Here is a 288,358-nt window from a genome sequence, read left to right as displayed (position 1 = left end):
CGGAAACAGCACCGGGCACAATTCCGGCATGATGAGCAACCGAAGCAGCTGGAACGCCCCAGTGAGCAGCGGCTGGCCAGGCTCCGCTGGTCCAGTGGGCAGCAACTGGCCACGCACCGGTACCGGACCAAGCACCATCCCAATGAGCGGCTGGCCACGATGGAACATTAGCCTGGACTACGGTTCCCCATGGTCCCCAGCTGGCTTCCGCGGCAACGGCGGCGAAGGCGATGACAAAGGCGGCAATGATGCACTGAAAACAACATAACTCATTTTTAATTATCATATTTGGATTGCGAATCTTTGATAATAGCGATTCACCTTCATTTTGAGTATTATCTGGGAGACTTAGGCTCTGGACACTGGAACACGTAAACTGTTTATGCTGTAATCAAGGATCCGACTGTAGCTTTTATATCAGAACAGAATTCTTCACAGGTGAGTTGTGAATGGAACTCAAAAAAAAACTTGGACTCGTTGATTCTGATCACATTACTGATATTGAGGGAAAAGTAAAAGTATATGTGCCGAAACCGAGTCGTATATCATGCGTAACGTTTTATACATATTTTTAGTGGTATCAGTAAACAATTCTCATTACCCAAATTCACGATATTGATAGTACTAATAACGTATACATTTAAAAAAATTGAACGGACGGCGATGAAAAAAACCTACAAAAACCTACCTACAAACCTATATTTTGTAGTTTTTTCATCGGCATCCGAAATTTGTCCATTTTTTTAAATGCATACGTTATGTGAAGAGAGGGAGAGATGGAGCAAACATAATGGTCAATTGCCATTCATTTGATTTGATTTTTATAATCAGTGAAGTGTTGAACTGAGCTAAGAGAAGCATTCACAACTTATCAATTTGAATGTTCGATTTATAATTTAATATTTCTCGTTTGAAATGTTCTTGTCATGTTTCTAAATAGAGAATATTTAGAAGAGCATTTAAAATGGGATAATAAATACATAAAAATGAAATAAATTGAACCTTAATAACAATTTTTCAAAGAAAAACATGAGAAAGTTGTTGTTCGAAAAACTTTTGCAATGTAAATGTGCCCATCGTCCGATGTATGGAAAACTTGTTGGAAATTTTAAGTGCTTTTTATATCTATTTTTTTAAAGAATTTTCAAAGCATATGTTTTCAAGAAAAATGACATTTAATTTTCAAAATTTTTTTTATTCGATTAAATTTTTTTCTGAAAAATTCTTCGATGATTTTCAACGAAAAGCAAAATAATTTCCTACACTAAAATTTTGTAGGTCTGATATATTTTTTTTAATTTTTTTTTTATGTTGTGAGTTTTTTCAACTTTTTTTTCGAAAAATCTTAAATTAAAAACTATAAGATCTACAAAAAGTTGGTCAGAGAATAAAATGTAGGAAATTACTTAGGTTTTCATTAAAAATTATGAAAGCATTTTTTGAAAAAAAATTTCATTGAAAAAAAAATATTTTGAAAATTCAAATTCATTTTTCTCGAAAACATATGCTTTTAAAATTCGGAAAAAAAGATATAAATAGCCCTCAAAATTTCCGACAAGTTTTCCATCGATCGGACGATAAGCACATTTACATGGGAAATGTTTTTAGAACAACAATTTTTTTCTTCGAAAAAACACTTCCTAACTTAAGAAATGGATTGGTGTAATTTCACCGGAGTGTGAACTAGGATTGGGCGTTCTTTAGAAAAAGATCGATCTTGACGGATCGATTCTATAAACGGTGTTGGGATCGATTCACTGATTATATCGTTACCAGAGAATCGATCTTTTAAAAATCGAATGCCTTTTTTCCAATTCCTTTACTTATTCTATATGAGTGTTGTTTTTCCAATAAACAATGAACAAACATTTCACTTTTCTATTCAAACATGACACGCATATATTTTGATTTTCAGCATGACAAAAACTAAACTTGAAAACCCAGAATTTTGTATTTTCCCGGGCATTTATCTTGTACCGTCATGGAATTATTTAAGTTAATAAATTAATTGAAAATTATTATTAGATATTCATCCAGAATTCCGCTGACAATAATCCCATAAAATACCATGCCATACGTATGGCATTTAGTCAAAATCTTGGTAGTAGTGAGATTAAAAACAATGTTCACTGAAAAAAACAAGTTTACAAAAGTTTTAGTTCAATCAAAAAGATCGGAAAGAAAAGATCGATTTTCGCGATTTTTTTGGAATACAAACAATCGATCCAAAAAATCGGAAACCGGAGAGGAAAAGATCGCTCTTCCAAATATCGATCCAGGATCGCCCAATCCTAGTGTGAACCCCCTTTTTCTGTAGTGTTCAACGTGTCGAGTTTTGTGCGACAAAACACAATAGTATTCGCGAAAAATTTTGCTGCAGTCATAACTCTTGTTAAAAGGTCCGGCAACATACCAATATGGGGTTGGACGCTTCAAAAACTGATTGTGATGATTTGCGGATTTGAACGAGATGATAACTTCAAATGATTAAAAATATTTATGGCTAACGATGAACAATCCTTTAAGTGACATGTTTACCAAATATATTTTATTCATCATTAATTTTCATGGAAAATCAGCGAAACTTGTTTAAGGTTTCAATAGCACCATTTATTCCCTTCTAATTCATTTGTTTTTTTGTGATCTGTCTTATTCTATTTACGGGAAAATTGCGTCATCTTTTCTACGACCCCTTTCTATCGCACCAGGTGGCTAAGTATACATTACGGACATTCGCATCGTAATGTGTAATGTGCAATAAGTGCGAAAGCGATTTAAACAGTATTAAAAACCTTTATTTGTCAATTTAAATATTCAGCTTATTTGATAATGTGGACGATAGGTTAGAACCTCAATCATCGTTTCCTATAGCAATATCAAATTGGAACGTTTTTGTGCGCTAAGTTATTCACGAAAGAAAAAGTTGATGAAGAGAAATCGATCGAGTCACCTACACCCCTTTCATTCTAAGCCCCTCAATTAACAAAGTTCGAAGGACAATGAAATCGCGTCAAACATACCAAACTGAAGTCAAGAATTTTCAAAAATTAATTAAATTTAAAACTTTGCAAAATCATCTTTATTTTTGACTAGTAATATTAAAAATACCTACATGCGATTCTAATAATAACTCTTAATAATTCGACTGCAGGGAGGTCTCCGTAGCCCTCCGTGGTTGCGCGTTCGCTTAGTAAGCGGTCGATCGTGAGTTCAAAACTCAGGTCCCTCATTGACCATCTTTGTGTTGTTACAGAATAACTACGTCCACTCAACAATCATCATCATGGAGATCGATCCACGGTCGAAATAAGATAGATTCATCCAGTGTTGGAAAAAAACATGTTCGCTAAGATCAAATGCTATATATTCCAAACGAAAATTAAAATGACAGATCCAGGCAACCATTGAATATGAGCAAATGAACTTTTGTCCTTCAATATGTTTTGATGTTTATTTTTTCCACCCAGTGTCATTTTCATATTGATTATCGGAAACGTCAGAACTGAATTTCATTTCAGCCAAATGAATATCAGCTGTTGTTAACTTCTAACCTGAGGCTGCTGTGTGCGGTTGGGTTTTGCAGTTGCCGGATGCCGTAATCGGAAATACGTTATGAAATTCCCGATGTCGCAAATGACTTGACGGTAGCTAAAACCACTCGTTGTATCCATTCTGCATATACCGTTGCTACCGTCTCGCCAAGTAAAATTTATTTTGAACTCAAATTCTCTGCCAGAACGAATATCGTTTCGGATGTGATGAATGTCAATTTTTTGCTTTTGATATCCAAAGTATAAATAACAGCGAAGTTATGAACCCCACTCAATGTCGCATTCATTCATTATAGCAAATTTGCTCATGCAACAGCGATATGAACATAATGAACTCGTTTGTTATTGTCATCAATATAATGAGAGAAGTGTGTTTCAAGCTGAAAAAAAGTCAATTACACTGGAACAAAATCATATATTTCTCGTGAATATTTGTTGATATTCTAAGACACTTGATTCATCCATACAACTGCTCTGCTCTGCAAGAAACATCGGGCTGCTGTTCTATTGATAACCCAACAATGATCATATCAACTGTCTCCGCTGTCCGGTGGTCTTACTGGATAATGGATGAACAGAAGGAATACTCTTACGCCGAAAAATGGCAACTATGTAATGCTCTATTTATAGATATGATAAACATGTGACATGTACAGGATTAAAATTCGGCTTTGTTACCGCTAAATGATAATGAGCCTAAAATAAACAAATGGGGTAAAAAAAAATCACTTACACCCGTTTCCTTTTAAGCCCCTAAATTCGCTGCGCATTGACAATTGCTAAGGAGCTGTTAGACTAGCTTTTGTTGCAGGCAGTTGTTGAATAAAATCTTGATCGATTTGAAGAGCTTAAGGCCCGGTGAGACGACCGAAATTTCGACGTTTTTCATAAATATTTTTTAACGAGAAAATAAAATGCAATCGTTTTTAAATTTTTACATGTTTTTATTAGTGTTTTAAAATATAGGAAACAAATTTTGGTTTATTTTACATAAATTTGTTTTTAATATTTGATGTCAGAGAGCCCCACAATTTAAAACTGAGTGGAGTCCTCGAAAAGAAGATGAGTTGATTCGGGGAAGCACACAGCCTTCCGAAGTCATCTGAAATGAAAAATTCAAAAAGATTATTATTCTGCAGACTTTATTTTAATGAACTAACCAATAATGGGGGTCTCCGTAGCCACATTGGTTGCGCGTTCGCTTAGTAAGCGATCGATCGTGAGTTCAAAACTCAGGGCCCTCATTGACCATCTTTGTGTTGTTACAGAATAGCTACGTCCACGCAACAATCATCAGCGATGGAGATCGATCCACGGTCGAAATAAGATCGATTCATCCATACAACTGCTCTGCTCTGCAAGACACATCGGGCTGCTGTTCTATAAATAACTCAACAATGATCAATCAACTGTCTCCGCTGTCCGGTGGTCCAATTGGATAATGGAAGAACAGAAAGAATATTCTTACGCCTAAATGGCTACTGTGTGAATGTACCATATGTAATGGTATAGAAGGAATACTGGCGAATGACAACTGTGTAATGTGCTAATTATAGATATGATAACCATGTGACATTTACACGATTAAAATTCGGCTCTGTTACATCTAAAATGCTAATGAGCCTTGAATAAATGAATGGGATATAACCAATAATATACACATAAAAAATTAAAACAAAATGAAAAAAGTAAAAAAGTTCTCAAAATCTATTTTTTTGTTGATAAATTCTTTAAATAAAATAGTTTATTATTTAAAAAAAAATGTTTTAAAGGTTACGTATTAAGATATGTGTGTCTAGAATAACGGGTAAGATTTCTAGCCAAATCGGTTGAATAGTTCTGGGACAGTGCTTCCCCGAAATTTCGAAAACAAGGTTTTGAGAAAAACGCGTTTAAAGTTTTGTCACACGCTTTCATACACACTACGGCGCCCTCTCTTATATTAGCTATAGCTTTAAAATTTCAGTCTGAAATTTTTTGAGTATAGTTTTAAGATGTTTTTCTTCCGAAAACTTTAAAAAAAAAAATCGATTTTTTGAACCCGTCCGCCGGGTTCCACTACCTTAAGGGGCTATTCTAGTGTAAAAACACGAATTTATTTTTCAAGCTCCGTAAAAATAAAACAAAGAATATTTTTACTATCCATTATATCATTATTTGTTCATCTATCTTTTATCAATAAAACAAAAATTGAACAGTGAAAAAAAAATTCATAATTAGAATAGTTACACGCTGATGAAGTGATGGGGTTCAAAAAAAAGTTGTACCATGGCGTACAAGATTCCTGTCCTTCTGGTTGTCTGAAAAACGAAAAATCGAACAGATTCTGAATCAGTAAAGATGCCGCTATCGCTTGAACATCGGAAAAGTCAAAAACATCTTTTTCGACAAAATGGCGGCCGTTTGAAAAACAAAATGCGGTTTAAAACAATTTTTCTTATGTTTCCCGATTTTTTTAAAAATAGTAAAATTTTAAAATTATCATTTTCAGAAGGTTCATTCGATAGAGAGATGCATGTAGATTGTATTCATATATATTCGACATGAATCGGTTCAGTAAAATTTGAGATATCGTGCACGCCAGTTTGAAAAAAACTAGTTTCGAGAGAAACGCGTTTGAAGTTCATTGTTATGGCCGTAACATGTTAGATACCATGTCACTAAAATAGCTCTAACTCCCTAAACTTTGTTCTACCTTTGTTCAATTTTACAAACTTTATAATCAGACAAGAATGGTATTGTTGATCGTGTTGAGTAACTTATGTTTTGAGAGCTACGTGCAACGATTCGCCGATGCTTTCCTTGATGTGAAAACATTTTGAAAACATTCTGAACAAGCCTGAGGATGTTTACGTCGGTATCGATGCAGAAGAGCTGAAAAAGGATTGGATGCAGCTAGGAAGCTGAGCTTCAAATCGATTTGTCGTGACTTCCATTTTGAGCTCATGAAACAGATTTCAAAGCGATTTGATTTGAGTGATCCGGTTATCAAAACAGCTGATTTGATGGGAAAATTGAGGATACTCAAGACGAATCTTATGGGGTAAAAATTGAGTGACTCGAATAAAACTTGGTCCCAACTGTTGGATGTCAAAAGTCGAGTTGAGAATTTTTTCCGTGCATTGCTAAGGTAGTTTGTAAGACACTTTATGATAACATTCATCAGCGTGTGTTGAGCAAATATTTTCGCTTTATAATGCCAACAAAACGATGTACGGAAATCAGTTGGTACCCACAATTCTAGACTATAGTTTGAAGATAACTATGTATCGGTTCAAAGAGGAGCTTCAAGGATGTAATTGACGAAAAATTTGAAGGCAAAGTTCAACAAAACCATGTATAAACATCATACAATTCAGAGGATTTTGAGAAAACCTTTTCTTGACTTTTTTTTTTATATTTAAATCGTTTATTTTTACAGGCTCAGTTACATAGGTTTAAAGGAGCCGAACTTCTTACTGTATTGTTACTAGTATATATACATTTTTCCTTAATTCTAATGTTAATAATATGGGAAACCGATTACTCGCGGTCGACTCGAGTTTAGAAGGGTGACATATTTTTTCAGGAAAAGGAGGGGATAAGAGGACTTTTCTTGACTTTAATAAGTCAAGAAAAAATGAATTCGATATGAAAATAAACAATTTTTTCTCTTACTTTTTCGATACAGATTTTTTCTGCTCTAAAACAGAAATACAGATTTTTTCAGTTTTACAGAATAACAACCCTGGTCGGGAATGCGACTTTTTTGTGTGTAATTTTTACTCCCCCGCCTTCATAGAAAGCAACAAATTTTATTCATTTTATCGATCCCAAGAAAAATATCACTTACATTATCGGTGTACGTGATGTTGGAATATCCGCAATCGAGCAAAATTTAACCGAATAAGCTACTGGTCTAAAAGGATTAAAATAAAACCGCTCATTTGGTAAATTGGAAAATAAGTCACAATACAATTTTCACCCATTACACAGTTTCGTGATTTTACGATTATTATATCAAAATATATATTTTTTTTAATATGTTAAAATATTTCTCCCATATAAAGTTCACATTGAGTGCAATTGATGACGAAACATTTTTTTTATCAATCCAAATACAAGAGTACTGTATTTCTGTTTCGAACGAGTAATTTACGTGTGCCTGATTCGCAGTGGTATATGAAAATTGTGCCTCGCCGCTACATTTATTGTTTGTTATTAATATTACGATTATCTTCGTAGCCACTTGGTTACGCGTTCGCTTACTAAGCGATCGATCGTGAGTTCAAACTCAGGGCCCTCAATTGACCATCTTTGTGTTGTTATAGAATAACTACGTCCACGCAACCATCATCAGCTATGAAGATCGATCCACGGTGGAACAAAGATCGATTCATCCATACAACTGCTCTGCTCTGCAAGAACATCGGGCTGCTGTTCTATAAATAACCCAACAATGATCAATATCAACTGTCTCCGCTGTCCGGTCTGCTGAACAATGGAAGAACAGACAGAATACCCTTACGCCGAATGGCTACTAGAGTGTAATTTACCATAATGTAATGGAACAGAAAACCTAACGCCTAAATGGCTACTACTTCTACTGTGTAATTTACAATTTATAGAAACATAAACATATGTACATGTACACGATAAAAACCCGGCTCTGTTACAGATAAAATGCTAATGAGCCTGATAAATAAATAAATGGGATAAAAAAAATATATATATATATTACGAGTATGTAAGTACAGAAATGGACAGAACAAATGTCTGGAAAAAGGGAATCCTTTAAATTTTTCTCAATTTAAGACATTCACGGAGCTGAGGATCGTAATGTATAGCACATCTAATTTATGAAATCATCATCGTTTATTCACTTCTAGAGATGTGCTAAAGATTTTGGCATATCATTTGGATCGTGCAGAGCATTTTTTGTTGGATGTTTTAGTATGAGATGTATGTCAGCGAAGTTTGTTCCGAAACTGCTTAATTTTGACTAGAACAATCGTTGCATGTAGATGACATCAATGATGATTCTAATTTGCTCAAAACGGTCATAACTGAAGACGAATCAACGGTTTATTGTTACGATGTCGAAACCAAAGCCTAATGGTTCCACCCAATGGAAAACTATTCGATAGTCAAGACCAGAAAACACGTACAATCAATCATCAAAGTTTTGCCCACTGTTCCCTTCGATTGCCGTGTCATAGTGCATCAGGAGTCCTTACCACAAGGTTTTACGGTCAATGAGAAGCATACCTTGGAGGTATGCGACGTTTGCGAGAAGCGGTAAGAAAAAAACAATTGTGAAAAAAATGAAATTTGATGATCAAAAACAGCGGTTTCGACAGATCGTTCCCAGCGATCCCCTTTTCCTAAAAATACATATGAAAAGAGGAAGATTTGAAGCGACTGAGGAGATGAAAACTGCATCGTTGAAACGGCCCAAGGCTACACCAAAAAGTTTTCAGTTTCAGAAGTGCTTCGAGAATTGTAAAAACCATTGACACAAGTGTATTTTATCAGAAAGATTATTTTGAAATGGCCTATGTAAATTTTGATGAATAAATTAGATTTTCTCAAAAAAAAAAACAAAATCACCTTTTTGAACACACGTTATATGCTGGATATCGTCGGCCATGGTCTGTCGGTAGTAGATCATGGTCAACCCCACCACAACATCGAAACACCTGAGAAGTCGAATGCAACATGAAATAATGTTTCTGTCAAAATCCCAACTTTGCTTTCCCAAGATGTTTAGTTTAGAACAATATTCAAATGTTTTTGTCTAGAAAAAAGCTTTCAAGATCATTAACAGAAAAATCAATTTAAAACATTATCATTATTTCGGCTTATCGTTTACTAAACGAATGGTTGCTCCCGCTAATATGCTACTGTTTACAAAATGTGATTGAGAAACAAGCTAACAAAGAGAGCGAAAGCTCAACAACTCGCGTAAATTATTCTAAGCGTGTGGATAAACATAGGTCGAATAATTGCAGGTCAAAAAAGCCAGTGTTATTTGTAACGGGTATTGTATGATTATAAGTGTTATTTCTTTTTCTCTCCAATCAGCTTAGTTAGAGGCTATTTGCAATAAGCAGCTTTCGTTGTACGATTAGCGGGAACCATGTGCGACAGCTAGAATACAGAATGTTCAAGCGTAATCTAGTTCGGTATAAATAGGCACTGTGTCGATTGGATAAGTATCATAATTAGACCTAGTGTTGAACCGAGCAGTTCGAATCTACTCCCTCTTAAGACCAATCATGAAGGTAGTTAACAATTGATGGCTTCTTATTGTGTTTTATACTTATTCAAGCATTATTCACATTCCACAGTGCATCATCGTTGCAGTCATTTTGGCCATGGCCATTGCTACCGAAGCCGGAGTGGTTCCATGGGGATGGCCACATGCCGCTGGTCTGCCAGCCGCTGTTCCAGTAGCTGAGTGGCCAGGAGCTCATGGCTGGGGAGCTCATGGTTGGGGTGCTCCCGGATGGCAATTGGCTGGCGCTTGGCCAGCTGCTGTTCCTGCACTCCACGCGGCTGCACCACTTCTCGCGGTTCCCCATGCTCCAGTCGCTTCGGTCGCTCATCATGCCGGAGTTGTTCCTGGAGCTACCTCTGTCACCGCCAACCGTGGATCCGTCCATGTTGCTCCACTACCAGGACATGCCATTTCCCAGCAGCAACTTAACCTTGCTCCAGCTCCAGGAACCATATAAAATGTGATAACTAGTCTCCGCTCACCCCTTCAATGGAAATCAATGGCCACCGAACTGTGCGGCAACGCCCTTCCCTCCGAGGACAACTTGTGCAATTAGCAAAACTCGAGATCGTTAAAAGTGATATACTCATTAGATAGTAAGGCAAAGCTACTGCAAACAACAACTGAAACACGAGTGAATTGTGTTCACATGATTGCAAGAATGGAATAAAATTACGCTGCATTTTTTAACGAATGGGATGAGTAATGTTTTCATTTTTATTTCTCTGTCATGTCCGGAAAGTAACATGTTTTCATATATTGATGTATACTATAATTCAGAAACTACGATAAGATCCTTGCAAACTTAAGCAATGTTCGATTTACTCATTGGTACACTGTGTATGGTTAACACTGCTCTTCGGATGAAGACAGCGGTTTAAATGATACGATTTTCCACGAAAAATTGGAAGAATCGCAGAAAATATTTATGATTCTATATTGAGCAATTCCAGGTTTTTTCTTAATCTTTAATCACAATTTTGATAATCATATGCCCAATTTTATTTAATGAAAATAATTTAAGGGCGTATCAAAAATCATTGCCTTTTTGACGTAGGACTACGTCTTTCATTTCTATACCGGGGTGTAAAATCAAAGTTTCGAAAACGAAAGCGTTACGCCGAAGACCGAGATTTTGAGTGTTAATAGCTCCTAAACAACTGAACGAAATGGTATGATAAACACTTCATTCGAAAGATAAAATGTCTACGCGTTCTATACTTGTTACTTTCTGATCCAAAAACTTGTTTCAATAGTCTTAAATTTGCTTTCAAAATAGGCTATTGAAATCACCAATCGGTATATAAGCGAGCACCGCTCGGAAATCCACTCAGTTCTAATTGAACAGCGATTGGAGCATGTTGTCGCTGTTGTGGTGAAGCTCTTCATTTATCATGAAAGCGCGGATGAACGGTGTCACCAAGAGCCTGTTTGTGCACCTTAGGCCAGAGGGGAATCCATCAGGAGGAGAGTGATGCTACAAACGGTTCCCCGGGAAGATCTCGAAGCAGCCGCTGCACACACACACATACACGCACGGAATTCTTTCCGTTTGGATCGAGAAAGATCCGGAAAATAATCTGCCAGTTCCTCTAGGAATTTAAAAATACATTCATGTGAAAGAGTTTGAATGTTTTCTATCCATGTAACACTGTGACCAAATATGTTTCAATCAAGTGCTATTAACAGATGGTTATCGAGTTAGCATTAACCACTGGTGGGCTTCCAGTATCGAGGAAAATGTGGAAATATCCTCTGGGAATTTAAAATTACATTCATATGAAAGAGTTTATTTTAATGTTTTCTATCCATGTAACACTGTGACCAAATACATTAGGTTTTGTGATTTTTCAATCAATCGCAATCAACAGGATAGCTTCTGAAGATTATTCTTCCCCATCAGTAGGATATTTCCGTATCCAATATTGAATGCATAAAACCTTGTGCCTCCAACGTAACGCTCTCGTTTTCGAAGTTCTCCAAATATTCATTCATTCAGAATGAATTCAGATTCAACTTCATACAAATGATCTCTAAATCAACGATAGTCCTACGTCACCCTTGCGGTTATACCATAGATATAACCTACTTCCTGTTTTTTTAAACGTGCTTTTATTAGTTTATGTGATAGAGAGGTTTAAAAATATATTCATATTGAATTTGAATACAAACCGCTCAGTAGAACTTAATATATCGTTTACAGTCAGCATATTGCTCTGGCAGACGATTTAATTTTTCTAGAAGCATGCACACAAGTATATCAAAGCAATACATCGCTATGACTTACGGATACTGCTCTCATAAAAAGCATTATAAGCGAATTCATAAAATCTCATGAACATGATGGTATAACACGACAAACATATTTAAAGGGCCTATTTACTATAAAAAAGACAATAAATTAGAAATATTTTTTTAAATATCTCGAGAATGGCTACATTTAGAAGGAGATTGATAATAACCTTTTTTGTTTTTAATAACATCAGGATTCATAATTTGTGATTAAAAATGACTGCTAACATACACAAATTTTATATCGCAAATTAAAATTTTATTTTGTGAATAAAAAAAAGAGTACTAATTTTTCTTCTCAGTGTATATTTTTTTCAAATTAAGCCAACAATACTATATAACTCTTTCTAACACACTATTTCGGTACGACTCATATTTTTTGAGATATAAATTCTCAAAGATTTCTCTTACTCAAATCGATACGCCCTTTTCAAAAATTACGCTTGAGTCAAAAAATGAACCATGATGATGTATTTGGAAAAGTCGTTGGAAATTATAAGCAAATTCATAAAATTCCATGAACATGACGGTATAACACGACAAACATTTTTTTTTTTTTTTATAAATTCGTTTATTTTTACAGGCTCAGTTACATAAGTTTAAAGGAGCCGAAATCTTAAATATATTTTTAAAACTATATATATGAACAATTTTCTTAAATCTATGGTTAGTAATGTGGGAAACCGATTACTCGTGGTGGACTCGAGATTAAAAGGGTGACATTTTCTCAGGAAAAGGATGGGGTATAAGGAAATTATTACAATGTTGATAATCACACACACTCAATTCTTAAATCTATTCGTACATCAGTTGTGAATTTACATTTCATTCTTCTGTTTATAGCAAGCGGACCAATTACTCACAAAGGAAGAAATGGAGGGTATAAGGATATAAGGATAATCACACACGAACATCGATAGATTTAAGGAAAACATATATTTGGGACATGTAATCAAGGTCTAACCGAGCCAACACATCTCTCACCGGCACATTGGGCTGCCTTCCTCTAGCCCGAAGGGAGTTCTCTAAATTCGATCTGGCAACAAGATACACCTCACACGCCCAAACAACGTGTTCGATGTCGTGGTAACCTCGGCCACAAACGCAGATATTGCTGCCGGCCAGATTGAAACGAAAGAGTAGCGCGTCTAACGAACAGTGATTGGACATGAGTCGGGAGAAGGTGCGAATAAAGTCCCGACTCAAGTCTAGACTTTTGAACCATGGTTTGAGGCTAACCTTAGGGATAATCGAGGGAAGCCACCAGCCCAATTCATCTTCGTTCCATTTGCGTTGCCAGTTAGCGATGGTATTTTTACGGACTAAAGAGTAAAATTCATTGAAGGCGATTTGACGCTGATAAATATCGCCTTCAATCGCACCTACCTTTGCTAATGAGTCAGCCCTCTCATTACCCGGAATTGAGCAATGAGAAGGGACCCACACAAAGGTAATGACATAACAGCGTCTGGATAAAGCACTCAAAATTTTTCGTATTCTCTCAAGGAAGTACGACGAGTGCTTTTCCGGCCTCACTGAACGGATAGCTTCGACAGAGCTAAGACTATCCGTTACAATGTAATAGTGTTCAACAGGTCGTGAGGCGACGCTGTCCAGCGCCCAATGAATTGCTGCCAATTCAGCAATATACACTGAGCAAGGATTCTGAAGACTGTGTGAGGTGCTAAAAAATTCGTTGAACACTCCAAATCCTGTGGACTCATTTATAGTGGACCCATCAGTAAAGTACATATTATCACAATTGATACCCCTATATTTTTCATCGAAGATCGTTGGAGCGATCCTCGATCGTTGGTAATCTGAATATCCATGGATATCTTGCTTCATGGACAGATCAAAATGCACAGAGGAATTGATGTAGTCAGGGAAACAAACACGGTTGGGAATATACGAAGAAGGATCAACCTGCATGGAGATGAATTCATGATATGAACTCATGAATCCAGAATGAAAATTTAGCTCGATCAGCTGCTCAAAATTTCCAATCACCAATGGGTTCATGACCTTACACCGGATGAAGAACCGAAGAGATAATAAATTGAAGCGATCTTTTAGTGGGAGTAGGCCTGCCAAAACCTCGAGACTCATGGTATGCGTTGAGGGCATACATCCCAACGCAATACGGAGACAAAGATACTGAATTCGCTCGAGTTTAATTAAGTGTGTTTTGGCAGCTGATTGAAAACAGAAACTGCCATACTCCATCACTGAGAGAATAGTTGTTCTATACAACATTATAAGATCTTCGGGATGGGCTCCCCACCAGGTGCCGGTAATTGTACGGAGAAAATTTATTCTTTGTTGGCATTTTTTACTCAGATACCTAATATGGGCCCCCCAAGTACATTTGGAGTCGAACCAGACCCCAAGATACTTGAATGACATAGCATGAGTGATCGGTTTACCCAAAAGTTGAAGCTTTGGTTTTGCTGGTCTATGCTTCCTAGAAAAAACCACCATCTCTGTTTTCTCCGTGGAGAATTCGATCCCTAGCCCAATGGCCCAGGTTGAAAAATTGTTCAAAGTATCTTGTAAGGGTTCTTGTAGGTCGGATTCTGTTGATCCTACGACAGAGACCACTTCATCATCTGCAAGTTGTCTTAGGCTGCAATTTTGTGTAAGGCAATTGTCGATGTCGCTTACATAGAAGTTGTACAAAAGGGGGCTTAAACATGAGCCCTGGGGGAGGCCCATGTAAGAGACCCGACTTACTGCCGAATCTCCGTGAGAAAAGTTCAAATGCTTCTCACAAAGGAAGTTATATAACATATTATTCAATAGAGGCGGCAGACCCCGAGAGTGTAATTTGTCTGTCAAAACCTCTATTGAAACAGAATCAAAGGCCCCCTTTATGTCCAAGAATACTGAAGCCATTTGTTTTTTTTCCGGCGTAAGCCATTTGAATTTCTGAAGAAAGCAACGCAAGACAATCATTCGTCCCCTTGCCCCTGCGGAACCCATATTGTGTATCTGAGAGTAGGCCATTCGTTTCAACCCATCGATCAAGGCGAAACAAGATAATTTTCTCCAACAATTTCCGTATACAAGACAGCATTGCTATTGGGCGGTACGAATTGAAGTCGGACGCGGGTTTTCCGGGTTTTTGAATAGCTATAACTCGTACTTGTCTCCAATCATCTGGAACAATATTATTCTCCAGAAACCGATTGAATAAATTCAACAAGCGATGTTTCGCCACATCAGGGAGGTTTTTCAGCAAGTTGAACTTAATTCTATCCGATCCCGGAGCAGAATTGTTACATGAAAGCAGAGCAAGAGAGAATTCTACCATCGAAAACTCGGAATCAAGATCGCACCTATCTTGTGGTATATCTCGAACAATTTTTTGCACAGGAGCGGAATCAGGACAAACCTTCCGTGCAAAATTCAAAATCCATCGATGTGAATATTCCTCGCTTTCATTGGATGAAGAGCGATTTCTCATGTTTCGAGCCACTTTCCATAATTTTTTCATTGACGTTTCTCGTGACAAACCTCCCACGAAATTTCGCCAATAAGCACGTTTTTTCCCTTTGATCAAGTTTTTAAATTGATTTTCAAGGTCCAAATACGTCTGAAAATTTTCAGGGGTTCCACGTTTCCGAAAAGCTTTGAATGCGTTCGATTTATCCTGATAAAGCTTGGAACATTGGCTATCCCACCATGGATTGGGAGGCCTTCGACGAATAGTGGAGCCTGGGATGGGTTTCGTTTGAGCGCGAACCGCGCTGTCATAGATCAAACGAGAAAGGAAGTTATACTCCTCCAATGGAGGTAACCCATCTCTGGAATTGATGGCTAGAGCAATCGCGTCCGCATATTTTTTCCAGTCAATGTGTCTTGTGAGGTCATATGCCATGTTTATAGATTCAGAAAAATTCGACCCAATGGTGATGGAAATTTTGATTGGCAAGTGATCACTACCGTTGGGGTCCTGGATTACATTCCACTTGCAATCTAACGATAGTGAATTCGAGCAAAGCGAGAGGTCAAGAGCACTTGGGTTAGCAGGAGGTTTAGGTACACGTGTTGTTTCCCCAGTGTTCAAAAGTGTCATATTGAAGCTGTTACAAAGATCATATATCAACAGTGAACGATTGTCGTCGTACTGTTCCCCCCAGGCAGTTCCGTGAGAATTGAAGTCTCCCAAGATCAATCGTGGCTCAGGAAGGAGTGAGCACATGTCAACAAGTTGCTTGCGGCTAACCGCAGCTCTCGGAGGCCAATACAAGCTGACAATACAGAGGTCTTTTCCTCTGATGTTTGCATGACAAGCAACAGCTTCAATCCCTCCAATAGGTGGAAGGTCAATTCGAAAAAATGAGTGGCACTTATTGATCCCCAATAGCACCCCTCCGTATCTGTCATCACGGTCCAAGCGTATAATATTAAAATCGTGGAAAGAGAGATCATCTCGCGAAGAAAGCCAAGTTTCGGACAGAGCAAAAACATCACAATTGAAGTTATGAATTAAAAATTTGAATGTATCCAATTTAGGGATAAGACTACGACAATTCCACTGTAAAACAGTGATATCTCCGACCTCTCTATTTGAATTAGACATCAAGAGAGATAATCATTGCAAGGAGGGGCCATGTTTGCATCAATTGTTGCAAAATTGTCTTTAATACTGGAAGCATTGATATGACAATGGTTCTGATGGAGTCGGAAACATTAAAGCATGTGAAGATTTGAGCCACAAGGTCAGTCAACTTTATAAATCCCGATTGGGAAGTTGAACTGGTCGGTAAAATAGGGACAGTTGGGGTTTTTGATGTCCCTTCGAGTGCTGGGTCGTTCGAAGGTGAATTATTCCCACGGAAGCCAGGAGGAACCTGATTTTGCTTGTCCGCTGCACTCGATTTTTTAGGCATGCTAACAGAGGGTATAACCGGAGGGGCTTGTCCTTGAACTTTGGGAGTGGTCACATTTTTGCGCCGGGGATTCCCTTGGAAGATGTACGGTGTGCCCTCGTTAGCTGTATCCGCTTCCATTTCGTCAACTGGCAGCGAAGCGAAGACATTGTTTGCGGTTAAAGGTTGTTGCTGTTGGGCCAATGGAGAAGCGCCCTTCAAAATTTCCGCAAAAGTGCGCTTCGAGCGTTCCTTTAAAGAGCGCTTCTGCTTCTCCCAGCGACTCTTGTAAGTTTCACAAGCCGAGAGCACGTGCGGATTTCCTCCGCAATATGGACACTTTTGCTCAATCGCACTGCAGGATTTGTCCACATGTTGCTCTCCGCAAGTGACACAGCGCTCCTTGTTGGCGCAGTAAGCTGCTGTGTGACCAACTGACTTGCATTTCAGGCAAGTCATGGGCTTTGGCACGAAGAGTCGCAGCGGTAGCCTCAATTTGTCCACCATAACGTAGTCAGGGAGGGCGGAGCCAGCAAAAGTGACTCTAAACGAGTCGGACGGCGTAAATTTCGATTCTTTCCCTTCCTGGGAGACTTTGCCGAGTTGTCGGCATTCTAAGATTTTAACCTTAATCAAAGGCAGCTTTTTAAATCTGCCATCTCCTTCCATAATTGATTTGCACGTCAGACCCGTTTCGGTTATCACCCCCGAGATTTCTACGTCATGGGAAGGCACGTAGACACGATATTCCAGGGTAAACCTCTGGTCGACGACAATACCGTTTGCGTCTTTCCGATCAGCCACGACAACACGCAGTTTGGTCGGTCTAACCTTCGTAATTTCTGTCACGGAGGAGTATCTTGCCAGATCTTTCATGATCTGAATAACATTAAGTGCTTTTCCGTTTGGCTTAGGCCTGAAGAAAACAACCCACGGACCAGTTCCAGGTGCATCTTCAGGATAGACCTTGACACGTGGAGAGAAGACAACAGGAGGAGAAGGAGATGACGAGGATTGAAGGGGATCGGGGACAACAGGATGGGGAGGCGAAATCTGAGCTGGGGTAGGAGCGAGGGGGGTTGGAGAGGAGATATTTGCAGGTTTTTTAGAGGGGGGCTTGCTAGAGTTAGCAGACTCGTCCCGGACGAAACATCCTCTGATGTAGGAACGCGTTTAAGTGTCTTCGCTGTTCCTTTATTTGTTTTTTCAACCAGAGGGGAGTCATCATCAGAGATCTCCATATCTGGAGATCCTCCCCCTCCTTCTGCCATTCCGTTATTGGTACCTCTAATCTAATATTTTGTTTTAATAATAATAATAATTAAAAATAAAAAAAAAATAAAAAAAATAAAATAATGGGTTCTCAAATGGGGATCAACATAGGGTAGGAGCCTGCCTGTTGGTCTCAAATGTTCCTATCTCACGCCTCCACGAAGATCATATGACGACATTTTTAGATCGGGCGTGAACTGGAAACACACACCTGGTCTTGGCTCCGAGAACGGGTGTCGAAAGTGGCTAAGTGAGGGGGTGCGAGCGAGTCAGAGCGCTATATCTCTCCCGGGGAAGGCCTCCCGGGTCATGGAGGCCTTGCCAACCCGCTGTCTCCCGGGCAAAGGAGATACACCCAATAAAATGGAGCTACGATCACGAAGAATAATTAGAATGCGATCACCCGAGGAGGGTCCCCGAACTGGAGCTGGTCCTGGAACGGGCGTAAGAGCGAGCGGCCAGCGGCTGGAGGGCGATGTGCAAGAGCGGGCCACCAGCCGGGTTCAACCCGAAGAGCTACCGCCACACGGAAACAGCAGCCATCGACATCACCCAAGAAACGCTGCGCCTACGAGACGTGTTGCGACTGCCAGACGACAGTCGTCCACACTTGTGGGTACCACTAGGCGCCGGATCATGTGGACACACGAAATGAATGAATTCGTGATCCGCGCCTATTACATCTGCACTGCTTTGGAGACGGACATGAGCGGTCGCCCTCGAATACTAACAATGTTCGAGGAAGCGTATCCAGAGTTCGTCGGGAGGCTTGATCAGAACGCGATGAACGCGAGGCGTAGAGCGATAGTACGCAACAACATGCTCTCCCAAACGCAAATCGACGAGATCAAGCAGCAGGTGCAGAGAGAAATAAGCTCCAGGAACAACAGAGCAAGCGATGTGTCGAGACGAAGTTCAGTACGGCTGAGCAATTCATTCGCGAGTGGGGCACGCGAATCAGCACCAGTGGAGGCCACAGTACAACAACCCCCTGAGCCGGAAGACCCACAGCCAGATCAACAACTACTACGCGATCTGGTCTTCCACTACGACGAGGCGATCTCACAGTTCCGCGACACAGACACATTGTCGCGCCCCAGGATCCCGAAGTTGCAGCATTCCCGCAGGCTGACAAGTGCAGTAAAGCTCATGAACGAGCACGTTCTTCCGCTGCACTTGGTTGATGCTGAGAACATGGAGGAGCTGCAACTGAAAGTGTACTGTGCTGCTGTGGCGACCGCCAAAAGTTTAGGATACCGTATTAGGCCAAGAGGCGGACTGCTCCAACATCTCCGTGAAAGGCGTGAGCCTCCATGGCGAAGGAGATTGGAGCAACGGATCCTAAACAAGCGCGCCGCAATTGGAAGACTGATGGCGTACAAAAGAGGCAGCAGATCGGCGAAATTATGTCGCCAAGTTGCTGTGATCGTGCGGCCTACTGAACTTCGCCAGCTGGGAGCTCACCAGCTAACGGAAAAACTCGACACACTGGTACAGCAATTGAGCGTCCTAACTAAACGGCTGAAACGTTACTCTGACTCTGCAAAGCGCCAGGAACAAAATCGGATGTTCAGAGATAACGAAAAAGCGTTCTACGACCACATTAGCGACGAGAAGCCCGACTACCGCGAAGGTTTGCCAGATATTAGCGATGTGACGAACTTCTGGGCTGGTATTTGGGAGACCCCAGTAGAACATCGCGACGGGCAAATGTGGTTAAGACGGGAGGAGGAGAGTTGTGGTGAAATTGGAGAGATGCCAGCTATCATCGTCGGAGAGAACGATGTCCGCGAAGCCTCGCGGTACCTGAGGAACTGGGCAGCACCGGGCCCCGATGGTGTCCAGAACTTTTGGCACAAGAAGCTGACCGTCGCACATCCAAAGATAGCTGAGTGCTTCAACAAGGTGCTACGTGACCCACACAACCTTCCTGAATTCGCCACCCGTGGCGTCACCTTCCTCCTCCCGAAAGACAGCAACACATTGAACCCATCAAAGTACAGACCGATAACGTGCCTATCGAGTCTGTACAAAATACTGAGCAGCATAATTACCGCCAAAGTTTCTGCTCACTGCGAACAGCATCACATCATCGCAGAAGAGCAGAAAGGATGCAGGAAAAATACGCATGGCTGCAAAGACCAGGCCATCATCGACGCAGCCATAGTCGGCCAGGCGGTATATAACCAGCGGAACCTAAGTATGGCCTACATCGATTACAGGAAGGCTTATGACTCCATACCTCACTCGTTTCTCGTCCGGGTATTGGGGCTATACAAGATTGATCCCGTCGTCGTTAGGTTCCTGCAGCATGCGATGAGGCAGTGGAGCACGTCTCTGCACCTCAGTGATGGGGAAAATGTGTTGCAGTCTAGAACGCTGCAGATAAAGAGGGGGATATTCCAAGGCGACTCTTTCAGCCCGCTTTGGTTTTGTCTGGCACTGAACCCCCTCAGTAGGACGCTCAATAGAAACGGTCATGGCTATAAAATAAGGTATGGCGACGGCGCCCACGAAGAAGTGACCCATACCTTCTACATGGATGATCTCAAGGTCTACGCTGATTCACGTCAGCGTCTAGGTGTAGCTATCCGGGTTGTCGAAGACATAAGCAGGGACATCTGCATGGAGTTCGGCCTCGACAAGTGCCGCTGTGTCCATCTGCTGAAAGGGCAGCTTACCGAATCCGGAGGTTACGAGGTCTATGACGGCGAGTTCATAAGAGACATGGTTCGTGGCGAATCCTATAAATATCTTGGATTCCGACAGCTCACCGGGATTCGCCACTCCGACATCAAGACGGAGCTGCGAGACAAGTTCTTGAGTCGAGTGAACTGTGTCCTGAGGACTTTCCTCAACGCGGGGAACAAGGTACGCGCGATCAACACATTCGCGGTTCCCCTGCTGACCTTCAGTTTTGGTGTAGTCAAATGGAGCAAAACTGACCTAGAGGACCTTGAGAGGAGGATGAGGAAAGCATTCAAAGAGGCCGGAATGCACCATCCTCAATCGGCACTGGAGAGAGTTTCACTGCCACGCAAAGAAGGGGGACTTGGAATAGTCGACATATCTGCACTGTGTGTTGCCCAGGTACGACAACTGCGCGAGTACTTCGCAGAACGCGCCAACCAAAACGCGCTATACCGGGCTGTCTGCGCCGCCGACAGAGGATACAGCGCTCTGCACTTGGCGCAAGCGGAGTACCAACTCAACTGCAATCTGAAGACAGTGGAGGAGAAGATTGCAGCTTGGAAGCAGAAGGCAGTGCATGGTGCCCACCCCCATCAACTGGACCGACCACACGTCGACAAGGCCGCATCTAATCTGTGGCTAACGCGTGGTGAACTCTCTTCAGTAGTAGAAGCCGACATGATAGCCATCCAGGACAGGATAATGCCGACGAGAAACTGCAGGCGGTACGTCTGGCATCAAGACGTTGATGACATTTGCCGGATGTGCCATCAACCAGGTGAAAACATAGAGCACATTATGGGAGGCTGTCCCGTTTTGGCCAACGCAGCCTACACCGAGCGCCACAACAACGTGGCCCGTATTGTTCATCGACAACTGGCGCTCCAATGTGCTCTACTGGAAGACAACGTACCAAACTACCGGTACCTGCCTGCACCTGTCCTGGAAAATGACCGTTTCAAGCTGTACTGGGATCGCACTGTTCTGACCGACCTCTCGATCCACCACAACCGCCCAGATATAATGGTTTACGACAAGAGCGACCGCAAAGTCACCATCATCGATGTCGCTATTCCACTGAACCAGAATCTGGAGGAGACCCACGGTCGCAAAATCTGCAAGTACCGACCATTGGCCGTGGAGCTCAAGGAACTGTGGGGGCTAAGGGAGGTCCCAAGAATTGTTCCAGTCGTTCTCTCTGGAACTGGAATTATCCCGAAGACACTTCTGGAAGCGCTAAAGGTGTTGAACATGGAGAAGGAATTGGCCGGCATCCAAAAGTCGGTCATCCTTAGCACCTGCGCGATTGTCCGACAATTCCTCGGTCAGGACTAAAACAGCACGAGCATGCAGATACGTGCATTCCGCAGAGCCTAGTCCCCCTTTGGCATTCAGTAGCCCGGGGGCAGGTGAAAATTCTGGCTAGGTTCGCCTAGTTAAGAAGTGAGATAAGTCTGCTAAAAAAAATATCTCTCCCGGGGAAGGCCTCCCGGGTCATGGAGGCCTTGCCAACCCGCTGTCTCCCGGGCAAAGGAGATACACCCAATAACATGGAGCTACGATCACGAAGATTAATTAGAATGCGATCACCCGAGGAGGGTCCCCGAACTGGAGCTGGTCCTGGAACGGGCGTAAGAGCGAGCGGCCAGTGGCTGGAGGGCGATGTGCAAGAGCGGGCCACCAGCCGGGTTCAACCCGAAGAGCTACCGCCACACGGAAACAGCAGCCATCGACATCACCCAAGAAACGCTGCGCCTACGAGACGTGTTGCGACTGCCAGACGACAGTCGTCCACACTTGTGGGTACCACTAGGCGCCGGATCATGTGGACACACGAAATGAATGAATTCGTGATCCGCGCCTATTACATCTGCACTGCTTTGGAGACGGACATGAGCGGTCGCCCTCGAATACTAACAATGTTCGAGGAAGCGTATCCAGAGTTCGTCGGGAGGCTTGATCAGAACGCGATGAACGCGAGGCGTAGAGCGATAGTACGCAACAACATGCTCTCCCAAACGCAAATCGACGAGATCAAGCAGCAGGTGCAGAGAGAAATAAGCTCCAGGAACAACAGAGCAAGCGATGTGTCGAGACGAAGTTCAGTACGGCTGAGCAATTCATTCGCGAGTGGGGCACGCGAATCAGCACCAGTGGAGGCCACAGTACTACAACCCCCTGAGCCGGAAGACCCACAGCCAGATCAACAACTACTACGCGATCTGGTCTTCCACTACGACGAGGCGATCTCACAGTTCCGCGACACAGACCCATTGTCGCGCCCCAGGATCCCGAAGTTGCAGCATTCCCGCAGGCTGACAAGTGCAGTAAAGCTCATGAACGAGCACGTTCTTCCGCTGCACTTGGTTGATGCTGAGAACATGGAGGAGCTGCAACTGAAAGTTTACTGTGCTGCTGTGGCGACCGCCAAAAGTTTAGGATACCGTATTAGGCCAAGAGGCGGACTGCTCCAACATCTCCGTGAAAGGCGTGAGCCTCCATGGCGAAGGAGATTGGAGCAACGGATCCTAAACAAGCGCGCCGCAATTGGAAGACTGATGGCGTACAAAAGAGGCAACAGATCGGCGAAATTATGTCGCCAAGTTGCTGTGATCGTGCGGCCTACTGAACTTCGCCAGCTGGGAGCTCACCAGCTGACGGAAAAACTCGACACACTGGTACAGCAATTGAGCGTCCTAACTAAACGGCTGAAACGTTACTCTGACTCTGCAAAGCGCCAGGAACAAAATCGGATGTTCAGAGATAACGAAAAAGCGTTCTACGACCACATTAGCGACGAGAAGCCCGACTACCGCGAAGGTTTGCCAGATATTAGCGATGTGACGAACTTCTGGGCTGGTATTTGGGAGACCCCAGTACAACATCGCGACGGGCAAATGTGGTTAAGACGGGAGGAGGAGAGTTGTGGTGAAATTGGAGAGATGCCAGCTATCATCGTCGAAGAGAACGATGTCCGCGAAGCCTCGCGGTACCTGAGGAACTGGGCAGCACCGGGCCCCGATGGTGTTCAGAACTTCTGGCACAAGAAGCTGACCGTCGCACATCAAAAGATAGCTGAGTGCTTCAACAAGGTGCTACGTGACCCACACAACCTCCCTGAATTCGCCACCCGTGGCGTCACATTCCTCCTCCCGAAAGACAGCAACACATTGAACCCATCAAAGTACAGGCCGATAACGTGCCTATCGAGTCTGTACAAGATATTAAGCAGCATCATAACCGCCAAAGTTTCTGCCCACTGCGAACAACACCATATCATCGCAGAAGAGCAGAAAGGATGCAGGAAAAATACGCATGGCTGCAAAGACCAGGCCATCATCGACGCAGCCATAGTCGGCCAGGCGGTATATAACCAGCGGAACCTAAGTATGGCCTACATCGATTACAGGAAGGCTTATGACTCCATACCTCACTCGTTTCTCGTCCGGGTATTGGAGCTATACAAGATTGATCCCGTCGTCGTTAGGTTCCTGCAGCATGCGATGAGGCAGTGGAGCACGTCTCTGCACCTCAGTGATGGGGAAAATGTGTTGCAGTCTAGAACGCTGCAGATAAAGAGGGGGATATTCCAAGGCGACTCTTTCAGCCCGCTTTGGTTTTGTCTGGCACTAAACCCCCTCAGTAGGACGCTCAATAGAAACGGTCATGGCTATAAAATAAGGTATGGCGACGGCGCCCACGAAGAAGTGACCCATACCTTCTACATGGATGATCTCAAGGTCTACGCTGATTCACGTCAGCGTCTAGGTGTAGCTATCCGGGTTGTCGAAGACATAAGCAGGGACATCTGCATGGAGTTCGGCCTCGACAAGTGCCGCTGTGTCCATCTGCTGAAAGGGCAGCTTACCGAATCCGGAGGTTACGAGGTCTATGACGGCGAGTTCATAAGAGACATGGTTCGTGGCGAATCCTATAAATATCTTGGATTCCGACAGCTCACCGGGATTCGCCACTCCGACATCAAGACGGAGCTGCGAGACAAGTTCTTGAGTCGAGTGAACTGTGTCCTGAGGACTTTCCTCAACGCGGGGAACAAGGTACGCGCGATCAACACATTCGCGGTTCCCCTACTGACCTTCAGTTTTGGTGTAGTCAAATGGAGCAAAACTAACCTAGAGGACCTTGAGAGGAGGATGAGGAAAGCATTCAAAGAGGCCGGAATGCACCATCCTCAATCGGCACTGGAGAGAGTTTCACTGCCACGCAAAGAAGGGGGACTTGGAATAGTCGACATATCTGCACTGTGTGTTGCCCAGGTACGACAACTGCGCGAGTACTTCGCAGAACGCGCCAACCAAAACGCGCTATACCGGGCTGTCTGCGCCGCCGACAGAGGATACAGCGCTCTGCACTTGGCGCAAGCGGAGTACCAACTCAACTGCAATCTGCAGACAATGGAGGAGAAGATTGCAGCTTGGAAGCAGAAGGCAGTGCATGGTGCCCACCCCCATCAACTAGACCGGCCACACGTCGACAAGGCCGCATCTAATCTGTGGCTAACGCGTGGTGAACTCTCTTCAGTAGTAGAAGCCGACATGATAGCCATCCAGGACAGGATAATGCCGACGAGAAACTGCAGGCGGTACGTCTGGCATCAAGACGTTGATGACATTTGCCGGATGTGCCATCAACCAGGTGAAAACATAGAGCACATTATGGGAGGCTGTCCCGTTTTGGCCAACGCAGCCTACACCGAGCGCCACAACAACGTGGTCCGTATTGTTCATCGACAACTGGCGCTCCAATGTGCTCTACTGGAAGACAACGTACCAAACTACCGGTACCTGCCTGCACCTGTCCTGGAAAATGACCGTTTCAAGCTGTACTGGGATCGCACTGTTCTGACCGACCTCTCGATCCACCACAACCGCCCAGATATAATGGTTTACGACAAGAGCGACCGCAAAGTCACCATCATCGATGTCGCTATTCCACTGAACCAGAATCTGGAGGAGACCCACGGTCGCAAAATCTGCAAGTACCGACCATTGGCCGTGGAGCTCAAGGAACTGTGGGGGCTAAGGGAGGTCCCAAGAATTGTTCCAGTCGTTCTCTCTGGAACTGGAATTGTCCCGAAGACACTTCTGGAAGCGCTAAAGGTGTTGAACATGGAGAAGGAATTGGCCGGCATCCAAAAGTCGGTCATCCTTAGCACCTGCGCGATTGTCCGACAATTTCTCGGTCAGGACTGAAACAGCACGAGCATGCAGATACGTGCATTCCGCAGAGCCTAGTCCCCCTTTGGCATTCAGAAGCCCGGGGGCAGGTGAAAATTCTGGCTAGGTTCGCCTAGTTAAGAAGTGAGATAAGTCTGCCAAAAGAAAAATCTTATATCTTATTTATTTCTATTCACCACAATGCACCCAGTGCTGATGAACTGGCAACCGCTGCTTGCTTTTCAATCGGAGCGCTTGAGCGCTCGGCACTATCACACACCACTAAGAAGTGATGCTCTCCTTCACACTGCTGTAAGTGAACAGCGAATCGCGCTGGTATTGTGTGCGTGCAACTGAGCACCGATGTCCGACTTCGATTGCGATGGCGACAAATCGGCGAAAACTGAAAGCCGGCTGGCCTTGCCAGGCTTTGATGATTCTGCTTTTCTCACTAATTCCGAGTTCACACTGCGTTTTACGATATCTCGAACAGTTCGAAAACGCGCGAAAAAAGCACACCCGGGCGATAAAAAAAAAAATAACAGCCAACGGTAACCGAAAACAATGCTTTAACGGAGACGCTCACAGCACATGACCGGCTACTCGAAGCTTATGCCGAAGAATGACGACAAACATTTTAAAAGGGATTATTTACTGTAAAAAAAGACAATAAATTTAAAATATTTTTTTAAATATTTCGAGAATGGCTACATTCAGAAGGAGATTGATAATAACCTTTTATGTTTCAAATCACATCAGTATTCATAATTTCTGTTTAAAAATAATTGTTAACATACAAAAATTCGAAGTTTCGAAAATTCCTAAAAATTCGATGTTCCACAAATTTCGTCAAAAATAGTTTTACCATCTTGGGCCCATTTTTTGAATTTTCTGCATGGCTTCTATTTTGTATGAAAAAATTTAAAAAAAAATAAAAAAAAATATGTATTTTGGATATTGCTAATTGAAGTTTTATTTTGTAAATAAAAAAAAAAGAGTACTAATTTTGTTTCTCAGTGTACATTTTTTTTCATATTCAACCATCAAGTTTTTAGTAGTTTTTAAGATATAAATTATCAAAGATTTCTCTTACTAAAATCGATACGCCCTTTTCAAAAGTTACGCTTGAGTCAAAAAATTCCCAATTGCTGTGAAAACCTCATATTTCCTCCAACCCAAACGGAATACACACTTTCATTGGAATCAAAAATACAAGTTTTTAAAATCTGCATTTTTAGGACGATTTCATTTGGAATTGTTGTGTATTAGATAATTCGTGGAATGTTTCGCCATATTTGAAGTTCCACCAACCAATTATAACGATAAGAGGAGATTCACAAATGATTGCAATCTAATATCCATACTGGCAGTAGTAACAATAATTGGTAGTGTCAGGAAAATGTGCCAGCCCCATCATATACTCTAATTTGAAATCATCACAAACGTTTCGTTTAATCGCCAAAAAAATTACTAATAAATAAAAATAAATCCGAAGTGTTTTGCAATAAAAACAGGTATCATTTTTATTCCAATCTTGCTATCATGTAAATACGAATCTCTCGTGTTTTTCAGTTGTTGTTTGCAGTAGCTTTGCCTTATCATCTAATGAGTATATCACTTTTAACGATCTCGAGTTCTGTTGATTGCACAAGTCGTCCTCGGAGGGAAGTGCGTTGCCGCACAGTTCGGTGGCCATTGATTTCCGATTCGGGAGGCGTGGGACTAGTTATCACATTTTAGATGGTTCCTGGAGCTGGGGCAAGGTTGAGCTGCTGCTGTGAAATGGCATGTCCTGGCAGAGGAGCAACATGGACGGATCCACGGTTGGCGGTGACAGAGGTAGCTCCGGGAACAACTCCGGCATGATGAGCAACCGAAGCGACTGGAGCATGAGGAGCCGCGAGAAGTGGAGCAGCAGCGTGGAGAGCAGGAACAGCAGCTGGCCAAGCGCCAGCCAATGGCCATCCGGGAGCACCCCAACCATGAGCTCCCCAGCCATGAGCTCCCGGCCACGCAGCTACAGGAACGGCGGCTGGCAGACCAGCGGCATGTGGCCATCCCCATGGAACCACTCCGGCTTCGGTGACAACGGCCATGGCCAAAATGACTGCAGCGATGATGCACTGTGGAATGTGAATAAAGCTTGGATTAATACTCAACACCATAAGACGCGATCAATTTGTTAACTACCTTCATGATTGGTCTTTAGAGAGAGTTGATTCGAACTGCTCGGTTCAACGCTTGGTCTAATTATGATACTTATCCAATCGACACAGTTCCTATTTATACCGAACTAGATCACGCTTGAACGTTCTGTGTTCTAGGCATCCCATATGGTTCGATTTTCGCTTATTGGGGCAACGGTCACAGACCATATCTAATACACAGTTTACATTGCTCCGCCGCTCAACGTGTTTATGCAGTTCCCAAGCCACAATTAATCGACCTCATGTACACACAGGTACACCTTCGCGCGTAAAACTCTCACTATCACTCTCTGTCGCATACTTGCCGTTAGAAATAGTGGGAAATGAAACCTGCATGGAATGCCTGTTTAACATTTGGTTGAGCTAAATAAACCTTCTAAAGTTTGCCGAGTTCTAAAACTAGACCCTTATCCAATATTCATAAGTTTTCATGGCTCAGTGACGCAAATTTTTCGAACGTTCTGACAACACTTTCCGTGGCATTGCCAAGGAAAGTATTTCAAGTTCAGTTGTTCTATTTTGCGCTCCGCAGAGAGTGAGCGCTCCTAGATCTAAGCAACGATTAGAAGGAGAAAAAGCGTGTGCTTTTTTAGTAGCAGTTGCTGCTAAGCTTGCAATTGTTCGCTCTGATCGTGGCATCGCTGGTGGGAGTGGGTGCACAAGACCCAGCAGCAATCTGGGTGCTCTCTCGTTCAACGCTCCCTTCGAGAGATCTCCCGGGTGAAGGGCGTGAGGACGTATTCGGCTTTACCCGAGAAAAACCATTTCAAACCACCGATCTTAGTGCAAGGAAGTGGCCGATTTGTGCTATATAAGTCAGTCCGTGGGTTACCGCATTCATTATAATTAATTAAGGTGTTCCGCCGTGACCAACTCCCAACTAGACGAACCAAACCAATCATGAAGGTATTTCCGTTATTTCTTGTAAATTTCATATGTGTTTTTTAATTGAGATCATTGTAAAAAATTCACAGTGCATGGTAGCTGCAGTCATCTTGGCGCTGGCCGTCGTTGCGGAAGCTGGACTTCTGCCTTATGGCGGATGGCCATACGGGCTGGGCCATTTGGGACCCGCGACCGTGGTGCAGTCCAATATTTTGGCACATCCCTACGGAGCTGTGTCGCATGCTGCCATCCACGCTGGATACTTGGGCCATCCAGCTGCTGCCATTGTTGCTGGACCAATTGCTCCACTGGTGTCCCCCGTGCATGGTCCGGTAGCCTCGGTTGCGCATCACGCCGGAGTTGTTCCCGGAGCTACCTCTGTCACCGCTAACCGTGGTTCCGTGCACGTTGCCCCTCTGCCAGGGCATGCCGTGTCCCAGCAGCAGCTCAACTTGGCGCCAGCCCCAGGAACCATCTGAGTTAGTTATGGTAGTAGAACGCCTGATATCAGCTAGTCATCGGAAACGAGAAGGACAAAACCACCAAATACAACCAAACCCATTCCTCATCCACTCCCAGCATCTATCTATCACTATCACTGTCATTCAAAAAGCACGCTATCGCAAACGCTCATTCTCATTCTTGAAACTGTATATTCTGGAACACTAAGAGATAATAAATTATTTTCTTTTTTTCTAATGAATGATGAATGTATTATGTAATCCGAAACTTATCCGAAACTAAGTCCTTCTCTTCACAAGAATACGTTTGTTTCATTGGGTCACTCTTTCACGAAAAGTTCAAAAAACGCTGTAAACTTCAACATACTATAAAAATATGTGATTCAGCCATTCCATGCCAAACCGATATAGTAGTTCTCAGATTTTCGTGAAAAGTTGTAGTTTTGATCCTTTCTGAAAAATATTAGGAACCCTTTTTTTATTGTTTTCGTTAGCGCGACCGTTTCGATTTTAGGGTGGTCCGAATAATCTATTTTCCCACTTTTTTTTTGTTCCAAAAATGCCTATTTTCAAAAATTCATAACGTTTGAACTATCGAGGCGATTTAGATGATCGGTATATCACATTAAAGCCAATTAGAAATTAGCAATTAGTCTTTTAATAGTCTTCGATATTACATTTGCAAAAAAAATCTAATTTGGTTTTGGGCACTATAGATTGTATTTGTTTTTTTATTGTTTTCATGGCCAGAGGGCGCCATATTTTTTATATTGTTTCCTAAAAGCTGAGATTTTGTACATAACATATCCAAAATTTACCGATGTGATTTTTGTTTTCTTAAGTTATGATTTTTCAAAGTCAACCGATGGCCCGAAAAATCATGTTTTGCCTTTTCTCAAAAAAAAAGTTTTTTTTCATAACATATCCAAAAAACAAAAATGTATCTTTTTTCGTTTTTGGGTGATGATTTTTCAAATTTGACTTGCTTTCCGTCTTCGTTTAATATATCTATGCAACTAGATAAGATCTATGTGACAAGAATCCAATTGTTTCGAAAGTGTAATATTTTTTTTCAAAAAAGACTGACTCATTGGTTTCAAATTTATATGTCGATCATCTCAATCGGTCCAGTAATTCAAAAATTATGCATTTTTGAAAAAAAGCATGTTTGGGAAAAATCGAAAAAAATGGATTTTTCGATGTAAAAAAATCTATTACATATCTTATTTTTTGGTCAAATAAATATAATCAAATCTGTTTTTTTTTTCGCTTTTGAGTTTTTATTTTTCAAAGTTAACATATTTTTAGTCTTCTTTCAATATTTCTATGCGACTAGACCATTGAATATTGATTTAAAGCGACTCTAACATGGTTACATTACCAAAACTCAATATATTTTTTAATCCTAGATTATCATGTTATGTATACATAGAGACTTGACAATTTACATGATTGCTACTGTATCTCATAAATTAATTAGATTGATTTTGAATTGAATAGATACATAAAGGGTGTGTCACATCAAATTGCATCACGGAAAAAACGCTGTAGAAATTCGCCCAGTAGACCGATCCTTTTGAAAATTTTAGACAGTAAAATAAAAACTATTAAACAACTTTTGGCATTTTCTTTTTATTCATACTTCGAGCCCGTATGCTCGCACCTTCCTCTTTACCCCGTCCATAAGGTTCTGTACAACGTCAGGTTGTAGTTTTTTTTTGAACAGAAATCCATTTTCTCTTGAAGTCCGCCTCCGATTTGACAACTTTTGGGTTCTTCCGGAGGGCTTGCTTCATAATCGCCCAATATTTCTCTATTGGGCGAAGTTCCGGCGCGTTGGGCGGGTTCATTTCCTTTGGCACGAAGGTGACCCCGTTGGCTTCGTACCCCTCCAACACGTCCTTTGAATAGTGGCACGAAGCGAGATCCGGCCAGAAGATGGTCGGGCCCACGTGCTGCTTCAATAGGGGTAGTAAGCGCTTCTGTAGGCACTCCTTAAGGTAAACCTGCCCGTTTACCGTGCCGGTTATCACGAAGGGGGCGCTCCGCTTTCCGCAAGAGCAGATCGCTTGCCACACCATGTACTTTTTGGCAAACTTGGATAGTTTCTGCTTGCGAATCTCCTCCGGAACGCTGAATTTGTCCTCTGCGGAGAAGAACAACAGGCCCGGCAGCTGACGAAAGTCCGCTTTGAAGTAGGTTTCGTCGTCCATTACCAGGCAAAGCGGCTTCGTCAGCATTTCGGTGTACAGCTTCCGGGCTCGCGTCTTCCCCACCATGTTTTGCCTTTCGTCGCGGTTAGGAGCCTTCTGAACCTGTATGTACGCAGGCCCTCCCGCTGCTTGGTCCGCTGGACGAATGAACTTGACAAATTCAGCTTATTAGCGACATCCCGGACCGAACTTCTCGGATCACGTCTAAACTGCTTAACTACGCGCTTGTGATCTTTTTCACTGACGGAGCATCCATTTTTGCCGTTCTTCACCTTCCGGTCGATGGTTAGGTTCTCGAAGTATCGTTTTAGTACTCTGCTGACCGTGGATTGGACGATTCCCAGCATCTTACCGATGTCCCGATGTGACAACTCCGGATTCTCGAAATGAGTGCGCAGGATTAATTCACGACGCTCTTTTTCGTTCGACGACATTTTTCCAAATTTACGAAAAATTGACAGTGAAGCATGGCCAACGTGATCTATACACTCTTATCTGATTATGAGCTAAAGCTGAAGATATAATTCCTAAAAATTAAATTTCTACAGCGTTTTTTCCGTGATGCAATTTGATGTGACACACCCTTTAGAATGGTGAGGAATACATTTTTCCCAGACTTTGAGGGACCTCATATCGATATCCATTTTGATTACATTATTTATTTTCTTAAGACAATCTTCTGGTTTCTAATTATGTACATGGCAGGTTCGAAAATAATTAGTTCATTTGTTATATTTTCCATATATTTTTTATTCTGCACATAAGTGTTCTTGTCCCGAGAACGAGAATCTTTTTTGATTTTTTACAAAAAAATAGAACCCAAAAACTTTAATACCTAAAAAATACTGGTCAAGGAATAAAATGTAGACAATTGTTTGAACTTTCATAAAAAATAGCATTTTTTATTTCGCTGAAAAAATACATTGTTAGAAATAAAATTCATTAATTAAAAAATATATATTTATTTTTTTAAATTCTCAAAGAAAAAATATATGAATAGCCTTCACAATTTCCAACAAGGCTTCCATACATCGGAAGAAGAGCACTTGTACAAGGAGAAAGTTTTTTTTACCAATATCTTTGTCATTTTTTCTTTGAAAAAATACAACTAATTCTAAGATAGCGATAGCGAGTTTTAGATCTTTTTAAAATATGAACTTCCGAAGACGACAACTTTCTTTCTTTTGAAGTTACTGGAATATAAGGAATTTTTGTATGGAGACTTCTGAAAAGGTAATGTTTTACCCATAATATTTTTGTGTGTATATTCTCGCGTTTGTCATGTTTCAAAATAGAAAAAAAATTATCAGAGCATGAAAATCGCGATAATTTAAACATAAAAATGTTACGAATTAAACATTAATAGTAATTTTTCAAAGAAAACATGAAAAAGTTATTGATGGAAAACTGTTTCCCTATAAAGGGCTCATCTTCCGATGTATGGGTTACATGCTGGGAATTGTAAGGGCTATTCATATCTATTTTTCAGAATTTAAAAAAACATGTGTTTCGGATCGTTGATTTCTAATCGGATGTAGAAAAATTCACTATGCACTTTGGATCGGCTAATAAACTCGGGATAAACTTTATTCAACACTTCTGTACACTTTGGCAGTACAAATGGGATTAACTTGTTTTATTGCACCTGACTTATTATTTTCTTAGTCGAATTCAAATCAAATTCAATATCTATTCTATAATCTATCTCTTATTATTATTATTATTATTATTCAAGCTATTATTTTTTTTTTATTTTTTTTTTTTTTTATTTTAGCCCTCCACTCACCCCCATCTCGAAGAAACTCTTATTCGAGAATCCTAGAGTTGGGCACCAATTGTTTTTTGCTGAAAAAAAATGTAAATATAATTTACAATTCCACAGGACAAAACAAGATATTTAGGTACGAGGTGAGCGGACAATAACATGTAAAGCAAATATGTATGGATCCCAGTGAAAATAGTATTTCTTTTAAGGGATCCAATATAATATAAGAATATAACATAGTAAAAAAGATAAATAGAAACAAACAACAAAAATTTGAATATAAAACATAGATTGTAGAAAATTATGAGAAAAACTGGCAAGTATACAAAAATAAGAAAGCTAAACACTGAGGTGGTTTATTGTGGTTGATCGAAATCTATACTAGGAAAACTCTTATGATCGATTTTAGGTATAGCTTCAATTTATTTTTAAAAAGATCTGAACGTGTTATTGCTCGGATTTCCGGTGGCAAAGCATTGAAACGAGACGGTCCATAAAACAAAATGCGCTGTTGACCAACATTGGTTGTTGCCCGACTTCGCATTAAATTTTGGGCTTGTCGTGTGGAGTGTTGGTGATTTGCTGTAGGTATTGTCAGGTTGTGATGGATATTATTGTCATTTATAACGCTGTGAATAAATGTTACAGTCTGTAATTCGCGCAGTCCAATAAGAGGCAGTATACTATGAGAATCGTCAGAGTATAAGTCCGAAGTAGGATGAAGAATTGGTAGTCTGTATATGTTTTTCAAACATCTATTCTGCAACACTTGTAATTTTTTTAGTTTTGTTTTACATGCATGCCCCCATACTATTATTCCATATTGCAATAGTGAGTGTATACATGCAAAGTAGAAATTGATTAACGCTTTCTTGGCCACAAAGTGGGATACTCTCTTTAATAAACCACAGAGTGAAGAAATTTTTCTCTCCAAAGAATGTACTTGTTGTGTCCATGATAAGGTCGTGTCTAGTTGAAATCCAAGATATTTGAAGTGGTTAACCTTGTCAATTGAAATATCCCCGACCTTTGGGTCGGGACAAACGATGATTTTTTTCCTAGGTGAGTGGAAGAACATATATTTTGTTTTTGACAGATTAAGTGACAAAAGATTGTCTTGAAAATAAGTAAGAAGAACATTTAGATCATTTTCAATATTTGAGACGATGGTTTGTGATTCAGAACAAGGATAAAATAATGCAGTGTCGTCAGCAAATAGTCTAGCTGTTCCTATCAACGGAAGGTTACCTATATCATTAACGTACATAAGAAACAGCAGAGGCCCGATATTACTACCCTGGGGTACTTCTATATTTATTGGACGCAGGATACTTCTGGCATTATTCAATGCAACATATTGGTGTCTATCGGTGAGATAATTTTGCACGAGGTCGTTGGCTATTCCTCGAATACCATAGATATTCAATTTTTTTAGTAATACATTATGATCGATTGTATCGAAGGCCTTTTTTAGGTCAAGAAATAGTGCTCCAACTACCTTTTTGTGATCGATTCCATCTATCAGCTCATCCACAAGCTCAGTGACGGCAGTTACAGTGTTGCTGCCACGCCGAAATCCGTACTGGAGCTGGTAGAAGACGTTATTTTTATTCAAAAAATCAAGAAATCTGACAATAATGAGCTTTTCAAATATTTTATTAAACACTGATAGGGTTGATATCGGTCGATAGTTGCTAGGATTCGTACAATCGCCAGATTTAAAAATTGGCACGACTCTAGCAATTTTTAGACAGTTTGGGTATCTTCCTGTAGACAGCAATATGTTGAACATTTCTGAGCAAATTCTAGAAAAGGCAACTGCGTTCGTTTTTATTATATTCACTGGGATATTATCAGATCCGCAACCTTTATTGCTGTTCAGATCTTGTATGATCGTTAGCACCTCAGCTGGATTTGACGGATATAAAACAATTGAGTTTGGGACATAACGAGTGTACATCGATGGATTACCATTATTACGCTTAGGAATTTCACGAGATAGTTGAGTTCCGATGCTTGAAAAATATTCGTTGAAAACTTCACACACTTCTTCGTCCTTTGTATACTCAATACCATCATTAATAAGATTAATTTGTGTTCTTTCCTTGGAGCGTCCAAAAATGGAATTAATTGTTTTCCACATTCTTGAATTATTCGTATTGTTCAATAATTGTTGGAAAAATGCTCTTTTACTGTGCCTTTTCTCTACTTGAACTTTTTTTGAAATATGGTTGAGCATTTCTTGTAGGTACGTATCATTAGGACGGCTTTTAACCTTTTTCAAGTATTTGTCTTTAATTTTCAACAATTTCCAAAGATCATATGACATCCAGGGACAAGCGTTTCCTTTGGTGTTGACCTCAACAGAGATGGTTTTGGAGCATTGGTTTAACAACGCATTGTACGTCGACGAGATATTTGTTAAGCACAATTCAACGCTTTGCCCACAACTCACTGTTTCCAAGAAATTATTAATCTGTTGTGGTCTACAATGGTCTTTTTCAGTTTTGTTTTGACTTTGCAACCGTTTAGTCTTAACGAAGATACAATCAATGAGTGATCACTGAGACAAGAGAAAACAGTATCATTCCGAATGTTTGGCACGTCCATGATTCTGCATACAACATGGTCCAATATATTGTTACTCGCATTGCGCGTAGTAAACGTGTTGCCACATATAAAACCTAGCGACTGTAAGAGATTGCTATAACGAACTACAATATTATTACCAGACAAATTTACAGGAACATTCACGTCACCTACAATGAAGTATGGTCTTGATTTAGAACGATTCAATTTATTTTCCAGGAAGTCATAAAATCTGTTGAAGTCAAAAGAGGGGGGACGATAAACACCTAAAACATCGAAAAACTGATTATTGATTGATAGCTCAATGTGAATGAAATGAAATCCATCTAGATTTTGATTGTCAATGATTTTATGTCGAATTGAATTTTTAACGAATACAGCTAAACCACCAGCAGATACCTCACGACACGAGAAAATCGATTTGTACCCATTTATATTATAAATTGAGCACATTTCAGCTTTAAGCCATGTCTCGCCAATCACTATGACATCTATGGACACGTCACACTGATTAATGAATAAAATTATTTGGTCGAATTTTTCTAAGTCATTTATTCCACGAACATTCCATTGAAGAATTCTCAAAAAGTTACCGTTAATATTTCTCAAGCTAATGTTCAGATCATTCACGTCGTCATGGGAAAAGTTATTTGTACAAATACAAATGATCTGAACATTAGCTTGAGAAATATTAACGGTAACTTTTTGAGAATTCTTCAATGGAATGTATTTAGCTGCCTATTCAAAACTGACAGTATTCTACTAATACACGAACCTGTTCAGTTGTATTATTTCAGTGTGGCGGCATTAGATCTGACTGTAACAATCCCTGTTGCTAAACTTATTTATACTGACAACTGTCAACATGTTTTCGAGAAAAATGAATTTTAATTTTCAAAATCTTTTTTTTTTCAATGATTTTTTTTTTCAAAAATTTGTTCGATATTTTTTGATGAAAACAAAAATAATTTCCAAAATTTCATTTTTTGACTATAATTTTGTAGGTTGATGGATTTTGTGTGAATGTTTGTGAAGTTTTGAGTTTTTTTCACAATTTTTTCAATCTTGTTTTAAAAAAAACTGTAAGACCTACAAAATATTGATTGAAAAATGAAATGTAGGAAATTATTTGGGTTTTCATGAAAAAATATCACACCATTTTAAAAAAAAAATGCTTTGAAAATTTAGAATTATTCTCGAAAACATGTGTTTTTCAAATTTCAAAAAAAAAAAAGTCTCTAAAAAATGTGGCTTACCTTTGCATCGGACGATGAGCAGCTTTACAGAGAAAAAGTTTTTCTTTTTCATGGTTTCTTTGAAAAATTTAAAATTTAAAAAAAATATTAACATGAATTAATGTTTAACTCGTAACATTTTTAATTCGTATAAGGAGTACCGATGAAAATGGAATCAGATGGCGATTGAAAGTATAGAATGAATCAACGAACTCGACAAAAAGCATCAGAATAACAGATTGCGAAGTCGGATTTTTTGAGGGAATTTTTAAAATGCTGAAACTTTGTGAAAATTCAACACATGGGGATGAGATGTACATCATTTTAAAGCTTCAATATTCAAGTTTTGGAATATTTTGCAAACACATTTTTATCTTAGTGTGTGTAGATGTAGCGGACAAAAAAAAATCAATAAAAATAGATTTCTCTTTGCTTTTTCAAAGTTTTTGTGGACATTTTTTCAATCCATATAACCTTATCAATCAGTCTGCATTTGATTCTTAGAACATTCATGTAAGATCTTTCGATACAGAGATATTTTCTGTGTGAATGGAAAATTACCCATTAATTTTTGATGATGGATAATTCTATAAAAAAAAAAATCGGAAGACAATTCTGGAACCACAGATCGCAAAATTTGTGCCTTAAGCAAGTGCCTCGTTATATTTGCGAAATCAACTCTCGAGTCAGAAAAAGGAAACACCATGTTTCATTTTATAGAATATTTCCACTGTTTGATATTATTTTCAAATTAACTCACAGCTTCAACACATCATGTTAGCTGCTCGCTATCTAGAGTGTGACTTATTTTCGAATTAATTGGCCTGCCCTGTAGAGCTCACTCTCTCCTCTCTCTCTCTCTCTCTCTCTCTCTCTCTCTCTCTCTCTCTCTCCCTCTTTCTCTTCTTTTTTCCTTTTCTTGATGCAATCAACGAAGAATGAAATCATACCATTTAAGCTGTAAGCAGTGTTAAATCTGCATCAGAGAGGTTAAAAATCTTTGTAATCTTTACTTCTTTTTTCCAAAAACATGTACCAAAAATCTGTACCATCATCGAAAATATTTGTTGTAGAAAAAAAACTCATTTATTTACTACAAATATTACATTTACATTTGCAAGTCATTCTTGTGTTTGATGATGCTTATACATCGGTTTTATGAATCTAGACTGCACACTTTCATTTATAAAAATGTTTGAGCTGGCACCACAATGTTTGATCAAATCTTTTTATCTCAAAGAACGTTATAAACATGGCATCGTAGCGCCGAAAATGCGAGAGAATTAATCCATTAGCATATTGCGCATATTCAATGCAATAATTATTAGGGGCTCCAATGTTATTCAAGTGAGAATACGCTCAAGAGACGTTTGATATCTGCAATGATAAATCCAGTAGCCTATATGGCATACGATAACCGTAATCAATTCAAATCAGTTTGTTCTCATCGAACAGTTCACACAAACACATACAGTGTTGGGTGGTGAAAGGTAAACAAATCAACCACTATAGCCCACCACCCATACAACTGATAGATGAATGACTCACCGAAACTTGCGGAACTATCACCACAGACTGTCTCCGTATCCAGTTTATCTCAACTGGTATTACAGAATAACACCTACGCATGGCTACGAGCCGGGGTACCACAACAAGATCGACCCTTATCTAGAACGTTCCACCCGCTAGAGTAAGAACCCCGCAGGGGTGCTGTACAGCGTATCCGTGTCTGGCTTCAGCAGCGGCGATCTCGTCTAGGCGTTGTTTAGAATTGTGCAACTTTAGTAGCAGAACTAGAACAGGAGCAAATGAGTCTGATAGACCCGTGCTGATTGCCTTTCATTTTGCGATGCAGTCGCTTGAGGTCTAGATCATCGCTGATCTAGCTTGGAATCTCTGTGTTTTTGCTCCGCTGCAAAGCAAAGCTTCTTGGTGCTGTTCGAGCTGGGTTGCAGTGGTGCTATTTTATTATGGTGATGGTCCGGTGGAGGTATTGCGCAGCGTCGCATTCTTCTGTTCAATTCCCAAAATAAAGCTAGCAGCAATACCAGGATTTCACTGCAAAGTCTTACAGCTCTTATCAATGGGTGATAGATGAAATATATGAGGTACCAATTATACTTATATCTGTGGATGCTATTATCAACCCTAACAAGTCTGGCATGACAATAACGGGTGAGTCATAAGTAGCGAGATTAAATGAAAACACGTTTGATTAATTCGATTCTTTATTGCATTTTTACAAATCCATTCAATGTGCGTTTTTGGTGTGAAACAATTGGACAGATAGTGGCCCTTCATTTTCAATTTTCCTCAAAATTCCCGGAATCCTCGCCATCATGGTCCACTTTTCTGGTACATCTGATGATACGGGATTTAAGGTGTTGAGCTATGGCTGCTTCCCAACCATTTTCGTACACCGACTGACCCAATACGAAACTTTTCTTTTCACTTTTGCTTTCAATATAAATCAATCGTTTGTTTGAGAAACCCCATAAGTCCATTTGACGCACTTGTGAGTAAACGAGAAAAAAAAAAGAAATTTTGACCTGTCCTCCTATTTGTTTGTATCAGGTTCGGTTATTACACCCAAAACATATAATGTGAAAAGACTTTTATATCAATACACAGCGTTTCATAACTATTGAACCACTACATTTTTCTGAGTTTTCAGAGATATGTAAGAAGTCGGATGAATTGAAGTACAGGTCGGACTCGATTATATGTGATTCGATTATATTCAATTTTGGACTCGATTATATACAGTTTGAATTCTTTTAAATAGTTCAAATATGACTTACTTCGAGAAAAAAAGGTAACTTTTCAACGCTAAGGTGAAATTTAAGTGGCTATTCTAAGTAAACTGGGGTAAAAATTGCGAATTTTTGGAGATTTTGCTTGAATTTTCAACAGGATTTGTTTAGATGTTGAAATTGGGCTTCAAAGAACAAATTGTAATTGATTATCTATCACCTCCTGAGAGATTTTGGGAAATTCATGTGAGAAATGTGTATTCTGACTTTTTGATTCATCCCCTCTGTTACGCCCTTTGGCAATCAAGCTCCTCCATCAACAACACCCGAGATCAACAACGGATTATAATCGTTTGACAGATAATACATCTCAAATCTAGAAAACAATAGAGAAGGTTTGGATAGAGCGTAGTCTTGAAATTTACCAGAATTTTTCATATTATTGTTGTGTTATGATTGGAATTACATAGTGAATTGGATCAAAAGTAATAACGAGTCCCATTAGCTTCGAAACTGAATCGAATTCAGTGAATCCTATTTTTACAACCAGGTGAATTTCTTAACCTATACATTTCATTTAGTTAACCTTATACCTAATGTCCTTTAATTGAAGCTACTATAGATATCCAGAAATAGATTGAATTGAGTACCAAAAACCAGATAACTTAAACGAGTAAATTACGCACTAAACGTGAGTAAATATAAATGCAATTGCTAAACAAATTAGGCTAAATCTATATGTACAAATAATTACAGGGAAAATTTAACGTCATAATAAATTCTGTTAAATTTACGGAAATTGTTTCGATTAATTCGCAACAAATTAAATTTTCCGTTTAATTATCTGGTTGAAGATGTTATCCAGAAACACCGGCGCGACGAACAAGCCTGATAAAGACAGGAAAAGTTCTCCAGGTGCGAATGGAGCAAGTTGTGGAGAATGTGGAGAGTTGGACCATAGCAGAATGGTCCAATGTGACGAATGCGATAAGTGGTATCACTATGAATGCGTTAACGTCACCGATGATATCCAATACCATGATTGGATCTGTAGACGGTGTGTAGCACAGTTCCTCGATGTAGGTCAAGTCGATCAAAAAATGCGGCGACAGAATCAGAAGCAGCAGCAGCAAAATTCGGATACGGTCGCTGACGACAAATTGAGAGATTTAGTCAGTGCAGAGGGAGCAGGTGCCACATCATCACCAGTGTCTATGGGTACAAGATGTGATCAGGTTCGTGCATCCACGGTTACTCCAACGGAACAAAATCGTCTGGAAGCAATGTCCAAATGTAATCAAGATCTCCAAAATCAATTAAACAAACTGCAAGAAACCCATGTGGAGGAAATGCGGAATCACAAAGCGCAATTGGCTGCTTTGACTCAGAAATATGAGAAGAACAAGGAACGCTCACAACAGCAGAATCAGTCATTACAACATCCAACTGGTGCCGTCAAAAAGAACTACGATACTGTCCAAGTTTCTGTCCTGCCCCAGAGTGAGAATAAAGAAAAGCAAACTAAGGCTTCGTCCAAAGGATCAAAGAATACTGCAAGGATTCGCGAGCTACAACGTAAGGCGTTAGAGCAGCGACAGGCTTTAGAGAAAAAACAACTGGAAGAAAGGTTGGCTCTCGAAATGGAACAGGCTGAACAAAGTGAAGGTAGCACCTGTAATGAAGAGGAGATTGATAATATGTCGAAAATTGCAGATTGGCTGAAAAAGACAGATAACTTTGTAAATGCGCGCTCATCCTGTCGTTTACCCATACATCAAAATATAGAAGAGCCGTTAAACAGTCGGCATTTAGCGTCACGGCAAACGGTCAAGGATTTACCAAGATTTGGAGGAGATCCTGAAGACTGGCCACGTTTTCTTGCGGCGTATGAACGAACCACACAGATGTGTGCCTTTCGCAATGACGAATTGTTGGATCGACTCGAGCGATGTCTGTACGATCGCGCGCTCAGTGCTGTAAAGAGCTTACTGTTGCATCCAGAGAATGTGCCTGTTATTATCCAACGTCTAAAGATGCTTTTCGGCAATCCAGAGGTGATCATCGAAACTATGGTTGAGCGCATCAGGGCCATGCCAGCACCAAAAGCGGATAGACTGGAAACGGTTGTAGACTTCGGTGTTACCGTACAAAATCTTTGCGCTACTGTAAAGGCGTGCCAAATGGAGGAGTGTCTGTACAACGTGGCACTAGTACAAGAGCTTGTGGACCACCTCCCTGCTGCGATAAAAATGGATTGGGCATTCTATCGTCAATCGAAGCAATCGAATAGTTTCTCTTACGGATTTTAGTGATTGGATTGGTCAACTATCAGATGCTCTGAGTAAAGTAACGCGGCCAAGTACGATTGGTAGATGCACCAAGCACTCAGACAAGCGCAATCGGAAGGAAGATGCATATTTGAATATCCACACGGAGGCTGTTGAGAGCAAAGATGGACAAAAGGCATGCTACGCTTGCGACAAGAGCTGTTCAACACTAGATAAATGTGAGACCTTCCTGAAAATGAACACACAATCACGTTGGACGGTTATCAAGGAGAGAAAGTTGTGTAGAAAATGTTTACAAAAACATTTCAAGTCCTGCGAAGTGAATACTCCCTGTCAGCAGAACGGATGTCCCTTCTTGCACCATCGGCTCCTGCATGATGATCAACGACATAAGCAACAAACGTCATCTTCTGATCAAGCCAATTCGCTAAATAGATTCACACCATCCTGTAATACCCATCATTGTTGCATTGGTTCGGTTTTGTTGAAGTATGTGAAGGTCACGATTCAAGGAAAAAGGGAGCCATAACAACCTACGCGTTCCTGGATGACGGGTCAACATGCTCATTAATGGAACACAGTCTTTGGGAAGAACTTGGAATATCAGGTGAACAATTTCCGCTCTGTATCAATTGGACCAGTGGTCAAGCCAGGTACGAGTCCAACTCTGTGAAATGTGTAATAAAACTATCCGGAGACCGACGTTGTAGCGAACGGAATTTCTCATGCTCCGTTCATACTGTAGAAAGTCTTCAGCTGCCGACGCAGAGCGTTTCGATGAGTGATATTTCAGAGCATTATAGTTATCTTGAAGGACTACCAGTTCACTCATATACAAACGTTCAACCACGTATCATTTTGGGCATGGACAATATAAGATTGGGGCACCCGCTGGATTCAAGAGAAGGCCAGGAGAACCAACCGGCTGCTGCATTAACTAGACTGGGATGGATTATCTACGGTCCTTGCTCGGTCACTGATGAATTTAAGGAGAATGAAATCAAGGACACCTACAGTTACCACATTTGTCAGTGTGAAGCACTTCACACCACCTTGAAAGATTATTTCTCGCTGGATAGCCTTGGGATACAGACTAACACCAGAGTACTGATGTCCAGGGATGACGAGCGAGCACTGGAGCTGCTTAAGTCAGGAACGATCCGGAAAGGTTTGCGATACGAGTGTTCTCTGTTGTGGAGATATGATGATGTTCAGCTACCCAACAGCAGACCAATGGCTCTGAAACGCTTCCGTTGTTTAGAGAAACGAATGGAACGTGAACCGGAAATGGCTGCTGCCCTTCGAGCGAAGATTAACGATTACGAGCAAAAGGGATATGTTCAAAAATTGTCAAAGACAGACGAGCTGTTACCGAGAAGACGAGTTTGGTATTTACCAATTTTCCCAGTAACAAATCCTAACAAGCCAAACAAGTTGAGAATCGTATGGGACGCCGCTGCCAAAGCGCATGGTGCATCGCTGAATACCTTCCTTCTCAAAGGCCCAGATCAACTGAAATCTGTTCCTGCCGTTCTCCATCGGTTCCGAGAGTTTCGTATTGCTGTCTCAGGCGACGTACGCGAAATGTTCCATCAGGTTCTGATAAACGAAGAGGATAAACATTGCCTGAGGTTCTTCTGGATAAGCGACTCTCGAGATTCGCACCCATAAGTATACATGATGAATGTCATGACCTTTGGGGCAACGTGTTCACCAAGTTGTGCCCAATATGTAAAAAATCACAACGCTGAACAATTTTCTCAAGAAATGCCTGAAGCTGTAGATGCAATAATAAACGACCATTATGTGGACGATATGCTTTCTAGCGTCGAAAGTGAGGATGAAGCCGTGAAATTAGCTACTGATGTTCGTTATATACATGCTCAGGCGGGGTTTGAGATACGAGGATGGCTATCAAATTCTAAAACTGTACTTACAGCGATGGAGAGTCCATCAATGTCAGATAAAGATCTTAATATAGTATCTCAGTTGGCCCCTGAAAAGATTCTCGGGATGTGGTGGAATACATCATCAGATACCTTCACCTTCAGATTGCCTTCTCGGTTGAGCAAGGAACTTTTTAGCGGTCAGCGAGCTCCGACGAAGCGCGAAGTATTGCGAGTTCTGATGACAATCTTCGACCCTTTGGGGATCCTGGCAAACGTACTTATGTACCTAAAGGTCCTTTTGCAAGAGATATGGCGCAGCGGAACGAACTGGGACGATCCGATAGGTGATGAGCAATTCGCAAAGTGGCGTACGTGGATCGCCGTTTTGCTTCAGGTAGAAAAGGTCACCATTCCTAGGTGCTACCGGAATCAAACCTCGTCGTCGAAGGAATCTAATACTGTTCAGCTGCATATATTTGTGGACGCGAGTGAGAATGGTTTGGTTTTGTGTACCTTCTTTTCTCTGGAAATCACGGAGTGAATGGCCAGCCATACGACAAAGTTGTGGGATAACATCGGAAGAGTTAAAGCATGTAGTCAGCCTACACTTTTCCAAAGAAACCATTGTTAATTTCGAAAATTTCTCCAGTTGGAATCGTCTTCTACGTGTGATCGCATATGTTCTACGATTTTCACGTAACATTCAAGCAAAATTACGAGGATGCTCTCCATCAGTGGGAGTTCTTGCTAGTGAAGAACTTCGACACGCAGAATGGTGTATCTATAAGCAGGCGCAAGTAGCTAATTACGGTGAGGAGATAGCAATTCTTACCAAAGCAACCAAATCAAAGCTGGGAAGATACAAATTGCCGAAGAATAGTTCGCTTAAAGGTCTGTCGCTGTACATTGATGAGCATGATTTATTGCGAATGCGAGGCAGAGGACAACTATGCGCTTACGCTGGACCGTATGGTTCCAATACAATTATACTTCCGAGAGACCACCCCATTACGGCACTCTTAGTGCGTTCATATCATGATCGATATCATCACCTCAACCATGAGATTGTCGTAAATGAGCTGCTTCAAAAGTACAGGATTTCCAGATTACGTAGATTATGTCAAAGGATAAGGAGCAACTGTCAGGTTTGCAAGAATGTGAGTGCGCATCCTGAACCCCCGATGATGGCTAATTTACCGCCTTGCAGATTAGCTGCATTTTCCCACCCCTTTTCATATACAGGAGTGGACTATTTTGGTCCTATGAACGTTGTAGTTGGTCGCCGCGTTGAAAAACGATGGGGTGTACTTTTCACATGCATGACCGTTCGTGCTATTCATATTGAGATTGCACATACTCTCAACACTGACTCATGCATCATGTCCATAAGGAACTTTATGGCAAGACGTGGGACACCCTTGCAATTATTTAGCGACCGAGGAACTAATTTCGTCGGCGCCAATCGCGAGTTTCAGGAAGCTTTTCGAAAGATTAACCACGACGAGCTATTGGAAAAAACAGTATCTAGTAATTTAAAATGGTCCTTCAACCCGCCGAGTTCCCCTCATATGGGAGGTTCGTGGGAACGGCTGGTGCAGTCGGTCAAGAAAATCCTGAATAGAATGAATCTTCCTCGCCACCCAACAGATGAAGTTCTGAGAAATACATTCACTGAAATTGAGAACATCATCAATTCAAGGCCGTTAACATACATCCCTGTTCTTGATGAGAATGCCCCTGCGTTAACACCGAATCATTTCCTTATCGGTTCATCAAGTGGATGTAAGCCATTAGTCTGCTATGACGATACATCTGCTACATTACGAAACAATTGGAAGACTTCACAGGTGTATGCGAATCATTTCTGGCAGCGATGGGTTCGCGAATATCTGCCAACAATCTGTCGTCGAACGAAGTGGCATCAGCCCACGAAGCCTATTCAAGTGGGAGACATCGTTGTAATCGCAGATCAAGATCTCCCGCGTAACGTGTGGCCAAAAGGACGAGTCATTGCTGCAAAGAACAAAGATGGTCAGGTTCGAAGTGTCACTGTTCAGACGAGCCAAGGAATATACGAAAGACCGGCAGTGAAGATTGCGGTTTTAGATGTCGGAGCGAATGTGAGTAAGCAGGACAAAGAATCCAGCGTACTGGGGGGGAGTGTTACGCCCTTTGGCAATCAAGCTCCTCCATCAACAACACTCGAGATCAACAACGGATTATAATCGTTTGACAGATAATACATCTCAAACCTAGAAAACAATAGAGAAGGTTTGGATAGAGCGAAGTCTTGAAATTTACCAGAATTTTTCATATTATTGTTGTGTTATGATTGGAATTACATAGTGAATTGGATCAAAAGTAATAACGAGTCCCATTAGCTTCGAAACTGAATCGAATGTAGTGAATCCTATTTTTACAACCAGGTGAATTTCTTAACCTATACATTTCATTTAGTTAACCTTATACCTAATGTCCTTTAATTGAAGCTACTATAGATATCCAGAAATAGATTGAATTGAGTACCAAAAACGAGATAACTTAAACGAGTAAATTACGCACTAAACGTGAGTAAATATAAATGCAATTGCTAAACAAATTAGGCTAAATCTATATGTACAAATAATTACAGGGAAAATTTAACGTCATAATAAATTCTGTTAAATTTACGGAAATTGTTTCGATTAATTCGCAACACCCTCAAATGAATTAAAAATTAAATTCTTCTTTACTTTCACTTAACGAAAAATATATGCATAAAAAGCAAATAAAAAAATATTTTTTGACTCGATTATATTAGGCTGTCAAAAAAGTCCTGCGGTATATTTTTTTAATTTTCATTTGTTCAAAAAATTAGCTACAATCATCTGTTTTAAGTCAAATATGCGCCGTTTTGTTCGATGACTTGTTCCCAACGAGATGCCAACTTCATAATACCCCTGTTATAGAAGTTCGCTTCCTTATTGGCAAAAAACTCGGATAGCCAACTTTCACAGGCCTCTTTTGTGGCTAACTTCTGACTACCTAGCTCGTTCGCCATGTACAAAAACAGGTGGCAGTCACTTGGTGCAAGGTCCGGACTATACGGCGGATGCAAAAGAACCTCCCATCCGAGCTCCCGGAGCTTCTGGCGCGTCACCAAAGAAGTGTGTGGCCTGGCGTTGTCCTGATGGAAGACAATGCGGCCTCTGTTTATCAAAGATGGCCTCTTCTTCATGAGTGCTACCTTCAAGCGGTCCAGTTGTTGGCAGTACAGGTCCGAATTGAGCGTTTGGCCATAGGGAAGCAGCTCATAATAGATTATTCCTTGACAATCCCACCAAACACACAGCAGAACCTTCCTGGCCGTTAATGTGAGTTTGGCCACCGTCTGAGCCGCTTCAGCGGGCTTCGGCCACGACCGTTTGCACTTCACGTTGTCGTAAGTGACCCACTTTTCATCGCCAGTCACCATCTGCTTCAGAAACGGGTCGATTTTGTTGCGATTCACATGCGTCGATACGGTCAAAGACATCGAGCTTATTTGTGAATCCAAGCTTCTTCAAATGGTTAATAAGGGTTTGATAACTTATCCCCAGCTCTTGGCCGATGCTACGGCTGCTACTATGTCGGCCTTTCTCGGCTAATTCAGCGATTTTGTCGCAATTTTCGACGACAAGCCTTCCGGAGCGTGGCGCACCTTCGACGACCTCTACACCAGAACGAAGACGTTGAAACCATCGTTGTGCGGTGGAAATGGAAACTGTATCGGGTCCATAAACTGCACAAATTTTATTGGCAGCTTGAGATGCATTTTTGCCTTTGTCATAGTAGTACTGTAAACTATGTCGGATTTTCTCTTTATTTTGCTCTATATTTGCGACACTATAACTCACGAACGACTTAACCAAACAAAACACATTGTCATGACAAATGGTTTGCCACCTGACAACTGTTTGACTTACTAAAAACAGGGTTTTCCTCGTTTTCATATATAAATCACACGATTTCCAAATAGTAAACGATTTTGAAGTGAAATTGAGAAAACTTCCTACAAGAATCTTCAGCTGGAGAATATTCTGCAGTTGAATTCGCTTGTTGCCAGCCCAATACTTTTGTGACGTGACAACACCTGTCTTTTTGCGGGATCCGACTTTTTTTTTCATTTCTTACACGTCATGATCAGATCATCTATGTTAATTCTATCATCACATTCATTAACGATGCAAATATAACTAATAAAAAGTTTAATAATTTTCACTCTACGCCTTCCGTTTATTCCGACTAGGCTAGCTTTTTTCAGCTCCTCGAAATCGAGCCATCTCCATCCACCTAAGACGCATGATATCTTCTGTTGAAGAACCGTCCAAGCTTGTCCGACGCGAACACAAGTACATAATTTGTGTTGAAGTGTTTCTACTGTTCGGTTGCCACAGCGTATACAGTTTTCGTCATTTACACGCTGCAACACGAAAAGTAATTTCCAATGCTCGATCTTCTCATTCGCAAGCAAGTACAGTTTCGTTCGCTGTACTGACGTGAGCTGCTTCGACGCAATATTTTGCCACGTGCGTCGCCAGTTGTTTGCTGGATTATTCCGTTCCACCCTTGGTATTTCAATTTGATTGACGAAATGCTGGTGAATTTGATCGGCGGAGGGGTTCTGTTGAATTTGATGGGGAATTTGGGATATGTTTGACAGGATTGTTTTGAGGTCAGGAAGATCCATTTTAAATTTGGGGTCGAGGATTTGCTTGGAAAAGAAAGGAACTTTAATAAGGAAGGGATCCGATCTCTTTCAAATGACGGTTAATAGCGAGCGACATACACTTAAAAGCAGGTAATTGTAGCTTCACCCTTTTCCTTGCTGAGAGCCAACTGCATCATCGGGACGCGAACAACTGCCCCTCTCCAGAGAAACGTTCCCATCGTTGATGTAATCTTCGCTGTATGTACGTTTAACGGTGGTAGAATGGACGCGAGGTACCGTATCCTGGAAGTGCCGACGTGTTCAGCATTATCACTTTTTGATGCAGCGTCAGCATACGCAGAGAGTGCAGCCACATTAGTTGTGAGAATTTCCCCACCAGCGCATTCCAGTTCAGTGTTGTCATCAGTTTTATCGAGTTTGCGAAAACTACACCCAATATTTTAACTACATCGGCTGTTTGCAGCCATTGGGTGTCGATACAGCCGTTTTCGCAAGACCCTACATCGATAGCAAAAGTTTTTCACAAATTCAATTTTGCACCAGCGGCTCTCTCGAAGCGAGTAAACAGCTGACGCATCGCATCAATTTGAGTTATCGATGTGACGATGACGCTTGGAAGTACACGAAATCAGATTGGGTGACGACCCTATGAAAAAATTGACAATGCAAATTTCCGCTGATAATAGCGAGACCCGAAATTCCAAACGAAGTGGTTTCACACGCTCGAGTGCTTGGGTCAGCGATTAAGACCCTCCTCGATGCAATAAAATGCGCCACAATGTAGGGAACATTACGAGTTCCAAGAAAACGCGACAATTAAAAACAAGTATAATGTTCGGCAGCGATAAGATCGAGAATACCATATCGATGCACGACGTCGCATCATATTCCATAGACGGGGCATTCATCGTGGCGATGGTGATCGCCATCATTTACTACCATTGGAGGAGAAACACGAAACGACTGCGCGAACTGGAAGGGGCGCAGCGGAGGATCCGACTCGATAGTGTGAATGCTGTATAATCAAAATAATGCGAGCGCTGTATAATCAAACGCACATTTTGTGCTGACATGGAGAAACAAGAAACACCCAAGTGACCTAAGCAATGTAAAATTTAAGGAAATACAGTTCAGTCTAAAACCGACCGTGAAGGAGTTAGTACTTAGTCCGAAAGCCGTGTTGGGCCACTATGGCCCAATACTAACATCTTAATTTTAACGAACAACATTTGGTGACCCCGACGTGATCGCACTTCGAGCGATCACGGACTCGCGAAAGTAATCGATTCTGATAAGTGAAGTGACATTCTCTCCGCGCGCGAAAAAGTGATGCCATTGCATGGCTGTATAATCGGAAAGTGAAGTGACATTGTCTCAGCGCACGGAAGATGTTGCGCCATTAAGTGGCTGAAACCAAGAAAATGAATCTCCCATTCGCGGGAAGTATGGTGTGCCACTGCGTGGCTAAAAATTAACAAAGTGAACTTCCTACTCGCGGGAAGTATGCTGCGCCACTGCATAGTTATTACAATGCGCCACTGTGTGGCTGAAAATTGACAACGTGAATTTCCCATTCGCGGGAATCATAACATGACACTGCGTGACTGTGTGATCAATAAGTAAACTTCGCCCGTGAGCGAAGCACGGTGTGCAACTGCGTGGAAGATGTGTGATAAACACGAATTATTGTGACTGATGTGAAAAATTTGTAAAGATGAATTCTCGACATTCCAACGACCTACTGTATTCCATGTGCTACATGTATATGAGGGATACGGAGGAGAATTTGAAACAGGACCCGCGTCGTACGCGGGAAGAAGCTGCAGCGATAAAACTGATAATATCGCACATGTTCAACTTGGCGGCAGGAGCCGCGGTTATAAACAGATACGAAAGCAGATTTACCACTGAACTAAATAGATCGGCCGAAGCCATAGCCGACTATTTAGACTGGAGCATAATCAATGACCCAGCTAAGTATTTGAGTCAATCAAACAAGTAAAGCGGTTAGTAATTATCAAATCAAATAAACATGACGACAAACGAGGACGATGCCGTTGAAAGCTGGAAAAAGCAGCTAACGGCACTGGAGCAAAGCATTGCTCCGATTATCAAAGACGCATGCAAATTAGCAGAAGACGACGACGAAGTCGAAACATTACTAGTGCAACAAGAAGTACTAACAAGCTTGTACGATCAAGCTTGTGCAGTGATACTGAAAATTGAGGGCCAAACGGGGCCCTCCAAGAGACGGGATGCTCTCCTCCCCGCATATATCAAGTCCAGAGCCAGTTTGGCAAAGAGAATACGGCATGCGCAATCACAGACGAATGAACCGAGTCAGGATGAAGGTTCAAGGCAAGTACTGGATCAAACAATGATCACCGGCAATAGCAAGGCCGATTATTTACCCCGATTGGAGCTCCCGAAGTTCCGTGGGTCAGCCACCGAGTGGCTATCGTTTAAAGCCCGCTTTGAGAAGCGGATTGCGACCCTAAACGAGGATGCAAGCAAATACGCTTTCCTGGCGAAATGTTTAGAATACGAGCCCGCTCGTAACTCCTGCGAAGCACTCGAGAATTCAGGAGTGCCTTTCACTGAAGCCTGGGCCAAACTGGAAGCAAGATTCTACAAGAAACGAATCGCATATGAAGGTTACTTTTACACTCTGCTGAAAATTAAAAGGATACATAAGGCATCGCAAAGAGCGATACTAGGACTGATCGACGCTGTCGATACACTATTGTCCGCCACTCGACAAATAGCAAATGAACAACCTGGCGAACCAGATTGCATCGCCAATGGGTTACTAATATGCTTAGTGAAAGAACGATTGGATGAATCAACACTTTCTAAGATTGAAGAAAAGTTGGACCTCCAGCGCATTTATGTTTGGAGCGAATTCAAAATAGAATTAGAGCGGCTGGCTAACCAGATGACTTGCAAAGTGGCTGCCGAAACGGCACACTCTAGTCATCGACCCCAGCCGAAAGTCGTAGCAGCAATCGAAGGCAAAGCTGCGACCACCAAAGACAAAAGGGAAGCACAGCGGTGCTACGTTTGTCACAATGAAGGACACACAGCATTTACGTGTCCTAAATTCACGAAAATGAGCATCCCAGAACGATGGGAAACTATCAAAGCAGGGAGGCACTGCTTTAATTGCCTCATACCTGGGCACTCAACGAAGGAGTGCAAATCACAACGGAAATGCCAAATATGCAGCACGAAGCATCATACACTACTTCATCGTGGAGACTCTCCCAAGGGGGACGAGATCCAACAATTGCATCCCGAGAAGGATGTCAATCAAGCACAAGCAAGTTCAACGAAATGACTAGCTCAGGAAGAATACGTCTTTCTGGGCACAGCCATAATTCATGTTAAGGGTGAGCAGAAATGGCACCCTCTTCGATGTCTACTTGATTCAGGGAGTCAAGTAGAAACAATCACAGAAAAGGCTGCTCGAAGCCTAGGAATTCCGCAACACTCGGTAAACGTAACCATTAAAGGAGTTAGCGGACAAGCACATGTTAAAAGGGGTATCAAAACTGTGATAGCCTCTCACGCAAGCAACTACAATGAAAGTTTAGAATTGATCATAGTGCCAAAGATATTGGACGATCAACCAAGCACAGCTATTGATGAAAAGGGTATACGGATACCAGAACAATTGCACCTTGCCGATCCCCAGTTTTACAGATCGAATGAAATCGACATTCTCCTCGGAGCGAGAATATTTTTCAAAATTCTAATGCCAGGCCGGCTTAGCGTAGCCAACGGTCTTACGTATCAAGAGTCCAGCTTGGGCTGGATTGCATGTGGGACGCTACGTCACAGCAGCCCATCAACCACTGTATTGTCTGCTACAAGGTGTAGCAGAAATGAATTCGAATTCCCACAGGACGAAATGGCCAAACTCATAGAGAAGTTTTGGCGTCTTGAAGAAGCGTGCTTTCAAGACTGGGAACCAAAGCAACATGACGAATGCGAGGCGGAAAGTCACTTCCGCACAACGTTAGAGATCGCTCCCCACGGGAGATACATTACACGAATGCCCCTACGGGGGGAGCCGTCATCGTTAGGCGACTCTTATCAACAAGCATATAGAAGATTCACATCGCTTGAGCAAAGGCTCAAGCGGAATGCAGACCTGTACAAAGAGTACAGGGCATTCATGAATGAATATGAAACACTGGGACATATGGTACCAGTCACCACAGAAGACTTTCACAAAGTAAAGTATTTCATCCCTCACTCGTGTGTGGTGAAACCAGATTCAACATCCACCAAGGTTAGGGTGGTGTTCGACGCAAGTGCAAAGACGTCAACCGGAGTATCCCTGAACGATATACAAATCGTGGGACCAACCATTCAAAAGGACTTATTTGATCTGCTAATTGATTTCAAGACGCACAACGACGTGCTAGTAGCAGATATTGCAAAGATGTACAGACAAATTCACATCGCATACACAGACACTTGGTTACAATGTATTTTGTGGCGCGACAGCCCCAATGATCAATTGAAAGCGTATAGACTGACGACTGTCACATATGGTGAAGCGTCTTCATCATTCTTGGCCTGTAGGGCACTACACGAAGCAGCTGAAGATTATCGGTCGGTAAATCCGAGAATTGCCGACACCATTCAACGATCGTTCTATGTTGACAATCTAATGATTGGAGCGTCCAACGCAGATGAACTGACGGAGACGAAACGAGAAATAGAGCATGCATTGTCACTTCATGGATTTCCACTTCGAAAGTGGGCATCAAACAACGCAAGCGTACTGGAAGGAATTCCAGAGAAAGACTTGGAACCATTGATCCAAGTTGGTGACCAAGAGGTCATAAAGACATTGGGGATAGCCTGGAACCCCAAAACACGTGTTCCAGTTCATCAGTACGAAAAACATAGGTGAAACATACGAAGCGCTCACAAAGCGACAGATGGTCTCGAAGATTTTGAGACTGTATGACCCAATCGGATTGATACAACCTGTAATCATTACAGCTAAAATATTGATGCAAGAATTGTGGACTTATAACGTCAGCTGGGACGATGATGTTCCAGATCAAGCACTAAGCTCATGGAAGAAGTTCGAAGCTTCATTAGTGGAGCTCAGCAAGATAGAAATACCTCGGATGTCGACTCCGAGTCATACGATCGCACTAGATTTACACGGATTCAGTGACGCCTCCGAAAAGGCTTATGGATGCGTCATTTACTTACATGCAATCAACTTAAAAGGAGAAGAGAGTACGAATCTCTTATGTTCGAAATCGAGAGTGGCGCCTTTGAAGAAGGTCACTCTGCCCCGTCTGGAACTCTTGGCGGCGGCACTTCTAGCAGAACTAACTGCTAAAATAAAGAGCATTCTGGCCGGTCGAATCTCGTCGGAATATTACTACAGTGATTCACAAGTAGCGCTAAGTTGGATCAAATCTTCAAATACACGTTGGGGAACCTTCATTAGAAATAGAGTGCAGAAGATACACTCCACCACGAATCCAGAGCATTGGAAATATATATCTACGAAAGAAAATCCGGCTGATATGGTTTCGAGAGGAATTCCAGTCAGAAAATTACGCGAAGCAAAACTAGAATTTTGGTTACACGGACCGGAATGTATACGAAGAAGACAATATTATCTGCAGAGCGGCTACGAATACACTGCTGCTGCAGAACAGGAAGAGATTAAAGAACCAATAACACGATTGGTAGCAGCAACAGGAAAGGCATGCGAAGACTTAATCGCAAAATACCCGCACCATCACACTCATGACAAAACAGTAAGACACTTTGCATGGCTGTGTAGAGCCATAAACAATATGAAGAAGGTCAATAAAGACACAGGCATCAGAAACGAAAAGAGATCGGGCCCACTCACCACCACTGAATTGAATGAAGGACTAACACTCGTAGTCCGAATTATGCAAGCCACTATTTATCCAAATGAAGTAGCGGAATTACGAAAAACTGGGAAGGTGCCTACGAAAGGACCTTTCCAGCATCTCAACGCAATCGTCAGAAATGGAGTCATACATGTCACAGGGAGACTCCACAATGCAGAAATGCCCATCTCACAAAAGAATCCAATATTGATTCCCAAATCGCACCCATTTTCGAGGGTAATAATTCAAAAATACATGAGGATAGATTTCACGCCGGAACAGATCTGGTAATAAACGAATTTCGACAAAGATTTTGGATGAGGGATCTCCGAAGGACCGTACAAGGAGTCATTCAACGATGCATCTTATGTGCCAAAGCGCGGCCCAGACGTTTACAGCAACGAATGGGACAACTGCCCTCGCCCAGGGTAAATGAATCAGTAGCGTTCACTCACACGGGAGTGGACTTATGTGGGCCATTCGAAGTATATCTCAATCAAAAATCGAAATGCAAGACCACAGCATATGCTTGCATCTTCATATGTTTTGCGACCAAAGCAGTTCACCTAGAAGTCGTCGAAGATCAGTCGACGGCAGCGTTCATATCAGCACTTCTCCGTTTCACATCAGTGAGGGGAATACCCGAGGTTATTTACTCCGACAATGGGCGGAACTTTGTCGGGGCCAGCAGAGAACTCAATCGTTTACGAAGAATATATAACAATGAAGTTTTTCAAAACAAATTAGTTGATATTGCGGCAACTCACAGAATAAGATTTTCATTCATTCCACCCCGAAGCCCCAGCTTTGGAGGACTTTGGGAAGCGAACATAAAGGTAGCCAAGCGGCTCTTTAGTGCAGCGGCCAGAGGAGCACAGCTAAACATCATGGAATTGCAGACACTGTTCTACCAAGTGGCCGCAATAATGAATTCGCGACCACTCACACCTGTTTACACGACGCCAGATTCACCGACCGCGATCACACCCGGTCATTTTTTGATAGCACGCCCAATGCTAGCCGTGCCCATCCCTACGCAGAGTGAGGATGGAAGCAATCTCACAACCAGATGGAAACGAGTACAATCGCAGCTCGAACAATTTTGGAGAAGATGGAGAGACGAGTATCTCCACCAGTTACGTGATTATGCAAAATGGACCAAGCAACAAGCCAACGTTAAGGTAGGCCAAATCGTATTGATCGGAGACGATCACCTTCCCGTAGCAAGGTGGCCTATGGGAATTGTCACACAAATACACCCTGGAGATGATGGAGTAGTCCGAGTGGCAGTAGTGCGAACCGCTACCGGAATTTACAAACGCAACGTGCGAACACTTGCTCCTCTACCAGTCGAGGAGCACACCATTCAACCCATTATAGAAGAGTATGACAACACAGCTGATAACGAACAGCAATCTCAAGCCGAAGCAATCGAACTAGAAGACGATCCCCCTCCCCAAGCACCCCAAATGATTTGGGACGGTAGACTACGCCCTCGTCCCAAAGGGGGGAGAAAATGGAAGTACACGAAATCAGATTGGGTGACGACCCTATGAAAAAATTGACAATGCAAATTTCCGCTGATAATAGCGAGACCCGAAATTCCAAACGAAGTGGTTTCACACGCTCGAGTGCTTGGGTCAGCGATTAAGACCCTCCTCGATGCAATAAAATGCGCCACAATGTAGGGAACATTACGAGTTCCAAGAAAACGCGACAATTAAAAACAAGTATAATGTTCGGCAGCGATAAGATCGAGAATACCATATCGATGCACGACGTCGCATCATATTCCATAGACGGGGCATTCATCGTGGCGATGGTGATCGCCATCATTTACTACCATTGGAGGAGAAACACGAAACGACTGCGCGAACTGGAAGGGGCGCAGCGGAGGATCCGACTCGATAGTGTGAATGCTGTATAATCAAAATAATGCGAGCGCTGTATAATCAAACGCACATTTTGTGCTGACATGGAGAAACAAGAAACACCCAAGTGACCTAAGCAATGTAAAATTTAAGGAAATACAGTTCAGTCTAAAACCGACCGTGAAGGAGTTAGTACTTAGTCCGAAAGCCGTGTTGGGCCACTATGGCCCAATACTAACATCTTAATTTTAACGAACAACATTTGGTGTTTTTTTTTTTGGCAGACTTATCTCACTTCTTAACTAGGCGAACCTAGCCAGAATTTTCACCTGCCCCCGGGCTTCTGAATGCCAAAGGGGGACTAGGCTCTGCGGAATGCACGTATCTGCATGCTCGTGCTGTTTCAGTCCTGACCGAGAAATTGTCGGACAATCGCGCAGGTGCTAAGGATGACCGACTTTTGGATGCCGGCCAATTCCTTCTCCATATTCAACACCTTTAGCGCTTCCAGAAGTGTCTTCGGGACAATTCCAGTTCCAGAGAGAACGACTGGAACAATTCTTGGGACCTCCCTTAGCCCCCACAGTTCCTTGAGCTCCACGGCCAATGGTCGGTACTTGCAGATTTTGCGACCGTGGGTCTCCTCCAGATTCTGGTTCAGTGGAATAGCGACATCGATGATGGTGACTTTGCGGTCGCTCTTGTCGTAAACCATTATATCTGGCCGGTTGTGGTGGATCGAGAGGTCGGTCAGAACAGTGCGATCCCAGTACAGCTTGAAACGGTCATTTTCCAGGACAGGTGCAGGCAGGTACCGGTAGTTTGGTACGTTGTCTTCCAGTAGAGCACATTGGAGCGCCAGTTGTCGATGAACAATACGGGCCACGTTGTTGTGGCGCTCGGTGTAGGCTGCGTTGGCCAAAACGGGACAGCCTCCCATAATGTGCTCTATGTTTTCACCTGGTTGATGGCACATCCGGCAAATGTCATCAACGTCTTGATGTCAGACGTACCGCCTGCAGTTTCTCGTCGGCATTATCCTGTCCTGGATGGCTATCATGTCGGCTTCTACTACTGAAGAGAGTTCACCACGCGTTAGCCACAGATTAGATGCGGCCTTGTCGACGTGTGGCCGGTCCAGTTGATGGGGGTGGGCACCATGCACTGCCTTCTGCTTCCAAGCTGCAATCTTCTCCTCCACTGTCTGCAGATTGCAGTTGAGTTGGTACTCCGCTTGCGCCAAGTGCAGAGCGCTGTATCCTCTGTCGGCGGCGCAGACAGCCCGGTATAGCGCGTTTTGGTTGGCGCGTTCTGCGAAGTACTCGCGCAGTTGTCGTACCTGGGCAACACACAGTGCAGATATGTCGACTATTCCAAGTCCCCCTTCTTTGCGTGGCAGTGAAACTCTCTCCAGTGCCGATTGAGGATGGTGCATTCCGGCCTCTTTAAATGCTTTCCTCATCCTCCTCTCAAGGTCCTCTAGGTCAGTTTTGCTCCATTTGACTACACCAAAACTGAAGGTCAGCAGGGGAACCGCGAATGTGTTGATCGCGCGTACCTTGTTCCCCGCGTTGAGGAAAGTCCTCAGGACACAGTTCACTCGACTCAAGAACTTGTCTCGCAGCTCCGTCTTGATGTCGGAGTGGCGAATCCCGGTGAGCTGTCGGAATCCAAGATATTTATAGGATTCGCCACGAACCATGTCTCTTATGAACTCGCCGTCATAGACCTCGTAACCTCCGGATTCGGTAAGCTGCCCTTTCAGCATATGGACACAGCGGCACTTGTCAATGCCGAACTCCATGCAGATGTCCCTGCTTATGTCTTCGGCAACCCGGATAGCTACACCTAGACGCTGACGTGAATCAGCGTAGACCTTGAGATCATCCATGTAGAAGGTATGGGTTACTTCTTCGTGGGCGCCGTCGCCATACCTTATTTTATAGCCATGACCGTTTCTATTGAGCGTCCTACTGAGGGGGTTCAGTGCCAGACAAAACCAAAGCGGGCTGAAAGAGTCGCCTTGGAATATCCCCCTCTTTATCTGCAGCGTTCTAGACTGCAACACATTTTCCCCATCACTGAGGTGCAGAGACGTACTCCACTGCCTCATCGCATGCTGCAGGAACCTAACGACGACGGGATCAATTTTGTAGAGCTCCAATACCCGGACGAGAAACGAGTGAGGTATGGAGTCATAAGCCTTCCTGTAATCGATGTAGGCCATACTTAGGTTCCGCTGGTTATATACCGCCTGGCCGACTATGGCTGCGTCGATGATGGCCTGGTCTTTGCAGCCATGCGTATTTTTCCTGCACCCTTTCTGCTCTTCTGCGATGATGTGATGCTGTTCACAGTGAGCAGAAACTTTGGCGGTAATTATGCTGCTCAGTATTTTGTACAGACTCGATAGGCACGTTATCGGTCTGTACTTTGATGGGTTCAATGTGTTGCTGTCTTTCGGGAGGAGGAAGGTGACGCCACGGGTGGCGAATTCAGGAAGGTTGTGTGGGTCACGTAGCACCTTGTTGAAGCACTCAGCTATCTTTGGATGTGCGACGGTCAGCTTCTTGTGCCAAAAGTTCTGGACACCATCGGGGCCCGGTGCTGCCCAGTTCCTCAGGTACCGCGAGGCTTCGCGGACATCGTTCTCTCCGACGATGATAGCTGGCATCTCTCCAATTTCACCACAACTCTCCTCCTCCCGTCTTAACCACATTTGCCCGTCGCGATGTTCTACTGGGGTCTCCCAAATACCAGCCCAGAAGTTCGTCACATCGCTAATATCTGGCAAACCTTCGCGGTAGTCGGGCTTCTCGTCGCTAATGTGGTCGTAGAACGCTTTCTCGTTATCTCTGAACATCCGATTTTGTTCCTGGCGCTTTGCAGAGTCAGAGTAACGTTTCAGCCGTTTTGTAAGGACGCTCAATTGCTGTACCAGTGTGTCGAGTTTTTCCGTCAGCTGGTGAGCTCCCAGCTGGCGAAGTTCAGTAGGCCGCACGATCACAGCAACTTGGCGACATAATTTCACCGATCTGCTGCCTCTTTTGTACGCCATCAGTCTTCCAATTGCGGCGCGCTTGTTTAGGATCCGTTGCTCCAATCTCCTTCGCCATGGAGGCTCACGCCTTTCACGGAGATGTTGGAGCAGTCCGCCTCTTGGCCTAATACGGTATCCTAAACTTTTGGCGGTCGCCACAGCAGCACAGTAAACTTTCAGTTGCAGCTCCTCCATGTTCTCAGCATCAACCAAGTGCAGCGGAAGAACGTGCTCGTTCATGAGCTTTACTGCACTTGTCAGCCTGCGGGAATGCTGCAACTTCGGGATCCTGGGGCGCGACAAAGGGTCCGTGTCGCGGAACTGTGAGATCGCCTCGTCGTAATGGAAGACCAGATCGCGTAGTAGTTGTTGATCTGGCTGTGGATCTTCCGGCTCAGAGGGTTGTTGTACTGTGGCCTCCACTGGTGCTGATTCGCGTGCCCCACTCGCGAATGAATTGCTCAGCCGTACTGAACTTCGTCTCGACACATCGCTTGCTCTGCTTGTTCTGGAGCTTAGTTCTCTCTGCACCTGCTGCTTGATCTCGTCGACTTGCGTTTGGGAGAGCATATTGTTGCGTACAATCGCTCTACGCCTCGCGTTCATCGCGTTTTGGTCAAGCCTCCCGACGAACTCTGGATACGCTTCCTCGAACATTGCGAGTATTCGAGGGCGACCGCTCATGTCCGTCTCCAAAGCAGTGCAGATGTAATAGGCGCGGATCACGAATTCGTTCATTTCGTGTGTCCACATGATCCGTCGCCTAGTAGTACCCACAAGTGTGGACGACTGTCGTCTGACAGTCGCAACACGCCTCGTAGGCGCAGCGTTTCGTTGGTGATGTCGATGGCTGCTGTTTCCGTGTGGCGGTAGCTCTTCGGGTTGAACCCGGCTGGTGGCCCGCTCTTGCACATCGCCCTCCAGCCGCTGGCCGCTCGCTCTTACGCCCGTTCCAGGACCAGCTCCAGTTCGGGGACCCTCCTCGGGTGATCGCATTCGTAGTATTCGTCTTGACCTTAGCTCCATTGTCTGGGTGTATCTCCTTTGCCCGGGAGACAGCGGGTTGGCAAGGCCTCCATGACCCGGGAGGCCTTCCCCGGGAGAGATATAGCGCTCTGACTCGCTCGCACCCCCTCACTTAGCCACTTTCGACACCCGTTCTCGGAGCCAAGACCAGGTGTGTGTTTCCAGTTCACGCCCGATCTAAAAATGTCGTCATATGATCTTCGTGGAGGCGTGAGATAGGAACATTTGAGACCAACAGGTAGGCTCCTACCCTAGTGTTGATCCCCATTTGAGAACCAACCGTTTTTTTTTTGGCAGACTTATCTCACTTCTTAACTAGGCGAACCTAGCCAGAATTTTCACCTGCCCCCGGGCTTCTGAATGCCAAAGGGGGACTAGGCTCTGCGGAATGCACGTATCTGCATGCTCGTGCTGTTTCAGTCCTGACCGAGAAATTGTCGGACAATCGCGCAGGTGCTAAGGATGACCGACTTTTGGATGCCGGCCAATTCCTTCTCCATATTCAACACCTTTAGCGCTTCCAGAAGTGTCTTCGGGACAATTCCAGTTCCAGAGAGAACGACTGGAACAATTCTTGGGACCTCCCTTAGCCCCCACAGTTCCTTGAGCTCCACGGCCAATGGTCGGTACTTGCAGATTTTGCGACCGTGGGTCTCCTCCAGATTCTGGTTCAGTGGAATAGCGACATCGATGATGGTGACTTTGCGGTCGCTCTTGTCGTAAACCATTATATCTGGCCGGTTGTGGTGGATCGAGAGGTCGGTCAGAACAGTGCGATCCCAGTACAGCTTGAAACGGTCATTTTCCAGGACAGGTGCAGGCAGGTACCGGTAGTTTGGTACGTTGTCTTCCAGTAGAGCACATTGGAGCGCCAGTTGTCGATGAACAATACGGGCCACGTTGTTGTGGCGCTCGGTGTAGGCTGCGTTGGCCAAAACGGGACAGCCTCCCATAATGTGCTCTATGTTTTCACCTGGTTGATGGCACATCCGGCAAATGTCATCAACGTCTTGATGCCAGACGTACCGCCTGCAGTTTCTCGTCGGCATTATCCTGTCCTGGATGGCTATCATGTCGGCTTCTACTACTGAAGAGAGTTCACCACGCGTTAGCCACAGATTAGATGCGGCCTTGTCGACGTGTGGCCGGTCCAGTTGATGGGGGTGGGCACCATGCACTGCCTTCTGCTTCCAAGCTGCAATCTTCTCCTCCACTGTCTGCAGATTGCAGTTGAGTTGGTACTCCGCTTGCGCCAAGTGCAGAGCGCTGTATCCTCTGTCGGCGGCGCAGACAGCCCGGTATAGCGCGTTTTGGTTGGCGCGTTCTGCGAAGTACTCGCGCAGTTGTCGTACCTGGGCAACACACAGTGCAGATATGTCGACTATTCCAAGTCCCCCTTCTTTGCGTGGCAGTGAAACTCTCTCCAGTGCCGATTGAGGATGGTGCATTCCGGCCTCTTTAAATGCTTTCCTCATCCTCCTCTCAAGGTCCTCTAGGTCAGTTTTGCTCCATTTGACTACACCAAAACTGAAGGTCAGCAGGGGAACCGCGAATGTGTTGATCGCGCGTACCTTGTTCCCCGCGTTGAGGAAAGTCCTCAGGACACAGTTCACTCGACTCAAGAACTTGTCTCGCAGCTCCGTCTTGATGTCGGAGTGGCGAATCCCGGTGAGCTGTCGGAATCCAAGATATTTATAGGATTCGCCACGAACCATGTCTCTTATGAACTCGTCGTCATAGACCTCGTAACCTCCGGATTCGGTAAGCTGCCCTTTCAGCAGATGGACACAGCGGCACTTGTCGAGGCCGAACTCCATGCAAATGTCCCTGCTTATGTCTTCGACAACCCGGATAGCTACACCTAGACGCTGACGTGAATCAGCGTAGACCTTGAGATCATCCATGTAGAAGGTATGGGTCACTTCTTCGTGGGCGCCGTCGCCATACCTTATTTTATAGCCATGACCGTTTCTATTGAGCGTCCTACTGAGGGGGTTCAATGCCAGACAAAACCAAAGCGGGCTGAAAGAGTCGCCTTGGAATATCCCCCTCTTTATCTGCAGCGTTCTAGACTGCAACACATTTTCCCCATCACTGAGGTGCAGAGACGTACTCCACTGCCTCATCGCATGCTGCAGGAACCTAACGACGAAGGGATCAATTTTGTAGAGCTCCAATACCCGGACGAGAAACGAGTGAGGTATGGAGTCATAAGCCTTCCTGTAATCGATATAGGCCATGCTTAGGTTCCGCTGGTTATAAACCGCCTGGCCGACTATGGCTGCGTCGATGATGGCCTGGTCTTTGCAGCCATGCGTATTTTTCCTGCATCCTTTCTGCTCTTCTGCGATGATGTGATGCTGTTCGCAGTGAGCAGAAACTTTGGCGGTAATTATGCTGCTTTTTTTTTTGGCAGACTTATCTCACTTCTTAACTAGGCGAACCTAGCCAGAATTTTCACCTGCCCCCGGGCTTCTGAATGCCAAAGGGGGACTAGGCTCTGCGGAATGCACGTATCTGCATGCTCGTGCTGTTTCAGTCCTGACCGAGAAATTGTCGGACAATCGCGCAGGTGCTAAGGATGACCGACTTTTGGATGCCGGCCAATTCCTTCTCCATATTCAACACCTTTAGCGCTTCCAGAAGTGTCTTCGGGACAATTCCAGTTCCAGAGAGAACGACTGGAACAATTCTTGGGACCTCCCTTAGCCCCCACAGTTCCTTGAGCTCCACGGCCAATGGTCGGTACTTGCAGATTTTGCGACCGTGGGTCTCCTCCAGATTCTGGTTCAGTGGAATAGCGACATCGATGATGGTGACTTTGCGGTCGCTCTTGTCGTAAACCATTATATCTGGCCGGTTGTGGTGGATCGAGAGGTCGGTCAGAACAGTGCGATCCCAGTACAGCTTGAAACGGTCATTTTCCAGGACAGGTGCAGGCAGGTACCGGTAGTTTGGTACGTTGTCTTCCAGTAGAGCACATTGGAGCGCCAGTTGTCGATGAACAATACGGGCCACGTTGTTGTGGCGCTCGGTGTAGGCTGCGTTGGCCAAAACGGGACAGCCTCCCATAATGTGCTCTATGTTTTCACCTGGTTGATGGCACATCCGGCAAATGTCATCAACGTCTTGATGCCAGACGTACCGCCTGCAGTTTCTCGTCGGCATTATCCTGTCCTGGATGGCTATCATGTCGGCTTCTACTACTGAAGAGAGTTCACCACGCGTTAGCCACAGATTAGATGCGGCCTTGTCGACGTGTGGCCGATCCAGTTGATGGGGGTGGGCACCATGCACTGCCTTCTGCTTCCAAGCTGCAATCTTCTCCTCCACTGTCTGCAGATTGCAGTTGAGTTGGTACTCCGCTTGCGCCAAGTGCAGAGCGCTGTATCCTCTGTCGGCGGCGCAGACAGCCCGGTATAGCGCGTTTTGGTTGGCGCGTTCTGCGAAGTACTCGCGCAGTTGTCGTACCTGGGCAACACACAGTGCAGAAATGTCGACGATTCCAAGTCCCCCTTCTTTGCGTGGTAGTGAAACTCTCTCCAGTGCCGATTGAGGATGGTGCATTCCGGCCTCTTTGAATGCTTTCCTCATCCTCCTCTCAAGGTCCTCTAGGTCAGTTTTGCTCCATTTGACTACACCAAAACTGAAGGTCAGCAGGGGAACCGCGAATGTGTTGATCGCGCGTACCTTGTTCCCCGCGTTGAGGAAAGTCCTCAGGACACAGTTCACTCGACTCAAGAACTTGTCTCGCAGCTCCGTCTTGATGTCGGAGTGGCGAATCCCGGTGAGCTGTCGGAATCCAAGATATTTATAGGATTCGCCACGAACCATGTCTCTTATAAACTCGCCGTCATAGACCTCGTAGCCTCCGGATTCGGTAAGTTGTCCTTTCAGCAGGTGGACACAGCGACACTTGTCGAGGCCGAACTCCATACAGATGTCCCTGCTTATGTCTTCGACAACCCGGATAGCTACACCTAGACGCTGACGTGAATCAGCGTAGACCTTGAGATCGTCCATGTAAAAGGTATGGGTCACTTCTTCGTGGGCGCCGTCGCCATACCTTATTTTATAGCCATGACCGTTTCTATTGAGCGTCCTACTGAGGGGGTTCAGTGCCAGACAAAACCAAAGCGGGCTGAAAGAGTCGCCTTGGAATATCCCCCTCTTTATCTGCAGCGTTCTAGACTGCAACACATTTTCCCCATCACTAAGGTGCAGAGACGTGCTCCACTGCCTCATCGCATGCTGCAGGAACCTAACGACGACGGGATCAATTTTGTAGAGCTCCAATACCCGGACGAGAAACGAGTGAGGTATGGAGTCATAAGCCTTCCTGTAATCGATATAGGCCATGCTTAGGTTCCGCTGATTATAAACCGCCTGGCCGACTATGGTTGCGTCGATGATGGCCTGGTCTTTGCAGCCATGCGTATTTTTTCTGCATCCTTTCTGCTCTTCTGCGATGATATGGTGTTGTTCGCAGTGGGCAGAAACTTTGGCGGTTATGATGCTGCTTAATATCTTGTACAGACTCGATAGGCACGTTATCGGCCTGTACTTTGATGGGTTCAATGTGTTGCTGTCTTTCGGGAGGAGGAATGTGACGCCACGGGTGGCGAATTCAGGGAGGTTGTGTGGGTCACGTAGCACCTTGTTGAAGCACTCAGCTATCTTTTGATGTGCGACGGTCAGCTTCTTGTGCCAGAAGTTCTGAACACCATCGGGGCCCGGTGCTGCCCAGTTCCTCAGGTACCGCGAGGCTTCGCGGACATCGTTCTCTTCGACGATGATAGCTGGCATCTCTCCAATTTCACCACAACTCTCCTCCTCCCGTCTTAACCACATTTGCCCGTCGCGATGTTGTACTGGGGTCTCCCAAATACCAGCCCAGAAGTTCGTCACATCGCTAATATCTGGCAAACCTTCGCGGTAGTCGGGCTTCTCGTCGCTAATGTGGTCGTAGAACGCTTTTTCGTTATCTCTGAACATCCGATTTTGTTCCTGGCGCTTTGCAGAGTCAGAGTAACGTTTCAGCCGTTTAGTTAGGACGCTCAATTGCTGTACCAGTGTGTCGAGTTTTTCCGTCAGCTGGTGAGCTCCCAGCTGGCGAAGTTCAGTAGGCCGCACGATCACAGCAACTTGGCGACATAATTTCGCCGATCTGCTGCCTCTTTTGTACGCCATCAGTCTTCCAATTGCGGCGCGCTTGTTTAGGATCCGTTGCTCCAATCTCCTTCGCCATGGAGGCTCACGCCTTTCACGGAGATGTTGGAGCAGTCCGCCTCTTGGCCTAATACGGTATCCTAAACTTTTGGCGGTCGCCACAGCAGCACAGTAAACTTTCAGTTGCAGCTCCTCCATGTTCTCAGCATCAACCAAGTGCAGCGGAAGAACGTGCTCGTTCATGAGCTTTACTGCACTTGTCAGCCTGCGGGAATGCTGCAACTTCGGGATCCTGGGGCGCGACAATGGGTCTGTGTCGCGGAACTGTGAGATCGCCTCGTCGTAGTGGAAGACCAGATCGCGTAGTAGTTGTTGATCTGGCTGTGGGTCTTCCGGCTCAGGGGGTTGTAGTACTGTGGCCTCCACTGGTGCTGATTCGCGTGCCCCACTCGCGAATGAATTGCTCAGCCGTACTGAACTTCGTCTCGACACATCGCTTGCTCTGTTGTTCCTGGAGCTTATTTCTCTCTGCACCTGCTGCTTGATCTCGTCGATTTGCGTTTGGGAGAGCATGTTGTTGCGTACTATCGCTCTACGCCTCGCGTTCATCGCGTTCTGATCAAGCCTCCCGACGAACTCTGGATACGCTTCCTCGAACATTGTTAGTATTCGAGGGCGACCGCTCATGTCCGTCTCCAAAGCAGTGCAGATGTAATAGGCGCGGATCACGAATTCATTCATTTCGTGTGTCCACATGATCCGGCGCCTAGTGGTACCCACAAGTGTGGACGACTGTCGTCTGGCAGTCGCAACACGTCTCGTAGGCGCAGCGTTTCTTGGGTGATGTCGATGGCTGCTGTTTCCGTGTGGCGGTAGCTCTTCGGGTTGAACCCGGCTGGTGGCCCGCTCTTGCACATCGCCCTCCAGCCGCTGGCCGCTCGCTCTTACGCCCGTTCCAGGACCAGCTCCAGTTCGGGGACCCTCCTCGGGTGATCGCATTCTAATTATTCTTCGTGATCGTAGCTCCATTTTATTGGGTGTATCTCCTTTGCCCGGGAGACAGCGGGTTGGCAAGGCCTCCATGACCCGGGAGGCCTTCCCCGGGAGAGATATAGCGCTCTGACTCGCTCGCACCCCCTCACTTAGCCACTTTCGACACCCGTTCTCGGAGCCAAGACCAGGTGTGTGTTTCCAGTTCACGCCCGATCTAAAAATGTCGTCATATGATCTTCGTGGAGGCGTGAGATAGGAACATTTGAGACCAACAGGCAGGCTCCTACCCTATGTTGATCCCCATTTTTTGGCAGACTTATCTCACTTCTTAACTAGGCGAACCTAGCCAGAATTTTCACCTGCCCCCGGGCTTCTGAATGCCAAAGGGGGACTAGGCTCTGCGGAATGCACGTATCTGCATGCTCGTGCTGTTTCAGTCCTGACCGAGAAATTGTCGGACAATCGCGCAGGTGCTAAGGATGACCGACTTTTGGATGCCGGCCAATTCCTTCTCCATGTTCAACACCTTTAGCGCTTCCAGAAGTGTCTTCGGGACAATTCCAGTTCCAGAGAGAACGACTGGAACAATTCTTGGGACCTCCCTTAGCCCCCACAGTTCCTTGAGCTCCACGGCCAATGGTCGGTACTTGCAGATTTTGCGACCGTGGGTCTCCTCCAGATTCTGGTTCAGTGGAATAGCGACATCGATGATGGTGACTTTGCGGTCGCTCTTGTCGTAAACCATTATATCTGGGCGGTTGTGGTGGATCGAGAGGTCGGTCAGAACAGTGCGATCCCAGTACAGCTTGAAACGGTCATTTTCCAGGACAGGTGCAGGCAGGTACCGGTAGTTTGGTACGTTGTCTTCCAATAGAGCACATTGGAGCGCCAGTTGTCGATGAACAATACGGGCCACGTTGTTGTGGCGCTCGGTGTAGGCTGCGTTGGCCAAAACGGGACAGCCTCCCATAATGTGCTCTATGTTTTCACCTGGTTGATGGCACATCCGGCAAATGTCATCAACGTCTTGATGCCAGACGTACCGCCTGCAGTTTCTCGTCGGCATTATCCTGTCCTGGATGGCTATCATGTCGGCTTCTACTACTGAAGAGAGTTCACCACGCGTTAGCCACAGATTAGATGCGGCCTTGTCGACGTGTGGCCGGTCCAGTTGATGGGGGTGGGCACCATGCACTGCCTTCTGCTTCCAAGCTGCAATCTTCTCCTCCACTGTCTGCAGATTGCAGTTGAGTTGGTACTCCGCTTGCGCCAAGTGCAGAGCGCTGTATCCTCTGTCGGTGGCGCAGACAGCCCGGTATAGCGCGTTTTGGTTGGCGCGTTCTGCGAAGTACTCGCGCAGTTGTCGTACCTGGGCAACACACAGTGCAGATATGTCGACTATTCCAAGTCCCCCTTCTTTGCGTGGCAGTGAAACTCTCTCCAGTGCCGATTGAGGATGGTGCATTCCGGCCTCTTTGAATGCTTTCCTCATCCTCCTCTCAAGGTCCTCTAGGTTAGTTTTGCTCCATTTGACTACACCAAAACTGAAGGTCAGTAGGGGAACCGCGAATGTGTTGATCGCGCGTACCTTGTTCCCCGCGTTGAGGAAAGTCCTCAGGACACAGTTCACTCGACTCAAGAACTTGTCTCGCAGCTCCGTCTTGATGTCGGAGTGGCGAATCCCGGTGAGCTGTCGGAATCCAAGATATTTATAGGATTCGCCACGAACCATGTCTCTTATGAACTCGCCGTCATAGACCTCGTAACCTCCGGATTCGGTAAGCTGCCCTTTCAGCAGATGGACACAGCGGCACTTGTCGAGGCCGAACTCCATGCAGATGTCCCTGCTTATGTCTTCGACAACCCGGATAGCTACACCTAGACGCTGACGTGAATCAGCGTAGACCTTGAGATCATCCATGTAGAAGGTATGGGTCACTTCTTCGTGGGCGCCGTCGCCATACCTTATTTTATAGCCATGACCGTTTCTATTGAGCGTCCTACTGAGGGGGTTCAGTGCCAGACAAAACCAAAGCGGGCTGAAAGAGTCGCCTTGGAATATCCCCCTCTTTATCTGCAGCGTTCTAGACTGCAACACATTTTCCCCATCACTGAGGTGCAGAGACGTGCTCCACTGCCTCATCGCATGCTGCAGGAACCTAACGACGACGGGATCAATCTTGTATAGCTCCAATACCCGGACGAGAAACGAGTGAGGTATGGAGTCATAAGCCTTCCTGTAATCGATGTAGGCCATACTTAGGTTCCGCTGGTTATATACCGCCTGGCCGACTATGGCTGCGTCGATGATGGCCTGGTCTTTGCAGCCATGCGTATTTTTCCTGCATCCTTTCTGCTCTTCTGCGATGATATGGTGTTGTTCGCAGTGGGCAGAAACTTTGGCGGTTATGATGCTGCTTAATATCTTGTACAGACTCGATAGGCACGTTATCGGCCTGTACTTTGATGGGTTCAATGTGTTGCTGTCTTTCGGGAGGAGGAATGTGACGCCACGGGTGGCGAATTCAGGGAGGTTGTGTGGGTCACGTAGCACCTTGTTGAAGCACTCAGCTATCTTTTGATGTGCGACGGTCAGCTTCTTGTGCCAGAAGTTCTGAACACCATCGGGGCCCGGTGCTGCCCAGTTCCTCAGGTACCGCGAGGCTTCGCGGACATCGTTCTCTTCGACGATGATAGCTGGCATCTCTCCAATTTCACCACAACTCTCCTCCTCCCGTCTTAACCACATTTGCCCGTCGCGATGTTGTACTGGGGTCTCCCAAATACCAGCCCAGAAGTTCGTCACATCGCTAATATCTGGCAAACCTTCGCGGTAGTCGGGCTTCTCGTCGCTAATGTGGTCGTAGAACACTTTCTCGTTATCTCTGAACATCCGATTTTGTTCCTGGCGCTTTGCAGAGTCAGAGTAACGTTTCAGCCGTTTAGTTAGGACGCTCAATTGCTGTACCAGTGTGTCGAGTTTTTCCGTCAGCTGGTGAGCTCCCAGCTGGCGAAGTTCAGTAGGCCGCACGATCACAGCAACTTGGCGACATAATTTCGCCGATCTGTTGCCTCTTTTGTACGCCATCAGTCTTCCAATTGCGGCGCGCTTGTTTAGGATCCGTTGCTCCAATCTCCTTCGCCATGGAGGCTCACGCCTTTCACGGAGATGTTGGAGCAGTCCGCCTCTTGGCCTAATACGGTATCCTAAACTTTTGGCGGTCGCCACAGCAGCACAGTAAACTTTCAGTTGCAGCTCCTCCATGTTCTCAGCATCAACCAAGTGCAGCGGAAGAACGTGCTCGTTCATGAGCTTTACTGCACTTGTCAGCCTGCGGGAATGCTGCAACTTCGGGATCCTGGGGCGCGACAATGGGTCTGTGTCGCGGAACTGTGAGATCGCCTCGTCGTAGTGGAAGACCAGATCGCGTAGTAGTTGTTGATCTGGCTGTGGGTCTTCCGGCTCAGGGGGTTGTAGTACTGTGGCCTCCACTGGTGCTGATTCGCGTGCCCCACTCGCGAATGAATTGCTCAGCCGTACTGAACTTCGTCTCGACACATCGCTTGCTCTGTTGTTCCTGGAGCTTATTTCTCTCTGCACCTGCTGCTTGATCTCGTCGATTTGCGTTTGGGAGAGCATGTTGTTGCGTACTATCGCTCTACGCCTCGCGTTCATCGCGTTCTGATCAAGCCTCCCGACGAACTCTGGATACGCTTCCTCGAACATTGTTAGTATTCGAGGGCGACCGCTCATGTCCGTCTCCAAAGCAGTGCAGATGTAATAGGCGCGGATCACGAATTCATTCATTTCGTGGGTCCACATGATCCGGCGCCTAGTGGTACCCACAAGTGTGGACGACTGTCGTCTGGCAGTCGCAACACGTCTCGTAGGCGCAGCGTTTCTTGGGTGATGTCGATGGCTGCTGTTTCCGTGTGGCGGTAGCTCTTCGGGTTGAACCCGGCTGGTGGCCCGCTCTTGCACATCGCCCTCCAGCCGCTGGCCGCTCGCTCTTACGCCCGTTCCAGGACCAGCTCCAGTTCGGGGACCCTCCTCGGGTGATCGCATTCTAATTAATCTTCGTGATCGTAGCTCCATGTTATTGGGTGTATCTCCTTTGCCCGGGAGACAGCGGGTTGGCAAGGCCTCCATGACCCGGGAGGCCTTCCCCGGGAGAGATATAGCGCTCTGACTCGCTCGCACCCCCTCACTTAGCCACTTTCGACACCCGTTCTCGGAGCCAAGACCAGGTGTGTGTTTCCAGTTCACGCCCGATCTAAAAATGTCGTCATATGATCTTCGTGGAGGCGTGAGATAGGAACATTTGAGACCAACAGGCAGGCTCCTACCCTATGTTGATCCCCATTTGAGAACCCATTTTTTTTTTTTTTTTTTTTTTTTTTTTTTTTTTTTTTTTTGTCGCGTTTTCTTGGAACTCGTAATGTTCCCTACATTGTGGCGCATTTTATTGCATCGAGGAGGGTCTTAATCGCTGACCCAAGCACTCGAGCGTGTGAAACCACTTCGTTTGGAATTTCGGGTCTCGCTATTATCAGCGGAAATTTGCATTGTCAATTTTTTCATAGGGTCGTCACCCAATCTGATTTCGTGTACTTCCAACGCTGATGTCGTTCGCATACGCTGCCAGCAGATCGTTTCCGCACACACGTTCGAGCCTGGACACCAGTGGATGAAGATACAGTAGGAAGAGGTGCATTTACAATGGGTCACCCTGTCGTACTGATCGTTGAATCTCGAACGAGCGAGAGAGATGTCCGTTGATAAGCAGCCGAGAAGTAGATCGACTGGCGATGCGCGAGAGTAGAGCGTTGAAATCATGGTTACGAGCGAACGCATGGTTTGAAAGAGGAAAGAGTGCCGGACCCGATCGAACGCATGGTCGAGATCAAAGCTTATTAGCTTCCCAGCACGATGGTTATGACGGAGACTCGCTATGCGATCTTTCAGAGCGAGAGTGGCTTGAAAAATGTTTCGTTCTGAGTTCGAGCATTTCTGCCCTTCACTGAGGACATGGTGTTCTCTCATCACTCGCTCTAATCTTGTTTTAAGGATGCGGGACAAGAGCTTGTAGTCGCTGTTTAGTAATGAGATCGGACGATATGATCTGGCCGTATGGTCGCCTCAGCTCTTCTTGACCAGCACGATGATGCCCTCCACAAACGCTGGAGGAATATTACCGCTGAGTGAATCGTTTAGTAACAGGTTCAGCTCGCGGTGGATAACGTCGAACATACGATGATAAAATTCTTTCGATATTCCGTCACAGCCCGGAGACTTTCGTGGTGCGCACGCTGTTGTCGCAGACCAAATTTCTGCTGTCGTGATGCTGCTCATAGAGACTTCGTCGGTTAGTGGAATAACACTTTCACATGTGAAATTGTTCTCAACGTCGTCTCTCGCCTCCTCTGAGTAGAGTGTCGAAAAGTAGGTTACCATGTGGTCTTCGATCGCTCTTGACTCTGTAATTGTTGTTTCCTGCTCTGTCTGCAGCTGTGTTACGATGGTTTTTTCCTTCGCCTCTCCCCCAACTGAAATATTGATATGGGTTCTCCCGCCACGTTCGTTTCGTTGATTCTCATGAAAGTATGAGAGAATCTCCGTTGAAGCGCTAGCATCTCCGTTGAAGCGCTAGCATGCTGGTAGTACCCATCGTAGGCGCGTCGTAGCTCAGCGTATAGATGCTGATGTTCACTGTGGAATTCATCGAACACGGATCGACTTTTCCACTTGAAAAATCGTTTTATTTTGGGCTTCGCGAACATAAGTCACCACTCAATCCAAGAGCCGTAATTTCTGCGCTGCCGGGTCCAGTATTGCCACTTATACTGGAATTCCGTAACGTTTTCGCTAGTCATAAGGTATGGTCGAAAGAACCAAACTCCACGGCCATGTTCTTGTCCTAGATGGGGGAGGCATAGACGGAGTGTGAGCGCTTTGTGGTCGGTGAATGAGCAGACGTGAACATGTGCTACTCGCAAATGATCGCACAAACCGTTGCTGACATAGATACGATCCAGGCGCGACTGAGCGTTGCGACAGACCTATGTGAAACCACTATCACGTGGACATAGTTTCTCCCATACGTCAGGTAGCTGTAGTTGTTGGACCACAGCTTTTCAAACGGGACTCGCGTTCGGGCTGCTAGAATCGCATGTTCGGAGCACGCAATTGAAGTCACCAGTCAATACTACATTCGTGGTGTTATGACGAAGATAGTAGGGAAGCGTTTCGTGGAAGAAATTTTCCCGAACGGCTCGTTGTGAGGAACCGGAGGGAGCGTAAACATTGCAAATAGTCGTGTCTTGTACTCGCAGAGCAATCAGTCGGCTGTCCAGGCTTCGCTCAACGTTAGTCACTTGTATGTGTTGTTTCAAAGCAATAGTTGTTCCCCTTCTCATATGGTCTATATTGAAGAAAGCGACGTAACCCGGTAAGGAGAGCTGGTCGTTTTCTACTTCTTGCAGACACACGATGTCAAGGTTCTGACTGTTGACGAAGTTTCGTAAAGCGTTCAGTTTCGTGGGGTTCATGATGGTAGCGATGTTGATGGACGAGATGTTATACGACGTGAGAGCCATTTAAACTAACATTACTTCAAAATTCTCTCCGTCTATATCGTCTCGGCGGGGCTTATTACCAGCCGGTCTTCTACGGTTCGGTCTTCTATTGACGGACGTGGTAGAGTCATCTGTTTCGTTACCATTGCTACCCTTGCTCTGCGATCGTAACGCTGGCTTTTTGAAATAATCATCCACAGCAATGATAACCTGCGGAGGCGCTAGTAAAGACGATTTGGTTCGTTGAGATTGAGTGAGATTCGTTTTTGGAGCTGAGCTGCTTTCGGGCTGGCTGCTTGTGTGTGTTTTTGAACGTGACACTCGGCAGTTCTGGAAACACCTGCGACGATGTCAGTGGTGGCACGGTAGACTTCTTCGTATGTGCCGATCTCACACCAGTTGATTTCTTGGGTTGTTGATCGGTAGTTGACCTGTTAGTTTGTCCAGGTTGTTTCGTCACGTTCGCGTAGCTTTTCTGGTACAGATGCTTTTTGTTCTGTACACATGATATGCCAGTGTGCGCTTGCTCTTTGCAGTGGCGGCAGGAGTGCAGTTGTCCCTTATATACGACAAACGCTTGCTCTCCGTCGATGGTTACCCACGGATCGATATTCCGCTTCACCAACATACGAGCAGACCATATGCCGAGCGGTATGCCTTGGGCTTCGTTGTTTTCGCCCCATGATACTTCTCGGATCGATACTACTTCACCGAATCCAGAAAGAAAATCGACGACCTTCCTTTCCGACACATCTTCGGGGAGATCGTAAACACGTACTTCAACGCTGCCATTTTCCAGCGTGATTCGAAGTGTGTGTTTTTTCTTATGACTCTCCACCTCATGCTTCCCGTCATGTTCGTCAACAACTTTTTGTGCGAGTGCTAAGTCGCTAACTTTTACGAACGCACACGCATCTCCTCTGTGGCACTGCAGTCGCTTGATGTCCTCCATCTTCAATCCGAGAACCGAACTATGAAAACCAATTAACTTTTCGACCGACGGCTTGACGGCGATTTGGGAATAGTCTATTTTGAACGTGTTTTCTCGCCTCATCGTGGAACACTTTTCACGCGACGCGGCACAGTATATTAAAATAAATTTACAACGGTGGTATGCTTCATCGTGATAAGCGCAATCGAAATAAACGTCTGCACGTCTCAAAAGCTGAGCGGTGTATATATACTTTCGAACATCAATGTTGAATTTTCAGTTCCGTTTCAAAACATACAAATAAACTTTGTTCTATGATTTGTTAATGAAAGATGAACGTAGATTCCTGTATACTCAGTTTTTCAAAAAACTCGCAAGAACCTGCATTTTGACGGCAGGCATTTTGTGACGTGACAACGCGCTCTGTGCGAATTTACAGTCTACACGAAGCGTTGTCACGTCACACAATCAATATACTATATCAAGTTGTATTGAAATAAGAATTTCATCGTATTCTAGCAAGCTATATACAATTTTTTATGTTTTTTTTATTACTCTGAATACTTCTTACTTTCCTCTGAGATCTCTCCTTCCCCTTCCAAAAGTCCATCCTATAGGGGAAGGTGGCCCTAACGCAACCGGTGGTCCTGAACCTACCATCCTTTGTATCCCAGGAACGGTGCTTCATACTGAACTTCATACGTCATACTGACAATTTGATAATATGGTGACTTTTTTCTGGCTCTCTTCATTCTAGCGTTTTAGCGCTATTTTACGTTTTCATTCCTTCAAAAATAGAGAAGAAATATGTTCGACCTGTGTGCAAAATGAGTTTTATGTTCTTTTAGATTGTGAAACATTGCGAAACAAGGCAATTTTATACACGGTAAGTTTTTATTTGGGAAAAGTCATGGTGGTCTCAAACCGACCTCCAGTTTTCACTCTGGCGCTTTCCATCAATGACTAGCACAATCCTGATTCATCGAGTGGCGCTCACTGCAGGAGGAACGCATTTGAATTTGCTATCAGAAACTTTTGATTAACTATTTGTATACATCCGCGCGCATACCCGTGCAAGGGCGTTTATGTTTGCGTGTTGAAGATGACTTTGACTTTAACGTTGACTTTGATCGTTGATCGTTGATGTTTGAGAAAGCATTTGTGTGTGCACTTTCTTTGTATAACTCCACGCACGTCGCTCTAAGGCTAAGTTCTTTCCACTCAAACATTCCCCTTTATTCCGCGCGGCGAATGAGGTGAGATGGCTCAAGTCACTGCATTCCCGTAGGCGAATGGCGTGACTATAGTTTATCACTAGGTGAGATTTGAAGTCGTGTCCTCATATGTTATCGACTCGGGTATCAAAAAGATGTTGAAAAGTAAGGTAGCTTCTACAATGGAACGAGAAACTTTGCTATCTCACGTCACTCGCCGCGTGGAATAAGGGGGATTATCTTCCTCTCACTTAAATCCTATCTCTCACTATCAAACATTATTCTTTTTTTTTATACTTCTTCGCGCACCCATGGATTACCGTTCACGACCGTATTGTGGGATTTCATGCCATTCCCGGTCTTTTATATCCGTTTTTAACGAACCAAAAGTCACCATCCTCGATTCCAAAATGGTATCGGAATACGATACTCGACTTCCGCTGATAAGCCCCTATCGCATGGGGTTTCCATATTTTATTAGCATTCAATAATACCATCAGCAAACCGGGAGTTGAAATAAGATTATATCTTATGTTATGGAATCTACGTTCATATATTGTTGATAAAACATAGGAGAAAGATCATTTGTATGTTTTGAAACGGAACAGTAATTAATTAAATTAATCATTAATGTTCAACAGTCCGAAACAGCATAAAGTCAGGTGTTGCCATGTCACAAAAGTATTTGACTGATCTATCTAACTATAAAATATTCTCCAACTGATGATTCTTGTTGGAAATTTTCCTAATTTTACTATAACACCGTTTAATTTTGTGTGCTTTATTCATGAAAACGCAAAAAAAGTGTTTGTAGTGAGACAACATGTTGTTACGTCGGAATGGATCGTATACTTTTCGTGACGTGTCAACAACTTCTGGAGACAGTTGATACGCCTCTAGTTGTGGACCGATCTCAACCAAATTTGGTGGGCTGTTGAGCTTCATTGTTTGCTCAGAGAAACCTGAGTATAAAAATGTTTGAACCTATGTTCGTTTGATAATCTAAAAAAAATGCTCTATTTTTGTGAAGTGACAACGCTTCAAAATACCTGTTTTTCAAATGCATTTTTTTTTATCCCATTTATTTATTAGGTTCATTAGCATTTAGCTGTAACAGAGCCGGGTTTAATCGTGTACATGTACATATGTTTATGTTTCTATGAATTGTGAATTACACAGTAGTTAGTAGTAGCCATTTAGGCGTTAAGTTTTCTGTTCCATTATATTATGGTAAATTACACTGTAGTAGCCATTTAGGCGTAAGGGTATTCTTTCTGTTCATCCATTGTTCAGCAGACCGGACAGCGGAGACAGTTGATATTGATCATTGTTGAGTTATTTATAGAACAGCAGCCCGATGTTTCTTGCAGAGCAGAGCAGTTGTATGGATGAATCGATCTTATTTCGACCGTGGATCGATTTCCATCGCTGATGATGGTTGCGTGGACGTAGTTATTCTATAACTACACAAAGATGGTCAATTGCGGGCCCTAAGTTTGAACTCACGATCGATCGCTTGGTAAGCGAACTTCAATTGCTTGTTTCTCATTAATTACAAAATGAAACGTAGATCTACCCACGGATCTTCAAACAAGCATTTAATCACCCATTCAATGGTATATAGGCATTGAAGTTTGGTTAATCATGTGCAGAGATATCTCAAGAAACATAAAAATAGTGAAAACCTAGAATATTTTGAATATAATTATGTAGTTTTTTAAACTCGCCTCTATCAAAGGTTGGTGCATAAAAATTAAATTTGTTACAAAAAATGTATGATATAACTAGTGCTTAGGAGGTCTCCGTAGCCACATTGGTTGCGCGTTCGCTTAGTAAGCGATCGATCGTGAGTTCAAAACTCAGGGCCCCCATTGACCATCTTTGTGTTGTTACAGAATAACTCTACGTCCACGCAACAATCATCAGCGATGGAGATCGATCCACGGTCGAAATAAGATCGATTCATCCATACAACTGCTCTGCTCTGCAGAAATATCGGGCTGCTGTTCTATAAATAACTCAACAATGGGTCAACGACTGTCTCCGCTGTCCAGTCTTAACTGTGGATAATGGAAGAACAGAGAGAAAACTCTTTCGCCTAAATGGCTACTGTGTAAATATGTACCATTTGCAATGGTATAGAAGGGAATACTCTAACGCCGAAAAATGGCAACTGTGTAATGTGCTAATTATAGATATGATAAATATGTGACATGTACATGATTAAAAAATTCGGCTCTGTTACAGCTAAAATGCTAATGAGCCTAAAATAAACAAAAGGGATAAAAAAAAAAAAAAAAAAAAAAAATTCTCAAATGGGGATCAACACTAGGGTAGGAGCCTACCTGTTGGTCTCAAATGTTCCTATCTCACGCCTCCACGAAGATCATATGACGACATTTTTAGATCGGGCGTGAACTGGAAACACACACCTGGTCTTGGCTCCGAGAACGGGTGTCGAAAGTGGCTAAGTGAGGGGGTGCGAGCGAGTCAGAGCGCTATATCTCTCCCGGGGAAGGCCTCCCGGGTCATGGAGGCCTTGCCAACCCGCTGTCTCCCGGGCAAAGGAGATACACCCAGAAAATGGAGCTACGTTCACGAAGAATACTCAGAATGCGATCGCCCGAGGAGGGTCCCCGAACTGGAGCTGGTCCTGGAACGGGCGTAAGAGCGAGCGGCCAGCGGCTGGAGGGCGATGTGCAAGAGCGGGCCACCAGCCGGGTTCAACCCGAAGAGCTACCGCCACACGGAAACAGCAGCCATCGACATCACCAACGAAACGCTGCGCCTACGAGGCGTGTTGCGACTGTCAGACGACAGTCGTCCACACTTGTGGGTACTACTAGGCGACGGATCATGTGGACACATGAAATGAATGAATTCGTGATCCGCGCCTATTACATCTGCACTGCTTTGGAGACGGACATGAGCGGTCGCCCTCGAATACTCGCAATGTTCGAGGAAGCGTATCCAGAGTTCGTCGGGAGGCTTGACCAAAACGCGATGAACGCGAGGCGTAGAGCGATTGTACGCAACAATATGCTCTCCCAAACGCAAGTCGACGAGATCAAGCAGCAGGTGCAGAGAGAACTAAGCTCCAGAACAAGCAGAGCAAGCGATGTGTCGAGACGAAGTTCAGTACGGCTGAGCAATTCATTCGCGAGTGGGGCACGCGAATCAGCACCAGTGGAGGCCACAGTACAACAACCCCCTGAGCCGGAAGATCCACAGCCAGATCAACAACTACTACGCGATCTGGTCTTCCATTACGACGAGGCGATCTCACAGTTCCGCGACACGGACCCTTTGTCGCGCCCCAGGATCCCGAAGTTGCAGCATTCCCGCAGGCTGACAAGTGCAGTAAAGCTCATGAACGAGCACGTTCTTCCGCTGCACTTGGTTGATGCTGAGAACATGGAGGAGCTGCAACTGAAAGTTTACTGTGCTGCTGTGGCGACCGCCAAAAGTTTAGGATACCGTATTAGGCCAAGAGGCGGACTGCTCCAACATCTCCGTGAAAGGCGTGAGCCTCCATGGCGAAGGAGATTGGAGCAACGGATCCTAAACAAGCGCGCCGCAATTGGAAGACTGATGGCGTACAAAAGAGGCAGCAGATCGGCGAAATTATGTCGCCAAGTTGCTGTGATCGTGCGGCCTACTGAACTTCGCCAGCTGGGAGCTCACCAGCTGACGGAAAAACTCGACACACTGGTACAGCAATTGAGCGTCCTAACTAAACGGCTGAAACGTTACTCTGACTCTGCAAAGCGCCAGGAACAAAATCGGATGTTCAGAGATAACGAAAAAGCGTTCTACGACCACATTAGCGACGAGAAGCCCGACTACCGCGAAGGTTTGCCAGATATTAGCGATGTGACGAACTTCTGGGCTGGTATTTGGGAGACCCCAGTAGAACATCGCGACGGGCAAATGTGGTTAAGACGGGAGGAGGAGAGTTGTGGTGAAATTGGAGAGATGCCAGCTATCATCGTCGGAGAGAACGATGTCCGCGAAGCCTCGCGGTACCTGAGGAACTGGGCAGCACCGGGCCCCGATGGTGTCCAGAACTTTTGGCACAAGAAGCTGACCGTCGCACATCCAAAGATAGCTGAGTGCTTCAACAAGGTGCTACGTGACCCACACAACCTTCCTGAATTCGCCACCCGTGGCGTCACCTTCCTCCTCCCGAAAGACAGCAACACATTGAACCCATCAAAGTACAGACCGATAACGTGCCTATCGAGTCTGTACAAAATACTGAGCAGCATAATTACCGCCAAAGTTTCTGCTCACTGCGAACAGCATCACATCATCGCAGAAGAGCAGAAAGGATGCAGGAAAAATACGCATGGCTGCAAAGACCAGGCCATCATCGACGCAGCCATAGTCGGCCAGGCGGTTTATAACCAGCGGAACCTAAGTATGGCCTACATCGATTACAGGAAGGCTTATGACTCCATACCTCACTCGTTTCTCGTCCGGGTATTGGAGCTCTACAAAATTGATCCCGTCGTCGTAAGGTTCCTGCAGCATGCGATGAGGCAGTGGAGTACGTCTCTGCACCTCAGTGATGGGGAAAATGTGTTGCAGTCTAGAACGCTGCAGATAAAGAGGGGGATATTCCAAGGCGACTCTTTCAGCCCGCTTTGGTTTTGTCTGGCACTGAACCCCCTCAGTAGGACGCTCAATAGAAACGGTCATGGCTATAAAATAAGGTATGGCGACGGCGCCCACGAAGAAGTGACCCATACCTTTTACATGGACGATCTCAAGGTCTACGCTGATTCACGTCAGCGTCTAGGTGTAGCTATCCGGGTTGTCGAAGACATAAGCAGGGACATCTGTATGGAGTTCGGCCTCGACAAGTGTCGCTGTGTCCACCTGCTGAAAGGACAACTTACCGAATCCGGAGGCTACGAGGTCTATGACGGCGAGTTTATAAGAGACATGGTTCGTGGCGAATCCTATAAATATCTTGGATTCCGACAGCTCACCGGGATTCGCCACTCCGACATCAAGACGGAGCTGCGAGACAAGTTCTTGAGTCGAGTGAACTGTGTCCTGAGGACTTTCCTCAACGCGGGGAACAAGGTACGCGCGATCAACACATTCGCGGTTCCCCTGCTGACCTTCAGTTTTGGTGTAGTCAAATGGAGCAAAACTAACCTAGAGGACCTTGAGAGGAGGATGAGGAAAGCATTCAAAGAGGCCGGAATGCACCATCCTCAATCGGCACTGGAGAGAGTTTCACTACCACGCAAAGAAGGGGGACTTGGAATCGTCGACATTTCTGCACTGTGTGTTGCCCAGGTACGACAACTGCGCGAGTACTTCGCAGAACGCGCCAACCAAAACGCGCTATACCGGGCTGTCTGCGCCGCCGACAGAGGATACAGCGCTCTGCACTTGGCGCAAGCGGAGTACCAACTCAACTGCAATCTGCAGACAGTGGAGGAGAAGATTGCAGCTTGGAAGCAGAAGGCAGTGCATGGTGCCCACCCCCATCAACTGGACCGGCCACACGTCGACAAGGCCGCATCTAATCTGTGGCTAACGCGTGGTGAACTCTCTTCAGTAGTAGAAGCCGACATGATAGCCATCCAGAACAGGATAATGCCGACGAGAAACTGCAGGCGGTACGTCTGGCATCAAGACGTTGATGACATTTGCCGGATGTGCCATCAACCAGGTGAAAACATAGAGCACATTATGGGAGGCTGTCCCGTTTTGGCCAACGCAGCCTACACCGAGCGCCACAACAACGTGGCCCGTATTGTTCATCGACAACTGGCGCTCCAATGTGCTCTACTGGAAGACAACGTACCAAACTACCGGTACCTGCCTGCACCTGTCCTGGAAAATGACCGTTTCAAGCTGTACTGGGATCGCACTGTTCTGACCGACCTCTCGATCCACCACAACCGTCCAGATATAATGGTTTACGACAAGAGCGACCGCAAAGTCACCATCATCGATGTCGCTATTCCACTGAACCAGAATCTGGAGGAGACCCACGGTCGCAAAATCTGCAAGTACCGACCATTGGCCGTGGAGCTAAGGGAGGTCCCAAGAATTGTTCCAGTCGTTCTCTCTGGAACTGGAATTATCCCGAAGACACTTCTGGAAGCGCTAAAGGTGTTGAACATCGAGAAGGAATTGGCCGGCATCCAAAAGTCGGTCATCCTTAGCACCTGCGCGATTGTCCGACAATTCCTCGGTCAGGACTAAAACAGCACGAGCATGCAGATACGTGCATTCCGCAGAGCCTAGTCCCCCTTTGGCATTCAGAAGCCCGGGGGCAGGTGAAAATTCTGGCTAGGTTCGCCTAGTTAAGAAGTGAGATAAGTCTGCCAATAATAAACTAGTGCTTATTCAAATAACGTTCTCAGTTTTCTCCTAAAACTAGATTTGAAATTTGGTTCTCTGGTGCATAACCTCATGGAATGGGTCAAATGCATAGATTTTCGGGTTAGGTTGCACCGAAAACCTATATATTCCAAACGAAAATCAAAATGACATATCCAGACAACCAGTGAATATGAGCAAATGAACTTTTGTTCTTCAATATGTTTTAAAGTTTATTTTTCCACCCAGTTTCATTTTCGTCTTGATTATTCAAAATGTCAGAATTGAATTTCATTTCAAGAAAATAATGAACCCGGCTTCTAACCCTTGACATATATTGTCGTGGCGGAACATTAGACTTTTTATCACTCTTGTTGGTTTGCTTAAAAAACACAACGATTTCCAGCAATTTATTATAGTCGTTGCGTGAAATTCCTACAAAAAGGTCAGTATCATTCATACTTGTTCATTAGGTTGGCAAGTGTGAATTAAAGCAACATATCCGAAAAATTGAATAACATCAAAATAAATATATACACAACATTTGAACAATAAATAAACAGGTAAATAAATAAATAACGGAATAAATAAATAGAACAATAAATTAATTAATTAATAAGTAAACAAACAATAAATGTATCACCGATAAAAAAGTATATGAAGGGACCCCAAGATGAACCCAATTGAAAATCATTAGACTATCCTCGAGGTAGATAAAACAGGTGTGGCAAACACACAAGCCTATTTTGCAGCTCTACAAAAGGCTTGAGACTTTTTGAATCAACATCAGCATGTCAAAACGTCTGCAATTCGTAATTTTGACCATGGAAGGTCATAAAAATATTGGTTTTGATTTGTTTTTGTTAATTTTTTAAAATTTTAATTAATTTTAGGAAGAAGGTGATTTATCGGGTGTTTCTTCCGATCACTGTTATGTTAAGATGTTATTTTTTCGACATGAAATTCTAATGCTCCCATGGGCAACAGTTTTTTTTTATTGTTCTTCCTGATATTTCATGTTTCCACGAAAAAATCAGATGCAGCTTATTCAAGGTCCCAATGCTTCAATGTTATTCCAATTGATATTAGCGTTTAAACAACTTTTTGAACACGTTTTGTCTGAGAAATACTGAGAACAACTGATAACATATTCATACGGTTGTTTCTAATCGAATGCAGCTCATAAAATTCCAATCTCTTGCAAATAGTTTTACATTTCATTATCATCCGCAGCCGGGCGTTGCAGAATGCGTACATATTTGTATCTCCCTAGCATCGATCGGATCGGCCTGTCATCGAGATCTACTTGCGGCATGTCACCTCTGATACCAATCTCCACTAATGTGATTTGTGGGAGGCGCTCGCATAGAACTCGCGCTATTAGAAAGTACGTATTTCTCCGATTGCGATTGTTGGCACGAGTCCCGGGTTAGAAAAAAACAAACACACAAAAAGAAATGGGCCAGGCTCTGATTCCACGATTAAAGAATTCCTGACGCCAAGTATATAAGCTGGTTCTGGAAGACAGGTGTTGTCACAGTTAGTTGTTGCGTTTGCATCAGTGAGGATACCCAGCTCCCAGTTCCAGCTAGAAGATCAAAATGAAAGTGAGTGCGATTTGAGATTGTTTGTTTCCAGCAACGCGCGCCGTTGCTAACGATGGATATAACCCACAGGTTGCAGCTTTGTTCGTTGTGCTAGCCATGGCTATGGCCACCGAGGCTCATCCATCGTGGCCATGGGCGGGACTTCCGTGGGCCGGAGCTTGGCCTGGAGCATGGCCCTGGGGACTGCCAGTGTATGCCCCTGGCCCGGCGCCCGTTGTGTCAGTCGATGCCCCTGCTGTGCCAGCCCTAGCGGCGACATCTGTCAACGCAAACCGTGGAGCAGTTCATGTCGCTCCACTGCCCGGACATGCCATCAACCAGCAACAGCTGAATCTGGCTCCAGCTCCAGGAACCATCTAAATCCACCCTCCGCTCTCCTCCTACGTAATACTCAGACGACAAGCTCTATCGATGCCATTTCGCATTAAAATTTATATTCACGAGAAACTATCAACAAGCAAATAAACTCACTTCATTTCATGATCTGATAACACTTTATTTTTCTAAATATTGGTCACCGAGGATTTATGGCTAGGAGTTTCTTCACAACGCTTGGCGCCACGTACCGATTGGTGTTGTAGCCTTGGCCGTTCAGATAAACGTTTGGTGTGATCCCAGAACCTGGTCGGGCAGGCAGATAGGAAACCAGTGAACTTGGTGGTGCGATATAGCTCATGTATCGATGTGGTTCCGATTGGAAGAAGTCCCAGAAAGGCGCAACTTGCTGCCAATCGATCGTTTGATGCTGGAATAGTTCCACTTCGAATGGTTCGACGAAGATATCACCAAAAAAGTGGTAGTTTGGAAAATTTTGTATTTCCGAAGGGGTGAGGTGGAATCCTTTCACTAGTGCAACGGAGATGAAGATTAGCCATGCCAATTGTACCTGCTGATAAAGAGTGATCTAAAAATTTCAACTATCAATCATTGCTTTATCGTTACACTACTTTCATTCTCAAGCGCAAAACTGTTACACTCAACGAAAACGATCAAACAACTGATCAGCTCCGAGACTAAATAAACTGTAACACTTCGCAATGGTTGGCAAGCACTTTTTATCGGAGCTCGTCATTTCAAAACCACGCAGATGTTCACTCGGAAATTGCTGACGGCTAAATCAAGCTAATCATGAGATGCTTTGCGCCAGCGGAAGTTTTTTTTTGTTTGCACCTCGTCGCTGTTGCGGGTATTGTTTGTTAATAACCTCCAGACAGTTGATGGTTTATGATTTTCCATATCTCATAATCAGAAACTGGTGACCACTTGCATGCTGCCGTGGCCCAGTACCACCGAAACGGATGTTTGTCATTGAAAATATGTTTCCCATGGTGATTCCGAATATAGTTTATGTGCAGTGCCGTTGAAGATGTTCGAGTGCAACGAAAAAGAGGGAGAAGGTGTACAAAATGAATGAATCTTATTTGTTGTGTTTGGAATATTGTAGAGGGTAATTGATGGTGGGTCGTTAGGAGTGTTTTAAATGTGTTTATGTTTTTCCTACAACATCAAGACAGAATGGTTGCTCATATCTCGATATATTTAGTGTTCCTTTTATAATACGAAAATTTAATTTGTCTCCTTTATCGAAGAAACTGCGTAGAAAGTAAAGTGGTAGACATTCGTTTAGTAGTACCTTATTTCCACCAGTCTTCCGTGTTTCACATTGAACACTGGGTACGAGACGAACAGTGTTCTCCCTACTCTCGCAGTTTTAAGTTTGCAGACAAACATTATTTTTTGTACCCGTTGTTTAAGAATGTGTCATGTTTGTTTCCCATGATGTTCAAACATGATGTTCAGTTTCTCTCGCATTTTCATCCCAAGCAACAGCAGTGTGTAGAGTAAAAGAAGCGAATTAGACAGCACACCACCACCACTGAACACACGGTGTGTTGGTGCGTTGATATGAAAAGGGAAGGGAAACATTTATCATGACAATGGGTGCTTCATCTAAAATTTTGGGCAAATAAAATACACCTCTTTAACTGTTCTAAACAACATAAGTGTCAATTGATATCAGAGTTCTTCACAATTGATATCATTATTCAGTCCACGCATCAATTTATAAATTGAATTTATGTAACATCGGCTATTATCAGCTTTTTGAACAAGTACTAAAATTGAATAAAGCGTGGCGGAGATGTTTAGTTACTCACATCAAAATACCAAGAATTGGTGTGAACTTTCCTGAAACTGCATCTAAAACATATTTTTGGGTATTTAACTATTTAGCCAGTATTTGTATGACGTCGCTCCGCTGCGCACTCGGTTCCGTAGACTTCAATTGGCAACATACACTATATACATATTTCTATTCCCTTGTAATAAATTTAAAAAAACAACTTGTTGAACGACTCTCGTTTTACTATTTTACTATATCAACAAACTTGAAGGAGGTTTCAGAATATATATATATATATATATATATATATATATATATATATATATATATATATATATATATATAATAATATATATATATTATATTATTATATATATATATATATATAATAATATAATATAATAAATTTAAATTACCCAAATCAGTGATTTCAAATTAATACTGTTAAGATAAAATCAATTATGCTGCGCTAAACTGAAAAATATCCCGTTACTCGCGCCAGCTTCTTACTATACTGCACAAAAAGGCATAACAGTCCCATTTACATTTTACCAAAAATGAGTTCTCTTTGCATCCATTTTTCCATCCTGCATTCATTCCAAGCAAACGCTTCCAAACCATTTTAGAAAAATGCATCCCCAGAAAATTCGTTCCCCCTGAAAATGAGGGTTAAACGCAAATTTAAAAGTGCATGATAAATCACATTTTGTTCAGAAAATATGAAAAATACCAAAATTAGTTACATAATGAAATAATATTTTGGAGTTTGCAATTGGTTTCAACTGATTTTATGCGTTTGATGCAGAAATTTTTCAGAAACATTACCCTGCAAAATGATTTTTTTGGAATTGGTTTTTTGAACGCACTAATCAAACTTTCATAAAAATATCAACATGCATCTAAAACTATTTTTTGGATAATTATTTATTTATTTGGCCAGCATTTGTACGACGTCGCCCGCTGTGCAGTAGCTTCCCCAGACTTCAATTGGCAACATGCACGCAAAAAAATCTCATAGAAACTTCTTTCTATTCAGAGAATGTTTTCTTTGCACGAAACCAAGGATTATATAATCAGACTTGCAAAATGTGCATGAACTCATAGCCTCTTAGTTCATGCAATTTTTGTAATGCGAACTAAATTTCAAGTTCGTTTCTGTGAAAAAGTATTCTACGAAGAAATATTTTAGGATGAATAATTTCTTTCCGTGCGTGAAAAGAAACGAAACGAAAGCAATGAATACTGCGACATCGGGTGATATGTTTGTACATGATGTTCGTGAATTATGAACATCGTGTTTGTTTACAATGTTTATGTTTGTGTATCATTGTTCGCGTTTGGGATAGACATTCAACACTAGCGAAAATCATGTTTGAATTCAAACAAAGACATGTAATTTTCACATCGGGTGGACATGTGTAAGTGTTTGTCGGAAGACTGATTTCCACTCACACAGTTTTGACGTAGGGCTACGTCTGATCTTTCAATATAGGGGTCCATTTAATCGTTTCGGGTGAGAAAAGCGAATGATTTTGAACGTTCACCCTCTACAGCCCAATCCCGTCTTTAGACGGGCTTCGCGGATTCTCTTTTCAAATTATTCAGACATTATTTTCAATGTTCAACCCCACTAGAACGTCTTTAGAATATTTTCATTTATCACACATACACATTGTTTTTATGCTGGCAGCTTTCTGCTAGGAGTATTTTATCTTGAAAGTCGGAAATTCGAGACAAAAGTGAAGTAGGTTCTTTTTAGATAAATAACAAACTTGGGCGGTAGAGGGTTAATATCTCTTCCATTTATGAATGAATTTTGAGTCCAAATATTCCACCATTGTTTTTATCTAAGACATTTACAGTGCAAATATTAGGCAACTAAATTCGTCCCGTTTTCACAAGAAGGTTTGAAATGCTCTAAATAGTCGACAGTGAATGCTTGTGGAAGTTTATGGTGACTCTGCACCATCGAAAAGTTTTTTGCAAGGGAATTTGGACGATAATAAGAAACAGTGTCGCAACCACTCGTTGCGACGCATCTCCTTCCAAACACCTTGAGCAAACAATAACACGTTCCCACTTTATGGCGCGCTACTGTGTTTCGAAGAGGATCAATAGAACAACACAACAATGATTGAAAACCAAAACAAATAGTCCAGAAGTGAAAAGGTCCATTATGAAGAGCTCTATCATAGAAATTTGACTATCATGATTATCCTTAATTGTTTATTTTTACGATCTGGCGTAGTGGTAACATCCATGCCTCTCACGCTGAAGGTCACGAGTTCAATTCTCACTCCCGACATTCTTCCAAAAATGGAAGTAAAAGTGACGAACCAGCCAAATGAGCTGAAAGTCACTATAATACAGATATAAAAAAAAAATTATTTTTAAATCAAGATTTATTAATCGTAACTCGATTGGTGCTATGCCTAATGTAAGACGGCGGGGTAAGACGAACCACTTCTAGTTTTATAATAAATCATCTCAGAATTTTGGTAAATATGCTACGCAAGAAGCATTGATAGCATATTTTTGTCATTTCGAAACACCTTGCAACATCTGAGCGCACGAAATGTGAAAATTGTAAACAAAACAAAGTTTTTGTCCATTGCCTATTGCAAGTGATCTAATTTTCAAGGCAACCAAAATAAGGAATTTTTCCAGCAAAAACTGTACAGGCAAACCTGTTTTTGTGCGGTTGCTTTTTGTGCGATTTCTCATTTGTGTGACTGTTTAGGTGCGATTTTTTTTTATTTAAATCGTTTATTTTTACAGGCTCAGTTACATAAGTTTAAAGGAGCCGAACTCCTTACTGTATTGTTACTAGTATAAATACATTTTTCCTTAATTCTAATGTTAATAATATAGGAAACCGATTACTCGCGGTCGACTCGAGTTTAGAAGGGTGACGACCAAACAACGTGCTCGATGTCGTGGTAACCTTGGCCACAAACACAAATATTGCTGTCGGCAAGAATAATACGAAAGAGTAGCGCGTCTAACGAACAGTGATTGGACGTGAGTCGGGAGAAGGTGCGAATAAAGTCCCGACTCAAGTCCAGACTTTTGAACCATGGTTTGAGGGTAACCCTAGGGATAATCGAGTGGAGCCACCGGCCCAATTCATCTTCGTTCCATTTGCGTTGCCAGTTAACTATGGTATTTTTGCGGACTAAAGAATAAAATTCATTGAAGGGGTTTTGACGCTGATAAATGTCGCCTTCAAATTTGTGCGATTGGTTTGTGTGATTCAAGACCCGATGTCATAATAAAATCGCACAAACGAGGAATGACGCAAAAAGGGACCGCACAAAAATAGGTTTGCCTGTATATTACGTTAGTTGCCAGTGTCCCATTCCTTCAGTACATTGTTCCGGTTTTCCGGCGTGAAAAGGAATGTAATATATAATATGAGGGGCTAAGAATGAAAGGGTGGTAAGTGATTTGATCGATTTCTCTACGTCGACTCTCTCTTTTGGTCATAACTTAGCTGCAAACGCATTCCCACCTGTATTCGACAATGTGGAAGATAGATCAGAACCTCAACTATCGGATTATATAGCAAACTTAAATTTTAACGTTTTTGCAGTTGAGTTATTAACTAAAGAAACAGTTGATGAAGAGAAATCGATCAAGTCACTTACACCCCTTGCATTCTAAGCCCCTCATATAAAATTCGTGTAATGTGTGAAATAATGCAAAATGTGCCCTGGGAGGGAACGGACCATTTTTTCACGAATATTTTCTAAACTCTGCACGTGGAATATGGATGACCTTTACAGAAGTTTTTGTGTAGTTTATGAAGAACCCTAAACATGTATTTAGTACTTTAGACAATACTGTTCCTGTTATTTTTACTAGACTAATCTGTTTGAAAATAGTCTTGGTTCGTCTTATCTCGTAATGGTCCGTTTTAATCCGAGGGTGGGCCATCTTACACCGCCAGCAAAATAAAAAGTCATTTTTTATCATTGCAAAAATTATTAAAAAAAGCAGAAAGAATTATTAAATCAACAGCTACATATTTGTTAGTAGTATAGATAGAGGAAGAGAGAGAGAGAGAGGGAGAGAAATAGAGAGAGAGAGAGAGAGAGAAATCAGAACGAATTCGTTTTGGGGGAAATGATACCATCGAGTCGGTAGAGGGAGATAGCGTCTAAACGCCCGACTAATTGTTTAGTCGTTTTGCCGGAGAAACTGCGCGAAGAAGCCAAAAGTCATTACCAACTGAATGCGGATATAGTCAGTCAGCTAGTCAGCTGACTATCCTTAGTTTGCTATGACTATGCAGAGCCCTAGCCAGGTGTGAGTTGTGCGCTGTGCAAGGATGTAGACAACAGCCGGATGGTTTGTTGTGGCAAATGCAGTAATTGGCTCCATTTTGGGTGCGTGGGTGTGACTCAGGAAATTGAAGGATTGTTCAGTGTGTTTAGCGAAATGAACAAGCCAGATCCCATCGGTCATCTCTACAGCTTAGGCACAAAATGAAGCGGAGCCAAGAGCAGCGGACAACCAAGGAAAATGAGAGCTACTCAAGGAGTTCCAGGAAGAATGGACCAGATGCAAAGTAGGTTTGAAGAGCAGCAGCAGGCGTACGCAAAAATACTTCGGGGAAAGGACCGCGAGATGCAGAACGCGATTAATGATTTGAAGTCTCAGTTTGAGTATCGTATGGAAGAATTGAATGGCAGATACGAGAGGAGTTGAGCGTTCATGCAGTTGTTCCTCCACCGAATGCAAATTTGGCAACGTTGGTAACCGTCAGACAGATGACGTTAGCAAGGCGATCGAGCAGATACAAAGACAACTTGCGGAGATGGCGAGAAAGCAAGATTCAGAAACAATGAGTTTTGATAGATTACGGCGTCGCTGTCCAGAACATGTGCGCAACGATTATCACCGCTTAGCGAACGGTATCTTGAAGTCTCACCAGCCTAAACCGGATACACGTGACGTTCTATACTGGCTGAATTCCGATCACCGGATCACAGTGCGGATCAGCTAAATTCTAAAGCTCACCGAGGTTAACGAATGGAATTGAATTCCGACGAAACTGAACGTTGCTGACGATGTGACGAAATGGTAGAAACTTCCGAATTTTTCTCCTGCCAGTCGTTGGTTCCGTGTCCAGATTCTCGTGGGAGGCAAAAGAGAAGTATCCTGTTTCAGTATGGAGCTTCGATTACACCGCAGAAGACAAACTAGTCAAGGTGCTACATCACTCCGTCAAGCGTGTAATGTTCAGGTGACAAGATTTCTCTAGATGGAAGCGGTTGCTGTGTCATGTAGCTTTCGTACAGCGGTATCCATCGAATCTGCGCAAGAATCTATTAAAGGAGCCCACCGTCACCGGCCCATTGACACAGGAAGAACTTCGGCAAGCAGAGTTGTTAATTCTTAAACTAGTTCAGAATGCTCAATTCGTCGGAGAGATAGCTGCACTACAGCAACCAAATGGTCTCAGACCGTTCTTGGATGAAGAGGGGCTGCTGCAAATGAAAGGTCGTATAGACGCTTGTTAATACGTAGAAAATAGTGTGAAGCGCCGATACTGTTGTGTCATCCCGTTACCAACCAACCAGCCAGTGTTCACCAGCAGTTCTGCTACATGAACCACCAGAACTCAACCAGATCCGGCGTAGATTTTACGTGTCTCAGCTACGGTCGAGTTACAAACGCGTGCGAGCCCGATGTCAGTTCTGCAAGATTTGCCAGGCGACGCCAGCAGCTCCAGAAATGTCAGCTCTACCACCTACGCGTCTAAAAACCATCTGTCGTCAATTATCCTACGTTGGTATCGACTACTTCGGTCCTATGCATGTAGTTGCTTGTCGGAGGACTGAGATGGGGAGTGCTGATCACATGCCTAACGGTTCGAGCAATACATTGTGGAGTTGCTCACAGCCTCACAACCGACTCATGCATCCTTGCCATTAGAAATTTTATCGCTCGGAGAGGTGCCCCTCTGGAGATAGTCAGCGATCGCGGTACCAACTTCATCGAAGTAAGTCATGAGCTGACCACGAAAAACTCATGGAGCACTTCGTCACCACTGATACAAAATGGTCGTTCAGTCCTCCTGCATCACCGCACTTCGAAGGTTCGTGCTTGATGACAACAGTTACGCTCTGAAACATTCAATTCCCAAGTCTATGCAAGCCGATTTTGGTGTCGCTGGGTAGTTGTCAAATCTGTCATATCTTACTCGGAGTTTGCCAAGAAATACATGATTTGTCGAGTGATCTGCTCATGTGGCAAACGGAGTGCGCCGTTCGTGACTACCGGGACTATAAACGGGCGTCTGCTTCCTCCGTTGAAGCAACATGATGGCCCTACGATCTTCCGGCCGGGTCTAGCTTCGTGCCACTATTCAAAGGATGTCCTTGAGTGGTACGAAACCAACGGGGCTACTTTTGTATCGAAGGTCAATGCACCGGAACTAAGGCACATAAAAAAATACTGGGCTATTATGAAGCAGGCACTACGGAAGCATCCCAAGGAGATCAAATGTGAGGCATATATGAAGAGGAAGTGGGTTTACATACAGAAGAAGCTGCAGCCAGATGTTGTACAGAACCTTATGAGTAGAGTTAAGCGTAAGATGCGAGTATACGGTTATGGTATTGAATGAAATAAATATACCAAAAGCTTATATTTTATTGTTTGAAAGTTTGAAAAGGATCGGATAACTAAGCAATTTTTAACAGCGTTTTTTTACGTGATGCTATTTGATGTGGGACACCCTTTATCGTGGCTATCGCTATCTAGAGACCTAGCCCAACTATCCACGTCATATGAAAGGAAGCAGCCGAACGGTACTGTAAAATCGTCTGAACGAAGGTAACAAAACTCCTGACAAATGATCTAAAAGTTGGTGCTGTTGTTGAAATCAGCGAAGCCAGCTTCGAATAATCCTAAAAGTCTACTAGACATCATCGGGAAATTACTGAACAAATCATCATCGATAAAAAAGAGGTAGTAAGGTAAGGTAAAGTAAGTTTATAGCTGGTCACGGGCGGAGCTGGAGACATTTAGGAAGACTCAGTTATTTTTGATAAGTTGAACTCCACTATTCCCAGATCACAGCAGCACATCCCTACACATCCCTCATGTCATTGGACCATCATAGAACTTCATAAAGGTTAAATCAATTTTTGAGATACACCGTTCTGTGTAATTCCCAATTCATAGTCTTTTTACTATCAAATTTGACCTTTCTTGCCTTGCCTTGAAAGTCGACCTTAACATACGTTTCGTCGTTAATTAAGAGATTTCGTTCTAGTTATATCAGGTAGTACAGCCACGGATTCGGATTTTGGCTACTTTATTCTGTTTGATGTTCCGATTGAGTGGTTTATTTATTCGATACGGCTTGCATCCTTCTTCAATAGATCACATTGATGGTCGCAGTGGTTCAAGGTTCCAACAGAAGATCCTTCTCGAACAACGATCCATTTTTTTCGGCAAATCGTAATCCGTGATGTTCTGATTAGTCCTGATCTGTCGGGATACCTTCAATCACAGCACACGATTAACGATAAGCACTTCGACACTTGGTTTATACTTTAGTAGCCGTTGTTAGCATATCCATATTGTTTTCAATTACTTGGCATAAGGTGCTTTTGGGGAAAATTCAGTAATTTCAGCAGTTACGTAAGCAATACTATCAAAAGGTTCCAATTTCACAACAATAACTAGACATGCTTTAACTCAATCAAGATTAAGAAAACTTTGGGATAAAACCAATAACCAACACTACAATTATAGACATATTAATTCACAGGACATAACACTAGCAATCGGTCACTACAATCAACGTTGTTTCGAAGGATATTCCACTATTTTTGAAGAAGAAAAAATATCTGTACCTTGTTGCTTTAAAACTTCGCAATTTATTGGATCATACTTGTGGAGTTTGGATCATCGGGATAGCGGGACTACGAACTCACCCACCCCAGATGGAATCTCCGATCGTTTCGAACAAGGCTCCATTCCGATGGTGGGCTTCGGCGATCTGGGTCGGTAACTGTTGGCATGCGCGCGGATCTGTCTTGGTCGCTCGGTGATGAGCATTTTATTCCGCTCCCGGGGCAGGAGCCAGATTGAGCTGTTGCTGTGAGACGGCGTGTCCTGGCAGTGGCGCTACGTGAACGGCACCACGGGTAGCCGAAACCGAGGTAGCAGCTGGAACTGGAGCAATGGCAACAACTGCGGGCGCAGCTGGGGCTCCTGCTAGGATGACAGCTGGAGCGCCTGAGGCGTCGACGGTGATTGCAGATAGCGGTGCTGGGAGTAGAATGGCTGGTGGTGGATTCGATTGCACAACGGTTGCCCCTGGGATGGCAAGCCCAGCGGGGGCTGGGATAGCTATCGGACCTGGTAGTAACAGCGGAATAACCGAGCCGTCCGCGGCCAGCATGATGGCGGCTATGACTAGGGCAGCGAAGCTCTGTTGATGAAACGATAGCGAACTACATTAGTATCCTGGGGTACCTAATAATCCACATTGACACCAACAGCTTCTCACCTTCATCTTTGGCAGTTGGCAGAGACTGGTATTGCTACGAAACACTACTGCTGACGTGGATGCTTAACGTACTGTGATACAAATCGGTGATCTTCCGTCCACTTTTATAGTCCAGGGCCGGGGTTTCATTCCAGAGATGATTTCCATTTCTGACAGGAGACTCACCGGTCCCATGGTCCGGCGTGGGTACGGCCGAAACGGAATAACTAAACAGCACTGGCCAATAATCTGCTTTCCATGCATAACCCAAGCCGGAGGAAAATTTCATCAGCAAACCCGCAATCGGATTCCGTCCCGCGAGATGTGGATCCAAATCCATTTGCCGGCGTCGGAGTTGTCCGCTGAATATTTGCATACATTACCCGCGATCAATTCATCAGCTACTGCCGGCGACAACTTGATGCATTAATGAGGTAATTGATGCATTTCGTATAACTCTTCGCTCAGAACGATGCATCTCGTGATGAGCTTCTGAATCAACTGCGCGCAGGGGGTGGTGATCTGATCGGGAAAATATTCCTCCCTAGGACTGGGAAGCGAAGCGCTCGTGCTGGTGATCGTGAGAAGGCTTGTCTGGGGGGTGTCTGGTTGAAGGATGTTCTCCATAGATTTAAGAAAGTGCTTTATATTTAATTCCTATTCGATCGAACATCGATCTATCAAGTTAGGAATAATTGAATATCAAATCGGTTTCCACTGCGAGAAAGTAAATAAATCAGGTTTTGTATATAAATCAGCAAGATCCAGTTCCCAGTCAGCCGAGACAGGCTGTCTTCCAATAAGTTGGGCAGTTGTCCTTGGGCGATCGACGTCAGATCGGTTCCAGACACTATATAAGTCCGATTTTGAGCATGATTATTTATTACAATGAAGTACGCGAAGTGAAGATAAAGGGAAATGTGATTAGTTTTTATTTCGAACTAGCTAACGCGGCAAACTTCATCCCACCAAAAATTTAATTTCATTATCACATCTACGTTTTCTTACTAAGTGCAAGTTCATGGGTCCAATCGCAGAATTGTACATTGATTGATCTTCAAATCTACCCTACAACATTATTTTTTACTATAAAATTTCAGTACTTCCACCAAAACTCGACATTCTAACATCAAATTATTATCAGACACAATTCTCGTGCAAGATTTTTCATCCACTTGCAAATAACACGTTTCTCCGTTACATGGAATAAACGATTGATACAGAAAACATGATAGAATGAAGACAGACCTAAATTGGATAATTTCTTTCTCGAGTTTTGCTCTTATCAACACATTCGGCGATCCATTTTTTATATAGATAGAAGACGATATAGGAGTGCGTTTTATCACATTAAAATCCATTTCTACTTTCGAACGAAGATCAATTCGTTACCGCAAACATCAAATGGACTAACAACGCTCGTCAATATGTAATTTTAGAAAACATGCGAATTGAATTTTTCGAATTTTTCCATTTTCCTTCAGAGTTTTCCGAATATTTTCAATTGTCATGTTTGATTGGGATATGTGTATTATTTTCATGGAACCCCCTCTCCATTCCGGAGAAAGGAGCGGTGTCATACCATCATAGAAACATTTCCCGTATCCAAAAACCTTCACATCCCAAATTTGGCTTCATTTGCTTTATTAGTTCTCGAGTTATGCAGACATTTGTGTTCCATTTGTATGGCAGAATCAAAATCTACCCGTTTCTGAAGCGGATGGTGACTGGCAATGAAAAGTGGGTCACTTACGACAACGTGAAGCGCAAACGGTTGTGGTCGAAGCCCGCTGAAGCGGCTCAGACGGTGGCCAAGCCCTCATTAACGGCCAGGAAGGTTCTGCTGTGTGTTTGGTGGGATTGTCAAGGAATAATCTATTATGAGCTGCTTCCCTATGGCCAAACGCTCAATTCGGACCTGTACTGCCAACAACTGGACCGCTTGAAGGTAGCACTCATGAAGAAGAGGCCATCTTTGATAAACAGAGGCCGCATTGTCTTCCATCAGGAGAACGCCAGGCCATACACTTTTTGGTGACGCGCCAGAAGCTCCGGGAGCTCGAAAGGGAGGTTCTTTTGCACCCGCCGTATAGTCCGGACCTTGCACCAAGTGACTACCACTTGTTTTTGTCCATGGCGAACGAGCTTGGTAGTCAGAAGTTAGCCACAAAAGAGGCCTGTGAAAATTGGCTATCCGAGTTTTTTTTGCCAATAAGGAAGCGAGCTTGTATAACAGGGGTATTATGAAGTTGGCATCTCGTTGGGAACAAGTCATCGAACAAAACGGGGCATATTTGACTTAAAACAGATAATTGTAACTAACTAATTTTATGAACAAATGAAAATTAAAAAAAAATACCACAGGACTTTTTTGACAGCCTAAAATATATATATATATATATATATATATATATATATATATATATATATATATATATATATATATATATATATATATATATATATATATATATATATATATATATATATATATATATATATATATATATATATATATATAGTGATTAAACATAATAATGTACTAAAAGCTTGAAAATAATTAGTCAAGTAGCAGTTAGCAGTTATCACACCTATCCTTCATTATTCTAGGACATTGATAAGACTAAAAAAAATTGTGGGGCACGTTGGATTTCCATTATCCACAATTAGCGACTTCATCATATGTCCCACGATTTTATTTTGATCTTATCAATGTCCTAGACTAATGAAGGAGAGGTGTGATCACTGCTAACTGCTACTTGACTAATTATTTTCAAGCTTTTAGTACATTATTATGTTTAATCAAAATTGAACCGTTTAACTTAAAAAGTTTTCTTACTTATTTTATTATATATATATATTTTTTTTTGAATCCTGAGGATTTTTCACATAAAATATCTCAAAAAATATCTTCGGGTCCAAGGGCGCTATATTTTTAAATATTTTTTCTTGAAAGCTGATTTTTTTACGTAACATATCCGAAAAGCAAAGATGTGTTCTTTTTCGTTTTTGAGTCCTGATTTTCCAAAGTTAACATGTTTTTATTCCTCGTTCGATATTGCTATGCGACTAGACTAGATCCATGCGAAAATAATTCCATTTTTTGCAAGTGCAATATTTTTTTCAAAGACTAGTTTATTGCCTTCAATTGATAATGCCGATTATCGGAATCGGTTCGGTAGTTCAAGAGTTATGATTTTTTTAAATGTAATTTTTGGAAAAAGGGGAATATATATATATATATATATATATATATATATATATATATATATATATATATATACACAATTAGCGACTTCATATATATATATATATATATATATATATATATATATATATATATATATATATATATATATATATATAATAATGGAGTGATGTCTGTCTGTCTGTCTGATTCTTATAGACTCGGAAACTACTAAACCGATCGACATGAAAATTTGTATGTAGGGGTTTTTGGGGCCGGGGAAGGTTTTCGTGATATTTTGAGATCCCTCCCCCCTTTCTAAGGGGGGGGGGGCTGCCATACAAATGAAACACAAATTTCTGCATTACTCGGAAATTAACGAAGCAAACGAAACCAAAGTTGGCATGTGAAAGTTTTAGGGTGCAATAAATGTTTCTATGATGGTTAGACAGTCCTTCCCCCACTCAAAGGGGGGGCTGCCATACAAATGAAACACAAATTTCTGCATTACTCGAGAATTAATCAAGCAAATGAAACCAAATTAGGCATATGGAAAACTTTAGGGTGCAATGAATGTTTCTATGGTGGTTAGATACCCCTCCCCCCTCTCTTAGGGGTGGCTGCCATACAAATAAAACACAAATTTCTGCATTACTCGGAAATTAATCAATCAAACGAAACCAAAGTTGGCATGTGAAAGTTTTAGGGTGCAATAAATGTTTCTATGCTGGTTAGACAGTCCTTCCCCCACTCAAAGGGGGGGCTGCCATATAAATGAAACACAAATTTCTGCATTACTCGAGAATTAATCAAGCAAATGAAACCAAATTTGGCATGTGGAGGTTTTAGGATGCAATAAATGTTTCTATGGTGATAAGATACTCCTTCACCCTCTATTAGAGGGGGCTGTCATACAAATGAAACACAATTTCTTGCATTACTCGGAAATTATTCAATCAAACGAAACCAAAGTTGGCATGTGAAAGTTTTAGGGTGCAATAAATGTTTCTATGATGGTTAGACAGTCCTTCCCCCACTCAAAGGGGGGGCTGCCATACAAATGAAACACAAATTTCTGCATTACTCGAGAATTAATCAAGCAAATGAAACCAAATTTGGCATGTGGAGGTTTTAGGATGCAATAAATGTTTGTATGGTGATAAGATACTCCTTCCCCCTCTCTTAGAGGGGGCTGCCATACAAATGAAACACAATTTTTTGCATTTCTCGGAAATTAATCAATCAAACGAAACCAAAGTTGGCATGTGAAAGTTTTAGGGTGCAATAAATGTTTCTATGATGGTTAGACAGTCCTTCCCCCACTCAAAGGGGGGACTGCCATACAAATGAAACATAAATTTCTGCATTACTCGAGAATTAATCAAGCAAATGAAACCAAATTTGGCATGTGGAGGTTTTAGGATGCAATAAATGTTTGTATGGTGATAAGATACTCCTTCCCCCTCTCTTAGAGGGGGCTGCCATACAAATGAAACACAATTTTTTGCATTACTCGGAAATTAATCAATCAAACGAAACCAAAGTTGGCATGTGAAAGTTTTAGGGTGCAATAAATGTTTCTATGATGGTTAGACAGTCCTTCCCCCACTCAAAGGGGGGACTGCCATACAAATGAAACATAAATTTCTGCATTACTCGAGAATTAATCAAGCAAATGAAACCAAATTTGGCATGTGGAGGTTTTAGGATGCAATAAATGTTTGTATGGTGATAAGATACTCCTTCCCCCTCTCTTAGAGGGGGCTGCCATACAAATGAAACACAATTTTTTGCATTACTCGGAAATTAATCAATCAAACGAAACCAAAGTTGGCATGTGAAAGTTTTAGGGTGCAATGAATGTTTCTATGGTGGTTAGATACCCCTCCCCCCTCTCTTAGGGGTGGCTGCCATACAAATAAAACAAAAATTTCTGCATTACTCGAGAATTAATCAAGTAAATGGGCGGGACGAAGTTTGCCGGGTTAGCTAGTATATATATATATATATATATATATATATATATATATATATATATATATATATATATATATATATATATATATACATATATATATATATAAATCCTCAGGATTCAAAAAAAAATATATATATAATAAAATAAGTAAGAAAACTTTTTAAGTTAAACGGTTCAATTTTGATTAAACATAACAATGTACTAGAATCTAGAAAATAATTAGACAAGTAGCAGTTAGCAGTGATCACACCTCTCCTTCATTAGTCTAGGACATTGATAAGATCAAAATAAAATCGTGGGACATATGATGAAGTCGCTAATTGTGGATAATGGAAATCCAACGTGCCCCACAATTTTTTTTAGTCTTATCAATGTCCTAGAATAACGAAGGATAGGTGTGATAACTGCTAACTGCTACTTGACTAATTATTTTCAAGCTTTTAGTACATTATTATGTTTAATCACAATTAAACCGTTTAGCTTAAAAAGTTTTTTTTACTTATTTTATTTTCTAGTTTTTAGTACATTATCCGTTTCATTGGAATATTTCTCTACAATAAAACCGTTGTACTGTATTCTATCAGTAAAATAATTTCATTTGATACCGATATTGAGTGGATTGTAGAAAATACATAGAAAATATAACCGTATTCTACTAGTCAAGCCCTTTCATTTGATACCCATAATAATAGGGTTTTGAGAAAATATGCAGTCCACCATTTTGTAGTTGAAGCCGTCTTGGATTTGCATTTTTCCTAAATAACCGTATTCTACTAGTCAAGCCCTTTCATTTGATACCCATATTAATGATGTTTTGAGAAAATATATAGTCCGCCATTTTGTAGTGGCAGCCATCTTGGGTTTATATTTTTCATAAATAACTGTGTTCTACTAGTGAAGCCTTTTCATTTGATACCCATATTAACGGGGTTTTGACATAATATGTAGTCCGCCATTTGGTAGTGGCAGCCATCTTGGAATTGCATTTTTCATAAATAACCGTGTTCTACTAGTCAAGCCCTTTCATTTGATACCCATATTGATGTGGATTTGTAAAACCCATATCGATGAGGTTTCGAGACAATATGTGATCCGCCATTTTGTAGCGGCCGCCATCTTGAATTTGCAAGATCATGAAATACGCAGTCTCATAATGACTACAGAGATAAAGATGTGTTCCAAATTTCAGATCAATCGGTCAACAGAAAGGGGGTCAAATTTCTATTAATGTGGGTCAGCGCTACAGACAAACACGTTACAAACATACAAACAGATTACAGGGCAAGCTAAATAAAACCGTTTAAAAATATAAAGGGTGTGTCACATCAAATTGCATCACGGAAAAAACGCTGTAGAAATTTAATTTTTAGGAATTATATCTTCAGCTTTCGCTTATAATCAGATAAGAGTGTATAGATCACGTTGGCCATGCTTCACTGTCAATTTTTCGTAAATTTGGAAAAATGTCGTCGAACGAAAAAGAGCGTCGTGAATTAATCCTGCGCACTCATTTCGAGAATCCGGAGTTGTCACATCGGGACATCGGTAAGATGCTGGGAATCGTCCAATACACGGTCAGCAGAGTACTAAAACGATACTTCGAGAACCTAACCATCGACCGGAAGATGAAGAACGGCAAAAATGGATGCTCCGTCAGGGAAAAAGATCACAAGCGCGTATTTCAGCAGTTTAGACGTGATCCGAGAAGTTCGGTCCGGGATGTCGCCAATAAGCTGAATTTGTCAAGTTCATTCGTCCAGCGGACCAAGCAGCGGGAGGGCCTGCGTACATACAAGGTTCAGAAGGCTCCTAACCGCGACGAAAGGCAAAACATGGTGGGGAAGACGCGAGCCCGGAAGCTGTACACCGAAATGCTAACGAAGCCGCATTGCCTGGTAATGGACGACGAAACCTACGTCAAAGCGGTCTTTCGTCAGCTGCCGGGCCTGTTGTTCTTCTCCGCAGAGGACAAATTCAGCGTTCCGGAGGAGATTCGCAAGCAGAAACTATCCAAGTTTGCCAAAAAGTACATGGTGTGGCAAGCGATCTGCTCTTGCGGAAAGCGGAGCGCCCCCTTCGTGATGACCGGCACGGTAAACGGGCAGGTTTACCTTAAGGAGTGCCTACAGAAGCGCCTACTACCCCTATTGAAACAGCACGAGGGCCCGACCATCTTCTGGCCGGATCTCGCTTCGTGCCACTATTCAAAGGACGTGTTGGAGTGGTACGAAGCCAACGGGGTCACCTTCGTGCCAAAGGAAATGAACCCGCCCAACGCACCGGAGCTCCGCCCAATAGAGAAATATTGGGCGATTATGAAGCAGGCCCTCCGGAAGAACCCAAAAGTTGTCAAATCGGAGGCGGACTTCAAGAGAAAATGGATTTCTGTTCAAGAAAAACTACAACCTGACGTTGTACAGAACCTTATGGACGGGGTAAAGAGGAAGGGGCGAGCATACGGGCTTGGGCTCGAAGTATGAATAAAAAGAAAATGCCAAAAGTTGTTCAATAGTTTTTATTTTACTGTCTAAAATTTTCAAAAGGATCGGTCTACTGGGCGAATTTCTACAGCGTTTTTTCCGTGATGCAATTTGATGTGACACACCCTTTAGCACCCTTGATCCCGAAACCATATAAACTATGAAAAACAGGTACAATTAATAATTAAGAAAACAAAATCCAATTTTTTTGTGAGCATTATATTTTTCAAAGAAGAATAACTAATTAAATTTAGTTTGATATGTTTGTCATCTGAATCGGCTTAGTGGTTCAAAAGTTATGAATTTTTGAAAAAACTCATTTTTGGAAAACAAAGAAAACAAAAATTTTCGGACCACCCCCACCATCGAAATGGTCACTTTAACGAGAAAATGAAAAAATACGGGTCTAATATTTTGCGATAAGGAACAAAACTACCACTCCTCATGCGGAAATCCGAGGGCCACACTATCGGTTTGGCATGGAATGGCTGAATAGATACTGTAGGGGACACTTTTTCCAGTGGCGCCCCTTTCTATGCTAAATCACGGGATCAGGATCTAATTTTCACTAGCGGTGGTGTTTACTCTACTGGCTTGGATATCCGCTCAGATTATAACATTTATCCGGCCGTTATGTATCCGAATATAGCTTTTATCCGAATGTATTATGCACTCGAGAGATCACTTTCTATATAATATTTGTTTATTGTAAACTTCTTAAAAATGATCACACTTGTTTGGTCTTGGGTTCATGTTCGAAAAAACCCCGTGCGAAGAAGAACAGTCAGGGGGTCGGCATTTTAAAAATTTCAAATTTATTTTGTTTCCCGATCCTGCGAAATTATTTTTTTTACGTCTGTTCTTGTTGATGTTTGCTTAATTTAGAAAGAGAAAAGAAAAAAATCAATTGCAATCGAATTAGCTATGTTCAATTTCCCCGCTATTTCTGCCGATGAATAATGTAATAAAAAATACTCCCAGGTGTTGAACAGCCACGGTCCGAGTGAAGACCTGAGATTTGTTTCCCTCGCACAAAAGGAATAAAATTTAGGTCGGTAGAAAAAATGTAGATTCGGCAACAATACAGGTTGACGAATAAAAATATAATTAGAGAATGGTATCATTTTCGACAAGGTGGATGCACTTTCGTAACTTGAATACAAAGCGCACGTGTGCTACAATGAAGTATATTTGGCTATTGCATTCTCCAAGCATCTCTATAATGATATATGAAGCGATTAGGGCCGCTTCAATACTCACTCTTAAAAATTTGTAACAATCAAATCATCAAACCGATTATCGATCTTTTTTACAAAAAAATTAATGAATGAAAAATTCTAGTAAATATTGTAACCTGCCTCTCAAACGTTTTTTTTTCCTATGCGAACGCTTGAGAAATTTCCATTTTCATGAATTCTGAGGTTTCGACCCTAGTTTTTGATTTAAAAAAAAAATCTGGAGAGTCCGTTATTGAGATACATTTTTTTCAATATTATGTTATATGTTCCGTATAATTTGTTAACATATCTTCTTCTTCTTTTTCATAATTGACACTCACGTTCCTAGAGGAACATTCGCGTCATTTTAATTAGTAGTTAGTTGAGATTTGTATGCCAAATAACACGCCTTGAATGCATTCTGAGTGGCAAGCTCTAGAGTAGTGTCGGTACTTTATTCGCACCTTCTCCCGACTCATGTCCAATCACTGTTCGTTAGATGCACGACTCTACAGTTTCAATCTTGTCAGCAGCAATCTCTGCGTTTGTGGCCAAGGCTATCACGACATCGAGCACGTTGTTTGGTCGTGCGGGGTGTGATCTGCACAAATGGTGTACCATTTGTGTAGATCACATGAATTAAGAAAATCATTGCCATTCAATAATATTTATTGGATCTGCATTATTTCTCAAACCTTCACTCTTCAATAACCAATCACTTTCACTCCATCAAGTGGCACTGGGGCAACGTGAAGCGATCCTGGGGTAGAGGCGATCTGCTTCGCCACCGGTACCACAGTCTTGGCGAGCCCGTGATGGCCCCATCCGTACGCGCCGGCTCCATAACCAGCCCATGGAAGTCCCCAGGAATTCAATTTGGCGACACCATCATACCCATAACCGTTCCATCCGTTGTGAAGCGAGGCGGCAACTGGCCATCCAGCAGACCACGATTTGGCATATGGGTAAGCAGCGATACCGTGGTTATCCCATGCGTTTAAGCCGTTCCATCCGTTCCAAGAGTTCCATAGGCCGGATTGTGGCCAAGCAGTTGGTAGGTATGACCCTTGGGTGGCGACTGCCAGACCAGCGACCAGGAAAGTGATGATCATCTGCAGGAAATGTTTCTGATAAGACCAAGTTGCACTCTAAACATAGAACCATCTCTTCGCTTACCTTCATTTTGATTGTTTGGTGTTTATTTTCCCGGGAAGCTGAAAGTGATTTGTGTTGACAACGATTGAACCGACTATTTTTATACCGAATCCGACGGAACACCGATATACATAAAAACACATTTAAATTTAAATTTAGAACATTTAATCAACGGAGCGTGATTCTACCGATTGATTCCGTGTGATCCCCTCAGGAAACGATTAAATTTCGATCCGTTTTGGATTATTTCCTTTCAACTTTTCGCATACATTGTTCGACCTTCGAAACATCCTCACGCATTAACACGGTCAGTGAAACAGTATAAAATAGGTTGATAATCCTCATATCGATCACAGTTCGTCTTCAGCATTATCTACATTGCGAAACACATTCTACTATCAAAATGAAGGTAATGTGAGAACTATTTGTGCTGTTATCATAAATCAACTTTTATTCCTGTCGAAATAGGGTGCCATCGTTCTCCTGGTTGCCAGTTTGGCCGTTGCCGCTCAAGCATCGTACCTGCCAACAGCTTGGCCACTGTCCGTTGGCTGGAACTCCTGGAATGGATTGGGCGGTTTGAACGCATGGGATAACCATGGCATCGCTGCTTACCCATATGCCAAATCGTGGTCTGCTGGATGGCCAGTTGCCTCTCAATGGAACAACGGATGGAACGGATATTATGGTGGTGTGGACAAGCTGAACTCTTGGGGACTTCCATGGGCTGGTTATGGAGCCGGTGCTTACGGATGGGGTCACCATGGACTCGCCAAGACTGTGGTGCCAGTGGCGAAGCAGATCGCTTCCACTCCCGGATCGCTTCATGTTGCCCCAGTCCCAATCGGTGGGGAAAAAGTTGTTGGTTTATATTGAATTGTGACGAAGAAAACAGCGATGAAATAAATTTGTGATATTTTAATGGTAATACTTCGTTTTTATTTTATTTTTTATTTGAATTTTGAAGATTAGTTTTTGCTGTGTATTAATTTGCATAGAATATTCAACATATCTTCCATAGCAAATTCAGTAACGAGAATGACCCAACTCTTTCCGTCCGAGCCGATGAGGTTCACTTTGGTCTCATCCGACCACAGCACATTTCTCCATAGTTTCTCCTTTTCCGGGTCCATCGCCCACTCGGCTGTGCGTATATGCCCCAGTATACAAATAAAACATTCAAACATGGAGGAGGTAACATCATGGTGTGGGGGTGCTTTTCTTGGTACGGGGTGGGTCTCTTGTACTGGATCGACCGGATTATGGACCAGCATCTCTACGCCCAGATACTTCGGGAAGTAATGCTGCCACACGCCGAGTGGGAGATGCCCCTAAAGTGGCAGTTCCAGCAGGACAACGACCCCAAACATACCGCTAAAACGGTTAAAAAGTGGTTCCAGGATAATAAGGTAGACGTTATGGAGTGGCCAGCACAGTCCCCTGATCTCAATCCCATAGAGAACCTATGGGAAATAGTTAAACGTAAGGTGTACACCGAAAAATCAAAAAACAAGCAGCAGCTGTGGGAGAGAATCCAGGCGGTGTGGTACGCTATCCCGCTGAGAACGTGCCAAAAGCTAATAAATAATATTTAACAGCTACTTCGGATACCTAACAATCAAATAACTTCGTTTTAGTTTCATGTGTCTGCTCCTCAACTTAAGATCGGTTACGTTAGTTCTCGTAAAGTAATTCAAATTGACAGACTATTAACAGAGCGATGAAATAAGCAGAATATATATATATATATATATATATATATATATATATATATATATATATATATATATATATGTATATATATATATATATATATATACAGTGTCGGACAATAGAATAGGACCACAGCTCAATCCAAAACAGAAAGTGACAAAACTTTGAGAAAAAAATTTCCATTTAAGTGCATCAAACCATTTACAAATTGTAAATTCCATTCTTCGAAGAAATTAAAATCATCCGTAGTTAAACCAATTGTCCTTTATTTAAAAATGCGTTTTAAACATACTTACTGACCAAAATAACGCGACATAAAATAGGACCGCTTTAGAATTCATGGTAAAAAAAATTTAAAAAAAAGGAAATTCATACCGTGATCGATTTGCAGGGTTAGTACTTGGTGGTATAACCCTTATTACGCATCACTTCTCGCACCCGGTTCGGCATCGACTCCACCAGCTTTTGGCACGTTCTCAGCGGGATAGCGTACCACACCGCCTGGATTCTCTCCCACAGCTGCTGCTTGTTTTTTGATTTTTCGGTGTACACCTTACGTTTAACTATTTCCCATAGGTTCTCTATGGGATTGAGATCAGGGGACTGTGCTGGCCACTCCATAACGTCTACCTTATTATCCTGGAACCACTTTTTAACCGTTTTAGCGGTATGTTTGGGGTCGTTGTCCTGCTGGAACTGCCACTTTAGGGGCATCTCCCACTCGGCGTGTGGCAGCATTACTTCCCGAAGTATCTGGGCGTAGAGATGCTGGTCCATAATCCGGTCGATCCAGTACAAGAGACCCACCCCGTACCAAGAAAAGCACCCCCACACCATGATGTTACCTCCTCCATGTTTGAATGTTTTATTTGTATACTGGGGCATATACGCACAGCCGAGTGGGCGATGGACCCGGAAAAGGAGAAACTATGGAGAAATGTGCTGTGGTCGGATGAGACCAAAGTGAACCTCATCGGCTCGGACGGAAAGAGTTGGGTCATTCTCGTTACTGAATTTGCTATGGAAGATATGTTGAATATTCTATGCAAATTAATACACAGCAAAAACTAATCTTCAAAATTCAAATAAAAAATAAAATAAAAACGAAGTATTACCATTAAAATATCACAAATTTATTTCATCGCTGTTTTCTTCGTCACAATTCAATATAAACCAACAACTTTTTCCCCACCGATTGGGACTGGGGCAACATGAAGCGATCCGGGAGTGGAAGCGATCTGCTTCGCCACTGGCACCACAGTCTTGGCGAGTCCATGGTGACCCCATCCGTAAGCACCGGCTCCATAACCAGCCCATGGAAGTCCCCAAGAGTTCAGCTTGTCCACACCACCATAATATCCGTTCCATCCGTTGTTCCATTGAGAGGCAACTGGCCATCCAGCAGACCACGATTTGGCATATGGGTAAGCAGCGATGCCATGGTTATCCCATGCGTTCAAACCGCCCAATCCATTCCAGGAGTTCCAGCCAACGGACAGTGGCCAAGCTGTTGGCAGGTACGATGCTTGAGCGGCAACGGCCAAACTGGCAACCAGGAGAACGATGGCACCCTATTTCGACAGGAATAAAAGTTGATTTATGATAACAGCACAAATAGTTCTCACATTACCTTCATTTTGATAGTAGAATGTGTTTCGCAATGTAGATAATGCTGAAGACGAACTGTGATCGATATGAGGATTATCAACCTATTTTATACTGTTTCACTGACCGTGTTAATGCGTGAGGATGTTTCGAAGGTCGAACAATGTATGCGAAAAGTTGAAAGGAAATAATCCAAAACGGATCGAAATTTAATCGTTTCCTGAGGGGATCACACGGAATCAATCGGTAGAATCACGCTCCGTTGATTAAATGTTCTAAATTTAAATTTAAATGTGTTTTTATGTATATCGGTGTTCCGTCGGATTCGGTATAAAAATAGTCGATTCAATCGTTGTCAACACAGTTCACTTTCAGCTTCCCGGGAAAATAAACACCAAACAATCAAAATGAAGGTAAGCGAAGAGATGGTTCTATGTTTAGAGTGCAACTTGGTCTTATCAGAAACATTTCCTGCAGATGATCATCACTTTCCTGGTCGCTGGTCTGGCAGTCGCCACCCAAGGGTCATACCTACCAACTGCTTGGCCACAATCCGGCCTATGGAACTCTTGGAACGGATGGAACGGCTTAAACGCATGGGATAACCACGGTATCGCTGCTTACCCATATGCCAAATCGTGGTCTGCTGGATGGCCAGTTGCCGCCTCGCTTCACAACGGATGGAACGGTTATGGGTATGATGGTGTCGCCAAATTGAATTCCTGGGGACTTCCATGGGCTGGTTATGGAGCCGGCGCGTACGGATGGGGCCATCACGGGCTCGCCAAGACTGTGGTACCGGTGGCGAAGCAGATCGCCTCTACCTCAGGATCGCTTCACGTTGCCCCAGTGCCACTTGATGGAGTGAAAGTGATTGATTGAAGAGTGAAGGTTTGAGAAATAATGCAGATCCAATAAATATTATTGAATGGCAATGATTTTCTTAATTCATGTGATCTACACAAATGGTGTAAATGAATGACAAATATTAAGATGACGATAAACTTTAGACAGGTTTTTTTTTTAATTTCGCACTAATAATTCATAATATGGATGGTATGGAAATCTGACTTTTTTTGCGATTTTTCCTGAATACAGTCATTTTAGAAAATTCGTTTCTATAGAACTTCCGGACCGATTTTCGATATTGTTACGATATTGTGGCCGAGCGGTTAGCGTCACACCTAACATGCTGGGGGTTCGGGTTCGATTCCCGTTCTGGTCGGGGAAATTTTTCTTCAAAGAAATTTCCTCCGAAATTTCTGTGATCACGCGTACTCAAGAGCTTTTTTTTATTAATTCGTTTATTTTTACAGGCTCAATTACTTAAGTTTAATGGAGCCGAATTCTAAAATATTATTTTAAAACTATATATATAAACAATTTTCTTACATCTATGGTTAGTAAGGTGGAAAACTCGCAATGTACTCGAGTTTAGAAGGGTGACATATTTTTAGGAGAAGGATGGGATATAAGGAAATTGTAACAATGTTGTTGAACACTCAATTCTTAAATCTATTCGTAAATCTATAGTGTAATTTCGTTTCAACTTATTCTACTATTTATTGCATGGGGACGAATTACCCGCAAAGGAAGGAAAGGAAGGTATAAGGATATAGGGACAATCACACACGAAGATCGATAGCTTTAAGGAAAACATATATATGGAGCATGTAATCAAGGGCTAACCGAGCCAACACATCTCTCACCGGCACATTGGGTTGTCTTCCTAGGACCCGAAGGGAGTTTTCTAAATTCGATCTGGCGGCCAGATACACCCCGCACGACCAAACAACGTGCTCGATGTCGTGATAGCCTTGGCCACAAACGCAGAGATTGCTGCTGACAAGATTGAAACTGTAGAGTCGTGCATCTAACGAACAGTGATTGGACATGAGTCGGGAGAAGGTGCGAATAAAGTACCGACACTACTCTAGAGCTTGCCACTCAGAATGCATTCAAGGCGTGTTATTTGGCACACAAATCTCAACTAACTAAAGGGTGTGTCACATCAAATTGCATCACGGAAAAAACGCTGTAGAAATTTAATTTTTAGGAATTATATCTTCAGCTTTCGCTTATAATCAGATAAGAGTGTATAGATCACGTTGGCCATGATTCACTGTCAATTTTTCGTAAATTTGGAAAAATGTCGTCGAACGAAAAAGAGCGTCGTGAATTAATCCTGCGCACTCATTTCGAGAATCCGGAGTTGTCACATCGGGACATCGGTAAGATGCTGGGAATCGTCCAATCCACGGTCGGCAGAGTACTAAAACGATACTTCGAGAACCTAACCATCGACCGGAAGATGAAGAACGGCAAAAATGGATGCTCCGTCAGTGAAAAAGATCACAAGCGCGTAGTTAAGCAGTTTAGACGTGATCCGAGAAGTTCGGTCCGGGATGTCGCTAATAAGCTGAATTTGTCAAGTTCATTCGTCCAGCGGACCAAGCAGCGGGAGGGCCTGCGTACATACAGGTTCAGAAGGCTCCTAACCGCGACGAAAGGCAAAACATGGTGGGGAAGACGCGAGCCCGGAAGCTGTACACCGAAATGCTGACGAAGCCGCTTTGCCTGGTAATGGACGACGAAACCTACGTCAAAGCGGACTTTCGTCAGCTGCCGGGCCTGTTGTTCTTCTCCGCAGAGGACAAATTCAGCGTTCCGGAGGAGATTCGCAAGCAGAAACTATCCAAGTTTGCCAAAAAGTACATGGTGTGGCAAGCGATCTGCTCTTGCGGAAAGCGGAGCGCCCCCTTCGTGATGACCGGCACGGTAAACGGGCAGGTTTACCTTAAGGAGTGCCTACAGAAGCGCTTACTACCACTATTGAAGCAGCACGAGGGCCCGACCATCTTCTGGCCGGATCTCGCTTCGTGCCACTATTCAAAGGACGTGTTCGAGTGGTACGAAGCCAACGGGGTCACCTTCGTGCCAAAGGAAATGAACCCGCCCAACGCGCCGGAGCTTCGCCCAATAGAGAAATATTGGGCGATTATGAAGCAGGCCCTCCGGAAGTACCCAAAAGTTGTCAAATCGGAGGCGGACTTCAAGAGAAAATGGATTTCTGTTAAAAAAAAACTACAACCTGACGTTGTACAGAACCTTATGGACGGGGTAAAGAGGAAGGTGCGAGCATACGGGCTTGGGCTCGAAGTATGAATAAAAGAAAATGCCAAAAGTTGTTTAATAGATTTTATTTTACTGTCTAAAATTTTCAAAAGGATCAGTCTACTGGGCGAATTTCTACAGCGTTTTTTCCGTGATGCAATTTGATGTGACACACCCTTTAATACATAGATAGCATCTTAGTTGCTATTAGTTGCTTAGTTGTGTGCCCTTCCATAGAGGATGCACGGTATCAAAAGAAAGAAACATATGCTGCACTAATCTCATCTCAACAATTTTTCATTTTGCATTGCATACTTGTTTTCTCAAAATTTATCAAATTAACACATTTTCATAGCGATTCGATGAACATTTTGAAATGTATTTAGGACTATCGTTTATTATCATAGTGGAACAGAAATACCGTTCGGAAGGGAATGCTTATGAGCTTATGTGTTTATTTTATTTTTCCCCATTATCATATGTTATACTGTCAGTCACCGGTGACTGACGCGACCTGAACGAAAACTCAGTGTCAGTCACAGGTGACTGACGTGGAAGTCATCATGTTAATCTGCTATAACTGGGCGTCAAACTACTGAACCAAAAAAGGAAAGGACACTGCCTTGGATAGAGCAAAAAAAACAAACAATTTTCATTTCAATTTACATAAATATTAAAAATTTATTCCATCGCTTTCTTTACATACATCATATTTCAATACAATCCAACAACTTTCTCCCCACCGATTGGGACTGAAGCAACATGGAGCGATCCTGGAGTGGAAGCGATCTGCTTACCCACTGGCACGACGGTCTTGGCGAGCCCGTGGTGGCCCCATTCATAAGCACCGGCTCCATAGCCAGCCCATGGGAGTCCCCAAGAGTTCAACTTGTCCACACCACCATAATTTCCGTTCCATCCGTTGTTCCATTGAGAGGCAACTGGCCATCCAGCAGACCACAATTTGGCATACGGATAAGTCGCGATGCCATGGTTGTCCCATGCGTTCAAACCGTTCCATCCATTCCAGGAGTTCCATGCACTCGATTGTGGCCAAACGGTTGGCAGATATGATCCCTGAGCGGCGACAGCCAGAGTGGCAACCAGGAGAGCAACGGTAACCTGTTTTGAAAATAAGAACAATTATTTTCTGATAACGGTTCCACTGAGGATAAACGTTACCTTCATTTTGATAGTAGATTTGTTTCGCAACGAAAATAGTGCTGAAGACGAACTGTGATCGAAATGAGGATAATCAACCTACTTTATACTGTTTCACTGGCTGTGCTAATGCGTGAGGATGTTTCGAAGGTTGGATGGTGTATGCGAAAAAGTTGAAAGGAAACAATTTGCTACGGTTAGACACTGATTCGTAACCCTAGGGGATACGCTGTTGAACTAAATAGGAAGCATCACGCACCATTAAGCAAGTGTTCTAAACATAAGTCTATTTTTTTATGAATCTGTAATCCATCGATTTTGGTATAAAAATAGTCGATTCGGTCATTGTATGTACAATTTGCTTCCAACTTCTCAGTATTAAACTCGTAGAAACGAAACAACCAAAATGAAGGTGAGTGAAAACACAATTTATTGTAAGGAATACGGCTCGGTCTTATCAGAATACTTTCCCATAGATGATCATCGCTTTTTTGGTCGCTGGTCTGGCTGTCGCCACTCAAGGATCATACCTACCGACTGCTTGGCCACAATCCGTCCTATGGAACAATTGGAGTGGATGGAATGGTTTAAACGCATGGGATAACCATGGCATCGCTGCTTATCCATATGCCAAATCGTGGTCTGCTGCTGGATGGCCAGTTGGTGGTATGGACAATTACGGTGGTATGGACAAGCTGAACTCCCGGGGACTTCCATGGGCTGGTTATGGAGCCGGTGTTTACGGATGGGGTCACCATGGACTCGCCAAGACTGTGGTGCCAGTGGCGAAGCAGATCGCTTCCACTCCAGGATCGCTTCACGTTGCTCCAGTTCCGATCGGTGGAGAAAAAGTTGTTGGTTTGTATTGAGATGGGATGTATATGGAAATAGCGATGGAATAAATGTGTGATACATTAAAAACAAAATTAAAGTAATTGTGGTTTTCTTACATCATTGTTGTTGTGTTTCGATTTAACATGTTTCGGGAGTATTTGAATGCCACGATGAAAAAATTAAATTTCACACACTAATTTCACATACACATACTGTTCAATCCGGTGGCAGAAAAGAAATGGGATTGGGAGAGATGAGCATGGCAGAAAAAAAAGGGATTGGGAGAGAAATACTGTTCAATCCGGTTGCAGAAAAGAAATGGGATTGGAAGAGAAGGGAAAACTGTTCAATCCGGTTGCAGAAAAGAAATGGGATTGGGAGAAATGAGCATGGCGAGAGAATACTGACAGAAAAAAAAAATGGAATACTGTTCAATCCGGTTGCGGAAAATAAATGGGATTGGGAAAGATGAGCATATTGTCCAATCCGGTGGCAGAAAAAAATGGGATTAGGAGAGTAGAGCATAACAGAAAATGAAATGGGATTGGAGAAAAAAAGAAAACTGTGCAATCCGGCTGCAGAAAATAAATGGGATTGGAAAAGAAGAGAATACTGTTGAAGAAAAAAAGGGACTGGGAGAGAAATACTGTTCAATCCGGTTGCAGAAAAGAGATGGGATCGGGAGAGAAGAGAATTCTGTTCAACCCGAATGCAGAAAAGTAATATGATTGGGAAAAAAGAGAATACCGTTCAATCCGGTTGCAGAAATGAAATGGGATTGGAAGAGAAGAGCAATACTGTTTAATCCGATGGCAGAAAAGAGATGGGATTGGGAGAGAAGGGAAAACTGTTCAATCCGGTTGCAAAAAAGAGATGGGATTGGGAGAGATGAGAAATGGAATTGGGAAAGAAGAGAATACTGTTCAATCCTTTTGCAGAAAAAAAATGGGACTGGGAGAGATGAACTTTTCAATCCTGTTTCAGAAAAGAGATGGGATTGGGAGAGAAGAGCATGGCAGAAAATAAATGGGATTGGGAAAGAAGAGAATACTGTTCAATCCGGTGGCAGAAAAAAATGGGATTGGGAGTGGAGAGAATACTGTTCAGTTTTGTAACAGAAAAAAATGGGATTGGGAGAGATGTGAATACTGTTCAATCCGGTGGCAGAAAAGAAATAGGATTGGGAGAGATGAGAATACTGTTCAATCCGGTGGCAGAAAAGAAATGGGATTGAGTAAAAAGAGAATACTGGGATTGGGAGAGATGAGCAAACTGTTCAATCCTGTTGCAAAAAATGGGACTGGGAGAGATGAACTGTTCAATACGGTGGCAGAAAAGAAATGGGATTGGGAGAGAAGAGCATGGCAGAAAATAAATGGGATTGGCAAAGAAGAGAATACTGTTCAATCCGGTTGCAGAAAATAACTGGGATTGGGAGAGATGAGAATACTGTTCAATCCTTTTGCAGAAAAAAATGGGACTGGGAGAGATGAACTATTCAATCCGGTTGCAGAAAAGAAATGGGATTGGGAGAGATGAGCAATACTGTTTAATCCGGTGGCAGAAAAAATCTGATTGGAAGAGAAGAGCAATACTGTTTAATCCGGTGGCAGAAAAGAAATGGGATTGAAAAAAAAGAGAATACTGGGATTGGGAGAGATGAGCATACTGTTCAATCCGATGACAGAAAAGAGAGAGAAGGGAAAACTGTTCAATCCAGTTGCAGAAAAGAAATCGGATTGGGAGAGATGAGCGTCCTGTTCAGTATCGTGGCAGAAAGGAAATGATATTGGGATAGATGAGCATTGCAGAAAAGAAATGGGATTGGCAGAGAAATACTGTTCAATCCGGTTGCAGAAAAAAAATTAGAATTAGAAATATAGAAGGTTGTGTTCAAGACACGACCGCATTGTTGACGTAGAACTGCGCTATAGTTTAGTTCAAGTTGCTTGTTTATAACTGCGGATATTATTTTATAATGATACGAAAATTTTGAAATAACCATTCTACCAGTTGGTCGCCCTGAAATGCTTTTTTTTTGTAGAATCATTTGACGATTATTGTTTGATGATTCATTCTTGGGCTCACAGAACAACGCATGCTCGAGATAAGCGCAGCTGTCATCCTTAGTGGAGAAAGTTTTGCTACTGGTAAGCGAAACCAAATCACTGCCAAAATTCAAATTGCCGAACAAAATGTATTTTCTTGGTGAGCTGACGATAGCTTGATGATCCCCACACAATTATGTAGTTCAAAACATTAATGCAATGGCGTCAGTTTGATGCAATGATTGCAATACCGTGACATCAGCGAGTGAGTAATTTGGTCGCGTCCACAGCTCAGTCCGAAGTGTAGACATGTGATAGCGCAAAACAAGGAAGAACAAACGATGTTCATTGTTTCGTATCTAGCACGACACTGAAAGTTTGTCTTTCCTTCCATTCCTCGTTGAATTAAAGAGACTTTGAACTTCTTCAGTTCATTCGTCTCTAGCTTTCAAAAAGGCCCTTGGAAAACTCTACTCTTTCCTCATATTACACCTCCACCCCCATTGCCTTGAAAAGACCATTCGATCCGTCGTCGTTCTGCTCGCCCAGCAATGGTGTTGTCCAGTCGGTGTCCTCACGAAGAATGAAGTTTGCCTCAGCAAGATACACTGTTTCTACTCTAGGCAAATATTCCCCTTCCTTCTTCTTTCTTTCCTTTGTTCTCGGAGACTTTACATCCTACGATTTCCCCTTAGTTGCTCATCGATAAGTTGCTCGTTATTGACAGCTATGTTTGGGAAAAGACAGAATACTGGGATTGGGAGAGATGAGTATAATGTTCAATCCGGTTTCAGAAAATAAATAGGATTGGGAGAGAAGAGAATACTGTTCAGTTTTGTGACAGAAAAAAATGGGATTGGGAGAGATGAGAATACTGTTCAATCTGGTGGCAGCAAAGAGATGGAATTGGGAGAGAAGAGAATACTGTTCAATCTGGTGGCAGAGAAGAAATGGGAATGGGAAAGAAAAGAAATGGGATTGGGAGAGATGAGCATACTGTCCAATCCGATGGCAGAAAAAAAATGGGATTGAGAAAGAAGACACTGTTCAGTTTTGTGACAGAAAAAAATGGGATTGGGAGAGATGAGAATACTGTTCAATCTGGTGGCAGAAAAGAAATGGAATTGGGAGAGAAGAGAATACTGTTCAATCTGGTGGCAGAGAAGAAATGGGAATGAGAGAGATGACCATATTCTTCAATCCGGTGGCAGAAAAAAGTGGGATTGGGAGAGATGAGAGCCTGTGGCAGAAAAAATACAGAGAATACTGTCTTGTGGCAGAAAAGAAATGGGATTGTGAGAGAAGAACATACTGGTCAATCCGGTGGTAGAAAAGAGGTGGGATTGGGAGAGATGAGCATACTGTCCAATCCGGTGGCAGAAAAAAATGGGATTGGGAGAGATGAGAATACTGTTCAGTCTTGTGACCGAAAAAAATGGGATTGGGAGAGATGAGAACACTGTGGCAGAAAGGAAATGGGATTGCGAGAGAAGAGCATACCGTTCAATCCGGTGGCAGAAAAGAAATGGGATTGGGAGAGATGAGTATACTGTGCAGTCTTGAGGCACAAAAAAATGGATTGGAAAAAAAACGGTTCAGTCTCCAAATCATTTTTATTTATATAATTTTTTTTGTATTTTCTAATATATATTTTTTTATTCTCCTGAAATCTATGAGTTTATTGTGTTCGTGGATTCGTAAAAAGTGTCCCCGAATCTGGTGGTAAGGTGCAATGAAAAACAACCAAATTAGAAAATAAGATATTTTTTCTGAATCCCTATATGGTTAAAGCTAAAAACTAAAAATCACCTTGCCTATACAAAACTACTTCTCTTAAATAAAAATTGTAAACCAGAAAAATATAAAAACAATATATGGCCATAAGTTTAGTCTTATAAATATAAATCAACGAATAAAGCAGCACTGGGCCCCAAAACTTTCCTCATTTCAAAACATTCCACTAAATTGTAGCATAAATGCTCTAGAATTCAGAAAAAAGCACCCAAATTTAAATTAAAATTGTTGAGGTGGATCTAAAAATAAAAAAAAAAATTAATGTTGGAATACCTAAAACAAATTGAACTGTCAATTGATTTTTTTTAAGATCCACTTTGAGCACTTTACGCTTTAAGTATTTTATTCAAATTTTCATTTCCAAGCCCATTGAGTTTGACGTGAAAATAAAAAGAAAACTGCGTCTTTCACCATAGCTCTTATAGAGAACAAAATAGGGATGCAGGAAAATTTCCTATTTTTGGTAACCTATACAATATTTCCCAGAGCACTGCATACACGTACTTCCAGCGCACGAATACACGTAATTTACAAAAAATTATAACTCAAAAACTATCATATCTACAAAATTCTGGTCAAAAGATAAAAAGTAGGAAATTTTCATAAAAATATATCAAAAGTTTTTTTAAAGAAGAAAAGATTTTGCAATTGTAACTTTTATCTAAAAAAAAGGTGCCTTTACAATTTCCAACAGGTCACCCATTCATCGGAAGATGGGCACTTTTGCAGGTAAAAAGTTAGAAAAACAACGTTTTCATTTTTTCTTTGAAAAATTACTACTTATTCGTAATTCTGTGTAAAGTCAAGACAGCGATATGGCGCATTCCAAAATGTTTTAGATATAATATTAACTTTCATCGAAGACATCAACTTTCTATCTTTTCTAGTTTTACGAATACGTGGCATTTTTGTATGGAGACTCTTGAAAAAAAATAAAATGTTCTACTCGTCACATTTTTGTGTGCCAATTCTCACGTTTGATATATTCTTGACATGATTTGAAAAAGAAAAACGTTTGCAAAACATATAAAAAGCGATAATTTATACCTAAAAATGTTACGAGTTGAACATTAATAGTTATTTTTCAACGAAAACATTTTTGCAGAATTAAAAAAAATACATTTCTGAGAAAAATGGGTTTCAATTTTTGAAATTTTCTAAATCGTTTGATATTTTTAAATGAAAGCTTAAAAAATTTACTGGATTTTATTCTATGTATGTTTTATAGTTTTTGAGTGATTTTTTTTTTGTTTTTTTTTTTATTTTTTTCTTTAGAAAAAATCCTCATTCAATAACTATAAGACCTACAAAATGTTGATGAGAGGAATATCATACAATTTTCTAGTACAAAATTTCATTGAACTTATTTTTGAAAATTTAAATTCATTTTTCTAAAAAAATATATATTAATTAAAATTTTGAAAAAAATTCTATCAATGTTTAACTCGTAACATTTTTATGTATAAATTATTATTTACATGTTCTGCAAAACTTTTTTCTGAACACGACATGTCAAACGCGAGAATTTACACACAAAAATGTTACAGAAATTGTTTCTTGAGATTTTTTGTAAAAATACGTTTTTGAGAAAAATGAATAATAAATAAAAATATTGCAGTTTAATTTTTCTTAAAAAATTTTTTTCTGGTATTTTTTGTGAAAATTTAAACAATTTTCTACATTACATCCTTCAAGCTGAATTTTGTAGATATGATAGTTTTGAGGCATATTTTTTTGTTAAAATTAAAGAAAAAAAATTGGGGCCTTTCAAAAAAATGTAGTCTAGTTCTTTTTCTAATATTTCAAGTATCCTAAATTGCCTAAATGGCACATATGTAGAAAAGGCGTAGGAACACATTCAAATATGAATTAAAGCAGTAGTGAATCAAGAAATCCCGAAAAAAATGCGCTTCCAGTATTTTTTTTTTTTTAATCGCGAAATAAACAAAAAAGTACGTTTTCCACCATATATTTTATAATGAACCACATATGGGTTCAAACAACAGTCAAAATTTCTTATTTGGTATCCTATACAATATTTTTCATAGAGGTGATGATTTGGCTTGATGACACTTTTTGATACCTCACCCATCTAGGCCCTCTAAAAAAATATTCCTTATCCACTTTTATCGAGTTCTCCCAAACTCAACTACTTTCAAGATCGTACCGTTTTGACATATTTTTCAAACAGACACAAATTCCGAACACTTCATTTCTAAAACCAAATTCACTGAACATCAATGCTATAAAAAATTGTATAATAGAAACCCCGATATTCTTTACGGCATACCCTTCCGTATAATAACATTTATAGATATCGAAACAACATCGATGTTCAGTAAATTTTATTCCAAAATTATGTGTTCGGAATTTTAGTCAAAACGATAATATGTTTTTAATGATTATTTGTAATCATAAAGCTTATATATTTTTTTTCTTTATTTTAGTGATTTTCAACACATTTCGGCTGGTTCGTCACTTTTACTTCCATTTTTGGAAGAATGTCGGGAGTGAGAATTGAACTCGTGATCTCTGCGTTAGAGGTAAGGATGTTACCACTACGCCAGATCGCCTCCTCGCTTATAATAATATACTTACCGAAAACACCCATTTTTGGGTTATACGAAAATTAAATTCTACAACTTAACAATTTTGAAGAACTATTCGCGATTCTCCTGCAATAGCTGGTTTTTCAAAAGTCTTGAAATATTTTCCATGATATTCTATCTCTGACACTAGAACGATTGGACGAACAGTTACATGCGGTGAAATGATTATTGCAAAAAAAATTATACTACAATTTTGTTCACATATTTTGCTTTTTATTGTCTAAATCATATTTTTAAAACATATTCTTTTTAATGCACATTAGTTTGGAGAACTATGTTTCTCCTATATATCTTAATAAACTTTATTGTAACTCGGTATAATGTTCGTGAGCTTTTTTGGGATTCTATCCAAAGTAATTCTAAATATAATTATTGTTTTTTTTAAATAATGTTCCCAAGAATCTCGATGAGTTGATGAGTTTGAAATGTCTTTTGTACAATGAATTTCAAATTATCGATGTAATATCGTGCAGCCAGTAGATGATTTAAATCATATTTTTATGAGAAATTTGGTTGGGAAAATTATTACACATGGTTATATGTAAGTTTATCGACACAATTCTTTTTTGCGACATACCAAAAATCAATTTAAAGAATGGCGAGTGTGAAATATACGGGATTACGTATTGAATTTTAGTAAATAACAATCTAGCGAATTCGTCCTTGAACTAATTTATTTGATATACATTAGATAATACTTTTAGGCAACAATGAGTTTCTGATTCAGGGCGTGTCCCGCCAGTGGAGCCACAAGAACGGATCCGGTATTGGGAGTGATATATTTGGCAACTTGAGCACCTCCCAAGTAGTTGTTATATCCATGTCCATAGCCACCCCAGTGGAGTCCCCATGGATTGACCTTGGCAATGTTAGCCTGAACGACGGTAGTCTTCGGAGCGTACCATCCGTTCCAGCCATGATTGATAGAATCAGCGGCTGGCCATGCCGAGGCCCACGAGTTGGCGTATGGGGTGTCGATAATACCGTTAACGTTCCAGGTGTTCCACTTGTTCAGTCCATTCCACGAGTTCCAGCCGAGGGCACCTGCAGGCCAGGCTGATGGAACATACGATCCCTGAGCTGCGACAGCCAGAGTGGCGACAAACAGAGCAATAAAAACCTGTAATGTTTAAATTGTTAAAATGAGGTTTGTGCAAAAATTGTGGAAGTGAATTACCTTCATTTTTGGAGTTTCAGAAAGACACTGAATGGATAGTTTCAATAGTTAGTGAAGAACTGTGATATCTGTTCCAAAAATGCACCATTTTTATATTTGCTGGTTTTCGCAAAATAGAACGTACCCCATGCGTATTCATAATCGTGTCCTTCGAGCTGAGGTTCTCAATAATGTTTTTTTTTTGGTGAATAATTTCCATTGCGTGTCTCTCTCATTCGATCGACTGAGCGTATTTGTAGCAAATGAAAAGCCAAATTTTTAACCTCAGGAAGAAAAGCGGATGCAGTCAACCGTATCGACCCAAACAACAAGGACAATTTCAAGTCGTTTTCCGGAAAGAGGCTCGGAGAAAAACGGGCAGATATGCTATAAAATCGTTTGTTTGTCAAACGCAGAACACAGTTCATCGTTTGCCACCTTGCGCAACTATTTGTGTATCTTCTCCAAATATCAGAAATTTTAACAGAATGAAGGTGATTTGAATAACAAAATACGAATTATATATGTTTTTCTTAAATACTTAAATATTATATTCATATAGGTTTTCATCGTCCTATTCGTCATCACTCTGGCGGCTGCTGCCGCTAGCGGATCATATGTCCCGACTGCTTGGCCTACAACAACCCTGGGGTGGAATTCATGGAACGGATTGAACAAGTGGAGCACCTGGAATGACCACAATGGTATAATCGACACTTCATACGTCAACTCGTGGCCATCAGCATGGTCAGCAGCTTCTCTCAATAAAGGCTGGAATGGATGGTACGCTCCGAAGACTACCGTCGTTCAAGCTAACATCGCCAAGGTCAATCCATGGGGACTGCCGTGGAGTGGCTATGGACATGGATATAACGACTACTTGGGAAATGCCCTAGTTTCCAAATATGTCACTCCCAACACCGGATCCATCCTCGTTGCTCCGCTGGGTGGACACAATCTGAATCAAAAATTAATTGTTGCCTAGAAGTATTATTTAGAAAATATCAATAAAAAGACATGTCTAACAAATTCGCTCAAACATTGTTCATTCGTTTACTTTTTTGAACCTAAATCAGAGTCCGATGTTGATATCCGTGACAAAACAATATTGAACATTCATGATATTTGATATTCAAATTTATATATTTCTTTTTCTCAAAATTGAAAGTTGTCTTCATAATGAAAATGAGTAATTGATTCTGTTTTGTGAGCCTAAAATTGAAATATTACCATTCTGTACGTTCCATTCATCCATTTTCTTAAGAAAATATCGGGGATATTATTGTATCACATTCGTTAACCAGGTGCCGAGGCATCCAGACGTAGAGTTGTTCGCGTCTATTGTACCGTTACAACAATACCGTTATTGGCTTCGTGACTGGTGGAGTGCTTTTGTTTTCACCCAAGCGGGTTTGTGAATGTCGCGTGTGATCCGTGCTGTGGAGAAGCGGAATACCAGTGCCACAATCAGCGGAGAACAAAGGCTGCTACAGCGGACGCTGTGACCTTTTGCTGGTGTCGGATTATCGGCATTGTTTTTCTTGCATTGCCGTATTATCACCGAGGTATACCGATTCATCGCATTATTGGCCGATACACCATCTCGTCTGTATCAACGTCTGCCGTTCGATTTGGTGCAACGAGGTACATATAAAATAAATATAAATATAAGATTATAAAATTAGTTAGAACATTGATTATAATGGAGAATGATGAGGGATCTCCAGAAATGGAGACCTCCGACTCTGAAACCAATTCAAAAAAAGTGAATGGGAAAAAACATAAACGAGTCCCTCCTACAGAATGTAGTTCGTCTGGGGACGAATCTGCTCATCCTACCAAGCCCCCCTCGAAAAAAATTGCCTCCTCCCTCCTCCCAGAACTCCCCAAAACTCCCACTTCTCCTCTCCCACCATCGATTTCACTTCCTTCTTCTGATATTTCCGAGCCAGTTCAAACCTCGTCCTCGTCTTCCTCTTCTGTTGTATCCTCTCCCCGTGTCAAGGTTTATCCAGAAGATGCAACTGGAACTGGTCCCTGGGTTGTTTTCTTCCGGCCCAAACCAAACGGAAAAGCACTGAATGTTATTCAGATCACGAAAGATCTGACAAGATACTACTCCTCCGTGATCGAAGTTTTAAAAGTTAGACCGAACAAACTGCGTGTTATCGTGAGTGACCGGAAACATGCAAATGGTATTGTGATCGACCAGAGGTTCACCCTAGAGTATCGTGTCTACGTGCCGTCCCATGACGTAGAAATCTCGGGGGTGGTAACTGAAACGGGTCTGACGTGTAAAATGATAAAAAAAGGATTTGGAAAATTTAAAAAACTCCCTTTGGTGAGTGTTAAAATCTTGGACTGCCGCCAACTAGGGAAAGTCTCCCAAGAAGGGGGAGAAACTAAATTCACGCCGTCCGACTCGTTTCGAGTAACTTTTGCTGGTTCCGCCCTCCCTGACTACGTCATAGTGGATAAATTGAGGCTGCCTATGCGACTCTTCGTGCCAAAGCCCATGACTTGCCAAAAATGCAAGTCAGTTGGCCACACTTCAGCTTATTGTGCCAACAAGGAGCGCTGTGCCACTTGCGGAGAGCAACATATGGGCGAATCCTGCAGTGCGACTGAGCATAAGTGTCCATATTGCGGAGGAGCTCCACATGTACTCTCAGCTTGTGAAACTTACAAGAGTCGCTGGGAGAAACAGAAGCGCTCTTTAAAGGAACGCTCGAAACGCACATTTGCGGAAATTTTAAAGGGCGCTTCTCCACTGGCCCAGCAACAACAACAACCAATCTCCACACACAATGTTTTCTCTACGTTGCCAGTTGATGAAATGGAAGCGGACACAGCTAGCGGGGGCACACCGCTTATTTTCAAAGGGAATCCCCGGCGCAAAAATGTGACCACTCCCAAAATTCAAGAACAAGTCCCCCCGGTGATACCCCCTGTTAGCTTGCCTAAAAAATCGAGTGCAGCGGACAAGCAAAATCAGGTTCCTCCTGGCTTCCGTGGGAATAGTTCATCTTTGAACAACCCAGCACTCGAGGGGACATCAAAAACCCCAACTGTCCCTGTTTTTCCGTCCAGTTCAACTTCCCAATCGGGATTTATAAAGTTGACTGACCTTATGGATCAAATCTTCACGTGTTTTAATGTTTCCGACTCCATCAGAACCATTGTTATCTCAATGCTTCCAGTATTAAAGACAATTTTGCAACAATTGATGCAAACATGGCCCCTCCTTGCAATGATTATCTCTCTTGATGTCTAATTCAAATAGAGAGGTCGGAGATATCACTGTTTTACAGTGGAATTGTCGTAGTCTTATCCCTAAATTGGATACATTCAAATTTTTAATTCATAACTCCAATTGTGATGTTTTTGCTCTGTCCGAAACTTGGATTTCTTCGCGAGATGATCTCTCTTTCCACGATTTTAATATTATACGCTTGGACCGTGATGACAGATACGGAGGGGTGCTATTGGGGATCAATAAGTACCACTCATTTTTTCGAATTGACCTTCCACCTATTGGAGGGATCGAAGCTGTTGCTTGTCATGCAAACATCAGAGGCAAAGACCTCTGTATTGTCAGCTTGTATTAGCCTCCGAAAGCTGCGGTTAGCCGCAAGCAACTTGTTGACATGTGCTCACTCCTTCCTGAGCCACGATTGACCTTGGGAGACTTCAACTCTCACGGAACTGCCTGGGGGGAACAGTACGACGACAATCGTTCATCGTTGATATATGACCTTTGTAACAGCTTCAATATGACCGTTTTGAATACTGGGGAAACAACACGTGTACCTAAACCTCCTGCTAACCCAAGTGCACTTGACCTCTCGCTTTGCTCGAATTCACTATCGTTAGATTGCAAGTGGAATGTAATCCAGGACCCCAACGGTAGTGATCACTTGCCAATCAAAATTTCCATCACCATTGGGTCGAATTCTTCTGAATCTATAAACATGGCATATGACCTCACAAGACACATTGACTGGAAAAAATATGCGGACGCGATTGCTCTAGCCATCAATTCCAGAGATGGCTTACCTCCATTGGAGGAGTATAACTTCATTTCTCGTTTGATCTATGACAGCGCAGTTCGCGCTCAAACGAAACCCATCCCAGGTTCCACTATTCGCCGAAGGCCTCCCAATCTATGGTGGGATAGCCAGTGTTCCAAGCTTTATGTAAAAAAATCGAATGCATTTAAAGCTTTTCGGAAACGTGGAACCCCTGAAAATTTTCAAACGTATTTAGCCCTTGAAGATCAATTAAAAACTTAATCAAAGGGAAAAAACGTGCTTATTGGCGAAATTTCGTGGGAGGTTTGTCACGAGAAACGTCAACGAAAAAATTATGGAAAGTGGCTCGAAACATGAGAAATCGCTCTTCAACGAATGAAAGCGAAGAATATTCACATCGATGGATTTTTAATTTTGCACGGAAGGTTTGTCCTGATTCCGCTCCTGTGCAAAAAATTGTTCGAGATATACCACAAGATAGGTGCGATCTTGATTCCGAGTTTTCGATGGTAGAATTCTCTCTTGCTCTGCTCTCATGTAACAATTCTGCTCCGGGATCGGATAGAATTAAGTTCAACTTGCTGAAAAACCTCCCTGATGTGGCGAAACATCGCTTGTTGAATTTTTTCAATCGGTTTCTGGAGAATAATATTGTTCCAGATGATTGGAGACAAGTACGAGTTACAGCTATTCAAAAACCCGGAAAACCCGCGTCCGACTTCAATTCGTACCGCCCAATTGCAATTCTGTCTTGTATACGGAAATTGTTGGAGAAAATGATCTTGTTTCGCCTTGATCGATGGGTTGAAACGAATGGCCTACTCTCAGATACACAATATGGGTTCCGCAGGGGCAAGGGGACGAATGATTGTCTTGCGTTGCTTTCTTCAGAAATTCAAATGGCTTACGCCGAAAAAAAACAAATGGCTTACGCCGAAAAAAAACAAATGGCTTCAGTATTCTTGGACATAAAGGGGGCCTTTGATTCTGTTTCAATAGAGGTTTTGTCGGACAAATTACACTCTCGGGGTTTGCCGCCTCTATTGAATAATATGTTATATAACTTGCTTTGTGAGAAACATTTGAACTTTTCTCACGGAGATTCGGCAGTAAGTCGGGTCTCTTACATGGGCCTCCCCCAGGGCTCATGTTTAAGCCCCCTTTTGTACAACTTCTATGTAAGCGACATCGACAATTGCCTTACACAAAATTGCAGCCTAAGACAACTTGCAGATGATGGAGTGGTGTCTGTCGTAGGATCAAACGAATCCGACCTGCAAGGACCCTTACAAGGTACTTTGAACAATTTTTCAACCTGGGCCATTGGGCTAGGGATCGAATTCTCCACGGAGAAAACAGAGATGGTGGTTTTTTCTAGGAAGCATAGACCAGCAAAACCAAAGCTTCAACTTTTGGGTAAACCGATCACTCATGCTATGTCATTCAAGTATCTTGGGGTCTGGTTCGACTCCAAATATACTTGGGGGACCCATATTAGGTATCTGAGTAAAAAATGCCAACAAAGGATAAACTTTCTCCGTACAATTACCGGCACCTGGTGGGGAGCCCATCCCGAAGATCTTATAATGTTGTATCGAACAACTATTCTCTCAGTGATGGAGTATGGCAGTTTCTGTTTTCAATCAGCTGCCAAAACACACCTCATTAAACTCGAGCGAATTCAGTATCTTTGTCTCCGTATCGCGTTGGGTTGTATGCCCTCAACGCATACCATGAGTCTCGAGGTTTTGGCAGGCCTACTCCCACTAAAAGATCGCTTCAATTTATTATCTCTTCGGTTCTTCATCCGGTGTAAGGTTATGAACCCATTGGTGATTGGAAATTTTGAGCAGCTGATCGAGCTAAATTTTCATTCTGGATTCATGAGTTCATATCATGAATTCATCTCCATGCAGGTTGATCCTTCTTCGTATATTCCCAACCGTGTTTGTTTCCCTGACTACATCAATTCCTCTGTGCATTTTAATCTGTCCATGAAGCAAGATATCCATGGATATTCAGATTACCAACGATCGAGGATCGCTCCAACGATCTTCGATGAAAAGTATGGGGGTATCAATTGTGATAATATGTTTTTTACTGATGGGTCCACTATAAACGAGTCCACAGGATTTGGAGTGTTCAACGAATTTTTTAGCACCTCACACAGTCTTCAGAATCCTTGCTCAGTGTATATTGCTGAATTGGCAACAATTCATTGGGCGCTGGACAGCGTCGCCTCACGACCTGTTGAACACTATTACATTGTAACGGATAGTCTTAGCTCTGTCGAAGCTATCCGTTCAGTGAGGCCAGAAAAGCACTCGCCGTACTTCCTTGAGAGAATACGAGAAATTTTGAGTGCTTTATCCAGACGCTGTTATGTCATTACCTTTATCTGGGTCCCTTCACATTGCTCCATTCCGGGTAATGAGAGGGCTGACTCATTAGCAAAGGTAGGTGCAATTGAAGGCGATATTTATCAGCGTCAAATCGCCTTCAATGAATTTTATTCTTTAGTCCGCAAAAATACCATCGCTAACTGGCAACGCAAGTGGAATGAAGATGAATTGGGCCGGTGGTTTCACTCGATTATCCCTAAGGTTAGCCTCAAACCGTGGTTCAAATGTCTAGACTTGAGTCGGGACTTTATTCGCACCTTCTCCCGACTCATGTCCAATCACTGTTCGTTAGACGCGTTACTCTTTCGTTTCAATCTGGCCGGTAGCAATCTCTGCATTTGTGGCCGAGGTTACCACGACATCGAACACGTTGTTTGGGCGTGTGAGGTGTATCTTGTTGCCAGATCGAATTTAGAAAACTCCCTTCGGGCTAGAGGAAGGCAGCCCAATGTGCCGGTGAGAGATGTGTTGGCTCGGTTAGACCTTGATTACATGTCCCATATATATGTTTTCCTTAAAGCTATAGATCTTCGTGTGTGATTGTCCCTACATCCTTATACCCTCCTTTCCTTCCTTTGCGGGTAATTCGTCCCCTTGCTATAAATAGTAGAATAAGTTGAAATGTAAATACACTATAGATATACGAATAGATTTAAGAAATGAGTGTTCATCAACATTGTTACAATTTCCTTATATCCCATCCTTCTCCTAAAAATATGTCACCCTCCTAAACTCGAGTACACCGCGAGTAATCGGTTTTCCACCTTACTAACCATAGATCTAAGAAAATTGTTTATATATATAGTTTTAAAATTATATTTAAGAATTCGGCTCCTTTAAACTTAAGTAACTGAGCCTGTAAAAATAAACGAATTAATAAAAAAAAATTATTGTATCACTGCAAAACCGAGTGTTCGACTTCGAATATCATATGACCAATTTATACTACGACTGATTTTTCAGAAGGGCGTATCCAAAATCATTGACCTTTCTTTGAAAAAATCGTAACCCAAAATATGTTTGACCAAGGCGGTGGTAAATAATAATCTATTTAGTAAAAATAACATTTACTTTTTAAAAATCTCCACCAATTCACGAAAATAGAGATATGAAAAAATGCAAACATTTGCGGCATGCATTTTCTAATATTTCCTGAAAATGATTTTAATCAAATATATTGAACTGAACATTTTAGATGTTTCTTATTCATTATTTTCCCAACAACTTTTTCAAGCATCATATTTTAATCAGACATCTGGACGATTTTTCGAGAGAAAGACCAATGATTTTTAATACATTTTTTTGAAAAAACAGTCGTATTTTAAATTAGTTATATGATTGTGAAAACTTTGATTCTTGGTAGTTTGTAGAAATACCAAGTTTCGAAAAAACGGAGAGGGTCGGGTCAACGGTTGACTGAATTGACATTGAATTGCTCTACTATTTCATTACGTGAATATGCACGATATGATTTTTTCGTCATTTATGACTACTCAAGGTAAGAAGAAATAATGATTTTTTTCATGTGCGTAGTGCATTATACAGTATTGGCAGTTTTTGACTTTATTTTTAATATGTAATAAATTGAGTTGCACGTATTTTACTATTAAAGTATCGACACCATACACAACAATCGGAATTTCAGCCGCCTGGCTCGCATTTTCGCATTTATAAAAGCAAAAGTGTAAAATGTATCGAATTTTCTCTTTGTTGATCTTCATTGTTAACACTCAGTAACACCCTGTAACTGAACAACTGAATGGAACAAACAAAAAAAGCAAAAGATTTTTTTTAGTGTGAAATGTCACCTTTACGACGAGCCTATACCTGAAGTTGCATGATCGATATTACGCGAGATATCGATCAGTAAAGCCAGCTGTCGAGAAAATAATGGATAACTTTTTTCCCAACCTAATATAAATCTCGTGTCACGATATTCGTGGTCGAACTCCTCCGAAACGGCTCAACCAATATTCATGAAATTACGCACAAAAATCTTGGTGGGCAGGAGAATAGGACGAAAACTATATATTATACCGCTAGGATACCTATAACCGTATGTTTAATACCGACTAGAGTGGCCATATGCAGAAAAAAATTAAACAATTTTTATTTCAATTTTTTTCTCAAATTTGGCGTAAAAATACATATAACCTATTACCGTTTAGAATTTAGTTATTCAATTGATTAAGTTAGGTATAAAATTTAATAAATTAGAGTGTAGGAAAATTAGTATTAAGTAGGTTTAAAACTAGCCATAATAGAAATACACACACACATACACATACACCTAACACACAAACCTGTTGTCGGGCGAAAACGCCATAAAAGCCGTCGATTGCGCAATAGACGTTTAATAAGTGACATCCGAAAAAAGGAACGATGGGAAAAGGAAAGCACTATTGGGCCTACAATAAAAACTATTTATCCAAGACACAACAAAAGCTATTAAAGTGATCCCGATAATAGAATTTCAAATAAGCATTTGAAAGCTGCAGTTCGGCCTGAACGGACAGAAGGATCAGGTATGGATTTGAATAAAAAGCAAGACCCAGTAGTAACTCTGGACTATCAATTTTTCCCCATCATCTTTGCCCTGAACTCGGACTCCCCGAAGCGAAACGATTTTGAGAAATATTGCTGCTGCCCAGCTCTGCAGAAACGGGCAACTTGAGTCGTCAACCCTACAGGAACTCTACTACGGCAAAGCTCGCGGCGCACAGGTTTCGCTCGACAACATCCGGCCGGCCACATCACACTGACATACACACAAATGTAAGTTGAATAAACGAAACAGAAAGTAATCTATCTGTGTTTTTATTTATGAACTAAATTGTTAAATTGTGCCCAAAAGGGAGTGAGCCGATCTTGAGCCTCCGACTGTCAAGCTCGAGCTAGCCGAGTTAAAAGAGGCATTTGAAAGCCCACCCTCAATGGTCCCCGTGGCTTAGACCAGGGATCGAAGGCTTCTTTAGATTAGCCCTTCTGGCTAGTTTATTATAACAGAGAGTAACATACCTCACACTCACATTAATGTTATGTGGTTCGATGAAGAACAACACATTTGCAGCTACGAAATTTATATTGATTTTCTTTATTTAATTTGTCTACTTTATGACAAAAATATATTCCTTTTTTCACTTACATTTATTTAAGATTCGTAAATGAAATACATCGGGAATGGGATACAAGGAATGGTTTCCTTTTTTTTTTGTCGGTGGCCATCGTCTTGGCGCTCTATTACTCGGTATGTTAAACACAAGTTTGAACACAAGAGTCACGAACATAGGTCGTTGTAGGTGGTTGAAATATTTAAACACACTTACAAACAAATGGGTTATTTTTTATTGTTGAACCAACATATTCACTAGAAATAATGTTAATGACAGTAAAACGTTTGTCGGGTCAGCTAGTTTATTTAATAAAAGAAACGTTTGGTGAATGAACAAATTTTGCATTATAAACTATATGGTAATGGACTATATGGACTATATGGAATATGATAATGAATATTCGAACCAATAAATTGAATTTCAAACGAATCAAACGCAAGTGAGTTGATTTATTTGGCATAAATTAAATAATTCTTTTAATGAACAATAAGCTTCTGATTAAGGGCATGTCCAGTCAATGGGGCCACAAGAACAGTTGCTGGATTAGATGTGACGTATTTTGCAACCGGAGCAGCTCCCATGTAGTTATTATATCCGTGTCCATAGCCTCCCCACTGGAGTCCCCATGGATTGGCCTTGGCAATGTTAGCCTGAACGACGGTAGTCTTCGGAGCGTACCATCCGTCCCAGCCATTATTCAGAGAAGCAGCGGGCCATGCCGAGGCCCACGAGTTGGTATACGGGGTGTCGATAATGCCGTTGCCATTCCAGGTGTTCCATTTGTTCAAACCGTCCCAAGAGTTCCAGCCGAGAGGCGCACTTGCAGGCCAGGTAGATGGGATATACGATCCCTGAGCAGCGACAGCCAGAGTGGCGACTAACAGAGCAATGAAGGCCTGTAGAAAAATAAAAATATTGAACAAAACAAATGATAATCGGAATAATATTAAAATTACCTTCATTTTGGTTACTAGCTTCATTACCGAGAACGTTGAATTTAGACTGTCAAGAGTCGGTGAAACACTGTAATTTGTATTGAGAGAAGTGTAGATATTTATATCTACGATCAAGTCGGAAAGATATGAGAAACTTTTTCCACTTAAACACGAACATGGAAGTGCTTTTGTTACTTCCTTAGTAATTATAAGCATAATTTCCGCCTGTGTGTCGTATCGTTCAAATATATTTCGCACACTCGGAAAGATTAACCTAATAAGAAAAGCAGACGCACTCAACCGCGACGACCCAAACAACAAGGATAAGCTCATATCAAACTTAGGAAAAAGGCTAGAAAATGAGTTCATAAATGAGATATAAATAACAACGTTTGTCGAGCACAAGGCACAGTACAGCTTTACGAGCTTGCGCAACTTGTATATTTTACAAATACTCAATTTATCAGAAAATGAAGGTATTTCAATATAAGTTAACGAGTGATTAGTCTTTTCTGAATTATTTTCATCACTTAGACCATCATCGCTCTACTCGTTGTTACATTAGCAGTCGCCGCTCAGGGCTCATACGTCCCATCCGCCTGGCCTGCAAGTGCGCCTCTCGGCTGGAACTCGTGGAACGGATTGAACAAGTGGAACAGTTGGAACGATCACAGCATTATTGATACCCCACACGTCAACTCGTGGCCCTCAGCATGGCCCACTGCTTCCCTCAACTATGGCTGGAACGGATGGTACGCTCCAAAAACAACCGTCGTTCAAGCCAACGTTGCCAGGGTCGATCCATGGGGACTCCAGTGGGGCGACTATGGTCACGGATACAACAACTATTTGGGAGTTGCCCCGACGGCCAAATACGTCACCTCCAATCCAGGATCGGTTATTGTAGCCCCGCTGGCTGGACACGCCCTGAATCAGAAGTTGATTGTTGCCTAAATCGGATAAAATTGTTATATAACAAAGCAATATAATAAAACGACTATCATCAAAAAATGACTCTTTTGTTTTGCCAGTGTACTAAATTTGTTTGTGATTTACTGTTGCCAAGACATACTTGATATTGAACTAAAGGTTAATAAAAAAAATCAAATCGGGATTATTTCTTGGAAATAATCTAAATTTAAATTCTACAAAAAGTCCAACAAGATATTTTCAGGGTAATCAGAGTGCTTTTATTTTATAAAAATACAGCGGTATGAGCTTGAGCTTGACCTTGAGCTTGGGTAGACTGTACAATTCGTAGTTGCTCTCCGTGATTGACCTGAGCCAACCAAATTGCACAAAGAACACACAGAATGACGCTTGGGACTAGCAAATCATTCTCGTTGTGCAATTCTCGGTGATTCGAGCTTTAAATGGTCAATAACGACGCCGGCCACGTCCATACAGTCACCAGGGGAAGGGAAGGAATGTTAGTATGATATTCGCCGCCCGAAGGCCAGAAGGGTCGCCTCTATAGCGTGCTTCCCTAGCGTTTATCATGGGAGGGATAGTTGTTAGTAAGGAGAGGTAAGAATCAGGATTCACTGAGGTAAGTGATGTGATTATAAAAACGCTAACTATCGACCACTTGACGAAATGAAATTCCGAAAATCTCACGTGTCACGATTATCTTTAGGTATCCTGAAAAGGAAAACCACAATCGCGAGGACGGAGAGTTATGGGAAACCTGAGAAGGTAACCAATAAGACTCATCTAAAATCAATTGGACCCACGATATATTCTTTTATTCATTTCGCATACTCTATATCTAACTTGAATCGTATCAACGGAGAATCATCTTTGGGAAACCTTAGAAGGTAACCGAGAAAACTCGTTTAGAATCAATCGGGCTAACGAAATATTCCGTTAATCAACGAGCGTATTATTTATCGAACTGCAACGGTGGGCAAGAATTTAAGAATTATTATATAATTAAAGAACTAATTAATTTAAAAATTGAAGAATTAAAGAATTAAATCAAAAGTACTATTCAGACGCATTCCGTTATATTCCAAACTGAACACAGTAAAAAAAATGGGGCCATATTCGATAGCTGCCTGATCAACATTTTAAATATATAATATAGAATACAAGATAATACAAGAATCACATATTTACACAAAGGAAATAGGAGATGGAATTAAAAAATCTGGAGGTTGAAACTTATAATTTGTGACGTAGTTGCGCGACATACGTAATAACATGTCACGGCCATGCAAGTGCTAGAAAGGACTTGTCTATTATGCAAAACAATACCACCAATACATGTGATACGTTGTCGCTTCCTCCAGGGTAGCAACACAACACTGATTAGCCCGTTTAATGTATACAAGACGCGCGACTATATTCATTGGACGGAATTAATACACGAACACTAATAAATTAGAAAGGCTAATGGCACTTTTGTCCTTCTTATCGCTGCACTTCCGAACTTTTGCTCATGTTTTTCCTTATTCTTCGCGAAACTTTTACGTTTTTCATCGTGAGAGCGATTATATTCGGAGAATGTGTGGGAAAGAACACACGCACATCTATTCAACCTCCGACGACGGTCACAGATATCAAAACACGAATATAAAACATAAACGAAACTACAAAATGGAAGGCAATAAAATATGACACTGTTTACTTTTTCCTTCTTCGTTCTCGCGCTGTTAAAATATATAAAAAGAAATCCTTCAGATTTTTTCGGCCGTGAAGCGAGGAGAATTTAGTTAATGAAAACACCGATCATATTTCTGCGGTTACACTGCCACAAAAAATCACTGCATACGGTTTCACTCGCGAAAAAACGAAAAAAAATGAACGAAACACGAAGCAAACTCTACATATTTTTTCTGAAACAAGTCCCTTTTCCAGAACAAAACCTAAAACACGATTTGACACGATTCCATTCGAGCGATTCCATACACGCACACGCAACGAAAAGAAAAACGCGCCAATACCCGAAACTAAGTGAACCGAGAATGCACTAACACATGCGAGAAGAAAAAAAAGCGCCGCCGAACGCAATATTTGTTATTCTTCATTTTCGGAAAAATAATCCCGGAAAAATAAAAAAATACACTAGAGTCAACATAGGAAATACACTTTTACACTCGATCAATCAATTTTTCAGCCGATATTCCCGATAAATACTAATAGCGCAACAAAGAGCGCAAACAAAGAGCGTAAACGGGCACGTCTAGTCTGCATCATCGCTCAACCCCTTTATAAAAATACAGCGGTATGAGTACTTAATTCTTATTTTATGGACAAATATTTGGTTTACTTCTCACTTTTCGAATGAGAGAATGTCTGGAAGAACTTTTTTCTTATTTGGGATACAAGTGGATCTATATCTGATATTCAATTCATTATGTTTCAGGTACGCGAAGCACCTTGTTGGAAAGGTATTTTTGCGCGCTATAATATAGTCCTTGACAGTGTTTTGTTTGTTTAAGTCGTTCGTGAGTTATAATGTCGCAAATATGGAGCAAAATAAAGAGAAAATCCGACATATTTTACAGTACTACTATGACAAAAGCAAAAATGCATCTCCAGCTGCCAATAAAATTTGTGCAGTTTATGGACCCGATACAGTTTCCAAGCTCCGGGAGCTCGGATGGGAGGTTCTTTTGCATCCGCCGTATAGTCCGGACCTTGCACCAAGTGACTACCACCTGTTTTTGTCCATGGCGAACGAGCTAGATAGTCAGAAGTTAGCCACAAAAGAGGCCTGTGAAAATTGCCTATCCGAGTTTTTTGCCAATAAGGAAGCGAGCTTCTATAACAGGGGTATTATGAAGTTGGCATCTCGTTGGGAACAAGTCATCGAACAAAACGGCGCATATTTGACTTAAAACAGATGATTGTAACTAATTTTATGAACAAATGAAAATTCAAAAAAAATACCGCAGGACTTTTTTGACAGCCTAATATTACTTAAATTTCCAGTTCAGGTAGCGGCTGTTAATTTCGGTACATAACATAGGCAGGATATGTTGAGAATTTAAGATAAAGTAGCACAATAACATTAAAAAACAACAAAGCTAGCAAAGTTTAGACATGATTATATTTATTCTTCTTCTTAAATAGCGCTAACGTTCTTAGAGGAACTTCGCCGTCTCAACATAGTATTGTTTGCGTCATTTTTTTAGTACTTAGTTGAGATTAATATGCCAAATAACACGCCTTGGATGCATTCTGAGTGGCAAGTTCTAGAATACGCGTGACCACATTGCAAGTCGGAGGAAGAATTCCCCCGACCAGAACGGGAATCGAACCCAAACCTCCGGCGCTAACCACTCGGCCACGGGGGCACAGACATGATTATACATAAGAATTAAAAAAAATGTATATAATAAAAATCATATAAAGAACTTGACATTGCAACTTGCAACTTCTTAGATTAAACTCTTGGAAACTAGTATTATAACATAATCGTTACTAAATTTCTAAGACACAGCCGCATTTTTGACGTAGGATTACAAAACTATGTTATTTAATCCGCTTTTTCATCGTTTTGAATGTTATTTTATAATGTATCGACATTTTTTGAATAACTCCGTGGTTTTGTAGAATATGCTGAAGATGGTTGAGTCATGATTGATTTTTTTTTCTCGTGCTAATAATACGATAATAGTGAGCAAGCATCGCAAGTGTTATTTCTTTTCTTGGTGTCATATTCAGGGCTCGGCAAAAACATATTTCATTCATTACTATCGCTTCTCTCTCTAATGTATCATGTATGCATGTATCGATGCTTGAGTTACGTGTGGTTTGATATATACTACAGGTGAGTTAGATTTTTTGTATCGTACACGAACATTATTCACACATACAAAATATCGTGCAGTGTTGTGTTCAGAAACACTGACAAATTTGTGATTTTTTTTTCCACAAAATTGAACTGGGAGACAAAGTGAACCAAAATTTTGTTTAGAATTCCTCTCAACCGGACGCTATTAACTAATCAGTCTTTCCATACCAAACCGATATAGCGGTTCTTAAATTTTCGTGAAAAGTGGTGATTTTGATTTCTTTATCGCAAAAGAATAGAACCGGATTTTTCAATTTTAGGGTGGTCCGAAAAATCAACTTTTTCCTCTTTTTAAATAAAAAAAACAATTTATCAAACAAACTATATTGACAAACTCATAACTTTCCAACTACTCGAACGATTCAAATGATCAACATTTCAAATTAAAAGCAATGAACTAGTTTTCTTGGAAAAAAAATATTACTCTCGCAAAAAACATTTGTTTTGTTTTCAAGATTATTGATTATATTAGTTTTTTTTTATAGTTTACATGGTCTCGGGACCAAGGGCGCCATTTTTTTGTATCAATTCATTTTCTAGTCAATTCAAATTATGTTGACGGCGAATGCCGAAATAGTACTAGTCGAAGCGAAGATACTGAGAGGAGTGTCGATTCTCATTTTTCATGTTCGAAGATTTCGGGCCCCGGTCATATCTTTAACATTTATCGTGGCGGTCTTTTCACGGTCCAGGTGATTTTTTCCATCACCACCATCGTTCTTATGAACAAAACATTCACACCGCCAAAGGATAATCATCTGCACCGCTCTCCACCAGGCTGCATGAAAATCGCCAACTGACGCTTCGTATAATTCCATCGAGTTCCACCTGGAAGTTGCGAACAATTTGATCGTACCACGATTTCATTCATGACACAACACAATATCGACTCTCCAAAACCATCTAAATTCTTCCGCAGCATAAATAGTTATTGACTTATTGACACGAAGAGTAAATTTTTTTTTTCAAACAATCCCTTCTTCTTCTTAAATGGCATTAACGTTCCCTGTGGAACTTTTGCCCTCTCAACGTATGCATTATAACTAGCGTCATTTATTAATACTTAGTTGAGATTTCTTAAACAAGTTCTAAATTAAATAAAATCGGTTCCATATTCAAGAATTCCAAACTCTTCGTATTTATCAATGAACGGATTGAGCCGCCTGAGGGTGCTACCATATCATTGGACTTCTTCACTGAAATATGTATTATAAAAATATCTCACGTAAACTGTTGATGACCAGGCTATTTCCTGTGATCGAACTTTTATTGTTACGGGGTATTCATAGACGCTTATAGCCCAAAACTTAAAAAAAATTAACGATTGCATAAAGGTTGAAACATCTCCATATAGGTAAATGATTTTTCATCAAATATAGTTTTCCATAGATTTTGTTATATCTCGAGAACAGTTAGTCTTAAGATAATAGTGTCTGTAGAGTTTTTCATACAGACCACATATCGTTAAACTTCAAACAATTGAACGGTATTCTAATAAAATATACATGGAATTGGGTAGCTGATTCGGAATATTCCAGAAGATAATAGAGGATCATATTTCATGAAAAAAAAACTTTCTACACATATGGTCAATTCTCAATCTCACCAAGATATTGAACTTTCCTTGAGCACAATCTTATGCTTTGAACTGACTCTAATTTAGAAAGTACGCTACTAAGAATGATTGTGCAGTTTTCACTTGAAAACTAAGAAAATTTCGCAAAGAATGCAGTTGTAAAACACTTAAATCAAAGGAATCAAGTAGCTTTTAGAAGTAAAGATGAAACTTGAAGTTTTGTATTTTTTATGGGTTTTTATCGAGTTCCCAAAAATGCATCATGTTTGCAAAATGTTTCAATCGACCAAATTGATGTTTTCAACCACTCTAAAATTCATTCCTTGACATCCCACTGTTATCCTTCTTGTTATCTTCCACCAATTCAAACGTTTCACAACTGAATTTTATGCAAGATTTCCTCATTTTTCAAATGAAAGAAATTGAATCTTACTAAGCGTACTTTTTGAATTGAAGTCAGTTTTGAGCAAAAATTCGTTCTCAAGAAAAAATCAATAATTATTTCATAGTTGAGATATGACCATAATCGTGAAAGATTTTTCCACAACAAAAATAATCCTCTATCCCCTCCTGGAATATCCCGGATCATTTACCTAACCACCTGTATATTACAATATTTTTAACAGTGTTACGAGGCATGAAATTTTTCGAGATTTTTTTTATAACTTATGAGAAAGTTTTCTCAGCAGCAATTTTCGGCCAAGAATTTTTTTTTCAGGCAAAAACATTTTCCCATCGGCTCTTTGAAGAACCAACAAAAATGAAATTTTAATTGATTAATTTTCAATTGATTATTTTAATAGGTTGTGAGATATAAAGGTAGCTTCAATATTTGTACTGTCTATATATTGAATGGAACATCAGTGTTTGCCAAATGATCCACTCATTGAAAAAATCGCTTTCGTTCGTTCAAATATGATATTTCAGGAAACATTTCCCCCAGCGGTATTCTTTTGTTGTTATGTGTTGCAAATTACGACACAAAATGCATCATGAAACAGCAGGATCGTACGGACCACGCAAAGCGAAAGATTCATATTCATCTAATGTAGCAGATCCTGATTTTTAAGTCTCAGAGAGTGCAAACTATATTATTATTTAGCTCGATAGAGGCTAAGGGAGGGTAGTCAGATTATATTTTCCATTTTTAACGCCGCTATCCCTTGAAATATGTATATTCATTTAGACCGCATAGTTTTACTAGCAACACCGCTCCAGTGAGAAGCAAAAACTCTCGCGTTTTATCTCTTTTCCCATTCGCTGCTCTCCGCAAATGGTGACTGCATGATGACGTAATTTTTCTTGTTTCGCTATAGTAAAATGGGACGATATATGCGGTTCAAACTTGTATGCAGGCTTCGAAAATGGTATGCGATGTTTGATACAAATCAGATATGCAATCAACAGTCTTCGTTCCTCTCTTAGTTTAATCACTAAATGTTACACTAGTGATTACTGACATTCATACAAGTATCTGAATGATCCTCTCATATTTGGTTAGATGTTCGTGAGAGTTTACTTGCATGACACATTGTGTATCATTCGATTTTGATCGAAATCCAAACACTGTGGAACATTGATAATCTGATTGATCGTGTAGGATTCGCATAATAGTGAAACGATGTCCAAAGCCGTAAATCTCTGTTCTGATTTTAATAAATAGACTGTAATACTGAAAAATAAACTGAACTGTTATTATGACATGCAAAATGTTCATAATATAGGTTTATTGATATAAATAAGATAACATCTTTATGCAACACTCAGCTTCTGATTCAGGGCGTGTCCTGCAAGTGGGGCCACAACAACGGATCCTGGATGGGAAGCAACATATTTAGCAACTGGGGCAACTCCCAAATAGTTGTTGTATCCGTGTCCATAACCTCCCCACTGGAGGCCCCATGGGTTGACCTTGGCAATGCTGGCTTGAACGACTGTAGTTTTTGGTGCGTACCATCCGTCCCAGCCATGGTTGAGGGAAGCAGCAGCGGACCATGCCGAGGACCACGAGTTGACGTATGGAGTGTCAACGATGCTTCTGTGATCGTTCCAACTGTTCCACCGGTTCAATCCGTTCCACGAGTTCCATCCGAGAGGTGCGCTTGCAGGCCAAGCTGAAGGGACATACGAGCCTCGAGCAGCAACTGTCAGCGTGATAACAAGTAGAGCGATGAAGGCCTGTATGGAGATGATATTTTAGAAAAGATTTATAGTTGATATATTTTACCAATATCACCTTCATTATTCAGATATTTCTAATACTGCGTAAGGATACACCAATTTTTGCGTTATACGATGTATTGTACCTTGTGCCGAACAAACAATGCTTTTTATATCTAGCGAGTAAATCGGTTTTTCGTGTTGATTTCAAGCGATCAAAATTCAGGAAGCCGATAAAAAATCGTCCTTGTCGTTTGGGTCGTCACACTTGAGTGAATTTGTTTTTTATGGATATCTTCGAGTGATAGAAGAGTAGAAGAACCGACAATGAGACTCACTCATTGAGAAAATTGTTTTAATCCTGACCACAAAGAAACCAATTTTGAATGAAAAGTTTTTATTCGGTACAAAAAAAGAAGTATGCGACTGTTCAAAACCAAGAAACAAATTTGATTCAGTTCGCTCAAAATTTATGAAATACATTTTGTTCGTGCCGACAGATAAAGCAACAGATATAAATACCATCGCTTTTTCCAAATAAAATCACAGTTTCAAGCTGACTCTTGTGTTTCATAATACAGAATCCTCCAGAAATCAACTAACTCTAAATATGAAGGTGATCATTATTCTTAAAAAATGGGGAACCATTGTGGCATTGCTGGTCGCCACGTTGGTCGTCGCTGCTCAGGGATCGCATGTACAATCCGCCTGGCCTACAAATAACCTTGGGTGGGACTGATGGAACGAATTGGACAAATGGAACAGTTGGGATGATCAGAGCATTATTGGGACTCCATATGTCAATTCGTGGGCCTCGGCATGGCCAGGTGCTTCTCTGCATATTGGCTGGAACGGATGGTTCGAACCAAAGGCTACCATCGTTCGATCCGACATTGCCAAGATTAATCCCTGGGGAGTCGCGTGGGATGACTATGGACATGGATACAACAATTACTTGGGAGTGGCCCCAGTTGCCAAATACGTCACCACTTCTGGTCATGACCAAAAATTGATTATTGCCTGAAAGTATATCTACCAATAAACTAATTTTCTGATCAATTCGCCCTAATTTTATTCATTGGATTCCAATTCATTCTATCTAAAACTGTCCATAGACTCGGCAGGTCACTTTCCGTTGCAGGCTGAAGCCTTAACTAAATTTCGGCTTCGGAAAAAAAGTATGTACCGGCCCCGGAAAGCAGTGCACTAAATCCAGCAATGATGGTGCAATAAATGGAAAATTGCACCAGCATTGTTGACCGATTTGGAGCGATACAAATACTCGTATGAACACCTGAGATCGCGAGCAACTGCTCGCAGCGCAACATCTATCCGTCTTTAGCGCTGCTGTATATTTACATTATTTATTTATTTTTTTTTGGCAGAGACAAGTTAGGGTTTGCCTGTTTCGGAGTCCAATCGTAGAAGTGAATGTGATGTGGGATAATAGACTTCCTTAGTTTGGAGCTGATTGTGGGTGGGTGGCGTTGTAGTTGTCGGAGAGCTTCAGTCTTGACATGTTGAATTTACCAAGCAAATTGCGCTCTGCTCGACATGTTCCGATAGCCGATAATTGCTATCGTATGTTCGCCGTCTTTACAGCGAAAAACTCAGAAAATCAAACGGTTACCAAATAAATAACCCCGTTTGAGATGCCCAATTTCTCAGCTTTTGGTAGTGGAAGCTGGCTAGGGGTTTGTGATTTCGCGTATGCTTCACGCTCTGTTCACATTCATACAAAGATTGTACGCCACAAGAAAAATCAACCACCTGTGCGCAAAACCAGAGATCTGGGTTCAACAGAAACCACGCGTTGCACTGCATATCTTGTCTTAGGTGCACCAATGCGCGCGAAAAGCGCGGCTCTGTGAGGAAACGTGACGACTTAATGCCGCGATCGCAAGCCGGGCATGAAAACGCGTTAAATGGATGCCTGCCGTGTCAATCGTCAAGATCAATGTCACATACCAGCGGTAATAGGCTTTGGGCGGTGAAAATTCTCCGCTGGAAACAGATGATCATGACAGATCGTTCTAAACGTTTTTTTTTTCGAACAACGGGTGTAAAACCGTCGTTGTTCAAATAAGTCAAATTCCAATAAGTTGATTTGATGTTTGACTTATTGAACCATTTAAAGTAGTGTCTGAATTTTTTTCAAACCACTGCTTTCGTTATCGCTTTCATCAAGCTTCACTGGCCATATGGAACGGATTATCAAAACATCCTTCTAAATAAGAGTGAAACCGAAATAGTTTGATTGTTTGAGTGAGTGGAGCCATGATATGTTGGTCAAATCCGTGTACAAGTCCGTCCTTGACCTCTGTTTCAGAGGAAAATTTATGACAACGAAACGAAGAACGGATTCTTGTCCGAAAATAAATTCATTTAAATTATGGTGCGTCGGTAGACTTTGCTCATAGTTTATTCGAACTTCCGACCGAGCGTTGCGTGAACTATCAGTGTGGCACATCCAGTACTATGAAGGTAAGCTATGATTGATGTTCTCTTCAATGATTCGAATCATAATCTAATCGAGCTTCCACGTGAATATAGGTCTTCATAACTGTTCTAACATTAGTGGCGACCACAAACGCACAACATTTAATTCCCTATTTGCCAAATCCTATGCAAATTTTGCCACAGAATTATTTAGATTATCAGAATGCAGTTCAAATCAGCGGTTTCCCAGAAGGAAGCTACGGTTATAATCCGTACTTAGCGCAGATCGGTCCTGTAGCTCCTAACCAACTTCCTATTGGACCACCAGTGTACAACAATTTTCTACCAATGCCACCCCAAGTTCCGGTTCAAATAGCGCCCCGATTCCTATCCCATCTTCCACCTCAGTACGTTCCTCAAGGACCCCAAGGACAGCTAATTTACCAGATCCAGATCCCTTTACCTCAGCAACCACATCCGCCTGCACCACTGCTGCAGCCAGTACCACAAGTGCCACAGATTGTCCAAATCGCTCCAATTCAACCCGCTATCCAGCAACCGATTGTTGTCGCCCCACAGCAGCAGCAGGTGGTCCAACACGGAAAACCAAGCTCCGAAGCCGCAGCCATATCGTACAGCAAAGTCGAAGCCAATCCAGCGGTAGTTCTCAGTGAGACAGGCCATGCCCTACATCAAGGAGTGAATGGACTACCGAAACCGGTTGCCGCGTTGTATGGCGGCAAAAATGCGCCCGGTGGCTATGGTTCCGCATATGGAACGTATGGAGCATCCAGTGCTCCTGCGTCTGCTTCTTCCCAGGAAAGTACTGATTCGGGGAAGAGATAATAAATATTGTTAGTGTTATTCATTATTATGTTTAGTTATTCATTAACCTCTACGTAGAAAAAATAAACGATAGAATATTCTGATGACAATTTATTTTGTGACAGAATATAATGTGTAAATCATATCTGTCAGATTTACATACTAAGTTCCCAAATGATATAAAATGCACCAAATATATATAACACTAGCTGACCCGGCAAACTTCGTCCCGCCCAAAATTTATTTTTCGTTATCACATCCACGTTTTCTTACTAAGCGCACGTTCATGGGTCCAATCGCAGAACTGTTCATTGATTGATCTTCTAATCTACCCCTCAAAATTATGTTTCACTATAAAATTTCAGTATTTCTACCAAAACTCGACATTATAATATCAGATTATTTTCAGATACAATACTCGTGCAAGATTTTTCATCCACTTGCAAATAACCTGTTTCTCCGTTAGAATAAATATTTGATACAGAAAATATGATAAAATAAAAACAGCCCTGAATCGGACAATTCCTTTCTCGACTTTTGCTCTCAGGAGGGAAGGGTGTCATACCATCATAGAAACATTCCCCCCCTCCCTCAGACAATTTTGGCGGAGTGTTGAACCACTTTAGAAATGTTTCTTGCCCCTAAAACCTCCACATGCCAAATTTGGTTTAGTTTGCTTGATTAGTTCTTGAATTATGCAGAAATGTATGCTTCATTTGTATGGCAGACACCCCCCCCCCTTCAGAGAGAGGGGGGTGGGTCTATTCACCATGGAAATGTTTCGTGTCCTCTAAAACATTCACATGACAAATTTGGCTCCATTTGCTTGATCAGTTTTCGGATTATACAGAAATTTGTCTTTCATTTGTATGGCAGCTTCCCCTTAGAGAAGGGGACAGCCACCGTAAAAACATTTATTGCACCCTAAAACCTCCACATGCCAAATTTGGTTTCATTTGCTTGATCAACTCTCGAGTTATCCAGAAATTTGTGTTTCATTTTTATGGCAGCCTCACTTAAGAGAGGGGGAGGAGTATCTCACCACCATAGAATCATTTATTGCGCCATAAAACCTCCACATGCCCAATTTCGTTTCTTTGCTTGATTAGTTCTCGAGTTATGCAGCAATTTGTGTTTCATTTGTATGGGAGCCCCCCTTAGAGAGGGGGGTGGAGAGTCTAACCACCATGGGATTAATTATTGCACCCTCAAACCTCAATATGCCTAATCTGGTTTCATTTGCTTGATTAATTCTCGTGTAATGCAGAAATTCGTATTTCATTTGTATGGCAGTCCCTCTTAGAGAGGGAGGAGGGGGAGTCAACACATTTATTGAACCCTAAAACCTTCACATGCCAAATTTGGTTTCATTTTCTTGATTAATTTCCGAGTTATGTGGACATTTGTGTTTAATTTGTATGGCAGCCCCCCCTTAGAGAGGGGAGAGGGGTCTCAAACTTCCCCGGCCCCAAAAACCCCTACAATTTCAAAGCATAATTTCCAGCTACTAGAAAATCTCACTTACATATTTTTATATTGGTGTGTGTAGGCGTAATGTACAAAAATATCTAGAAGAAATGACAAATCGGTTTTTTCTGTTTTTTAAAAGATTTTGTGGACTAACACAATTTTTTCTGACCACCTCTATGGCAAACCTAATTAAACTTGTTAACCAGCTTTCATTTGGTTCCTAGAATGTTCCTGTAGGACCTTCCCATACGGATATATTCCAGTTTGAATTGAAAAATACCCATTGGTCTTCGATGAGTGTTAATTGATACATTATTATTAAATCGTTTAGTTTTACAGGCTCAGTTTCATAAGTTTAAAGGAGCCAAACTCTTAACTATATTTTAACTAGAATATATTAACATGTTTCCTTAATTCTATGGTTAATAAAATAGGAAACCGATTACTCGCGGTTGACTCGAATTTAGATGGGTGACACATTTTCGTTCGAAAAAATTAATTGATACGTTAAGCCGTTTGTTTAGCACACTAGAAACTCTGGGAGCTTGGTTGAGAAGTTTCATTGCACCTACCATATAGTCCGGACCTGGCACCAAGCGAATTGTGAATTGTGAAAATCGATTACGAGAGTTTTTCGCCAATGAGGACCTAGACTTCTATGAGAGAGGCATTAAGAGACTAACTTTGAAATGGCAACAAATTATCCAACAAAACGGTGCATATTCGACCCAAATCAGAAAATCTGAAACATCTCAAATGAGGTTTTTGAATTTCACGCAAAAATAATGGATTTCTTTTTGCACAACCTAATATTATATAAGAGTTAATTCTTAATTAAAGTCATTTTATTGTATTATCTAATTTATGACACTTTTATCAGATTTAAGCAACAATCAACTTCTGGTTCGGGGCGTGTCCAGCCAGTGGAGCTACAATGACCGATCCTGGATTGGAGGTGATGTGTTTGGTGATCGGGACAGCTCCCAAATAATTGTTGTATTTTTTACAACAAAAAATTTGGATTTTGTTTCGTGATAATATTTTTTTTTATTTTTTTCTTGAAGCTGACATGACAAATGGCATTTTTTACATAACATATACAGAGATGTGAATTTTTTCGTTCTTGAGTTTTGAATTTTCAAAATTAACCGATGGTTTAAAAAATCAAAATTTTCCCCCTTTTTTCCAAAAAAACCTTTTTTGTAAAAATCATAACTTTTGAACAACTCTACCGATATATATCAAATTGGATCTAGTCAATAATCTAGTCTTCTTTGAAAAATATTAAATTTGAGAAAAATTTGGATTTTCATTTTTGTAATTATTGATTGTGTTAGTTTTTCATAATTTTCACGGATAATGATAGAAGAAGCTATATTGTTTATATTTAGGGTAAATGATCTTGGTTTGTCCAATTTGGGGTGTTTTTACGCAACTAGTAAATGCAAATCGATTTTTCTTCATGAAAATCACACATAATCGATACGAGTTTGGGTTTGTTGAAAAGCCCCAAGTCTCTAGTTGCTAATACTACCATAATGTGTTGAAATTATTCAAATTTTTATGTTTTTTAACGATGTTCCTTAAAGAAGAATTATGATCATGGTTTGACCACCTCTGATCATGGTTTGCCCAAAAAAATTATCATGGTTTGACACAGGAGCGCTGAATTAGAGCATTCAAAAAAGTGGGCAAACCATGATCATATTTTCGACTGGACAAACCAAGGTCATTTACCCTATATAAAAAAGCTATCGCTTTTCTCACTAAAACGACAATTTGCGCAATAACGGACAGTGTATAAGTTTTTACCAAAATTTTGAATGTAGTCACAACCGTGGCAAACTGTGCCAACAAAACTTTTAAGCTGGTTTTCCACAAAAACCACTTTTTTTTCATGAATTTCATTTTTTCTAGCCTAATATGACCAAATTTTACAATATTCAATGAAAGAGATTCGTATTGTATAATTTTTCGAACAACGTCAGTATGTCAGTCTTTGAAATGTCAGGAATAAAACAGATTTCATGATATTTCGCCCAAATTTGGAATTTAAGCACTTGAATATTGTACATCGATTCCCCACTGTGCATTTGCAGCAACATCTCAGATTCCAGAGAATCGTTGTGGGTCTAAAGACATCGGCCATTTAACGTTCAGCCTCGTGTCGGTCCCTAGCGATTGACGTTTCACCATTTTCGGGGCCAATCCGATGATCTTTCAAAAAGTTTATTTGAACTTGGTAATGCTTGGTAATACTAAGTTAAAAAGTTTTCGAGGGACTTGCTGTGGCAGACACGCAGTTTAGAATCACAGAGAGCATTGTCCTTGAATTGTAGCAATCTCTCGGCTAGATATACTAGATATACCTTAATTTGTCATTTACGCGGGCGTTGTCGTTCCATGCAGTCATAGCTCCGGTCAATTCTATTTCAAATTATTCCTGAAAATACGGTTTAAATATTTCAGATTTGATTGTTATAAAGATGTTCTACCTCGATGAGTAACTTACTTCAAAAAGATGACGATATTCGTCACAAAATAAATTAAAATGAGTGATTGGTTTTTCTATTTCGTCATATGTTTCGACGACCTTTCGCGGGTCGGGTTGCTCTAGTGGTCTCAATATCAGCACTTGTCATATTAGTACATGTGATTATTACCATTCAGATTGATGGTTAGAACAATTTCCTCCAGCTCGTGGTCTTATTGTTTTTTCCGTCTCTATATTTTCCAATTACTAGAAATGTTAGAATCGATGCTTGTCTATTGTTTTTTGTTTTTTTCCTCTGTAACAACTTTTGTAAAATAGTTTATCGATTTATTTTAACTTTGAGCTGTTTTACATATTATATATTGTTCTATCCTTACCAATTGCCCTACCATACCCCCAACATACTTTTATTCAAGTGAAATTTCTACCTAGATATGAGAGAACAGTATTATCGAGGGTGCAGGAGGTCCTGAATTCAACTCTGCACTACCTTAGATCGTGGCAAGATTAGTCATCATTTCCAGATCAAAAGGATTTCAAAATTTGGTTCAAAATTTAGGGTTTGGCAAGCCACATGTAGGTCCGAAGAGCAAAAACTTCATTGGTTCAAGCAAGAATTAAAACACAAAAAAAACCACTACCGCATTTTTCTAAAAGCACACATATCCTGTGTTGTTCTGGCATGATTTTGTATTCAAAACTGATAAGCGGAGAATAATATCAATATTGTGTTAAAGGCTGCACCCCTCCAAATATTCCAAAACTTTGCCTGATTGAAAAATACTGGACAATAGTGAAACAAAGCCTTAGAAAATCGAAGCAAAGAAAAGATTGATATAAACAATCAAATTTATCATGTGAAAATTTATAAAATTGCCTTAAAAACACTAACTTTTATTGTGTTTTCGCTTCTAAAATGTTACTTAGTTGCGCTAATTTAAAGTTTGTACAGCTGTACCAAATTTACTCATATTTCAAACTAAGTTCTCGAAACTTCATAAATACTTCTCGTGCCTGCATGCCATTCGCGATGATAATCGTTATAAAAGGGATACTATTTAAATTGAAGTAATTTGAGATAAACAGAACCCAGAATAAATAAAATTTAAAAACTCTGCCGTAGCTTATATTTGAACATAAGCGCAACAATTTCTAGTTGTTTTTTTTCTTACTCATACAAAATACTTACCACTTTAAAAAGTTTGCAGTTGGTTCAGTAATTAGACTTGATATAATCTCTATATATTCGGATGTCAAAAAAGTCCTGCGGTATTTCCGCGAGGTGTCGTTGTAAGCGCGTAGTTCTAGTTGTATTCATTGTATCGAGTCATACTATAGCTTGTTGGAAAGGTATTTTTGCGCGCTATAATATAGTCCTTGACAGTGTTTTGTTTGGTTAAGTCGTTCGTGAGTTATAGTGTCGCAAATAAGGAGCAAAATAAAGAGAAAATCCGACATATTTTACAGTACTACTAAATATGACAAAGGCAAAAATGCATCTCAAGCTGCCAATAAAATTTGTGCAGTTTATGGACCCGATACAGTTTCCATTTCCACCGCACAACGATGGTTTCAACGTTTTCTTTCTGGTGTAGAGGTCGTCGAAGATGCGCCACGCTCCGGAAGGCCTGTCGTCGAAAATTGCGACAAAATCGCTGAATTAGCCGAGAAAGACCGACATAGTAGCAGCCGTAGCATCGGCCAAGAGCTGGGGATAAGTCATCAAACCATTATTAACCATTTGAAGAAGCTTGGATTCACAAAGAAGCTCGATGTATGGGTGCCACACACGTTGACGCAAAAAAACATCTTTGACCGTATCGACGCATGTGAATCGCTGCTGAATCGCAACAAAATCGACCCGTTTCTGAAGCGGATGATGACTGGCGATGAAAAGTAGGTCACTTACGACAACGTGAAGCGCAAACGGTCGTGGTCGAAGCCCGCTGAAGCGGCTCAGACGGTGGCCAAGCCCTCATTAACGGCCAGGAAGGTTCTGCTGTGTGTTTGGTGGGATTGTCAAGGAATAATCTATTATGAGCTGCTTCCCTATGGCCAAACGCTCAATTCGGACCTGTACTGCCAACAACTGGACCGCTTGAAGGTAGCACTCATGAAGAAGAGGCCATCTTTGATAAACAGAGGCCGCATTGTCTTGAATCAGGACAACGCCAGGCCATACTTCTTTGGTGACGCGCCAGAAGCTCCGGGAGCTCGGATGGGAGGTTCTTTTGCATCCGCCGTATAGTCCGGACCTTGCACCAAGTGACTACCACCTGTTTTTGTCCATGGCGAACGAGCTAGGTATTCAGAAGTTAGCCACAAAAAAGGCCTGTGAAAATTGGCTATCCGAGTTTATTGCCAATAAGGAAGCGAACTTCTATAACAGGGGTATTATGAAGTTGGCATCTCGTTGGGAACAAGTCATCGAATAAAACGGCGCATATTTGACTTAAAACAGATGATTGTAACTAATTTTATGAACAAATGAAAATTCAAAAAAAAATACCGCAGGACTTTTTTGACAGCCTAATACATAAACATGTTCTATTCGTTTGTGTACGCGTCAAAAACTCGAAAAGTGCGGAACCAATTGAGCTCAAAGTTGGACACAATTAACAATCCACTTCAAGGAGTGTTGTTACGGCATAAAAAAATTGGAAAATTGGAAGAAAAATGATTTTATATATGACCAGAGTGCGTTTCTGAAATTGAGCTTCTAATGAAAATCGACTATTCAGCAATGAATATGTGTTCTATGTGATGGAAACATTTTTTTTCCCACGTGTTTGAAAAGATCTTGAACTGAAACTGTGTTTCGAAGTGATTTATCGATTTCCCTCATCTATCTTTATATATATATATAAATGTTCTGTTCGTTTGTGTACGCGTCAAAAACTCGAAAAGTACGGAACCGATTAAGCTCAAACTATGATACAATATACAAAACAACCAAACACATCTAGGATTGTTGTTACAACATAAAAAAATGAAAAATTCAACTCAATCATGCAACTACAATGTGCCACAGCAAAGCGTGGCAGGGTACAGCTAGTTTTCTTATAAAAATTCAAGAAAATAAATAGACTTATGTGTTCAGTAATAAATTCAGTAAACATTGTGGTTTATAATTATCAATACAAATTACTGAAGTAATTTTTGAAAAAACAATAAAATCGTAAGCTAAAGATAAAAAAGCATAAAATTTAGTATGATGGATGAACCTGGTGACTTTCTATCAATCTAATGTAGTCTTTTGAATTAAATTAGTAGATAAGTATATTATCATTCAAGCTTCAATTTGAAAAAAAATACAAATGAACCGGCAATCTTAGCGCCAGCAGTAAACTATCAGGAGCATGTTTGGACTTGAATACAGAGCAAGTCAAAACTAGTGATACCATCTGATCGGAGTAATAAATCAGGACACGTGTCACAGCTACGATTATGAACAACCCTTTGTCATTCTTTGAGATATCTTCTTGGGTGGTAATAACGTTACCAGTGGATCTTTTGCCTTCTCAGCGTAGGTATTGCATGAAAAATGTGAAAATACCGAAAAAATACAAAAGCTGGATAAAACTGTGAAAATTTAAAAAAAAACTGGAGATATTTCGTCTTTGGCTGTTTCGCTGGGATGCTTCAAAAATACTAGCAATATAATGGAAAAACTGCAAAGTTGGCAACTCTGTGTGTGAGTGACTTGTTGGAAATTAATTAGGGCTATTCATATAATTTTTCTCAGAGTTTTTGAGAAAAAATAATTTCTATTTTTCATTTTTTTTCTGTGTAATTTATAAAAAAATGCTATTTCTTAATGGAAATTCAAACAATTTCCTACATTTACTACAATAGGTGTTGTAGATTTTGAATTATATTTTTTTGTAAAAAATTAATGAAAAATCCCTTTCAAAAAGTAGTCTATTTTTTGAGGATTTTAAGAATGCAAAGTTGCTTAAATGACGAATGTCTTTACACTCACAACGATTCACTGCTACCTGAGATAGTACTGCCAATTCCTAAGTCGAGTTCGCATGAAATTCGTCAAAAATGTCTTTTTCAAAAATTCATTACTTTTGAACTACTGGACTAATTCAAGTGATCGATATATCAAATTAAAGTCAGTCTTCTTTTAGAAAATATTACTCTTGTAAAAACATTATTGTTGATTATGTTTTCGTAATTATTAATTTTATTTGTTTTTCATAGTTTACATAGTGCCCGAAACATTTTATAATTTTTTTTTTTTGAAAGCTGTGGGTTTTTTCATAACATATCCAAAAATCAGAAAGATGTCTTTTTTCGATATTGGTAACGACGCATTAATGTCTTCAGCTCGTTTTTTGTGATGGAATCACAAAATGTCAATACTTTCCATGGTCAAGTTCACTTAACCCTCTAAGATCAAAATTTTTTATTTGTTTAAAAATAACTCATCCCACTTCAATCTCGAATTTCCGACTTTCAACATGAAATACTCCTAGCAGAAAGCTGCCAGCATAGAACCAATGTGTATGTGTGATAGATGAAAATATTCTAAAGACGTTCTAGTGGGAGTGAACAATGAAAATGATTTGAAAAGAAGATCCGGAAGCCCGTCTAAAGGTGGGGTTGGGCTGTAGAGAGATAATACTAGATTTACGGATGTTGATTATATACCTATTTTTACTGTAGTGAGCCAATATAGCTAACAAAATTGAAAATTGAAGGTTTTGCAAAGAAATTAGTTCCAAATCAATTTAAATAAAATGTTTATTATCAAAAAAATCATGGAAAACATTTTTCACATGTGAATTCTGTTTTAGAAACACATTTTTAATGAGTCAAATTGACTCGGTCCGTAAATCTAGTGTTAATCGCTGATCATAATATGTCTATGTCAATTTGGCGGTAATTGTGTATTCTCATATTGATTCATAGAGGAATGTTGAAAACCCTCCCGAACAAATAAATTCTACCGCTTCACGAATTGCAACCCAAAGCCAATTCCATACACCTGTAACAGATAGCCAACATCGCATAGTCATAGATCAGTGTCCGCTAACTTCACGACTAAAGGCCCACAAGAATTCCGCCTTGGGTTTCACTTTCGATCGCAAGGAAGTAAACATGATAGCTGCCGCAGGGGCATAACAGAACTAAGCGCCACACTCGGCGCGCGCGATTATCTAGCATCGAAACTGGACTTCACGGTACGTTCCGTACAAACCGACGTCATTCACGACGCCGCTTAGCCCGTTGCCTCCCCACCGCTCCAAACTGCTGAATTATTTAATTCAAATCCAATAAATATGGAACTCGAGCGGCTGCAGTGCCGCACCTTCGCACTGACGGAGTTATTTTTGTTTGCCTCCTTCTACGGATCACCTACGTGTGTTTACTCTAGGTGGACTCGAGTTGCCCGGTTGGTTGTTCTTGTATATTACGGCATAAATCTAGACTCGGTGGAAAACGGCTACATTGAAACAATTGCAATGTTCAGTTTGATCAACTTCCTATGCAGCAACTTGTTTCCTGAGTAGTGAAATTTGAGGGGGTGTATCATAAGTTCAGTATAGTTGTAGGTTAAATAATATTGAAAAATTCTAACCAAATTATTTTCTATTGTTATTTCTCAGTGGTTGAACACAATATTACATATTTATTCATTACACTTTATTTACCGCATCATTTTCTCTTCACTACGAAGTTCATTCTGATATTGAAACAAGTTTCGTTTCGTTTATCCACGATACTCTATCAGTCCCATTAATCAAAACAAACCCCACATCGCTCTTATAATGGACTCAGTGTCCACACCACAGCAACATCATTCGGAAGGCATAATTAGACCCAAGAAGGTGAGGTCTCTAATTAGCATATTTCACCATTAGCGCGGCACGAGTCCGTCATCTGAGCCGGTAAAGCCCTCGCGGAAAAGAGAAAAAAATCATCGGATCGCTGGTATGCCTTATGAATGGGGGCCCAGCCACCGGTTTAATGGTGTTAATTTGAAGCGATTTATTTTTGTTAACGGTTGTGAGAGGACTGTAATTGGTGCGCTTATTTTGAAAGTAAGCGACACCCGGAGAGAGTAGGAGTAAAATTGTTTGATAAATTTGAACACATTCTGTCTAAACCAACAAAACGTCAAACACGTAATTCATTACAGCTCGGAATAATTGCTGTGCATGTGGAGTAGAAAACAAACCCTCCGAACGAATGGCAAACGCGCGCATTCCTTCGATCGCAATCGCAATGAGTCTTTTTTCTAGAACTAGAAAATTGTTTTAACAGCGCGGTAAGAACAGCGTGAAGCAGAAGGTGTTGACCTTGATATAGTTATTACCTTCCTTCTAGCTTTGCCGTCGTTACGTGGCCGGACCAGGTTGTAAGAACATTTGCTGACTGCACTATCCAGAACATAAGGCTGCTGGTATTCGGGAGCAACGAGGTGTACAGGTAAACTTCGATATAACGTACATTTCACTTTCAAAATTGTACGTTGTATCGAATTGTACGTTATATATAAAAGCATAATAAAGTACTCACAAACGTAGTCTATAATACATTCTTGTGTTGCTGTTTTAGTAAAGTTAATGAATAACTTCAATCAAAAGACAAAACCAGCCTTTCTCATGAAGTTTTCCTTCGTTCTGTTAATTAAAGCTTGATTTATTTAGAATCCGGAATCACAAAACCAGCTGTATTTCGGGATTGATTTAAGGTACAAAACTTGTTTTAGCATCACAATACAGATAATTCATTGTTCTATCAGAAAAAAACAGGAAGTGGGTTATATCTATGGTATAACCGCAAGGGTGACGTAGGACTATCGTTGATTTAGAGATTTGTTTGAAGTTGAATCTAAATCCATTCTGAATGAATGAATAAATGAATATTTGGGGGACTTCGAAAACGAGAGCATTACGTTGGAGGCACAAGGTTTTATGCATCCAATATAGGATACGAAAAACCTTGTTCTGAAGAATAATCTTCAGAAGCTTTCCTGCTAACTGCACTTGATTGACGAATCACAAACCCAAATGTATTATATGGATATTTTATGGATAGAAAACATTAAAATAAATTCTTTCGCTTGAATGTAATTTTCAATTCCAAGGGGAACTGGCAAATTATTTTCCAGCAACGCTTAGATATTTCCACATTTTCCTGGATACTGGAAGCCCACCAGTGGTTAATACTAACTCGATAACCACCTGTTAATAGCACTTGATTCACAAATATAATATTTGGTCACAGTGTTACATGGATAGAAAAAATTAAAATAAACTCTTTCACATGAATGTATTTTTAAATTCCCAGAGGAACTGGCAGATTATATTCCGGATCTTTCTCGATGCTGAATGGAATCCAAACGGAAAGAATTCCACGCGTGTATGTGTGTGTGTAGCGGCTGCTTCGAGATCTTCCCGGGGAACCGTTTGTGGCATCACTCTCCTCCTGATGGATTCCCTTCTGGCCTAAGGTGCACAAACAGGCTCTTGGTGATACCGTTCATCCGCGCTTTCATGATAAACGAAGAGCTTCACCACAACAGCGACAACATGCTCCAATCGCTGTTTAATTAGAACTGAGAGGATTTCCGAGCGGCGCTCGCTTATATACCGATTGGTGATTTCAATAGCCTGTTTTGAAAGCAATTTTAAGACTATTGAAACAAGTTTTTGGATGAAAAAGTAACAAGTATAGAACGCGTAGACATTTTATCTTACGAATGAAGTGTTTATCATACCATTTCGTTCAGTTGTTTAGGAGCTATTAACGCTCAAAATCTCGGTCTCCGGCGTAACGCTTTCGTTTTCGAAACTTTGATTTTACACCCCGGTATAGAAATGAAAGACGTAGTCCTACGTCAAAAAATATTGAAAAAAAATTCCTTTACACTTTGGAAATGTGTACGTTATATCGAGGTAAAATGTACGTTATATCGAGTGACGTTATATCGAGGGTACGTTATAACGAAGTTGCCCTGTATTCGTATGCAAGATAACCATAATAAGCGGAGCGAATGTTGGATCGAGCGGCCCGCTGTTACATATGTTCGTTCGCTTAGGAATTGGAATTGTTGGCGGAAATTAGATACGAGTTTTTTGCATGAGATGAAACTATAGGCAATAAATTAAGGTTGGACACGGTAGGAATTCAAAGCTTGAGGACGTTTCCGATTTGATTTGCGCAGTATCATGTTCTGGTAATTTAATTTAGGTTAGGCATTAAGTTAATGATAGTTTATGTTTATAAATATAACTATTTGCAGCAATCACAGCAGATACCGTGTCCGATTAACACTTTCGTCGCCCAGAGCAATTCGGTCGAGTTTCTTGCGGGGCCCAAATTCAATTCTCGTCGCGCGAGAGAAATAAGCGGGCAACGATAACAATGAATTCGGGTTCGATTCAGGACTACTTTTCTGTTGAGTCAGAATGAAATCAACTGACTGCTGACTAGCTGACTAGAAAACTTATAAAAATATTTCTTCAGCCAATTGTACAGTGTTGCCAATGATAATGAAACATGAAATTCCACAGAACGTACTTGCTCAATATATAGGATTGCGGAAAAAGAAATGTCGTATTTCTGATAGAAATTTTACACTTTATTTAACATACTTTAAATTATCCAATTTAAGTCAAATATGCACCGTTTTGTTCGCTAACTTGTTGCCATTTAGAAGGCAACTTCATTATCCCCCCCTTATAAACCCCCCCCCCCCCCATCCTTATTTGCATAAGCTTAGACAGCCAGTTTTTGCAAGCCTCTTTTGAGGCCAACTTAGTATCACCAAGAGCGTTCTGCATGGACCGGAAGAGATGATAATCACTCGGAGCCAGGTCCGGACTATACGGTGGGTGCAATAGGACATCCCATCCGAGCTCCCGTAGCTTCTGGCGGGTCATCAAAGATGTGTGAGGTCGAGCGTTGTCCTGGTGGTACATAACACCACTCCTATTGATAATTCCTGGCCGCTTCTGGTCAATCGCCTGCTTCAAACGGTCAAGCTGCTCACAGTAGAGAATCGAGTTGAGGGTCTGGCCATAGTTGAGCAGCTCATAGTGGATGATTCCCTTCCAATCCCCACCAAACACACAGCAAAACCTTCCTAACCGTCAATCCGGGCTTGGCGATGGTTTGGGCCGGCTTACCGCGCTTCGACCACGACTTTTTTCGCTTTAGGTTGTCGTACGTGATCCACTTTTCATCACCAGTCACCATCTTCTTCAAAAATGGGTCGAGTTCGTTCCGTTTCAGCAGTGCATCGCAGGCGTTGATTCGGTCTAAAAGATTTTTTTGCTTCAACTAGTGTGGCACCCACACATACAGCTTCTTTAGGAATCCAATCTTCTGCAAATGGTTCCAAACGGTTTTATGGTCTATACCCAGTTCCTGGCCAATCGAGCGAGTGCTCACATGCCGGTCTACTTGGAGGATTTCAACGATTTTATCGGTTTCCACGAAGATTGGCCTACCAGTACGGGGTGTATCTTCGACAGCCACTACATCAGAACGAAATCGATCAAACCAACGCTGTGCTGTGCGAATCGTTACAGTATCGGGTCAAAACGACACTTGTAGCACAGATTATCGTCTTTAAATAGCAGTATAGTATGACCCGATGCGATAAGTACAACACAAGATATGTTTAAGTGTTACCATATATTGACAATATACGACATTTCTTTTTCCCCAACCCAATATTATGTACGATGACGGTGAATAACTGCAATTTTATTGGAGAATATGGAATGTTCTGTTCAATCGATTGCGAAGATTATGTGAATATATCATACCAAGAACATATATCACTTTTGTGGGAAAATAATCGTCACAAACTCCCGTTCTGAATCATATTTCAGACAACATCATATTTCGAACACTTTGTTCTAATATTTTGAAATGCTTAATGCACTGATGATATAACTATGAAATTAATATCACGATTGCTTCTTTAGAGTATTCCCTGGTTTCACTATCATTTCACATAAGAACTACATTTGGATTATGACATAATCGGCAAAAATCTGACAACACTACTCATTGTCGTTTGTGCTCGACGTTTCCTTAGCGTTAGTTCGTAGAAATTATCCGTCCATCAATATTTAAATTTCTCCCGTGTTTTATCAGTTCTCATCATCGTTAACAGTTTACTGTGATTGCTTGGTAAGTGTTTCGCAGTTGACTATAAAATATAATTAAGTGTAATGTAATTTTCGTTCAACAAATTACAAAATAATGTGTCCGAAATTTGAATCGAACTCTTTCCCTACGGTTCATATTTCGGACAGTTTAAATTGGTGATACCACAATGTGAGTTTTCAGCCTTATTAGGGTTGCAAGGCGTAGGTTCATATAACGCACCAAAATATTTTGAATTCTTGTATAAATAATACACATGTTTTTCAGCTTCAGACCAACAGATAGATATGAGGGAAGTAGAATAATTAGTGGGCAATGTACAACTGGATGAACTTCTAACAGAAGAAACCTTGAAACCGTGTATCCTGGTAATGCATCAACTTATGATAAAAGTAAGCCTCACGTTACTGCAGCAGTGGCCACAAGCGAGTTCTGGGATATGTTGTATAAAGAAGTAGAACCTGCGAAAAAGTTGATTGAAATGACGAAGCGCCAAAAAACTCGAGAAAAAGAAAAGGAAAACTGAGTTGAAACGGGAAGAAAAAGAAATTCAAACATAAGCTAAGCGGAGAAATCAGGAAGAACGGATGGAGCAGAAAGAAAAACTTGAAGAACTGAAAAAGACAAAAAAACCAAAAAACCCGATAATTAAGAAAGAAAAATTTGTGCAAAAGGGTAATGACAAAATAGATGTAACAATATAACAAATACAGCTATCCCTCGATTATCACTGAAGATAAAGGGTGTGTCACATCAAATTGCATCACGGAAAAAACGCTGTAGAAATTTAATTTTTAGGAATTATATCTTCAGCTTTCGCTTATAATCAGATAAGAGTGTATAGATCACGTTGGCCATGCTTCACTGTCAGTTTTTCGTAAATTTGGAAACATGTCGTCGAACGAAAAAGTGCGTCGTGAAATAATCCTGTGCACTCATTTCGAGAATCCGGAGTTGTCACATCGGGACATCGGTAAGATGCTGGGAATCGTCCAATACACGGTCAGCAGAGTACTAAAACGATACTTCGAGAACCTAACCATCGACCGGAAGATGAAGAACGGCAAAAATGGATGCTCCGTCAGTGAAAAAGATCACAAGCGCGTAGTTAAGCAGTTTAGACGTGATCCGAGAAGTTCGGTCCGGGATGTCGCCAATAAGCTGAATTTGTCAAGTTCATTCGTCCAGCGGACCAAGCAGCGGGAGGGTCTGCGTACATACAAGGTTCAGAAGGCTCCTAACCGCGACGAAAGGCAAAACATGGTGGGGAAGACGCGAGCCCGGGAGCTGTACACCGAAATGCTGACGAAGCCGCATTGCCTGGTAATGGACGACGAAACCTACGTCAAAGCGGACTTTCGTCAGCTGCCGGGCCTGTTGTTCTTCTCCGCAGAGGACAAATTCAGCGTTCCGGAGGAGATTCGCAAGCAGAAACTATTCAAGTTTGCCAAAAAGTACATGGTGTGGCAAGCGATCTGCTCTTGCGGAAAGCGGAGCGCCCCCTTCGTGATGACCGGCACGGTAAACGGGCAGGTTTACCTTAAGGAGTGCCTACAGAAACGCTTACTACCACTATTGAAGCAGCACGAGGGCCCGACCATCTTCTGGCCGGAGCTCGTTTGGTACCACTATTCAAAGGACGTGTTGGAGTGGTACGAAGCCAACGGGGTCACCTTCGTGCCAAAGGAAATGAACCCGCCCAACGCGCCGGAGCTTCGCCCAATAGAGAAATATTGGGCGATTATGAAGCAGGCCCTCCGGAAGAACTCAAAAGTTGTCAAATCGGAGGCGGACTTCAAGAGAAAATGGATTTCTGTTCAAAAAAAACTACAACCTGACGTTGTACAGAGCCTTATGGACGGGGTAAAGAGGAAGGTGCGAGCATACGGGCTTGGGCTCGAAGTATGAATAAAAAGAAAATGCCAAAAGTTGTTTAATAGTTTTTATTTTACTGTCTAAAATTCGGTCTACGGATCGGTCTACTGGGCGAATTTCTACAGCGTTTTTTCCGTGACGCAATTTGATGTGACACACCCTTTAGGTTCCCGATAAAACCGTGTAGAATGAAATCTTAGATTTTGCTATGTAAAACCGTGTAAAAAGAAATAAACTCTCGATAAATACTCAATTCAATCATTTATTTAAGTAAAACAATTATAAAAATCTGCTTATGAAATTCATTATTGTTTCTGGATACAAATAAACAAAGAATTCTTCAAGAAACTAAATTGCAATAAGTTTATTCGCTATCACCACTTTTAGGAACTACCAGTATTTTTATTCTGATTAGTATAAAGTCATCCTTATCACTTGAGCATTCCTGATGTGATTCTGGTTCAACAGTCGACGAATTCGGAAAGATCTCGAATCCGACTTCAGACTTAGTGATAAAAGATTCAATTAACAGCTGCGTAGATTTGTTTTGTTTTATTTATCCTTAAATTTAGTTAAGAGATTTCCAGCCGAAAGTCGAAAAATATAACTTTCCTTTACTTTTCATTTTTGTCGATATTCTTGGCATTTTAAGAACTTGGAAAAATGACACATATCACAAATCATTACAGTAAATTAATAACTTGCCAGTAAATAAAAAAGTTGCCATAAAATCGCACTCGTAGTCAAAACTATGATCCTATTCTACTTGCTTACATATGAACTACATATATACATTTTTCAAGTTTTACAAAATTTGTTATTTCGTAAACCGTGTAAAAACGAAATCGTGTATAACAGGTGCCGTGTAAATAGGGGGATAGGTGTATTAAGAATCAAGACTCATGCCCTGATGCCTTCAATTATCTTATTACTTTGAGCTTCAAATAACCTGAATTGACACATATTATTATCATTGAAGCAATATGGTATTTTAAACCATGAAGCTGTAGCAATAGAACATCAATAAACTACAAGCATTTTTGGGAAAATAGAAAATATCATAAAAGAGGTTGCTGAAAATTATGTCAAACCAATTAAAAAATCAATTAGTTAAAGCTCTATAACAATTTAACCAGCCATCAATGGTTGTAGACAATTTTTAAGATATTTGTGTGCGTATGGAAGATTGCAGCACACTTTTGCACAGGCCAAGTCGTTGTGATTTCTGGATGTTTGATCATTTCATAGTATTAGTAATTGTACCGAAATCTAAATTGTGCTGAAAAACCACAAGAAACCGTTATGCAGAGTGTCCGAAATTTGAATTCAATCTGTCCGAAATTTTTTTATTTTAATTGAAAATTGTTTACAATATTTATATGTCAGAAGTTTGATTCTTATTCGCTTCATTTGAAAAGCATTTTATTCGATGATTTTTTTTATGTTTTCAATCAAATAGGTACCAAAGTAGAAAGATTAAAAGCATATTGAACTAATTTTTAAAAATATCAATCAAATAATATCTGTGCATAAAGTTTAGACCTGTTTTCTGCATCATATGCCTTAAACGTCCGAAATATGATTCGGAAAGGTATATAACATTTGGCAACTCCGACTTTTCACGTGATTTGTTTTCATTGTTCTTTGCGCTTGGTAGGGGAACCGTGGGTAAGACGGACAATGGAGGGGATTAGTGTAGTTGCATTATGAATTTCAAATTTCTTTTGATGGGAACCTATTCTACATGCTATTCTATAATATTTAAACCATTCTATGACAATGAATACTGATCAAAAGTGGAATAGGTAAATAAAAACCGAAAATCAAACATGATTCCGCGTGTGGATGTAATTTTTTCAGCTTCGATATTAAGCATTTTGAGAGGTTTAATTCCAGAAATGAATTCGTTGATGGTTATATTTCGGTTTGCGAGTTGAAAGAGAAGCGATATTAGGTATGTACGGAAAAGTAGATTGTTTCGTAAGTGGTAAATTATTAAACTAATTGCACTGGTGGGGTTGAAATGGACAGTCACATCCAATGCATGATGGAAAGTGAAGGGAAGAATGTCCAACTCTTTTTTATATTGCTTTCTCTGTTTGTTCTATTTCAGTTACTGGACACACAACACTGAGAGAGAGCGAAATTATTCCTCTCGAGAGCGATAAACCTCTACGCTTCGTATATTATGAACCTGTCTATATTCCCTTCACTACATGTCCATTATACCCGTATCGATAAAAATGTTCTACTTTTCGGCTTGTTTTAATTTCAGTTAAAAACATGGAAAAACAAATTTTTATAGAAAATTTGGACAATTATTTCGAAAACCAGTATATTGAACTGAAAGAAACTGCTTTTAAGTTTGGGAAAACATGAGTTTCCACAGATACAATTGAAGTTCTTCTTAACATGTCCGTCTAACCCCCATTTACCCTAGATAAAAAGCTAAAGATGAAGCAAGTTGCAACTTTTTTTCCAGAAAATGAGAATAATAATTGCACAACTCGGATAGGCCCATTTTTTTTTTCTTAGACGAGAAAAAAATTTCGAGAAAGGGCTGGCAAACTACACAAATGAAACACGCATGTGGCAATTCTATTGTTTTATTTCGATGTTCACAGTACAGAGTTTGGATGAGGAATGAGTTCTTCTCGGTAGCGCACTGATATTTTTACCAAATTTGGGGGGAGATTAATCTCGTCGATATACGATTGTGATGGCTGTGATGGAGAGATGAAACGGCTGGATATTGCTTCCTCATATCTTGCGTGGTACGCAACAGCCATATTGTAGCGGCCGCCATCTTGGTTTCTCAAGATCATGGAATACGCAGTTTTATAACGACAGCAGAGATAAAGGCGTGTTCCAAATTTCAGATCAATCAGCTTCTACGGCTGTCCCATCCCTACATATAAACATACGAACATATTTACAATAGATTATGCTAAAAAAAACGTTCAAAAGTATAGTAAAAAAAACTATATGTTTTTGATTTTTCTATATATCCCATATTTACATTTAAGTGCCTATTCTATCGAATTCCATTTAAAAATTCTATTCAAATTGAACGAGAAAAGTGTCACCCACATCTGGGTGACGGGATGATCAAACTGTTAATACGCGATTGAAAATGGGGGAAAAAATCAGCAATATGTACCTCACTGTGCATTTTGTTGTATAATTCAACTTTGAAAAACCGTAGCTTTGGAAGTACTGATTCAATGCATCGCAACTATTCAACTCAACGTGTATAATACTCTGTACACCATTAGCGCAGGAATTGAGGGTTCAAGATTCAATGAAGTTGACACATGTCGTTTTTGTAATAGTAACTGGGCCATAATGGGACTTATTGAAGGGTAAAAGCTGTTTGTTGACGCACTCACTTTTGTGTACTTCTGAGTTCTGACCGTCACAAAAACGTCAGTTTTCTTTCCACAGCAACAAATTCTTTGCAAAATCAGTTTTGTTTTCGTGAGCTTGTCTACGTAAACAAACTTGGATCTGAAACATTGCCCAAGAGAAGCCTTGCAGAATTCAACCCCCGGAATTTGGTACATATTAAACGTGCAATAACACTTACATAATTTAAGGGGCACTGTATTTCACACGTAAAAGTTGTGTTTTATTAACAGTCAATCGATATTTTTTTCATGACGAAAATTGTTACTGACGAAGTTATATAATTTGATGGATAATTTAATGTGGGCATTTCTTTTTTTGCAGTTTGTTTTAATATTCTGAATGAACCTGACGAACTGACAGCATAACCACAAACGAAAGTCATATAATATGGGTTTCGTAAGAAACAGTACACTGCGTTTCACAACTATAGAACCACTCATTTTCCTGAATTTCCAGAGATATGTAAGAAGTCGGTTGAATTGAAGCATATAGTGTAGGATATAACAACTATCTTCATGCAAAAGACTGGCCATTGGAACTTTATTGTTGTGTCCTGGCGCGAAACATTCAAAAATCTAAAATTCCAGTGTTTCATAACTATATAGCCAGATGGAAAAACTCATAGGTCATCTTTAGTTCTCAGTCAGTTCAAATACGCAGAGGATATTGCTCGATTAAGTTCTTCAAATCCCTTATACTGCTTGTAAGCTGCATCTACAATAGATCAAACTAATGGTCGCAGTGGTACAATGCTCCTACAGAAGAAGCTGCATCTACTATTCGTACGATCACTCCTCATAAGTTTTTGATTGGGTATTGATCTGGTAAATAAGCTGACCAGTCCAGAATCTGAAGCCCCTATTCAATAAACCATGCCTTGACTTTCCGGATGTCATAAATTGATGCCAAATTACCCAATTATCACGGTGTTTATGATGCAAAAACAGATTGTTTTTGGTTTGATCGATAACTTTAAACATGTAGTTTGCAGGATCTATTGGGTAGTTACCAAAAATATTGTCCAGAATAATATCATCGAAGAAATGGCTTGGGTGGACAGCCTTTTTCGACATAGAAATGCAACAATTTGCGAAAAATACATTTTTATTGATTAAAAAAGGCGAGTGCTCCGTCAAATATATTGGCTATAAAATGCTCCGCAGAGATAAGGATTTGAAAATCCTTGATTCAAACCATTTACGAATTAAGGAGTTGTAATGGATAATATAACAATTTTTAGAAAAATTCCAATCCGATTGATATGCAGATTATCCGATTGAAACAAATATGGTTCTTAACGCCAAAGCTGTTCGTATACACGAATCCTATCCTCGCGACACCTATCTGCCGAAATTAAAAACCATCTAAATATGAGACAACCTTCAGAGGGAAACACCACCACACCATTTCATCGAAAATAACATCGCTCATATTCGGTCTTCTGTAAAATAGACCCGTCGTGCGATAGAATCTCTCTCTTCTGCATCGACACTTCAACGGAGTACCACGCGAGTTTGGATTAGTAGTTGATAAAATAAAACACAGAAAAATTAATGTAAAACGAATTAGAAATAAAAAGAAAATTTAAGTATCGAAGTTGCATACGCGAGTGTATGTATTTTACACTGAAGTTGACAGAAAAAGATTCCCGGTTACGTTGTCCCACTCCTCCGCTGTGTGGTCAAACAAAAGCTATTTCATGAAAACGTGACATATTCTCTGATGGGTGCCAATTATCATTACGAAGCATTACTTGAAAAATATAGCCTACGTCAAAACTAGTTCATTCAAGTAAAATACAAGAGACTAAATTTCTAAAAACTGTGAGAACTTTTACGATACTGTGTACATTGGACAAAGAAAGGCTAGTCAAAGAGAAACATAACAGTATTACATTAAAGAACATTCCGGAAGGGCCAGATATAACAAAATAGCATTTGTTAAAAAAAAACCTTTCTGTTCATATAGATTACAGGAATTTTAATTAATGAGATGAAAAGGTGAAATAAATAATCCGTACCAGTTGCAAATCGTGGTGCGCAAATATTTTCAGAAATCGAAAACAAATGTCAAGAATATAAAGAGTTCGTGAAGCTTACTGACTTACTTACTATAGAGTGAGTTGGGGGGATTTGGACATACGAGGTGATTTGGACCACCCCTTTATCTTAAATAAGAGAGCGCAGAAAAAAGTCACATAACAAATCGGGTATCAGATAAGTAGAACAATTTTCATCCACATGTCATGCGCCTCCATAGAGGTCAATGATGAAAAAATTGATGTATACTTCATTTTGAAATGAAGGAAAAGCTAACTAATAATGATTAGTACAGCACTTTGTACTTTTGGTACAATTTGCGTTGGATTTATTTTTAATTTACTCAAATCGTTGATCGCTCCTGTAGGTACGTTTCCAGAAGTCAAGTGAAATGATTTTCTGTAGACTTAATTAGAGAAAAATTGTGTTAGAAGAAAGACAAGAAGTTTGAAAAAATAGAAAAAAATATTATAATTTTATTTCCTCCCGATATTTTTGTACACTGCATCTACTAACGTCAAGTTAAAATTATTTTCGTAGAATATTCCAAAAATGATGTACATCTCATCTTCATGTGTTGATTCATCACAAAGTTGTAGTATTTTAAAAATCGTTCAAATTTTTTCTTCACACTCTGTTCCTCAAATTTACTTGTCAAGTTTAGTACACCTTGTCTGTAAATTCTTCTTCGAGTGTGTTTCCGGAGAACGATTAAAATTGTCCTTGCTGTTCGTGTTGGCACAGTCGACTACTTCTGCTTATATTCCGTAGCATTTGTTTTTCGTGTGTGTGTAAATCTAGACCGTCGAAGGATAAGTGCTATGAAAGTCGAAAAACAGGCAATGGGAAATTATACTTGCAACATACAAGGAAGTAAAAAAATCGCTTCCTTGTTCATATTCAAGCGGATAATAATCCCATTTAGAAGACAACGTAAAGACAAGATGTATAAATATCCACGCTTGTCCTAAAACAAATCACAGTATTACACTGACTCTTGATCGTTAATACTCACTCTAAAGCTGCATCCAAAATGAAGGTAGTTTGAATATCATATTGCTTATTTGTAATCCATTTTGATTTTTTCTTTTCTTTTACAGTCCTCCATAGCTCTGTTAGTCGCCACATTGGCTGTCGCTGCTCAGGGATCCTATGTTCCATCTGCTTGGCCTACAGGTGCCCTCGGCTGGAACTCGTGGAATGAATTAAATAAATGGACCCACTGGAATGACAACGGTATTATCGACTCCCCTCACGCCAACTCTTGGTCTTCGGCATGGCCAGCTGCTTCTCTAAACAACGGCTGGAATGGATGGTACGCTCCGAAGACGACCGTCGTTCAAGCCAACATTGCAAAGGTCAACCCATGGGGACTCCCGTGGGGTGGTTATGGACATGGATACAACAACTACTTGAGAGCTGCCACAATTCCCAAATATGTCACATCGAATCCTAGCTCCGTTCTTGTGGCTCCACTTGCTGGACATTCTCTGAATCACAAATTGATTGTTGCTTAAAAGTATCATCCAATTAATATCAATAAATCAATTTTCTGACGAATACGTTTGAATGTTATTCATTATTAAGTTTTATTTTCTTCGACGCAACATTTTGCTTCATCTGTACATCTCAGATAAAGTTCAGAGTGTTTCAAAATAAATGACCATGCTTAGTACGTTACCCCCGCTAATGGACTAATCGTTATCAAGGTGTCAACGCCTCTTGCTTCAGTCTGCGCAACATTGTTTTAGCGAAAAATTGGAGCACAGTTTTTCACCATCAACATTAGTTTTCGTCAGCATTATACACGATTCGTTCGATGCGTCTCCGCAGCATCACCACTAAGTGCGTAAATATTTCACTAAATGGATTTTTCGGCGCAGTGACTTATAAGATGCCATAGCGCAGGTGAAATAAAGCTCTACGGTTGGATACTCTTGGTTTGCTCTAACGATGTATAAAAGTTGGCATCCAAAAATACCGACGATCATAGTCCGTTTGATCTCGCATGGGTTTAGATAAGAGTGGAAAGATGAACGTAATAAAGTTGTTAAAACAGTGATTTATGCAAACAGTTTGAAAACTTATATCATTTTAGGCGTTTTTTGTGATGGTAGCTCTCGTGGTAGCTGCGGCTGCCGATGCAGGGGTCGGCGAACCATCCCCTTTTTTGCAGCCTCCCCAGGAAAATGGAAATTTAAACATTACCAGGAATGCAAACGACCATTGGAAACCACCAGTAACAGATTCACCACAAGCGCCCGATGCGGATTACTCCCCCACTGCGCCCCAAACGGATAAGGATCATAAACCTTCCGATGTTGATGTTCATATCGACCATCCGCATCGAGCCACCTCGTACACCCGGATCAATCGGTTCGACACGCTCGCCACCATGGTGGCTACGAAACCGATGGCATGGGTCGCTCCAGTGGTCAACTTTTTCCCCTTTCTAGCTAAGGACATCAATGACCAGCTGGTGTCCGCTAAGACCCAACACGATGATCCAGTAGCTAGAAGGAGCCAGCAAATTCAATATAACTTCTACGAACCGAGTTTGCCGTTTACGGAATACGGCTCGCAACAGCCACGAAAAAGTTTCAAACCGGGCAGAAAGGCCGGCCAAAATTTCTGAATAATGTTAAGAATTAATTAGTTATATAGAGATAAAATAAAATATTCAAAAATGGTTTTCCTTCCCCGCTTTTCGCTGTAGTAAGAGGTGATAGTAGTCAACCATCGGCAGCCAGAAAAGGATATCGCAGTAATCGTTGACAAGTGAATTATCAATTTAATTTATTAGTTTCTCCATTTGTCAATTATTCGGGATCTAGCCGAGAGAGAGAGAGCAAAGCCGTTGTTCGAGTTTGCCGATTGATTTGCGTTGCTAATTGATACTTAACTGTCACGATTGTCGTTTTATAGCAATCAAGTTAATTTGCGTGTGCGAACGGAGTTTTATTTACTGCTGGCAGCACGCTCCGCAACTGGTGCTGTACAAAATGAAGGTAACTTGTTCTGCGATACCTCCGATATCGATCACACACTGATGCACTGATCGTTTCATCCCAGGGTCTAATCCCAGGCCGGGAGGTGCTCAACTGGTGGGAGAAACCGAGCGTGGTCTATGCGTGAGTACATCTTTTTAATTTTGGCGATTTTATTGTTAATTTTATTGTTAATTTAATTGTTAATTGTTTCACTCCAAAAATTGCATCGACCTGCACTACCCATACTATTACCAATATGTGCGAGATGCCTCAAAAAACTTGGATAAATATTATTTATATATTATATATTATTTATGTTCGCACCATGAACAGCAAACATACATTTATTTTCCGCTTGCAATACTATTCACGAAATTACTGTCCGAAACTCACTAATAATAATTAAAAAAAAACAGAACATAATAGAGGACTCAAATGGCTAAAAAAGTTAATACGATTTTTATGGAAATAAATTAAGTTGATTCACGGATTATTGGAAATACATGTATGTTTGAAACATTACGTTGAAAAATATTGTTCATGCTTATTTCAATATTTTTTTTTTTTAATTTGAACTTTAAAGAATGAAAGATTATCTGTTTGCCGATCTTTTGCGTTTCGATGTACATAATGACAAAAATAAATTATTTCAGCTTTTAATTCAGTTGCACTAAACTCAAAAATGTAAACAGAAAATAAATGTAAGCTAACCCAGCAAAAATAAATCGTATAAATATCATATACTAGCTGACCCGGCAAACTTCGTCCCGCCCAAAATTTGTGTATTGTTATCAATACTTTCAAACATTCATGTTTTCTTACTATAAGCAAGTTCATGGGTCCAATCGCAGAACTGTTCATTGAATGATCTGCTATTCGACCTCGTTGAATTTACCTTTTACTATAATTCCTAGTATTTCTAACAAAACTCATCATTATAATATCAGAATATTTTCAGAAAAAAATCTCGTTTAAGATTTTTCAACCACTTTCAAATAACATGTTTCTCCGTAACATGGAATAAATGTTTTATACAGAAAATATGATAGAATAAAGACAGCCCTAAATCGGACATTTCCTTCCTCGAGTTCTGCTCTTATCAACACATCCGGCGATCCTTTTTTTGGTATAGATAGAAGAAGATATAGGAGTGCGTTTTATCACATTAAAATCCATTTCCAGTTTCGAACAAAGATCAATTTCACCCTAAAACCACCATATGCCTAATTTGATTCCATTTGCTTGATTAGTTCTCGAGTTATGCAGAAATTTGTGTTTCATTTGTATGGCAGACCCCCCCACCTTAGGGAGGGGGTGGAGAGTCTAACCATCATAGAAACATTTATTGCAACCTAAAACCTTCACATACCTAATTTGGTGTTATTTGCTTGGTTAATTCACGAGTAATGTAGAAATTTGTGTTTGATTTTTATGGCAGCCCCCCCTTAGAGAGGGGGGAGGGTTCTCAAACTATCACGAAAACCTTCCCCGGCCCCAAAAATCCCTACATACCAATTTTCATGTTTATCGGTTCAGTAGTTTCCGAGTCCATAAGAATCAGACAGACAGACAGACAGAAATCCATTTTAATATATATAGATATTAGGGTACCAATGAATGTATGGGAAAAAATCGACCCTAAAATTTCAAAAAGTTACCCTATACAAAATGTTCAACACTTCGAAAAAACACCCTATGTAAAATATCAGCTCAATCGGACTTAAGGGAGAGTGGCGCAAAGCGGTCAAGGTTTGAGTTTCTTGAAAATCGAAAAATCACCCAAAAGGGAAGTAAAGGAAATCGGGGTTTTCGAAAAAAAAAATTTGATGCCAAATGTCTTAAAATTGCATGAAACGTCGAGATCTAGTGACATCTCGAAAAAAATTTTTTGTCAAAAATCGGCATTCTGGGACTTTCGGTTTTTTTCGGAGTACGGAACGAAAAGTACGGTTTTGGGTGCCAATAAAAATAGTTATCTCGATTTTTCATTCGGAAATTGCTAAGAAATGTTGATTTGCACGATAATATACCCTATGCGAAATTTTAGCTCATTCGGGCTTTATTTACTGGTTTCGCAGACGTCAAATTTGAGTTTTTATGAAAAACGAAAAATAACCGAAAATTCCATGCCAAATTCCAGCGATTATGGAATCATGGGTCAAGCCGATATAGTGGTTCTCAGACTTCCATGAAAAGTGATAGCTAATCGCACAATATTCGACCAGTATATTTTAATTTTTTCGTTAGGATGACCATTTCCATTTTAGAGTGATCCGAAAAATAATTTTTTCCCTTTTTTCCATAAAATTCATAAATATTTTTTTCATTTTTTCATTTTTTCATTCATAATTTTGATCTACTGGACCGATTCAGATAAACGACATATCACATCAAAGCCTTCTTTGAAAATATATCACCTTTGGAAAAAAATTGGATTTTGTTTCCGTAATTTGTTGATTGTATTAGTTTTTTTTAAAGTTTACACTGTTTCGGGGCCAAGGGCGCTATATTTTTTATATTTTATCTTGAAAGCTGTGGTTCTTTCACATAACATATCCATAAGTCAGAGAGGTGTTATTTTTTGTTTTTGGGTTATGATTTATCAAAGTTAGTCAATGATCCTAAAAATAAATTTTTCTCCCTGTTTTCCGACACAAAAAGTCATAACTTTTGAACTACTGAACCGATCTAGATGATCGATGTATCAAATTAAAACCATTTAGCTAGTCTGTTTTTTAATATTTCGCTTGTGAAAAAAATGGATTTTGTTTCGTAATTATTGATTATATTTGTTTTTTATAGTTCACATGGTTCTTAGATTTTAGGTCGAATCCGTCGTAATTTTGTTCTTTATCGCAAAACATTAGACTCGTATTTTTCATTTTTCATTAGGATTATGATATCCATTTTAGTGTGGTTCAAAAAATCAACTTTTTCCCATTTTTTTAAATGACTTTTTTTTCAAAAACTCATAACTTTTTCAATAACTCATAACAACTACACCGATTTTGTTTTCATAATTATTGATTGTAGTTGTTTTTTATAGTTTTTATTATCTAGAGACCGAGGGCGCTTTTTTTTCTATATTTTTTACTTGAAGGCTGAAGATTTTTTACATAAAATATCCAAATATCAGAGAGGTGATTTTTGTCGTTTTGAAGTTATAATTTTTGAAGTAAACCGGTGGTACGACAAATCATGTTTTCCTCTTTTTCCAGAAACAAAAAAATCATAATTTTAGAAATACTAGATAGATTCAGATGATTGATATATCAAACTAAAGCCAATGGGATAATATTCATTTAAAAAATTACACTTGTAAAAATATTGAACTTTATTTTCATTATTATTTATTTTTTTGTGTTTTATAGTTTACATGGTTTCGGGACCAAGGACGCCATATTTTTATATTTTTTCTTGAAAGTTGAGTTTTTTTTTATCATAGCACATCCAAAAATCAGGTAGATGTTTTTTTTCTCGATTTCGAATTATGATTTTTCAAAGTTTCGATGCTTTGGTTGCAATAGATTAATGGGCAGAAAATAAGAAAAAAAAATTAAATAAGACTTAGCTTCAATTTGATATGTCGATCATCTGAATCGATTTAGTAGTTCAAAAGTGAATTTTTGAAGAAAGGAATTTTGGGAAAAGAGGAAAAATATGCTGTTTCTGACCATCGTAAAATAAAAATAGGCACCCTAATGAAAAAAAATTAAAAAATACGGGTCTGATATTTCCCGATAAGGAACAAAATTACCGCTTTTCACGAAAATCTGAAAACCACTTTATCGGTTTGGCATGGAACGGCAAATGTATATATTACGGTGGCAATGGATGTATGGAAAAAAATCATCATCAAATTTCAAAAATCGACAAACTTTGCACATGTCATTTTTTTGGGCCAATGAACAAAATGTGCATGGTCGGTTTTTTTAAATTTGACATGACCATTTTCGCCTCCACCCTTAATATTAGGCTGTCAAAAAAGTCCTGCGGTATTTTTTTATGAATTTTCATGTGTTCATAAAATTAGTTACAATCATCTGTTTTAAGTCAAATATGCGCCGTTTTGTTCGATGACTTGTTCCCAACGAGATGCCAACTTCATAATACCCCTGTTATAGAAGCTCGCTTCCTTATTGGCAAAAAAACTCGGATAGCCAATTTTCACAGGCCTCTTTTGTGGCTTCTTCTTCTCGAACTTCTGACTACCTAGCTCGTTCGCCATGGACAAAAACAGGTGGTAGTCACTTGGTGCAAGGTCCGGACTATACGGCGGATGCAAAAGAACCTCCCATCCGAGCTCCCGGAGCTTCTGGCGCGTAACCAAAGAAGTGTATGGCCTGGCGTTTTCCTGATGGAAGACAATGCGGCCTCTGTTTATCAAAGATGGCCTCTTCTTCATGAGTGCTACCTTCAAGCGGTCCAGTTGTTGGCAGTACAGGTCCGAATTGAGCATTTGGCCATAGGGAAGCAGCTCATAATAGATTATTCCTTGACAATCCCACCAAACACACAGCAGAACCTTCCTGGCCGTTAATGAGGGCTTGGCCACCGTCTGAGCCGCTTCAGCGGGCTTCGACCACGACCGTTTGCGCTTCACGTTGTCGTAAGTGACCCACTTTTCATCGCCAGTCACCATCCGCTTCAGAAACGGGTCGATTTTGTTGCGATTCAGCAGCGATTCAAATGCGTCGATACGGTCAAAGAAGTTTTTTTTGCGTTCCTTTACTTCCCTCTTGGGTGATTTTTCGATTTTCAAAAAACACAAACCTTGACCGCTTTGCGCCTCTCTCCCTTAAGTCCGATTGAGCTGAAATTCGGCATTAGGTGTTTTTTCTAGGTGGTGAACATTTTTTATGAGGTAACTTTTGGAAATTAGAGATGACCATTTTCATTGGAACCCTAATGTATATATATTAGGGTGGTGGCGAAAATGGTCATGTCAAATTTAAAAAAACCTACCATGCACATTTTGTTCATTGGCGCAAAAAAATTACATGTGCAAAGTTTGCCGATTTTTGAAATTAGATGATTTTTTTTCCATACATCCATTGCCACCCTAATATATACATTTGCCGTTCCATGCCAAACCGATAAAGTGGTTTTCAGATTTTCGTGAAAAGCGGTAATTTTGTTCCTGATCTGGAAATATCAGACCCGTATTTTTTATTTTTTTTCATTGGCGTGCCTATTTTTAATTTACGATGGTCAGAAACATCATATTTTTCCTCTTTTTCCAAAATTCCGTTCTTCAAAAATTCACTTTTGAACTACTAAACCGATTCAGATGATCGACATATCAAATTTGAATTTTTTTCTTATTTTCTGCCCATTAAGCTATTGCAACCAAAGCATCGAAACTTTGAAAAATCATAATTCGAAATCGAGAAAAAAAACACCTACCTGATTTTTGGATGTGCTATGATAAAAAAAAACTCAACTTTCAAGAAAAAATATAAAAATATGGCGTCCTTGGTCCCGAAACCATGTAAACTATAAAACACAAATACAATAAATAATAATGAAAATAAAGTTCAATATTTTTACAAGTGTAATTTTTTTAATGAATATTAACCCATTGGCTCTAGTTTGATATATCAATCATCTGAATCGGTCTAGTATTTCGAAAATTATGAATTTTTCGTTTCTGGAAAAAGAGGAAAACATGATTTGTCGTACCATCGGTTTACTTCAAAAATCATAACTTCAAAACGACAAAAATCACCTCTCTGATCTTTGGATATGTTATGTAAAACATCTTCAGCTTTCAAGTAAAAAATGTAGAAAAAAAGCGCCCTTGGTTTCTAGACAATGAAAACTATAAAAAAAACAACTACAATCATAAATTATGAAAACAAAATCGGTGTAGTTGTTCAAAAGTTATGAGTTTTTGAAAAAAAAGTCATTCTAACAAATGGGAAAAAGTTGATTTTTCGAACCATCCTAAAATGGAAATGGTTACCCTAATGCAAAAATGAAAAATACGAGTTTAATGTTTTGCGATAAAGAACAAAATTACGACAGATTTTAACGAAAATCTATGAACCGTGTAAACTATAAAAAACAAACATAATCAATAATCACGAAAACAAAATCCATTTTTTTTCGCAAGCGAAATATAAAAAAACAGACTAGCTAAATGGTTTTAATTTGATATGTCGATCATCAAGATCGGTTCAGTAGTTCAAAAGTTATTGAGTGTTGGAAAACAGGGAGAAAAATTTATTTTTAGGACCATTGATTAACTTTGATAAATCATAACCACAACAAAAACAAAAAATAACAAAGAACCTCAGCTTTTAAGAAAAAAATATAAAAAATATAGCGCTCTGGTTCCGAAAAAGTGTAAACTTCAAAATCCTAACGTCATCCTAACGAAAAAATAAAAAATACGGGTCGAATATCGTGCGATTAATAACAAAGCTATCACTTTTCATGGAAATCTGAGAACCACTATAACGGCTTGACATGGAATGGCTGCATAAGGAACCCATCCTCACATTTGTTTTACAAGCTCCTCAAACCGGTCAATTCCGATCAACATCTGTCAAAATTATCCTTTTTGCTGCTTCTGAGATGGCAGATTGAAACATCAGAATTTTCGAACTACTTTATGGTCACTCTAATATTGATGAGAGTCTTGATCTAATAATGCCTCTCATTCAGTTTCTTTGAATACTTATTTCCTTCCACCGCAGCACATTAAAATCATCGTTTCGAAAAATGTCAAAATCATCAACCAGTTTCTTCCACCAAAAGAGCAAAAGAGATCACACAATAAGTATTGATGAGCGTTCCATTTCACTCTCACTCAACACGTTTGTTGCCCATCACGAGTTTTGAGTTTATTCTGGTGCTCAAATTTTACTGTCGGTTCGCTCAAAGGTAATCAGAGAATTAAGCAAAAAACAATAGTTTTTCACTATACACAGACGAAAAGTAGTCTCTCATCGATCTATTTTTTGATGATCGATTCAGGACTACTTTTCGTAAAGAATGGGGCAAAAGTTTTCAAACTATGATCCACAGCAAGATATAAATGATGAGATACCAACGGAAAAAAACATAATTCCGATCATGAGTCTAGATTTTCGAAATGGATACTATTTTATAGTTTACATTTGTTTTTATACAATAGCTAAGAAATAAAAAATAGCTAAAAAATCTGTTAGCTCTAATATTAGCAGATATTAACGGTGAACAAGTACAATATTACGATTAATCGATTAAATTCTGGATTTCAATGGGATCGAAGAAACTAAGAGAAAACAGATGAAAAAATCGTGTAACTCACAATTTTTGTCAAGCATTTTCACATGGTAATAGAAAAATCAAAAATGATTAAATCAAGATTTAATTGAACGAGAAATGAAAATTCAGGAAGTCACGATCGGAAAAAAGATCGTGCGATACGGTGTATGGCTCTGCTTTTAGATAATCTAAAACGAACAAAATTAAAACCTACTTATATCATGGGCTGCAAAACAAATCGCTTTAAAAAGTAGACAATACTCCGCGCTTGTTGAAAACAGTTAGATGTACCGTATTCATGTTGGGTTTTGACGAAGGCTGATTTTTGAATTCGAAACAGCGAAGCATTCGCAAGACTAACGAAAGTCCTCTGTGTTGTGTTTGAATTTATCATACACTAGCTGACCCGGAAAACTTCGTCCCGCCCAAAATTTATTTTTCGTAATCGCATTCTATCACTCCATCGCCTTCCCCCCTCACTCCCCTTTAGAGAAGGGTGGTGGAGCGTCTAACCACCCTAGAAATATTTATTGCACCCTAAAACCTCAATATGCCCAATTTGATTTCCTTTGCTCGATTAATTCACGAGTAATTCAGAAATTTGTGACATACAGAAATCCATTTTTATATACAGCCATTCCATGCCATGCCGATATAGTGGTTCTCACATTTTCGTCAAAAGTGGTAGTTTTGTTCTTTATCGCAAATTATGAGACCCGTACTTTTTTTTTTTTTTTTTGTTAGGGTGACCATTTCCATTTTAGGGTGGTCCAAAAAAAATTTTTTTTCACATTTTTGCCAAAAATGACTTTTTTTTAAATTCTTTTTAACTTTTGAATTACTAGACGGATTTAGATTATCGACATATCAAATTAAAGCCAATCACCTGGTCTTTTTCGAAAAAATACTATACCTGCAGAAAATTTTAATTCTGCTCTCGTAATTATTGATTGAATTCGTTTTTTATTATTTTCATAGTCTCGGGACCAAAGGCGCTATAGTTTTTTATATTTTTTCTGGAAAACTGAGGAACTTTCACACAACATATCTCGAAACCAGGGAAGCGTTTTTTTCGTTTTTGGGTTATGATTTTTCAAAGTTAGCCGATGGTCCAAAAAAATCATTTTTTGCCATTTTTTCCACTACAAAAAAATCAGAACTTTTGATCTATTGCACCGATTCAGATGATCGACATATCAAGCCGATGAGCTAGTGTTGTTTGAAAAAATATTACACTCTGAATAAAAATGAAGTTTGTTTTTGTAATTATTGATTTTATTTGTTTTTTATAGCTTACATCGTTTTGGGATCAAGGGCGCCATATTTTTATATTTTTATATTTTTTCCTGAAAGCTGAGGTTTTTTTTACATAATATATCCAAATACCAGAGAGGTGTTATTTTTCGTTTTTAAGTTATGATTTTTCAAAGTTAACATGTTTCCAGTTTTCGTTCAACATTTCTTTGCTACTAGACTGGATGTATGTGATTATAATCCAATTAATTGGCAAATGTGTTATTTTTTCAAAAAAAGCTAGCTAGTAGGCTTTAATTTGATATGTCGATCATCTGAATCGGTCCAGTAGTTCAAAAGTAATAATTTTTTGAAGAAAGTCATTTTTGGGAGAAAAGGGAAAAATGATTTCTTTGAATAATCATAATTCAAAAACAAAAAAAAACGCCTCCCTGGTTTCAAGATATATTATCACAACGAGAATGGTCAGGTCAGGTCAATCACGGAAAGCAACTACGAATTGTACAGTCTACCCAAGCTCAAGCTCAAGCTCAAGCTCCCTGGTTTCAAGTTATATTATGTGAAAAATCCTCAGCTTTCCAGAAAAAATATAAAAAAAACTAAGGCGCCTTTGGTACAACCAATAATAACGAGAGCAGAATTCAATTTTCTGCAAGTATAGTATTTTTTATAGTAAAAAAGATCAGGTGATTATCTTTAATTTGATATGTCGGTCATCTGAGTCGGTGTAGTAGTTCAAAAGTTATGAATTTTTGAATAAAGTCATTTGTGGCAAAAATGCAAGAAAATGTTTTTTGGACCACCCTAAAATGGAAATGGTCACCCTAACAGAAAAATAAAAAAATACAGGTCTCATAATTTGCGATAAAGAACAAAACTACCGCTTTTGACGAAAATCTGAGAACCACTATATCGGTTTGGCATGGAATGGCTGTATATATAGATTGTTACTTCCGAGTATAATTTATTCTCAATTTGGGCTAAATTACGAAATACTAAATCTGAATATGCCCAATTCATGTCAATTTTCATTTTCCAAAAATGAAAGTTTTTATCGTGACCGATTTTCTGAAAAATAATTATTGCGCCAAACGATGTATAAGCTATACCAATAGTCATTAAAAATTTGATTTTTGATTAGTAAATGTGATAATAATAATAGTTTTGCTGTAGTGATGTTTGGTGGTAGCTTATATTCCCGTAGCTCACATCTGAACCATTCCAGCAAGCATTAGCTCACCAATGTTCGTTTCACTAAACTTTTTTTTCTGCAATTACTGTAGTTTCTAACTCACAAACTTGTCTAGTTCCACCCCATTTGCAGCGCTATTACATTTTAATCAATTAATTTCAATCGCGTTCTTGTCTTCCGATCGGTAGTAGCAACAGCAGCAGCAGCATCAACCCCCAGGAAAAACATTCATTATTTCGTGTTTACTTTGGTCTCTCCCTCTTCGTTTGCACATCATATTTCTCCATAAACTTTGTATCCATCACCCGACCCGTGTCTAGGGCACTTTTGGTTCAGGCGCTTTCCACGACATTCGCTCCACACGCAACACCATTGAATATTTGTTTTGGGTCTGGTTCCCCAAGCGCTCGTTAGCGATGTGAAAGGATGGAAAAGAGAGGGTGGAAGCAACGAAAGTCAAAGTTTTCCCTTCTTCCGGCGCCATCATCCAACGCCTCTTCCTTTGGCGAAACGCCGAAGGGGTTGAACACCTAACAGATGTCGGCAGTTCGGCAGAGTCATGGCGTTAGTCGTGTTCCAAAACTTGCTACGATAGCGTCACCTAATATATGGGTAGTCGGAATTCCCGCGGTTGGTTGTTACTTTCTACGGGAATGAGTAACTTTCGTTTTTCCCGAGATGGATGATAAGTGACTGAGGGTGAAAAAAGGCTGCGATGGGATTGATACTGTTACAAAGTGGCTGAGGACTTTTCGAGTTAGTGATCAATTGTTAGAATACGAATAGCCTTGTCGGAAGTGTATTCCGGAAGCGTATTTGTTTTCGGCGGGAAATCGTTAGCAGTCCGTACGAGGATTGATTATGCATACGGTATGCGATATGGCAGTGTGATTTAATTCAAACATAGATTTTATATCTCTTCAAAGTCGATGTGGATACAAGCCGTAATAAATGCCTCATAAAAGTGATATAATTATAGGTTCGAATCGAAGAGTAGCGTATCGTGATCTACCAATATTGTTATCTATATATATATATATATATATATATATATATATATATATATATATATATATATATATATATATATATATATATATATATATATATATATATATATATATATATATATATATATATATATATATATATATATATATATATATATATATATATATATATATATATATATATACGAATATATATATATATATATATTTCTGTCTGTCTGATTCTTATGGACTCGGAAACTACTGAACCGATCGACATGAAAATTGGTATGTATGGGGTTCTTGGGACCGGGGATGGTTTTCGTGATAGTTTGACACCCCTCCCCCTCTCTAATAGGGGGCTGCCATACAAATGAAACACAGATTTTTACATTACTCGAGAATTATTCAAGCAAATGCAATCAAATTAGGCATCTAAAGGTATAAGGGTGCCATAAATGTTTCTATGGTGGTTAGACACTCCACCCCCCTCTCCAAGGGGGGGCTGCCATACAAATGAAACACAAATTTCTGCATTACTCGAGAATTAATCAAGCAAATGAAACCAAATTAGACATCTGGAGGTTTTAGGGTGTTATAAATGTTTTTACGGTGGTAAGATATTCCTTCCCCCTCTCTTAGGCCATGCAAATGGAACACCAATTTTTGTATTTCTCAAGAACTAATCAAGTAAATGAAACCAAATTAGGTATATTGAGATTATTCCATGTAACGGAGAAATATGCTATTTGCAAGGGGTCGAAAAATCTTGAACGAGAATTGTGTCTGAAAATAATCTGTTATTATAATGATGAGTTTTGGTAGAAGTACTAGCAATTTTTTAGTAAAAGGTAAATTCAACGGGGTCGATTAGAAGATCAATCAATGAACAGTTCTGCGATTGGACTCATGAACTTGCGCTTAGTAAGAAAACGTGAATGTTTGAAGGTATTGATAACAAAAACAAATTTTGGGCGGGACGAAGTTGGCCGGGTCAGCTAGTATTCAGATAAGAATAATTGAAATTAAATTCTTTTGGAATTTTTGTGGAATGTTAAATATTTTTTCTTCAGTTGTTTGGTGTACCTGATTGCACATGTTTCTATATTCGGTTCTTTCAAGAAATAAGCTCTTTTTAATAAAATAATAAAGAACAATATCGTTTCGAATTGAATGCAAAAAAAAAACAAATTTATCTGAAGTCTCTGAGCAATATGGGCAATAAGGGCGCCAAAATTTATTTAAAAAATGGGTATCATGACGATAGTATCTACCCTTTGTCGAACCAAATCATTCTTCCAAATTAATACAACTACTTCTCAATCAATCCGTACATAATTGACCGAAATAAAGGTCAAGCGAAAAAAAAGGAAAATCTAGTAACAACAGCGGATATGATGTAATACCTATTAGAGCATTTCCCAATTGATAATAATTTGTTTTGCACAGTGTAACCATGCGTTATTGTTTTGCATAGTGATTGTTTTATTTTTACTGGTATATTTGCAGTTTTCGTTTTTTTTTATTAATTTTTATTTTTTCGAACTTTTATGCTTTTTGAATATTTTCAAGTGTGCTCATTCGTATACCTTGTTATTCATCAATTCTATGAATTATAATTGACTAAAGTCAATGTTTACGTCAAAATGTCAAAATAACCGGCTTTTTCCCGGACTTGATTTCCTCTATTTTGAACTGATATATAAGACATGTAGAAGATAATGTACCATTTAGATTATGTAATTAACTAAATGGTACATTATCCAACAATATAAAGCTGAAATTTATTGTAATTAATGCAGTTTTTTAAGGGGTATCCTGTCACAGCAAAAAATGATTTTTTTCTGATCAGAGAACGAAGTCTTAAGGACCATAGGTCACCGTCAGGAGAAAATCTTAGTCACTTCAAACATGAATAATTAGCATTGTTGGGATGCTACCTCTCCAGTAACCTATGTGTCAACAAGACACATAGAAATCTGAATCGACTGATTATGAATTTCGGGACTTTGTTGAATCACGAAACCCTATTTTGGCGTATTGTAGAACATCTTTGAGTGGAACTTTTCGATTTTCCAATAATAAAATACAATGCGCCGTGGGTCTCGAATTTTTCAGTTTCTTTATATTTTTAACTTTCTATTATTTCAATTCACTCTATCTATTCATCGTTTGTGTTGTCATCTTTTATCCACCATCATTTGAATGACATTTCTCTCATAAACACTTCACATTCAATGTGAAGCCCTGTCTCATTTGGTATCCGGTAACAAGTGAATACAATATCGTTTTGGGGTGTGTCGTGTAGAAAACGTGCATAATGATCTGTCATAAGAAATTCCGTCACTCAGTGAAATCTCGGGAGAATAACGAGCAAACTTGCGTCGTTTGTTTCTATCAGCGCTATGCTATGTTTCTATGCAGCGCTATCAGCGCCATAACTAACCAGCATCGGACTCAACTTGTACAAAACACTAGTTCTGTCGTTTGACTTCAGTTCAGTATCCGGGTGATCTTCATTGTAGTGAAGTCACGCGAATTCATCCTGCTGTTCTTTTGAGTACCTGCCACTCCTCTTGAGAGAGTGGGCCCTTCACATGACACGTTGAGAACCGCTTCACAGTCCTGACGACAAATGCCGTCGACGATTGTAGCCTCGTCCACTTTGATTACCATCGAATCTAGATGATACGATGGTGCAGGAATGAAACTCCCAAATCTTCTTCCGTGAAAAACCCTTCATCGACAAAAGCGTGAATATGTAAATTTTTAGGGGAAGCCGTTTTCAGAAAAAAACATCTAGGGAAGTTGGCTTTACCTCTTTCCATAGTAGCCCAATCAATGGTTCATCACGACACGAAAATCTCCAATCTGCCACGTTGCTGCTTGTAAATGTACTGTCCTAACTGAGTTAATAAAGCGATCAACTCCTCAGTACCAGTTGTGTTTGGTGCTACCCCATGCTTGATGGTGTCCATTGAAATCTCCTAGAGCGAGGATTGGTCCGGTTATATTCCTCAAGGTGTGGACCAGTTATTCCGTAGATTGGAGATTTTCTGGTTCGGCAAGTACATCGAGATGATTGTTACCGGGAACGAGCATTCGATTTTCACGGCAATCGCTGGAAGCTCCGTGTCGAGATTCACTTCAGGGAAGTGATATGGGTGTCGAACTCCCATTGCAACGGAATGATAGAAATTTTGCTGCTTATTTAGCACCCATCTGTATCGACCGCCCAGAGACTTGTTCAGCCTCGGGATATCAGCTTTGTGAACTTCCTGTATGACACAGTTGGAACATATTCTTGGTCCAACAATTTGTGGTCGCAAAGGTTGTTGAAATACCCGTTTACGTTCCACTGGACGATGAGCGTCGTTCCAGTGAAACAATTCCTTTTGAAGTTATGTTGATGATGCTGTGTTAGGCGATGGTGGTGATATCCTAGACGCGGGGTCTGAAGAGCGATATGTGTAGATGTGGCTCAGATGTCGTCACTTGACGAGCTTGGTAGTCGAGTGCTGGAATTTGTTCGACGAAGAGCGGACCCCGACAAAGCTTCACCGACAGAAGGTATCCGAGAAGACCCCGCTGTGGGCAGAGATGGGGGAGTCGCGGGGAAAAAGGATAATATCCGTAAAAGGCCAGGGACTGGCGTTGGGCAATTGCCAATCTTCGCGTTCCATTCATTATACTTGTTTGCGTTTACTCTTGCATCAAGCGGTACAGTGATTTGTCCCACAGTTTTCGCAGATCGTCGAGATAGGAGTTTTGTATTCTTAGGTTCCGGAACATAAGCTAGGCAACGGGGAGTATTCAATAGTTCCGGTTTGCCTGTAACTTCCGCACTAGGGGGGGGGGGGGTGGATTTATATAAGCAGTTACCGAGAATTGACGGATGAATTGGAGAGGATATTTTCTCGCACGATCTAAAGATCTTATTCCATCTGAATCAGATCAGATTTCTGTGATACAGTGGTCTGAGCGGTTCGGTTATTCGATGTGTTAGTGGTGAGGGATGCGCCGACTTTTTGCTTCTTAGACGATGTTTCTCCACTCTGTGTTTCAGTTAGAGCCTTCTTTTGTTCAGTGATTTTGGAATTGGCAGATTTGTTAAGACCTGGTTTATTCTCATTGGAGTTTTTTTTAGTATGAAGTCTGTCCTTGCTACGCTTTCGTGAACTTCGCAGTGACCGTTGGTTAGGTAATGTTGAAATGTTAGTGTCGGTATCAACTGTGGTTTTATCAATGAATTCGGCCGTCGTACTGAATTCCACTGCAGATGGAGTTTGGGTCGTGGTTAGGTTAGGGCAGCTTCCAATGCAAAAATTCGAGCATCCTTGTCAGTAATCTGGTTGACTTTCGCTTTGATCGCAGTTAAGAGAAAGCTGATCTGCTTATCCCGCTTCGAAGCTTTCTGTTGAAGGGAATCAAGTTTTGCCATGACGGGGGGATAAACGGTAGCTTATTGTCCGAAGCACAGTATGTAATAGAAAAGATGCGTGAACTATTATGAACTACTACTGACACACGCAATGATATAATAGAGATTTATAGCGTCTATTCGCGTTGCACTTTTTTTGATTTTTGATGATTATAAAATAGGATTATTCTCACTTTTTCCGTTAGGATGAAAAAAAACACGTCAACTCGTGAAACACAGTTTGCTGTGATTGAAAATTTTTCATTCATATTTCAATGCAAAAAATTACATACATGTCAGAATTAATAATTTGGCAGTAGGGGAGTTTTATCTAATTGAAGTTTTATTGAGTGAATCTATTATAACCTCAGTTGAAGAATTACTCACCTACTATTTGGACGTCAACGGTCACTTCAATGAAGATACCATGGGATGTTAGAATAAAATTAACAACTGTTTCATATTATCTAGAGTATGAACCTTTACTCTTTATATGGTGTACCACAGGGAAGTGTGCTGGGTCCATTGATATTTGTCCTATTCATCAACGACTTATGCTTTCGTATATCCTCCGGTAAGCTACTATTTGCTGACGACCTTAAAATCTTTCGAGTCATCGCATCTCCATTAGACTGCATATTATTGCAAACCGACATTGACGTTGTTCTGAGCTGGTGCAGAGAGAATGGTATGAGTGTGAACATAAATAAGTGCAAAACGATCACCTTTAGCCGCAGTCGATCTTTAGTCTCACACCAATATCTAATCAACAATACTCCATTGGAACGCGTACAGTCTATTCGCGACTTGGGAGTTATAATGGACTCTAAACTTCGTTCTCAAGAGCACGTTTCTATCAGTATTGCCAAAGCTTTTTCCGCACTTGGTTTTATTCGCCGTAATGCTGCTCAGCTAACCGATGTATATGCACTGAAATCGCTTTTTTGCGCATTAGTGCGTAGCATTATAGAATACGCTGTTCCGGTTTGGGCACCTTACCACACGTATCAGATAATCCGCATTGAACGCATCCAGAAGGTGTTTATACGTTTCGCACTTCGAAACCTGCCTTGGAATGATCCACTAAATCTTCCTGACTACCAAGATCGTTGCCGCTTGATTAATCTCGAGCTACTGTCGGTACGACGACTAAGGCTGCAACAGCTGTTCATATTCGACGTCCTGACGAACAACATTGACTGTCCCGATATACTACGTGAAATTCCACTTATTGTACCCCCTCGCCAGCTGCGACACTCCGCTCTAATCGCCATTCCTAGGCACAGGACTAATTACGGATACAACAGTTCTCTATGCTCATGTCTCAAAGCTTTCAATGCCATCTGTGATAAATTTGATTTCAATATAACCAGACAATGTTTCATCTGTAGACTTAAAATTTTGGTATAGGTTAGGATTAGTCTGTACGGTACCACCGAAGACCGAATACAACTAAATAAATAACACTCCTTTAAAAAAACTGTCACATAAACTCTGTTTTTTTTAGTAGTTGGAAAACTGACATTAAATTGAATGTTTGTCAAATAATTGGAAGGTCAGTTGAAAGATTTGAGTTTAATTTGGAACGAATAATTAATTAAACAATTAATTATTGCCTTAGTAGCATGTAAATATTATAATTAAGCTGGGTGAGTGAAAAAGTATAATTTATGGAGGACCCCGGTCTGGTTGGTCGGAAAAATCGTTTTTTTACATTTTTGGGAAGATTATACCCTCTGAAATGTTGTCCTTAAAAGTTTTTTTTCATATTCGATTTTGTTGGAAAGTTACAGCCACAAATATGAGGACACATCGAGGGTTATATTATTGCTGTACAAATTATTAAACGCGTTTTTCTCGAAACTATATTTAAAAGCTGATGGTATCGATATCTCAGGATCTACTCCACAGATTTGGCTGAACTTATTATTGACATGTGAAAATGCGTTACATATTCGATTTTTGATATCTAATTTTTTCGATTTTTTACAGCAATTTTTCATGAAAAACAACTCATTTTTAACGAAAATGGACGCCTTTATGGCATTTTAATTTTTTTAATTTTCAAAAACCCCTGTGTAACGTTTTGGTTATTGTCCTGGAGTTTCAAATTATTCCCCTTAACCCTTTCACGACCACGGGGACGCCGATGTCCCAAGCAAAAATCATGGATTAATTAAATATTCACGTAACCATTGTAAATTATTTTTTTTATTTTAATATTTCGGAATGTACCTTTTTATTATTTTTACTGGCAATACATAATAGCAACCATAGGGACATATTTGTGCCATAAATTTAAAAAAAAAAGGTAAAAGTTTTTTGAATTTTTAGTATAAATTATGTTTTTAGGGTGCCTATTGATTCATAACATATAGCTAAATTGATTTAATAAGGTACCGTAACCTTATGGTCCTGAAAGGGTTAAAAAAGATGAAAAAAGATTAAAAATATAATGATAGTCTTCAATGCTTGATATTGATAAGCATAAATAAAAAAAATGAATTTGCATATTGTGACTACTATCAATTCAGATAACATTTTATTTTATTTTTAACTTAAATTTGATTTGAGATTTTGTGGAATTACGAATTCATAGAATGGGTCATATGGAACATCCTAACGCTTCAGAACGTATATGTGAAGACATTTGTTGGAAAGTTCGTATTTGATAGATGCATATCCGATGCATTTACAAAAAAACTCAAATCTCGCCATGAAAACGCCCAACATTCAGTGCACAATTTTCGAGAAACATTCGTATCATCGTGTAACGCAATCATATGTGAGGTCCCGTGGCAACAGTGAGCCACACTTGCACACGTCTCAAGTGTAAGCTACCGTATGGAACTATAAAACGAAGTAAATTGTCAACAAAATGATTAAATTGTGAACAAGAGTGGAATTCACACAGCCGCGGAGACAACACTGTGTTTGCCGAGAACAACAACAACCGGCAGCCAGCGGAAAATGATGGCCATATAAAATTCATAACCGTCAACCCCGTTCGGTGTATTGTCGGTCGTCCTCGCAAGGACACCAGGCGACGGCAGCAGCACTCGGTGGTGCACTCGATATACCGTCAATATCACGGAAAACCAATAACGGCACTCTCGAGGACATATGATGAATGCTGGCAGCTTTTGGGGCACTTTCGATTTGCTTCTTGGGCGGGAAGCGCAGAAGCATGGCGGCCAGGATGCATTCAAGGTCGGCACCTGGATGTCAGCGTATGCCGGTGTGCGAAAGCTGGGATCGGGACACGGGTAAGTGAACCTTGCGTATTTCATTACTGTCGGAACTGTTAATGAGTATCATAATGGAACAGCTTTTTTCTGAGTTCAATAACATAGGTTATTTGGTTAGTGCTTTATCGGGGTGATGGCTCTCAATGGCATGAAACAGTTCAACTCGTACTTAAAGGACAATGACATTTCAAACAAACCAAACGTCATACATATTAACCCACCCACTCACGATTCGATGAGGGAGGGGTCCATTGTGGTGTCTAACATATATGCGCACAATTATTTTCCTTGAGTTTGATGCTTCATTGTTTACCATATTCTGTTTGACTAACACATGAACCTACATGGCATTCACAATGGAAATCCTCCCCCTTTATCGAGGGTTGTTTTAATGAGTGACATATCTGTGTCATTGTTTAGTGTTGGGAAATTGGTGGCCAAAGGTAATCGTGTTCCGATCGCATGTATACTCTTCCGAACCGGTGGAATCCGAACCACATGTTAACCTGAATTCTTCTGCAAACATTGCTCAACTGGCGCCTCTCCCCGCACTCGGCATGGAATTAAAATTGTTGGTAGTAGTTAAAAACGACAACAAGGATTCCGCTGCCGTTTTCTCTGCATATTTTCACCTCCATCATGTCGTGGGTGGAAAGAGAGTACGCGAGACATTGAGCCAGACTTGAACGGTTTCGTACCGTTTTGTGAGCAGGGTTGCCAACCGGATGGCCGGAAGCGGTTTTGTGGTACGAAACATGTGGTGGCGCTATTCCGATTATTATCTTGTCTCGTCGTGGAAACGTCCCGAGCGCACGCAAGATCCATACATCATTCCCACATGTGAGCTTCCCGCCCCGAATTGGGGTCATATGTGAAATTCTATAACTTTGCAGTGCTGTTTTTCTACAATTTCAAACTCGGAGACTCTGTACAAACCGAACTGGAATAAAATTGTGGGAAACGGACCCGTATAGTGCTTCTTTTGTGAGACAGAAATATCTGTAACAGAAAACCCATTACTGTGTTCTGCATTGGTTGACACTCCTTTACGAAACAAGCCTTTCATTGGTGAAAACGATGGCAGCCATCGATAAATGCAAATCCTTTGCCCTCTGATGCGTGATACGCGGCAAAATGAAATCAAAACACATATTGCACTGCAAGGTGGAAAACAGGAAAAAAAAAGGTTGATTCCATTTATCGCTAGCATTGCTCGCAAAAAAATGCGGCCGACGCGGAGGTAAATTGGATGGCTCTGCAGACGACAGCTGGTGAAGACTGCGATTTGTATCGAAATAGGTGTATTCTTCTGGGTCAATTACTTTTTTGTATTATATCAATAGTATCTGACATTGAATATAAGACATAAGTTCGTTCGATGAGTCGCAGATACATTTGTTGAAATAATGTTTGGCTTATTGAACACATTCAGCCCAAGGTTGAAATACTCAAGAGTGATAATACTACTGGGATATTTTCAGTATCTCGTTACGATAGTGGAAATACACCTGACAAAATGATATAATGTAGTTTGTCAATATGGTCGAATACCATTTTTTTCTTAACCCTCCCAACGTTTTGGCGATTAATTGTTTCACCGTTCTTTATGTTTAATCTAGAAATTATTGAAGAAGATCGTTCGTTTGAGGTTCGCCCAAAAATTTCCTATCGGCCGCTGCTCGCCCTTCTTCCATTTCCAAATTATATGTGCCAAATTATAAGGCCACCATGCTCTCGGTATTCATCTTCAGCTTCTGCTGTACTTTGTGGTCACGCAACACTGTCGGACAGCCGGAATCGCTCCTGCCTTTTCCAGAAGAGCGAAGATGTTGTAATTACCGGATCGGATAGAACACATAAGATGTCTAACTTTTTCGCTGCAACTCAGCTGATAAGGGCGTTGAAGCATTTTTGTAGAAGGCCTAATGAAAGACGAATTTTATGTCAACTCGTCTTAGGAATGGATAGCACCATCTCAGACAGGGCTTGGCAAAGTCATATTCAACCAACTGAGGATAGTCAGGGGACTATGAAGAAATCCGCCTTCGCATTCAATTGGAAATGAGTTTTTGCTTCCTAAAGCAGTTTCTCCGTCAATATGACACAATAGTCATTCGGGCGTTTAGTTGCTATCTTCCTCTACGACTCGATTATCTCATTTCATTCCTCCCCGTCAAATGGGCTCATTGCATATTGAAGTGACTCTCTCCAGACAGAATTCGTTTCTCTCTCTCATGTATCACGTATGCGTGTATCGATGTTTGAGTTAATGGTGAGTGAACAATGGAGCTGTCAATTAATGGTGTAGCTACTTTTTTGCATCAGAAATCGAGTTTTCGCTTCACTTTATATATAATAAATAAGATTGTGAACGTGGGCAACGAGATTCATGTCGGGGTGGATTGAAGTCAGATTTAAAGAAGAGGCAGACTTGTATTTATCCGTCACGTCAATTAGAATCATCACTTAGTCAACAGTCATCCTCGCTCTTAACGCTCGTCAGTTCATTTCTAGTCAATTTAAGTCATGTTGACGGCGAAGAAGACCTAGACCTAAGTGGACCCAAGACGACTGAGAGGATTGTCGATTTTCATTTTTCGTTTTCGAAAATGTTGGACCTCGATCACAGATAGCAGTGAAACGTTGTAGGTGCAAAGACATTGATCATTTAAGCAATTTTGCATACATGAAATCTTCAAAAAATAAATTAACTACTTTTTGCAAAGGGCCAAAGTTTCTTTATTACTTTTTACTTTGAGTTATTTTACAAAATAACTCAAAAAACTTAACTATATCTACAAAATTCTGGTCATGTGATGAAATGTAAGAAATTATAAAAAAATTCCATAAAAATAGTAAAAAAAATTAAAAAAAAAAACGCTGAAAAAAAATGTTTTTTTTCTCAAAAATGTATTTTTTAAATATTCTCAGAAATAAAAATATGAATAGCCTTTAGAATTTCCAACAAGTCAGATGGGCACTGTTGCAGGTAAATTTTAAGGAAGAATTTTTATTTTTGATTCATACCCTTAAAGTCAGAAAACACCATCCTCACATGAAAAAAAAAATTATCCAGATTCTTTCAGAAGGTGATAGACGATCATATTTGATGAAAAAAATCTTTCTACGCATATGTCGAAATTTCAGCAATGACAGAGTTATATAACTTTGTTTTTGTTTCGGACTCTGTTGCCTCAAACTGGCTCTACATTAAAAAGTACGCTACGGAAGACGATTCTGTTGCTTTCATTTGAAAGATGAGAAAATTTAGTATAGGATATAGTACTGGAACATCCAAATTAAAAAAAGGGATTTTAATAACATTTTGGAAGTGATAAACTTAAAAGTTGATATTTTTAATGTGTTATTATTAATTTTAACCTAAAAATTTATATTAAACTTTATTGTTTTTATCAATTAAATTGGAGCTCTCTAACCGCTCTGTATTTTATTCTTTTACACCCATCTTCTATACTTCTTAATTTGGCTGCAATATTCATATAAACAATACCTGGTGAAAATTCAAGCAAAATCTTTAAAAATCACGATTTTTACCCCACTTTACATGTAATAGCCACTTATATTTGGCCTTAACGCTGAAAGGCTACATTTTTTTCTTTAAATAAGTCATATTTTAAATATAAAAAAAACATTCGAACTGTATATAATTGATCCCAAAATTGTGTATAACCGAGTCTGACCTGTATATGGAATATACAATATTCACTCGTAATATTTTTGTGTGTAAATTTCACGATAATTTACACAAAACACACATTTCGCGATAATTTACACATAAAAATGTTACGAGTTAAACATTAGAAGTAATTAAAAAAAAATAATTAAAAAAATTCAAACATGAAAAAGTTGTTGTTAGGAGAATATTCTATAATGCTGTGAATTTTTCGAAACAACTGCTTAGTAGAATTAATTTTGAAATGGTTTTTCATTGTAGAATCAGTTGACGATAATTGATTGATGATTCATTCTTGCCCTCGCAAAACAATACACTAGCTGATCGTATGTCGCAATTTATTTCATGGCAATGCATTGAAAATTTACCTCGAACGCTATTCCGGTGGCCTTTTTCGCAATTGACATAGACTCGGCTACAGTCGATTATATACATGTTACACCAGCACCATTATTCCACATCTCATAACTACATCAATATATCTTTGGCACCGAATGGAAACAACAACAATGACGTCACTTGCAAGTATCAAATATCATGCGACATGTTATTTAGTATTGCCTCAGAGCAATCGCACCTCTAGGCATCGTTCGTACAACGTAAACCAAGCGCCAAACAAGCGTTCGCCATAGCATGCATACAGAACTATACATTGGTGGCTTGAAGCTACTAGGAATACAAATACTTCTCATCATTTTGCGCTATTCTCAAAAGAAATGCTTTTGTTAATATTAATGGCCTCAAAAAAAGTTGCATTACTTTCTCATGCTCGAGAGAAGCGCAGCTGTCACCCTTAGTGGAGGAATTTTTGCTACTGGTAAGCGAAACCTAATAACATACAAAACTCCAGAACGACATTTACTTTCTTGGTGACTAAATAAACTCTTTTTGTTAATATCAACAACCTCGAAAACAGTAGCAATGCTTCATTATGATCAATATTAGAGCAAATGCAATCCTAGTTGAAGGCAGTTTTGTGACTGGCACGCGAACCTAAATAACTTATAACATTCCAGTAAGACACCCAAGATGCTTGGTATTACCCAAATATTTTTTTGGAGCATAACCTTAACGCTTGCTTCGCCATAACGTCAGTTTAATGCATTGATGCATTCTCAAAGGCACCAAAGAAGCCGTTTACATTTTCGACCGACGCGCCGAAATCGCCTATTTTGCTGTTGTTCGATGCGGTGTCACACTCGCGAAGGCTCGGTTCAGTGCGAGCGCTTTTCACTACACCAACATCGCGTGCATCATTAGATGACGCTTACCTCGAAATTTCGTTCGTTTTTTGCAGGGCTAGAGCCTGCTTCCCTCTTCTTCTTGCTCATCACACATTACGCGAAACGTCCAATTTATGACGCGGAAGAAAAACACACGATACGAATAACGAATAACGCACAGAAAAAGCAAACGACGATATCCAAGTTGGATTACCACTGATAGGGTCCAATCTTAGATCGAAGCACAGCGAAAGCAAAGTGAACTGGATTGCTCAACAGTCCGATGCCGAATGAAAGTTTACCTCGACGAGATCCACTGTTTATACTCAAGGCTAATATTCCCCTTCATTCTTCTATTTTTCCTTTGTTCACGGCGACTTCAAATCCTACGATTTCCCTTCCGTTGGTCGTCGATAAGTTGCTCGTTATTGACAGCTCTGTTCGGGAAAGCACACAAATGGACAGAACAAATGTATGGAAAAATGGAAACGCCTAAAGTTTCCATGAATTTTAACCATTTACAAACCAGGGGATTCTAATGTATAGCATATTAAACAAATCTTAAGGAATTTCCGATTCGTTTAGTATGTAAATCGCTAAAATCCGTTCGCGGCAAAAATAGTTATTAACGTCAACTTTATTTCATAAAAACGTGATCTGTTTTCTGATTTGGCACCCTTAATGAAAGACGTAGTTTTACGTCAAAAAATATCTATGAATAGGTCATACAATTACCAATAAGTCATTCATACTCCGGAAGATGAGCACCGCCACATGCACATACCATCTATTTCTGAACTACAAAAGATAGAACTTTGATATCTTCGACAAAAATTCATATTTCGATAAGATCAAAAACTTTGTCGAATACACTATATCGCTATCATAACTTTAAACAAAATTAGGATTAGTTGTAATTTTTTCAAAGAAAATATGAAAAAGTTGTTACAGTAACATTACCCTGTAGAAGTGCCCATCTTCTGAGGTATGGCAGATTTGTTGGAAGTTTTAAGAGTTTTAAATATATTTTTTGAGAATTAAAAAAAACGTTTATGAGAGAAATATTTTAAATTATTTTTTTCAGTATTATTTTATTGCTTTTTTTATGAAAATTTAAATAATTTCCTATATTTTGTCCTTTGTCTGGTCAAGTCAATTTTGTCACGTATACTGTATTATTTTTCCACGCGATAGATGCGTGCGCACAAAATTTTTTTTTTTGAGAGAATCGCGTAATTTTGAGCAAATCGGTAAAAAAATCAAGCAAAAAAAAATCGCGTAAAAAAAGAATCCAGTGTATTATGGTTTTGAATATTCGTAAAACAAAGAAAAAAAGCAGGAAGTGGACTATATTTGTAATATTACCGCAAGGTTGACGTAGGACTATCATATAGAGTCGAATAAACAGACGAAGTTTTAACCTACCTACCACGAGGGGTTAAATGACCCATTTTAAGCTTTTAGTCAAAATTTTCTGGCAAATTAAATTGTCACAACATAATTTGCCTACACTGCCACAAATGACCCGTTGCGGTAGTTAGGGCAGATTACATATATTTCTCAGTAAAAAAAAATAACAAGAGAGACAAGTAAACACTGAAAATTACATTCGATGTATGTTTTGAGAGAAGTAGTGTAGGTAGATTATGTTGTGACAATGTAATTTGCAAGAAAATTTTGTCTAAAAGCTTAAAATGGGTAATTTGACCCCTCGTGACCGAATCGATCTTAGAAAAATCGAAAGTCTTTTTCCAGTTTATCTACTTATTCCGAGTGCCGTTTCTTCGTTAAACAGAGTATAGAAATTTCATATTCCTATTCGAACATCAAGAGTATTTTGTTTGATTCCTCAGCACGACGGTCACAAAAAACTTTAAAGCATTTTTCACATTATGTGTGTACAATTTTTAGGTGGTTTTCTGATGAGATTAAAATCGATATACGCTCGAAAACAAATCTACAAAAAGTTTTAACGAAAACGAAAAACTCGAAATATTTCGATTCGATTTTCACGATTTTTTCGATTACAAAGAATCGGTCTTTTCGGTCTGACTGTTCTCAGCCATCACAGCAGGAAATATACTAATCTTATACTTTATGCAACAATGTATTAGTTCACACTTTTTCTAGACGAACTTTAGTGTCTAGTGAACTTGTTAACAAATCAAAACGGGGCTCCTATGAATAATAGATAATCCCCCTTATTACACGCGGCGAGTGACGTGAGACAGCAAAGTTTCTCGCTTCATTGTGGAAGCTATCTTACTATTAAACTTCTTTTTGATACCCGAGTCGATAACATATCATAACATATCACACGACTTCAAATCTCACCTAGGTGACAAACTATAGTCACGCCATTCGCCTACGGGAATGCAGTGACTTGAGCAATCTCACCTCATTCGTCACGCGGAATAAAGGGGAATGATAATCACTATGATTACAAAAGTTGTCACTCATGCTTGAGGAAAGGCTTAATGGAAAACTCAATGTATTACGGCGCTGTGTAGATATAAAGAACATTGTGCTGTAGGTACAAACAGAAAGATAAAAGGCAGAAAACGCGAAACTAATTATGTTTGTGATACGTGCAAAAACCAGACTATTTCGAAAGATATCATGAGAATTATAGCATATATTTTTTATATGAAAACAATTAATTAACACATTGTTTGGTAAATCCTTCATAATCTCACAAGTTATACACATACTGCATACACTGCATACACTGAATTAAATCACTGCTTTTTCATGTGAGAATAATTCCGACCAGTACGATACAAATGTCCGAATTTAAGGGTTAAAGGTTAGGGTTAAAATCGAAAAAGTCACAGGAGGGTTGTGTCCGAGACACGACCGCATAGTTGACGTAGGATTCCGTTAGACTATCTGTTGATTTTGGATATGTTTAAAGAATTACATCGTTAAACTCTTTGATAATGATATGGTGGCCCTGAAAAGGGCCGTTTTGTTTGGTTGTTGGGTATTGTATGTTAACTCCACCAGTGTTTATCGAGTGATGATGGCAGAAGGATGGTAAACAGTCGTTGAATGGTGCGTATCAGATAAAAGATACCGAAGTGAAACGATATATGATGAAAACCGCCCTCTGTGATCCTAGACGAGATGCCTCCTGTGATATGTATGCATGAAATAAAGAAAAAAAAAAACTCACCAATGTAACATAAGACAATTACCAATACCGAACACAATTATAATTTTTCCTCATCAGTAAAAACATGTTACTTTAATATAGAGAAAACATATTTGAAATGGAAAAGGTATTCTTTTTTTATAATTTTTACTTTCTGAGTGTTTATTCAACCCAATTCAATTTTAATTGGATTAACAACAACTAATACTATATATAGAGGATATGGGAAATCACTTTTTCGAATATTTCTTTACTTTTCCAATTTTTCTCGCCGTATAAACTTCCCTCGGGTGAAAATGAACACAAAAAACAGACAGCTGAAACTAAACGACCCGTTCTCGAGCGGGAACACACCTTGGTTTTTAATTTTAGGAAATTAAAATAAATCGTTTCATATATCAAGTCATTCTTAGCACAACTGCTACCATATACAATTTTACACTTACACTTGTGCTAAATTTTTCACAATAAACGATCGGTCATTGATATGAAATTTCATGGAGCAACCTCCGACTTGCATATATTTGCAATACCGATTTCCCCGAGCACCTTGGTTTTGATGTCTCTGTTAGGGAACACATTTCGATAGAAACAAAAGCTCACCCTACTTTATGGATTTGCAATACCGATTTTCCCCAGGCAGCTTGGTTTTGATGTCTCTGTTAGGGACTCGCCGCATGTGTCATCAATTTCGACCAATCAGAAGTGGGTATTTCCGTTAGGATAGGGGATGAGATTATTTTCTTCAATATAAAAAATTGTTATGGAGTACCGAAATCGATTGACGCAAAAATGTCATCAATCCACCATGAAATGACTGAGCAATAAGCGTTTGAAATTGTACAATTTTCAAGATGTGCTCGATTTTCGATTTTCAATTTGTACCCCAATATGTTCCCGAAAGACGTAATCCAACGTCAAAAAATCTTATATGAAAATTGCGCATGAAAAAAATGTGTTTGAATGATGTGTTTTGGTAGAAACATCAGGCAATATATATAAAAATTTATGTAATTGTTTTGAACAATCAAAAATAAAAATAAAAAAAATAAATACATTTAAATTTTGTCAATTTAAAACTGCCTTCGGGCCTGCTAGTTCGATGGGAGATTAATCTGCCTCCCTAAATAAATATTGCTCATGGCGTCGCTTGGTGCGGCCGAAAGCAGACTCGTTTGCTGAGGAGTGCTCAGCGACAATGAAAATGTCTTTCTAAAGATAGGTCGAAAAAGAGTATGAACTAGTTTTCTTCGCAAGAGCCCTTCTCAGGGCTAGAGACGAATGAACGTAAAGTTTAAAGTCTCTATAATTCAAAAGAAGAAAAATAGTGCTACCAGATGTCACGAACTTCGACACGGTGCTACTCGCCCGTGTAGTTGGCGCAAAGGCACCGCGAAAATATTATTTCATAGAATTCCTTCATGCATTTGTCTGATACGGGCTGTGTATCGTTCGTTCTTGATTTTGAAGGGACTTTAACCTAAAGGTCATTCGTCCCTAACAGGCACCGACGGATTCACAGCCCTTTCGGCTGCCGGCGGCGGTTCGCTCAACTTCCCATCGATTGCGGCCGGCGGCAATCAGCTGATCGGAGTAGACCAAAACAACGAGCAGTTCCTTGGTGCCGTTGGGAAGGGTAAGGGACGCAAAAAGCTTCGTCTGCTGAAGCCGAAAATCAAACAACTGTACGATGTGGAAGTGCTGCCAGCCGAGTATCTCGGACCGAAGATTGAGTATAGGTTAGTGGGTGCAATAAATTAGAGTGTAGGTTACACAAATGCACCTGGGTAATTTTATTGCACAGTGCAATTTAGATTTCCTATTTCTCATAACTTCCTATTTCCTAGTCGAACGCTTTCATGTCTTTCCTAGCGGAATGAATATGCTTTTTCCGAAGTAAAGAAACTGTGTATTGCATGAAAGTGGATATGCTTTTCCGCAGATTTAACAAGAAATAAAGCTCAAAACAAGCTTTATTCGTGTTAGATCCGTTGAGAGAGATATAGGTGGCGCATGTTACACAGTTGAAAAGCTTCTCCCCGAAAACAACTTTTATATCTTAACAAAAGGTGGAGCAGGCTATATATTCCGTTCAACTGAAAGTTATACTGAGAATAATGTAGCTGTTATAATAACTGTTGTAATTAACCTATTAACGACCAAGCCGTAAAAATTATTTTTTTGACAAAAGCCATTGGTGTAAATTTGATTATTGACGCTAAAGAAACCCCAAAAAGAAAAAGAATTATTGTTTTCCTATCTCCCGTTTTCCGGGAAAAGAAGAAAGGAAAATCGAACATTGGCCCAAACCCGCACTTTTTTTTTCAAGTACAAACATACTGCGAACTAAAAGTCACTTCAATTAGCAAGTATGCGGCATTCATAAATGCATTGATTTTACATTCTGGGAGCACAGGAGAATGAAAGTCTCTAAGTATAAGGCCTAATCATTTCATCCTTTCAATCCTAAGTAATAAGACTTAAATTAATTAATTTATGGTGAGATGAAACATTTCTTATTTCATGTAGTTTTAATTCTTTACCGGCAGGCATTTTCTTTCAAACGAAAGTTAGTGCTGTTATTTTAATCATTGACCGTGGAGAAATGTCAATGCTAAAGAATTATTTCTTTCCGATTATCCATTTCTCGAAAAATCGAACATTACCCAAAACCTGCAAAGTACAAAAACGCTGCGAAAAAACAATGGCATTGAGTTTGAGAGCTTATTATTCAGTTGGATAGAATCGTCACTTAGGTTTACTTCATCGATGAGACCGCCCACCGGATCCGGCGGAAGAATATTGACACCAGAAGTCCCTTTAGAATCCTCGTTACACGTACTGAGTATTTCCTCCAGATCCTCCAGACACGAAATTCTACGGACTCCTAAGGTTATTAACCCTCCTGTACTCGCGTGCAAAATCATAACACGTATACTCGCGCACAGATCACAGACCGAAAATTGAACTTCTCTGTAATGTTACCATTGTGTATTTTTCAGGCTTTATTGGCATTTATTTGAAGAAAAGGGTATGATTAAATGAAAAAAACTCCAAAAAATACGTTTTCTTCATCTTTATTATGTTTTAATTCTAATTCAGCATCTAATTCAGCCTCCTCAAAACAGAGTAATTTTTGATACTCCAACACAAATAACGAAATTCGAATTTTTCACTGTTACTAATTAAACGTAAGCTACTGAATATGATTCATGGAAGTTTAAAGAGCTATAAAATAACATAAAAACGTATTCATTGATTGTGGTTTCATTGGAGTAAGAATCAGAACATAGCTTAACTGCATGCTCGAAACAAACATATTTTTTACATTTCATGCAGTTGTTGTGTGTTTTTCGGGTCTTTTATCGAATAGTAGAATGTATAACGACCTCTAGATAATCACCAGATGATAAAGGTTCTGGAATAGAACGTTTGCATATTTCTAATATTCTCTGTATTCTTGGTAAAATAAAAGTTAATGCTTTTTTTTTAGATGGGGCATAAAAAGATTATATAAAAGGATTTCTAGGAACTACCTTTTCTTTTTCTTGTTTTCTTCTCGATATTGTTCATTATAAAAAAATATCCCCGAAACTGTAACTGTTAAAAATTACCATAAGCCACCGATTAGTTTATAGTTTACTGTTTACAATTTTTCCTCAAGTGTGTATGACCATTATATTTAGCGAATAACTATACGGAAGTCAAACATTTATATTTTGCTTTGGAACTTATGAATCTAACGACGAATATATCGACGAATAGTTAATATATGGAACCGTTCAATTCAGTTATAAAAGGGACTGAAATCAAATAAGAATAGTCCGGTAATGCATTATATTCAATAAATGTTCCACGCCACTAACATTAATTTATACATTTCATCCAACAATATTCTAAAATATGAAAAAAGGCACTTGTCCAGAAAAGTTACTCCGCGTCGGTGTGTCAGGCCGAAAGTGTTAAAAAAGTGGCACACGTCCCCTTTGTACCAAATCATGCGATACGCTAAACGATGACGAACGACGAATGACGATGCTAGAGAGAATCTCAAAGTCGTAGTGTTGCTATTTTCTGAGAAATGAACGAATTATTGATTTCTCGGTCTGACAGATCAATGCGCGAGTATAGGAGTGTTAAGGACAAGAAATCATTTCTTAATTAATCAATACTTGCAAACATTCACATTTGGGAATGCAAAAATTAATTAAAAAACCTTCCGTCTTCCAAAGTGAATGAATCAAAATACGCTGCGGAGGTTAGATGTGTTGGTATTAATTCAGCAGAAAAAATTTTTCGTTATGGCCAATGTTCGATTTTTCGAACACTCAATTTTCCTGGTTGTTATTTCCCTGCAGGAGGATCAATCGAATGATTTTTGCCCTGCAATACAATGGGTATTCTTTTATCAAAGTAATACTGTAGGAAAATTTTCATATTTTTGTATTTCATTGGGGGTTTTTATTTGAATTTGAAACACCTTCCATACATGCTTGCTTTAAATCGAACTTATTGCTCAATAAAGTTGTACAAAACTGAATAAAATTGATGGTAAGTGGTAGCCAACGCATTAAGCTATCTCTTGATTGAAAAACATTACCATTTGGTTGCTTCCCAAAGACATGAAAAATTATCAAAGTTGCTGTTGCGATTTTTCGAACGCTTGGCCTAAAATGGGTTAAGAATCTTTACAGAATCCCAAGAACTTTTGAACCTAAGGTACCGTTTTGTCTCATATTCCGAACAGTCTCAAATTCCGAACACTTCATTTTTAAATGAAAATTTACTACACTTTAATGTTATAAATAATTGAGTAATGAGAGCCCTGACATTCTTTGAGGTTAAAGCGACATCTTAACATCATTTACAGGCATTGATACTGATTTATTTTATAATATTAAACATTTTATATTTAATTTATAATATTAAAGCAAAAAAGTGACAGTCAAAACCAAAGATAAAATGATTGCGTTAACAAATTGCGTACAAACAAGCATCGTTAATTTCACAGTTTTTGAAGCTTTTTTTTTTATCCAAAATATATATTTTTATTAAGGTTCATATGGCGTCAAACTAACGGGGCCGGGAGTTCAATATTTCGACAATGTTTGCCTTATAACTATGTTAGTAATATGTAACCGATTACTCGCGGTTGGCTCGAGGTTAGTATTACAAGTGTTTTCGTAATTGTGATGTTGCTGTCTCCAATGCTCTGTACCTGTGCCCGACACGGGATACTTCATTTTGGGATGCAGCTGACCATTAATCAGCAACGCCCCCTAGTCTGTACCCCATATTAGAGATGGGCAAACCGTTCACAAACGGTACGAAAGAACTAGTTCGCCGAAAAGAGTGAACGAGCGGTCGTTCTTTTTCAAAGAACGATAGTTCACCCCACGAACTGATTGCGAGCGAACGGTTTGTGAACGAACTAATTCCGTAAGAACGGTTTGCGAGTGAATTGTTTGAGAGTGAACTGTTGGAGAGTGAACTGTTGGAGAGTGAACTGTTGGAGAGTGAACTGTTGGAGAGTGAACTGTTGGAGAGTGAACTGTTGGAGAGTGAACTGTTGGAGAGTGAACTGTTGGAGAGTGAACTGTTTGTGAACGAACTGTTTGCGAGTGAACTGTATGGGAAAGAACTGATTGAGAGTGAACTGTTTGGGAACGAACTGTTTGAGAACGAAGTGTTTGCGGGAAAATTGTTTGCGAACGAAAGAGTGCAGCTGAACTAAATTGCGCTGGGCAAATGGATAAATATAACGAGAACGCTTGTAAGGATAATAAAACGATTTGTCATTTATAAAACAAAATGCGTGTAACGCAGTGTTTATTTTGTTAATGTATTCTCAATTTTGGGATAAAAATTAAATTAGATTCTCGTAGTTTTAAAAGCAAAACTTCATATACATATCATATACTTTCTAAGTATCAGAAAAAATCTGGGAGAAGCTGGGGCGATTCATGGATTAAGTAAACATAAAATTGGTATGTTGAGAAAAAAGTTTTTTCGTTGCTTTTGATTCATTGTTTGGCCTATTGCGTGAACCTGTGTGTTGTCCAAAAAGAGAATATGAAAAATTGCACATATTTTGTGCGCATCAAATTATTACATAAACTCTTGTCGACCGATAAACATATTTTCACATACAGTTTGCGACTTTTAATGAAGCAGCTTATCTTTCCCCACTAAATTTCAAAAATATAAATCCCATACGTACACTATCCAATCCAACGATATCGATATTGATGCTGCTGTCTATTGATGTTGGGTTCCTGCCAACATTCTATGTTGTTCTTAATATCGCTGAACGAAAGAGCGAAAGAACGGTTCAAAAGAACTGATTCACTTAGATGAACGGTTAGTGAGTGAATCGTTCATCAAAGGTCGAGGAATCCAGGATAGAATGGTCACTAGCCGGCGCAAACATCAGCTCGTGTAGTTTTTGAAGTTGTTTCAACTTTTTTGTTTGCTTTTTTTCATGTTAAGTGCTAGAAAAGGCAAGAATCTACAATAAATAAATGAAAAAAATCTATTTTGTGCAGAAATATTCATTAAAATTGGTATTGAAGTAGTGTTCGGAATTTGAATCAAGTTTCTATGCATGATTCAAATTCCGAACACTTCATTTTAAATGTAAATTTACTGAACTTTAATGTTATAAATAATTGAATAATGAGAGCCTTGACATTCTTTGGGTTGTGGGCTTCATTTCAACATCATTTACAGGTATCAATACAGGCTATAACTTATAATATTAAGCATCTGCAAAAAAAAGTGACAGTCAACACCAATGATCATATGTTTGCGTTAGCAAATTCCGTAACAGACAAGCATCGGTAATTTTTCAGTTTTCTTAATTTTTTCAATTATTTTGTTTGGTGTTTTCATATTAAGAAAATCTAAGCTAAGAAGATATTTATATATTAAGATATTAAGAAAAGCTAAGAATCTACAATAAATAGTTGAAAAAATTATATTTTATGCAAAAATATTCATTAAAATTAGTATTGAAGTAGTATTCGGAATTTGAATCAAGTTTCTATGCATGATTCAAATTCCGAACACTTTATTTTAAATATAAATTTATTGAACATTAATGTTATAAATAATTGAATAATGAGAACCTTGACATTCTTTGGTTTATAGGCTTCATTTTAAAATAGTTTACAGGTATCGATACTGCCTATAATTTATAATACTAAGCATTAACAAAAAAGTGACTATTAAAACCAGTGATAAAATGTTTGCATTAGTAAATTCCGTAGAAAACGTATCGTTAATTTTTCAATTCTTGTAGTTGTTTTAACTATTTTGTTTGTTGTTTTCATGTTCGTTCGGTACGAATCTCGTTACGAACCACTATAAATTGTTAAAAAAATCTTTTATGTATAAATCTTTATTAAAATTAGTGTTAAAGTAGTGTTCGTAACTTAAATCAAGTATCGACGCATGAATCAAATTCCGAAGTTTAGTTTGATTTACAACTATTTTCAGGCAAATACAGCGATAGTTCACGAATCGGGGTACAAGGACAATCCAATTCTGAAGCAACAATATAAAAAAAAACAATTGTCAACAAACGTTTGCAAGTTTTTTCCTTGCAAAACGGAGGCCGCAGGTGCAAACCAACGAGAGTAAAATTGGTTTTCTTAATCAGGTTTTCAACCAAAACCACAATAACAAAACCGGGGTCCTGAAGTAACAGGCCGGACTCGATTATATACTGATGATGCTAACCCGATATAGTGGTTCTCCGATTTTCGTGAAAAGTGGTAGTCTTGTACTTGATCACAAAATCTAAGACCAGTATATTTAAAATTTTTGTTAGGCTGACCATTTCCATGTTAGGGTGGTCCAAAAAAATTTTTTTTCTCATTTTTGTTTCAAGGATGACTTTTTTAAAAAAAAAATCATAACTTTTGAACCATTGAAGCGATTTAAATGATCTACAATTAAAGCCAGTTGAAAAAATACTACACCTGCAAAAAAAATTGAAAATTTTTAATTTTTTCAAAATTTTTATAATTCGTATCTATTTTTTTCTGTTTTTTCTTGGTAGCTGAGGATTTTTTATATAACATATCCAAAAATCAGAGGTATGTTCTTTTTCGATGGTCTGAAAAATCATTTTTCATTTTTTTTTTTCCAAAAATGACCTTTTCAAAAATTCATAACTTACCTAAGTACCGAACAGATATGGATAATCGACATATTAAACTGAAGTCAATGAGCTAGTCTTCTTTGAAAAAATATTGAATTTGCTAAAAATGTAATCCTATTCGCATAGATCTCATCTAGTCGCATAGGAATATCGAAACGAAATTACGAAAACAAATAAATTTTTTTTGCGAGTAAAATATTTTCCCAAAAAAGACTAGCTGATTTGATATATCGATCATCTAAATCGGTCCAGTATTCCAAAAGTTAAGAGTTTTTCAAACAAATGCATTTTTGCTGTTCGGAATTTGAGACAAAAGTGTTCGGAATATGAATCAGTGACATAAATGGTGTTCGGAATTTGAGACAAATGTGTAAAATGTAATTTTAAGTTTTTCACCATGAAAATATATTTGTAAATCATTTTTTTTAAGCCATGTGAAAAAGAAGGTATCCAAAAATTAAATTTATTTCGCGAAAAAGTATCATTATGAGTGATAAGACACTGTTTAATGACCATCAAAGCTTAAGTGTTCGAAATTTTAGACAAAACGGTGGTGTTGTCATTTTGGCTAAGAGAGATAAATAATTGATTGATTTATTTATTTCAGTAAAACGCTGTCTGTCGAAAACATATCATAATGAAAAATGAGCCCGATCTTCGTTTGATGCTGCTGAAAGCAGACACGGCTTGCTGAGGAGCGTCGTACGACAATGAAGTGTCTTTGTCAAGACTGGTGAAGAATGAGTTTGGAGTGAGTTATCCTAATAGGCCCTTTTCAGGGCTACAGACGAATGAACGGAAATCTTTTTAATGTCTCTATAATTCAATAAGCAATCAATGAGAATTGAACAAAACATTGTGCAATACATTCTACTTATAACATTCTACTTAGGGAACTGGACCTCCCCGGACTGAGCGGATGCGCAGATTGTCTCGTCCGTTTGTCTTGTCTTCCTCGTAGCCGTTGTTTTTGTAGATCGTAATACTTTAGTCCGTCGGAGGCGGTTTGCTGCAATGTTTCTAGAATAACGAAAAGGATCAGTATGCGTGTCCATTATGAGAGTTAAGATGGTACTAACCAGGACTCTACCAAGGCTCCTCACATCGTCTACCGCCGAAGGCTCATCAGTTGAAGTCGGGACCGACTTGCTACGTGGAAGGTGCGTGTTTCAATTTCTTAGAGCAAGCCTGTATCCCTTAGGAACGACAGAAGAACCTTCTTACGAACAGGGTCATTGTTGAGAACATCCCTTATTGATGTTGAGACGTGATAATGTTTTCGTATGTCATGAAATTTCACGTTATTGATTATGGGATAGTTATCACCGTTGCACTTATCTGGCAGCTGTAATCAGCTCGGTGTCCAGTCGTACAGGAGTGGAGAGAATATCAGTTTGGTCAGCAATGCCCACAGACTGGGATATGTTCTCCCCGGTTGTCGCCTCGCACGAATAGCTTTGCTGTTCATCATTTGGGTTATGGTTTTGTTTTGACGTAGAACTTCATCTTTCAGTAAGAGTGTCAAATCGGAAAACAAATGACGTTTTTATGAAATAAAGATAATGTCAAAAAATATTTTCCCTACGAACGAAATCTGATGATTTGAATACCAATCGTATCGAAAATTCCCTGAGATTTGTTTGATAGGCTTCAAATTATGTTAAACTAATCCGTAAACGGCTTAAATTAATGAAAATTGGAAGCATTTCCATTTTCCCATACATTTGTTCTGCCCATTTGTAAGCTTACCGAGCCGTACCGTGATTAACAGGCGACTAATGCATTCGTTTCTGCCCATTTTCAATTCATTTGGCAGCGATCTGGAATCGCATTCTTAAGCCAGCTAGCGAGCGTACAACATCCTAATGCTGGTATCATACGTTTATACAACTCGACACAAGAACGAAAGAAATTAAAGACATTCCAAAACAGCAATGCAATTTTGTTCGGTGGAAGCAGCGCAGGAAGAAGAGGAAGCTCGCTGCATCCAACGGGACAAATATTTTAAATACGTGAGAATTTCGTATTCCAGAATTTTGGAATTTGGAATTTTTGGCATCGAATCACGGTAGGAAAGCATTACTGTTGCATGTGCTGGGGTTCGATTCCACCTCAAGCTGAATATAGGAACAAAACTTTGTGGTCGATATCTGAGTAGGAAGGTGAAAGTCTGGTGCGAGTTGGCAGTGCAGAACAATCGCAAAGTGTGGACGGAATGAAACAGCCGAAAACCGCGGACAGCTATTAATGTGTTTATCCATCAGCAATTTGTTGCAGAAGATCCGAAAAACGCTGGTACACGAATCGGGGAGAAGCAATATTGCTATTTATGCTCAGCTATTTCTCGATAGATCGCAGAAATATTTCCATTAATCGATTAGAAATATTTCCACACTATAAATTGAGAAAATTATACATTCTTTCAAACTAGCTATTAAACAACTAAAAAATGTCAAGCATTGTCTAAATGAAAATCCTGTGTCCTGGTTGGTCAATTGTCACAAGTAATCTGTGCTCTTCCAAATGTGCTGTCATGTCACGTTGTATCGAACGGAGATACAAGTTACGTGGCTCTGCAAAATTTTCTTTTAAAGTTACTTTAGACAGCGATCAGCCAACATCATATGTTGAAGCTGAGAATTAATTTGAGAATGTTTCTGCTTTGCCGATCGCTCACCGCTCACGTAGCTCAGTGCGATGATTCTGTGCAATGCATTATGTGTTTTTTGCATAGAATAAGAGTTTGCTACGAAGTGATGATAATCAGTCTTTATCGACTGTTGTTTGGTCGATCCAAGGAATTGTGTTGTTTTTAATTTTGTGAAAATAGGTGAGGTGAGTGTTTTCCCAGGCTGTACCGATAATGATACAAAGTTACAACAAAATTATGCATCAGAGCCAGCAAGAATTCTATTAAATACTTAATTATTTAATTTCGTACCATTCTGAAATAATTATAAATAAGCGAACTGAAAGCAAGAAATTCGTAGTCCTACGTTGACAATGCGGTCGTGTCTTGGACACCGCTTTCCTAGTTTAAAAAAACCTTCATGATTTAGTAATTTTCTATTCAAGGTAATTTTTGGTGAAAAAATTCAAGTCTATTCATCAAACTAGTATGAATTTGGTGTAGAGTTTAGATTTCGCTACCCCCTTGCAGAAACAGATTACATGCAATATCGGTATTGTCCAATGACTGAGTATAGTTCAAATGTTTATTGTTTACTGTTCAAATAATGTAAACAACTTAGAGACAGGTTTCTAAGGATTTAACCGACGTTTGGAAAAATGGAAGACGATGACAACAAATCTCAAACAATGCATGTATCATATCTCTCTCTCTAAAGTTCATTGAAATGCCAGACGAGTCATGTAAAACATAAAATAGTTTCGGATATTAGATCGTTGAAATATTATGAAATTATATTCGACAGCAACCCTGATGCATCATATGCTGATCAATTAAAAATGTCGGACACGTCAATGGTATAATCCATGTGAAACAATCTCTTTGGATTTTAGTAACGACATCTCTCATGAACTGGAGATTGACGGTTTAGATTTCATGAAGTGGTGGTCACCGTTATTCAACAACGCTCCAATCATGATCATATGGTTTTATTGAGAACGCAAAACAGAAAAGCCGTACTGATAAAAATGAAGCAAGTGATACTAAGTTGAGAAGGCAAACGTTAGAATCGTTAGGGCTATTAAAGATGACGACGGAGAGCGTCGTATGAACGATCTGTGTTGACGATGAACTCTGGATAAAGTGCGCTACACATACACCGTCCCGTCACCGTGAAGTCAACGTGAAGGAATGAAATGTCAAATATTCTCCCATGGGAATCGTATGGTAGCATTCACATACACCATCACCGGCAACTTTGACGTCGGCAAAATAAGTCCAAGAGAATATTTGACGGGACGGTGACGGTGACGCTATATGTGTAGCGCACATAATGGTTTTTATTTCTTCGAAACACAATTTCTCGCGTCGCTGTGCAGTCGCCTACCATGATTCCAAAAACGTCTTCACGTGGTCTCCAGCTGGTTTTTGACGTAGGACTACGTCTTACATGCATCCTACCGGGGGTCTCCGTAGCCACATTGGTTGCGCGTTCGCTTAGTAAGCGATCGATCGTGAGTTCAAAAACCAGGGCCCTTATTGACCATCTTTGTGTTATTACAGAATAATAACTACCTCCACGCAACAATCATCAGCGATGGAGATCGATCCACGGTCGAAATAAGATCGATTCATCCATACAACTGCTCTGCTCTGCAAGACACATCGGGCTGCTGTTCTAAAAATAACTCAACAATGATCAATCCAACTGTCTCCGCTGTCCGGTCTAACTGGATAATGGAAGAACAGAACGAAAACTCTTACGCCTATATGGCAACTGTGTAAATGTGTACCATATGCAATGGTATAGAAGGGAATACTCTAACGCCGAAAACATGGCAACTGTGTAATGTGCTAATTATAGATATGATAAACATGTGACATGTACACAATTGAAATTCGGCTCTGTTACAGCCAAGATGCTAATGAGCCTGAAATAAACAAAAGGGATAAAAAAAAAAATTCGTCTTACATTGAGGGTGCCAAATCAGAAAACTGGTCACGTTTTTATGAAATAAAGATAATGTCAATAACTATTTTTGCTGCGAACGGATTTTAACGAGTTGCACACCAATCGAATCGGAAATTTTCTAAGATTTCTTTTATATGTTATACATTACAATCCCATAGTCTGTATATTGTTTAAAATGATGAAAATTGCAAGCAAGGATGCAAAATTTCGAAAGAACATGTTGAAATCGAAAAGCAATTTTTATCAGTGCAAAATATCTCCACTGACATTCTTCACTTCTTTCTATCGCGGTGCCGCTGTGCCTATGACCGCTGGCTCACCATCTCGTTTGTTTTGATATTGTTTTCGTTCCATCAACAGAAATATCAGTTCGATGTCAGTGAATGCTCAAGCCGAAAATATCACCTTTCATTGCGTCCTGGTGAAATTTTCGTTGGTCATACACCCATAAACTCAGCACTCAAATGTGCCGTTGCCCATCGATGTGTGTGCAATAAGCGGCACAAAAATGGGACCGGGGCTAGAAACATACTAGGAAAACACACACGTAAACGCGTGTTCGTGTCTGACGCGGTGTCAGTGAGATGATATTTCCTTATATGGAATTTTGTTCCCTTCCACTGTCAGCTGATCGAAGATGCGTATGAAAATTTCGGGCGTAAATTCTCAGTGAGACAGTGGAACGAATGAGTGTGGGGAATAATGCAAAAACCAAATGTTCCACGTGATGGAGTGTCGGTTGCATGGAATTAAGTTTGGTTCATTTGTCATGAACTGCAGGGGAATTGGTGGTTGATTTTGATGTTGTCTCAATATCTTGCGCTGTCAGTAAAGTGAGTGTGAGATTTTGCAACTCTGATTGCAAGCATTCCCATTTCCCCATACATTTGTTCTGAACATTTCTGTACTTTCCCGAACTTTCCCGAAAATTTGGTCAAAAAAACACGCATAAATCTATCCCTTCTAGTGTGATATGTGCGAGTGACCACTTTACCTCCTCACTAAAAAAATGTTAGATTTTCCAACTTTTTTTTTTCTAATAATGAAAATATTGCTGGTAATAAAATTAGAGCGTGGTGACCATGGAATGCGTCGGGCATACGTCGATTGGGTGAACGAACAACAGCAGCAAAATGCTGAATTTTCGCATCAAATTTTCATCAGCGATGAGGCACATTTCGAGCTCGGTGGCTATGTGAACACCCAAAATTTCCGTATATGGGGCTCAGAAAATCCACACGTGATTGTTGAGAGGCCATTGCATCCGCCAAAAGTCACTGTTTGGTGCGCATTATGGTCTGGTGGAGTCATCGGGCCGTATTTCTTTGAAAATGAGGACGGCGAGACGGTAACTGTGAATGGTGAGCGCTATGGCCGCATGTTAACCGATTTTTTTTGCCACAAATTGAAGATATGGATACGGATGACATGTGGTTTCAGCAGGACGGCGCCACGTGCCACACAACACGACCGAACATGGCCATATTGCGAACGAAATTTGAGGGACGCATAATTTCGCGTTTTGGTGATGCCAATTGGCCGTCCAGATCATGCGATTTGAAGCCGCTAGACTTTTTTTGTGGGGTTATGCGAAAGACCGTGTCTATGCCAACTCTCCGCAAACTTTTGAACATTTGAAAGACAACATTCGTGAAGTTATGACCGAGATACCGCCCCATATGTGCCGAAAAGTCATCGAAAATTACATGTTCCGGATCAAGGTGTGCGAGGAAGCCCTAGGTGGACATTTCAATGATGTTGTATTTCACACATAATGGCATAAACAAAACATTAATTTGAAATAAAAGTTTCATCGAAATTCGAATTCTAAGTGTGTTTTATTTCAATTTACTTTCGGAATTTTAAGTTGGAAAACCCTGTATTATTGGATGACAAATAGCACCACATGCGCAGGTAACATCAGTTTGACTAGCTGCTGGAAGTCTAATTCAACGAGCACAATGAATTATTGGAATTCTTTGAATATGCTCAAATTGCGAAATGTCAATCACCCCATTTTTATCAATCCTGATAAAAAAATTCGAAGGGTCGTATCCGAGACACGACCACTTAGGACGCAGGACTACGCAATCTTTTGTGTTTGAAATTTGTTAGTTTATCATTTCGAATATTATTTGCGAATACGTCAAAATTTCATAAATAATAAATAATAGTAAAAAGACGGGTGGGTAATGTCGGGGACATAACCGGAGTGACGTAGGACTATGCAAAGGGGACAGCTTTTGTTAAATATATATTTTAAATATATTGTTTTATTTTCTTCACCTACGTGAATACCTACCTATCTACCTGAAAAATGGATTAGTTTACTGTTTACTCTTTATGAATATGTTAATGGTTCTGAAAAGAACCTTTGGTGTTGTGTTTTTGTTATCACTCGATATTCCCATCTTGTTCGGCTAAACCTTCCTGTTTAGCGATTTGTTGTCACTCGCCACAGCTTTCACAGTTGGAAAATTTCTTCCCATCCAGCTTGTGACATATTTTACAGTAAATTACATTCAATGGCACGTCGCATTACCACCACTCAGTGCCGGATTGGAGGTAATTTTAACCTGTAATTGAACATTTGGTACAGTGTCGACTTTCAATGTGGGATCATAATTTGGATCTCTATGTTTACAAAAATGTCCAACTAAATAAGTCACATTACATGTCCGTCCAATAAGCTAAATGTCGAACTAATTGTAGATTACTGTACTTTCAATCTGGAAACAATTTAAGAATTGGTGAAAATTGAATAATCAGGAAAGTCCCCAACTATCAATAAGCTCAGAACAACTGCCAAATTCACATACTCATCAAATCCCTGCAAACAAATTATGAAAACATCAATTTGTGTTTTATTTTTATCTTGGATAATGTTTTAGAAAGCATTGAACTTTATTTCCTAAACTCTTTTTTGGAAGGTTTAATGGCCCTGAAAAGCGCCTTGTTTTATGGAATGGTTCCATCTTAGAAAACTTAGTACTCGTGGTTTTGAAAAAAACCATTTCGAACGCCCTCGATGCCGCCTTGTTCTGGATTTGCCACCAAAGCAGTTTGTATAAAGAACAAACTTTTTTCTTCTGCTACCTGATGCCGTTTTGCGATTGCGTTTGCCACTCGCCATTCGCTGCAACTGCCTGTTGTCTTGATGTCCGCCGAACCGAATGTGTTATGTTCCGAATGCAGGTTTTCTTATCGTCGCGAGCAGCTTTGCCAGCTAACTCGATCACTCCGGCGGCCGAAACTATATAACGCCGGCTAGGTGGACTGGTACACAGGTACTAACGCGCTCGACCTAGCTACCTTTTCCGGTGCAATTGGCGGATACACCTACGGGAAATTGCAGACCACCACGGTTCGAGCGAGATTTTGCCTTTCCCTTCTATTTTCCTCCTTTGTTGAGTACACGATGCCGATGCCGTACAACCACACGGGTTTACGGTTTAAAAGAAAATAAGATATTTTTTTGGGGTCCGCGTGTTTTATACTCTAGCGGTACACACTCACAGGATAGAGACCAATCGGCAGACTCAGCCAAAGGGACGGGTCCAACGAGACGAACGAATGAGCGTTAAAAGGGAGCGATGGCAAAAAAATACATTCATTACGATTTGTTCGCTCGTTGGATTCACATACAGACTAAAAAGGGTCCTTTTCAGGATCACAAAAAGTCTAAAGAGTTTATTGTTTTGTTATCACTCGATATCCCCATCTTGTTCGGCTAAACCTTCCTGTTTAGCGATTTGTTGTCACTCGCCACAGCTTTCACAGTTGGAAAATTTCTTCCCATCCAGCTTGTGACATATTTTACAGTATATTACATTCAATGACACGTCGCATTACCACTACTCAGTGTCGGATTGGAGGTAATTTTAACCTGTAATTGAACATTGTCGATGACAGTGGTACAGTGTCGACTTTTAATGTGGGATCATAATTTGGATCTCTATGTTTACAAAAATGTCCAACTAAATAAGTCACATTACATGTCCGTCCAATAAGCTAAATGTCGAACTAATTGTAGATTACTGTACTTTCAATCTGGAAACAATTTAAGAATTGGTGAAAATTGAATAATCAGGAAAGTCCCCAACTATCAATAAGCTCAGAACAACTGCCAAATTCACATACTCATCAAATCCTGGCAAACAAATTATGAAAGCATCAATTTGTGTTTTATTATTATTTTGGATAATGTTTTAGAAAGCATTGAACTTTATTTCCTAAACTCTTTTTTGGAAGGTTTAATGGCCCTGAAAAGCGCCTTGTTTTATGGAATGGTTCCAATTTAGAAAACTTAGTACTCGTGGTTTTGAAAAAAAACCATTTCGAACGCCCTCGATGCCGCCTTGTTCTGGATTTGCCACCAAAGCAGTTTGTATAAAGAACAAACTTTTTTCTTCTGCTACCTGATGCCGTTTTGCGATTGCGTTTGCCACTCGCCATTCGCTGCAACTGCCTGTTGTCTTGATGTCCGCCGAACCGAATGTGTTATGTTCCGAATGCAGGTTTTCTTATCGTCGCGAGCAGCTTTGCCAGCCAACTCGATCACTCCGGCGGCCGAAACTATATAACGCCGGCTAGGTGGACTGGTACACAGGTACTAACGCGCTCGACCTAGCTACCTTTTCCGGTGCAATTGGCGGATACACCTACGGGAAATTGCAGACCACCACGGTTCGAGCGGGATTTTGCCTTTCCCTTCACTTTTCCTCCTTTGCCATATCCAACCATGGCTGCTTGTGTTGGTTTGTTGATGTGAGGTGATGCGAAACGATGTGGTGTACGGTTCGGATGAGAATGATCGTTACGGCAGCGGAGAGGGGATTTTTAAGCTGACTGGCTGGCTCGAGAATTACGCATGTGTGAGACTGCGACCAATGTTTCCCTCATTTTTTTCTTTTTCCTTTCCAATCGTGCTTCATTCTATTTCGCTGCTGCTCTGGTTGCCCGTTTTGGTCGGTACGATTTGAGGAGCACAAAATGGACCAATCAAAAATGGGCACACAGTGTATTTGGACAATGCTTGATATTTCACAATTATTCAATTATTTATCTCAAGAAAAATGAAATGTTATTCGTTATGATAGATGCGTAGATATATTTCCTATCAATTGATGCAAAAACCTTTGCGATCTATTGAGAAATGCTCGAGTTATAAGCGTTCCAAATCTTGCATTTTTTCCTACTTGTTCAGTGCCTAGATTTCCATTTCACCCCCTATATCTTCCGGTTAGACGTAGTCCTACGTGAAAACCCCAACCAGTTCAAGAACAAGCATAAACAAAACAAAACAGTTTATATTATATGTCATATTATGTCACTTTAGAATGCATTGGTATTGTGAAAAACTTTTAATAACTCTTTTTTGAATGGTTTAATGGCCCTGTAAAGCGCCGTGTTTTACGGTGGCTGGTTTTGCCACCAAAGCGGTCTGTATAAACAAACTTTTTCTTTCTTCTACCTGCTGCCGTTTTGCGATTGCGTTTGCCACTCGCTGAAACTAGTTGTTGCCTTGACGAGCGCCGAACCGAAGCTGCTCTGTTCTTGATGCGTGTTTTCTGATTGTCGTGAGCAGCTTTGCAAGCCAACTCGAGCACTCCGACGGTCGAAACTCTATAACCGCTGTTAGGTATACTGGTGCTCCGCCACCAATCCGTTCGGCCTAGTTACCCTTGCGGAGCAATCAATGAATGCGACCAACAGGGAACTGGAAACATGCACGGTTCGAGTGAGACTTTGCCTTTCCCTTAACTTGTCCTCCTTTGTTACGTCAACACGTCCACGTTGCTGCTTGTTTTCTTTTTATGATGTGATGCGATGCGATGCTAAACGATGCCGTACAACCACACTGGTTTACGGTTTGAAAGAAAATGAGATATTTTTTTTGGATCCGCGCGCTTTATACTCTAGCGGTACACGCTCACAGGATAGAGACCAATCGGCAGACTCAGCCAAAGGGACGAGTCCAACGAGACGAACGAATGAGCGTTAAAAGGCAGCGATGGCAAAAAAATACATTCATTATGATTTGTTCGCTCGTTGGATTCACATGCAGGCTAAAAAGGGTCCTTTTCAGGATCACAAAATTATCTTCATTCTAAAGAGTTTATTGTTTTGTTATCACTCGATATCCCCATCTTGTTCGGCTAAACCTTCCTGTTTAGCGATTTGTTGTCACTCGCCACAGCTTTCACAGTTGGAAAATTTCTTCCCATCCAGCTTTGTGACATGTTGTACAGTAAATTACATTCAATGCGACGTGCCGAAGCACCACTCAGTGTCGCATTGGAAACGATTTTAACCTGTAATTGAACATTTGCGATGACAGTGGTACAGTGTCGACTTTCAATGTGGGGTCATAATTTGGATCTCTATGTTTACAAAAATGTCCAACTAATTATGTCGCATTACATGTCCGTCCAATTAGCTAAATGTCGAACTAATTGTAAATTACTGTACTTTCAATCTGGAAACAATTTAAGAATTGGTGTAAATTGAATAATCAGGAAAGTCCCCAACTATCAATAAGCTCAGAACAACTGCCAAATTCACATACTCAGCAGATCCTGGCAAACAAATTATGAAAAAATCAAATTGTTTTTTATTATTATTTTGGATATTATTTTAGAAAGCATTGAACTATATTTCGTAAACTCTTTTTTGAAAGGTTTAATGGCCCTGATAAGCGCCTTGTTTTATGGAATGGTTCCAATTTAGAAAACTTTGTACTCGTGGTTTTGAAAAAAACCATTTCGAACGCCCTCGATGCCGCCTTGTTCTGGACTTGCCACCAAAGCAGATTGTATAAAGAACAAACTATTTTCTTCTGCTACCAGCTGCCGTTTTGCGATTGCGTTTGCCACTCACCACTCGCTGCAACTGCCTGTTGACTTGATGTCCACCGAACCGAATGTGTTCTGTTCCGAATGCGGGTTTTGTTTTCGGCGCGAGCAGCTTTGGCAGCTAACTCGATCACTTCGGCGGCCGAAACTATATAACGCCGGCTTGGTGGACTGGTGCACTGGTACTAATGCGCTCGGCCTAGCTACCCTTGCGGGGAACTCCAGACCGACACGATTCGAGCGGGTTTTGCCTTTCCCTTAATTTTTCCTCCTTTGCCATGTCCAGATTTGGCTGCTTGGTTTGGTTTGTTGATGTGTTGTGATGCGAACTGATGTGGTGTACGGTTTGAATGAGAATGATCGTTACGGCAGCGGAGCGGGGATTTTTAAGCTGACTGGCTGGCTCGAGAATTACGCATGTGTGAGACTGCGACCAATGTTTTTTCGTTCTTTTTTTTTCTTTTTCCTTTCTAATCGTGCTTCATTCTATTTCGCTGCTGCTCTGGTTGCCCGTTTTGGTCGGTACGATTTGAGGAGCACAAAATGGACCAATCAAAAATGGGCACATAGTGCATTTGGACAATGCTTGATATTTCACAATTATTCAATTATTTATCTCAAGAAAAATGAAATGTTATTCGTTATGATAGATGCGTAGATATATTTCCTATCAATTGATGCAGAAACCTTTGCGATCTATTGAGAAATGCTCGAGTTATAAACGTTCCAAATCTTGCATTTTTTCCTACTTGTTCAGTGCCTAGATTTCCATTTCACCCCCTATATCTTCCGGTTAGACGTAGTCCTACGTCAAAAGTTCCGGGGACCCTGAAAAGGTTTAGTGGCTTGCGTGGTTTTGTAGAATCATTTCGAGAAGCAACGATTCTTTCTGGCCTTTGCGAGAACGATACACTAATTGGTCATATGTCGTAATTTGTTTCTTTATATCAATGCACACATTGCACTGAGTATTTAACGAGAGGCATCTTCCGTGCATCGCCTTTCAACAAGCATCAAACACACAAACAGATGCACACAGTTGCAGCGATAAAAATGAAACATCGCGAGAATGACTGTTTATGAAAAATCGAATGACCGTTTATTTCACTTCAATATTGGCTAGCGTTCACAGCTCGAGGGGAAACAAAAACAAACACAAAACGAGCAGAATAAGCGACCTTTGATGTTTCGGGTATAGAAAGATTCTGAGAATTTTCCTCAGAGGAGATTCAATACTTATCACTAGCGACAGCTATCTTACTATGCAAGTGTGGAGTTTACTTCGCAAATATTCTCTTTTCGCTATCCCCTTCGTTGTTTCTATTCTAGCGGCTGCATAAGTTGCTCATTATTGGCTCATTAGCTGCCTTACTCATATCTTACTTATCACTAGCGACAGCTATCTTACTATGCAAGTGTGGAGTTTACTTCGCAATTATTCTCTTTTCGCTATCCCCTTCGTTGTTTCTATTCTAGCGGCTGCATAAGTTGCTCATTATTTGCTCATTAGCTGCCAATAATGAGCAACTTATGCAGCCGCTAGAATAGAAACAACGAAGGGGATAGCGAAAAGAGAATATTTGCGAAGTAAACTCCACACTTGCATAGTAAGATAGCTGTCGCTAGTGATAAGTATTGAATCTCCTCTGAGGAAAATTCTCAGAATCTTTCTATACCCGAAACATCAAAGGTCGCTTATTCTGCTCGTTTTGTGTTTGTTTTTGTTTCCCCTCGAGCTGTGAACGCTAGCCAATATTGAAGTGAAATAAACGGTCATTCGATTTTTCATAAACAGTCATTCTCGCGATGTTTCATTTTTATCGCTGCAACTGTGTGCATCTGTTTGTGTGTTTGATGCTTGTTGAAAGGCGATGCACGGAAGATGCCTCTCGTTAAATACTCAGTGCAATGTGTGCATTGATATAAAGAAACAAATTACGACATATGACCAATTAGTGTATCGTTCTCGCAAAGGCCAGAAAGAATCGTTGCTTCTCGAAATGATTCTACAAAACCACGCAAGCCACTAAACCTTTTCAGGGTCCCCGGAACTTTTTACTATTATTTATTATTTATGAAATTTTGACGTATTCGCAAATAATATTCGAAATGATAAACTAATAAATTTCAAACACAAAAGATTGCGTAGTCCTGCGTCCTAAGTGGTCGTGTCTCGGATACGACCCTTCGAATTTTTTTATCAGGATTGATAAAAATAGGGTGATTGACATTTCGCAATTTGAGCATATTCAAAGAATTCCAATAATTCATTGTGCTCGTTGAATTAGACTTCCAGCAGCTAGTCAAACTGATGTTACCTGCGCATGTGGTGCTATTTGTCATCCAATAATACAGGGTTTTCCAACTTAAAATTCCGAAAGTAAATTGAAATAAAACACACTTAGAATTCGAATTTCGATGAAACTTTTATTTCAAATTAAAGTTTTGTTTATGCCATTATGTGTCAAATACAACATCATTGAAATGTCCACCTAGGGCTTCCTCGCACACCTTGATCCGGAACATGTAATTTTCGATGACTTTTCGGCACATATGGGGCGGTATCTCGGTCATAACTTCACGAATGTTGTCTTTCAAATGTTCAAAAGTTTGCGGAGAGTTGGCATAGACACGGTCTTTCGCATAACCCCACAAAAAAAAGTCTAGCGGCTTCAAATCGCATGATCTGGACGGCCAATTGGCATCACCAAAACGCGAAATTATGCGTCCCTCAAATTTCGTTCGCAATATGGCCATGTTCGGTCGTGTTGTGTGGCACGTGGCGCCGTCCTGCTGAAACCACATGTCATCCGTATCCATATCTTCAATTTGTGGCAAAAAAAATCGGTTAACATGCGGCCATAGCGCTCACCATTCACAGTTACCGTCTCGCCGTCCTCATTTTCAAAGAAATACGGCCCGATGACTCCACCAGACCATAATGCGCACCAAACAGTGACTTTTGGTGGATGCAATGGCCTCTCAACAATCACGTGTGGATTTTCTGAGCCCCATATACGGAAATTTTGGGTGTTCACATAGCCACCGAGCTCGAAATGTGCCTCATCGCTGATGAAAATTTGATGCGAAAATTCAGCATTTTGCTGCTGTTGTTCGTTCACCCAATCGACGTATGCCCGACGCATTCCATGGTCACCACGCTCTAATTTTATTACCAGCAATATTTTCATTATTAGAAAAAAAAAGTTGGAAAATCTAACATTTTTTTAGTGAGGAGGTAAAGTGGTCACTCGCACATATCACACTAGAAGGGATAGATTTATGCGTGTTTTTTTGACCAAATTTGTTTAAATCATTAATTAAATAGTAGGTACATGTATGAAATGAGCTAGGCCTATTCACCTAGAGTCGTAATTGAAATTTTCTCATATGTACAAAAACGTAGCAGGAAACACATAACGTTTTTCATAATGAGGCTTGGTTTTGGTTGGGGTGGCATATTTTTCCTGGGTCAAAACCACAAAAGGGATCCGCATAAGAGCAGAAGGTGAAAAGGTATATCAGCCATTGAAAGCAGAACATTCTCAGTAGTAATCCTCCACTGACCACTTTGCCCCTCAAACAACGAAATGCGAAATAGGCGAAATAATCGCTGAAATTGAACAAAATTTCTGTTCACCTCTCCTAGAATATGTGAGCAGTCGTCCAAACTGTTGATTTGTCGAAAATATCAGGTCCAATAAACTAAATTTCACTAGAAATTCCTTAAATTCAAAACGCACAAAACTTCGGCCAAATGTCTACCGAAAGAGCGATTTTTTTAAAATTTATATGTTGACATGCGACAGCTCCACTTAAGTACAGGGTGACTCGAAAGTCATAAAATTATCAAAACATAAGATGACTATCAATACGGTGTCAATAGTCAATAGTTATACTACACTCTGTCCAATTTCTATAAGACCACCCTGATTCTATTTCGTTGCAACACAAATAGTTAGGATTTCAACAAGATACATTCATACATTGTAGACTGCTTAGCATAAAGTATATTTAACCTCAATTCCTTTCAAAAGATATGTTTGTTTATTTATTTTACTTAAATATGATAATTTCAACTGTCCAGTTTCAAAGCGATAAGCTTATTTACATGTCAATAATTGGTAACCTTGCCATTTCGACTAATAACCTTATAATTCGTGTTGGAATACAGTTTACAAAATTCTGCTGAACGGATTTCTCGATATTTTTCCACATTGAAGAACTCTTCGTTATGGTATATAGCAAAATGTATTCTTTTGGAAACATTTTTTGTCACAACATACCATGTCCCACTGTCGGTTCATGTGAGCTTGGGCAAAACTCAGACGTCTTCCGAGGTGAGATGGTGTAAGATAAAGAGTTTCAACCTTTTAAGCCCTCTTTATGTGAGGATTTTTTACCAAAATTTGATATATTGTCACCAGAGCATTTAAGTCGTTGAAATATTACTTTATTTGCACATGCTATTGTGAGATTTTCGAACCTGTTGTAGCTATTTCCCGCTTATCCCGTTCGATTTACGTGGAGCTCTCTTCTTCTTACCATATCCTTGAGGATTCGCCAAATTATTGAGCACTACTTGAAACGTGAAACGCATCGATTTGTCTCCCTTCTTTCTCCGTGAGGACTTTTCCCTTCGATATTTTCCAGATTTAATTGATCAAAACAACTAAAACAACGGAAAATGTAACTGGTCTTATAGAAACTTGACAGTTGAAAATACTAAAACATTCGTTTACTCTCAGCGCTTGCACACAAACACATGAAAATCATGCAGTGTATGGTAATCATCAATACCTACACACTAGAATATAAATTGAAGCATTGTTTGTTCACAATGGCACAAAGTAGCAAGATCATCACCTGGTCAGAGTGTACCAAACAAGCAGGTGACCACTTTCCCCCCACTACCCCTACGGGCTCTATTCCCCTGAAATGTTTCCTATAATTATGTTCTAGTTTCATTACGATAATTTTGTATCAGCAATAGCCATGTTAAAATCACAAATCAAACCACGATGAAGAAACTATTTATAGAAGCAGTGTTTTGTGCGACAGAAAAATAAAGTTTTGTCCATAAAGCCGGTAAATGTGGCAAAAAGAATAATCACTTTAACCCCTCCGCTTTGTTGCCACTTTCGGGCTGCAGCATGGAAATAACTCTTTAGCACGGGAAGTGGAAAACTTTTACGTATGGCTCAAATTCCAAAAATTTCCTTCCTTTGGCTTCTTCTGGTTCATCAAGGCTACCAGAGTATCTGTCTCTCTCTCTCTCTTTGGGGCGTGCGGAATGCTTTCCCGGCACGAAAAAGTTGCTCGTTCTGTGTTGCTTGTAGCTTGAGCGCTCTTACCTGGGAGAGGTGAAGTGTGAACTACACGAACTGCTGCTTTGATTTGCCGTCGCTTTGCATGTCACAAATTGTTGCTTCCACCCCCCTAATGAGGTGTAATCCCGTCAGCTGGAACAAATTCGTGCTTTTCTGGGTTGTGTTTGGTTGTGAACATTTATTTTGCCAGGAAATGAGTGATGAATATTATTTGAACTAATTTACCTTTCCGTGGGCTGGTTTGCTATTCTTCCGGAGAGTGACTGGTGATTGGCAATTTCAACGTTGAAAAATATATCTCAATTGATACTCACCGCAGATGTGTATGGATAATCCACATCTCTCATGATACCGCCGCATTGCTCGAGGTATTTAAGAGTGTACCTCAGTGACCCACCAGCACATCCCTATAACAAAAACCAACGCTAAAGTTTTGGTCGGGCTTCATGATCAATGAAGGAAACTCACCTGATTACCAGTTTCCACCGAACAGTCTACCAACTGCTGCTTACTAACGTACTCGATCCGACCGATGCGTTGCATTATCTGGGCACTGATTGCGTAAGACACGCTAAAAGCGTAGCAGGAACCGCAAGTCTTCTGGTTCGCCGGGTCCGTCCTGAATCCCTTTTCGCGCCAGTCCAAACTCTGGGGCATATTTGTTGGGGTGTTCGCAGCACCAACCATCTCATCGTTGACGCTAACGTCCATCTTGCGATGGTTAGTTTCCCTCATACGAACCATCCGCTTCTTGTACAGTTCGTTGTCCTGGGAGCGAGAGAAGGGACGGGAATATTGACGATCTTTCAGTAGCGGAGGTTCAAATTGAAGGCTTAACACCATGGACAATACACAAATTACAAACACCCGGTGAACTTCGTCCCGCCCTAAATAATTTATTTGATATGAATTCTTTCTAACATTTACGTTTCATTACTAAGCGATCGCTTAGTTCAAAATGTTTCCTCTTTGCTCATGAATTGTTTGTTTTACATAAGTAAGATATCAGTTACCACCACAAATATTGATTTTGGATTGCAGTACAAAATTTGTACATTGGTCGTGCCAGGTTTGATCATATTTGTGAACAAATGAATAATGTTGTAGAAACGGTCATTTTGAATGTGGCACAAGAAAGAAGTACAGCTGAACAGTTTTCGTATTCAGCTGGAGATGGCGCATCAATATATCAATGACATCTCTGTACGCTTTCGGTGTTTGGGTTCCACCATTCTCTGAAGTCAGATTGAGTTTGCTGATTCTGAATACGGTTTCACGGGTTGTTTTAAGTTTTTTCTCTTGCTGATCATGAAAATCGAAATTTCTGTGCAGAAACTAATAGTTAAGGACCACCAATGACGTATATTTTCGGAACATGGCGGCCAAGTACAACGTTTACATTGGTGCGATTCAGAACCTTTGGAGGAAGTGCCAAGAGCTTGCCACCATTTGTGATCGAGTGGGACGTGGACGCAAACACTTGACAATGGACCGGGATGATGCCAGAATCGTCAGACAAATGCGAAAACACCCCAAGAGCTACATGCAGAACTCTAAAAGAAAGCTTACCATTGAACATATCGCAACGAATAGTGCGATTGAGACTGCAACAGCAAGGATTAAGGAGCAACTTTGCGTCTCGGCGACCTTTAATCCGTAAGGTCAACCAGATCAAACATTTGGAGTTTGCCGATAAATACGTCCATAAGCCAATCTCGTTCTGGAAAATGGTTTTGCTAAAAAATCTGTATTATTCATTTCTTTTTTCAGTCTTTCCTTGCCAAACCGATATAGTGGTTCTCAGATTTTCGTAAAAAGTAGACGTGCTTTTTTTATTTTTTTTTTATTAGGATGCCCATTTCTATTTTGAGGTGGTCCGAAAAATCAACTTTTTCCTCTTTTTTCCAAAAATGCATTTAAAAAAAACTCATCACTTTTAAGCTACTAGGCCGATTTAGATGATCGACATATCGAATTAATATCATCATCGGTTAACTTTTTCAATCATAACTCAAAATACGAAAGAAAATGCATCTCTAATATTAGGATATGTTGTGTAGAAAAACCTTTACTTTCAAGAAAAAATATAAACAATATATTTAACCGAGTTATTTTTAAAAAACAATACAATCAATAATTACAAAAACAAATTTCATTTTTTTCACGAGCGTAAATTTTTTTATAAAACTATCTAATAGGCTTCAATTTGATATGTCATTCATCTGAACCGGTTCAGTAGTTTAAAAGTTATAAATTTTTGTTGTGGAAAAAAGGGAAAAAAATGATTTTTCGGACCAACTTAACACCTCTCTGATTTTTGGATATGCTATGTAAAAAAACTCAGCTTTCAAGAAAAAAAAAATATAGCGTCCTCTAGTTCAAAGCCATGAAAAAAACAAATACAATCGTTAATTACAAAATCAGAATTCAAAATTTGTGCAAGTTTAATATTACAAGGAAGACTAGGGTTGGCTCTAATTTGATATATCGATCATCTGAATCAGTCAATAGTTCATAAGTCTTTTTTTGAAAAAAGGGTAAAAGTTGATTTTTCAGATTTATACCAAATTGGAAAAGTGCACCCTAATAAAAAAACGTGTCTAATATTTTGCCATAAAGGTCAAATCTACCACTTTTTAATATTTGTATTAGAAGCCTCCGAATTCACACCAGCGTTGCCATAATAAAATCTGTGTTTTCGATAAAATCTTATCGATAAAAATCGAATAAAATCTCCTTATCTTACTTCTTTTCCAGAAAATATGTATCGATTTTTTTTTTTTTTTTTTTATCCAAAATATATATTTTATTAAGGCTCATATGGCGTCAGCCTAACGGTGCCGGGAGTTCAATATTTTGACAATGTTTGCTTAGACTATGTTAGTAATATGTAACCGATTACTCGCGGTTGACTCGAGGTTAGTATTACAAGTGTTCTCATAATTGGTATGTCGCAGTCTTCGATGCTCTGTACGTGTGCCCGACACGGGATACTTCCTATTGGGATGCAGCTGACCATTAATCAGCAACGCCCCCCTAGTCTGTACCCCATATCTAGCGTGGTGCGTCTTTCTCGACTCAAGGAATCCAGGATAGAATGGCGGCGCAATCATCAGCTCGTGTAGAGTTGTCATGAGCGGTACAATCTTTGGCTCTTGTTGAATAATCAGTGGACTGCACAACCTTCGGCCCGTGCATCTGTAAAGAGTGTGTGTATGTATTGCCGCGACTAAGTAAAAGTTTATCGATCGGATAGGAGGGATATGAAACGGGGACACAACGAAGGAAACATCATTAAACGTTGACATCGGCGTTTCTGAGGAACAGGTATAGATGAAGCAGAAGATCAGGATCCCGGCTACCTAAGATATCCCGGACGGGGATATCCGATTGTCTGCCTTGTGCTCTCAGTGCTCTAGAGACCTGAGAGCGAGCAGCATGGAACCGGATACACGACCAGACAACATGCTCGATGTCGTGGTAGCCATCGCCACAATCACAAAGATTGTTTGCTGCGAGCCCAATGCGATAGAGATGCGCGTTTAGGTTGTAGTGATTGGACATAAGCCGAGATATCACGCGAATGAAATCACGACCTACATTCAATCCCTTGAACCATGCACTCGTCGAGACCTTAGGGATAATCGTGTGTAACCAACGACCGAACTCATCACCACTCCACATGCGCTGCCAACTTACGAGCGTATACTGACGAGGAATGTGGAAAAATTCATTATAAGCAATTTGCCTTTCAAAAAGTGTGCCTTCTGAAGCGCCCACCTTAGCTAGCGAGTCCGCTTTCTCATTCCCCGGAATCGGGCAATGAGAGGGAACCCATACTAAGGTAATCTTGAATAATTTTTCGACCAAAACACTCAATAGTTGTCTTATTCTAGTTAGGAAATAAGATGAGCGTTTATCAACCTTCATCGAGCGGATTGCCTCTATTGAGCTGAGACTGTCTGAAAAAATAAAATAGTGGTCGATGGGCAATGTTTCAATGATCCCTAATGCATAATATATCGCACCCAGTTCAGCGACATACACGGAACAAGGATCTTTGAGTTTGAAAGAGGCACTGGAATTTTCATTGAAGATGCCGAAGCCAGTGGACTCGTTTATGAATGAACCGTCAGTAAAGAACATTTTATCAGATCCAACTTTCCCATATTTTTCCGAAAATATCGACGGAATAACATTGGAGCATAGGTGATCTGGTATTCCATGGATTTTTTGTCGCATGGACAGATCAAAAATGACAGAGGAATTGCAGAAGTATGGGAAGCAAACTTGGTTGGAGATGCCTGGTGAAGGGTGCACGTCGTGGGTAAGGTACTCATGGTATATAGACATAAAACTTGACTGAGGAGTCAGTTGGAGTAGATTTTCGAAGTTATCAATCACCAATGGATTCATGATCTTGCAACGGATGAGAAATCTGTAGGATAATTCTGTGAACCGAAGAGTAAGCGGGGGCACTCCTGCCAAAACTTCGAGACTCGTCGTATGTGTCGAATGCAAACACCCCATGGCTATACGCAAGCAACGATATTGTATTCTCTCCAGCTTGAGAATATGAATCCTGGCAGCTGATCGGAAGCAAAAACTGCCATATTCTAACACTGATAATATCGTTGTTTTGTACAACTGAATGAGGTCTCCTGGATGGGCACCCCACCATGTTCCGGTAATTGTTTGGAGAAAATTGATTCTTTGCTGGCATTTCTGTTTCAAATACGCAATGTGTCTCCCCCAGGTACACTTAGAATCAAAATATACACCCAGGTATTTGAAAAACATAGAGTGTTGGATCGTTTTGCCGGATAGGTGAAGCTGGAATTGGGCGGGTTCGTGCTTCCTAGAAAAAACGACCATTTCAGTTTTCTCCGTAGAGAATTCGATACCCAGCTTGAGGGCCCACGTGAACAGATTGTTCAGGGTATCTTGCAACGACTTTTGCAGAACGACGGGATTAGTACCCGTGATGGAAATAACTCCATCGTCTGCAAGTTGTCTCAGCGTGCAGTCTCTAGTTAGACAATCATCCATATCATTGACGTAAAAACTGTACAAGAGGGGGCTTAGGCAGGAGCCTTGTGGTAGGCCCATAAAACTGTAACGAGAAGATTTCGAGCTGCCATGAGAGAAAATCATGTGCTTTTCTGACAGTAAATTGTACAGGAAATTGTTAAGAATTGGTGAAAGTCCACGATTATGAAGCTTCTCTGAGAGAATTTCCATGGAAACTGAATCAAATGCCCCTTTGATATCGAGAAAAACGGAAGCCATTTGTTCTTTGCGAGCAAATGCGATTTGGATTTCAGAAGATAGCAGAGCGAGACAATCATTTGTCCCTCTACCTCGGCGGAAGCCAAACTGCGTATTTGACAGCAAATTGTTTGTTTCGACCCACTTGTCCAAACGAAGTAGAATCATTTTCTCTAACAATTTACGAATACAGGATAACATTGAAATCGGCCTATACGAGTTGTGATCGCTAGCCGGCTTGTTGGGTTTCCGTATGTTGGGGTTCCGGTATGACTCTCACTTGTCTCCAGTCATGCGGGACAATATTCAGCTCCAGAAACTTGTTGAACAAGTTCAGCAAACGCTGTTTTGCCAAGTCGGGAAGATTCTTCAACAAGTTGAATTTAATCTTGTCCGACCCCGGAGCTGAATTGTTACATGAGAGAAGGGCAATTGAGAATTCTACCATCGAAAAATTCTCATAATCGCTTTGAAGTGGAATGTCGCGTACGACGTTTTGTGCAGGAACGGTGTCGGGGCAAACCTTCCTTGCAAAGTTAAAAATCCAACGGTCAGAGTATTCCTCACTTTTGTTTGTATGGTTCCAGCCACGCATTTTCCTAGCCGTATTCCAAAGAGTACTCATAGCGGTCTCCCTTGACAAACCATTGACGAACTTCCGCCAATATCCACGCTTTTTTGCTTTAATCAAACCTTTTAGTTTGGCTTCTAGAGCTTGGTACTTTAGAAACCATTCCACTAATCCATTTTTCCTGAATTTTTTGAAAGCGGATGATTTTTCAAGGTAGACCTGGGACACTCCTTGTCCCACCAAAGTGATGGAGGACGACGTCGGAAAGTGGTAGCCGGTACACGTTTCTTTTGAGCTTGAAGTGCGCTTTCGTAAATCAAACTCGATATAAAGTTATACTCTTCGAGTGGAGGAAGTTCATGCATTGAAACAATTGCTTCAGATATTATTTCCGCAAATGTTCTCCAGTCAATATTCTTCGTGAGGTCATACGAAATATTGACTGACTCACGACAGCTTGATTCATTAGCGATCGATAAAATTATTGGTAGGTGATCACTACCGTGGGGATCTTGGATTACCTTCCACATGCAATCCAGGGATAACGAAGAAGAGCATAGAGATATGTCTAGCATGCTTGCCCGTGCAGGAGGGTTGGCTATTCTGGTTGCTTCCCCAGTATTCAAAACTGTCAATTTGAAGTTGTCGCACAGATCATAAATCAAAGTGGCACGGTTGTCATCGTAGAGTGATCCCCATGCTGTTCCATGGGAGTTAAAATCACCTAAGATTACCCGCGGCTCCGGCATTGCCTCGATAGTATCAAAGAACTGATGGCGGCCTACCGTAGTTCTGGGAGGGATATATATCGAAGCAATGCAGAGGTCTTTGCCATTGATTTGTGTCTGGCAAGCAACAACTTCAATGCCTGTCATCGATGGGAGAGTGACTCTATAGAAGGAGTGACATTTTTTAATCCCCAATAGTACGCCACCAAACGAGTCATTTCGATCGAGGCGAATAATGTTGAAATCGTGGAAATTCAGCTCATCGGCTGAAGAAAGCCATGTTTCACAGAGAGAAAATACATCACAGTTAGAGCTGTGAACTAAAAATTTAAACTGATCTAGTTTAGGAATAATGCTTCTGCAATTCCACTGTATTACAGTGGTCAAATCCTTGACCTCTTGCACTGAATCAGGCATCGAGGGAAATGAACGCTGCCAAAAAACCACATTTTTCTTTCAAAAATGTTCTCACAATCGGAAGCAAACATAAAACTATGCTTTTAAGAGGGTCGTTTATATTTAAAGCATTTAAAATGTTATCCACCAGGTCAGAAAGCGCAAGCAAGCCAGATTGTGGCTGTTGCCTCGACCGCGAAAAAGGAGCAGACGTGTTGGGTGCTGCTCCGGGAAGTGCTGAGGACCCCTGGTGCGTAGAAGAACCGCTTAAACCAGGAGGTACTTGCTTCGGTCTATTCTCAGCACGTTCGATTCGAGTTTTCATTCCAACTTGGGAAGTTTCGGTTTTCTTTCTGGGGAGTGATGGAAAAGAAGTAATTTTTCTTTTCCTGATGGCACCCTGCGATGTACCGGAACTTCCTGCATTGGGAGCGTCAGCAACAGGCTCGTCGTTCTGCAGAATGGAGTAGGGATTGTCCTGAGTCGTTGGAACGGGACTCTTAAGCATTTCTGCATAAGTCCGCTTGGAACGTTCCTTTAAGGAACGCTTGATTTTTTCCCCTCGTTGTATGTACACCGGGCATTGAGTAAGATCATGAGGAGTCCCGCCGCAATGAAGACACTTGTGCTCTTTCGCGCAAGGATTCTCATCATGGCTCTCTCCACAATCTGCGCAACGTTTTTTATTGCAACAATAGGCGGCCGTGTGACCGAGTTGCATACATTTGTTGCATTTCATTACCCGGGGTACAAACAACCGAGCAGGTAAACGAAGTGCACCTATTGCAACGTAGTTAGGAAGGGCGGAACCCTCAAATGTCACACGAAAAGAGTTTGTCCGATTGAGGACCCGTTTGTCATTTTTAAGTGACACAGATTTCAGTCGATCGCATGCAAGAATCTTCACACTTTTAAGTGAAGAGTTCTTGAAGCGACCGACACCATCGAGTATCTCTTTTCGAGTCAAACCCTTTTCGTTTATTACACCGTCTATTTCAACGTTGCAACAGGGTACGTATACGCGATACTCGATCGCAAAGAGATCACAGCGCGTTATTTCATTCGCTTGGGTTCTGCTGGAGACGACAACTCGTAATTTGTCTGGCCCCATCCGAGTAATCTCGGTAACTTCGGAAAATTTCTGTGTCAACTCTTTTGAGATGCGAATGACGTTAAGAGGTTTGGATTTTCGTCTAAAGTATACGATAAATGGGCCTTTGGCGCCATCAGGGTATTCTTTTAGACGAAAATCCTGCTTCTCGTCTTTTTCCTCATCTTCAGAGCTTTCTATCTCGTAAACAGAATTTTCCTCCTCATCTTCTGTTTCATCCTCCTGCTCTTCAGGAGGAGGTTCATTATCTGATATATTCTTTGGCGTGGATGGGGGATCCTCCCCGCCCTCTGCCATATTAATAAAAACGAAGAAGTAGACAACTGTTCGATATGAACAGAATATAATAATTTGGAAAATATAAATTAGTAAAAGAAATTATATTACTATATTAGTTATTGTTGAAAATTTTATTTATTTCAATTTTTGTTATTATGTGTAATTTGAAAATGAAAAAAGTTCCAATAATAGTTCAACGGTGATGTATCAAAATGGACACCCCTAATTCCAACGCTTGCCGATTTGGTAAACACAAAGTTTAAACAATGGTGTAAATCGTGCACAGAAGCTATTCAGAATGATGGAAGAAGAAAGAGGAAAATAAACTTCTACTTGCCGCCGCTGTGTAGCGTGTGTGATGATGTGTCTTGCTGCCGGATTGTCTCGATAGCGCACCACTTTTTATGAGCTTTACTTCGCTCGCAGCGCACCAGATGAAAAAATACACACTAGAAACGGATGTAAAAAAAACACCTGTATCGGATCAAATATAGGTTCGACCGATCTGCTTGCGAGTTGTCGAAGCAATGAATATGTATCGATATTTGTATTGAATTTATAAGTCTAATTTTAAGCTATCATTTGAGCTTTAATTTCATTGTACGATGTTGAAGGTATCCACAAGATGCTAGTGAACATATACATTGCAGTAAAAACATAATTCTTCATTGAGGTGTAATGAAAGTTTAAACAGCTGCATTTTGGGATGCAACCTAGCTCCCACTCGGCTTGCAATAGCCGAGAAATAGCCTAGTTAAAACACCTGGGTAAAATTTCAGTTATGTGTAATTCAAATAAATAAAATTTCAATAAAATATTAGTGAAAGATTTATTCTTGAAAAATATTAAGTCATAATAATTTTAAGTCACTCCATAATGAAACATTAGCATGTTTTAGTTGCAGTAAAAAAAATCACCGCTTTCCAGCCAAAAGTTTTCTATAAAGTGTTTAAACCAAGTTAAAAATATTTCTACCAAATTTGAAAATTTTTTTTTAACAAATTCGACCAGAGCATAGTTTTGGCAGTATGAGATACTGTCACGGGCTCAAAATTGAACCCGAATTGATTCAGTGTTGTTACCCGCTTTCAGTAAACTCTAAAAATTGACAAATCAAACGTTGGTTGATGTTCATTGAAGGCTAACAAGAGTGCTTTTATATGTGTAAACCCGGGAACAAGAAGTGTATTTTAAATCCATGTTTGCATTTATTACATTTTGAAACTCACCAGATCAGCAAAACTGTTCACCCCCATTTGGAACTGACTCTTGCCTTCCACAAACTCCTTGTTGTGACTCGCTATCTCCTCCAAATTTCTTTCGAAAGCAATCCTCCTCCGCTCGATTCGATACTTGATGAGATATTTTTTGTTGTAAGCACCCTATACAGAAATCGCACGAACAAAAAAACAGGAAAAACGCGCACATTCAAATTAATTGGAAAAGTTTTCGGTCCCGTGACCCCACCAAACAACATCAAACAAGTACCAAATATGAATCGAACGAAGTTATGTTGTCATCCGTGGGCAGCTGGTTGACCGATTCCTTTTCTTCATCTGCGGCTCTGCTCCTGCCACAAAAACTACTCATCACAAACACCAACAATACTCCCGCGGTCCACTTCATAATGTTGCTACTTTTCTGCGGCACGCTCCAAATAAATCGCTGATCCTATCGGTACATTGACCCGCGATGTTTGAGTTGTGGATTGGAACTGACCGCGGAAACGATTGGCAGTTCGTAACGCCGCGCGACACCAGGTTGGCATTTGATGGACTCAGCGAAAATTATTTTCATTGAAACCAAAGTTTGATACTCTCAAGTAAACGCATAATTTCTATGAATGTACACAACAACGCGCGTTCCCGATGGGGGTGTATGTAATGTTCAGCCTGTAACTGCATTAATATCTGTCTTCAGAGAATCTGGCCCAGGTTTTTTTTTTTTTATCTGTATTATAGTGATTTTCAACTCATTTGGCTGGTTCGTCCTTTTTACTTCCATTTTCGGAAGAATGTCGGGAGTGAGAATTGAACTCGTGACCTTTAGCGTGAGAGGCATGGATGTTACCACTACGCCAGATCGCCTCCACAGGCCCAGGTTTGAAACGCATGGTTTCAACAGTGCAGTTCTGCTGATTTTTCTTCAAAAATAAAGAATATAGACAGAACGAATCCAAGCTCATTGAGAGTTGAAAAAACCGACTTGTGTTTATTTTGAAACAAAGTTTCTATCACGAACCATCCATAATTACATTCTAAAAGTTTCTCTGTTTAACAACACAATAGCTGCTACACTTTCGTGACGTTCCAGCCATTGAAGGTTATTTGCCGGAAAGAACAGTGAAAAAAAAATCACGAAATCCAACTGTATATGGCGTGAAATGTATCACTACCATTGCCATTGAACGTCGGAAGAAAGAAACGCTAATAAATGTGATATGCATACGTTTGGCGCCTCGATGAAGCATACGTGTCATTTCATCATAAATCTGGTAAATTTATTATCACTACAGCTACATAGTAGTGGGATATGAGTGCCACCACCGTTCGGAAGCTATAACCTAGAACTTGACAACGATTACTGCTGATATGGATTGCAAAAATGTTTCTGTATGGGGGGAAAAAATCCTGCTATTCTCAATCGCGTGGCGCCAATTCTCTTGAATTTTATGCTTGTCGAACACTTCAAGTTCGATTGCGGATGAACTTGAGCGAACGGTGGGTAAATGATCTAACAAATGATCAAAATTTGAAGTTTCTTCTTTTTCTTCTTCGGTGGCACTAACGTTCCTAGAGGAACATTGCCGTCTCAACGTAATATTACTCCCGTATTTTTTTTCATAGTGCTTAGTTGAGATTTCTATGCCAAATAATACGCCTTAAATGCATTTTATGTGGCAAGCTCTAAACACGCGCGATCATAGTACAAGTCGGAGGAAATTTCTTTGACGAAAAATCCCCCAGGCAAAAGGAGAATCGAACCCGAACCCCCGGCATGGTAGATGTGGCGTTAACCACTCCATGTTTTCACAAGCCTTGAATGGCCCCCACCTTGCATCAACAAACGGGACAGACGGCTTTAGTTTTGTGAGGTGAGCAGAGATTGTTCAGTTGAGTTGGAATTATGTAAAACAAGAGGCTATAGCGCTCAGGTAATACTTAGATTTCATAACTACATAACCACATAACTACAATAAATTTCACATGGATAAAGTCATTAGATGAGAGCTTCATCGTTGCAAGTCGCATCCTCATTCTACTGCATGAACCAGTGATGAATTATCATTGGTATTCATCACTGGTTCCATATCTGACAAAATAATTTATTTGTTTATTTGTTATGTTATTCCACTAGCTGACCCGGCGAACTTCGTGCCAAATTTGGTTCCATTTGCTTGATTAGTTCTTGAGTTATGCAGAAATTTATGCTTCATTTGTATGGTAGCCCCCTTTTAGAGAATGGGAGGAGGATCGATTCACCATAGAAACGTTTCGTGTGTGATCGGGTGAACGATTGAGAAATACAATGATGTTAGGTAATATGGGTGCCTTAAGGTTCATTTAGACGGTATAAGCAACTGCTGTGCGACCTAACACTATTATCAATGTTCGTTCTAGAGAACAAACTCGTCGAGTAGCTTTTAAATGTCTGCACAGGTTCCGTATCACGACGTACATCTCCAGATCATCGGCGTACGTGAGATTGCTATTGAAACCGAGCGAAGACGCTATGTCATTGAAGCAAAAGCATTATTCAATGGACTTTATAGCATGAAGAATTTGGTCGCTAACGATGATCTCAAAAACTTTCGATCCGGCAGGGATGCTGGTTATTCCATGGTTGTTCTTCACATCATGCTGATTTCCACTTTTGTGGACGGGAAATATGTACGACTCCTCCCAGCACTCCAAGTAAACTTGAGATCTGTGTACACAGCATCCACCTGCATTCCCGATTCCATATTTCTGAGACTCAAATAGAAAATGAACTAGATTTCTTGGAACTGATCTCTTAGTATGCAAGTCGTGTTGATCAATACAAGTGTGATTTTGGCAGCATGAAGAAACAGCATCGTTAAGCGCGATAGAGCTCAACAGTGTACCAAAGGGAATTCCACTAAGAGCAGCGTTGGAGAATTTGAGTTTCTTGACGACAGATTCAATTCAATCTAATGACATAGTTATGATATTGAAGTCGACAACACTTTCTGGCACCGCATCACCAACTTAGGAAGGGAAGCGGAGGTGCAGTTGAAAACTCTTTTGAGGTGCTCAGCCAGAAAATGACATTTTTCCAATGAAGTGCAGGTAAAGTAAATGTTCACTGGTATCCTGCCGGGTCAGCTAGTAATAAATGAAATTACGCCCTGATATGTGTTGTGTGTTACAGAGTTATCCATTCTATATGCATGTGAGAAAAAATATTGAACAGAAATTGTCTCTGATAATGATTTCATATAATGTATGAAGTTTTGGCGGTGATGCAGCGAGATTTATTTGCTGTCCGATTTGAGCTGTCTTTATTTTATTATATTTCCTGTATCAAATATGTATTCCGTGTTACGAAGAAGCATACACGCACGCACATACCAAATGCGTGCACAAATACGCACACACACGCGCAATCATGCACAAATATGTGCACAAAAACGCGAGCGCACACAATCATACAAATGGATGCACAGGTGCGCACAAACGCGCACACACGAGCACATACACGAGCACAAACGTGCACACGCACAGACGGCCGCACGGAAAGAAACGAGCACGCACGTGCACACACGCACACAAATACGCACAAATACGTGCACACGTACGCACACACACCCGCACATGCCCACGCACAAAAAAACGCGCACACCTGCACGCAAGCAAGAAAAAAAACACGCGCAAACGCACGTACACACGCGCACACAAACACGCACAAATGCGCGCAAACACGCCTACACATGCCCGCACATAAAAAAAGCGCACACCTGCATGCAAGCAAAAAAAACACGCGCAAACGCACGCGCACACACACGCACACAAACACCCAAAAAACACGCGAGCATACACAAATACACGTGCACGCACACAAACAAGCACAAACACAAACATCGGGCTGTCGAATACTCGGCTATCCGGACTCGAAGCTGACCGGTATCCAGTATCCGACCAAACCACTATCCGTTTCATCACTAATTTCACGCTGGCAACTAGCGCCGGTAAATAATTACTCCTGCAGGCATACTACACAACCCTCACTGCATCGCTTTCATTAGTTTCAGTGAATAAGTTTCAAATGCAACAAGGAAACATTCATTTCTATACAAACTGCCAGAATACAAGGATGCTTCAAATTAATTTCCAAGTGACGATTTCTAACGTCGCTTTTGTTTGCAGAATGAATAGAATCAACGTGAAATGAAAGGAATATGTACGAAAGAGATGAGATATTTTTCTTATTGTGCGTGAAAAGAGAATAGATATATTTTTAGCCTGCATGGTTCTGGTTCTGTTCTGAGAAGCGATAGACACATTATTGAGTGACGATGTGCTAATTGAAGTGAAATTGTCAGGCCCTGGACGCAAGGTTCACACATTTGCACAACTCGATTGGACTTGAGTCGAATGGATTTTAGAATGCAAAATTGCAATCAGTTCGGATTATTTTGAATATGACGCTGTTACGGCGTTGCTCATGATAGCGTTTCCCAAATGATGTTAAATTATTCCTCAAGCCACTTATGTTGATTAGGTCGTAGGAATCGCAGTCGTTCGCGTGGACCATGAATTGTTGGACAGCTCACGACACCATATAATGACATCACATTCATAAATATTATTTCAAAATTAGTAATGATGTTCATAATGAATGGAGTACCTGTGGCTGGATCACGTTATTTAATGTTTGTGCAATATTCATTTTGTTCTTTCAGAACGGTCGGGCATTTTTCGTCAAAGATATTCCTTCTGGCTTGCATTGTGGTCACACACATTCTAAAGCTTGCCACTCAGAATACATTCAAGTTATGTTGTTTGGTATAGGAATCTCAACTAAGTACGACTAAAATGATGCAAGTAATACTACGACGAGAAGGCGAACGTTGGGAACATTAGTGCTATTGAAGAAGAACATGGGGAGATTCGTATGAACGATGTACGTTAACGATGAATTCCAGATTATTGTTTTTTTTCGAATCACAATTTCTCGCATCATTGTGCAGACACCTTCTATGATTTTAGTAACGCTTGCGCACTGAATGTAGATACGTGCTCTCCAGCATATGTTTTATCAGAATTGATGACAATAACGAGATTGTCATTTTATAAACCGAGCAAGTGTGATTTGAAGTATTTCAATAATTGGTTGTGCTCATTCAAAAATACTTCCAGCTCGCCGGCAATACGCCTGGCTTGAGAAGAAGTGAGGTTACTTGCGAATGTGTGGATGAAAGTTCGATCGAGCGCCATCTGTCATTTGACAACATAAATAAATTCGTTCTGTTAGAAAAACGACCTTCGGTTGAATTATTTGAATATTATTTGAGGGGCTTAGAATGAAAGAACGATTTGATCGATTTCTCTACATCGACTCTCTCTTCTGGTCATAACTTAGCTGCAAATACATTCCCAGTTGTATTTGACAATGTGGAAGATAGGTCAGAACCTCATCTATCGGATTCAATAGCGAACTTAAATTGGAACTTTTTTGCAGTTGAGTTATTAACTAAAGAAAAAAATGATGAAGAGAAATCGATCAAGTCACTTACACCCCTTGCATTATAAGGCCCTCATTTGTAAAAAAAACTATTAAAATCGCAATTCCAAATGGGGTATGGGGGTTTAAATTCGTGGTTATATTTATTGTTTGAAGCAAAATTCAATAAAAAAAATCAGTTTTTTTCTGCATAGAGGCACTCTAATCGGTATTAAATATTTAGTAATCGGTATCCTAGCGATATCGTATATAGTTTACAACCTATTCTCATGTTTACCAAGTTTTTGTGCATAATTTCTTCAAAATCGGTCGAGCCGTTTCGGAGGAGTTCGGTAACAAACACCTGACACGAGATTTATATATTGGGTTGGGGAAAAAGAAATGTCGTATTTCTGATGCGCAAGCTTTTTGCCATTTAGAAGGCAACTTCATTATCCCCCCCATCCTTATTTGCAAAAAAACTCAGACAGCCAGTTTTCGCAAGCCTCTTTTGAGGCCAACTTAATATCACCAAGAGCGTTTTGCATGGACCGGAAGAGATGATAATCACTTGGAGCCAGGTCCGGACTATACGGTGGGTGCAATAAGACATCCCATCCGAGCTCCCGTAGCTTCTGGCGGGTCATCAAAGATGTGTGAGGCCGAGCGTTGTCCTGGTGGAAAACAACACCATTCCTATTGATCATTTCTGGCCGCTTCTGGTCAATCGCCTGCTTCAAACGGTCAAGCTGCTCACAGTAGATAACAGAGTTGGGGGTCTGGCCATAGTTGAGCAGCTCATAGTGGATGATTCCCTTCCAATCCCACCAAACACACAGCAAAACCTTCCTGGCCGTCAATCCGAACTTGGTGATGGTTTGGGCCGGCTCACCGTGCTTCGCCCACGACTTTTTTCACTTTAGGTTGTCGTACGTGATCCACTTTTAATCACCAGTCACCATATTCTTCAAAAATGGGTCGAGTTCGTTCCGTTTCAGCAGTGCATCGCAGGGGCTGATTCGGTCTAAAAGATTTTTTGCGTCAACTCGTGTGGCACCCATACATCCATCAATTTTATAGATCGTTGAAACATTTGAACACACATGTGTTGCAATACATGTATGAACATGTATTGCAATACATTACTTATTTTTTATTCAATTTTTCATTCACATTCTAACAATTGAAAGTTGCTTTCGGGTCGGGTCTGATAATCTGATAGAGATTATTTTTCACCAACGAGACAACAGTTAAAAAATATTAATATATATTTTCTTTATTTATTTTTTTTCATTTCACAACAATAATATATAATTCTTTCACTTCATCTTCATCTTTCACTTCACGTTTGGAAAATAAAATATGTCAGTTACGTTAATGAAATAAATTGAATTAAGAAAAGTAATGGTATGTTTGTTTTTCGTCGGTGGCCATCGTTTTGGCGCTCGATTCCTCGGTATGTCAAACACAACTATGAACACATGAGTCACGAACATTTTCCTTTGTTTATCGAATGACGATGCACACCGTCACTTTCAGCAGCATAAACATCAAACACACTTCTGATCAAATCGTGTCATTCGTTGTATTCTATTCGAACGATTTTATAGATAGTTAAAACTTTTAAACACACTGTCAGTGCAGTAAAATGGAACCAAATTTGGCGTATGAAGGTTTCAAGGGACAAGAAATGTTTTTATTGTGTACGGCACTACTCCTTCCTCTTTACGGTCCCATAACTCGAGAAATAATCACGCAAATGGTACAAATTTGGCATGAAATAGTTTTAGGGGGTAATACATGTTTCTATGGTGGTTAGACACTCCTCCCCTTCTCTATGGTTGGGGGGCTGCCATACAATTGGAATACAAATTTCTGCGTATCCCGAGAACTAATCAAGCAAAGGAGTGTGCAGAATTTTTTGACGTCTCTCGCATTCTATCTTCGATAATTTTTAATTTTACTTCAAAGGACACTTACTTTGACGGTCTCCGTCACAACCTAGCACCACCGTGCAGTCGGTGTGAAAAAATGAACCCTTGAAACAATATCAATCAAATAAAATACCCCCAAAACTAACACTCCATGCCCATCGTAGTCAGGCAATGTTTTGGTGGATTACTTTTTTTTATCCTGGCGCGTCACGCTAGCTCGTCAACAAGTTAGCAGCCATAGACTAATCCTTCAAGTATTTTTATTCGGATGCTTTGGCGTCATATTTGGCGCCCCACTATCGAGTTAACCACCATGTAGATTTGCTCGATGCAGTCAAGAAGTGTATTTCCTCCCGAGAGGATGTTCCATTTGTAACGGATGGGTTGGCGAAAGAGTCGCCGCATTTCTATTCCAAAAAACACTCTTTTCCCCCCTTGTCGTTAATTTGGGGTAACAACTGTGCAAATATTATAGCTCTTCTCGTCGGGCAAATTCACATCCGGATTCTGCGGAAATGATGCGCTGTGTTTTTGCTGTGGACCACGCTTGAGTGACGTAAAAGTGTCGCGAGCCGAAAATAAAAACTATCCTCGATTTGTGTATATCTGTGTGTGTGTATGTGTGTGTGCGCATCGTTCGAATGGGTCGAAAGCGAGTGGGTTGCAAGAAAAACAAAATCCATCCTCTGGCGAGGGAGGATCTGCTGCTGCTGGCGAAAACGGCTACCGTACCCGACAAGGACTTCACGTTTTGCGAGTGCAATTTTATTGTGAAACCTTCCCGAAATAAAGAGTGAGTGCAGAAGGACAAGTAAATAACGGCGAAGTTGAAGCTAGGCGAAGCTAATTATTTATTAATTTGGGGTAATTGTTAAACAATCGGTACCTTACTGCAGGCGCGGTTCACAATGTGATTTTACCGACCTGTATACTGATTCTTGAAATTTCAACTGTAGACAATTGTTTTGGTTTTGAGTTCGCAAGAATTCTGTTCACCTTTCCGTTCAGCTTTACGGATTTAAGCTGAAAAAGGAAACAACTGAACAGAACTTCAACGTGCCATTTTGTGCACCCAATCGTATAGCACATTTGTCGACAACATTAAATTCTATAATCCCAACAAATAACAAATGCCTGCAATGAACACCCCCTCATGTGTTTAAAAGTGGTAACATGTGGAACAGCCGCGCATGGGAGAAATTTTATGGTTTCACAGTCATCCTGTACAGTTTTAATTAAATCCTATCATTTCTATCACAATTGTACAGGTATAGGCACAACACTTGCCTAGTATAGGTTTCCTCTTCACGAGTGATTTATGAATTGTGTTTCAGATAGATTGCGTTTTGCTACATTGTGTAGCAAGCTGTTAATCGGAAATCACTACGCGGATAGCTAGTATTTTGCCAGTCATTTATTATTATTATCATCATCTAATCAGCTTTTATCAGCAGAAATCGCGTGACACTCAAAGTATACTGGAAGATACGCAAATTTTTCACATCCCCCAGCTTGAATCTATCTTCCCGCCTTCGCACACTTTCACAACCGAACGATCGCACGTCTTCCCGGGGTGATACACTATCGCACTACTGCTTCTATTTCCTGGCAAACGACATACCGTACCATCTTGGGAGCGCGATAAATTATCCTCGCGGAGAAAATGATACCATTTAGTCTTCCCACGGTAATAATGATAACAGCTTCCGGTATCACACGTGAGGATATGACCAGGCACAGCAGGACAAGGTATACGAGAGGAGGGATAAACAGCAGTGGAATCATTTATTTTCATATTATTACATGGTGCACCTACTTCCTTCCGTTCGGCGGCGGAGATTTTTGTCGTTCGGTCCGCCAAGATGGTGCGCTAAAGATTACGACGATTAGACGTTGTGCGCCGGTAATAATGAACCGTCGCGTTGATTATAATGTTACCGGAGCTTCCCGTAATCAATCTTGCTCGACCGGATCGTGATAAATCTGAAAGGGAACCAGTTTTGGTTGATTTTTTGAAGTAAATATCTAACGACATAAGTTGACCCTTTTTAGTTAATCGGGTTTTAGTTTCCTAATTTCATGAATATACACAGTGCGTCAATTAACTTTCGGGACTGCTAGTGAAAATGAACTTTTGAACATGTTGTTCAATTGTTTTGATATTATTGAATATCAATTTTATTATTCAAAACAGTTCGCTCAACTTTCAATATACTTCTTGCATCGATTTAATAGCGATTCAAAGCGCAATTCGTCTCATTTTGAGAAAGGGCCAATAAAGTCGTGAAAAATGTATCAATTTTGTTTTTGTTCTTTGTTTGTTTTAATTTTTCCTCAATTTTCAGGAATGGGGAAAGTCACAGGGGGATACGGTGTATAATCTAGGACCAGGGCCCGGAATCTTTGAAGGTGAAAAAAAACCGACTCTACTATCAGTAGCTTCGCTTCGACTAGAACTGCTTTGGCAGTCACCCACAACAAAAGGTGACTTGACTAAAAAAAGTAGAAGGGTCTGAGCCTAGGGGCACAGACGGAAGTTTGTCCTAGGACTGTTGTTTTTTTAATGTTGTTGTTGTTTTTTTAAATGTAATTATTTTCATTGTTCAGAAATCTGTTAGTTCAAGTCTTTTGAAACTCCAAATAGTAGCCCTGAAAAGGACCTTTTATATTTTGACGATGACGATTTTTTTGTTTGTGTGACACATAACAGGGTGGAATGATAGATGAAGTATATGTGTATTGGCAAACAAAAAAATATCGTCATTGATTACATTGAATATGAAGTTTATGGGAAAGAAACAAAAAACAAGTTAAAAATACTTACGATTTCGTGATATTTTGAGGTAAAATACACATTAACTCATGAAGTTGCTTTATTTTTAATTTATAGATAATGGATAATGGATTTTAAATTCTTTCCATTGTCTTATTCTTATTATTAGTCTTATTCTAAGGCATCGGTTTGCGGTTATTAATATTTCATTTCGTTACATTTTTGTGATGCGAAGTAATGCCGATCTCAATAAGTTCTCGCATGATAATCGCTGCCATCCTCCTAGTATTGATATCATTTTTCGTTGTACAATTGCCCATGTTGCTGCAGCCCGGGAGACACTCGCTTAAGATGTTTGTTACCCCGTCATATACAGAAGTCATTCGATAACTGGACTATCTTCAACTGGACTTACTTATAATAGGGCGTACGTTAACTGGGCTGCAAAGCAGTTATGTATCAATAATAGATGTCTTCTTCAATTTGAGGTATTGCTTTTGCTTTTATTGAGTTCAGCTAGCGCGATTTTTTGACCCAATTAACACGTTGACTGCCACGTCAGTCACCGGTGACTGACACCAAGTTTTCGCTCAGGCAGCGTCAGTCACCGGTGACTGACAGTATAACATATGATAATAAAGGTAACTAAATAAGCATATTTAGTTACCTTTATTAATAAGCACTTATAAGCATTCCCTTTCGAACAAAAATAGATTCCACTACGATAAGAAACGATGACCCTAATACGTTTTAAAACTTCCATAGAGTTGCTCTAAAACCGTGGCACTCAACGTGTTAACGAACAATCACTCTATGGTTGACACTTTCCTCGTTTATTTGATAGAATCTTGCATGAAATTTGAGTGATGCATGAAATCTTGCATCTCATTACTTCAACATTTTTACATTCGAAAAGGGTTTGGTATTTTATTTGATAGAACGAATTATTGCACACAATTTTGTGTTGTATAAAGCATTCATGGGGACGAAGTTGAAAGAAAGAATGCATAATACATGATTTACCTTCGCATCCGCTCGCAAAACATACCTGTTTTATTTGTTGAATTGTTCACTTGTTTTATTACTTGCACTGTTGATGTCTCAGGCGAAAAAAATGTTGGATAAATTTGCTGTCTAATGGTCTATATTATAACATAAAACTTATGAACGATTCTGCGTAATATGCATTTGAAAACTCTTAATAAACATTACATTTTTCGTAGAGTGACCCCTCTATATAAAAATCAAAGACGTAGTCCTACGTCAAAATGAATTAACTAGCGTTGACTAGCGAGGATGACTGGTGAACTAGTCCAGTCGGTGGTTATTTTAACTGACTCGACTAATGAATACAAATCTGCCTCTTCATTCAACTGACTTCAATCCACACTTCCATTTCCCCCTGACATTAATTTTATACCCGTATATGTAGTCTTATTTTACGTCCATATAAAGAGGAACGAAAGTATGATTTCTGATGCCAAAAAGAAGTTACCCCATCAATGGACGGTTTATTGTTTACCCATCATGAACTCAAACCAACGAACTTAGACATTTATCAAGTATGCTATAAAGGTCCTCGCGTTAGTATTAGTAGCGTATGTCAAACCACTTTGAACTCGAGCATCTATGCATGCACACGTACATAGGGGAGAGAAAGAGAGGAACGAATTCGTTTTGAGGGAAGCCACTTCAAAATGCAATGAGGACAATTGGACTGGGAAGAATGAAACGCCCGTCTGACTGTTCAGTCGTTTTGGCGGAGAAACTGCGTGAATAAGCCAAAAGTCATTACTAACTAACTACGGATATAGTCAGTCAGATAGTCAGCTGACTATCCTCAGTTGACTATGGCTATGCAGAGCCCTGTCTAGGACACAAACGCGATTTCATGTACGATAAGTGAAACATCACGACACGATATCCTGTTAAAGAACCCGGTTCGTGATATTTATTTGGGGCATATTCTGCGGTATCTGGTCAACAATTGCTTCATAACTCTGAAATAAATTTTGTTTAGATAGATAATATTCCCTACGTACTTTTTAGTTGGCAGCCTTAGTTTGACTTTTTACTATCCCATTCAGAAGTAAAGTAAACTAAAACATTCATTACGCAATGGAAACCAATCTGAGTTTTATTTCTGTTGTGAAAAATAATCTGATATTTTTGAAAAAAACGTCTTGATTTACAAATATTCCGCAATTGTGAAACTTTTATCCATTTTCTGTTTTTTACTACACGATTTTTATTATATACCATTATACAGCCATTCCATGCCAAACCAATATAGTGGTTCTCCGATTTTTGTAAAAACATGTAATTCTGTTTCTTATCGCAAAATATTAGACCCCATTTTTTTGACGTAGGACTACGTCTAACCGGAAGATATAGGGGGTGAAATGGAAATCTAGGCACTGAACAAGTAGGAAAAAATGCAAGATTTGGAACGCTTATAACTCGAGCATTTCTCAATAGATCGCAAAGGTTTTTGCATCAATTGATAGGAAATACATCTACGCATCTATCATAACGAATAACATTTCATTTTTCTTGAGATAAATAATTGAATAATTGTGAAATATCAAGCATTGTCAAAATGCACTATGTACCCATTTTTGATTGGTCCATTTTGTGCTCCTCAAATCGAACCGACCAAAACGGGCAACCAGAGCAGCAGCGAAATAGAATGAACCCCGATTGGAAAAGAAAAAGAAAAAAATGAACGAAACATTGGTCGCAGTCTCACACATGCGTAATTCTCGAGCCAGCCAGTCAGCTTAAAAATCCCCACTCCGCTGCCGTAACGATCATTTTCATTCAAACCGTACACCACATCGGTTCGCATCACAACACATCAACAAACCAACCCAAGCAGCCATGTCTGGACATGGTAAAGGAGGAAAAGTGAAGGGAAAGGCAAAATCCCGCTCGAACCGTGTTGATCTGGAGTTCCCCGCAAGGGTAGCTAGGCCGAGCGCGTTAGTACCAGTGCACCAGTCCACCTAGCCGGCGTTATATAGTTTCGGCCGCCGAACTGATCGAGTTGGCTGGTAGAGCTGCTCGCGACGATAAGAAAAACCGCATTCAGAACAGAACACATCAAGACAACAACAGGCAGTTGCAGCGAGTGGCGAGTGGCAAACGCAATCGCAAAACGGCATCAGGTAGCAGAAGAAAAAAGTTTGTTCTTTATACAAACTGCTTTGGTGGCAAATCCAGAACAAGGCGGCATCGAGGGCGTTCGAAATGGTTTTTTTTAAAACCACGAGTACTAAGTTTTCTAAATTGGAACCATTCCATAAAACAAGGCGCTTTTCAGGGCCATTAAACCTTCCAAAAAAGAGTTTAGGAGATACAGTTCAATGCTTTCTAAAACATTATTCAAAATAATAATAAAACACAAATTGATTTTTTCATAATTTGTTTGCCAGGATCTGATGAGTATGTGAATTTGGCAGTTGTTCTGAGCTTATTGATAGTTGGGGACTTTCCTGATTATTCAATTTTCACCAATTTCCAGATTGAAATTACAGTAATTTACAATTAGTTCGACATTTAGCTAATTGGACGGACATGCAATGCGACTTATTTAGTTGGACATTTTTGTAAACATAGAGATCCAAATTATGACCCCAAATTGAAAGTCGACACTGTACCACTGTCATCGTAAATATTCAATTACAGGTTGAAATCGCCTCCAATGCGACACTGAGTGGCGCTTCGGCACGTCGCATTGAATGTAATTTACTGTAAAATATGTCACAAGCTGGATGGGAAGAAATTTTCCAACTGTGAAAGCTGCGGCGAGTGGCAAATGCAATCGCTAAACAGAAAGGTTTAGCCGAACAAGATGGGGATATCGAGTGATAACAAAACAATAAACTCTTTGGATTGAAGATAATTATGTGATCCTGAAAAGGACCCTTTTTAGCCTGCATGTGAATCCAACGAGCGAACAAATCGTAATGAATGTATTTTTTTGCCATCGCTCCCTTTTAACGCTCATTCGTTCGTCTCGTTGGACTCGCCCCTCTGGCTGAGTCTGCCGATTTGTCTCTATCCTGTGAGTGTGTACCGCTAGAGTATAAAACACGCGGACCCCAAAAAAATATCTTATTTTCTTTCAAACCGTAAACCCGTGTGGTTGTACGGCATCGGCATCGTAGACGTAACAAAGGAGGACAAGTTAAGGGAAAGGCAAAGTCTACTCGAACCGTGCAGGTCTCCAGTTCCCTGTTGGTCACATTCACAGATTGCTCCGCAAGGGTAACTAGGCCGAACGGATTGGTGCCGGAGCACCAGTATACCTAACAGCGATTATAGAGTTTCGGCCGTCGGAGTGCTCGAGTTGGCTTGCAAAGCTGCTCACGACAATCAGAAAACCCGCATCAAGAACAGAGCAGCTTCGGTTCGGCGCTCATCAAGGCAACAATTAGTTTCAGTGAGTGGCAAAGTGTTTCTCCAGCACGTCGCATCAAATGTAATTTACTGAACAACATGTCAAAGCTGGATGGGAAGAAATTTTCCAACTGTGAAAGCTGTGGCGAGTGGCAAACGCAATAGCCAAACAGGAAGGTTTAACCGAACAAGATGGGAATATCGAGTGATAACAAAAACACAACACCAAAGGTTCTTTTCAGAACCATCAACATATTCATGAAGAGTAAACAGTAAACTAATCCATTTTTAAGGTACATAGGTAGGTATTCACGTAGGAGAAGAAAATAAAACAATATATTTAAAATATATATTTAACAAAAGCTGTCCCCTTTGTATAGTCCTACGTCACTCCGGTTTTGTCCCCGACATTACCCACCCGTCTTTTTTGTTAAAGCGACCATTTTCATTTAGGGTGGTTCGAAAAATTAGTTTTTCCTGTTTTTTACTAAAATGACTTTTTCCAAAAATTCATAAATATTGACCGAATGTTGACCGAATTAGACGATCGACCTATAAAATTGAAGCCAATAAGCTAGTCTTATTTAAAAAAATATTATAACTTGAAAATCATAACTCAAACATTAAAAAAACACGTCTCTGATTTTTCTGATTAAACAGACCTAATATTTTTTTCAGAGAAGGCTAGCTAATTGGCTTTAATTTATGCTAATTTATGTTAATTTATGTAATTATATGTCGATAACCTAAATCGGTACAGTAGTTCAAATGTCATGAATTTTCTTAAAAAGTTTTTTTTTTGTGTGAAAAATGGAAAATAAAATTCGAGCCGCCCTAACGAAATCAAAGGTTGGAAAAAAAAGAAATGAATTTTTACGTGAAATTCAAAACATTATTGCGTCGGATTGTCCGATTTGGGTTAAAAATGTACCGTTTTGTTATAAAATTTATTGCCATTCTAGCTTCATAATGCCTCTCTCATAGAAGTCTTGGTCCTAACTGGCGAAAAAAGCTAGCAGTAAACAATTTTTTCTCTTGATCCTCTTTTCTTATCACTCAAGAGCTTTGCAATGCGAGAAAAGGGTGGTGGTCGCATAGTGCCAGGTATGGTCAGAAAACAGGTCACGTATTTATGTAATAAAGTTAACATTAATAACTAATTTCCTAGCAAACGAATTCTGATGATTTGCACACCAATTGAATCGGAAATTCTACATTACAATTTCCTAATCCCTAAACGGTTTAAATTTATGACAACTGGGAATATTCTTATTTTCCCATACATTTTCTCTGCCGATTTGCGTGCTTACCTTCTCGTACCGTCAAGAACGGGCAACTCATACATCCGTTTCTGCCCGTTTTCAACATATCTTTATATATAAAAGAGAGTTTTTCTCACGTGAACGGCTGATCAGATCTACGTCGTTCATATATTTTATGAGTTTGTCTTCACCCAAATTAGAATGATTGAGTACTTTGGAAAATATTTCAGATGATTAGATAAAATCGAAAAAATTGACTATGCACATCTTCTTTATATATAAAAGAGAGTTTTTCCAACGTACGTAGAACTCATCATCACGGGAGAATGGCTGATCAGATCTACGTCGTCCATATATTTTGTGAGTTTGTCTTCACCCAAATTAGAATGATAGAGTACTTTGGAAAATGATTGAGATGATTAGAAAGATTCGAAAAAATTGATAATGCATATCTTCATATATAATAAAGATATTTAAAAGAGGGAAAATTCGGAAAAATAAGAGGTAAGCATATGTATGTTTCACTATAAAAATCATCATTCAGATCAATTCTACAGATATGAATGAAAACATACAAACTCTCTTGAAGTCAGCTAGCTTGTTATAGATAAATCATCCGCAATTTGAAACCACACCACTTCTCGATTGGTGGTCGTCGGAACAACGTCGTTGCCGGCGAGCGTTGAGCGAGAATGGATTGTCTTTCCTAAGGCAGGTCAAATAGAAGTATGGAGAAGAGTTTCTCACAATTTCAGCGATCTGGTTTGCATTTTCGCCTTTTTTGAAAGAAAAAGTGTAAAATGTGTAAAAGTGTAAAATGTAATTTTCCTTTGTTGACTTCCACTGTGAACACCCTGTAACTCACAACTGAATGGAACAAGAAAGTAGTTTTTCACGTGGAGATTCTATTACTTTTCTTAAATGGTTACGGTTTAGCAAAGTATCAAAATGTAAAAACTCATATATTTATTTTTGACTAGCTGACCCGGTGAACCTCGTCCCGCCCAAAATTATTGTTTTAATATCATTCTTTAGAACAAATTTCTAAACTTTTTCTCATATTAACATTGTTCTATGGGCAGAATACAACAAATACAACAAAATGAAGACGGCTCGAAAAGGGCCTTTCCTTCTTCGGATTTTGCGATTAGTAACACATTTGGCCTTTCTTTTCCATTTATATAGATTGGAATGCGTCATTCCGCCTGAAAATCCATTTCCACCTTCAAACAAAGATCAATTTCGTTAGCGCAAACATCGAATAGACTAACAACGCTTATCATGATGTAATTTTCGAACATAAGGGTATTCAACCAACCGATTTTTTCGATCTTCCTTCAGAGTTTTCCGAATGTTTTTCGATTTTTCCATCCGCTATATTGATCCATGGGCCAAGACAAATACAACAAAATAAAGACGACTCAGATCGGATCCTTCCTTCTTCGAGTTTTGCGCTTAGCAACACATTTGGCCTTCCATTTTCATTTATGGTCAACTAAAATATCGTTCTAATAAAAAATATTTTAAGAATACCGAAGGGTGCTGCTTTGAAATATAATTGTGTTCAATATTGCATACAATTCTCGAGGTGGCTTCTGAATGGCGTATTTGAAACATTGTTGAACACTTTATTCCAACGAGACAGTTCGATTTCTAGTTGCGACTAAAAAATGATATTGGATACCCCTTATTAAAATCAATCGCAAATCAATTTCTTTATATAATGGTGAAGATTGTAACTAATATTTTATGTACAAGGTTTGAAAAACGGAGAGGGTCGAGTGAAAATTGTATGTACTTCGTTAATTTGGAATGGAAAAGAATTTACTAACCAAGTAAATATCAAATATGACTAACCTAAACAATCAATTTTCATTTGTTTCGAAAATTGAAATATTTTTTCCGTCAACATAATAACTGATTTGACATTTAAAGATTTTTTTCCGAAATTGTAAATTGATAGCCGTGCGATCATAGTTTCAAGAAATATCTATAATAAAAAAAAAAATGGTAGTTTTTTATACAACTAAAAATATATCTGAAGTGAAATGTACTACTAGAACGTTCGATTAATCAAATGAAAGCAGGTTAATTAGGTTAGTTGGACATGGTTATATTTTTTAATTTGTTGAGAAATTTTTGGAAACGAAAATAAATAAAAATTACATATAGCGATATTGTTGATATTTTTTTTATTACGATATTCTGAAACTATAAATTTGCAGCTTTCCAAAGTAGTGCGTAACTTGATGATGATGATGATGGTCCCGCCTCCTTCCCCTACAGAGGTTTGAGCAAGACGAGTTATCTAAAAGATAATTTATTTTTTTTCAACATTGAAATCAGTTTAGCAAACATGAAAAACGAACTGATTTTATTTACAGATATAAGTTCAAAAAATTGCAATGTCCAAAAAATCCAATACTCAGTCATGTCCGCCACAGTGCCGATACGGTCCCGACGAGGCCCTTGCAGCCAAGTGGTCCACCAGAGCACAAGTCCAACCGCCAGCCTTGTTTTAGATTGACTGTGAATACCCTCATTCAGAGAAATCGAGAAAATTTCCTTTACGAAAAATTCCTAGACCGGCACTTAAAAAAAACTTTCAATTTAATATCCTTTATATCTGTGTCTCGTGCGCGACGCTCAAACTTTTTTAGACTACTTTTATTTTTTTTTAAACTAATACAACTATAAGAACCACAAAATAAAAATAAAAATAGTCCATCATCACCAAGATCATGACAGACATAATAGAGATCAATACAAATTTAAAAAAAAGATGATTTAAAAAAAAAATTGAATAATCTACATAATATAATCCGTTAAAAAAAAAAAACTTCGTCAGATTCATTGAAAGTATTGAAAACAAACTGCAAAAAATTGTCCACATTAAATTATCCGTTCGTATAAAACTTCGTCAGTAAAGATCTTCGTCATGAAAATAAACAAAAACTCGTTCAGCTGTTAAGAGAACACAGCTTTTACATGTGAAATACAGTGCCTCTTAAATTCTGTAAGTGTTGTTGCGCATTTAATATGTCTTGGCATCGAGTTGAACACATTTATTCCTTTGAAGTACAACGAATTTTGTGAAGCACATGACAAGAAATTAGATGTTCTTATTTCATTCGCGTTTCTAGTGTTATAACTATGAAAGTCACTTCCTCTTTCAACTCGATCACACGAATATCGAGGCAGCAAACCGTTAATTACTTTAAAAATGAACACCATAGTTAAATAAACAATTCTTTGCTTCACGGATAACCATTGCAGAGCGTCCAACATTAAAGATGAGGAAGTGAATCTGTTACATTTTAGTATCAACCGCATTATTTTGTTTTGCAAGCGCTGTAATCTCGATATTTGTGTGTCATTGGCTAAAAATAAAATGGAAGAGCAAAAGTCTAAATGAGGAGAGATGATTGATTTGTATAGCTGTATTTTGCTGCAAATAGTTAAATCGTTTTTCAATCGACATAAGATTCCATACTTCTTGGCAATTTTCTTGATGACATTGTCAATGTGAGTGTTGAACTTGAGTTTGTCATCAATAATCACGCCAAGATATTTAATGTCCCGAACTCGATCAATAGTCTCATTATCAATAACGATGGAGACGTTTTCATTTAAACGATTTCGCGAGATTACCATATATTTCATATATATATTATATATAAACTTCAAATCACTTATATTGCTTTTAAGCCGAATCTACTATTCGTACGATCACTCGTTATAAGTTCTTGGTAAACAAGCTGACCAGTTCAGCATCTGAAGCCCCTATTAATCAAACCATGCCATAACTTTCCGGATTTTTTGAATTGATGCCAAATTACCCAATTATCATATTGTTTTGATGTAAAAACAAAAGTGAATGATTCTGAAGTACTTCGTTTGCACTTCTGACTGTTCATTCGTGTTGATGGTAAGCTACCTAAACCAGGTCTTCTGGAAAAAATTCTCCCCAAACCATAAAAATCCCATCTCCAAAGCTGCGAGTCCAAAAACTAATGTGGAAGCTAATGCCATGTGTTTCATTTATTCTATCATATTTTCTGTATCAAACTTTTTTTTTCATGTAACGGAGAAACATGTTATTTGCAAGTGGTTGAAAAATCTTGAACGAGAATTGTGTCTGAGAATAATCTGATATTATAATGACAAATTTTGGTAGAAGTACTAAGTAAAAGGTAATTTTAAAGAGTAGATTAAAAAATTAGTCAATCAGGTCAGTTCTGCGATTGGTCCCATGAACAAGCACTTAGTAAGAAAACGTGAATGTGAAAAATAAATTTTAGGCGGGACGAGGTTTGCCGGGTCAGCTAGTGCTGAAAAAAAAACAGCCAAATCGGTCGAGTAAATCTTGAAATATCGATACCACCAGCTGCAAAAACATGGTTTCTAGTTGAAACAAATATACACAGCAATACCATGTCCCTTGAGGTGACCTCATACTTTTGGCTGTAATTTCTCAACGAAATCAAATATCGAAAAATCCTCTTAGGACAACATTTCTGAGGGCATAAGCTTCCCAAAAATGTAAAAAAAAACGATTTTTTCGATCTCGCAGACCGGGTTCCTCCCTTATGCTACATTATAATAACGCATACTGTGCAAAGAGTTGGAACAGAGAGGAGAAGCTATAGCCCGGAATGGCCAAACCTGTCTGATATTTACACGTTACTAAAATCCGTCATGTACAAAAGGAGTCGTTCCCAAAAAATATTAAAATAAAAAGAAAGTATTGTTGGCTTCAAATGAATGTTTTGCTGAATTTCGAATTCGAAGTCGAAAACAAATCACATCATTTGAAGTTATAAGTTTTATTAAAGCATAAGAAGCCTTTTGAATACGGTAAAAGGAAATTCGTTGCATCAGGAGAATTATCTGAAATAATTGCTTTGATTACAAAAAAAGTTGCTGTCACGAAATACAATTATAAGTAGAACAGAAGCTAAAAGTACAACTCGACGAATGAACTGATACCACACGGCAATGTGTATCAATGAGGATGTGTTTGCAGGATATGTCTAATAAAGAAGTATTTTTAACAATATTTTATCGATGAAGGGACAAACGACATGTCGAAATATATATACGACTCGTTCAAGTCCTTCATCGCTAAAACATGATTTCCAATAAAACATATTGGTATCGATTACGACTGATGGAACTCCTTGCACGGTTGGACATCATAATGGATTTATGAATCATTGCAAAATTGATGATAATATTCCAAATTTTATCAATTACCATTGTATTCATCAGCAAATACTGCGCGCAAAAATATTGAAATCCGATGATGTGAGGAATTTGTCACTCAAAATAGTCAACATAGTTAGTTAAAATTATAGATATAAGTTTGCAGAAACGAAAATTCAGGGCAATAGAATTGAGAATCAAATATTTTTATTATTATTACAACCCGAGGTTCCAAGTTTTTTTGAAGAATTAATGGCAACTGCCAAGGATTAATACCCTCAATAAATAATGCATGATATCATTTTTCGTTGTGTCATCTAAGCGAAGCAAAATGAATTAAATGAAACACTCTTAGAAGCCTAATTTAGATGACTGAATATGAAGCAATTCAAAAATATTGCGAATAAATCAGCAGATTAACACACATGAATACGATCGTTATGCAGATCAAATTTCTTCGTTACGAAATCAGTTCGACAGAAGATTTGAAGATATTTAAAAAATAGACGACATAATATAATTCATGTCATTTCCATTCAATGATGAAATCAACATAGAAGAAATATCAAAGAGAAAAAAAAGAATTAATTGAAAATGGAATCTTCAATTTTAATAGCGTTATATTTTTAAAATCTCTTAATTTTGAAAGTATTTCAATTTCAAAAATATATTTACTGTACTTGTTGAAATTTAGTTTGCGAGGAAATGTGTTGCATTTTTGATAACTTCTTTCGGATATACTTATACTCGAAAACAATTTTTTCCACTATGAATACAATCGGAACAAAACATCGCTCTCCTTTGACAGATTACTATTTGGCAGCCTGTTTGAAAATTAATTTGGAAAGAATCGCAATTGTGGATCATTTTGCTTTCAGCTAAAGCACGCAAGGCAAATATTTGACTAGAGAATAAACGAAGCTGGTAATGATATTTCCAGAATTCTAAATACGAATAAACTGCTCATAGTGAACATTGGTATAAGTGAGTAGTTTTCACAAAATATCAAAATCTCAAAACTGAGCTTGACCTTGAGCTTGGGTAGACTGTAGAATTCGTAGTTGCTCTCCGTGATTGACCTGAACCAACCAAATTGCACAAAGAACACACAGAATGACGCTTGGGACTAGCAAATCATTCTCGTTGTGCAATTCTCGGTGATTCGAGCTTTAAATGGTCAATAACGACGCCAGTCACGTCCTTACAGTCACCAGGGGAAGGGAAGGAATGATAGTATGATATTCGCCGCCCGAAGGCCAGAAGGGTCGCCTCTATAGCGTGGTTCCCTAGCGTTTATTATGGGAGGGATAGTTGTTAGTGGGAGAGGTATGAATCAGGATTCACTGAGGTAAGTGATGTGATTATGTAAACGTGAACTATGGACCATTCAACAAAAATAAATTCTGAAAGTCTCATATCTCAACACACAGCAGAGATTTTTAGGTATCCTGAGAAGGAAAACCTGTAACAATAATTAGATTTTTCATTTTCACACGTATTTGTTATCGAAATCCAATTGCAACTGCAAAATTTAAACTGTGGGAAACCTGAGAAGGTAACCGAGAAAACTCCGCTCAAACCAATCAGACCAGCGATATATCCTATTATTCAATGCGCGTAGTCTTTATTTAACCCCAATCGCGGTGATGGATGGTTAACTTTGGGAAACCTGAAGAGGTAACCAAGAGAATTCCTCTACAATCAATCGACCCGACGATGTATAATATTATATATTAAGATATATTCTGTTATTCATCATGCGTACGCTTTATAGAACCGAGAGAACTGATCTCGAAACAATTGTCCTCCTTCATGATATAAACCAAAATATCATAATCTCATAACTAGTCGAAAAATCGAAAAAAGTGGTACTTTTTGGGGCGTCATTTTCATAGTTTGCCGGGGGCGCTGTCTACCCTCACTGCGCCGCTCCCATGATGTCCCAATAACTGGTACGCTAGGGATGAACTCTTCACGGACAGTATAATTTCATTCAATTGACAAAACCAAACGAAGCAGAAATTGTCAATTTTAGTGGTTCATATTTATTCGCAGATTTACTGCTTTGTTATTCAGCCATTCCATGGCAAACCGATATAGTGGTTCTCAGATTTTTGTCAAAAGTGGTAGTTTTGTTCTTTATCGCAAATTATGAGACCCGTATTTTTATTTTTTTTTTGTCAGGGTGACCATTTCCATTTTAGGGTGGTCAAAAAAAACCCATATATTTTTTCTGGAATGCTGAGTATTTTTCACACAACATATCTCGAAACCAGGGAGGCGTTTTTTTTCGTGTTTGCTGAATTGTAATCTACTAAAAACCACAACGCGTATAAATCCTTTGCCCACTATAACCCAAGCTAGTAAGTGGCAATTATCAACTCCAACGGTAAGGATGCGGTATTGCGAGTGGTGGCGGGCTTCTTGGCCGACCAATTGGATGACTATCATGAAAACGACCTTGGCAATTCCGCTCGACTAGTTTTTATCGGGCATGTATCCCTATCGCTGTTTTCCTGCTCACAGCGAGGGGAACCGCAGGAAAAAATAAGCATAAAAAATATTCGCGCGAACTATCAAAGCTACACGGGAGAGTGCTGGAAAGAAACAAAAAATACTTCGCGCTTTAAGGGAGTATTCTAGTCTAGAAATTTGAAAAATATTATCTTTTTTCTTTCATATTTCTGTAGTTAAGGCATCTAAGAATATACCCTAGAAAGGACTTATCGAAAATTCTATTATTTACCGAGTTAGAGCCATTTTAGTTATGCGGTATGTTGTAACCTGATACGGTCATAACAATGAACTTCAAACTCGTTTTTCTCGAAACAAGTCTTTTTCAAACCGGCGTACGCGATATCTCAAGTTCTACTGAGCTGATTCATGTCAAATTTATATGGATTAGAGATGGGAAAACCGTTCACGAACGGTACGAAAGAACTAGTTCGCCGAAAAGAGTGAACGAACGGTCGTTCTTTTTTCAAAGAACGGTAGTTCTCCCCACGAACTGATTGCGAGCGAACGGTTTGTGAACGAACTGATTCCGAAAGAACGGTTTGCGAGTGAACTGTTTGATAGTGAACTGATGGAGAGTGAACTGTTTGTGAACGAACTGGTTCAGAACGAACTGTTTGCGAATGAACTGTATGGGAAAGAACTGATTGAGAGCGAACTGTTTGGGAACGAACTAGTGCAGCTGAACTGATTTGCGCTGGACGGAATGGATAAATGTAACGAGAATGCTTGTGAGGAAAATAAAACGATATTGTTATTTATAAGCAAAATGCATGTAACGCAGGGTTTATTTTGTTAATGTATACTCAATTTTGGGTTAAAAATTGAACTAGATTTTCGTAGTTTTAAAAGCAAAACTATATATTTTCAATTTCATGTATTCTTCCAATTACGCGTAACATTCATATTTTTCCTGATTATCAGCAAAAAATCTGGGGGAAGCTGGGGCGATTCATGGATTAGGTAAACATAAAATCTTATAGCGAGGGCATGTCGAGAAAAAAGTTTTTTCGTTGCTTTCAATTCAATGTTTGGCCTATTGCGTGTACGTGTTATCGCGATTGTTTGTATGATTGATTGTTAGTGAAAATCGCTGCAGATTTTTCCCCTGAATGAACATTATGAAATATGATTTTACATGGAACCGGTGTGTTGTCCAAAAAGAGAATATGAATAATTGCACATATTTTGTACGCATCAAATTATTATATAAACTTTTTTCGACCGATAAACATATTTTCATATACAGTTTGCGACTTTTAAAGAAGAAGCAGCTTATCTTTCGCTACTAAATTTCAAAAATATAAATCCCATACGTACACTATCCAATCCGACGATGTCTATTGATGTTGGGTTCCAGCTAACATTCTATATTGTTCTTAATACCGCCGAACGAAAGAGCGAAAGAACGGTTCAAAAGAACTGATTCACTTAGATGAACGGTTAGTGAGTGAACCGTTCATCAAAGTGAACTGTTTTGCCCATCCCTAATATGGATACAATCTGCAGGCGTTTCTCTATCGCATGAACTTCTAAAAAATTATATTTTTTAAATTTAACTATATTTACTATAATCGGGAAACGTGAAAAGACGTTTTAAACCGCATTTTGTTCTTCAAATGGCCGCCATTTTGCAAAAAAAGGTGTTTCTGACTTATCCGAGCTTCATGCTTTAATGATTCAGAATCTGTTCGATTTTTCTGTTTCAGATGAACAGAAGGGCTGGAATCATGTACGCCATGGCACAACTTTTTTTTGTACCCTCTCACTTCATCAGCTCTTAAGTATTCTAGTTATGAAATTAGCTCCGCTCAATTTTTATTTTATTGTTGAAATATTGATGAACAAATAATGATATAATGGATGGTAAAAATATTCTTTGTTTTATTTGTACGGAGCTCGAAAAAACGTCCGGAGTTCGTGTCTCTACACCAGAATACCCCCTTAAACGTGTGGCGAAGCGCAATATCAGGATAGCAACAGTGATAGGCTGTGGGTGCTAAACTGGATGAAACAAGAAAATCAGCAGCAGCACCACCGCCACTATCAAATCGAGCGAAATAAATGAGGAAGTGACGCGCAGAAATGAAAAACTGTCACTCAGGTTGGAAGCAGTAGCAGCAGCAGCACGATTGCATGAATATGATTGCAGGTATCAACAGGACAGCGGACCGTTCCAGTCAGGGTCGTATGCATAGAATGATGCATTTAGGTTGGCTTGAGCGAAGTGATCATGATTATTCCTGATTTTGTTTCGTGCTATCTGGAACAAATGAAAAAAAAAACTAGGTCTGGTGATGATGATGGGAATGTATGGAAACGACTAAATGTGTGATTACACACCTGTCCTTTTTTTATATTTAAAACACGCTAAGAAGGCACAAACTTTTCATTTTTACTGCATATATTGTATATAAAAATAAAAGTACATTCAATTTGTTACCTTAGATTCTAACAATATTCATTTTTTCCTCTACATAAAAAATGTGACTTTTCAATGACAAAAGAAAACGAAACGAACAAGGATACGGACCTTCAGGATCCGGTTGCTCAATCCTCCTCCTTTATAATACTATATGGGTCATTGTTGCAGCTGATGGTTCGCGCCTTGCCTTGAAAAAACCAACAGTCGTCATTTGTCGGTTGTTGTGTTGGTTTAAATCAAAATCAGAGTCAATTTTGTATTTCATGGCTTTCATTGTTGTGATTATTTCCGATATCCGCTGCTGGCTGCACCATTAGGGTTTCCCGAAAAAAGCGGGGTGTCACTGAATGTTGCCGATTTATTTTTTTTATTTTCCTACGAGCCGCCTGATTTAATTGGCCACGATTATCACCCCTCGCGGAGTAGGGGCGCGACTGTTCCGCGCTCAGTTCGCGGCACGGGCTCATTTCGGACGGTAGTGGGTGGCTGTTTATGGTGAACTTTTTCTTTTTCGCCGTTTCCTACTAACTAGCATTGTGAAAAGGTGGTAAAGTAGGTGAGTAAAATGTATTTAAATTTGAGGTTTCGTGGAAGAAATCATACAAAGTGTCTTTTGTGATGTAGTGATGTAGAAAAAAATGAGTGCGAATCTAAAGCAAGAATCTGTTGCGAATATTTAGCGTTTTGAGACGACCAATGAATTGAATGAGTGAAACCGTATCAGTAGCAACGGAAGTGTTTTGTGGAAATTATTCAAATTTCTTTTCAACGATTACGAAAATTACGTTATGCCGAACATCATGGGTTGAAATTGATTGCTACTTTCTTAAGCTTTCGGGTGATGCGATGTATCACAAACTCTTCTTCTTCTTCTTATATGGCACTAACGTTCCTAGAGGAACTCCGCCGTCTCAACGTAATATTACTTGCGTCATTTTCATTAGTACTTAGTTGAGATTTCTATGCCAAATAACACGCCTTGAATGCATTCTGAGTGGCAAGCTCTAGAATACGCGTGACCACAGTGCAAGTCAGAGGAAATTTCTTTGAAGAAAAATTTCCCCGACCAGAACGGGAATCGAACCCGAACCCCCGGCATGCTAGGTTTGACGCTAACCACTTCGGCCACGGGAGCACAACGAAACAAACTACTTCCAACCAATTTCCCTAGAATCCTTGTAACAACAACAACAAAAAGTCCATACATATGAAAAAAAATCTATTTTTATGGTACATAAATTACATGTTTATGACGATAATTTTATATCGCTTCGCATCGCATATATCCTTACGATACAAGTTGCCCCTTTTTTGTGTTCCTACCGCTTTTATTTCCCTCCGATCAGCAGCACTTTGTTGTTGATGTGATATATAAATATTCCACATTCGTGTGTCGAATATCAACCCTCACGAGGCGCCTTTTGTGCATGAATGATACACTGGGAGCTAGAATGCGAGTCACAGTGTTTCGCTACTCCATCGTAGGCCCCAGCAAATGATCAAGCTGTCAGATTATATATTTCCCCCACCCCAAATCCCCTCGCGCTGACATGCTCCGTGGTGAATTTGCGAAAAACATGTGCCGAAAAATTCAATCGATTAAATGTATTTCCTTGCCTATCCTACCCTACGAACGTTTGTGTTGCACTATCCGCCCGTTTTGGGTTAACCAATTTCAGTTCGCGCTGGCTGAGTGCACACTTTGGCCGGAACTTCTAGCGCTCTTCGTGACCTGTAATCTAGCGGATGCACTGTTTGCACTTTTGTAGTAAAAATTACGTTTCACCTGTGGAAAGCTATTCGGCGAAGTGATTGATGATCTCGTTGCCTCTTTTCTTCTATCTCGTTTCAACCATCGAATAGTGTGAACCTCCCACGTGTGACCGCCCAGTTGGAGAAACTAATGGGGACCAATGTGGTGCGGCTGACCGACCGGAAGTACATGCAGGATCTGCAACGTCGCATTCAGGAGGATTACAATGTGACCCTGGAGAAACGAATCAGCGAGAGGGAGGTGAGTGACATGGGTGTTGGTCCCATTGTAGAGATTAATCAATAGTTTTCGATGGTGAACAGTAGATGTGTTTGATTTTCGCTCGCACCTCCCATATCCTAGTGCGCGAAAGGTGCGAAAGTTTGGGGCTATTAATTGAAAAGGAATACGGCTGCTGAATATGAAGGTTAGAAGAAAGTGCGATACAAGAATGAATACCTTTTTTGATCCCGTACAAACCCATTTAGGGGAAGCTAAACGAATTTAGAAGTAACTTTTGAGGAACTTTATTGATTGAGTATTTGAGTTTTGATTTCGATTTCGACGAATCGATTACACACCAAACTTTGTACACTCATTTTAGGTTCCGTGTTATATAGAATGAATTTCGATATGAGCCGCTGTTGAAAGTTTTCAAATATCTTTGTCATCTTCACATATCCAGGTGTTGTTGGTAATAGAACTTTTTTGTTTTTTTGTTTGTATTTATGTTATCGTAAGAAACTTTACAGCTCAGACAATCTAATCTGAAAGTGTCGAATGCTATTGAAGGCCGTTGTTGGAGATTTTCAGCTCTATTATAAGTGTTTAATTGTTTGAGTGTTTCAGTGTAACGATAATAGACTAACAGTAGTGCAAGCAGGACTGATTATTCTAAACGTTTGAAAGAGTCCGAATCAAAAGAAAATTGTATGAAATGTGGTTCTGCTGTTAGCGTTATTGACGAACAGGATTATAATAATCGTTTTGGACATTTGATACTGGAATCATACCCTAAAAGTAACACACACTAGCTTTGAATGAGGATTAGACCTAGTGAGATTATCTCACTTATCACTTATCGTTCATCATTCTTGTGCGTACACCAGCAACTTTCTCTGTTCAGAATATTTTTTTCAGCTTTTTTTTTATCCCTTTTGTTCATTTTAGGCTCATTAGCATTTTAGCTGTAACAGAGCCGAATTTTAATCGTGTACATGTCACATATTTATCATATCTATAATTAGCACATTACACAGAGTTGCCATTTTTCGGCGTTTCCCTTCTATACCATTGCATATGGTACAACACATTTACACAGCAGCCATTTAGACGTAAGAGTATTCTTTCTGTTCTTCCATTATCCAGTTGGACCACCGGACAGCAGAGACAGTTGATTGATCATTGTTGAGTTATTTATAGAACAGCAGCCCGATGTGTCTTGCAGAGCAGAGCAGTTGTATGGATGAATCGATCTTATTTCGACCGTGGATCGATCTCCATCGCAGATGATTGTTGCGTGGAGGTAGTTATTATTCTGTAATAACACAAAGATGGTCAATGAGGGCCCTGGTTTTTGAACTCACGATCGATCGCTTACTAAGCGAACGCGCAACCAATGTGGCTACGGAGACCCCCTATTTTTTTGACAGACTTGTCTCGCTAGGTGAACCTAGCTAGAATATTCACCTGCTCCCGGGCTTCTGAATGCCAAAGGGGGACTAGGCTCTGCGGAATGCACGTATCTGCATGCTCGTGCTTTTCAGTCCTGACCGAGGAATTGTCGGACAATCGTGCAGGTGCTAAGGATGGCCGACTTTTGGATGCCGGCTAATTCCTTCTCCATGTTCAACACCTTTAGCGCCTCCAGAAGAGTCTTCGGGACAATTCCAGTTCCAGAGAGAACGACTGGAACAGTTGTTGGGACCTCTCTTAGCCCCCACAGTTCCTTGAGCTACATGGCCAATGGTCGGTTCTTGCAGATTTTTCAACAGTGGGTCTCCTCGAGATTTTGGTTCAGTGGAATAGCTCGATGATGGTGACGTGTCGGTCGCTCTTGTCATACACCATAATATCTGAACGGTTGTGATGGAACAAGAGGTTGGTCAGAACAGTGCGATCCCAGTACAGCTTGAAACCGTCATTTTCCAGACAGGTGCAGGCAGGTACCGATAGTTGGGTACGTTGTCTTTCAATAGACCACATTGGAGCGCCAGTTGTCGATGGACAATACGGGCCACGTTGTTGTGGCGCTCGGTGAAGGCTGCAGTTTCTCGTCGTCATTATCCGGTCCTGGATTGCTATCATGTCGGCTTCTACTACTGAAGAGAGTTCACCACGCGTTAGCCACAAATTAGATGCGGCTTTGTCGACGTGTGGCCGGTCCAGTTGATGGGAGTGGGCACCATGCACTGCGTTCTGCTTCCAAGCTGCAATCTTCTCCTCCACTGTCTGCAGATTGCAGTTTAGTTGGTACTCCGTTTGTGCCAAGTGCAGAGCGCTGTATCCTCTGTCAGCGACGCAGCCCGGTATAGCGCATTTTGGTTGGCGCGTTCTGCAAAGTACTCGCGCAGTTGTCGTACCTGGGCAACACACAATGCAGCTATGTCGACGATTCCAAGTCCCGCTTCTTTGCGTGGTAGGGAAACTCTCTCCAGTGCCGATTGAGGATGGTGCATTCCGGCCTCTTTGAAAGCTTTCCTCATTCTCCTGTCAAGGTCCTCTAGGTCAGTTTTGCTCCATTTGACTACAAAAAACTGAAGGTCAGCAGGGGAACCGCGAATGTGTTGATCGCGTGTACCTTGTTCCCCGCGTTGAGGAAATTCCTCCGGACACAGTTCACTCGACTCAAGAATTTGTCTCGCAGCTCCGTCTTGATATCGGAGTGGCGAATCCCGGTGAGCTGTCGGAATCCAAGATATTTATAGGATTCGCCACGAACCATGTCTCTTATAAACTCGCCGTCAGAGACCTCGTAGCCTCCGGATTCGGTAAGTTGTCCCTTCAGCAGGTGGACACAGCGGCACTTGTCGAGGCCGAACTCCATGCAGATGTCCCTGCTTATATCTTCGACAACCCTAGACACTGACCTGAATCAGCGTAGACCTTGAGATCATCCATGTAGAAGGTATGGATCAGTTCTTCGTTGGCGTCGTCCCCATACCTTATCTTATAGCCATGACCGTTCCTATTGAGCGTCCTACTGAGGGGGTTCAGTGCCAGACAAAACCAAAGCGGGCTGAAAGAGTCGCGGACATCATTCTCTCCAACGATGATAGCTGGCATCTCTCCAATTTCACCACAATTCTCCTCCTCCCGTCTCAACCACATTTGCCCTTCGCGATGTTGTACTGGGGTCTCCCAAATACCAGCCCAGAAGTTCGTCACATCGCTAATATCTGGCAAACCTTCGAGTCGCTAATGTGGTCTTTTGAGTATTTGTGGAACTACCTCTTTGTAGTCGCTGACGGGCAAACCACGCAAATGTGGGTATCGTATAGCCAGCTCGACATAGCAGAACGATTGTTTGGGTATATTGAGGGCATTAACAGTACGAACGTTACATATATTGTTTTGTCTCCAGTGGCTCCTGAAATACAACCTGCTTGGAATCGGTCTCGGTATGAGTGAAATTTGCCGTCCATTTTTGGCGAAGGGGTGCTGTTTCTCCCTCTAAGTTTAAAATCTCGGCAACTTGTTCCTCGAGTAACGTCAGGAATGACCCATCATCTAAAAACGCGAAAACATAAATTGAGCGATTGGTACCGTGAAGAATTACAGAGGGTGGTGTATATACTGGCAACTCTCAACTCCACACATCCGTTTGTGTTTACACGGACGCCTACCGAGATGGGTACCGAGACAACTTCTACAAAGCCCATACTTCGTTACGGATTCCCATCGCTCATTTAAAGCCATATTAGCGAACACATCGCAGTCTTTCACTGTGTGATCATGATTTGGAAAACCAGGCACGACGAACTAAGGGAATCATCTATCTTATTCTTTGGAATATTGTATGATAGAATTCCTCTCGCTTCGAATTGACTCGTTTCATTAGTGGAATGAGCTCCCAAGAAGTTTTTCGTTTCCATTCTCCCACTACGGATCGGGTGCCGTTGGTCAAAGTTTAACGTGACTTCTGACGCTGCGGAAACCATTGTAGACATATAACGGGCAAAGTTATGTTTGTCCCAGGATGACGTTGCTTGTAGAGAGCCCAATCCAATTTCAGATTAGCTGGAAGTTTTTCTACTAACTCGAATAAAAGTATAAGGCTGTTGAGATGTGCAGCCTGTCCTGCTATTTCCAAATGATCATGAATATTTTGTACAGTCAATTCGAACCCGATCAATGTTTCCAATATATCCGCTTTGGAGGGTGCAACGTTTCGAACTTTCTGCATCAATGAATGGATGATAATTTCCGGTCTACCAAAAGGGTTTGGAGCGTGGAGATGACATGCGGTACAGCGGCAGGTAACAGAAGACGGCTGCATACCACATCAAGTGCATTCCCTTTAAGGCAACGTTGTAATGTGACCAGGTTCCCGGAATTAGTGTAACCACAAGCACGGGTGGAGTTTTGATATGCACTTATAAAGAGTGGCCAGTCTTCAGGATTACCAGTGAATATGGGTAATACTCTAGGCATAACCTGACGTGCGTTCGGCGTTCGGATTCGATAACACTGAAGAAATTTGTGACGCATTTACATCGTACTTCAAAAAGTTGGACGCTACGCACTTCGCGCTCAGAATAGAAAAACTCGTGCCACGCTATGAAAAATGCCTCGAACGTTACGGTGATTATGTAGAATAATAGAAAATAGAACGTAGGTTACGAAAATCACCTTGTTTTTTGTTCTAACTTTATTTTTCCGTGATTTCTGAGGCACTGAAACCTATTTTTTGAACGACCCTCGTAGCCAAAAGCTAACAAGAGGATTTTATTAATATTGTTGTAAATATTATACATCATAGTGTGAACTTACAATTGTTCCTAACCTCTTTTCGGTAATTCTGATCTTTCATATTGGCGTCTTCGTGGCCCTAATCTAGAATCCACATTGCTTTTAATATATTATTAAATAGTTAAATAGTTAATTGTTGTCACATACCACGAAAGTGTACTTTCCGTTCGTCTAATAATCCGTATGAATTCCATTTCCGCTCTACAATATCCACTATGGCTTTTCACTGTTACTATCTAGCATTTACTTTGGTCTTTATCATAGTAATGAGAACAAGGAACGGAAAGTACACTGTCGTCGTATTGAGATGTCATTCTATCGAGGGCAATGCGGATTGAATATTACTTTCCGTAACAGGGTCCCATCATTGACAATTAAAAGCAAATCACGGCAGACGACGTTTCTCTGAGATTTTCTTGGTTGGATTTTAATGACGATACTTCGAATATTCAATAGTTGATAATTGTTGGGAACACTCACATTTTCCATAATTCGTTCTAGCGCAACTACGCATATATACAACTCGTACGTCTACTTTCTTAGTGTAGATGCGTTCTGCGTTCTCCGGTTTGATATCGGTATAACCGCTAGTTCAGCTAATTGCACTGTGTAAATTGACACTTAGAGCCTATTCACATTCATTCATTGGATTCATTCTAAAATAATACCCGACGCGAATTGAATGAAATAATTCCGTAGTTCTAAGTCAGCAACGCGGTCGTATCTGGGACTTTGAATTATATAATATTTTCACAAAGCATATTTCACATTTCGAGAACGGTTAGTCTAACAATTTTTGTATGGCTTTCCATACAGTATGATTCTAAAAATGGATTTTTTATAACTACGACTTTTCTCGAAAAGTTACAATCTCGCCATTAAAATTTCATCAACAATTGAAATTTCAAATTTCATTGCGTATTGAAGTTTCATCAACTTTTAAAAATCAATATCTTACCGTCAAAAATTAGGAAATTGAACTTATTTTCTAATAAAAAAAGAGAAAAAAAATATTGAAAAAAATATGTATTCATAATGTATTCAGATATAAGAGATTTTAATGTGAAATTCAATGTTTGAGTGAAAGTTTAAACAGTTCAAATAATGGTTTTGTGACTGCCTATTGGACTCAGGAATGTGGTAATGGATCCACGTTTCATCCATTAGCACAAAACTTCGGAAGAAATTCACTCGATTACGCTTCAATAACGCCAAACCGGCTGTTGAATCATCAACGCGTCGCTGTTTTTGGTCGACGGTCAACAAACGCGCAGATCCCTTTTTCATGTCCAAAATGTCGTGCAAAAAGTATCCCACTCGTTCTTTTGGAGCGCCTATGACCTCAGCTAATTTCACTTTACAATCGTTCAAAACGAGTCGATTCACTTGTTTTACGATTTCTGGACTCGTAGTCTGGTGCATGGTGCTCCCGTGGCCAAGTGGTTAGCGTCCCACATTATAATGCCGGGAGTTCGGGTTCAATTCCCATTCTGGTCGGGGGATTTTTCGTCAAAGAAACTCACTGTGCTCACTCGTATTCTAGAGCTTGCCACTCCAGAATACATTCAAGGCGTGTTATTCGGCATAGAAATCTCAACTAAGTACTACTAATAAAATTGACGCATGTAATTCCTACTTTGAGAAGACAAAAGTTCCATTGGGAACGTTAGTGCCATCCAAGAAGAAGGATTTATAGCCTCTTTTGGCCTTCCAGAGCGAGGTAAACTGTTATTCTCGAAGGAGCAGAAGTGGAATAATATTTCGTCAACCACTGCATCGACCGTTTAGGAGTTTTTTTTCCCATTAAAAAAAAATGTTTGATCGAAATACGATATTCCTCTTTTTCCATTTTCTATACGAATGCTCAGGTAGTGACACTCAAACAGCTGTGTTTTGTGAAAAAATAAACGAAATGTCATGAAACTTCACACATAAGCTAGTGACAGATGAACCTCTCGGAATTAATCTTGTTCATTTTAGTGGCGCCATCTGTTGAAAAGTCTCGGAACTTTTCAGCCCGTGTAGTAATTTAGAGTGGAATTGCTCTATATACAATTCTATCAGTCATCGTTGTGTTTTTCGAGGTGACTTTCTCAGGTCCCTTCTTCCTTTAAATAGAGAAGTTACTCTGTGTGTTCACGAGCTTATTAGACAAGCCCGGATGAAACAGTATCACTGGTCGGTGAATGGACCTCAATGCTGCGGGAATGAACCTAGTCCTCCATCGTAAACGTACTCAAAACCACTTTGCGCGCACAAAAGTGCTTCTGCGAAGGCTGCGATTATGAAATAAATCAATTGGATGGAAAATCCACCTATCTCATTTCCTCTTAAACTACACTTTTGTCTGGCTCGTCATCAGACATTGTATAGATGCATTAGAACATAATCCTCTTACGCGCCACAATCGTACATACAGTGAATTCATCCGCTCCCACCAGACAATCCGGAATCAACAGGTTGCGTTTGTTGTTTGTCTCCTTCGGAGCCACTTTGCTGGTTCCCTACTATTACTCTGCGCCAATCCTCCCGAGGAAGGTCACTGTTGTTCACTTCATGGAACAAGATATCTCGCGGAACGGGAGATTCCCCTGTCTGCTGTTTAGGAATGCCGAGTGTCGAGTGCAGCGAGATTTTTTGGGGCGTTAGCTTCCCGCACGTGATTTCCGCGAATGTGACATTTTTATGTTTCTGCGCTGCTTCTGCTTTGCGAGGAGCCGGGAGCGGATGTGGGGATCAGCTTATCGAGATCTCGGGGGTGGACTGCATTAAAGATAGATTTATACTTGATAATCGCATTATACGACCAGGCGACACGTTCGGAGTGTAAAACTGTGTTTATTATCACGCGTTGGGGGGGAGCTATCTTTATATCTTTATATGAGTTTGTGGTTTATTTTCACGCGGAAAAAAAATCTCCCGTATGCCGGAGACGGTATTGGAATGTGTTTTTATTCTACAATTTTGATGGTTACTTATTCCAAACGAGACAAGCAAATGCAACACAAATCTGACTTGTAAATGCGACAGACTTTACTCTTAATACGGCGATAAACACGTGTGGCCTTACGCAGGCAAAAAGCGTGTTTATTATCGTGAGAATACTGTTGAATTTACGGTTTTCCATTCGTACAAATATTCAAGTATCTTCTTTCATTCAATGGTGGAATCATGTTACGATAGTAATATTTAATTTAGAGTGATTTGGGTGTTTTTTTTTGACAGATTACTTACATTACAATATAACCTAATAAATGTTGTGCTTATCTGCGAAAACTATCCAACTTCCTCCATTCATATATAGATATATTCATTTAAAAACATTATTTTGTTTTGATCTGTTTTAATTCAATTGATTATGTTTCATGTGATTTTGAAAAACTATCACATAAGTTTCGTATATCATCTAGTGCCCTACACTCTTGTATGCTTGAATTTCTGAAATATTCAGTTCAAGTTGAGTATATTGGCGTGGGACTAAGTCTAACCGGAGTATATGAGGGGTAAAATGAAAAACTAAACACAGAACATGCAGGAAAAAATGAAAGATTTCGAATGCTTATAACTCGAACATTTCTTACTGGATTGGAAAGATGTTTGCATCAATTGATACGGAATATTTCTACGCTTCTATCGCAATTAATAAAATGTTTTTTTTTTCATTAGATAAACAATTGAATAACTGTGAAATATCAAGTGTGATCTAAACGCCCTAACTGCCTAGTTTTGATTGGCCCGATTTACGGTTTCCCGAGCACAGACTTCAAAATCAATGTACCTGTGGGAATCCGCTTAGCAAGTATACATGCGAGTAGGGGGTATTTTTGTTCCTACCGAGCTGTGTTTTCCTAACACGGACTTCAAAATCAATGTGCCTGGGGGAATCCGCTTTGCAAATACATAAAAGTCGAGGGTATTTTTGTTCCGACTGAAATGTGTTTCCATAACACAAACTTCAAAACCAAAATGTCATCGTACCAAACGTCAAAGGACTGTCATTAAATTTACTTGTAACGAAGAACATGATTTATCCAAATGCATGAATTGACCGCACATGGCATCAGTCTTCTTAAATCAACTCGGAGCTGTGTGCGCACTAGCGCTCTGGCAAATGAGCACACACCGAAACACAGATGAAATGTTTGGCTGTCAGCACCGTTTTTGCGCTGTGCTCGCGCCGTACTTATTTTGAGCTGTAATGTGCACCGGTTTTCGCGCCGAGATTAGCACCGTGTTTCTGCACCTACCTGCTCTACACCGCGCTTGAATTTGGTTTGCTTTCTCTGTTGATTCATATTTCTGTACCCAAGCGCATACGGTTGGTAATGGCATGGATGCAGCGCTGTTGATTTTTTTTTTTGCTTTGCTTAGGACGACGGAAGGCAAAATGGGGCGCTAGAATTTGATGTGTACGGAAATGAGCGCGCGTTTTAGAATGCGCCCACATGATTTATAATGTTCACTATATTAAATTTCAAAGTTTATATATATATATACATCTTTATAAAGCTTCATCTTTAAAGTTTTGAACCTTTTTATCCAAACAGAATTATCCAGAAGGTCCTACAGGAACGTTCTAGGGATCAAATGAAACCAGGTTGATAAAGTTAATTTGATTTTCTAATGACTTTGGTAACAAAACATTGTGTTAGTCCATAACAACTTAAAAAAAAACAGAAATAAACTTTAATGTTTAATTCTTACTTATATTTTTGTCCACTACATCTACCGTTCTGAATCATATTTCGGACAACATCATATTTCGGACACTAATATCTTGAAATGCTTGATGCACTGATGATATAACTATAAAATTAATATCATAATTGCTTCTTTACAGTAATCCCTTGGTTCCACTATCACTTCATTTGAGAATTACATTTGAATTATTACATAGTAGGAAAAAATCCATCCAAAAATCCACTCATTTGATTCTTATTCGCTTGATTTGAAAAGCATTTATTCGATGATTTTTTCATGTTTTTCAATGAAATAGGTAACAAAGTAGAAAGCTTAAAAGCATATTGAACTAATTTATTAAAAATATCAACCAAATAATACCTGTGCATAAAGTTGAGAACTGTTTTCTGCATCATATGCCATAAGCGTCCGAAATATGATTCAGAACGGTACACTCACGAAAATAAAAATGTGAATATTTCAGAACTTGAAAGTTGAAGCTTTACAAAAATGTATATTTCATTCTCATGTGTTGATTTATCACGATTTTACATCATTTGAATAATCACTTAAAAATGTTCACTCCGAATTCTGTTCCTCTAATTTTTTGTCGAGTGTTTTTATTCTATTTCATTTTATATAAATTTATTGATTTTTATTTAATATTTTAATTTATACAGGAACATATGTTAAAAGTGAGCAATATTTTGATAACATTAAAACCAAATCAACCTGAGGCTCAGAGTAACCCAACATCTCAACAACAGCCAAATATTTCAACAGAGGACGATTTGGAAGCCTTGCTCGAAGAAGAATGCCAGAAAGCTTCATCTTCCAAGCTTTATCCTTCGCAGGTAGATCTGAAGTTGAAACTTTTGGAATTGGCTAACACCAAAACACGACTTCCGGTCAATACAGATTTGGTGAAATACTGGGAATCCCAACAATTCGAAGATCAACAATTGTATGAGTTGGCGATGGTTGCTTTATCTGCATCAGCAACGCAAGTGTCAGTTTAGAGGCGAATGAACTTCCAAGTTTAAAGCCTCTTAAAAACAAAGAGAGAAAGAAAGAAGTGTCAGTTGAGCGATGCTTCTCAGCGATCAAACTTTTATTAGAGCAACATCGGTTACGAATGTCCCCTAATATGCTCGACGATTTCATGATCATCCGCTGCAACCGCGACTTATTGTCAACTGCCGTAAGCAATTTTCATCTTGTTCATTTATGTGATGTAATATTTTTTAATGATTGACGATTTCATTATACAGAACCTTAAACATTTGTTTCTTTTTCATTGCTTGGCAAAATAAAAAAACCGTACTAAACCATCGAAACAACTGAAAATGAACATACATTAGGTACATGTACTTTGATATTCAGCGTAGAGGATGGTATAAATCTCGAGATTGCAATACAAAGTGCGTGCATAATTTTCCAAATTCATTCATTACATTTTTCAAATTTTAGCGTCCCGTCTGCCCATCAAATTGTGTTTTCAGTCAATCTGAGCAAAGCTTCAGACTGCAAACGTAATGACGAAAAGAAAAAGTCACAGGAGTGTTGTGTCCGAGACACGACCGCATATTTGACGTAGGATTCCGTTAGGCTATCTGTTGATTTTGGATATGTTTGAAGAATTACATCGTTCAACTCTTTGATAATGATTTGGTGGCCCTGAAAAGGGCCGTTTTGTTTGGTTGTTGGGTATTGTTTGTTCACTCCACCAGTGTTTACCGAGTGATAATGACAGTGATGATGACAGAAAGATGGTAAACATTCGGTGGATGGTGCGTATCAGATAGAAGATGCCGAAGTGGAATGAGATATGATGAAAATCGAGATGCCTCTTGTGTTATATATGGATGATATAGAGAAAAATAATATAAGATAATTATCAATACCAAACACAATTATAAATTATCACACCAGTTGAAACATGTTACTTTAACATAGAGAAACATATTTGAAATGGAAAAGGTAATTTTCTTTTATAATTTTTACTTTCTGAGTGTTCATTTAATCTTTTATTCAACCCAATGCGAATTTTAATTGGACTAACAACTCTTAATACTATATGTAGAGCATATGGGAAATCACTTTTTCGAATATTTCTGCACTTTTCCAATTTTTTCGCCGTATGAACGTATGGTGAAAATGAACACAACAAAACAGACAGCTTCAACGGAACGGTCCGTTCTCGAGCTGGAACACACTTTGTTTTTATTTATGAAAATTGAAATAAATCGTTTCATAATTCAAGTCATTTTTAACACAACTGCTACTATATACAATTTTACACTTACACTTGTTCTAAATTTTTCACAAAACATAATCGGTCATTGATATGAAATTTTAACGAAGCAACCAACATTAAAGTTCCAAATTTGAATTTTATTTGCTGGAATTAATCATATCACTCACCTGACTTGCAATATAAAAATGCCCCCGACTTGCATATATTTACAATGCCAATTTCCCCAGGGCACCTTGGTTTTGATGTCTCTGTTAGAGAACACATTTCGATGGGAACAAAAGCTCCCCCTACTTTCATGTATTTGCAATGTCGATTTCCCCCAGGCAGCTTGGTTTTGATGTCTCTGTTAGGGAACCGCTGCATGTGTCGTCAATTTCGACCAATCAGAAATGGGTATTTCCGTTAGGATAGGGGTTGAGATTTTTCAATTGTTCGATAGTTACTTTCTTGACATATATTATTTTCATCAATATAAAAAATTGTTATCGAGTGCCGAAACCGATTGACGCAAAAATTTCATCAATCCATCGTGAAATGACTGAGCAATAAGCGTTTGAAATTGGACAATTTTCACGAAGTACTTGATTTTTGATTTTCAATTTGTACCCCAATATTTCCCGAAAGACGTAATCCTACGTCAAAAAAAACAAAGCGTCCTTGGGAAACGCTTGCGCTGAGGCGAAGAAAAAGACAAAACAAAAGAGACACTGACGCTCCCGGATTTACGCACGAGTCGCACGGCTCAAAATCAATGCCCTCATGTTCAAAGATTTTGGTGCACTTGGTTCAAAGAGAGAACAGATGTTTTTCATGAACGGGCGCTGATGAAAATAAAACTCAAGCGCACCGCTGGGTTTGGTTTTCTGAAGACTGCATGGCATTATACAATCTTTTTACTCACAAAGCAAGTATATTGAATTCAATTGAATTCGGAAATTGTTTCATTCAATCAGAAATTAAATCAATACAAACAAATGATTGCTAAGCTAAGGTAGTCCCACGTCAACCTTGCGGTTATATCATAGATATAACCCACCCATTTTTTTATTGTTCCATTATGTTTGATTCAATTCCGAAAGTTTTTATCCTTTTTTCTTTGTAGTTTTTCCAAAAAATTTGGCTATTCATTGCTTTTTTAATGTTGGACTACGTCTTTTAGAGAGACAAGTTTCGCAAAATTTCACATTTGCGAACAAACTTGTATTATTTTTATGAAATCAATTTATCAAAAGTGAAAACGTTCGCTTCTATCAATTAGTAAAAACTTATCCTGTAGACATTGGCCACCAGACAGTTATGTGATAGATGTTTCATATCAACGAGGAATCAAATTGTGATATTCCATTGAACCATCACACAAAAATAAGATGAGCAATTAAAATCAACATTGCGTCAGGTATACCCATGCATTATCGGATGTCGTCTGGTAAAATGCACACTCATCGATCGATCATTCCCGTTAGACATCAACTATCCTCTATCCATTCATTGCTCGTCACATTTGTGGGGGAGCTGGAAGAGCACTGTCATCGCCGAGCGATGTGTGTGATAACATGTCTGTCGTGAAAATTTAATGCTCTTTGGAGACGTTCTTCCGGAACACAACAACTTCTGCGATTCGTATGATTGGCTCAACACAATCCGTTTTTCTTTCTCTACCCTTCACTATGTTTCGGGTGAATTTCACTGCGTTGGGTGTTGGCTAGCGTTTTTCAACTACTATTGGATAGTTCGATAGTGTGGTGGCCGCTCAAAGATATTTGTTTTATAGCTGCACAATCAATCGATTCGCGAGCAATATTTGATGAAGAGCGCTCTATCGGACGTCATTCGGGGTTCTAGTGGGTAATGCTAAATTTAGCAGTCACCTGCGGCGCAATGGCAATTGTTTATGACGAAAAGCAATCGGTTACAGTTTACAATAACGCGGCGACAGTTTGACAGAATTCAAATTTACTATTCATTCTTCCGGCCGGAAAGCTTACTGATATCGCGAAGGTTTACCAATAGTTGATAACACACAAAAAAGGAAACCAAAGAGATCTGTTTTCTATCGCTGCTCAACTTCCGTGCTTCAAGTTTATATTGTTGTATTCGTCTCTTCCCGTAGATCAATATAGTGGAGAGAAAAATCGGAAAATTTTCGGAAAACTCTGCGTTGATAGTCTATTCGATGTTTGCGCTCTCGTAATTGATCTTTGTTCGTAATTGGAAATGGATTTTCAGGCGAAATAACGCATTTCCATATCATATATCTATCTATATAAATAAAAATGTAGAGCAAAATCTGTTGGTAAGCGGAAAACCCGAAGAAGGGATGGTTCGATTTTAGCTTCCTATATTTTGTTGAATTCGTCTCTTCCTGTAGATCAATATAGTGGAGAGAAAAATCGGAAAATTTTCGGAAAATCCTGAAGGAAGGTCGGAAAATTCGGAAAATTGAATTGTTCGAAAATTACATCATAATAAGCGTTGTTAGTCTATTCGATGTTTGCGCTCTCGAAATTGATCTTTGCTCGTAAGTTGAAATGGATTTTCAGGCGAAATAACGCATTTCCATATCTTATATCTATAAATAAAAATGGAAGGCCAAATGTATTGGTAAGCGCAGAACCCGGGAAAGGAATGGTTCAATTTGAGTCATCTATATTTCGTTGTATTCGTCTCTTCCCGTAGATCAATATAGCGGAGAGAAAAATTGGAAAATTCGTAAAATTGAATTCCCATATGTTCTACAATTAGCCAAGCGTTGTTAGTACATTTGATGTTGGCGCTAACGAAATTGATTTTTGTTCGAAAGTGGAAAAGGATTTTCAGGCGAAATAACGCATTCCTATATCTTCTATCTATATAAACAAAGATCCAATTTGTGCTGTCTTTATTTTGTAATATTCTCTGTATCAAACATGTATTCCATGCAACGGAGAAACATATTATTTCAAAATGCTTGAAGAATCTTGAACGAAAATTATGCCTGAAAATAATTTTGTATTATAAGGACGAATTTTTGTAGAAGTACTAGACAATTTATAGTAAAAGAAAATTGTAAAGGGTCAAAGGGTAATCAATCAATGAAGAGTTCAGTGATTGGACTCACTAAAGTTCACATAGTAAGAAAACGTGGATGTTTGAAAGTATTCAAATCAAAAAATCTATTTTGGGTCTATAGCGGGCTGATAAAATATCAAGTTTTGGAATATTTCACGAACAAATTTTCATATTGGTGTGTGTGTGGATGTAGCGGACCGATATTCTTTGAAGCGGCCCTAATCGCTTCAGACATCATTATAGAGACGCTTGGAGAATGCTTCGCTCCATTTTTCCATATTTCATTTTAACACGCGCGTTGTTGTCAATTTACAAAAGTACATCCACCTTGGAGATGAACGGCCCTGTTGTTAATTTTTGTTTCCGCGTATGCTAAATTTGCCTTAGTTTAATTGTGTTGCTCTTTACACAATCGCGTGCAGAGTCACCACGAGGAAGCGCGCGCCAAATTTTGTATTAGTAAATAAGAAAACAAGAATTGTAAACATAACAAATAATAAAACCATTCGAAGCGCGCGTCCGTGAATTTAGCTCGGGAGATTGGTACTCAGAATTTCTACCGCGCCGGGCGCGTTCAATTTTTCCTCCGAAAGGTCCATGATTTGGTATCAAGCCAGTGCTGAAGACGGTCGGTTCATCTTGTAAATAAAAAATAAAAAATCGATTTATTTCTGTTTTTTTCAAAGAGTTTTTTTTTTTATTTATTTATTTATTTATTTATTTATTTAATTTGTATTATGTAACTTGAGACTTCGGTCTCATTTAAATGCTACAATGATTTGTATACAGAACAGTGCGTCACTAATATAACTTTTATGATTTCAATTTGACTAATTCTACTAATTTAACGGTTAAAGTGCTCTAAACATTTCTTCTTAAATGCAAATTTCGAATTCATTAGAGTAAGATTATTGGGTAATGAGTTCCAATGTGAAACACCTCTCACGAAGAATGAATTGCCGTATTTGGAAGTTTGTGGATTAACACTTTTTTTTTCTAACTAATTCAATAGCAAACCCAATTAGTTTTATCGACCAGCTTTCATTTAATTCCTATGTAGTTCCCGTAAGGTATTGTTGCTTGAATGAAAATTTTCCCCCTCCTCTTTGATGATTATTTGTTCAATGATCGCATCGCAAATCGAAAGGCAGATTTTCGGTACATAAAAAAAATGCAAAGAATTGGTTTTTTTTGTCAATGTAACAAATTAACCTTGTAATGAATTTATTGGGTTCCCGGAATAAATCGCCACAGAAAACGACTGCAACAGAAACCACCGCTTATAAAATGTGTAGTAGGCTATAAATATTGTGGCGCGGTATTGTATTTCAAAACAAGAATTAACCGGGCAAACGTATCGCCCCAGGCAAACGTAACGCCCCGGGCAGACGTATACCGTCCGACGCTCGCTAGAGCTCGGTCGGACATTGCTAAAGGATCGTATCCTATGTTTCAAACTAACCGGGCAATCAGTGGATCCCAGGTTTGCGTGCGAGACACCGCCGCTTCCGACGGCGGGTCGGCGGTGGACTCGGATTGCGTCATCTTGGCGGCATGGGCCGCCTCGATTCCTTATCCTCGCCAAATGGGGACTTCGTCCCCATTACATTGTCCTCAGAATAAATTTCGAAAAACGAGAACAAGAGAATAAATTTATAATAGAAATGTGAGGCACATGATGTTTTTCCCGCGCCAAATATTTCTAGCCTACTACACTTTTTCTAAGCGGTTGTTTCTGTTGCAGTTGTTTACTGTGGCGATTTATTCCGGTCACCAATTTATTGCAGTTTTCAAAACTGTCTTCCGACCGTTGCAAATAAGTCCTCTCTCAACGACAAAACCATCAGAGTACGCATGGTAAAATTTCATCACTAAATATCGTCGGTGAAGTTGAAGTCGATTACGCTATATCATCCTGTTTATTGCTCATATCACAGATCAAATACAAATTAGCTCGTTAGCTACCGTCAATTATTGGTGTATTTCGTTTGTAATGGCGTGACACCACCCACTCAGTCACTCGTATCATGATTCATCTGCGCCATATGTTCGGGTTAGACAGTACAAACCGTACCATTTGCGTATTGATGAACTATTTGCGTAGACAGATAACAAAATTTGTGAAATAGTAAATTTGAACGGGAAAGATGGAATCGTCAATGCACACAAAAGAATACATAATGGGTCAAATGAGCGCATGCCGTTGTGTTAACAATCGGTTGGGTATGTATAGGATAAGTGTGTAATACGCACCCCCTAAGCGAGAATGGATTTATCTTGGCTCTTAAAATTTAAGGTAACAACTAACGTCAGTACGTAGATTATTTAACCCTCAGACATCTGTAATCGTTCTGTATTTTAGATACTAAATAACAAAAGTGCTACGAATTTTATTTTGTAAGGCGCCCAGGTTCTAAATTTCGAATCATAGGGTGTTAAATGGCCCAGCAGAAGTATAATATGCCCATGAGTTGTTTCTCTCAGACATGTTTTCGTTTTGAAGACATTTAATTTTGTCAAAACATACTGAAGTCATTTCAAAGTATGTGAAAACAATTGTTTATGTGATTTACCGAACATGATTTAGAAATATCGTGATGGTTTGGTCATTTTTGTTCATTATGATTACATTTGAAGACATTTATTCGTGCCTTGCAGAGATATTTGAAAAAATCATCTGGCATCCCTCACATACAAGCTATTTCTCTCGTGAGAATGTTTACGGCCGAAAGCGAACAAATTGCCCCGGTCGAGGTTATGCCATACTGCCCGATGGTAAGCTGATGCGGAAAATATCAAATTGAGAAGGAAATGAATCCTTTCTTACCGTATTCTTCATCTGAGATATTCACTGGGAATTCGACTCAATAAATATGACCCACAGTTAACGCCCCTGAATCGGTTTCAAGCAACAAAAACCTTATAAAAATGATGTAGAAAATTACATCGAAAATTGCTTCCAAAGAAAATTAGTTTTCTTATTTCTTTAAAGCATGATACAAATGTAAAACTTGCATGGTAGGATTCTATCATTGACTAGCACGATTGCCTGTATCCATTGCATTTCTATTCTTGCTGGTTTACGAGAAAATCAGGCGAGTCAAATTACCCTTCATGCGCGTTTTAGACACATTACCCCTACATCAGAGAGGCCGGTTTATTGGCCCAAAAAAAAGACCAATGCGAAATTTCAGTTCAATCGGACAATTTTAACTTATTGTTTTTTCCCAGTAATTCAGAAAACAACATCAAGTTCATTTGTCCTATGTTCTTCTTCTTCTTTTTGGCTTTAAGAGGGTTTAAACTTTTCAGTTCATTCGCCTCTATTGTCCTATGTTGATATTCCAGGCATTTTTTTCACATTTCATTAAACAATAGTTTATTACTTATAAGCAAGCAAACCATTTGTCATGACAATTGTCATGCGAAAATGCGAAAACAGAATAGAAACTGAGAGAGGTTGGCGTCGACATCATGCCTCATACCGTATGTTTCTATTCTTTCTTTCTTTGTTTTTTAAGAGGCTTTAAACTTTGCAGTTCATTCGCCTCTCGTTTCTATTCTGTTTTCGCATTTACGCATGACAATTGTCATGACAAATGGTTTGCTTGCTTATAAGGAAAAAACCCGGTGTGTTGCTAAATTGAAATGCTTAAAGCTTCTGTCTAATATGCTGGAAAACTTTGAATGCATTTTTCTCAGTTGCCGATCTTGGAACATGGGACAACTATGCGTAGAACGGCAGCAAATGTCTTCAGATAGCATGAAACGACTAGGTCTACTGTCGTCTCGAAATTTTCATGTTGTCAAAAACCGACTCTCGGGAACTTCAAAAACTCCAAAAAAAAATTAGTTAACAATCGACTTTTCAGACGGAAAAACGATCGAGTGACAAAAAGTTAATTTTTGACCAAAAAAATATTTGTATAACAGTAAATTTCGTCGTTTCATGCAATTTTCTCTATTTGATAGAAAAGAGGTGAAATACAAAGAATATTACCAGAACTTTGATTTTTCAACCAGTTCCGCTTTGAAAAGTCCAGATGTTGCATGGCGCCAAACTAGCTCAAACTAAAAATAGTTGAGTGACAGGATAACTTTTAGAGCAATTTTTTTTTGCTAAGTACATGTGGGATAAAGCGCATGTTTCTGATTAGTCCACTTTGTTATAAAATGGGGTGATTAGTTGTATTGGGAACGCACACCTCGGTGTGATGTGGGCGCACTTTGTTTTATTTACAAAGTGTCTATAGTTCTTTCAACAAATTTGTATCAGAGTCTCTGTTGCTATATCATTCATATATTTTTCATATTTCAATCTTCTCAAGAAGTGCTTGTACGATGTGAAAAATCAGAAAATTTTGAAGGAAAATTCGAAAAGTCGGGAAAATAAATTTCCTATTATGTATTGTATGTAACAGTAACACGTTTTGTTGCAAATGGAGAAAAATCATTCACTCAAATGGTGTCTGATATTCACGACACTGCCTTCAAAAAGGCTTTTAGTAGAAAAATCAATGAATGGTTTTGAGATCGAACCCCCGGACGACCGTTTAGTAAGAAAACTTGATTGTTACTAAGCATATAGATCAAAAAATACATTTTTGGCGGGACAAAGTTTGGCGGATCGTCTGGTACCATAATAAATTACTGGATCAGACAATGAAATTAAAAACAACTATTTTTAAACCTTCACATATTATTAGCCATTCCATGCAAAACCGGTTCTCAGATTTTCGTGAAAATTGGTAGTTTTGTTCCTTACCGCAAAATAATAGACCCGTATTTTTCATTTTTTTAATAGGGTACTCATTTCCATTTCAGTCCAAAAATCATTTTTTTCTCATTTTTGACGTAGAACTACGTCTTTCATCAAGGGTGCCTGATCAGAAAACAGGTCACGTTTTTATGAAATAAGTTAACGTTAATAACTATTTTTTGCCGCGAACGGCCTTAGAAGATTTACATACCAAACCAATCGGAAATTCCCTAAGATTTGTTTTTTATGCTATATAATACAATCCGCTGATGTGTAAACGTTTTAAATTGATAAAAACTAGAAGCATTTCCATTTTCCCATACATTTGTTCTGCTCATTTGTGAGCGAGCCACTTATCGGCGATCAACGAAGGTAAATGATTTAAAGTGAACCGTGAACCGTGAACAAAGAAAAGAACGAAGGGGAATATTTGTCTGGAGCCTAAATATTGAATCTCGCTGAGGCAAGCTTTAGAGGCGAATGAACTGCAAAGTTTAAAGCCTCTTAAGAACCAGGAACAGAACTGGCAAACTTTCGGTATCGTTTTAGATACGAAGCAATGAACATCGCTTGTTTTTCCTTGTTTTGCGTCATCACATGTCTTCGTTTTGGATTGTGCTATGGACACGACCAAATTACTTACTCGCTGATGTTTGTGACATTTCAATCATTACATCAAACTGCCGCCATTCCATTAAGGTTCTGAACTACACAATTGTGTGGGGAATCATCAAACTGGAATTTTGCTTGTGATTTGGTTTCCTGTGACAGTAGGGAAACAATCTCCACCAAGGATGACAGCTAAGCTAATCGAGACCGGAAATACTAATAGAAAGGGCTTCTGCTGAGAAGAGCGCAAAGCGGAGATAAGTGTGTGTGTGTGTGTGTGTGTTTGTGTAAAATAATATCCGAAGTTATCAACAAGCGACTTGAACAAAATAACAGCGTAGTCCTACGTCAACAAAGAGGTCGAGTCTTGAACACAACCTCCTATAATTTTTTTCCAAAACGACTTTTTTTCAAAAATTCATATCTTTTGAATTACTATACCGATTCAGATGATCAAGATATCAAGATATCAAATTTGAGTTTTGTTTTCGTTATTATCGATTTATTTGTTTTTTATAGTTTTCATTGTCTCGAGGCCAAAGGCGCTATATACTTCAATATTTTTTATAAGCTTCGGATTTTTAACATAACATATTTTAGGCTTTTTTAGGTTTAGGAGGTTTAGGAGTTTCGGATTTTTCAAAGTTATTCAATGGTCTGAAAAATCTTTTTTTTTCAAAAATGATTTTTTTTTCAAAATTGATTACTTAAAGTAATTAGTAGACCGTTTTGCCATTTCAATAACGTTGATTTATGTTTTAAAAAAACAAAAAAATACTTTTGTTCCTAAATGGGTTCCTTTTAGGATATGACAAAATAAAATACACTTGCGTGAATTTGTCTTACCAAGTTTTCTTTACCGATACACCCCTCGGTTTTGACAGCTGATTGTTTACATCTGACCCACACAAAATTTTCGTTGCCGTTTAGTCAACTTTTCGTGCGTAGTAACGTGTTTTTTTTTCGCTTCCGGAAAATGGGTGGAAAGAAAATCTCAACACAGACTGTGCGTGACTTCCAGCCTAAGGAGCCCTAACGAAACATTGCTGGGAAGTATGGGTAAGCCGTGGTGCGGTCCAGCTAGGCATTAGGAAGCATCAGATGCTCGGCAACGTGGTCGATCGACCGGAAAGAATACCGAGACATAAGACTGATGCAAGAACGGACACGCCAATCATCCGAGAAGTAAAGAAAAATCCACGAACGACCATTCGGGCGATTAAAGAAAGGTTAGATCTGGACCTTTTCAATCGCACCATTCGACGACGCTTGGCGGAACGGGACCTGAAAGGCTACTTCGCTAAAAAGTGACCGATGATCAGCAACACCAACAAAAAAAACGACTTCAGTTTGCGAAATCTCGTGAAGAGTATGCCAAAGCGTTGACAGTTGGTTATCGAGACCAAAGGGGTCATAATGAAGCACAAATTTTTACATTACTCGAGAATTAATCGAGAAAGGTTTGAGGGCGCAATAAATAATTCTATGGTGGTTGGACACTCCACCCCCCTCTTTGAGGGGGGGCTGCCATACAAATGAAACACAAATTTCTGCATTACTCGAGAATTAATCAAGCAAATAAAACCAAATTTGGCATGTAACGTAACGGAGAAACATGTTATTTGCAAGAGGTTGAAAAATCTTGAACGAGAATTGTTTCTGAAAATAATCTGATATTATAATGTAAAGTTTTGGTAGAAGTACTAAGAATTTTATAGTAAAAGGTAAATTTAAAGGGTTGATTAGAAGATCAATCAATGAAAAATTCTGCAATTGGACCCATGAACAGCGCTTAGTAACAAAACGGGACGAAGTTTGCCGGGTCTGCTAGTCTTTATATATAAAAAAAAGTTTTTCCCACGTACGTATAACTCATAATCACGGGAAAATGACTGATCAGATCTACGTCGTCCATATATTTTGTGAGTTTCTTTTCACTCAAATTAGAATGATAGAGTACTTTGGAAAATATTTGAGATGATTTGAAAAATTCGAAAAATTTGGCTATGCATTTCTTTATATAAGAAGGATATTTTAAAAAGAGGGAAAAATCGGAAATAAGAGGTACACATATGTATGTTTCGCTGTGAAAATCATCATTCAATCAATTTTACAGATCTGAACGATAACATACAAACTCTCTTGAAGTATATTCGTTATTTTTACCAACCAAAATATTCTCTAGCAATACATTATATGTCAGAACAACGTTTGCCGGTTCAGCTAGTTTTCTATATAAACAATGAAGCGGATTTTTTTATATCATATCCTAAAAGTTCCAATTTCGGAACAAAATTATTTTTTTGGTTTTTCTTAAAAAAAAAAATTAGCGATACTGAAACGCCAAAATGGTCTACTAATTTCCTACTTTTACGTAGTATTGAGTGGAATACCGAAAAGTTTGAAAAAATTTCAATATAGAAACAATTTGATTTCGATTGGGGTGGTTTTTTTTTTGTGCCCATCACTGTATATATCCGTAAATTGCTCACTCGAACTTCGTGTGCTTTCGAATGAGCGAACGAGCGAATTGAACAAAATAATTTCGTAGTCCTACGTCAACAATGCGATCTCATCTTTTCACAATGTTTCAGTTACGTTAAAACTTAGAGTCCTACTTACCTTAATAATCTACGGAATTCTCAAACGTTTCCGTGTAAGGAAAATTATCGTTCTTAAGGGTCACAGTAAACGTCTCTTCAGAACATACAATCGGCCACTACATTGGAAGAAATTGAGAAAAATTCGAGCAAATCGAAGAAGATTTTGCTAGAAAATATGATTCCAAAATCGTAACTCCAGGAAAATCCATCTGCGTGGATGTTCTCAATCTTTTCATAAGCTGCAGTAAGCTAATCAGAAACATAAACAGAACTGTTAAAACGCACTCAGAATTCATACAGAAAGCTTCCAACGAGATACCATGGTAGTTTATCCATGAACAATGAAACGTAAGCACAAATTTAAAGGTTCCCGGGCAAAAGTTTCCCGTTGCCACGACCAGGACTGTCATAATCAAAACTGTGTTTTTTGTTTAACCAACGGGGATGATTTCCCCCGATTTCACCAAATAGAGAAATCTGAAGAAGAGTGGAAAAGTTACAAAACATGCTGCATAAATGAAAAAATGGCGAAATAAAATGGCCTGTTCGGTTAACCAACGAAAGAAACTAATGCAAGGTATTCGAAGAAAAGTTAGCATTTTTATTCATCCAAATAGAAATAATTTGATTAATATTTTTCTGGAAGTACAGGTCGGACTCGATTATCCGGAGACTCGATTATCCGGGATTCGATAATCCGGAGTATTTTATTTTTGATTTTCGGAAATTTTGAATAATTTGTATAATAATTCTATATTAAATAGCTAATATGGGTATCAAAAAAAGGGCTTGATTAGTAGAATGCAGTTATTTATGAAAAATGCAAGTCCAAGATGGCGGCCACTACAAAATGGCGGATTTCATATTTTCTCAGAACCCCATCAATATGGATATCAAATGAAAGGGCTTGACTAGTAGAACACAATTATTTATGAAAAATGCAAATCCAAGATGGCGGCCACTACAAAATGGCGGATTGCATATTTTCTCAGAACTCCATCAATATGGGTATCATATGAAAGGGCTTGACTAGTAGAACACAGTTGTTTATGAAAGATGCCCAAAAATGTATCTATATTGCAGCTAAATTAAGAAAGATAGAAGTTGTGCGTCAAAGAACAAATTGTGGAGCGATTAAAGAACTTCATTTTAATTTATAGAAACAATCTAGTTTAGTATAAGTTTTTGGGATAAAATTAATAATAACACATTGAAAATTATTAACTTTTAGGTGTTTCACTTCCAAAATGTTATTAAAATTCACTAATTAAGTTGTTCCACTACTATATCCTGTACTAAATTTTCTCATCTTTCAAATGAAAGCATCAGAATCGTCTTCCGTAGCGTACTTTTTAATGTAGAGTCAGTTTGAAGCAACAGAGTCTGTTACAATTGATAGTAGATACAGAGCTTAAACAGAACCAGGACGCAGCCAGGAGAAGTAACACTATTCCATCTTAGTAGTAAAAAGTATAGTAGTAGGAATTCATTCTCTCAGCACGGCCATCGTTGAACACAGTCTTTTATTATCCTCAATAGTTCAAGAAATATTTTTAGTTTTGTAGTTTGTTCAATAAAATATTTGTACTCTGTGAATAAAATACGTCTTCGTTCGCTACGTGTCGGTGTTATTCGTTATCCTATGTCTCTTATCGCTGCCCGTATCACGTAACGCATTCCGTACGTAACGCAACGTCCCCTGTTGGAATGAGAAAATATTCAAACTACGAGGACGTCCAGGAATTAGTATCACTATTGGATCCGGTGAATTGAAGAATTCGGAAAGGGTAGCAACAGAGTCCGAAATAAAAAAAAAAAGTTCTGTAACTCTGTCATTGTTGAAATTCGAAGATATGCGTAGGAGGATTTTTTTCATCAAATATGATCGTCTATCATCTCCTGAGAGAATCTGCATAAGTTATTTTTTTTCATGTGAGAAAGGTATTTTATGACTTTAAGGGGATGAATCAAAAATCAAGTTCCTCTTTTATTTTCAAAAAACGAAAAATTCATGCAAAAAAAAACAAATAAAGAAAAAAAATTGTTTTGACTCGATTATCCGAAGGATTCGATTATCCGGAGTGTAAAAAAATCAATACTCCGGATAATCGAGTCCGACCTGTATATCAAAAACAGTTATTTTGACACCTCAAAATTTCAATTTCCTCAAAACAATTTTAACTGAATCGAGTTTTGAATTAAAAAATGTATGTGCAAAATACGAGTTGACTAAAAACAAAAAAGTATGTTGTTCATTTACTAATGCTCATATGCATGTTATTTTTATATAATTCCACTTATACAATGGATCAAAACCTAAAGAGTAAACTGTGTTAATCCTTTATTCCACGCAATAAATTAATTTTTAGGTTTTAAAGTTAAATATGATGTGATTTGCTAGACGCGAAAACTTGTTCAGTTACCACAAGTGTGAACGTGACATCAAGTTAAGTTTCTATTACAAGTATTATCAAAAATATTGAAACCTATCTGCCGAGATTACTTCTTAAGATATATTTGCATAGGGACACACAGAAAGTGGACAACATTTAATATTCCCTGAAGAGTCCTAACGAAATATATTGCATACACTGTGCTATTATACCTTGAACTTGAAATAAAATTTTCATGGGAAGCCAATAAATTGTAGTTTTCCTAATGCAGTAACTCTCGAACAGGAATGAACATTTTCCCCCAAAGTGTCAATATGCGTTCGGCACTCTTGGTAACAGACCTGGAAATTGGAACAAAGAGTACGCACGAGACATATCATCGTCCATTCCAATAAAAATGATAGCCCTAAACAAGCATCTTGCTCGCCCACTAGCAGGAGTCGTAAAGTGCCGGCATTTGCACACACAGCAAATGGCTGTGCCATACTTCCACCACCGTCCGGAAGAGCATTTGTGATTACCGCACATTTATTTACATTTTCCTGCTATCGTTATTCATACAGCAACGTTTTTTCCACCTATATGCTTAAATCTTATCCATCCTTCACCCACATTGAACCCTCGCACACATCATCCACCATGCACCATCTGCTTGGCGGCGCGCACTTGACTTCAATGCTGCACCGAATTCTGCACGCCCCCATCAGCACGAAGAGCTCGAACGTCAAAAGTACCTCATCCTGAACGGCAAATATAGCTTGCACAACTGCCCTCGAAACCTGATTCCTCTGCACAGCATTGTACTGGTAAGCAACCATCTGTTGTGCCGCAAAGCGATTGAATATTGAACCTATGCCTTTTACCTCATCACCCCCATCCTAGGCGAAGGAGCTCGAGAGGGAGCGCAGTCTCATCCTCTCTGGAGCAGGCGATTCCATACCGGAGGATTTTAATAGCTCTGTTTTCGGCATCAACAAAAAGACAAACCAAATCATTTGCAACAAGCGAGAGAAGGTGGGTTGTGTTGGCTCAACTGCAATCTATGAAACCGTTTAGATAATCTAACATTCCGTTGATTTCAGCTCAAAACCATTAGGGAGAAGAACGCCGAACGATTGATCAAGCAAGGACTTCGCTGGGAGCGTGAGCGACTTCAGATGGAGGACTACAACCGGCAGAAGGAAATCGAACGTCGCTCCCGGAGGGAGGCCTTGCTGGAAAAGGAGAAGTTGTACATGATCGAGGATAACGAGCGGGCGCTGAACTTGCTCCGAATGAAGACCAGGAAGGGACCCTGTCGGGACATGGATTTGAGATCGCTTCTAATGCAGCAACGACAAGAGTTGGGAGAGAAAATCAAGAAGCGTGACTTCGATTTGAACGACGAGAAACGAATGGATTCCGATCGGAGCAAGGAGAAAAAGCGTCGCCACAAGAAGTATTCGGTGAAGAGTGCGCCGGATGTTCCGGAAACACATGTATCTTCACCTGAGGAGGGCTACATTTCGATGAACCAGGGGGAGACTCCAAGCGAGCTGGAAACGTCGATTATGCTCAAGATTGAGAAGGATAGCAAGGATTCCGGGGATGAATCGGATCCGCTGGATGATGCGAGTACTGTTGACGTGACTGATGGGGCCGCCGGTTCGGAGATTGACTATGCCGAAGCTGCCGAAGCGGAAGCGATGAAGGAAGAAATGAACAAGATGCTGGAGAAGAAGAAGGTAAAGACAAGGAACGAGGATCCGAAGATAACCAGATTGAAGGAGGCAGATGTGAGTATTTAATAGTGTTTCATAGCACAGATCATTCAGCGATTGAGTTATTCCTCACATTACAGACTATCAATGAAATCTATAACATTGCTGATGAGATTATTGTTTTGGAGAAGAAAAAACTGAAGAAAGGATTTGGGGTGAAGTAAATACAGGTTAGCCAGAAAATTTGTAGTAAACGTTTTCGCCAAAGGCGATTCAAATTGATTGTGATAAAAAATTAACTTAGTCAGATTATGTTGTAACACAATTGTTGTTTAATTGAAAGAATTAAATAGAGATATATTTGTGGAATTTAGAGAAGTTGTTCACTGCAGTGATCGTATGTTTTATTGATTACTATATAAATTTGTTCAGATGACAGCCAAAAAAAAACAAAGGACAAATACTCATGATTCAATCAGTTTATTTACCACTAGCTGACCCGGTAAACTTCGTCCCGCCCAAAATTTGTTTTTTGTTATCAATATCTTCAAACATTCACGTTATCTTACTATGAGCAAGTTCATGGGTCCAATCGCAGAACTGTTCATTGATTGATCTTCTAATCGACCCCGTTGAATTTTGTATGGCAGCTCCCTTTTAAAGAGGGGTATGGAGTGTCTAACCACCGTATTGCATCCTAAAACCTCCGAATGCCAAATTTGGTTTCATTTGCTTGATTAATTCTCGAGTAATGCAGAAATTTGTGTTTCATTTGTATGGCAGCCCTCTTCTAAGAGAAAGGGGAGAAGTATCTAACCACCGTAAAAATATTTATTGCACCCTAAAACCTCCACATGTCAAATTTGGATTCATTTACTTGATTGATTCTCGAGTAATGCAGAAATTTGTGATTTATTTGTATGGCAGCCCCCCCTTAGAGAGGGGGGTGGAGAGTCTAACCACCATAGAAACATTTACTGCACCCTAAAACCTTCACATGCCAAATTTGGCTTCATTTGCTAGATCAATTCTCGATTTTGTAAAAATAAAAAATACCCATTTTAAAAATAAAAAAATAGTGTTTTTTATTTTTTGAACGCCAATATAATGATTATTATGCTAATGACAGCTGAGTTCTTGGAAAAAACCGTTCCTTGCTGGTTGTACATTTTTCTTAGAATCTAGTGAATCGTTCTGGCTGATATTGGCCTGTAGATGTAAAAATGAATTATCAGAATCTAAGAATTGTCTAAGTCGTTCTTTGATGACAATTTTTTAAATTTTTAAACAGCGATTTTTGTTGAAAAAACAACTGATTTTTATTCAATAGATCACCATTTTGGCAATGGCAATCGCTACTTAACAATATAGATAATTAATTTTTACATTCCAATTTCAGCCAGATCGGCAAATTTCTACATTACTCGAGAACTAACGAAGCAAGCGAAACCAAATTTGGCATGTGAAGGTTTTAGGGTGCAATAAATGTTTCTATGGTTAATAGACATTCCTCCCCGCTACTCTAAGGGGAGAAGAGTCTTTCTTTATTCTATCATATTTTCTGTATCGAAAAATTATTCCATGTAACGGAGAAACATGTTATTTGCAAGTGGTTGAAAAATCTTGAACGAGAATTGTGTCTGAAAATAATCTGATATTATAATGATGAGTCTTGGTAGAAGTACTAGGAATTTTTTAGTAAAAGGTAAATTCAAACGGGGTCGATTAGAAGATCAATGAATGACCAGTTCTGCGATTGGATTCATGAACTTGCGCTTAGTAAGAAAACGTGAATGTTTGAAGGTATTGATAACAAAAAACAAATTTTGGGCGGGACGAAGTTTGCCGGGTCAGCTATTAAGAAAATAAAAATATATACGGTTTATTTAAGGATGTTTTACAAAATGTGAATATAAAAAAATGAAAATCTCATAATTCAATTCTTGTGCAATATTTGATAAAAAATGCAATGTTCAGTCTGTTTTATATTTTTGTATAATGCATTTTAATCATTCATCCCAGAACTCTGCCTGCGAATGACGGATCTCTTTAGTAGCATGTTCGAAAAAGAACCTGGAACTATTAATAACCAGAGCAGATTCCAGAAGTAATCCTGATTCTTACCTCCCCCACTAACAACTATCCCTTCTTGGTAATCGCTAGGGGACCACGCTCGAGAGGCAACCATTCTGGCCTTCGGGCGGCGAAATCATACTAACATTCCTTCCCCTCCCCTGGTGACCCTGGTAAGGACGTGGCCGGCGTCGTTATTGACTATTTAAAGCTCGATTCACCGAAACTTGCACAATAAGAAAAAAATTGCTACTCCCAAGGGTCATTCGGTGTATTCTTTGTGCAATTTCGCTGGTTCAGGTCAATCACGGAGAGCAACTACGAAGTGTACAGTCTACCCAAGCTGCATTTCAATAATCTATATCCAATAATCCTAGGTGTTTTGAATTTAATTGCGACGAATGAAAGAAAAATTAAAAAAAGGTAAATATAATCTGTTTGGTTTTTAGGGGAACCCGGGGCAAGAATGCCACCTTAAGCTAATATGCGTTTTTGAATGCTCTTTTGTTATTTTTTCCACTTTTTTTTGCTGGTTTGTTCATTTATACTCCTATTTAGGTATTGTTCAAAAGTAATGTTCACTATGAAAATGTTTCATTTACAAAAATGATGTTTTTGGCTTGTATTTTTCCAGTACACGGTGGTTCCAAAGAACGCAAACTCAAGTTCTGGTGGGGTTCGCGAAAACCGGCAAGCCAATCTCTATCGGCCAACTTGTATGTTTTGTCGAAAGAGTGATCTAAATTATTTCACTCAGCTATGTTATACCCTAGGTTCGGGATGTCGTGTGTTGTCAGCCCATAAAATAACTTCTGCATATTAAGGGTGTGAATCACGATTTACTCCTCCTGTTGTTTAGAAAACACAGTTTTAAAACGGCCTAACTTCTGCACATATTTGGCCAATGTTCTTCTGGGCAAACTATATTCAGAGAAGAGAAGTGGAACTTAAGGGAAAAAAGTGGCAACGATTTGTGGTAAGAAAATGTAAACAGTAAAAAAATTGACAGATGGTTTACGCTCTAAAAATTGAACAGAATGTTGAGATGTCTATAAAACGGTGGGAGACATCATATATAAGGTGGGAGGTTCGTACAGTAAATTACATTCAATGCGACCTTTTGCCAATTGGACAGACCTGTAATGCGACACGTTTAATTGGACATTTTTACCGCTAAGGCCGAGGTGACCATGGATCGGAGTATGCACGGAAACCTGATTGTGCGATAACTGACGAAGAGAAACAAACAATTTTGTTCGATAGAAGCTGACGAATTCGAACGAAGCAAGTGGGAAGCAATGTAACCACACCAACACAATTATAGTAATGCTTCGAAATCCGGACGCTTGAGCGCTTACGAATATAACATCAACTACTAAAAAATATTGACATATCATAGCATGAAAACTTAGCGTTCCTATAGAATTAGAAGGCCTTCATCTAAGTAATGAATCACAGAATTCTACAAAATCATGTTATATTTGTTCAAAATTTGAAGTTTGTTTCATCCTGTCGTGATTTTAAATTCAGACACTTTTTTAATCATGCTTTGATATCCGGACACTTTTGCTTTTAAACCCGGACACGTGTTTTCTTTGTAATTCTTTGAGAGAAATTATTTATAAATTATAGTAGAACTTATTAACGGGTTCGTCAAAAGTAGCGAGACTAAATGGAAACATGTTTGATACAAAGGTTTTTTATCAATTCAATTATTTATTGTATTTTCACAAGACGACCACTACAAGATGGCGCCATCTATAGATATTTTCAAAATCCTATCAATATGAGTATCAAATGAAAGGGCTTGATTAGTAGAATACAGTAATTTATGAAAAATGTAAATCCAAGATGGCGGCTACTAAAAAAAGGCGGATTACTTATTTTCTCAAAATCTCATCAATATGAGTATCAAACGAAAGGGATTGACTAGAAGAACACAGTCATTGTTGAAAAATGTTAATCCAAGATGGCGGCTGCTACAAAATGGCGGATTACATATTTCCTCAAAATCTCATCAATATGAGTATCAAACGAAAGGGATTGACTCAGGTGGGTGACGTCTTTAGAGAACCCCTATTGCACTGACAGGAGCCACCATATCGGGTATCCTACTGACAGTTCTGCTTGCGATTTTGCTAACGATCCTAGCATCAATCATAGCACCCTGCTGGATTGACTAGTAGACAGTTATTCATGAAAAATTGAAATCCAAAATGGCCGCCACTACAATATGGTGCCATTTTTTTTTTTCCAAACCCCATATATGGGTATCAAATGAAAGGGCTTGACTAGTAGAATACAGTTATTCATGAAAATGCATTTTTCATAAACAACTGTATTCTACTAGTCAATCCCTTTTGTTTGATACCCATATTGATGGGGTTTTGAGAAAATATGTGATCCACCATTTTCTAGCGGCCGTCATCTTGAATTTACATTTTTCATCAATAATTGTATTCTACTAATCAAGCCCTTTCATTTGATACTCGTATTGATGGGGTTCTGAATTGAAGTGCTTATGAATTTTGTGCTCTTCGCACCAAGATAGAATAAAAGTTTTCTTTGAGCGCGCGATGAAAATTAAACTCAAGCGCAGCGCTGAGTTTGTTTTCTGAAGACTGGCTAGGTACTATGTTTGACACTAAACTAAATTGACACAATAGTCACATTAATTCAACATGCTAAAAATGTCATGGTATTTAATGATATTGAATGTAATGAAAGTATCCGGATAAAAAAGCGTTCGGATTCAGCAGCATCACTGTATATGTAGTTGTTTACTTCTCACGATTGTATGCATTTCGTGCAGCCTTATTTTCGTAAGAAGCTGCAGGTAGTATCACCGTGGCCTAATTGGTCATTGTAAACGTCGAGGGCGGGGGCCAAATTGTGGCCCCACATTGAAAGTCGCCACCAGACGTCTACACTGTACCACTATCATCACCAATGTCCAATTACAGGTCAAAATCGCCTCCAATGCGGCACTGAGTGGTGCCTCGGCATGTCGTATTAGATGTAAATTACTGTATATAATGTTATTGGTGTTAGCATCATCATGATAAACACGCATCATCATGGTAAACACAATAAATTGAATTATTAAATAATTATGCGAATTTATAATGTATGTACGCTACATTTCATTTTTTTCAGTTTCGAACACACTCCGTAAAAATCCATTTTATAGCGCCTTTTAGTCCAAAGCCAGTAAAACAACAAAAAACGACTACAATCAATAATTAAAATCAGTTTTTGAGGGTTCAATATCCAATATTATATTTTGATAAAAGACTAGTTCATTGGCTTCAATTTGATATGTCGATCATCTAAATTAGTTCAGTGCTTCAAATGTTATAAATTTTTGAAAACAACAATTTTTGGGAAAAAAATTAAAAAAAATTGGCATTGAAACAACAGGATAGAACTGGCATACAATTATGAAGG

The 288,358-nt window shown here is 39.9% G+C and overlaps 20 protein-coding genes across 20 annotated transcripts in view; 10 read left to right on the top strand and 10 right to left on the bottom strand.

The window, feature by feature from the left end:
* Positions 1–528, bottom strand: part of LOC129780509 (adult cuticle protein 1-like) — a 693-nt gene extending 165 nt beyond the window's left edge. The window contains exons 1-2 of the mRNA XM_055788830.1: positions 322–528; positions 1–253 (exon numbers count right to left, since the gene is read on the bottom strand). The exon at positions 1–253 is cut by the window's left edge and continues 165 nt beyond it. Coding sequence (XP_055644805.1) covers positions 1–253; positions 322–327 — 259 coding nt within the window. The 5' untranslated portion in view covers positions 328–528. The remainder of the gene's footprint in view (positions 254–321) is intronic.
* A 9,185-nt stretch (positions 529–9,713) lies between these two features.
* LOC129778458 (adult cuticle protein 1-like) lies at positions 9,714–10,504 on the top strand. Its single transcript, XM_055785355.1, has 2 exons — positions 9,714–9,814; positions 9,881–10,504. The coding sequence occupies exons 1-2, from the start codon at positions 9,809–9,811 to the stop codon at positions 10,265–10,267; spliced, it is 393 nt and encodes a 130-aa protein (XP_055641330.1). The 5' UTR covers positions 9,714–9,808; the 3' UTR covers positions 10,268–10,504.
* Positions 10,505–27,611: 17,107 nt separating this feature from the next.
* Positions 27,612–28,465, bottom strand: LOC129776896 (adult cuticle protein 1-like). Its single transcript, XM_055782828.1, has 2 exons — positions 28,307–28,465; positions 27,612–28,239 (listed from the first exon to the last, which is right to left on the bottom strand). Exons 1-2 carry the CDS (start codon positions 28,310–28,312, stop codon positions 27,853–27,855), a joined length of 393 nt encoding a protein of 130 aa, XP_055638803.1. The 5' UTR covers positions 28,313–28,465; the 3' UTR covers positions 27,612–27,852.
* Positions 28,466–29,069: 604 nt separating this feature from the next.
* On the top strand, positions 29,070–29,911 carry LOC129776895 (adult cuticle protein 1-like). Its single transcript, XM_055782827.1, has 2 exons — positions 29,070–29,229; positions 29,298–29,911. Exons 1-2 carry the CDS (start codon positions 29,224–29,226, stop codon positions 29,685–29,687), a joined length of 396 nt encoding a protein of 131 aa, XP_055638802.1. The 5' UTR covers positions 29,070–29,223; the 3' UTR covers positions 29,688–29,911.
* A 53,707-nt stretch (positions 29,912–83,618) lies between these two features.
* LOC129777628 (adult cuticle protein 1-like) lies at positions 83,619–84,251 on the top strand. Its single transcript, XM_055784005.1, has 2 exons — positions 83,619–83,760; positions 83,830–84,251. Exons 1-2 carry the CDS (start codon positions 83,755–83,757, stop codon positions 84,118–84,120), a joined length of 297 nt encoding a protein of 98 aa, XP_055639980.1. The 5' UTR covers positions 83,619–83,754; the 3' UTR covers positions 84,121–84,251.
* LOC129777627 (uncharacterized) lies at positions 84,236–84,841 on the bottom strand. The gene is made up of 2 exons (XM_055784004.1): positions 84,708–84,841; positions 84,236–84,646 (listed from the first exon to the last, which is right to left on the bottom strand). The coding sequence occupies exons 1-2, from the start codon at positions 84,711–84,713 to the stop codon at positions 84,275–84,277; spliced, it is 378 nt and encodes a 125-aa protein (XP_055639979.1). The 5' UTR covers positions 84,714–84,841; the 3' UTR covers positions 84,236–84,274.
* Positions 84,842–93,750: 8,909 nt separating this feature from the next.
* On the bottom strand, positions 93,751–94,561 carry LOC129776778 (adult cuticle protein 1-like). Its single transcript, XM_055782618.1, has 2 exons — positions 94,413–94,561; positions 93,751–94,334 (listed from the first exon to the last, which is right to left on the bottom strand). Exons 1-2 carry the CDS (start codon positions 94,416–94,418, stop codon positions 93,960–93,962), a joined length of 381 nt encoding a protein of 126 aa, XP_055638593.1. The 5' UTR covers positions 94,419–94,561; the 3' UTR covers positions 93,751–93,959.
* A 9,354-nt stretch (positions 94,562–103,915) lies between these two features.
* On the bottom strand, positions 103,916–104,469 carry LOC129780560 (uncharacterized). The gene is made up of 2 exons (XM_055788942.1): positions 104,430–104,469; positions 103,916–104,365 (listed from the first exon to the last, which is right to left on the bottom strand). The coding sequence occupies exons 1-2, from the start codon at positions 104,433–104,435 to the stop codon at positions 103,958–103,960; spliced, it is 414 nt and encodes a 137-aa protein (XP_055644917.1). The 5' UTR covers positions 104,436–104,469; the 3' UTR covers positions 103,916–103,957.
* A 196-nt stretch (positions 104,470–104,665) lies between these two features.
* Positions 104,666–105,302, top strand: LOC129780561 (uncharacterized). The gene is made up of 2 exons (XM_055788944.1): positions 104,666–104,817; positions 104,877–105,302. The coding sequence occupies exons 1-2, from the start codon at positions 104,812–104,814 to the stop codon at positions 105,282–105,284; spliced, it is 414 nt and encodes a 137-aa protein (XP_055644919.1). The 5' UTR covers positions 104,666–104,811; the 3' UTR covers positions 105,285–105,302.
* A 1,964-nt stretch (positions 105,303–107,266) lies between these two features.
* Positions 107,267–107,937, bottom strand: LOC129780564 (uncharacterized). Its single transcript, XM_055788947.1, has 2 exons — positions 107,752–107,937; positions 107,267–107,692 (listed from the first exon to the last, which is right to left on the bottom strand). Exons 1-2 carry the CDS (start codon positions 107,755–107,757, stop codon positions 107,285–107,287), a joined length of 414 nt encoding a protein of 137 aa, XP_055644922.1. The 5' UTR covers positions 107,758–107,937; the 3' UTR covers positions 107,267–107,284.
* A 162-nt stretch (positions 107,938–108,099) lies between these two features.
* Positions 108,100–108,611, top strand: LOC129772797 (uncharacterized). Its single transcript, XM_055776263.1, has 2 exons — positions 108,100–108,139; positions 108,204–108,611. Exons 1-2 carry the CDS (start codon positions 108,134–108,136, stop codon positions 108,606–108,608), a joined length of 411 nt encoding a protein of 136 aa, XP_055632238.1. The 5' UTR covers positions 108,100–108,133; the 3' UTR covers positions 108,609–108,611.
* Positions 108,612–111,535: 2,924 nt separating this feature from the next.
* Positions 111,536–112,064, bottom strand: LOC129775117 (uncharacterized). Its single transcript, XM_055779400.1, has 2 exons — positions 112,023–112,064; positions 111,536–111,962 (listed from the first exon to the last, which is right to left on the bottom strand). Exons 1-2 carry the CDS (start codon positions 112,026–112,028, stop codon positions 111,555–111,557), a joined length of 414 nt encoding a protein of 137 aa, XP_055635375.1. The 5' UTR covers positions 112,029–112,064; the 3' UTR covers positions 111,536–111,554.
* Positions 112,065–112,369: 305 nt separating this feature from the next.
* On the top strand, positions 112,370–112,870 carry LOC129774871 (uncharacterized). The gene is made up of 2 exons (XM_055778905.1): positions 112,370–112,413; positions 112,478–112,870. The coding sequence occupies exons 1-2, from the start codon at positions 112,408–112,410 to the stop codon at positions 112,868–112,870; spliced, it is 399 nt and encodes a 132-aa protein (XP_055634880.1). The 5' UTR covers positions 112,370–112,407.
* Positions 112,871–119,986: 7,116 nt separating this feature from the next.
* LOC129773189 (uncharacterized) lies at positions 119,987–120,520 on the bottom strand. Its single transcript, XM_055776767.1, has 2 exons — positions 120,464–120,520; positions 119,987–120,406 (listed from the first exon to the last, which is right to left on the bottom strand). Exons 1-2 carry the CDS (start codon positions 120,467–120,469, stop codon positions 119,987–119,989), a joined length of 426 nt encoding a protein of 141 aa, XP_055632742.1. The 5' UTR covers positions 120,470–120,520.
* Positions 120,521–120,886: 366 nt separating this feature from the next.
* Positions 120,887–121,427, top strand: LOC129773188 (uncharacterized). The gene is made up of 2 exons (XM_055776766.1): positions 120,887–120,936; positions 121,005–121,427. Exons 1-2 carry the CDS (start codon positions 120,931–120,933, stop codon positions 121,425–121,427), a joined length of 429 nt encoding a protein of 142 aa, XP_055632741.1. The 5' UTR covers positions 120,887–120,930.
* Positions 121,428–130,452: 9,025 nt separating this feature from the next.
* On the bottom strand, positions 130,453–131,142 carry LOC129774706 (uncharacterized). Its single transcript, XM_055778579.1, has 2 exons — positions 130,945–131,142; positions 130,453–130,884 (listed from the first exon to the last, which is right to left on the bottom strand). Exons 1-2 carry the CDS (start codon positions 131,137–131,139, stop codon positions 130,465–130,467), a joined length of 615 nt encoding a protein of 204 aa, XP_055634554.1. The 5' UTR covers positions 131,140–131,142; the 3' UTR covers positions 130,453–130,464.
* Positions 131,143–131,375: 233 nt separating this feature from the next.
* LOC129775451 (uncharacterized) lies at positions 131,376–131,878 on the top strand. Its single transcript, XM_055780221.1, has 2 exons — positions 131,376–131,399; positions 131,458–131,878. Exons 1-2 carry the CDS (start codon positions 131,394–131,396, stop codon positions 131,875–131,877), a joined length of 426 nt encoding a protein of 141 aa, XP_055636196.1. The 5' UTR covers positions 131,376–131,393; the 3' UTR covers position 131,878.
* Positions 131,879–165,141: 33,263 nt separating this feature from the next.
* Positions 165,142–165,726, top strand: LOC129780020 (uncharacterized). The gene is made up of 2 exons (XM_055787867.1): positions 165,142–165,186; positions 165,248–165,726. The coding sequence occupies exons 1-2, from the start codon at positions 165,181–165,183 to the stop codon at positions 165,662–165,664; spliced, it is 423 nt and encodes a 140-aa protein (XP_055643842.1). The 5' UTR covers positions 165,142–165,180; the 3' UTR covers positions 165,665–165,726.
* Positions 165,727–185,433: 19,707 nt separating this feature from the next.
* Positions 185,434–283,225, top strand: LOC129773187 (calponin homology domain-containing protein DDB_G0272472). The gene is made up of 7 exons (XM_055776764.1): positions 185,434–185,512; positions 195,070–195,304; positions 255,929–256,079; positions 281,846–281,944; positions 282,021–282,152; positions 282,221–282,913; positions 282,979–283,225. The coding sequence occupies exons 1-7, from the start codon at positions 185,434–185,436 to the stop codon at positions 283,060–283,062; spliced, it is 1,473 nt and encodes a 490-aa protein (XP_055632739.1). The 3' UTR covers positions 283,063–283,225.
* On the bottom strand, positions 216,476–228,561 carry LOC129775720 (cathepsin L2-like). The gene is made up of 4 exons (XM_055780758.1): positions 228,356–228,561; positions 228,097–228,249; positions 218,983–219,282; positions 216,476–218,921 (listed from the first exon to the last, which is right to left on the bottom strand). The coding sequence occupies exons 1-4, from the start codon at positions 228,491–228,493 to the stop codon at positions 218,814–218,816; spliced, it is 699 nt and encodes a 232-aa protein (XP_055636733.1). The 5' UTR covers positions 228,494–228,561; the 3' UTR covers positions 216,476–218,813.
* Positions 283,226–288,358: the final 5,133 nt, after the last annotated feature.

The sequence above is a fragment of the Toxorhynchites rutilus genome, chromosome 3, assembly GCF_029784135.1.
Source record: "Toxorhynchites rutilus septentrionalis strain SRP chromosome 3, ASM2978413v1, whole genome shotgun sequence".
Taxonomy (NCBI): domain Eukaryota; kingdom Metazoa; phylum Arthropoda; class Insecta; order Diptera; family Culicidae; genus Toxorhynchites; species Toxorhynchites rutilus.
The sequence above is the reverse complement of the archived record's forward strand: the minus strand, read 5'-3'. Positions and strand labels throughout refer to the sequence as shown.

Excerpts from the sequence above, each read along its gene's own strand:
- LOC129774706 (XM_055778579.1), bottom strand. The coding sequence starts at position 131,139 with ATGCTTATAATTACTAAGGAAGTAACAAAAGCACTTCCATGTTCGTGT. Across the intron at positions 130,885-130,944 it reads AGCTAGTAACCAAAATGAAG|GCCTTCATTGCTCTGTTAGT; the intron begins GTAATTTTAATA and ends ATTTTTCTACAG.
- LOC129773187 (XM_055776764.1), top strand. The coding sequence starts at position 185,434 with ATGGCGGCCAGGATGCATTCAAGGTCGGCACCTGGATGTCAGCGTATG. Across the intron at positions 195,305-255,928 it reads GGACCGAAGATTGAGTATAG|TGTGAACCTCCCACGTGTGA; the intron begins GTTAGTGGGTGC and ends ACCATCGAATAG. Across the intron at positions 282,153-282,220 it reads TTTGCAACAAGCGAGAGAAG|CTCAAAACCATTAGGGAGAA; the intron begins GTGGGTTGTGTT and ends CGTTGATTTCAG.
- LOC129775720 (XM_055780758.1), bottom strand. The coding sequence starts at position 228,493 with ATGAAGTGGACCGCGGGAGTATTGTTGGTGTTTGTGATGAGTAGTTTT. Across the intron at positions 228,250-228,355 it reads CTTCGTTCGATTCATATTTG|GGTGCTTACAACAAAAAATA; the intron begins GTACTTGTTTGA and ends ATTTCTGTATAG. Across the intron at positions 218,922-218,982 it reads CGGTGGAAACTGGTAATCAG|GGATGTGCTGGTGGGTCACT; the intron begins GTGAGTTTCCTT and ends TTTTTGTTATAG.